Source organism: Argopecten irradians, chromosome 15 (genome assembly GCF_041381155.1).
Source record: "Argopecten irradians isolate NY chromosome 15, Ai_NY, whole genome shotgun sequence".
NCBI classification, from domain to species: domain Eukaryota; kingdom Metazoa; phylum Mollusca; class Bivalvia; order Pectinida; family Pectinidae; genus Argopecten; species Argopecten irradians.
In genome coordinates this window covers 24,013,454-24,296,780 of record NC_091148.1, presented here as the reverse complement: position 1 = coordinate 24,296,780, position 283,327 = coordinate 24,013,454, and the positions used below count along the sequence as shown (strand labels likewise).

Sequence of the window (283,327 nt, the reverse complement as noted above, 5' to 3'; positions counted from 1 at the left end):
AGCACCCTGGGCGCTAATTATAGCGAATGCAATAATATTATTCATAAGATATAAGATAAGATAAGTTTATTTCTGGTTCAGGACTTGTATGTAAAGTCCTCTATACCAGACTCAGACAAAATATAAAGTTTACAGTTAATACATTTTTATCCGGTAATAATAATAAATTAATGATGTATAAAGGCTTTGTAGTTGTATAAGAGTTCTTGTTCTTTCCAATGTTTATCTAATGCATTTTTGAAGGAGTTTATATTTGGCGCCATCACTACATTCTCTGGTAGATCGTTCCATATCTTAGTAGCTCTTAGTGAAAAAGAGTTTCTCCTAATCTCATAGTTAGATCTTGCATGGAATAGCTTCATAGCTGGAATTCATCTTCAGTAACAGAAGTGTTTGTGTTGAGCATTCATCCGACAATTTAGTGACCATCACCGATTAATCTGACAAATAAACTGCCATCTCCACAAGATTTTGATTTTTTAATGCAAACTAAAACCTTGACAATATCCTGTATTTGCCCCAATAAGTGCACAGGGCGCATAACATTTTTAAAAAAGGGGGCGCTTAATAGGACCAAATAGTCTATAAACTAATTTTCACAAAAGTATTGCACAGAGTAAGTAAAGCCATGAATCAATTTGGAAAAGAAATCAAATTGACAAAAACCTACTGTGCACAGATGTCATAGCTTCAGATGAATTTAAATCGGGACAAGTAAAATTATGGCGTCAAAAGAAGGAACGGTGCTTGTTGGGTCGAAACTGTAATTAAATGAGGGACATATGACTCCATACCTTAACATTCTCTCTGAGTCTTCAGTTTTTATCTCGATTGGTTATCCAAAATTGACTAAGGTTATGTTTGAGATAGCCTTCTCTCTGCTCGTTGGTTCATTCACATCGCAGTTGGTTGTTTGCTTCCCTGGTATTGGCATACATGACCTGACATAAGTTGTACTTTGACCTATAGATTTTAAGTCAATTGACAAATGATTATAATACCACCGTCATAATATAGGCCGTGTTAAATTTGACACCATATACGGTCAAAGAGAGATAACTCGTACATTTTGTCTTTTTGACAGTGATTACAGTTAAGGGAGATAACTCTCATACAATTTAGAGCAGATGGTGCTTATGGTTTTGGAACGTCTGGTCGTGTTAAAACATGTCTACGATAAAAAAAACCCATAAAACACCATATTTCATTACTTTTATTAACTTAAAAATAACCATCTTTACGCTCTTATTGATTTCGGTTTACAATCGACTTTTTTCCGTCGGCCAGTACTGGGATACCTTAACTGAATAAAAAAAGGTCGGCAATGGCCGCCCTCTACTCAAGCTTAATTGATAAAGTGTAAACGCATATTAAATATATTGAATTAATCTTGATTGCCGTTTAATCTTTTAGATAATAAACTACAATACACGGCCACTCACAAAGACATCCACGGGTGCCTGGGTTTGTAATACACCGAGATTTTGACATACTACGCAAACGAGCACCTGTTTGATCATAAAATGATTGATTGTGTATAGTTTAATATACGTATGTGGAGTCGTTAAAGCGTGTCGCCCTGTCCCTGTGTTAAATAGAACGCTACTCGGGAGTATTGACAATCGAAGAGATTTGTAAAGAAGTCGGTACGTACAGGCAATTGTTCTCAATGCCATATAGTACATAGAGGCAACGGCGAGGTAGTGTCAGGAATCAGGACTACACCAAGTGATTATGATTTATTTAAGTCAAATCACTGGAAATAGAAAATAATAATTTTACGTCGACATATACAGTAAAACAGTTGGATAATATCAAACGATTGGATTAATGGATTTACATCGTGTTTGTTCATCTTCTCTCCCAGGAAGATAGGAAGGGAGTCTCAAATAAAATCCTGACTCCTGGGACTTGTTATAAGTAACAACTTTACAAGATTGGCACGGTCCTCGACAGTCCCTCCCCGCCCGGCCCCAAGGGAGTCCCCGTGGTCTCCGGGCCGAGTGGGCAAGCTAAGCCTCCCGGGACTAAGGGAATGAGTGGAGACACCCCGGAGTTCACCGATATATTTACTATTTCCTCAGCGTGAGTACAACATATACTTGTAATATATAGATAACATATACTTGTAATATATAGACGTAGATATCGGTTCTATTGTGTGTGATTTATTAATACGACCCTAGAGTAATACCCGATACATACGAGTATAGGTACATTTGTACATGTACATGTGTACACGAACATACACGTGTGTATATGTTCTGGAACACGTGTTTAAAACATTACATGTTTCATTTTAATGAGCTTCAAATAATATAATTTAATGAACATTCAATCAAAATCTTCAATTCCTACGTGAACTTAAATGTTGTTAACAATTGAAGTCCTTCCCATGTCTTTAAACTCAAAATTGTACAACTAGAAGGCAAGATCCTTCAAGACTTTCACGACAGCATAATTGGCTTTTCACAGACAGAATATCGGTCATTTCGACGTCTGATCGGTATCAGAAAAAACATTACATCATTTGGTTTCTTGTGTAAAAAATAGATAATATGCCATCCATGGGCAGAACCAGTAGTCTACAAAATAATTACTTGAACCGTAAACTTTCGTTACTTTCAATTCATCCTTTTAGCTTTTTGTTTGTTTTTTTTAGTTTCGATCTGCAAATAACAATACTGTTTGTCCGTATAGACTATGTACAGCTCTGTTCCAACCCGTGACAGCTGACAGGTACAGCCTGTAGGTCGGAGTTTTATCTCTAGTACTCCAGTTGTCCACATCATCAAACCCTACATGTATACAATGTATGTAACAGGAACTGGATTGTCTAGTATTGATTTAATGTCATGACATACATGTATACCTGCGCGCGTTAGGAGCGTGTGGTCAATATATTTGTTATAGATACAAGACGTGTTTAGGATGTGTACAATCTGTTATGCAATATTAAACACTGCACGATATAACATTGATTCTAATTCTGAAAAATCAATAGTTATGTTTCTCCTATCGATATATGTAACAACTTTCTGTCTTTGCATGTCTTTCTTTTTTTCCGTTCATTTGTCTTTGTGCATTATATTTTGGAATTATTACGTTTGCATGTGAAACAAAAATCTGTAAGCTTGTGTCGACAAAATCCGAACTGAAATCCATACATATGCATGTTGTACATGTATCTTTCGGTATAGTGTCACTTCAATTAAGACAAAACACCATGTGTTACTCAGTCACTACATAAGCACGTACTGTACTGTAGGTATATTGTATGTGTGATTAGGTTCATGAGGCTATGCCCCCTCTTTGATCTATCAGGTAATGAGAATTTGTACACCGAGTTGTCTCCCTTGTAGTGCTTACCTGTCCGTGTTATCTGAGCGTGTAAATCGACAATGGCACGATTGATTACAATAGCAACGACCATGGCAACCAGGTGTGCATACACATTAACATGTCATTGGGACCCCCTAACGATGTAGCAATCACCATTTAGTAATAATTAAAGAATGTATTAAAGTATGTGTCATAGTTGGACAAGAAAATCTCGAATTGAATAAAACAGACAATCGAAACAATACCCATTCAAAGACTGGAGACAATACAATGTCAGCGTAGACCCTAGAGAGATCCGAGTAACAATCATTAGAGCGAATGACAACATTTGTAAACAGTGCTGATTCTGTGTAGAAACCTGAGGACTTTCAGTAATGGCTCGGTGTATATGTTGTGGATAATAGATGTGATATATAGGTAATATACTGTTTCTCATCAGACTAGGGATGGAATATCACAGCTAACATCAGGTAAGTTGTCCCACGGGCACATGAACTTTGTGACCCTGTCAGATCTAGATTTGTCGGTGATCCCGTGGGGTCGTATGATCTACATCTATGCATTGCTTTACTTTATTTTACATTTTCACGTGAATGTTATTTAAAGTTCAACATTTTCGTCTTTTTTAAATCATCATCGGAATAAATTATTACATAATAAATCAATTAATAATGTACATTACATGTATACATGTGCGTTACATTACACGCGTATATATAACAAATTTAACCGTGATAATTGTATTGTGATACACATGTTCACATATGTATAATGATTTACATGTATAAAGTACCTCACAGATGAGCTTTAATGTACTAGAGAGGACACGGGATTCAATTCCATTTTGATTCTTAAAACAGATATCGTACATCGGCTTAGTGATGAACGACTCCCATACGTACATGTAGTTAACACTGGTGTTCGAGGTAGGGGATACTTAAAGCATACTATATAACGGTGACATAGATTAACCTTTGTAAGTCGTAGGAGATTATTACATAAGATAAAACCTTATGAGTCCATTCAAATATACCTCTTTCCAAATACCTCTGAGCTTTCTAAAGACTCGTGATCGTTATAGTACGTATTAAGGGCATGGGCTGGTCTCCGAGGTGTTCATAAAACTATAAGTGGTTATATTTTCAGGTCTAGACAAAACAGCAATAGACAGGCGATATGATATGTTGTGTTAATTCCTTCACTATACTATAATGGAGGTATCCTCTAGCCTGACATACATGTACTCTAGAGCATCTGGCTAGTGTTCGATGTAGTCCCGGGTTCGAACCCGCTCTGGTTACTACATTTTCTCCTCTCCTGTTATCAATTTTCCTATATATCTGGACTAAAACACGCCTGTAAAATGACCGTCCATAAATGGTACTTTACAAGCCTTGGAGACGTAGACGTTGTTAGGCTGACTGCCAATGCTATCTCGGTGGTGCTATTGACATCGTACTAACGCACGTCCCCGTGATCCATATTCTCTCCTTCCGAATCCATGGAGAGTAAAGCTTCTTAGAGATGTATATATGTAACAAAACGGGTCAATAATTGCTGGAGTGTTAATGAAGCGTCCTGTTTATGGTATCTCAGATAGGGTTTCAGTCGACATCAGCCATTTATTTTTGAGTGAAAGGTACCATGTATATCCGTCCTGGGCCCAGTTTCATGAACATTCCTTAAATTTAAGGAATCCACTAACCTAAAATTCTCCGTAAGAAAGCATTCCAGAATTTAAGGAAGGCTTCTTAACTAAGGATCTGTTCCTTGACTAATGTAACGCTTTTCTATAGGGAGATTTAAGTTAAGAAATGTTGATGAAACTGGGCTCTGGGTTTCTAACCTGTAACCCCAAAGATATATCTCCAAAGTTAAAGGGATTTTTTTTATAATTTTACTCTGTAACAACATTTAAGTAAGGCGATTTTTGGTCCGGCTTTCCTCTGACCTTGGTACCACAAATATACATTCTGACATACCAGGTATTGCTTGTCCGGCTGTCTTAGTTTGGTATCAGGGTAAGATGATATTTGGGGTTAGTGAAAATATTACCCCATTTCATTAGATTTAACATTAATGACGCCATGATAACTATTAGGCAACACGAGAGGATAACCTTAAGCCATTCGTACATTCGTGACATCTCAGATCAAATGGGATTATACACATGTACTTATCAAAATAGATTTTAATAACCGTAATCGGGTTGGCCAGCTGTGATGACGTAAACGTGAAAATCTTTGACGTTTTTCCATATACCAGGTGCATACTATCGTAAATTAAATGTCTTTATTGCTTTATTATATTTTTATAAATATGTATAAAATATTCACTAAACGTAAGTAAGCGAAAATATAGATTTAAGAGCTCGTAGAATAATTTAAATGGGCCAGTTGATTTTGGAACATTCTTCTGCAGTTCTGGATTTACATTTAAAAATTAATATCTACACCTGAATAGATAACTCTGTCATATGTATGGTGTCTACATCGTATACAAATATAGAAAAGCCTTGATGTTGTCTTACATCATATACAAATATAGAATAGCCTTGATATTGTCTACATCGTATACAAATATAGAATAGCCTTGATGTTGTCTACATCGTATACAAATATAGAATAGCCTGATGTTGTCTACATGTATACAATAGAATAGCCTTGATGTTGTCTACATCGTATACAAATATAGAATAGCCTTGATGTTGTCTACATCGTATACAAATATAGAATAGCCTTGATGTTGTCTACATCGTATACAAATATATATAGCCTTGATGTTGTCTACATCATATACAAATATAGAATAGCCTTGATGTTGTCTACATCGTATACAAATATAGAATAGCCTTGATGTTGTCTACATCGTATACAAATATAGAATAGCCTTGATGTTGTCTACATCGTATACAAATATAGAATAGCCTTGATGTTGTCTACATCGTATACAAATATAGAATAGCCTTGATGTTGTCTACATCGTATACAAATATAGAATAGCCTTGATGTTGTCTACATCGTATACAAATACAGAATAGCCTTGATGTTGTCTACATCGTATACAAATACAGAATAGCCTTGATGTTGTCTACATCGTATACAAATATAGAATAGCCTTGATGTTGTCTATTTGTCTACATCGTATACAAATATAGAATAGCCTTGATGTTGTCTACATGTATACAAATATAGAATAGCCTTGATGTGTTACATCTATACAAATATAGAATAGCCTTGATGTTGTCTACATTGTATACAAATATAGAATAGCCTTGATGTTGTCTACATCGTATACAAATATAGAATAGCCTTGATGTTGTCTACATCGTATACAAATATAGAATAGCCTTGATGTTGTCTACATCGTATACAAATATAGAATAGCCTTGATGTTGTCTACATCGTATACAAATATAGAATAGCCTTGATGTTGTCTACATCGTATACAAATATAGAATAGCCTTGATGTTGTCTACATCGTATACAAATATAGAATAGCCTTGATGTTGTCTACATTGTATACAAATATAGAATAGCCTTGATGTTGTCTACATTGTATACAAATATAGAATAGCCTTGATGGTGTCTATATGACATGGTTGAACTCTCTTAAACTTAGAGTCTATATATGCCTTGGAGCTTTTTTTAGACATTGAACATAATTAAGTTTAAAACCTCTAACATGAGAAATCGGAATTGACCTACACTTAAGGTAATATTCAGCTCACGCCTTTATGGAATGTATATGTGATCAAATAGAATATATACAAGTGTATTTAATGGAACATCAGCATATAAAGAGCTATTGAAAATCTCTTCAAAGTTTTTAAAATGACATTAATTTCCGCCGGACTATGGTACCAGATTTCAGTTCAAGCAAACGTAAACTAGTTACAAATAAAAGAACGGAAGAACATCAGACGAGGTGCTATTTGGAATATCTATAGACTGTAGGAACAAGTTCTGTTTAGAAGAATTTTATTAGACCAAATCCACTGAAACATAACCTCTGGTTTTTTCTCTTGATAATAAATTTAAAAAAAAACTATTCAAAGGGACACACACGTCAACTTTCTTTGACGAAAGCATTTTTCTTTATTTCATTTTCAAGTTTACAGGTATATGTATTGGCCTAGCAAGGGTCTTGAAAATTTTAAATATTTACAGTAATATGACGTTGACGCTCAATAAACACCAGCTATATAACAACGTTAGCTCATTTGGCTTGAAATTCTGAGTATGTGATGGAGACATTGTGTTCGTGAAGGAACAGTGCAACCTTGTCACTCTAGTATGTGTAGGAGGTATAGTAGAGCTTTGAGTTCGGGAATTATGAGGATCTGCGTTAATGTTGTCACACCTGTAAATGTATGTAACTGTTTTGTTTGGGAGGTACCACGTACATGTGTGTGACCAGTATTGTCACACCTGTAAATGTATTAACAGTTTTGTTTGGGAGGTACCACGTACATGTATGTGACCAGTATTGTCACACCTTAGTTTTTGAGTAGGAGGAAGGTGAGGCGGTATTTGGAGGTATAAGTTGGGCAAATAAGGCGGTAATCCTAGCTAACGACAGGATGGTGTACCTGATGCAGCACTGGATCAGCATAAACTCTCACTAGTCCTCAGAGGCCGGGGTCAGGAGGTCAAACGGTCTATTGTGTCGGATTTGGCCCACCTTCTAATGGAGCAGTAAAATAGCTGTAAATGGAACCATCCCGCGGTGAACGCTCTCCTATAAAAAGTAAGGTAGTACTGCCGCATCGTCCATATACGGAAAACACATGTCAGTGTCTGTCTCTGTGAGAAGACGTCGACAAATTCATTTGTCGGTATAAACTACATGTACAATAATGTTGGAAGTATATTGGTCCCAACTGTGCTTGACTGGACACTCTTCTCATACCAAATTATTTTTCATCAGTTTTACTAGTTACGGATCATTATCTCCGGTTTCTAGAAGCTGCGAAGACAAACTTCTATCTATGTATTGTGCGCACACTCCTCCGTAGTATTTTTTTCCAGATTTGATTTTTGTTTCCATCTGTCCTCTTTGATTTTCTGCGCATGCTCTATCTCAACATAATTGACATGGAGCAGGTTGGATGTTTGGTGTGGCGAAGCAGTTGCTCTCGTAATTTTGACGAGAGGTTTGTATAAATCTGTAGCTAGAATACAGGCATAGTGAAATTTTTTTCTTTCTATTTTCTTTAACATGTATTTTGTGAAAGTAATATAATGTTCTTGAAACTGGACATAGATACGGGGTTTACGAGATACAAGTAGTCTTAATATTACTATAATCAGTTCACTGAGCTGAAAACGACGTGATATGAGTATGATCAGTTCAATCTTCCGACGATTGTGACGTTAAAATATGACGTCACCAGTTGAAATAATTCATACAAAGTCAATGTAATTATTGTATTTCAAAACCGCCGTGTTGTTTCGTCAGTGTGTGTTTTTGTGATAAAATCAAGTCGTTTTTCTCACAAATTCATAACATTACTCAGAATAACATTATTACATCCATAGGCGTCAGTCCAGCAAACAATGACGTAACTATCTCAATGTTTTCACGAAAGCAGGAAACGTTCACCGAGTATAACGATATTGGCACTTTATTTAGGTAAAATATATTTTATACCTGGTATGAGCTGCATTCACTAAAATACCCTAAAATCTCCCAAGTGGCCTTCTAACTCGTAGTATTGAATGATCAAATTATATTCTGTCGTAGGTCGTATAAAGAGTGGAGAAATGAGAGGACTGAGTGAGCACTATGAACTGTGCCAGGATTGAGAGATAGGTTTTTGGACTCGTCTCCTCCAAATGGTTAAAATATACATCAATGTAAAAAAAAAAAAAAAAAAAAAAAGAAAAAAATATGCTGATCATAAAACACAAACCTCTATTTGAAATGGAAAATGTGTCATTTTGGCGCGCAGTCATGGCGTAACTGTTGATGACGTCATATGTTATTCCCGCCATTTAAACTTATTTTGTTTTGTTCACAGGATGGGGTGCGGATCCAGTATGGACTCCTTCGACGAGCCCAAAACCGTCGTGGTTTTTGGTGCTACAGGTTTACTAGGGGGCTCAGTGGCACGTGCACTACTAAATGACCCTTTCAAATTCAGGGTGAGGTGCGTCACGCGCAGAACCAATAGTGACAAAGCGCGGGAACTGGCGGAACTTGGTAAGGTTATGAGAAGTCCTCCACGGGCATATTGTGTTATTGTGTTTTATGGAGTTTTAGATGCATATATTTAATATTGTGTTGTGTAGTGAATCACTATTATCATTGTTGTCAAAACATTGAAATATTTATATTATTATTTCCATAAATATTTGTCACGCACACGTAATATGTATACAAAATATCAAGATTCACACCGATTCACATACATCACGGTCACTATCAACCTCCAAATTATTACTTCAAAAATCAACCAAAGCTAAATGCTTTGGACTTTAATCATAAAACCATATTAGGCAACATTATGTGCTTTCCCCTATTCTAAGGTAATTTTCTTGTGTATTCGAGGAAGATGTCTCCTGCATACTAGGTTACTAGTCGACAAACACACTTTGATACTAGACAACTCATTTTTTGTAGTAATTTTATTGACTTTCAGCCTCACAGATATTTTGACAGTCATTTTGTTTTCCTAGTTCAGTTTCCGTTTTGTTTCTAATCACATTATGTAACTCCAAAACCTGATATTTAGATTAAAAACGTCATCCCAAATATTTTCCTGAAACTGACGCACTAATATGTGATTTTGTCCAGTGTAAGGAATATGACGCCTAACTGTTGTTTTATTTTCGAATAAGGAATTTCAAATGACTTCAAAAAGGATTAAAAAACAAACGTTCAATGGTTAAGATTTTCGGACAGTTTGATAGTGCACAAATCAATGTGATTGGAGTTATGTATGTTTTCATAAATGCCAGTCCCTGTGAGTTTTCTGTGATCAAATCAAATCGATTCACCATTGCGCACTTTGAAAGTAAAATAACATACTTTTATATTCATAGGAAAAGGTAAGTGATTTTTATGAATATTCATCATCTCTATGATCTTATTATATAATCATCCCACTTTCCATTGTTCAGGTACCTACGGTAAGCGTTTAAATGTCAATGCATGCAAAATAAACTTCGCTATAGGGTGACGTCAACATGATACGGCATGGACTGGGGAGGTTTATACACTGTATCCCAGGGTTAACCTGCATGTCTACCAAACTCCATTTTAACATTCTCCCCATTCTCGTGTTCGATAGTGGCAAAGCCAATCTAATCAAAATACGATCCTTCATTACACTATGTATACATGTACCGTCAAACCTGTCTATAAAGATCACACAGGGGACAAGGAAGGAAGTAGTCTTTATACACAGGTCAAGTTGTGTTATAAATGACCATTATGGACTTTAGAAAGTCTTATTAGCAGGTGGTCTTTATAGAGGTGGTCGCTAAGTCAGGTTTCACTGTACACTACGTTTGTTCTTTAACGTAGTATATACAATGTACGTAGTGTAATGACCTTCTTATTTTAATTAGATCTTCTAGGGACTGATAAAGAATTTAAGACTAAATTTAATTTACAAACTGCTTTTTGATAGTGACTCAGTTTGGCGTATGACAGGGGTATTTTAAGAAACTTTTATTAATTTCAAATAAACCCATGCGCATATTATTTCTCAAACTACACTACAGAACTCTTATTTTAATACAAAAGTATTACTCTAATAATAAATCATTTGCAATCTAATTTCCATGTGGATGTACATGGTTTCTCTCTGTATCCACATTGACACACAATATTACAGTCAATATCCTACTCCTTTCCTCGAGCCTAGTAACTCAAAATACACCCTCTCTCTACCGAGCTTAACAGGCACAGCCAACCAACCCACCAACCTTGTCTTAATTTGCAGTCTATTACTAGCGTATAGTTGCTTTAATTCGCGAGGACCTTCAATTGGAAGACAATTGGCAATACGTGAACCAATATTTCCCAGGGTTCATTGCGATCCGCGCATTCAGAGACCGTAATGAACTCTGTGATAGATTGTGCTCGAACATTTTCAGATTTCTCCCAACCGATTGGTATCGAAGACAAAAAGAGAAAATGGCGTTTGCACCGTTATTTGTTTTTACGATTTTCAATTGAAATGTTTTATCGTGCTTGTTGTTGAAATTTCTCGGGGCAAATAATTTTCACGAATTCCAATCGCCAGTGAAATACTAGAAATGTAATCGCACGCGAAAATATGTTGGTTTTCAGTAACCTTGGACAAGGGTAACATGCATACCGTACTGGTGTACTAGTATTCCGTGTTTGCATATTACAGAGTTAGCTCCCTTGGGGATAGGTTTCCATTGTAACGTTATTATTCATGTCGTTTTCTCCGAAAAGAATGACGTCACAATAAAACCGCACGGGCAGATAACTCTGTAATAATCAAATACAGAATATACTAATCGTCAATGTATCTTTAACCTTTAATCTTCCCTTTCAAGCGTATTAGTAATTTCCTGGTACCATCGATAACAATGATAACCCACTATTTTGACAATAATATAACAATATCCCGGGACTGGAAAATACCTACCTTAACAATAAATTGATCTCCCTACCACCTTCTGTCTAGTACTCGCTTCATACTGCTTTGAAACTTGGGCGCAGCTTGAAGAACATTCTTAACTTGAAATTACCCCTAGGAAAGCTTTAGATGAGTCAATGGGAAAATCTTAAGGAACTTTCCTTAAGTCATGCAATACTTTCCTGTGGGGTAATTTTAATTCTAATTTCTATTTAATTAAGTAATGAAATAAACATTTTAGAGATGTCAATGACTAGACAGCGACGTCTCTATTTCATAATTCTGATACTACTGATATAACTACTTAGTGATTAATTGTGGTGGCGGTACTAACGGTGGTATCTCTGAAACGAATCGTTGGTATCTCTATATAATGATCAGATGAGCTAACTGAAATTAAGGTTTTATTGTTTTAAGTCACATCACCGCATGAATTGTGGATATGAGAAAGGTTTGAATCAGTGAAATCACCTGCATGGAATATAAGTGAACCGTAATACATGAAAGCCTTAGACCAAATATCTTGTTAATGCAACTCTGGTAATTTCAAATTTCTAGTTTAGAAATCATTTTACAGATAACTTTCTTCTTTCTGAACATGGTTTTTGGTAAATTAAAATGATATCGTCATAAAAAATTTCATTTTAATTCAACATCTTCATTGGTTCAGAATGTTTTCATCAACCTTGTAAGAACTTATTTGATTGTAAGATACAAAAGTAATGCTTTTCAGAGGGAATTGACAACGATTTGTGTTCATATGAAACATTAGAAGATTTTATGTGGGAAAGCTGAATGAAACGGAGAAATAAGTGCATGTTAACGCTTTTAATGCAAATATCAAGTATAAAAATATTTTCCCTTTGCTTTTGGTAACTTCATGTAAACGCGTAAGGGTTTTTTATTTAGCCTCCTCTGTGAAGGTTTGAAAAGGGTTTTTTATTCCCTGTATTTTTGTGAAATTTTAAGTGACTATTTTCTATGACATAAACAAGTACTTTTCCGACCATGTAATGTTAAATGAACATCTTATATTATTCATTATCATGTTTAGTTGCTGAAATGGCATATTCATATGATTAATGTTTAATTATTATTCTATTTATACCGCATGCTCAGTCACTGAGAAATGTTAAAAAGGGATTTTGTTTTATATAAATGTTCGAGGATTTTCTACAGATGTATATGACATGCTTAGTTGCTTAGAAATATAGTTATTTTGTTATTTTGTATTGTGATGAGATATAAAATGTTTGAAGGTTTTTTTATATATAATATTATATATATGTTCCGTTGCTTAGAAATGTAGTTATGTTGTATTTCTATTTTCTATGACATTTATATAAGATGCTTTTCCAAAAGGTTTTTCTATATTTACATTCATATGACGTGTTAAGGTGCTGTGATTGTGAACGCCAACCTAGACGATACCAAGTCTCTAGAGAAAGCCCTAGCTAACGCGGACGCCATGTTTCTTACCACCCACTTCTGGGAGGAAAAGAACAAACAGAAGGAAATCGTACAGGTATAAGTATAGTATCGTGTAAAGTCCATCCTCAAAATCAAACAACACAAAAATAATGTGATGTATTGCATTATGTTTGACGTGCAGTCCATATTCTTCAGATAAAATATAAAAGCTTTGAAACAAACATTAGATATGTTTACAGAGACAGTTAGATCTGCTGCCAGGAAACAGTGCTTCATTATGTCCTCACCTAGGAGTGCAGTCGTTATTGCTTGGTTACACGCCAAGACAGCAATACCAAAATATAAACAAAGAAGATATAAGCTTAAGAAATTCCTTAATTTAATATACTCATTAGAAAAGCATTGAGGTTAAGAAAAAAACTAAGGAACGTCAGCAATGCTTTCCCATGGAGAATTTTAAGTTAAAGAATTCCTTACAGTTATTAAATATTCGTGAAACTGGGACATTTAGTATGGGGAAGTACACGCTCCTTACATGAATACAATAACAATGACTTTACGTAAAAATCATACAAGGGAAATATTGCGTAAGTTAAGGAAAGTTCCGTACGTTTTGCCTTAACTTTAATGTTTTAAGGACCTTTGACCAATTGTGTCCTGTTGCAAGGCTTGAACGTGATGGTTATGACCTATGACCTTTGTCCAATGGATTATTATGAACTATGGCCTTTGTCCACTTGTGTCCTGTTGCAAAGTTTGAACGTAATGGTTATGACCTATGACCTTTGACCAATTGTGTCCTGTTGCAAAGCTTGAATTTGATTAAGACCCATGACCTCTGACCAATTGTGTTCTGTTGCAAGGCATGAATTCGATTATTATGGCCTATGACCTAACTGCTTTGTTATAGGGCGTGAATAGGATTATAGTGACCCATGAAGTTGAACCGACTGTGTTATCTTACTGGGAGCGAATGTGATTATCATGACCCATGAAGAGGGCGTGTATTGGATGATTAAGACCTATGATCTTTGTCCCGTTACGGGACTTGAATATTATTATTATGACCTATGACCCACCTGTGTTTTGTAACCGGGCGTGAATTTGATTACTATGACCTATGACCCGTGTTTTGTTACAGGGCGTGAATTTGATTACTATGACCTATGACCCGTGTTTTGTTACAGGGCGTGAATTTGATTACTATGACCTATGACCCGTGTTTTGTTACAGGGCCTTAACGCTATTGACGCGGCGGTGAGTTGTGGGGTATCACATATCATCTTTAATGGCTCAGAAAATGTGAAGAAGATTATAGGAAGGGATTGTAATCACCTCGACTCCAAGTTTTCTATAGAGGAGTACATCCGGGAAGTCGGTAGGTATAGAATTCTGTATGAGGAAAATGAGGAAAACACACTTAATGTATTTTAGATAAACAGTATATTTCTTCGTCATGCAACCACCAGCGAATCATTTTTTTTGTAGATTGTTTTTTAGATGAAAAATAGTATATACTGTCCTACACTGTATCACTAGATGTTTTACACTTGGAAGTTTTGAATACTGAAACACATGTCAAACATTAAGTTACCCAGTTACCTCCCTTCTTTGTCTTTCTTTAGAAAATTTTACCTTGTCACAAAAATTATTTTTTAGTTTACATATTTTTAAAATCAAAGTGGCAATCCTTTCAGAAAAACCTAGGAATAAGAACGTGTTGTATCTTCTAGGCATCAACACGTGAAACACATCGTTCAAATATATAATATTATGTTATGGGATTGATTAAAATTTGTGAGATATTTTTGTTAGTTTTTATTGACGTTTTTTACTTGTTTTCACGATGAGCAGACACAGAGGAAGGAGAAGGTAATTAATCAGTTTGTATACGTCAAAGTGAACGATGACGGATACAAAATCTGGGTGATCTCCCTTTGTACCGCCCTACTCAACCACTATCAGTAAAAATACTTAAAACTTTTTAAACCAATTTTTTGTTGGACACCATTGTAATCTCGTGAACACGTGACACTGAGACCCACATCTTAAATAGAAATATTAATTGTTGTTTCAAATGTATATTTTGAGCAGTTTTGTTGGTAAAAAAAAGAAAGAAATATTTTAATTTTATTTCAAAAGTGATCCATTAACGAGAAGATGAATACATGCATACGACAGTACATTTACAAAACCTCATTTGAAAACATTCTGTATTATGATTTGCTGAATATGACCCACGACAAACTTCTTGTCCTGCTGTATTTGGTTGAGCATGCGCAGTCTGGGAATCCGATGCTTGTCACCTCGTGTGTATTCGTGGGTGCCATAATCTGATTCATTGTCGTAATCCTGGTATTTTGTGTCGATCATATTGTACTTACAATGTAGACAACCATTTGTTTTTGTTTTGTAAACCACTTCCTTTGTTAGATTTGACTGTTTGATATAGAGTGTCCCATATATATCAGCTTTATTTGAATTACATTCATAAGAAGTTACCTAAAACTTTATTGAGCGCTATTTTAATAACATGAATTTATCACAATGTAATTATTTCAGGCATTTTAGATATTTTTTTTCTTCAAATTTACTACTACATTTCAGTTTTTCGTTTATCTTAGAAAAAAGAAAGCTTATGCTATATATATATTTAAGTTTAATTGAGTATATATCTTTAATGGATGTTTTCTGAAATATAGTGCATAGAATGCTTATACCGTAGATTTGTCGAATAAATTGGTAAATGAATTGCAGTTCAGAAAGTTTGTAATATAAACATTCTAGGTTCGAGTGCAGTCTAGCCTGCACTAATGCACGCTGTCTAATGTTTGTTTTGTAGGCGGGTCTCCAGCAGAAAACGAAGGTTATCATTTATGTAGAGTGATTTATGTGTCACGCAACACACCAATACATACTGAACATTTTGCATAACCATGGAAACCAATCAACTACCCTTACTAATTATATTATCATTTAAAATTAATTGATAATCCGAGTACAATTCGTATTTAAGCGCCAAATCTTTAAGGCTTCCTATGTTTTTTTATTCAAAAATAAAAAAAAGTTTTGAAATTTGTAATATGATAGGTAATGTGATAGTTGCCATGGTTACAAAAAAGACAACACAACTGTTCTATAAAGCGAAGGTATTGGTGTGTTTGTGATATCACCAAGTGCTTGTATTGTATTCACTTAAATATATATTGGCAGTGTTTCGTAATATCTTACCTCACAACGTAGGAGATGTCACTGTTGTCATGGTAACTAAGTAGTGATGCACTTCATAGCAACACGTCATAGTAACACTGTACATTTACAAGTCTTAGCAATATTGAATTTGTATGACTTTGTCACCACTATTGGACAATATGAGAAATGTTTTGATTGAGAGTTACGAAAGCATATGTAACCATCACAAATGTAAACCGTGTTTCTTTTTATTTAGTTCACTGCTTATCTTCTCATATCAAGTTCCTTCGTCCATTAATTAGGGTGTCTGTAGTTTCACCTTGCTTTGTATTGTTGAGTCTTTTTGATTCTTCAAATATTGATTTTAATGAAACAAAAATATTCTGTTCCACAAACCTTATTTTCTTAATGTTGCTGCAGATATCAGTATCTTTACAAACGTAATGAACATGATTACATTCGAATTTAGATGGATAATTCAAACATGATATTTCACGCCAAATTTAGCGAAAACCGCAAACCGCACAGTGTCATAACTTTGTTACTAAGGGGCGTTGCTGGTAACAGATTTACGAAATATCTCGAACCATGCTTTTCTGTAAATGTCAACAGTACCAATACTTTGTATAGAATTTTAAAACTATTTTGGATGTGGAGCTAAAATGATGTGTTTGAGTCCTTTCATGTATCATCATGATATGATTGACATGAATACAGCATCTGTATACCACGTGTATGTAGAGATTTTAGTGTGAAGTTATTATAGAGCCGAATACATTCATTTAACTTCTTTGTTATCTTTATCATGTGATGTGACAATTGTGGCAAGGTAAATTTCTGTAAGGTTTATGTACATTTCGTACGAGGGGAATCAGTATCACATAAATACTTGATTTTATTGAAAATCTCAGAGTGTTTCCGTCATACATGTATTTCACTTATGATGACAGTCATTGTCGTCAATTGGTTATCCTGTCGAGGCAGTAGATTGTACTCATACCCTTGTGAATCTCCTGGTTCTGTCTATTGTTGTACTGTTTTTGGAGAACATACATCTTCTGTTTACATCACGGACTTTAAGATTTGATCAAATTGGTTTGTCTTTATTCTTTGTATTAGTGTCTTCGCATTTTAGCTCTCTTTCTTTTATTTGTACGTCCTACAACTGTTTTTCACATCGATTTAAAAAGTCATGCCCTCATACGGACTATCATTGAACACTTGGTTAACTAGAATGTGTTAGATATGTCCAATACTAAAGTTTTTATCAGGAAGACTGACATATACGTGTGTTATGGGTGTTCCAATTGTAACCATGCATGTCTGCTTTTGTGGGCGGGTATTTATTGTAATACCATTAATTATGACCGTAATTAACATTGTTTCTTCTTTAAAATGTGGCGATATCCTGGCAGCCATACACTATCATAAGCAACACCTTCATTAAAGGGAAGATAACTCTAGTTAGACGGAATAGTACAATCGATCCAATCATACTTATACGATCCATTGTAACCACATGCCTGAAATATACTTTTTGTTACATATTTTGTGTGTCTTATATTTCAAATACATACATGTAGTTATATTCCTATATCTTAATTATATAATTATATCATGTACTGTTATTTCCTGCGTTATTATTACCAAGGTATAACAATATGTATTGTTTTAAACGGGTTTTGATTTAATAACAATCGTGGTTAACCTGGAAAGTCTTTTTTTACTTTTTGTATTGTGAATGTGTTGTAGTTAGCACACAATTTCCTGGTATGTGTCTTCATTATTTTTAACTTTGACTGATTTATTTTATCGTCACAAAGTACGTGTTTGCTAACTTAATTGATAATATTTTTTACAAAAAAAAATAAATAAATAATAATAAAAAATAATAATGATAATAATAATTGTGAAGTCTAATGTTTTTTTTATTAAAAAAATATTTCGTTTCGTTACATTAAAAAATATTTATGACAGTTAACTGAAAATTGTTATTTTAAAAGTATCAATGGTAAATACATTTAAAGCATCACGCTGGGTCAAAGGTAATATCTTAAGTAAAAACTAAAGATCTCTTCACAACAATATGATTTATTTTTTATCAAATGAACGTGATGATAATATGAAATTAAACTTAAATTCGTTTTTTAAATGTTTTCAGCATTCCTGAAGCGTAACGTAGATGTTTGAGAATATGATAAATATTTCAAGTGAAAACGTTAGTTCTTTCACGTCGTCGCACTGACATTATTTATATACTTATTTCAGAAAAAATTGTCGGTGAGTAGGTGGTTGGGAAACTGGTCTAACAGTTTTTGATGCATGCGGCGTTCTGTTTATTGATTTTTTTTAGATTTGTTATGGTTCAAAGATGTTAGATTAATGAAATTATCCAATATTAGTCTATAAAGTATGGATTATTTCCAAATAACAAGCCTTCCCTCCCTTTGTACCTTTTTTCGGAAATAAATCTGTACCATTGTTTTACTCCCTCAACCCCCAGCATCTACTGCATCTGCCCCATATTAACCCCCCCCCCTCTTACAGTATTTTTATGAAACGTTGTTAATTCTAAATGTGCGTTGAATCGCAACAAAAATCGCTACTTTTAACAAAAATCGAATGACAATCCCTCACATAGCAAAGTCCTCTTTCCCTCACAATGAAGTCGTCATTTAATATGCTTTTACAAAATATGAGAGATCGAGGGTCAAGGTTATTTGGTTTTCACTTCAGTCCTACCAAGGACACTGAATACATAGAGAATGAAGTTGTTGTGTTTCGTATCATCTTTGGTTAACCCATATCTACGGTGGCTGATTTATGCCATTTCGTCTTTTCGTCTTTTTGCACCGAAAAGTCGAAAATTAAATATCTTAATTCTCGTCATTTCGTCTTTTCGTCTTTTCGCCGCGAAAAGACGAAAAGACGAAAAGTCAAACACGAAAAGACGAAAGTGATGCACGTTAATTAGCGCCTTTAATTTTCGTCTATTCGCCTTTAAAAATCTCGTCTTTTCGTCTTTTCGCCCGAAAAGACGATAATTAACAAACCTTAAATTTCGTCTTTTCGTCTTTTCGCTCCGAAAGACGAAAAGACGAATATTAAGGTTTGTTAATTTTCGTCTTCTCGCCCCGAAAAGACAAAAAGACGAAATGGCACAAATCAGCCACCGTACATATCCTCATTTACAGTAAAGCATTTCATTGCATTCCTCAATAGTGTTGATGAATCTATTATGTAGTCCATATGTTGTTAGGAGCTATGGTCATTTAGCCAATATTTTGTTGACTGGAACATGTAAAAAAAGAATTAAATGCAATACATTGTTTATTATATCCAAAGAAAGCCACCAACAAAAAAGTTACACCATAGTTATATTCCGTCTTTGTGTATTAGAGTTAGCTTCCATGCAGGTAGGTATCGATTGTTACGTCATTATTTTGTGAGCGCATTTCACGTCGTTTTCTCCGAAAACTATGACGTTACGCTCGAAAACACATGACGTCACAATCAATATCTACCCACAAGGGTAGATAACTCTGTAATATGCAAATACAGAATATATATATCCCAAACAACATTGATATGCTGCGTCATGTGTTTCCATATGTTATCGTGTGTGTTTTGAAGACTATACTTGAGCATGCAGAGTGTTGGTTCTACAGGTCACGTGATTAATATGTGATGTACATGCATTAATAAAATGTCACGGTTGGTTGATTTGTTTACATCACAGGTTCGGAGTTTGACTAACATTGTTTTATCATGTTATTGGGTATGTGTTTGGTTCAAGTATGGTTTTACACTTAGTCATATGTGCCATCTTTGATCATCACAAAATGAAAGACAACTTGTATGAATTGGGTATTTACAACCCGACGTCACCCATACATATTTTCAAGAGTCTATGTTCAACTTCTTGTGATAGACATAATGTATTTAAATACTTTTCAAAACTACATGGTATTCACTATTTTGATTTCTTAGATAGTGTACAGGTTTAAAAGTAAAAAAGGCAATGACGTCATGTTTCAGTTGATGATATCAATACGGTTACCAGTGGTCTCTATGGCAACCTGTGGTTACCATGGTTTACATTAATCATATATCAGAGTGATTACAGCCAATAAGATATAAGAGAAATCTCCTCTGCTCTAAACATGATTTTCTGTATATTTTCAGGTCTTAATTACACCATTCTCCGCCTACCGTTTTGGTACGAGAATTTCTACACTGTCTTCAAACCATACAAACTCAAGTACGGAGTGTACGCGTTAGGTATGTACTTCATATGTTTTTGTGAGTCGTAAACTGAACCAACCTCATATTATGAGTCTTCACGTGAACCAACCACAATTTGTGAGTAATCACCTGAACCAACCTCATATTATGAGTCGTCACGTGAACCAACCTCAATTTGTGAGTAGTCACCTGAACCAACCTCATATTATGAGTCGTCACGTGAACCAACCTCAATTTGTGAGTCGTCACCTGAACCAACCAAATTTCGCTTCGAGATTTTCATATTGATATTATCTTTGAAGTCAAGTTGATGCTATGACGCTTATTTTTTATTGGTTGTTATTTTTGTGACTTCTTTTATGATTGGTTGGCAATTTTGACTTCTGTTTTTGATTGGTTGCAGCACTGCCAATGGAAGATGGCATACTTGACTGTATGGCTGTTGAAGATGTCGGAGAGTGTGTTTACGACATTTTATGTAAACCAAAGCTTTACTATGGCAAAACGTTGGGACTAAGTGCAGATCGCCTGAGTATGAGTAATATCGTAGATATCTTCAACAAACACTTCGATACCATGAAATTTAAGGACCCCAAGGTACGCTTTTATATCTATTTTTGTATTTTTTTTTACTTTCTAAATTTAATATTGAGTGGTCAGAACGTTTTGACTTTTCGTATCTGTTAGTACTAAAAATTACATTTAGTAATCTTTCTCGAAAGTTTTAGTTATGATACCTCCTTCAACTCCTAAACTAATTTCGGTGGATTTTACAGAGTAATATTGGAAACCGTGTGTAGATTTGCAAAAAAAAAGATATGTTTAGTAACAAGATCACTATATACAGGTTTTGTAAATTAGGTATAAAAATGCCTGTTATGTCGTATATCACATGGTTTTATAACGGTTACCAAAGAAACAGAACAGAGGCTTCTGATTGGTCGAAATTTATATATTCTTCGATTGGGCTGAAAATTGCTTAATGCTTATAGAGGTTTTAAAATATAACACATAAATAGAAATAGTTTTCAAAATATCAGTAATTTAATGTATTTTTTGCAATGTTTGCAAATGAAACGACAAAATAAACTTTTTTATTATTATTTTCAAAACTAACACGTAATTTGGTTGCTATTGTCCTAAGCAAGGGGTACCTTGTGTATTAATTAGCTATCGACTTACGTGTATAGTTGTCATGAATTCGGAATATTACAGGGTGTTTACATTATTGTTTCCGTTCAACACGCATTAACAGTCTAATATATGATATATGACTTTTAGAATTTTAATTTCCTAAAAATACCGCTTTCCAAAGTATTTAGTGCTTGTTACACGTTATTTCAGCTGAACTCATTTCACATGGTTTATTTCAGATCAAGATTCGAGATTATGAGAATTTTAAATTTGCCGGATCTAAGGACCTGGCGGCCATGTTTGAGTTTTATCGTGACGGTACGTCAATGGTACGTGATATAAAAGCTACAAAGAAACTGAACTCTCGCGCGAAAACTCTCGATAAGTGGATGGACGAAAATAAAGACTATATCGAGGGAGCGATTCGGGAGGACGAGGAAGATGGGCAAACCTGAATGGAAGTTTCATTGAGTGTAAAAGGGGGCAGCAGGGACATTCAAATGTGGTGAATTCCGCTATTTCGTGAAGGAGAGTTGTCCTCTCTTGTTAGCAAGTAATTTTTGTACCATTTTAGGTTGTTGCACGATAAAGCAAGTCATTTCTATCACAAATTTGAGACGTTATTGTTGCATGCTAATGTTATCATACATGTATTTGTTACTTTCTAACAAGAACTGACATCTCGGTATCTTCCAATAGAATCAATAGTCATAAATACTGTGATAAAAAGTAGTTGTTCATTATAGAATGGATGTTAATTCCTTATTGCTTCCAAAGATATTGGACGTAATACACCAAATGTGACGTCGTCAGGTTTTGATGGTATCTTAACGAACTGTATGTGGAAGAAGATACAACCGAACTTCGTTATTCTGAACTCCTGAAAACTCGAGGGCCCCATTTAATTGAAGTGTTGTGTCGGTTCAGAACAAACGAGAAACTAAACGACTCGCTTTAAAACTCGGAGAATTTGCTTTGCCACCTTAGTACAACTGGCTGTGACAAACATATTCTGTATTGAATCAATGGTGAACGGACTTAGGTAGCAAGTATTGGTAACTGTGTTAGGAATTTGTGATTTTGACTCGGAGACTGCACATTGAATGTGATAAAGTATGATTTTATTTAATGATGAAACCCCTATTTCGATTGATTGATGATATATCCGTCCATCACACAATGACATTGATGACGAATTGCATGTTGTTAACTTATTTATGATTGATGTATATAACATATTTTGAACTTTCTGATGCTAACTCACATAGTTTACATTTCAACTTCACGTAATTCAGTATTCGGTACATGTACCTATGCATTTGAATGTAAGCCATTTTGATATTGTTGTCAATGAATCTCCATTTTACGACCATTATAAATGAGATATCATCTAGAAAGATGTTTGATGGTTTTATTTTTGTATTTAATACTAGTCAGTATTGAAATCTAAACAGGTTGATAATGGGTTCTTGTTTCACGCGGAACTCTAGTTCACGTTATGATATGTATGTTGGCATAGCGATATTCCCATCGATACCAAATATGGACATGTGATGTCATTTTTGCAAGATGCTATGTAGAAAATTCCAGAGTCAGTAAAATGTTTGTTTACAGTTCAAAACATTAGCATGTAGGAAGACAAACGTCTGTCTGACTTTGACTAAACATGACAATAGTTGGATACAGTGATGTAAATAAAATGTGATGTACATATTATCTATTGTTTTGTTCACTTTTTAATGTTACCAGTAAACTAATGCTAAAGAGTTATGACAGTAATTTAGTTTAAACAATATTCTATTCAAGTAAACTCTCATAAACATACACATAAAAACATTTGAAGCTAGGATGGGAAAACAATCTTATAGCTTCCATTTAAGTTCGCATATTCCACACAGATTGTCATATATACGGTTGCAGAGAACAATTTACGGTTTCGGTGTCAGGAAAAGAATTAGGATAATATGCTATTATGAATTAAGATTTCCTGTTTTTCATACAGAAAATGACTTCTATTATATAAATGTGTTTGTTTTAAGTTTATACTTAAAATTTTGCACTAACGCATGCTTAAGGCATCATTTTTTCTGTATATTGATAATACAGCAGTTATGATGATTTCTTTAATAATGATTTTATCTTATCAGGTTGATCATGCAAACTTTTACTGAGTTTCATATTTTTCGGAAAGCAAAAAATACAAATATTATTAGCGTAAATGTAAAATAACAACAAATATGAGGAAAGTCAATGTATATCATTTGTTTTGAACATTCATCTTTGGGAGCGTTTCCCGTTCTAGGTGTTTATTCTTTCACAACCATATTCATTAACCAAATAGAAGTTGGTTTGGAAACGGAGTGATTCTCAAAGATGAAACCGTTATTTCAATAATGAAATGGACATTTTAGTTCAAATCAAAATTTCTTTGAAAAGTTTGAACTGAAACACTCGTTTAACCAAAAAGCAAATTTAAAGCAATACAGCTTGTTTCCTTGACTTGAACAGATTTTAATCTGTTGTCTTTTAGGTACACAGTTGAAAATAGTAAACAAAATGAATGTGTTTACTAAAAACCAGTCCAGAATTTGCCTATGTTTCAGGAACCTTACATTGCTTGGGTTGTATTGGTGTATCATCATCCTGGGGGAATCTTCCTTCCTCGGATATTTCACTTCTGTTCTCTACTGTCTCTAGAGGTGCGCTGACTGGGATATCAGGTCTCAGCAGCACGCAACCACTCAGTTGCTGCTTGTGTATTTCATTGCAGCATTGTTCTTGTATTTTAAAACTGTTCATATTCCACTGCCCCCTCTCTCTTCTTCCTCAGACTCGTTGATACTGTCTCAGTTTCTTTACAAATTCACCCAATCGCCTGCCATCTCTCTTCTCGTCAGTGATGTCAATGGCCAGGCGACGACGTCATCCACAGAAAGGCATACAAATCCTCATCCTCACTGCTGTCAGTCTGTTACCAATCCTCGGGACCTGTTCGTTTATGTGGAAAGACCGATTTTACCTTTCACTGCTGTCAGTCTCGTTTACCAAACCTCGGGACCTGTTCGTTTATGTGGAAAGACCGATTTTACCTTTAATAAAGGTAATTTGAAATATAAATCCAGACGGACATACATTTTTAAGACAGCCCTTTAAAAACAGACTTTGCCAGGACTCGATCGTCCGAAAGCAACATCAACATTAATCGGTTCAGATAATAAATTACATGACAGACGATGTATGTCCGGAATAAATTGGCGAATTCTTCATCACTAGAAACTGCATACGGTCACTCCCTGACCGAGACACACCATAGTCTATAAAAGTGGTTGTTTCTGTTCAGACTAAGGGGGTGTGACGACTGGTTTGCCCGTTGTCAGTGTATTTTGACCGGATGAGTGTTTTGTTTGGTATCTTCGGCGACATGCTTTTGTGTGATAGCACCATAAAAAGAGTTCTACAAAGAGACACAACACGAGTATACCACAGCCTCCCCAAACATACCGACATTCACACACCGCAACACATTTCATGCATGGAAGATCCTCAAAGACCCTTGCTGTTAATAGGGCATTTATATATTATAGCAAAGACCCTTGCTGTTAATAGGGCATTTATATATTATAGCAAAGACCCTTGCTGTTAATAGGGCATTTATATTTTATAGCAAAACCCTGGCTATTAATAGGGCATTTGTATATTATAGCAGAGACCCTTACTGTTAATAGGGCATTTATATATTATAACAAAGACCCTGGCTGTTAATAGGGCATTGATATAATATACCAAAGACCCTGGCTGTTAATAGGGCATTGATATAATATACCAAAGACTCTGGCTGTTAATAGGGCATTGATATAATATACCAAAGACTCTGGCTGTTAATAGGGCATTGATATAATATACCAAAGACTCTGGCTGTTAATAGGGCATTGATATAATATACCATGTTAATAGGGCATTGATATAATATACCAAAGACTCTGGCTGTTAATAGGGCATTGATATAATATACCAAAGACCCTGGCTGTTAATAGGGCATTGATATAATATACCAAAGACCCGGGCTGTTAATAGGGCATTGATATAATATAACAAAGACTCTTGCTGTTAATAGGGCATTGATATAATACACCAAAGACTCTGGCTGTTATTAGGGCATTGATATAATACACCAAGGACCCTGGCTGTTAAAATGTACCAAAGACCTTGGCTGTTAATAGGTCATTGATATAATATACCAAATCAATTGAAAGCATTCTGTTATGACACCTCCTTTCAGCTGCCAACCTCCTGGACCAAGTTTCACGAACATCCCTTAACTTTCAGGAATTCCTTAACTTAAACTTTTCCCTAGGCAAGCATTACATACATTTGTATTTTGGGGAGGGCTTATTAACTTAAAATCTTTCTCCAACTTCTGTAATGGTTTCCTATGGGGAACTTTAAGTCTAGGCATTCCTTTAAGTTAAGGAATGTTCGCAAACTGGTTCCTGCTGTGGTAGCTACCGCCATCCAAGCAACCTTTACTATACGGTTCTCCGGTCCAGGAAAATGCATTTACTTCGGATAAGAATTTTCTTAGCAATCGAGACCTCAAGAATGTGTAACCCATTTCTGAAACAAGAAATAGCTTGGTTTCCAGCTATGTTTCCAAAGACATATAAAACATTATGCATGTGTTGACTGTTTGAGATCAACATGTGTTATTTTAAACTAAAGGCGCAAACTGTTGTCTGCGGCCAAAGTAGCCAAATGCAACAGTTCTGTCCGAAAACTCAATCTACAGATGTTTTGCTATACCTTTTTAGGTCATCTGACCCGAAGGGTCAGGATGACCTATAGTCGTCATGTTTCGTCCGTCGTCGTGCGCCGTGCGCCGTGCGCCGTGCGCCGTCCGCCGTCCGCCGTGCGTTAACTTTTCACATTTTGAACTTCTTCTCAAGTTCTACCAGTGCAATTTTGCTGAAACTTACATGAAATGATCCTGACATGGTCCCGACAAAGTGTTGTTATTTTTCGGGTCGATCCGAAATCCAAGATGGCCTCCACAGCCGCCATATTGAAAACACGTTTTGAACTTCTTCTCAAGTTCTACCGGTGCGATTTGGCTGAAACTTGCATGAAATGATCCTGACATGGTCCTGATAAAGTGTTGTTATTTTTCGGGTCGATCCGAAATCCAAGATGGCCGCCACAACCGCGATCTTGAAAACACATTTGAACTTCTTCTCAAATTCTACCGGTGCGATTTGGCTTAAACTTGCATGAAATGATCCTGACATTGTCCAGACAAAGTGTTGTTATTTTTCGGGTCGATCCGAAATCCAAGATGGCCGCCACAGCCGCCATCTTGAAAACACATTTTGAACTTCTTCTCAAGTTCTACAGGTGCGATTTGGCTGAAACTTGCATGAAATGATCCTGACATGGTCCCGACGAAGTGTTGTTATTTTTCGGGTCGATCCGAAATCCAAGATGGCCGCCACAGCCGCCATCTTGAAAACACATTTTGAACTTCTTCTCAAGTTCTACAGGTGCGATTTGGCTGAAACTTGCATGAAATGATCCTGACATGGTCCCGACGAAGTGTTGCTATTTTTCGGGTTGATCCGAAATCCAAGATGGCCGCCAAAGCCGCCATCTTGAAAACACATTTTGAACTTCTTCTCAAGTTCTACCGGTGCGATTTGGCTGAAACTTGCATGAAATGATCCTGACATGGTCCCGACAAAGTGTTGTTATTTTTCGGGTCGATCCGAAATCCAAGATGGCCGCCACAGCCGCCATCTTGAAAACACATTTTGAACTTCTTCTCAAGTTCTACCGGTGCGATTTGGCTGAAACTTGCATGAAATGATCCTGACATGGTCCCGACAAAATGCTGTTATTTTTCAGGTCGATCCGAAATCCAAGATGGCCGCCACAGCCGCCATCTTGAAAACACATTTTGAACTTCTTCTCAAGTTCTACCGGTGCGATTTGGCTGAAACTTGCATGAAATGATCCTGACATGGTCCTGACAAAGTATTGTTACATCTCTAGTTATATAAATTACTTCCTCTCCGAAACTATGTATTGGATAGCATTAATAGTTGTATGGTATATATCTATAGCATCGTTATATGGTTGGGATTCAAAATTAAACAAATTGAATAGAATTCAGAATGGATTACCATTACAATACTATTGCTATTGCAGTCTGCATATTTAAACTATCCAAATTGTGTTTCCCCACAAAATAAATAGTATTGCAATAGTTTGAATTGTAGAAACTGGACTAAAACGAAATAGTTGCAGAGGTTTGATACGATAACAGGCTAACAATTGTTATCAAAAGTCACTTTTTCCCTCATGCTATTCAATCAAAAACAAACACTGACATTGTTTTCAATGTCAGTGAGTTTGATCATGAATGGGACTAATACACATACTACGTGATACCTGATAACTTTTGTGGGGGACTTGAGTTTAATGACATCAAAAGATGATATCCCACGCTGACGTTATTTCAGCCGAAAGATTACAAAGAGTTACGTTCAATTACCACTAGATATGCTAGTCCTGCACACATATTAACGGGTATACTATCACATGGTACGTGAATTAGATCCATTGTCACTGACACTAGCAAAGGGAAGTAACTCTAAACAAATACTGCTCCAGAAGTACAACATGAAGTCCAATTCATAGATTGAATTTAATAGAATTCAAAATGCAATACTATTGCATTAGTAGTCTGCATAAGTTTAACAATCCTTATAGTGTTTCCCCGTGCAATAGAGATAGTATTGCAGTAGTAATCCTACCATTGAACGCCAGTCAGGATTACAAAGAACGGGCTGAACTGGACTAAAATGAAGTACTCGCAGAGGTTTTATATGATAACAGACTATCAATTAAAAGTCACCTTTTCCCCATGCTATTCAATCAAAAACAAAACAAACACCGACATCGTTCTCAATGTCAGTGTGTTTGATCATGAATGGGACTTTTAAATTCATGTACCATGTGATGCATGACAAGGTGTGTGCAGGACTATATATATTGTTTCTATTTGTGATAGAATGACGTCAAAAGATGATATCGGATATCATGTGGTACGTGAATTAGTCCCATTGTCACTGACACTAGCAAAGGGAAGTAACTCTAAACTGACACTGCACCAGATGTATGACATTGGGAATGAAATACTATTGCAATACTTTTGCAATTGCAGTTTGCATTAGTTAAACTATCCCAATAGTGTTTTCCCCCTCACAATAGCAGTTGTAACCCTGGTCAATACTAGCAACAATATATCACTCGGCTAGAGAGAACTTCTCTTTAGCTTGATTGGTTGAGCGTCAGACTAGTAATCCAGAGGTCCTGTGTTTGAACCCTGGCAGAGGCAGTGATTAAATTTATTATAAATCCTGCCAAATGCAACAGTTCTGTCCGAAAACTCAATCTACAGATGTTTTGCTATACCTTTTTAGGTCATCTGACCCGAAGGGTCAGGATGACCTATAGTCGTCATGTTTCGTCCGTCGTCGTGCGCCGTGCGCCGTGCGCCGTGCGCCGTCCGCCGTCCGCCGTGCGTTAACTTTTCACATTTTGAACTTCTTCTCAAGTTCTACCAGTGCAAGTGCAATTTTGCTGAAACTTACATGAAATGATCCTGACATGGTCCCGACAAAGTGTTGTTATTTTTCGGGTCGTCGATCCGAAATCCAAGATGGCCTCCACAGCCGCCATATTGAAAACACGTTTTGAACTTCTTCTCAAGTTCTACCAGTGCAATTTTGCTGAAACTTACATGAAATGATCCTGACATGGTCCCGACAAAGTGTTGTTATTTTTCGGGTCGATCCGAAATCCAAGATGGCCGCCACAGCCGCCATCTTGAAAACACATTTTGAACTTCTTCTCAAGTTCTACAGGTGCGATTTGGCTGAAACTTGCATGAAATGATCCTGACATGGTCCCGACAAAGTGTTGTTATTTTTCGGGTTGATCCGAAATCCAAGATGGCCGCCACAGCCGCCATCTTGAAAACACATTTTGAACTTCTTCTCAAGTTCTACCGGTGCGATTTGGCTGAAACTTGCATGAAATGATCCTGACATGGTCCTGACAAAGTATTGTTACATCTCTAGTTATATAAATTACTTCCTCTCCGAAACTATGTATTGGATAGCATTAATAGTTGTATGGTATATATCTATAGCATCGTTATATGGTTGGGATTCAAAATTAAACAAATTGAATAGAATTCAGAATGGATTACCATTACAATACTATTGCTATTGCAGTCTGCATATTTAAACTATCCAAATTGTGTTTCCCCACAAAATAAATAGTATTGCAATAGTTTGAATTGTAGAAACTGGACTAAAACGAAATAGTTGCAGAGGTTTGATACGATAACAGGCTAACAATTGTTATCAAAAGTCACTTTTTCCCTCATGCTATTCAATCAAAAACAAACACTGACATTGTTTTCAATGTCAGTGAGTTTGATCATGAATGGGACTAATACACATACTACGTGATACCTGATAACTTTTGTGGGGGACTTGAGTTTAATGACATCAAAAGATGATATCCCACGCTGACGTTATTTCAGCCGAAAGATTACAAAGAGTTACGTTCAATTACCACTAGATATAATAGTCCTGCACACATATTAACGGGTATACTATCACATGGTACGTGAATTAGATCCATTGTCACTGACACTAGCAAAGGGAAGTAACTCTAAACAAATACTGCTCCAGAAGTACAACATGAAGTCCAATTCATAGATTGAATTTAATAGAATTCAAAATGCAATACTATTGCATTAGTAGTCTGCATAAGTTTAACAATCCTTATAGTGTTTCCCCGTGCAATAGAGATAGTATTGCAGTAGTAATCCTACCATTGAACGCCAGTCAGGATTACAAAGAACGGGCTGAACTGGACTAAAATGAAGTACTCGCAGAGGTTTTATATGATAACAGACTATCAATTAAAAGTCACCTTTTCCCCATGCTATTCAATCAAAAACAAACACCGACATCGTTCTCAATGTCAGTGTGTTTGATCATGAATGGGACTTTTAAATTCATGTACCATGTGATACCTGACAAGGTGTGTACAGGACTATATATATTGTTTCTATTTGTGATAGAATGACGTCAAAAGATGATATCGGATATCATGTGGTACGTGAATTAGTCCCATTGTCACTGACACTAGCAAAGGGAAGTAACTCTAAACTGACACTGCACCAGATGTATGACATTGGGAATGAAATACTATTGCAATACTTTTGCAATTGCAGTTTGCATTAGTTAAACTATCCCAATAGTGTTTTCCCCCTCACAATAGCAGTTGTAACCCTGGTCAATACTAGCAACAATATATCACTCGGCTAGAGAGAACTTCTCTTTAGCTTGATTGGTTGAGCGTCAGACTAGTAATCCAGAGGTCCTGTGTTTGAACCCTGGCAGAGGCAGTGATTAAATTTATTATAAATCCTGCCAAATGCAACAGTTCTGTCCGAAAACTCAATCTACAGATGTTTTGCTATACCTTTTTAGGTCATCTGACCCGAAGGGTCAGGATGACCTATAGTCGTCATGTTTCGTCCGTCGTCGTGCGCCGTGCGCCGTGCGCCGTCCGTGCGTTAACTTTTCACATTTTGAACTTCTTCTCAAGTTCTACCAGTGCAATTTTGCTGAAACTTACATGAAATGATCCTGACATGGTCCCGACAAAGTGTTGTTATTTTTCGGGTCGAATCCGAAATCCAAGATGGCCTCCACAGCCGCCATATTGAAAAGTGGTGTTTTGATCATGAATGGGTGGACTTTTAAATTCATGTTACCATGTGTGGACATGACAATGTGTGTGCAGGACTATATATATTGTTTTTCTATTTGTGATAGATTGATGACGTAAAAAGTTGATATCGGATTATCATGTGGTACGTGAATTAGTCCCATTGTCAATGGACAACTAGCAAATACTGGGAATAACTCTCTAGACTGACCCACGCAAGCGGCAACCGATTGTATGACATTGGGAATGAAAAACACTATTGCATTACTTTTAGCAATTTGCAGTTTTAGCATTAGTTTAAACTAATCCCAATAGATAGTGTATTTCCCCCCCCCACACAATAGCAGTTGTTAAACCCCGGTCAAATACTAAGCAAACAATATATCACTCGGCAAGAGAGAACTTCCTCTTTTAGCTTGGATTGGTTTGAGCGTCAGACTAGTAATCCAGGGGTCCTGTGTTTGAAACCCTGGGCAGAGGCAGTGATTAAATTTATAATAAATCCTGCCAAATGCAACAGTTTCTGTCCGAAACTCACTCAATTAAGATGTTTTGCTCATACCTTTTTTAGGTCATCTGACCCGAAGGGTCTGGATACCTAACCTATAGTCCGTCATGTTTCGGTCCGTCGCTCGTGCGCCGTGCGCCGTGGCGCGTCCGTCGTCCGCCGTGCGTTAACTTTTCCACATTTTGAAACTTCGTTCTCAAGTTCTGGGACCAGTGCAATTTTGTCTTAAGTAAATGATCCTGACATGGTCCCGACAAAGGTGTTGTTATTTTTCGGGACTATCCGAAATTCAAAGATGGCGCACAGACGCCATATTGACATTTGAAATGGTGCGATTTGGCTGAAACTGCATGAAATGTCCTGACATGGTCCCTGACAAAATGCTGTTATTTTCGGGTCGATCCGAAAATCCAAGATGGCCGCCACAGCCGCCATCTTGAAAACACATTTTGAACTTCTTCTCAAGTTCTACCGGTGCGATTTGGCTGAAAACTTGCACTGAAATCATGCATCCTGACATGGTGATCCTGACAAAGTATTGTTACATCTCTAGTTATATCTAATCTTACTTCCTCTCCGAAACTATGTATTGGATAGCATTAATAGGTTGTGAGCATGGTATATAATCTAATAGCATCGTTATATGGTTGGGATTCAAAATAAACAAATATGAAATAGAATTCAGAATGGATTACCATTACAATACTATTCTATATTGCAGTCTGCATATTTTAAACTATCCAAAATTTGTGTTTCATTGTGTTTCCCTCCCCACAAAATTCAAATAAGTATATGCAATAGTTTGACAATTGTAGACCAAACTGGACTAAAACAAATAGTTGCAGAGAGGTTTGAGATACGATAACAAGGCTAACAATGTGTTATCAAAACAGTCACTTTTTCTTTTTCATTTTTTTTTTTATGCTATTTTGCAAAAATTTTCCCTCATATGTCATTCAACCCATCAAAAACAAACGTGGCTACTTGACATTGTTTTCAATGTCAGTGAGTTTTGATCATGAATGGGACTAATAACACATACTAACTACGTGATACCGCTGATAACGTTTTGTGGGGGACTTGAGTTTAATTGACATCAAAAAGAGAGATGATATCCCACACGCAGACGTTTATATTTCAGCCGAAAGATTACGACAAGAGAGTTACGTTCAAAATTTACCACTAGATATGCTGCTAGTCCTGCTGCACACATATAAACGGGTATACTAACACATGGTACGTGAATTAGATCCCATTGTCCTGACTGACACAAGCAAAGGGGAAGTAACTCAAAACTAAACAATACTCCTGCCTCCAGAAGTACAACATGAAGAAGTGTCCAATTCATATCGCAATGAATAACACTTAATTCACCCACGAATTCAAAAATGCAGATTACTATTATCTGTCATTAGTAGTCTGGCATCTAAGTTATCCTAAATATACAATCCTTATAGTACGTTTCCCTCCCACGGGCCGTGCAATAGAGATAAGTATTTGCAGTAGTAATCCTACCATTGAACGCCAGTCAGGATTACAAAGATCCGGGCTGAACTGGACTAAAAATGAAGTACTCGCAGAGGTTTTATATGATAACAGACTAGTCAATTAAAGTCAAAAAGTCCACCTCTTTTTCCCCATGGGCTATTCAATCAAAAACAAAAAGAAACCGACAGCGTTACGTTCAATGTCAGTGTGTTTTGATCATGAAATGGGACTTTTAAATTCATGTACCCATGTGATGCATGACAAGGTGTGTGCCAGGACTAATATATATTGTTTCTATTTTGTGATAGAATGACGTCAAAAAATAGATGATATCGGATATCATGTGGTACGTGGAATTAGTCCATTGTTCACTGACACTAGCAAAGGGAAGTAACTCTAAACTGACACTGCACCAGATATGTATGACATTGGGAATGAAATACTTATTGCAATACTTTTGCAATTGCAGTTTGCATTAGTTAAAAACTTATCCCAATAGTGTTTTCCTCCCTCTCACAATAGCAGTTGTAACCCAGGTCCAATACTAGCAACAACATATATATCACTCGGCTAGAGAGAGAACTTCTCTTTAGCTTGATTGGTGACGCGTCAAGACTATGTAATCCAGAGGTCTCTGTGTTTGAAACTCCTGGCAGAGGCAGTGATTAAAATTTATTATAAATCCTGCAAATGCAACAGTTTCTGTCCCAAAACATCAATCTACAGATGTTTTGCTATATATTAATAACCTTTTTTAGGGTCAATCTGACCCTGAAGGGTCAGGATGACCTTATAGTCGATCTTCATGTTTCGTCCGTCGTCGTCGTGCGCCGTGCGCGCCGTGCGCCGTGCCGCCGTCCGCCGTGCGTTAACTTTTGCACATTTTGAACTTCTTCTCAGTTCAAGTTTCTACCAGTGCAATTTTGCTGAAACTTACATGAAATGATCCTGGACATGGTCCCCGAACAAAAGTGGTGTTAATTCTTTCGGGTCCGATACCTAAATCCAAGATGTCCTCCACAGCCGCCCACATGAAAAACACGCCATATTTGAAACTTCTTCTCAAGTCTACAGGTGCGATTTGGCTGAAACTTTCTTGAAGATGAACCCTGACATGGGTCCTGATAAAGTGTTGTGTATTTTCGGGTCGATCGAAATCCAAGCACTGGCCGCCGCCACTAACCAGTGCGATCTTGAAAACACATTTTTGCAACTTCTTCTACAAATTCTACCGGGTGCCATTGAAATGATGAAATGAACCTGACATTGTCCCCGGACAAATATGCTGTAATTTTTCCAGGCTCGAGAGATCCGAAATCCCAAGATGGCCGCCACAGCAGGCCGCCGGCCATCTTGAAAAACACATTTTGAACTTCTTCTCAAGTTCTACCGGTGCGATTTGGCTAAAACCCTTGCAAAAAAAAAACACTGAAACTGTTGTTATTTTTCGGGTCGATCCCGAAATCAAGATGGCCGCCACAACCGCAGAATCTTGAAAACACATTGAACTTCTTCTCAATCACCTGGTGCGATTTTTGCTGAAACTTCATTGAAAGATCCTGACAAGTTCCCGACAGAAACATGCTGTTATTACATGATCAGTCGATCTCGACATCCCAAGATGGCCACGCCACAGCCGCCATCCATTGAAACACATTTTATAACTTCTTCTCAAGGTCCTCTACGTTGTCATACTGGCTAAACTTGCATTAAATGTGATCCTCCCTGGTCCCACACAAAGTATTGTTACATCTCTAGTTTTATAAATTACTCTCGTGTCCGTGAAACTATGTAATTGGATAGCATTAATAGTTGTATGGTATATAACATATAGGCAAATCGTTCTATCTGGTTGGGGTGGATTTCAAAATTAGAAACAAATGCACAATGAGACAATTCAGATGGATTAAAAACCATTAACAATACTATATGCTAATTGCCAGTCCCTGCCTCAGTTATGGGACTCTAGTATATTTAAACATAACTATCAAAAATTGGTGTATCCTTCCCCACAAAATAAATAGTAATTTGGCAAATAGTTTGATTTGTAGAGAACCTGAACTTAAGGGGGTGACGAATAGTTGCAGAAGGTTTGGATACGATAACAACAGGCTAGACAATTTGTGATCAAAAGTCACTTTTTCTTCATCGCTATTCAATCAAAAATCAAACACTGTACTGACATTGTTGTTCAATGTCAGTGAGGATTATGATCCATCAAATGGAACTAATACAGCTTACTACGTGATAATCAGAATAACTTTTGTGGGGGACTTGAGTTTAATGAGCCAACCAAAGATGGATATCCCCACGCTGACGATATTTCAGCCGAAGATATTACAAAAGAGTTACGTTTCAATTAACACTTAACAGATATGCAAGTCCTCTGCACACATATTAACGGTAATACTATCACATGGTAACGTGTAATTAGATCAATTGTCACAGACACTAAGCAAAGGGAATTAACTCTAAACAAATACTATACTGCTCCAGAAGTAACAACATGAAGTCCAATTCATTAGATTGGAATTTTAATTAGAATTCAAAATGCAATAACTAATTGCATTAGTAGGTCTGCCTAAGTTTAACAATCCCTAAAGTGTTTCTCCCCGTGCAATAGAGATAGTATTCTGCAGTTGTAATACCCTACCATTGAACGCCAGTCAGGATAACAAAGAACGGCGGCAGAACTGGAACTAAAATGAAGTACTGACTTCGCAGAGTTTTTATATGATAACACGACAATCAATTAAATGGTCCACCTTTTCCTTCCCCATGCAATTCAAACTCAAAACAAACCAACCGACCTCGTTTCTATCAATGTCATTGTGTTTCGGGCTCCTGACTGGGTACTTTTAAATTCATGTACCCAAGTGATGCATGACAAGGGTGTGTGCAGGACTATATATAATTTTTCTGTTTTCTATTTGTGATAGAAATGACGTCTCAACCAGAATAAATCGTTTATCATTGTGGTACTTGAAATAGTCACACCATTGATACACGTGACCAATATCAAATGGGAAGTATCTAAAACTGACTGAACAACTGACGACTAGATGGGCACCAATTAATGACAATGTGGAAATGCAAATAACAATTGCCATACTTTTGGCAAATGCAGATATGCATTAGTTAAACTATCCCAATAGTGTTTTTCCTCTCACCCCCTCACTATAGCAGTTTTAACCCTGGTCAAATACTAGCAACATAAGTATACACGTCGGCTATAGATAACTTACTCTTTAGCAGCATCGCATGGTAATGAGCCGACAGACTACGTAATCCAGGAGGTCCTGTGTTTGAAACCCTGCAGAGCACAGTGATTAAACATTTTAATTATAACTATCCTTGCCAAATGCCACCAAGTACTGTTCCTGAAAACATAAAACTCAAATCAACAAGTTGTTTTGGATTTTGCTATAACCTTTTTTAGGTCATCAGACCCAGAAGGGTCAGGATGACCTATAGTTACATTTGTCCAATCGTCCATTGTTACCCATTCAAGTCAAACCCCCATAAATTCAAAAACAAACACTGACATTGTTCTCAATGTCAGTGTGTTTGATCATGAATTCCAAGAGACTTTTTTTCAATGCAAATTACACCAAATGACATGTGTGCAATCAAATTGTTGGGACTTTTTATTTTTTGATCAAATGTTTGATGAAATATGTGACAAAAAATGCACGCCAAAAGATGACATCTGTTTGAATCTAAAAGTCATTTTCTTTTTTGCCATGCTATTCAATCAAAAAATGAAACAAATGACATGTGAAAATGTTTCATCATGAATGAAAACACAACATAAATTCAACATATGTGTGTCCCATTGTTGATGGAACTGATACATAGCAAAGGGAAGTGAAACTCAAACTGAAATGATACCTCTCACGATGTACGACATGAAGTCCATTCACACTAGCAAGGGAAATTATAGAATTCAGAAATCACAATACAATCCAATTAAATGACTGAATTAATAAATCAGAATGCATTACAATTACAATACTGTTGCTGCATTGCAGTCTGCATATTTAAACTATCCATAAAATAGTGTTTTCCCCCAATAGAAATAGTATTGCCAGTATTTTAAAATTGTAGATTACCAAAACGGACTGGACTGGACTAAAATGAAATACTTGCAGAGGTTTTGATACGATAACAGACTAACAGTTGTTATCAAAAGTCACTTTTTTCCCCCCATGCTATTCAATCAAAAAAAAACAAACACTGACATTGTTCTCAATGTCAGTGTGTTTTGATCATGAATGGGACTTTTAAATTCATGTACCATGTGATACCTGACAAGTGTGTGTGCGGGAGATCTTGTTTTATATTGTTGATGGAATGATGTCAAAAGATGATATCCTATGCTAACGTCATTTTCACCGCCATTATCGGGTATCATGTGGTACGTGAATTAGTAGTCCCATTGTCACTGACACTAGCAAAGGGAAGTAACTCTAACTTGAAATGGACACTGCTCCAGATGTACGACATGAACATCCAATATCCCATAGACTGATATTTCCAATCCAATAGAATTAATAGAATGCAATACATTACAATGTATAATTGATTGCAGTCTGCATATTTTAAACTATCCCAATAGTGTTTTCCCCCCAATAAAAATAGTATTGCAATACCCAATACCAAAACACAAGCATTTTTAGGAAAACTGGACTAAAAAAATGAAAATTATACTTCAGCAGAGGTTTGTTTGATACGATAACAGACTATACAGTTGTTATCTAAAGTCACTGAAATTAAATTTTCCCCCCATGCTATCAATCAAAAACAAACACTGACATTCAATTCTCAATGTCAGTGTGTAACTTCGAAATCATGAATGGGACTTTTTAATTTCATACATGTACCATGTGATACTACCTGACAAGGTGTGTTGGGACTGTTGTTTTGGTTTTTTGATTGTTGAAAAAATGATCAAAAGATGATATCCCTGCTAATTCATTTTGCGGGAAAATCATTTCACCGCCATTTCGGTATATCATGTGGTATGGTACGTGAATTAGTCCATTGTCACTGACACTAGCAAAGGGAAGTAACTCTAAAATGGATACTGCTCCAGATGTACGACATGACATGAAGTCCAATTCATAGACTGAATTTATATAATTCAGAATGCAATACAAATGCAATTACATTCTGCATTACAATACTATTGCATGTTGCAGTCTGCATATATTTAAACTATCCCAATAGTGTTTTCCCCCCCAATAGAAATAGTATTGCAATAGTTTAAAATTGTAGGAACTGGACTAAAAATGAAATACTTGCAGAGGTTTGATACGATAACAGACTAACAGTTGTTATCAAAAGTCACTTTTCCTCTATGCTATTCAATCAAAAACAAACACTGACATTGTTCTCAATGTCAGTGTGTTTGATCATGAATGGGACTTTAAATTCACATCATGTACCATGTGATACCTGACAAACGTTTGTGTGTGGGGACTATTTTTGATGGAATACGTCAAAAGATGATATCCCACACTGACGTTATTTCAGCAAAAGATGATACAAAGAGTTGTTCAATTACCACATCATTTCACTACGCCATTTCGGGTATCATGTGGTACGTGAATTAGTCCATTGTCACTGACACTAGCAAAGGGAAGTAACTCTAAACAAAAACTGCTCCAGATGTACGACATGAAGTCCAATTCATAGACTGAATTTAATAGAATTCAGAATGCAATACTATTGCAATAGTGTAGTTGCATGTTGCAGTTAGTTAAATTTTAACTATCCCAAATAGTGTTTCCCCCAATAGAAAATAGTATTGCAATAGTAATCCTACCATTGAACACCAGTCAGGATTACTAGAAACGGACTGAACTGGAATAAATTTAAGTACTCGCAGAGGTTTGATACGATAACAGACTATCAGTTGTTAAAAGTCACTTTTCCCCCCCATGCTATTCAATCAAAAACAAACACTGACATTGTTCTCAATGTCAGTGTGTTTGATCATGAATGGGACTTTTAAATTCATGTACCATGTGATACCTGACAAGGTGTGTGCGGGGGATATTGTTTTATTGTGATGATGAATGAAGATGATGTCAAAAGATGATATCAACGCCATTATCTATGCTACATGTGGTACGTGAATCAGTCCCATTGTCACTGACATAGCAAAGGGAAGTAACTCTAAATGTGGGACACTGCACCAGATATACGTGAACGTCCAATTCATTGACTGAATTTAATCACTTTGTCACTGACACACTAGCAAAGGGAAGTTAACTAAATAGGACATTTTCCCCCCAATGCAGTTGTAACATGTCAATTAGCAAAACAATATAGATCACTCGCTAGAAGAAATTCAGAAGCTTGAATTGAAATGCAATAATACTACATATAATCCAAGGTCCTGTGTTTGAACCCTGCAGAGGCAGTGATTAAATTTTTATATCCCAATCCAAAAATGCAATAGTGTTTCTGTCCGAAAATCAATAGAAATAGTATGTCATTGCTTTACCTTTTTTTCTGATTCAATGACTGGACTTAATGAAATAGAACGTCCCTTGCAAAAATGATGATAACAGAGGTTTTACGATAACAATGAATTATCAAACAACTTTTCAGTTATTATGTGAAATTCACTTTTGTCAAGTTCTAGCAAAGGGCAATTTTAAAAAAACTTACATGACAATGATCCTGTCAATGTCCGTGTTTTTCATTGAATGGGGTTTATGAAATCAAAGATTTCATGTACCATGTTACCTGAAAACACATTTCAAAACTTCTAAACATTGTTTACCGGTGCGATTTGGCTGAAATCATGAAATGATCCTGACATTGTAACAAATGTCATTGTTGTTATTTTTCAGGTCGATCATCTGAAATCCAAGTCCGCCACAGCCGCCATCTTGAAAACACATTTTGAACTTCTTCTCAGTTCTGCAATATGCGATTTGGCTGAAACTTGCATGAAATGATCCTGACATGGTCCTGACAAAGTCATTGTTACATAAAATCTAGTTATTAAATTATCAAAGTGAATTAGTTCCAACTGACACTAGCAAATTAAAGTAACTGGTAAACTATCTATACTGCATCGTTATATGTACGACATGACGTCCAATTTATTAAACTGAATTTAATAGAATTCAGAATGGAATTACATTACAATACTATTGCAATTGCAGTCTGCATATTTAAACTATCCAAATAGTGGTACGTATTATTACCAAATAGAATTAGTGGACTAAAAAAAATACCAGAGGTTTGATACGATTAACAGTTGTTATCAAAAGTCACTTTTTCCCCCATGCTATTCAATCAAAAAAAACAAACACTGACATTGTTCAGTCAGTGTGTTTGATCATGAATGGGACTAATTCTACCACGTGATACCTGATAACGTTTTGTACCTGACAAGGTTGTGAATGACTGAAAATGATATTATATTTTGATGTTATTTCATGGAAGATTAAAAGATGTTACGTTCAATTACCACTAGAGATCAGTCCTGCACACATTTAACGGGTATACGGGTATCACGTGGTACGTGAATTAGTCCATTGTCACTGACACTAGCAAAGGGAAGTAACTCTAAACCAAAACTGCTCCAGATGTACGACATGAAGTCCAATTCATAGACTGAATTAAATAGAATTCAGAATGCAATACCATTACAATACTGTTGCAATTGCAGTCTGCATATTTTAACTATCCCAATAGTGTTTCCCCCCAATAGAAATAGTATTGCAATAGTAATCCTACCATTGAACACCAGTCAGTATTACCAGAAACGGACTGAACTGGACTAAAATGAAGTACTCGCAGAGGTTTGAAACGATAGCAGACTATCAATTAAAAGTCACTCCCCCCCCCCATGCTATTCAATCAAAAACAAATACCGACATTGTTCTCAATGTCAGTGTGTTTGATCATGAATGGGACTTTTAAATTCATGTACCATGTGATACCTGAAAAAGTGTGTGCGGGACTATTGTTTCTTAAGGTGATGGAATGACGTCAAAAGATGATATCCTGTGCTAACATCATTTCAATGCCATTATCGGGTATCATGTGGTACGTGAATTAGTCCCATTGTCACTGACACTAGCAAAGGGAAGTAACTCTAAATGGATACTGCTCCAGATGTACGACATGAAGTCCAATTCATAGACTGAATTAAATAGAATTCAGAATGCAATACTTTTGCAATACTATTGCAATTGCAGTCTGCATTAGTTAAACTATCCCAATAGTGATTTTTTTCCCCCTCACAATAGCAGTTGTAACCCTGGTCAATACTGCAACAATATATCACTCGGCTAGAGAGAACTTCTCTTTACTTGATTGAAGGTGAGTGGTTGACTGTCAAGACTAGAAATCCCAGAGGTTTGTTCGAAACCCTGGCAGAATGTGATTAAATTCATTATAAATCCTGCAAATGCAAATTCAATCAAAAACAAACACTGACATTGTTTTGCTATCCTTTTTAGTGTCATTTGTCAGGATGACCTATAGGTCATGTTTTTCATCGTACCATGTGAACACTGTGACAAGGTACACTTATTCATGAAATTTTGAACTTCTTTCAAAAGTATTACCAGTGTTTTTTACTGAAACTTAATGGGTATCTGACATGTACGACAAAGTTTGTCTCATTTTCACTGTCTATCCGAAATCAAAGTATGGCCTAACCACACAGTTGTACGCATGAACATCATTGATGTCACACATTTTTGACTTCATGAATGCAAATCTCAATTCTATCTGACCATACTGCGAATTTGGCTGAAACTTGCATGAAATGAATACTATTGCAAAATGGTCCACTGGAAAAAAATGCTGTTATTTTTCATGATCGATCCGAAAAAATCCAAAGTTATGGCCGCCTCCAAAGCCGCCATCTTAAAAAAACACATTTTGAACTTCTCTCAAGTTCTACCGGTGCGATTTGGCTGAAATGATTCTTGACATGAAAATGAAATGATCCTGACATGGTCCTGACATTTTGAGAAGTATTAAATACAATCTAGTCATTTAAACGGGTATCATATGGTACGTGAATTAGTTTCCATTGTCACTGACACTATGCAAAGGGAATAATTAAAAATATACTGCTCCAGATGTACGACATTGTGGGATTCAAAATTCAACAAATTTAATAGAATTCAGAAATGAAATTACCATTACAATACAGTTGCTATTGCAGTCTGCATATTTAAACTATCCAATAGTGTGTTTCCCCCCAAAGAAATAGTATTGCAATAGTAATTACCAAAATTGATTAATGAAACTGACTGAACTGGACTAAAATGAAATACTTGCAGAGGTTTGATACGATAACAGACTAACAGTTGTTATTAAAAGTCACTTTTCCTCCATGCTATTCAATCAAAAACAAACACTGACATTGTTCTCAATGTCAGTGTGTTTGATCATGAATGGGACTAATTCACATATGTGATACCTGACAAGGTGTTTGTGGGGGACTTATGTTTAATTGGTGATGAATGACGTCAAAATGATATCCCACGCTGACGTTATTTCAGCGGAAAGATTACAAAGAGTTACGTTCAATTACCACTAGATACTAGTCCTGCACACATATTAACGGGTATCATATCACATGGTACGTGAATTAGATCCATTGTCACTGACACTAGCAAAGGGAAGTAACTCTAAACAAATACTGCTCCAGATGTACGACATGAAGTCCAATTCATAGTAGATTGAATTAATAGAATTTCAAAATGCAATACTATTGATTGTAGGTATGCATAAGTTTAAATCAACTCCTTATAGTGGTGTTTCCCCGGTTGCAATAGAGTTGTAGTATTGCAAGTAGTAAATCCTACCATTGATTCGCAGTCAGGTAATACTCAAAGAACGGGTGAAACTGGACTAAAAATGACGTACTCGCAGAGGTGTATATGATAAACAAGACTATCAATTAAAGTCTACCTTTTCCCCCATTCTATTCAATCAAAAACACAAAACACCGACTGATCGTTCTCAATGTTCTCAGTGTGTTTGATCATGAATGGGAACTTTTAAATTCATGTACCATGTGATGCATTGGACAAGGTTGTGTCGTGCCAGGACTATATCATATTGTTTCTATTTGTGATAGAATGACGTCAAAAAGATTGATATCGGATATCAAGTGGTACGTGAATTAGTCCCATTGTGTCACTGACACTATCAAAGGGAAGTAACTCTAAACTGACACTGCACCCAGATGTACTACATTGGAATGAAAATACTATTGCAATACACGTTGTGCAAGAATGCAGTTTGCATTAGTTTAAACTACCAATAGTGTTTTACCCCCCTCACAATAGCAGTTGTAACCCTGGTCAATATCAAGCAACAATATATCACTCGGCTAGAGAGAACTTCTCTTTAGCTTGAATGGTTGAGCGGACAGACTAAGTAATCCAGAGGTCCTGTGTATGCCCCCTGGCATGGAGGCTGATGGTGTTTAGTTGACACGAACTCAGAATTTCTGGTAGGTACACTTGTTTATTTGACGCAAATCTCCCCAGAGGAAGGCCTACATCTCTTTGTACATTGAACTTCCCGGAGGAAGGTAGTATATTCCTTCTCCCTGAACTCCCGGAATGTAAGGTGTAATCCCGAGAAAATTCAACATAACTCCCCGGGAGAAGGTTGTTTAACCAAAGCACAGAACTTCCAATAGGAAGGTTAAAAGAACTACAACATATGAAAATAGTAAGGGCACTAATAAGACCAGATGTAGCAATGTGTCCCATTAGATAACTACGTCACATGCCTAATTGTAACTTAATCTAATCTCAGTACCGCTCAACTACAGTATTATAACTATACACAGTAAGTTGACTCATAGATAAAAAAGTTGTAATATAATGAGATATAGAAACAAATTACACAAGTTACATTACCTGGTATTTCCTATTTGACAATATTTCCTATATATGACACACATATATATTCCATTCACCTCACTTCAGTACAGAATGTCTCTAAGTACATTATTTTTAATAAATTTGTATATCTATATAATAAAGTTTCCCGAAGTAAGACATTTACAGTCCCATGTAATAATGACAGAGGTCCCCGTTTCGGATCACCAAAACAACGATTTTTTTCTTTCTCAACAAAAGTTTGCAACTATAACCTTTCACGCATATCTTCGTTATTTCATAAATAGAGTAATCGGTGAGACGAAGTTTCATCAGACAGGTTCCACACTTGACCAAAATATCGCGTGCGCGCAGAGGAAATAATGACGTACACAAACAATTGACCAGCACAGATGGACCTTCCGGTTTATCAATCAGATAGAGTACCCAAATCGAGAGTCAGCGACGAGAACAAAACCCAAACCTTGGTACATGTTAATTGATTTAATAGTTAAATAATTTGGTAGTTAGACAAAATAATATTTACTAAATAAAGACAATAATGGATCTCAAGTCAAAATTTGATGTGGCTACATAGTTCAATAATTTTTAGCGTTGTTATTGGAGCCTATTAAATCATTAAATAAAAAATAAAAACAAAAACGATCCTGAAACCTGCATTTACGGTTTCAATTTCCCTGTTGACAAATCGAAACTGAACTATGTGTCGGTCATTGTTTAATTGGCGAAATGATTGATAATTGGTATCGATATACATTATATTATAGTTGCAGATGCAAAACTCGCGATGATTTGTGCTTTACATTTAAAAATTTACCATTTATAACCCTTATGTCAGTTGCTCAAAGATAGATAATCTAAGAAAATTTTTCGTAGTTTTGTTGTATAATCCTTGAATGGGGTATCACTAGTTAGTGTACTAAATTGTGTGACAATATATAACAATCAAACTACATAGAAATAACAATACAGTGCACCTTCAGTAGAATTTTTTTCTTATTAGACAATGTAAACATGCAGTCAATTGAATAACTTATCATTGTTGTTTGTTTATAATTTAAGTATTTAAAGTATGTTTTTCATTGTGTGATTATCTATCGAAAAAGGATAAAGTTAGAGTAGGGTATCGATATATGGGAAAGCCGACCGCGAAGCGGTCCATTCGAAGACTCAAATGTATCGATACCACGCCACTGCAACTTTTAATCGCCTACGAATAGATCCACCAGAACTCATACTTTATCCTTATTTTTTACAGTCTATACTTTCATTTTATCTCAGTGATCAAAAAAAAGTGTATCTTGTCCACACTTAGGACTCACTTTACAGGAACAGTAACATTAAGAACGACAATGACACCGTTGTGTGTGTTCCGACATTTCAGTGGAGACAGCAACTCTTAAGCGATGCCCGGAAATTCCCGCAAATTTCTGTCAATAAACAGACAACACAAACAAAATAGTTCGTGTAATAGGCGGTGACGAAAGTATTTTAATTGAGTAGTTCACTTCGCCCAAGTATATCGAACAAAGAAAGGTTCGATTATTATCTTTTTTATGATGGTTGTGTCCAATTATCATGTTAAAAAAAAAAACAGAAGTTTCTTGATTGACAAATCTTTTACATTCGCAGTGTGTTGATCTTTAGATACACTACATTTTTTCGCGTCGCAGGTAATAGAAGAGGTAGTGACGATCGTGGGGTGGCCCGTAAAATGTGAAAAGAGTGTGTCTCGTACTCGTCACCGGAGAGTAATACAGTGGTTGACTTTGAATCAACTTGAAGGTTAAATTAACAGTTTGAGAAAGACGAGTTGGATAAGAGTACGCAGTCCCTGATGAAACAGAATGACAACACGCGTTGTGATGATTGAGTAAAAACAGAAGTTTTGCCGGTCTGTGCAGTCAATTGTGATGGCATATCGACTAACTGTATGCATGACTTACTTGGAACACTGGTAGGAAGAATTGACAGCTAGATCTAGAGTGAGAAACAGACAAAAGTGATAGCGAGGTGGTGACGTGGATTCCGAACCACCGAAGATTATAGAGCTCAGACAACGAAGAAAGATAATCACATCTTGTCATAAACTCAAAAGGACTCGCGAGGTCAGCTCGGTAGTGGTTAAATTCAAAGCCCCTGACAGACTATAAATGTATAGGAGATACAATTACCACACACCAAGAGCGCGGAAGTTTACTAGGATTATCGTGCTACACCGTTACACAGGTACGTATGAGACGCATATTCTCTCAGATCGCCGTGTTCCCAATGAATTTTCCTTATATGGTTTGTAGGACGTGATGTTTCCGTTCACCAATGAACTCTTTTAGCAATCCAGACAATATAATTTGTTGGCCAGTATTAAATTCTGAAATTTAGACAATATCCTTGTTTCGAGTACGAAGTCAGAAAGATGCCCTCTTTACAGCGGCTCTGTTTGACTTCGAATGCTGTAATTGTGAGTATTCTTCGTGTTGTATTTGTTTTTTGTGCTTTTTCTCGGTTTACTTGAGGTTTTGCCACACAAATGAGAATAGAATTACCAAGTTTTGATATGTCAGTTCATTAGCTGATAATTTATCCTTTAAGTCAAGCGGACCACTCGTTATGTATTCACTGTGGCACAATCTGTAAATATAAAATTACAAAAAAATATTTGTTAATACTCTTAAAAAAAAAATCAATGTTGAAATTTATGCATGACAGAAAATCAGACCAGTAAATTTATTTCATTTAAGGATATTGTATTACTGTGTCTTGTTTGTTGTATACCGGCAAAAGATGTATGTTATAGGGTTACACATGGCCAGAAAAAAATTTGGTCTGTCGGGGAGGAATTTTTTAGGGTTTCTTTAGTGTCTTTCACTCTAAAATGATTGCATCGGACGAGAAGTTCGTGAGATAGCGGAAATCCCGACGTATTGTTAATATATTTTTTACGTTAGATGAAAGAAAAGGTGACTCACAAAAAATTAGAGTTGAAGGCTGGTAAAAAAATTTAGGGTCAGTCGGGCTAAACCCTTGAACAGACAGTATTTTTTTGGCTTTATGCACTTTAAAACTTACCTTGTAGGATTTTACATTTTTTACCTAACAATGTAAATGTGGACATTTTTTGATGTTTGACTATTCAATGCAAAACAAATTAATACGACTGATGGACATAAAGTCTTAAATCATCATTTGAAATATTGAAACGCTTTTCACGCACACGCAATACTGGGGGTGGCAATATCATTATCTGCACATCCCATTTTCAATCATTATCACAATGTGTTTAATGTTGTTAATTTGGATAACTGAATCGGAAATGATGCAAAAATGAAAGTATATTCAATCAATACTGTCTTCCCATCATTTTCAGATAATGAATATCGTAGCCATTTCAAACTCATCACATGGTAGTCCATCAAATTGTAGATTGTTTCATAGACAGAAGACATTGTCTCAGTGAATTTACTGAAACAACAATGCCAATGGCAATGGACAATGGTAGTTCAGTTTGTTTTATTTAAATTGCAATGTATTTATCCACATGTTTTTGAGGCAATTTCCTTTTCATTTACTCCATACATAATTATTCCAATGCAGAAATTTCAATTGCACAATGACAACATGTCAAATACTATTGTTCTAAAGATTTAGAAATGTATGTGTTTGTAGGACTAATATATGATTACTTTTCCAACGTATCCCATATTCACCATTATTATTGATTCAAATACATGTACGTTTACATTTAACAGGCATATTCAGACATTGTTCCAAACGCGTGACATACAATGAATCGAGAAAAAAGTTGATTAGCCATTTTAATTTCAAACGGGGTTTATCAAAATGTTTATCACTATCAATTCACCATGACTGTAAATATTTACATATAAATATGTAGTTTAAGTTTTTTAAAATTGTGATGAAATAAGTCAAAAATGCATTTTAAAAAATTGAATTTGTGAAATAGTTCATTATCAAAAATCAGTTGATTAAATTTCGCACAATCATTGTCAAATGGGGATTGTGATTAAATTGTCGTTGAAACTATACACTAGTCATTAAAACTCTTAAATGGATGATCCACGCTGACTCACATTTTGTAGCAGGATAAGACTGGATCTGATTCAATGTTCTCAAAGAATGTCAGTCTGTTTATTGTTAAAAGGTCCCAGGTTTGAATCACTGTTGACCGCTACATTTCATCCCTCCCTGCATGCATGTATGGATCTCAGTATTGAAATATTACATATTGTGATACACAATGTGAATAATGAATTTAAAAAAAAACACCCATTTTTTCCCTTCATTTCAAGTACTTCAATAGGTCATTTATGTGTTTACACAAGAGTCTTGATCCCTGAAAATTGTACTGTATCTACTGTTACATTATATACCTGTTTCAATGTATATAATAATTATAATTAAATTACAACATGCAGTGCCCCAATCTTCTGAAGAAAAAAAATTACCTGAATTGTACGTTTTGCAATAATATTGTTGTATTTTTAATTATTATTGATAAATAATGGATGACCTGCTTTAAATTCAGATTGTGTGCATGCATTTAGTATCAAATGGACGTGAAAGCTACCCAATTGTCACTTGAATGCAAAAAATCAAATTCTCAATTTTGTTTTAATTTTAAATTTCATGAAGTCTTCAAATTGTAGATCTATACTTATTAGAAGTACAATTAATATATATCTGTGGTATCTCGTTTAGAAATACTGGTAGTGATATGAAAAATACAACTGGCAATAATAAAAAATTCAGTTCAAGTTTTAAGTGATGATCCATTATCATAAATTATATCAAAAGTTGGATAATTTATTCTATCTTAAGTTGTAACTTTATTCACATATCCAATAAACAAATAATATGACAAATTTTATGAGCCAAGTCTGTATTTTGTTTGAAACATGTGTATTAATCATGAATCATGATGAATGCAATAACTTAATTCTTAAATAACAGGTATGTCCAGAGAAACAGACATTGGCCTGACAGATTGAATGATTTCAAAATTGAATTTAATTTAAATGTAGGTATAGTCAAAATTAAAACATATTACATGTATGATTTGAAAACCTAAGTGTACAATTGAAATCAGACATGTTTTTTTTTCCCATTTTTTTTTATTGATCACAATGCAAATACCAGTACAAATTTTGTAAAAAACTTCAAGAGTTAAAATTTTTTCCCTAGAAAATAACTAGGTGCAATGTTCAAGTATCCATGTGACTGATTGACCACTGAAATGAAAAGTCAACTTCATTAGTGAAACAAAACTGAATAAAAGGCTGTAGCAAATGAGTAGTGAATTTAGATGGAAAAAAATAAAATTTTCCACATTGTTATTCTCATGATCACATTAACAGGAACCAAATGAATTAACATGGATTTTCCTTTTGAAATGACTTAAAAAAGATAGCTGACACTAGGATTTTATGTTTAGGTATGGACTATTAGCTATAACATGAAACACTACTTTTTTGTAGTAAAGCTGTGAATTTTCATTGAAATTTACAAAGTTTTTTTTTTTTTTTTTAAGGATTTAACCTTTACTGCCAGAAATTATCATATATTTCAACAGCTAAATATATCTCAGTTATTGAATATTTTCAATTTCAGGTTTTGTAGACTTGATATCAAGGAATGACTGCACTTAGAAATGACTTTTCTATAAAAAAAATTACAAATTCAGGAGGAAATTGTCATGGGCAAATTATCAAGAGGACTTTTTCATTCATGAAAAAATACTGCTGCTGTTGTGTGGGGATCATCCAATGACCTTGTATACATCCCTTGTTCTCAAGGGGATGCATACTTTGTACAGGATGTACCTTGACCAAAAATTTTCATCCATATTATGACACTTACCCATGAACCCTATGTCTGAATAGTAAATACAATAATTCAATTTTGATGCATGATTGGGATTTACAAAATTCCACTTCAATAATTGAACTAATATTCAAATGATTATTTCACTCATGACTGATTCATTGGAAAAGCAATGGTTTCTCATGGATATATTGATATGTCACTCAGATTAAATAAATTTTGATAAATAAATTCTTGTTGTATTTTGATTTCCTAAACTTCTTTATGAAGTCAATTTTCCCACTTGCTATTCAATCAAAAATAAACACAACTTTGTTATCAATTGTCAAATGAATTTAATAATTGTAATAAAAATGAAATAGAATAGAGATGGAAATAATCAGAAACTTTGGATGGCAGTGGATTATCTGAAAAATGTAAATATAGAATAATACAATTTTAATTTTTGATGGAATTTGATTGATTCAAAAAATCACTATTTGCATTTCATTGTTTCATGAAACATGATTAAAAAATGTGGAATTCCTACGTGAAATTTGTTTTGTTGATCATAGAATGCCTATTGTCAACTAGATCTTCACTAGAAATCCTACCATATGACAGCAGCCAATTTAAAAAAATACAGAATGACGTGCCAATTCATAGACTAATTACAGATAATTTTTATAAAGTGTTTTTTTTTAAAATTTATCTGTTAAATAAATGTACCGATACAGTGCTCTATAAAAAAAGTTTGACTACAATTCTTTCATCTGCAGACAACGTTTTTTTTGGTAATTTGTTAAATCTTGTGTACATAAATAATTTTTTTCATAATCAATAATACATTGATATAAATTTGAACATTTTTTTATTCAGTATGTACTCATTTTGTATTTGTATATACATTTTTAAACACATTTTTATGTAATAACACATTCTCATATGTATCTGTAGTTGTGTACCATTGTATTTTACTATGTTGCTAGATGAGTATGTCACATTGAAAAATAAATTGATAATTGCAACATCATAGTAATTGCAAAAATTAAATAATCATGCAATAAAATCACAAATATCAAAACAAAAAAGAACACATCAATGATTAGAAGGGAATTAACTCTTACACAACATTGAAAAAACCGGAAAACATCACAGTACAATTACCTGTTCGTTTGAATGACTTTTGACATGCACTGACAAAATCATCGAGTAATAGTTCCAAGATGGCGCAAAATTGATTTGAATCGTTTGACTATGCACCATTAAATCAAAGGTATGGACTACCCTGATCGAATACCTCCCTATGTTTTCAAATTAACTTATTTTGAATGGGTACATTATACGTTTTAAATGATATGTTGTGCAGTGTAATGGGGTTAAAACATGAGAAAATAGACCGTGCACGTTGACATTAATAGGACATTGACTAAAAAACACCAACAACTTTGCCGATTTCAAAGTCTTCAATTAAAGCATAATAAAACGAGGTCATGCACAGTGCAATTGATTCAAAATTTGGTATAACAATAATCAATGCATTTTTATGACTTTTATATTTACACGTAAAATGTGCAATACAAAAGAGCAATTTGTCGTATCCGTGATCCGATTTTGGGTCCTGATCCGAATGTCCTCCCTCCCTTACACATGTAATTATAAGAGGACAATTGATTAATTCAATACCTCGAATCAATACAGTTCAGTTTTTATCTATCTAAAAGGCTTATTCACATAGATGATTCCCTATGCTAACCTTCTAGTCAAAACATATTTATAAAATTGTACGGGAATTGAATTCAACATTGTACTAGTACTACGCAGAGGGTTAAAATATGATTAACAGCACTGTACATGTCATCCATGCAGAGATACATGATCAACGAAATTCAAATCAAAAATGCAAAATAAACATGTTAATTTCAATGTGAATAATGTTTATCAATGATATGGATAGACAATATAAATAAACAACCATATGGACAATGAATTAAACCTATCCTGTGGGGACCTAAATTTCAATAAATTTGATGGACAATAGCGTGGATCGCATGCATTGATTAAAACCAAAAATGAATCAAAATTTGAATCATAGACTAACATCCGGACTACAAATTCCGGAAAGTTGTATTGCAAATAAACATTGTCAAGTAGCAAAGGGAAATAAAAAAAACTGTCTAAATATTACACATTCAGACTATGTATATAATTATTGAATTTTTTGAAATCAATCACGAGTTTGCATATTTTAAACGGCATTGTCTGTTTATATAGAGATGAATGCTGACGGATCAAAAAATTAAAAATATGAGGTTTTTATGAAACAATGTTCAAATTTAGTTCCATTTTTATATTGTCATCAAAATGTCCCCCATTTGGTTAAAAACTGAAGTTTTCAACAAATTGTTTAAGGATAAAATCACATTGTCAGTATGATTACGAGAAAAAAATTCGGGACTTTTAAATTTCCATTGTCACTGAGCACTAGCAAAGGCAAATGACTCTAAATGAATCTTTAACCAGATGTATACACAAGTACACTGTGTAATTCGATGTGACCATTCGAATGAAGGATATATGATGAAATAATGAAACGTGGCAATATCCATCCACTGGCAATTTTGTTATTGGATCATTTTTCAGTTTTTCCAGGTAAATTTCTCAACAGAGGAAATGTATTGAATGGAAAAGACAGCGAATCAGTGTTCACATGTGCTGGCCAACGTCCAAACATTATCGAAGATAACATTGCCAAAGACTTTCAAAATAGAATTGAATGTTTTTTAAATATTTAAAATGCTACAAAAAACATGTTTGAATAGTTCAAATGAATAACCTGATGTTACTTTTTTTTTTTACTTTTCAATCCAATGTTTCACCCCCGAAGTAATCCGTGGACATTCGATGCGGTGAATTCAAAATGGTTATCATTTGCATGATGTAAACCTCTGACATGTTTGACGCAGACTGAATTATGACTGTTATTTTAAAAACTTCCGGGGTCCGCTATACTAGAAAATTCCCATTGTTCTCAATGTCATAGTTTAACATTGCAGGCAGTGATTAAAATTTATTATAAATCCTGCCAAATGCAACAAGTTTTCAATCATTGAAAACTTCAATCTACAGATTTTGCTAACCTTGTACATTTAGTGGTCATTAACCCATGTCATGGATACCTATAAAAGTGTAATCTAAACGTGCAATACTGATCCCAGATGTACGACATGAACCGTTATCAAAGTGAATTTTAACTTTTTCACACTGAACTTCTTTCAATACCAGTGCAAACTGAAACTACATGAAAAATGATCCTGACATGGTCCCGACAAAGTGTTGTTATTTTTCGGGTCGATCCGAAATCAAAGATTGGCCGCCACAGTACTCGCATTGATTCGATAACACATTTTGAACTTCTTCTCAAGATTCACCGGTGCTTTTTCCCATGTATTCAATGAAACTTGCACTGACAATGTTCTCAATTGACATGGTCCCGACAAAATGGGGCTTTTTTTCAGGTCGATCCAAAACAAGATGGATGGCTATCATGCCGCCATCAAAAAACACATTTTGAACTTCTATCTCAATTCTACCGTGCGATTTCCTGTCCAAAATGAAACTACATGAAATGATTTCACCTGACATGTCCTGACACAAATGTATCATGTTACATCTGAATAGTTATATCCCATTGTCACTGACACTAGCAAAGGGAAGTAACTCTAAATAATTAAACTGCTCCATATAGATGTATAGCATGATGTCCAATTCATGGACATGAATTCAAAAATTAAACAAATTGAATAGAATTCAGAATGGCAATACCATTACAATACTGTTGCTATTTGCAGTCTGCATATTTTAAACTATCCAATATTGTGTTTTCCCCCACAAAAATAAATAGTATTGCAATAGTTAAAATTGTAGGAAACTGGACTGGAAAAATGAAATACTTGCAGAGGTTTGATACGATAACAGACTAACAGTTGTTATCAAAAGTCACTTTTTCCCCCATGCTATTCAATCAAAAACAAACACTGACATTGTTCTCAATGTCAGTGTGTTTGATCATGAATGGGACTTTTAAATTCATACCATGTGATACCTGATAACTTTTGTGGGGGACTTTGTTTCAATGGTGATGGAATGGATTGTTTTACAAATTGAGATTGTATATGTGTCATCTTTCATCTGGTGGACCATGCACCATTGTCGCCATTTGTAAATACGTTTTTGTCTTTCCTTCATATTTAATTATCCAAACGGGCCCAGTGTAGGCAATATATCTAAAAAACTAAATTGAAGATTTTTCTCAGTATAAATGTTTGTAACAATGAGTGTTAGTCTAAGAAAAAATTTAGCACTGTTTCAGAATATTTTGGTCGGATTGTATAAAGATGATTTTTCAACCACACTGTATATTTCTACTGTGTTGTATTGTAGCAAACAGTCCAGATGATCTGATAAATTAAGGGCCATTGACCTCATGTTTTGTGATATGCATAGTGACATGTGATATTACTTTAAACCTTTTCTTGCTGTTGATAGAATGTTAGCCCTATCATCTGCTTTACAAAAATGTTCCTTTTGGAATTTGCATTCTTTGTTGTTTCAATTTGTAGTCTTATATATAAAATAATACAACAGGAAGTAAGTACCTTATAATCTATATTGGTATCTGCATTTTTACCTTGGGATTGTAAAACAAAACACTTCTGTCGGGTTTAATTCTCCTCCTTTTGCTTCAATAAATATATTCCTGTCTAGAATTTTATTTTTTTGACTATATTGATCCTGAACAAAACCTTCAATCTTGCTTTGTGGTAGATTGTTTACTGAAATAAGGTACCTTAAATATCAGAACGTGGTTTAAGAGCATGATGGTGACTTAAAGAGTAAGCTGCAGAGTGTTTCCTTGAATAAAGGCTGTGTAGCTGAAAATTTGGAATAGATACGTTTTTATATGTATACAAATTGTAAATTATTTTTCCCTTTGGAGTAATAATGCCAAGTCTTAAAGATATGATTTATAATTTAGAGTTGCTACAATCAAATTATTCTTTCCCCTCAAATTTTCATTCTTACCCTTCCATTTTTTGCACCATATCCAGTTGAGAAGATATTTAAAACATTTTATTGTTTTTATTCCATCACATATGTTCCCCCAATATGCCAGGTTTTGAAGTTATAAAGTTGATAGTCACTTTGTCTTCCTTTATATTTTTTTTTATCTTATATGCTTTTATTTGGAAGCTGCGGACCTTGTTAGATAAATGTATTACTCATTTCAAAATGTTGATTATTAATCTATTCCATTAAATTATGCTGTAAACCAACCTATTTTGCGACAAATGAATTTTGCATTTTCTTGTCAATCGAATTTTTCTCAAGCCACTTTATCGCGGCAATTCATTTGCTATCTATTCAGTTGAAAAGCTTTGTTTAACATGTACTTAAAAAGCATTTGTGGTGATTTATATTTTTAAATACTAATCACTCAGATAATACACAAAATTAAGTCACTCACAAAAATAAGTTGTTACATGATATGTTTGTCTACCAGGGTGCATGAACCTCAAGTATATAACATGTAAAGGACACCTGTCTATATATAGAGGAACTTACACTTGTGGCTATATGATATGAAATTTTATCAAATCTCGTGTTCAATTAATTTGGTATGCCACGAGCCTTTAGGCAAGTGATATATTAAATTATTTAACAATGTTTGATAAATTCATATCATGGTGTAAGATTCTATTGATCCATATAACTTTTATTTATAGAAATATAAGTAAAACTTTTAAGTTCGTCTTTATATAAAGCAGCAGAAATTCTGCTAAGATGTGATTGTTTTCCATTTACCTTGACAATCATCATGCAACGTATTCATATTTAAGCATTGAACGTTTTTCAGTTGGCATTCATATTGGCTAGCACTTCATGTTGGATTTGCCTCTGTCCAGTTGGCATTCATATTTGCTATGAATGCCAGCTGAAAAGACTTCTAATGCTTATATTTACATTTGATTACAATTCTATGTTGAAAATACCAAGGGATTTTGCATCTATAATGATTTAATCATTCGTTATCGTCAAGTATGGAATAGCCATTTGAACAGCCCGTTTTCCATGATCACTGGCATGACAATTGTGATATCATAATGATAATGAAGCCATGATAAGCGATTGAAGTGCATATATATACGCTAGTCTATATGACTGGGACTGCAGTGAAAATGTAAATATAATAGTATGAAGTCAAAACTACATGTGATGTCATAACAGTGTTATAAAACACATGTGTCTTAAGATATTTATGACATGGACTTATGATAGGATCCTGGACGGGCCAGTTATGTGATAATGGACACTTTGGCCTTGTCCTTGTCTTTTATGCTCACGTTTGACTCATTGATTTTCTGTTGTATGACAAAGAATCACAGAAATTTGGTGAAAAACAAAATTGACAGGAAAAAATATTGCTGTAATTTGCTAGTATTATAATGAATCATGGTAACTTAGTGAGTTTAAATAGATGATTAACTAATTGATTAATTAATTATTTAAATAAATTATTTATAATATATATAATTGAATTTGCTGCTATACATTACAGAACAAAGATCGCCCCTGAACACAGAAGAGCTTAAGGTCGGGAGTAGGAAATGCTCCAAGTCACTTAGGACCGTGTGCTGGGGATGCCTACCTCTTATTTTCAGGGTAAACTATCTGTTTGTCATAGTTAATTTTCTCTCGGCTGATTTGTTCTTTTTTCCACACATGAATTCCAGCCTTCTTCTACTTCTTTTATCTGACCTGTTCTATAGTTGTTGATAAGATGCACAAATAAATATGAAAACTAAATCATTACATATTTTCACTTTTGTTTATAATAGGACCTCTGCCAGCTGGTAAATGCCGACCAGCCATTCTGGTTGATTGGGATGACAGAAATGACACGTACCTTTGGACTAAGAGAACTTTTGGAGGCGGTTCCTGACATCTTTTCCAGCCATCTTTCTCCAGGTACTTTATTTTTACATTTAGAGTCTGATCATTGAACTTTTTCATCAACAGTGATTGATCAGTACCTTTAAGAAACTAAGATTGCATATGTTAAATAATTTTGAATGATAGATTATTTTTATGCATCATTTGCTTTTAAAGGCCCACTATACCTTTCTGAAGTGGCTTTTCATTTTTAAAATGGGAATGTAAAACAAGATCGATAATTTGGTAGAGTCGCAAAAGCTATTAACTTACCTTTATTACTACACGTTCTGAACAATTTGATAACGCAGGTCGTCTTATGTTTCCCGCGGTCCTCCTAAATACCGCGTGGTAGTTGACAATCACTGCGACAGACGACAGGACATCGAGATGACTCTCCACTATTATATTATATATTACACAGGAAATCTTGCATTTGTTTGGTGTTGTGACCTCATCTTAGGACATCAGTTTATAGAGGATTTCTGATGTTATTAATGGTTTTAAGAAACCTTTAATATTTTTAACTACGGTTTACTCCGGGAAGGTGGTGGGCCTTTATTGCTTAAAAATTGTTACTCTTTTTTAATGATAATTGAAAATTGTATCCTTCTTATTATACAATATGTATTTACAGCACCCTAAGAGTTTTAGTTTCCTGCTGAAGGAGCGAGTCTGTCCACTTGTCATCAAACTGTTCTCTCCGAGCCTGAAGTACAGACAAGGGTTTACCTTCCCCTCCTTCCCCAGCCCGGTGGAGAAGATCGTACTTCCCAATCGTGATGAGATTACTCAGGATTGTATCGGCACTAATCAAACACTTCTATAAATTATTGGTTTGTCACTTTACCTTTTACAATCTAAATTCTCCATTTATGGGCGTTTACAAAATATTTGTCAAATTCTCATTCCAATGTAATAGTAGTAAAATTTATTAGGTTATGGGACCTGAAGGGTCAGGATGACCGATAGTCATCATTCTTCATCCATTTGTAATGGGCTGAGTGCCATCTGTAAACTTTTTATTAGCTCACCTGGTCTGAAGGACCAAGGTCTGTCAACAATCAACTTCTTCTCCATAACCCCTGGTCGGAATTTAGCAAAATTTGACAGGTAGCATCCTTTTGGGATACTGTCTGAAAATGTACAAATGGTTAGGCTGACCCCCTGGGGGCCTGAGGGGCGGGGCCAAAAGGGGTCACTTTGTCTATTTCCATATAAAAAACTTCTTCTCTGAAACTAAGCATGGGATAGCACCCATAATACAATGGTAGCATACTTAGCATGGGATAGCACCCATAATACAATGGTAGCATACTTAGCATGGGATAGCACCCATAATACAATGGTAGCATACTTATGGAAACTGGACTAAAACGAAATAGTTTGCAGAGGTTTGATACGATAACAGGCTAACAATTGTTATCAAAAGTCACTTTTTCCCTCATGCTATTCAATCAAAAACAAACACTGACATTGTTCTCAATGTCAGTGTGTTTGATCATGAATGGGACTAATTCACATACCACATGATACCCTGATAATGTTTGTGGGGGACATGAGTTTCTATTGGCGATGGAATGACATCAAAAGATGATATCCCACGCTGACGTTATTTCAGCCGAAAGATTACAAAGAGTTACGTTCAATTACCACTAGATATGCTAGTCCTGCACACATATTAACGGGTATACTATCACATGGTACGTGAATTAGATCCATTGTCACTGACACTAGCAAAGGGAAGTAACTCTAAACAAATACTGCTCCAGAAGTACAACATGAAGTCCAATTCATAGATTGAATTTAATAGAATTCAAAATGCAATACTATTGCATTAGTAGTCTGCATAAGTTTAACAATCCTTATAGTGTTTCCCCGTGCAATAGAGATAGTATTGCAGTAGTAATCCTACCATTGAACGCCAGTCAGGATTACAAAGAACGGGCTGAACTGGACTAAAATGAAGTACTCGCAGAGGTTTTATATGATAACAGACTATCAATTAAAAGTCACCTTTTCCCCATGCTATTCAATCAAAAACAAACACCGACATCGTTCTCAATGTCAGTGTGTTTGATCATGAATGGGACTTTTAAATTCATGTACCATGTGATGCATGACAAGGTGTGTGCAGGACTATATATATTGTTTCTATTTGTGATAGAATGACGTCAAAAGATGATATCGGATATCATGTGGTACGTGAATTAGTCCCATTGTCACTGACACTAGCAAAGGGAAGTAACTCTAAACTGACACTGCACCAGATGTATGACATTGGGAATGAAATACTATTGCAATACTTTTGCAATTGCAGTTTGCATTAGTTAAACTATCCCAATAGTGTTTTCCCCCTCACAATAGCAGTTGTAACCCTGGTCAATACTAGCAACAATATATCACTCGGCTAGAGAGAACTTCTCTTTAGCTTGATTGGTTGAGCGTCAGACTAGTAATCCAGAGGTCCTGTGTTTGAACCCTGGCAGAGGCAGTGATTAAATTTATTATAAATCCTGCCAAATGCAACAGTTCTGTCCCAAAACTCAATCTACAGATGTTTTGCTATACCTTTTTAGGTCATCTGACCCGAAGGGTCAGGATGACCTATAGTCGTCATGTTTTCGTCCGTCGTCGTGCGCCGTGCGCCGTGCGCCGTGCGCCGTCCGCCGTGCCGTTAACTTTTCACATTTTGAACTTCTTCTCAAGTTCTACCAGTGCAATTTTGCTGAAACTTACATGAAATGATCCTGACATGGTCCTGACAAAGTGTTATTTTTCGTTATTTTTCGGTCGATCCGAAATCTTCAAGATTTCCTCCACAGCCTATGCCATATTGAAAACACGTTTTGAACTTCTTCTCAAAAGTCACTTTTTCCCCATGCTATTCAATCAAAAACAAACATTTTGACATTGTTCTCAATGTCAGTGTGTTTGATCATGAATGGGACTTTTTTAAATTCATGTACCATGTGATACCTGACAAGGTGTGTGTGGGACTATTTTTCTATTTTTGATGGAATGATGTCAAAAGATGATATCTGTGCCGTCATTTCAACGCCATTATTCAAATCACGTGGTATGTGAATTAGTCCCATTGTCACTGACACTAGCAAAGGGAAGTAACTCTAAAACAAAACTTGACATTGTTTAGTCCCAATGAATAGATTATGGAATCACCATTGCAATACTATTGCTATTAGTCTGCAATTAAACAATATATCCAAATGTTTTTGAACAATAAGCAGTTGTATTGTCAATAGAATTGAAATATTGTATCTGGACTAAAACGAAATAGCAAAACAGTTAATTGTTATCCAAAGTTTTTTTCGACCCATTCAATAGTGATATAAATGTCATCTATAGCATCGTTATATGGTTGGGATTCAAAAAAAAATTAAACAAATTGAATAGAATTCAGAATGGATTACCATTACAATTACTTGAATTGCTATTGCAGTCTGCATATTTAAACTATCCCAAATTTGTGTTTCCCCACAAAATAAATAGTATTGCAATAGTTTGAATTGTAGAAACTGGGACTAAAACGAAATAGTTGCAGAGGTTTGATACGATAACAGGCTAACAATTGTTATCAAAAGTCACTTTTTCCCCATGCTATTCATCAAAACCAAACATTGACATTGTTTCTCAATGTCAAATCATGAATGGGACAAAAACCAATACTGACATGATGTGTGCGGGACTACTTCTATCGGGTGATGGAATGGACGTCAAAAAGATGATATCCTGTTTGTCATTTTTTACATTATCAGAATGGGACGTAATTACTCATTACTCACGTGACACCAGCAAAGGGAAGTAACTTTAAACGACACTGGGGACATGACTCCAATTCATTGGAATGAAATATATTGCAATACTATTGCAATTGCAGTTTGCATTAGTTTAAACTATCCCAATAGTGTTTTCCCCCCTCACAATAGCAGTTGTAACCCTGGTCAATACTAGCAAACAATATATCACTCGGCTAGAGAGAATTCTCTTTAGCTTGATTGGTTGTTGAGCGTCAGACTAGTAATCCAGAGGTCCTGTGTTTGAACCCTGGCAGAGGCAGTGAAAAATTTATTATAAAATCCTGCAACAGTTGTTCCGAAAACTCAATAGTGTTTTGCAATACCTTTTTAGGTCATTGTAGGGAACCTATAGTCGTCCGTCCCATTGAAAACGCCAGTCCAGTGATTACATTTTGAACTTCTTCTCAAACAGTGCTGAACTGAATTGGACTAAAATGAAGTACTCGCAGAGGTTTATATGATAATGATAACAGACTATTCAATTAAAAGTCAATTTTTCCCCATGCTATTCAATCAAAAAAAACAAAAACTGACATTGTTCTCAATGTCAGTGTGTTTGCATCATGAATATTTTAAATTCATGTACCATGTGAACTTCCTGACATGAAGAGTGTGCATTATAGAATATTGTTTTCAAAATTTGATGAATCAGAATGACGTCAAAAGATTACAAACTATTGCATTGCAGTCTGTATATTTAAATTAGTCCAATTGTCACTGAACGCAAGTATTGGCAATAGTTACAAATTCTGGGTAGAAACTGAACTGGACTAAAATGAAAAGTACTCGCAGAGGTTTGAATGATAACAGACTATTGTTATCAAAAGTCACTTTTCCCCATGCTATTCAATCAAAAACAAACACTGACATTGTTCTCAATGTCAGTGTGTTTGATCATGAATGGGACTTTTAAATTTCATGTACCATGTGATGCACCTGACAAGAGGCTGTGTGTGGGAGGGATATGCATTGCAGGTTTCTATTGTGATGGAATGACGTCAAAAGATGCCAATATCCTGTGAATCATTTCAACGCCATTATCGGTTCAATTACGTGGTAGTGAATTAGTCCCATTGTCACTGACACTAGCAAAGGGAAGTAACTCTAAACAAACACTGCACCAGTCGTTGATGTCCATTGGGAATGAAAATGTACGATTGCAATTGCACTTTTGCAATTACATTCAGTTTTGCATTAGTTAAACTATCCCAATAGTAGTGTTTTCCCCCTCACAATAGCAGTTGTAACCCTGGTCAATACTAGCAACAATATAATCACTCGGGCTAGAAGAACTTCTCTTTAGCTTGATTGGTTGAGCGTTTCAGACTAGTAATCCAGTCCTGTGTTTGAAAACACCTGGCAGAGGCAGTGACTTTTATTATAAATCTCAATGTACCAGTTCTGCGAAAACCTGGCTGAAATCATGAAGATGATCCTGCATACCTTTTTAGTCATTCTGAATGTGTCAGGATGGAATATCGTCATTTTCGGGTCAAAGAAGATGGCCGAATTCTTGAACGATTTCCATTGAACTATTCAATCAGTTAAACCTTCAGATTTTGCTGAAACTTTTACTGAAAATAATGGTTGATTTTGTACATGAGTAAACTACTAAGATGATTTAACAGTTGACGTTCACATTTTAGCAAATTGTATTCAACCAAAACTTAGTACACTGCATACCATTGTTTATTGTCAACTACTGAATTGATCATTTATGAATGTATTTTATTGTCATGTCCCATGGTTGAAATTAAACAAATACTGCTCCAATCTATGAACATGAAGTCCAATTCAATAGATTGAATTTAATAGAATTAGTCAATGAAAAATGCAATACTTTGAATTGTAGTCTGCATAGTTAAACTATCCCAATGTGTTTCCCCCATTTAGAAAATAGTATTGCAATAGAATCCTACCATTGTAAATGATCCAAATGTAGACAATGTTGACTATTTTTCAGGGACCGAAATCCAAGTACTCGCAGAGGTTTGATACGATAACAGACTAACAGTTGTTAGTTCAAAAGTCACTTTTTCCCCATGCTATTCAATCAAAAAACAAACACTGACATTGTTCTCAATGTCAGTGTGTTTGATCATGAATGGGACTTTTAAATTCATGTACCATGTGATACCTGACAAAGGTGTGTGTGGGGGACTATTTTTTCTATTTTGGTGATGGAATTGTCAAAAGATGATATCCTGTGCTAACGTCATTTCAACGCCATTATCGGGTATCATTGGTACGTGAATTAGTCCCATTGTCATTGTACTGACACTAGCAAAGGGAAGTAACTCTAAACAAAATACTCCAGATGTACAAACATGAAAGTCCAATTCATACTGAATGCAATAAAATTTACAATTGCAATACTATTATGCATTTGCAGTCTGCATAGTATTAAACTATCCCATAGTGTTTCTGCCCCAATAACAAATGCAATTTTAAGGTATCCCAATATTTGAATTAAAGATTTTTCTGAACTGGACTAAAATGAATACTTGCAGAGGTTTTTTACGATGATAACACAGACTAAGTTGTTCAAAAGTCACTTTTCCCCATGCTATTCAATCAAAAACAAACACTGACATTGTTCTCAATGTCAGTGTGTTTGATCATGAATGGGACTTTTTAAATTCATGTACCATGTGATACCTACAAGGATGGTGGGGACTATGAGTTCTAATTTGTGATATGAATGAAATACGTCAACGCTGATGATATGTTAACAGTCAGCCGAAAATATCAAAAGTGTTCCATTTTCACCACCATGCTATTAGTTAAATTCATGAAAAAACATTTTGACATTACACCGTGTGATTGGCTGACACTTGTCAATGAAAATGATCCTGATTAGTGTTGTTTTGACATCCAAATTCCCATTGTCACTTGACACTAGCAAAGGGAAGTAACTCAAAAAACAATCTTAAAACAGCTTGCAAGTTGTATCACATTGTTGGACTGAATTTATTTTTTGAATTAGAATGACAAAATACCATTACAATAGTGTTAGTCTATTGCAGTCTGCATATTTTAATCCTATCCCCATAGTGTTTCCCCCAGCCAGAAAATAGTATTGCAAAGTATTTACCATTGAACGCCAGTCTGAATTGTAAAGAACTGGACTAAAATGAAAAAAGTACTCGCAGAGGTTTGATATGATAACAGACTACAATTGTTATCAAAAGTCACTTTTTCCCCATGCTATTCAATCAAAAACAAACACTGACATTGTTCTCAATGTCAGTGTGTTTGATCATGAATGGGACTTTTAAATTCATGTAATAATTCATGTGATACTTGACATGGTGTGTGGGGGACTATTGTTTCTATTTGTGATGGAATGACGTCAAAAATGATGATATCCTGTGCTAACGTAAATTTCAACGCCATATCGGGATATCATGTGGTACGTGAATTAGTCCCATTGTCACTGACACTAGCAAAGGGAAGTAACTCTAAACTGACACTGCACCAGATGTACGACATGGGAATGAAATACTATTGCAATAATTTGCAATTGCAGTTTTGCATTAATTATTTTAAACTATCCCAATAGTGTTTTTCCCCCTCACAATAGCAGTTGTAACCCTGGTCAATACTAGCAACAATATATCACTCGGCTGGAGAGAAGAACTTCTCTTTAGCTTGATTGGTTTCAGACTAGTAATCCAGAGGTCCTGTGTTTCCCCCCCTGGCAGAGGCAAAATTAAATTTATTATAAATCCTGCCAAATGTCATGTATTGCTCATCAATGTTTGTACTGTCCTCCTAAATTTTGAACACCAGTTCTACAGATTACACTATACAGACTTTTTTGGACTAAAATGAAGTACCGCAAGGTTTGATACGATAACAGACTATCAATTAGCAAAAGTCACTTTTCCCCATCATATTCGTCAAAAACAATAAACATGACACATTTCAATGTTCATAATTGTGCGTGTACGTGAATTAGATCCATTGTCACTGACACTAGCACAAGGGAAGTAACTTACAATTACTGCTGCACCAGATGTATGACATGAAGTCCAATTCATAGACTGAATTTAATAGAATTCAGAATGCAATAATGAAATACTATTGCATTGTAGTCTGCATACACATTTTGAAACTTATCCCAGTGTTGCCCCCCCAATAGAAATAGCAACATGCAATAGTAATCCTACCAATTGTCAGGATTACAAAAAAAACTGAACTGGTTATTTACTCGCAGAGGTTCGATACGATAACAGACTAACAATTGTTATCAAAAGTCACTTTTTCCCCATGCTATTCAATCAAAAACAAACACTGACATCGTTCTCAATGTCAGTGTGTTTGATCATGAAATGGGACTTTTTAAATTCATGTACCATGTGATCCATGACAAGGTGTGTACAGGGACTATGTTATATTTTTACTTATTTGTGATTGAATGACGTCAAAAGATGATATCCTGTGATAACGGTCATTTAGCATTATCGTTATCATGTGGTACGTGAATTAGTCCCATTGTCACTGACACTAGCAAAGGGAAGTAACTCTAAACTGACACTGCACCAAATGTTCCAATTTCATTGGAATATAAAATACTATTGCAATACTTTTGCAATTGCAGTTTGCAATTTAGTGCATAGTTAAACTATCCCAAAGTGTTTTCCCCCCTCACAATAGCAGTTTAACCCTGGTCAATACTAGCAACAAAATACACTCGGCTAGAGAGAACTTCTCTTGCAGCTTGATTTTGAGCGTCAATTAGTAATCCAGAGGTTTGTGTTTGAACCCTGGCAGAGGCAGTGATTAATTTATTAAAAATCCTGCACCCATGTTACAAAAAAGCAACACTGACATTGTTTTTAAAATTGTAGTGACCTTTTTGAATCATGAATGGGACCTAATAATAGATGTGATACCTGATACTTTTGTGGGGGACTTGAGTTTAATGACATCAAAAGATGATATCCACGAAAATGCCGAGTACTTTACAAAGAGTTACAAATACGATAGTTTACCACTAGATTGCTCACTTTTCCCCCCATGCTATTCAATCAAAAACAAACATGACATGGTACGTGAATTAGATCCATTGTCACTGACACTAGCAAAGGGAAGTAACTCTATTAAACAAATACTCCAGAAGTATACATGAAGTCCAAATTTAAACAAATTTAATAGAATTCAAATCAAGCAATACTATTGCAATACTATTGCATTGTAGTCTGCATATAGTTTTAAACTATCCAAATAGTGTTTCCCCCCAATAGAATAGTATTGCAATAGTAATCCTACCATTGAATGCCAGTCAGGATTACAAAAACGGACTGAACTGGACTAAAATGAATGAATACTCGCAGAGGTTTGATATGATAACAGACTATCAATTTAAAAGTCACTTTTTCCCCATGCTATTCAATCAAAAACAAACACTGACATTGTTCTCAATGTCAGTGTGTTTGATCATGAATGGGACTTTTAAATTCATGTACCATGTGATACCTGACAAGGTGTGTGTGGGACTATTTATATATTGGTGATGGAATGACGTCAAAAGATGAATTAACGTCATTTCAACGCCATGATATCGGTATCATGTGGTACGTGAATTAGTCCCATTGTCACTGACACTAGCAAAGGGAAGTAACTCTAAACTGACACTGCACCAGATGTATGAATGATGTATGACATTGGGATCCAAATATATATTGCAATTTTGCAATTGCAGTTTGCATTAGTTAAACTATCCCAATAGTGTTTTTCCCCCTCACAATAGCAGTTGCAGTTGTAACCCTGGTCAATACTAGCAACAATGAATATTACAATCCTGCTAGAGAGAACTTCTCTTTAGCTTGATCATTTGAGCGTCAGACTAGTAATCCAGAGGTCCTGTGTTTGAACCCTGGCAGAGGCAGTGATTAAATTTATTAATCCTGCACCCTGTTACAAAAGTAATTGCAAAAGGAAAAATTGAAAATGACTTCCTTCTATTGACAACACTTTTAATAGGTCATCTGACTGAAGGGACTAAATGAACCTATAGTTCAATGTTTAGATACGATGTGCGCCGTGACTAACACTATGTCAATCAAAAGTCACTTTTTCCCCATGCTATTCAATCAAAAACATTTTGAATTTGTCACAATGTCAGTGCAATTTTGTGAAACTTTGAAATGATGTTGGTTGACAAAGCATTTTATTTAAAATTTTCCAAGATTCATAATTCTATTTAAAAGAATTCAATGATACTATTGCAATGAATTGCAAATAAATTGAAAACTACAATTGTTTGAATTAGTGCAATATTTTATACATCCCAATAGTTGAATTAATCTAGATGAATTAGTCAGGATTACAAAAACATTGACTGAACTGGACTAAAATGAAGTACTCGCAGAGGTTTGATAAGATAACAGACTAACAGTATGTTATCAAAAGTCACTTTTTCCCCATGCTATTCAATCAAAAACAAACACTGACATTGTTCTCAATGTCAGTGTGTTTGATCATGAATGGGACTTTTAAATTCATGTACCATGTGATACCTGACAAGGGTGTGCAGGATCGGGATATAATTGTTCTATAATTGGTGATGGAATGACGTCAAAAGATGATATCATCCATTGTGCACGTCATTTCAACGCCATTATCGTGTATCACTTGGTATGTGAATTAGTCCCATTGTCACTGACACTAGCAAAGGGAAGTAACTCTGCCAAACATGACAACTGCACCAGATGTGTCACATTGAATCAAAATGTTTGTCACACAGTGAAACTTGCATGAAATGATCCTGACATGGTCCCGACGCAGTGTTGTTATTTTTCGGGTTTGATCCGAAATCCAAGATGGCCGCCACAGCCGCCATCTTGAAAACACATTTTGAACTTCTTCTCAAGTTCTACCGGTGCGATTTGGCTGAAACTTACATGAAATGATCCTAACATGGTCCAGACAAAGTATTGTTACATCTCTAGTTATATAAATTAACTTCCTCTCCGAAACTATGTATTGGATAGCATTAATAGTTGTATGGTATATATCTATAGCATCGTTATATGGTTGGGATTCAAAATTAAACAAATTGAATAGAATTCAGAATGGATTACCATTACAATACTATTGCTATTGCAGTCTGCATATTTAAACTATCCAAATTGTGTTTCCCCACAAAATAAATAGTATTGCAATAGTTTGAATTGTAGAAACTGGACTAAAACGAAATAGTTGCAGAGGTTTGATACGATAACAGGCTAACAATTGTTATCAAAAGTCACTTTTTCCCTCATGCTATTCAATCAAAAACAAACACTGACATTGTTTTCAATGTCAGTGAGTTTGATCATGAATGGGACTAATACACATACTACGTGATACCTTATTAACTTTTGTGGGGGACTTGAGTTTAATGACATCAAAAGATGATATCCCACGCTGACGTTATTTCAGCCGAAAGATTACAAAGAGTTACGTTCAATTACCACTAGATATGCTAGTCCTGCACACATATTAACGGGTATACTATCACATGGTACGTGAATTAGATCCATTGTCACTGACACTAGCAAAGGGAAGTAACTCTAAACAAATACTGCTCCAGAAGTACAACATGAAGTCCAATTCATAGATTGAATTTAATAGAATTCAAAATGCAATACTATTGCATTAGTAGTCTGCATAAGTTTAACAATCCTTATAGTGTTTCCCCGTGCAATAGAGATAGTATTGCAGTAATCCTACCATTGAACGCCAGTCAGGATTACAAAGAACGGGCTGAACTGTACTAAAATGAAGTACTCGCAGAGGTTTTATATGATAACAGACTATCAATTAAAAGTCACCTTTTCCCCATGCTATTCAATCAAAAACAAACACCGACATCGTTCTCAATGTCAGTGTGTTTGATCATGAATGGGACTTTTAAATTCATGTACCATGTGATGCATGACAAGGTGTGTGCAGGACTATATATATTGTTTCTATTGGTGATGGAATGACATCAAAAGATGATATCGGATATCATGTGGTACGTGAATTAGTCCCATTGTCACTGACACTAGCAAAGGGAAGTAACTCTAAACTGACACTGCACCAGATGTATGACATTGGGAATGAAATACTATTGCAATACTTTTGCAATTGCAGTTTGCATTAGTTAAACTATCCCAATAGTGTTTTCCCCCTCACAATAGCAGTTGTAACCCTGGTCAATACTAGCAACAATATATCACTCGGCTAGAGAGAACTTCTCTTTAGCTTGATTGGTTGAGCGTCAGACTAGTAATCCAGAGGTCCTGTGTTTGAACCCTGGCAGAGGCAGTGATTAAATTTATTATAAATCCTGCACCCTGTTACACAATATAGTATTGCAGTGGTTAAAATTGTAGGGAAAAGTCCTCCTACGATTGAACACCAGTTAGAATTACCTGAAGCAGACTGAATTGGACTAAAATGAAGTACTTGCAGATCGAGGTTTAATACGATAACAGACTAACAGTCGTTATCAAAAGTCACTTTTCCCCCAATGCTATTCAATCAAAAACAAACACTGCTGACATTGTTCTTTATCGCAATTATCAGTGTGTTTGATGATGAATTGTCACTGACACAGCAAAGGGAAGTGACTCTAAATGAACACTGCACCAGATGTACGACACGTCCAATTCATAGACTGGAATTAAGTAGAATTCAGAATGCAATATACTATTGCAATTGTAGTCTGTATTAGCTAGCCAATTGGGATTAGGTAGCCATAAATAACGTTTAATTCCCCTTTGATGGCCGATCAGGATTTCATGACCACTAAGAATAGCAATAGTATTGCAATAGCTAAATTTGCCTATCAACTCAATCAATTGATAATAATTATACCCTCCCAACCCCTTCCCTAGTCCCAGTCCTAGTTAGAACTGTTTGCTGCCTAACAATTATTATATTTTGGATGAGTTTGAATATGGAAATGTTTTGGCAGTAACTTTGCAAAATGGTTGTTGTGTTTCATTTTATTGCTTATTTGTATATTCATATAGTGCTGCAACTATACGCTTTCCCCCACGATATAATACGTATCACAAAAAATTAAGACTTGTCACACGATACGATGAGAATTAATCTGTCAAAAAGTAAAAATTTTCTACCCTTTCACTATCAATTTTACTCCATCTTTTTCAATATTATGGAATGCAAAATGCTTGCATATGTATGATTTTAAAGTTGCAAGAGGTTCTTTTAATTCTATAATGTCTCCGGGTATTTAAAGCGCAGTCATGTTTGTTCGTGGGGAGATACTCACAACTGCTCAAAAAATTCGGATTTCGCCCGATCGTGAACTAAACCATGTAGTTTATTCTGTAATATTATCGTCCCATGGTTTATTGTTGCAGTACTAATATTCATGTAAGTTACACACATATGTTATACAATGTTCAATGTGACACATATATGTTATACAATGTTCAATGTGACACATATATGTTATACAATGTTCAATGTGACACATATATGTTATACAATGTTCAATGTGACACATATATGTTTACAATGTTCAATGTTATACAATGTTCAATGTGACGCATATATGTTATACAATGTTCAATGTGACACACATATGTTATACAATGTTCAATGTGACACACATATGTTATACAATGTTCAATGTGACACACATATGTTATACAATGTTCAATGTGACACATATATGTTATACAATGTTCAATGTGACACATATATGTTATACAATGTTCAATGTGACACGTTTCGATGATGTCACATTGTTTACGGATTCTGTGGTGTCTGCACTTGTAGACTGGTAGACTGGGATGAAGGGCTACCAAATTTGTTCAAATGAATGACCTTGACCTTCATTCAACGTCACAGGGGTCAAATACGTTAAAATATTTAATCAACTTCTTGTTGATACCCAAGTGTTATTGTTAAGGCCCCATGGACCTCTTGTTTAATAAAGGCAATACAATAAAAAAATGCATTTGTATAAATGAACATCAAAAAGCTTCATTATTTAATGTTAATTTGGTTAAAATATCATATGATAGCTGAAAAGCAACTTAAAAGTTTGCAAGGAAAAGTTTCAATTCTTCAGGAATATATCAATAAATGACAGTTGAAAATTAATGAAGTTTCCGACATAAAGTGAAACAAAACTGCATGCCACAGCCTCTACCCTACCACATTACGGCCAGGAAGTTGTATGGAGTATAATACTTATAGCTATAGAATGACTATGGGGGATGTTGATACAGGGGAAGGAGGGTGGGGCAGGGAGTAGGATGGAGGCAATGAGGTGGGGGTGGTGAGAATTAAGTTTCAGACAATTTCTTTGCATATTTGCTTACCTCTGGCTCCTTTTACACTTCCAATCGTTGAACAGAGCTTCATAATGAAACAATCAGGTTCTACTGTCATATTATCTTTTCCCATAACAAAAATCCTTGTACTTCTTACGATGGGTAATGGCAGACTAACACAGAAAAGTACTCACAAGCATAGAGCTACAGGTAAATCCTGTACTGGGCCTAGAACCCAGGTACTGAAAAGTACTCATAGGCACAATAGATAGAGGGAGAATAATGGGGAGCAGGGTAGGGAATGTGTGTATATCTATATAGGCAGTCAGTAACCTCTCCATGTCCAGGATTTCTTATGGATTGAGGCATGACAATTTTGTCTTTATGAAATGTATGCTTTATATCTATGATTTTGATAATGGTAGTGTCTTCAAGGCTGACTTTTCAAGTATAGAATTATAAAAAAAATCAATGAATAATAAAAAACAAAAATAACTATAAAGAGGAAAAACTATTCACCAATACACTCCCAAAATTGCCAAGTGTGTTGTTTATGATTTGAGTAATCTGGAGAAAAAAATCTTAGGATCACTAAAACAGCCTGATATTTATAGATTTCCATGTGTATATATCTGTTAATGATCACCAAAACCACATGGCTATCTGAATCTTAATAAATGATTGGGTGACTGATTCATGATTACTGTGTGGTCAATGTGTCAGACGTTTGGGAATATTTACTAAAATGAGAAAAATGAAAAAAGAACAAAAAATACCATTATATTAAGCATAATTACCCCAGTTCTGATCTGTTCAGGGATCAATTCTTATAACCATGTCAGTGTCTACTGATTCTCTCTGTGGAAACCTCCAAATTATATAAAAAAATACATGTAGTGAATTTTGGTTTTATTAGTTCACCTGGTACCGTAGCGTCCGTCAGTCCGTCAACAATCAACTTCTTCTTCGTAACTGCTGGTCGTAATTTGACTAAATTTGACTGATAGCATCATTATCGGGCATAAACTGAAAATTATACAAATTATTGGACTGACCCCCTTGGGGACCTAAGGGTCAGGACCAAAAGGGTCACTTTGGCTATTTTAATATAAACCACTTCTTCTCTGCAACTAAGCTTTGGATAACACTCATATTGCAATGATAGCATCCTTATGGGGTGGGGATTCAAAATTGTCAGAGTTTTTTATGATTATTACTAAATAAACCAGATGAGCAATACTGGCCCTGTGGGCCTCTTGTTCAAACGACTTTTTCTCAGTTACCGAAAGGCCTAGGGTACTGATATAGGGCCTGTAGCATGCTGGGATGAAGGGCTACCAAGTTTGTTCAAATGAATAATCTTGACCTTCTTTCAATTAGTTTACAGGGGTCAAAAAGGCTTCATTCTTTAAACGACTTCTTGTGAATAACTAAGAGGCCTAGAGACCTGATATTGGGCCTATGACATGCTTGGACGAAGGGGTCCACCAAGTTTATTCTAACGAATGACCTTGACCTTCATTCAACTAGGTCACAGGGGTCAAAATGGCTGAACATTTTTAAATGCTTTCTTGTGATTAACTAAGAGGCCTAGAGACCTGCTATTGGGCATGTGACATGCCGGGATGAAGGCTAGTTAATTATCACTATTGTACTTATTGAAAAGAATTTTTACCCCTTTTTGTCATGCTCAATTCTGTCAAATTTTAATATATTGAGTTGGGACCTTTATGTTCTAGAGACATTCTAGTTCATTGGCTGAGTCATTCAGAATTGAATTTGACATTATAATGTGGACAACCTTTATGTACATGGTGCAGAGAAAATGTCTGTTGAGTGCCCAGGGTTCTTAAGATTTTTGTAAAGGGGTCGCTTATTAGAATATAAAAATGTAAGTTGTGGAAGAAAAACCTCTTTAAAAATGTAAACCTGCATATGCCTTTTTAGGTCACCTGAGACGAAGTCTCAAGTGACCTATTCTAATCGCCTTTTGTCCGTCGTCGTGCGTCATCCATCGTGCATCGTCCGTCGTGCGTCGTCCGTCGTATGGCGATAAACAATTTACTTTTTCGACTTCTTCTCCAAAACTACTGAACCAATTTTGTTGAAATTTTGCAGAAACTTTCCCTAGCCAAAGGTCAACCAAATTTGTGAATTATATGGTCCCAGCCCCCCAGGAGCCTGAGGGGTGGTGCCAAAAGGGGTCAAATAGGCTGAAACTTCAAAAATCTTCTTCTGAAATTCCAGAAATGGCAGAATCAAATACTCTTCATAGATTGAAAGGTCTTGAGGTCTTTTACATAAAATGTGAATTATATGACTCTGGGGTCTCGTGTTTCCCCCTGGGGAGGGGGTCAAGTTTACTATAGTTTATTTGGGAAAAGCACATTTATGAACGTTATTTTCTTATTTTTCAAAGGAAATTAGTCAAACTGGGTTAGAATATTTAGCCTGAGATATCATTTTATCGTCATGTCCATATTAGTCCTGGCCGACCCCCAGGGGTCAGAGGGGCTGGGCCAAAAGGGGTCAAATTGGCAAACTTTTCAAAAATCTTCTGAATTCACAGATCGATATAAAGAGAGAAGCGGCCTGTGTTCTTTGACCACGCATGTATGTCTAGGGTACAAAAAAATTCTTTTCATTATGTAAATCTACAATCTTATAAAAATTAGATATTCTATTGTAGATTTACATAATGGAGTGAAAATTCAGAGTTTACAATCTAATTGAAATTAGATATATTCTCCCCTCCCCAGATCTGTCTCTCTATATACATGTATATCTTTCTTCTCAAACCACCATTTTCTTCTCCTCCCTGCACATCTTGTCAACCTTCTCTTATCTGCCTCCCCACTTTCTTTTATAAAAAATAGGCAATGCTTTTTTTTAAAAAAAATATAAAAATGAATGTGTGGATGAATGTTTATGACACTTTCTGTATTGTATATGTTTAGTATAATGTCATAGTATTGCAATGAAGTGTTTTTGTTGTTTTTTTTAAATAAAAGAAATATTAATATTTTTTAGATATTTTTGTCGCTTCCGTAGATTGTGTCCGCTTCTGTGAGCTGACGGTCTACAAAGAGCGACATAAAAGATCTAATTTTGATTAGATCGCTAAGTCTAAAGATGGAATTATATGGTCATGAAAATGAAAGCCTAATATCAAATTTATTTCTCTTTTCCACATTTTGATCCTTATGCACTAAAAGAAATAAAAAATTATATTTTCAAGGTTTGTTTTGCAACTTACATGCATTTGATTAAAATAACCAAGGACGTAGATGAGACACTTATTTATAAAATCCTTGAAATGAATAATTAAGCTTGATGCTGCTTTGTGCATATCTACATGTGTTTATTGCACATATATGCTTATTTTCTTTCTATTCAATGACAGCATGTACGCTCAAAAATATGCCAATCATGGAAAAAAATTTGTTTTAGGATATTGGATAAGAAAATAATCTGAGACACCTGATTATCCATCTTTTCACATAAAGTAAATATTACGCTTTCATAAAAAAACATTTTTCATTTCTTATTTATTTATTCATCTTTTATTTATTTATTTTATTATTATTTTTTTTTCATTTTGCATTTTTTTGATTTTCTTAGATGGCTTTCAAAGCAAAGATGAAAAACTAGTATAGCCTCACTAGCTGTATTCCGGATATGAATTATAGCGCGTGACCTGCGAAGAGTTATCGTTCTTATTGGAACTCTTAAAAATTGCGAAATTTGCAAAAAGAAAGTAAAGAGTAAGCAGACGGGAAGAGAATTTTATACTAATTAATGCAGGTTGGTATAGAATATATGACAGTAACACTATCAGATATGCACTCAATGTAACACATTATGATCGTGCTGTAATACTGGTCACTGAACTGAAAACGTGTCGTGCGTGTATCCTATCCCATAGCTGCAACACGAGGCCACATTTGTTATTTCACTGAACAGGTTGTAGGTCTTGTTGCAACATTTAAAACGAATGTGTCCCAATTCTCTACCACTGAAGGATGAATGCTGGTTATATTAATCAACCATATGTCGCATTAAAGTGGGAGATAATGCATGTCATGTGAATTGTTCATTTTATCTTTTGTTCAGCTCACAAAAAGACAAACGCAAAAAAGGTTTTTTTTTCTGATGAAGATTAGGCATGGCAAGATATCAAACGAAATGGGAAAATCATATTTCTAGAAAACAAATTAAAAGTAAAAGATAAAATCTCAAATAATTACTATGGTGTACTTGATTTGTTATGAAGTGACTTTTATTAGTAGTGTAACGAAAACTGCGAGCTGATCCAACCGCTGCTGCCAGTTGTAGAGAAAAACTGCGGGAATCATGTGTATACATATCCCCAGCTCGCACTCCTCAGTCGATGCCATCTAGGGTAGTGTTGTGCACCTGCAATGTCGTGCACCTGCGACAATACCAGAGTTTTAAGAAAATAGAGTTGATTGTCAAGGAAAATACAATTCAACGCCATCATAAAGTTCCATGTGTATTTAGCAACAATACATTACAGTAATACAACTAACACATAAAATCTGTCATCCAAACCAGCTAACAGTTGAACTCCTGGACCTTTAGTTTTGTGCCCCTTTTATACCAAAACCTCTAGAAGCCCTGTAGGAACATTATGCACCTTTGCAGGAGCGTCAGACTCCAGTTACCAAAATTGAAAATAACACTAGAATATAAAGACTTACAAAAACGATTAGCCACAAGTTCATGTATAGATATTGACCGTGTGTAATTTAGATGTGGACACTGGCAGATCTTCCAGACCGATGTAGCCATTTTTTATAGATAATGCGGATGGGAGGCGATTTATACAGGTCTCTCAAATAGGGGGGCAATGAAACTTAAGGAGCCCTGCAGCTGTCAACCGATAGATGCACTATAGAAAAACACTTAACAATGATGTATAGACAAATACTACAGAATATAGAAAACAGTAGATATTCAATAAATGATATGCGTTTTGATCTGATTTTTTATGAATAAATAAATGATGAGACTTTAAAGTCTACTAATGTCTGTTTTCCTCAGAACCCTGTAATTAGTTCATGTCCATTAGATGACTACTAAAAGTAACAGGGCTGGGTATATTGGAAGGTCTAAAACGATATGATACGTATTGACAATACACTGAAACAATACAGGATGGGTATTGACAATACAGTGGGCCTCTTTAAAAATTCATTTAACCACTGTGTTCTGAATATTGTGACAATAAAAGATAATTTTGATAAAACATTCTATAACCTGACAAAAATCTACCAAACGTTTGATTCGGTTTATCATCTGTGTTGATCACTTTCTGTCAATTCGTATTCGTAGTTAGGAAAAGACATTTCTAATCCATCTAGGTGACACCGATGCTTTAAACACTTCCTTTTGATTGAAATGCTCTTACTTGAATGATGTTTTAGAATAAATTTTGTTTGGAATTTCCTCTTTCTATAATGAAAACAGTAGGTTGAGTTGTTAAAACGATACAGCGATATACAGCATGTTTGCGTATCGATATTCGATACGCTGCTGAAAACTGATACGTATCGGTATATTGATATATTGATCCAGCCCTACTATCAAATACAAAAAACGGTTCCATTTTCGATTTTTAATTCTGAGAAGTTATACACATAGACCATAGATTTCATAAAGAGATAGTTTAATGTTTAAATAACCAGGGATGGGTATTGTGAAAATTTTTGTATCACAACATATAATGCGATGCATGATCAGTGTTTCATAATATGTATCATGATATTTTTAATCAAGACGGATATTTGAATTCATTGGTATGGGGAAAGCTATAGACAAAGTAACTAATAAAAAAATGCAATATATGGTATTATGAACTGTAAATATTTACATGTTGATTTTAAACCTAAATTTTGAAAGAATTTACAAACATTTGTCTTCTCCAAATAACTATACGATTATGACTAAACTTAATTTTAAACGGCTGGCATGCAGTTGTTTTGGCATAAGTGAAAGGAAATGGTGGCACAGTAATAAGTCTTGCATTCACTGAACCTAAAATGTGTTTGAGAATTACCTGGTGTTGTTGTCGATATTGCGAAATATCTTGATAATATTTACTGAAGAAATTAATGCATATACATACTGCATTGAAACGTCACAGCAAGTATTTATTTGCATCCATTTTACATGCAAATCTTGCAGTGATCATTGCACGTCATCTTTACACGCATATGCCCCGATAATGCAATGTGCCGAGTATAAACAAAATCACATCATGGCTGCTGTTTAAAAGTGTAGTTTCCCAAAACCAATTTCTAACTGCAGTTTCATCACATTTACAAATAGATCAATGTATTTTAAAATTTTAATCAGTGAACGAATACAGGGGCAATAATTTTAGATCGGAGCCGAACATTTTTGTATAGTGACCCCAATCTGTTGAGTTATGCTTTGACTTTTTTATAATTTTTTTTTTTCAGACTTGAAGATTGAATACTTGATTTGCAAAGAGGAGCAATTCTGGGTCAAAGTGCCCAGTGTATTAGAACATTGTCTGCTGGGAGTTGGAATACCCCTCCATTTAGTGCCTGTGTAGGTTTGTCTCCCCTGGGGTACCTCCAGGATGGACGACATAGCCAGTGTGAAGAGTATGCTGAGGGCAGTGCTGATGAGCTGTAAGGAAGGCGTGGCAGCTCACATCCTCCAGAGTAAGTGTTACCACGGTTACATCACAGAGAGGTTATGTGAGTTAGAGATGGATTAACTCATTAACTCACATCCTCCAGAGTAAGTGTTACCATGGTTACATCACAAGGAGATTATGTGAGTTAGGGATGGATTAACTCATTAACTCACATCTTATAGAGTAAGTGTTACCATGGTTACATCACAGGGAGATTCTGTGAGTTAGGGATGGATTAACTCATTAGCTCACATCCTCCAGAGTAAGTGTTACCATGGTTACATTACAGGGAGATTATGTGAGTTAGGGATGGATTAACTCATTAACTCACATCCTATAGAGTAAGTGTTACCATGGTTACATCACAGGGAGATTCTGTGAGTTAGGGATGGATTAACTCATTAACTCACATCCTCCAGATTAAGTGTTACCATGGTTACATTACAGCGAGATTCTGTGAGTTAGGGATGGATTAACTCATTAGATCACATCCTCCAGAGTAAGTGTTACCATGGTTACATCACAGGGAGATTATGTGAGTTAGGGATGGATTAACTCATTAGATCACATCCTCCAGATTAAGTGTTACCATGGTTACATCACAGCGAGATTCTGTGAGTTAGGGATGGATTAACTCATCAGATCACATCCTCCAGAGTAAGTGTTACCATGGTTACATCACAGGGAGATTCTGTGAGTTAGGGATGGATTAACTCATTAGCTCACATCCTCCAGAGTAAGTGTTACCATGGTTACATCACAGGGAGATTCTGTGAGTTAGGGATGGATTAACTCATTAACTCACATCCTCCAGATTAAGTGTTACCATGGTTACATCACAGGGAGATTCTGTGAGTTAGGGATGGATTAACTCATTAGCTCACATCCTCCAGAGTAAGTGTTACCATGGTTACATCACAGGGAGATTCTGTGAGTTAGGGATGGATTAACTCATTAGCTCACATCCTCCAGAGTAAGTGTTACCATGGTTACATCACAGGGAGATTCTGTGAGTTAGGGATGGATTAACTCATTAGCTCACATCCTCCAGAGTAAGTGTTACCATGGTTACATCACAGGGAGATTATGTGAGTTAGGGATGGATTAACTCATTAGCTCACATCCTCCAGAGTAAGTGTTACCATGGTTACATCACAGGGAGATTATGTGAGTTAGGGATGGATTAACTCATTAGCTCACATCCTCCAGAGTAAGTGTTACCATGGTTACATCACAAGGAGATTATGTGAGTTAGGGATGGATTAACTCATTAGCTCACATCCTCCAGAGTAAGTGTTACCATGGTTACATCACAGGAGATTATGTGAGTTAGGGATGGATTAACTCATTAGCTCACATCCTCCAGAGTAAGTGTTACCATGGTTACATCACAGGGAGATTATGTGAGTTAGGGATGGATTAACTCATTAGCTCACATCCTCCAGAGTAAGTGTTACCATGGTTACATCACAAGGAGATTATGTGAGTTAGGGACGGATTAACTCATCAGATCACATCCTCCAGAGTAAGTGTTACCATGGTTACATCACAGGGAGATTATGTGAGTTAGGGGTGGATTAACTCATTAGCTCACATCCTCCAGAGTAAGTGTTACCATGGTTACATCACAAGGAGATTATGTGAGTTAGGGATGGATTAACTCATTAGCTCACATCCTCCAGAGTAAGTGTTACCATGGTTACATCACACAGAGAGATTATGTGAGTTAGGGATGGATTAACTCATTAGCTCACATCCTCCAGAGTAAGTGTTACCATGGTTACATCACAGGAGATTATGTGAGTTAGGGATGGATTAACTCATCAGATCACATCCTCCAGAGTAAGTGTTACCATGGTTACATTCACAGGGAGATTATGTGAGTTAGGGATGGATTAACTCATTAGCTCACATCCTCCAGAGTAAGTGTTACCATGGTTACATCACAGGATTGTGAGTTAGGATGGATAACTGTGAGTTAGGAGTAGTGGAGATTTAACTCATTAGCTCACATCCTCAGGAGTAAGTGTTACCATGGTTACATCACAGGGAGATTCTGTGAGTTAGGGATGGATTAACTCATTAGCTCACATCCTCCAGAGTAAGTGTTACCATGGTTACATCACAGGGAGATTCTGTGAGTTAGGGATGGATTAACTCATTAGCTCACATCCTCCAGAGTAAGTGTTACCATGGTTACATCACAGGGAGATTCTGTGAGTTAGGGATGGATTAACTCATTAGCTCACATCCTCCAGAGTAAGTGTTACCATGGTTACATCACAGGGAGATTATGTGAGTTAGGGATGGATTAACTCATTAGCTCACATCCTCCAGAGTAAGTGTTACCATGGTTACATCACAGGGAGATTCTGTTATAGAGTTAGGGATGGATTAACTCATTAACTCACATCTTATAGAGTAAGTGTTACCATGGTTACATCACAGGGAGATTATGTGAGTTAGGGATGGATTAACTCATTAACTCACATCTTATAGAGTAAGTGTTACCATGGTTACATCACAAGGAGATTATGTGAGTTAGGGATGGATTAACTCATTAACTCACATCTTATAGAGTAAGTGTTACCATGGTTACATCACAAGGAGATTATGTGAGTTAGGGATGGATTAACTCATTAACTCACATCTTATAGAGTAAGTGTTACCATGGTTACATCACAGGGAGATTATGTGAGTTAGGGATGGATTAACTCATTAACTCACATCCATGGTTACATCACAAGGAGATTATGTGAGTTAGGGAGGATTAACATTAACTCAATCTAAGAGTAAGTTTACCATGGTTACATTACAGGGAGATTATGTGAGTTAGGGATGGATTAACTCATTAACTCACATCTTATAGAGTAAGTGTTACCATGGTTACATCACAAGGAGATTCTGTGAGTTAGGGACGGATTAACTCATTAGCTCACATCCTCCAGAGTAAGTATGGTTACCATGGTTACATTACAGGGAGATTATGTGAGTTAGGGATGGATTAACTCATTAACTCATATCCTATAGAGTAAGTGTTACCATGGTTAATCTCATGGGGATGAAGAAGGGTAGTAAGTAATATTTAGAGTCAACACTGTTAACTGTGTAATGGTTGGATGTAATATCAATGTTCCTTTCTTACTGGTGATTTTAGCAGCAGGGTATATAAGGTGTGTGAGTAATATTCTGAACCTGATCTTCAGATAAATATTTTACAATGTAATATATATGCAAGACCACACACTTGTGTTTTTCTAACGAATCAGAAAGCACGAGTTTATTGTGCGGACGAATACGGGCGCACTCGTGAATATATACGTTCGCGCAATAAATGAGTGCTTTCTGATTCGTTAGAAAAACACAAGTGTGTGGTCTTGCTTTTATCACATACCTTCCCTATTTGATGTAGATCGTTTTATTGACTTTGAGATGATTAACTCAAAATTCCAAATGTTCAGTTCGCTTCGTCTTTCAAAAACGGTCTGAACCAGCTTTCGGTACAAGCCATCTGCCTTACTTGTCAGAGAGAGGAGAGAAAATGCTACAAAGTGTAGATTTTGCAACTATCTCGTTTTTCGAATTGAGTCAGGAAATTATAACTCAACAAGTAAGATACAGGTTTTTGATTTTTATATATGACAATAATTTCTCGTTAAGATTATACAACAATTACTTGATAAAATAGATTAAAAAAAACACAATAACATTAGTAAATTCTCCCAACTCGCGTATCATAGTCTGATTCGTGACGTCACCGACATCGGTCACACACTCAAAATTTCCCACGGTTAACTTCAGTCAGAAACGGAGTTCCGGTAGCTGAGCTAAACGTTTGTACTTGTGAGGAGGTGAAGTGTTATGAGATGTTGTATTTTTTTTGACTGGGATGATATTCTGGAATGAGATATTGAAAGTTCCACACTCAGATATTTGCACCAGAAAACTGATTCCGTCGTAGATTTTGTAGGCTTACGTCTTTCTCACAAAACGTGGTGACATCTGGTATCGTGGCAAATAAATCTGAGGTTAAATGGTGAAAACTATAAAGATCACAGTTTCCTATCAGAGTAGCGTGACGCATACCCCTGTGAAAGCTGGAAAGTGTATCTCAGGCTCATGGGATTAGAACCATCATTCGTCTGATGGGACAGCATAAAACCCACCAATTGTATGTATCTAGTTCAATGCAGGATATATCTGACAGAACTCCCCTGGGTCGGGCCCTAGGAGGAGCTTGGATTCCCGTCTTTGAATCTTTAATGCATCCCCCAGTTTTCTTAACAGTGTTTCATTTCTTTTACTCATGGATGTAATTTTCTCAGATACTGAGACACCGGAAGTGGGATGGATTATCATGTGAGTTAGGGATGGATTAACTCATTAACTCATATCCTATAGAGTAAGTGTTACCACACTCACATCTCATGGGGATGAAGAAGGGTTTGTAAGTAATATATAGAGTCAACACTGTTAACTGTGTAATGGTTGGATGTAATATCAATGTTCCTTTCTAGTGGTGATTTTAGCAGCAGGGTATATAAGGGTGTGAGTAAATATTCTGAACCTGATCTTCAGATAAATATTTTACAATGTAATATAACCTTATATGTCTCAATGGGTGTTACGGATGGTTAATTATAGCTACTAGACTAAGTATTGTTAGCTTGCTTCCTTTGGAGTATTTGTTACACTGTTATAATATCCTTTACATGTGTGAGTTAGACATGGGTAAACTTATAGCTTACCTCCTCCAATGAAGGTATTACCTTGGTTACTAAAAAAGGAGGTTATGTGTATGTCAGGGATGAGTTTAAATTCTCCTAGAATGACAAACAACATTAAAAACATTAGTTCCCTTGTTGTCAGTTTCCCAGGAAACGAAAATGAAAGTAAAGTCAATTTCAAAAAATTGCATGATCTCCGGTAAGTCATGAAGATGGTTGTAACTGTTTGGTTCATATTTAGTGAAAGGTATCATTAAGGTGGCTGTGTTCTGGATTGGCTCTGTAAAATTTGATTTTTACCCAGAAAATGCCATCATTTATACATTTTACCAAGTTGTATTGAACACTTTTGTGTTGCTGTGTACGACCATTCTGACTGGAAATGGTTCATTCGTATGGAAATTATGACCTATTAAGTGAAAACTCAGCCATGAAATAACTTCTAGAGATTTTCTTGCCAAACACAAACTGTCCCTGGTCATATAAACCTGATGACTGTGAGTGCAGAGACTATATACCTACTACTTAACAGATATGGATAACTCTTCCAGTGAAGTCCAATCACCTTCCCTTTATACAGTTACCCCTAACAGAAATATATTAACCTCTCCACAAATTAACCATGAGAGCCCATCGGGACATAGGTCTACCTTGCAAAGCAACCAAGCGGGCCCACCGGGAAATAGGTCTACCCTGGAAATTAACCATAAGGGACCACAGGGTGGAAGTCCGACTTTGCAAATGTACCATGAGGACCCACAGGATAGTAAGCCTACACTGGAAATGTACCATGAGGACCCGCAGCGTAGTAGGCCTACACTGGAAATGTACCATGAGGACCTGCTTCGTAATAGGTCTAATCTGGAAATCAACCATGAGGGCCCACAGGGTGGTAGGCACAGACGAACAAGGTCAAACAAGCAAAATGCTCAGTCAACAGACACTAACAAGGAAATTAGAAAAATTATCAAAGAACTTAAAGTGGATTTCCAATCCAGGTTTGATGAAATGGAACTAAGAGTGGAGAGACTAGAGAGGCATTTAGATCATAAAATCAAAAAGGTGGTGGAGGAGCGTATTAGTGAGGAAATGGGGATTATCAGGGCTGATCTAGGCAAGGAACTAAACGTCGTACGAACCTGTTTTGAAAAACAAATACATATACTTGACTTTAATGTTTCTGAGAGATGTGAAAGTGTTGTTAAACAAATATCAGAGAACGGCCGACACGATTCAGAAAAAAACAAAACATATCTGAATAGTCGAGTTCTGTCCGAAGAAAACAAGACAGTAAGGAAAGTCAATGATTTGATAAAAGATGACCTCGGTCTACAGAGAGAGGACAGTAACCAGAACAACGGTAAGCAAGGTGTTTTAATCAACACTTATACAACATGAAATAAACAGGGTATGTCAGCCAAATTGAGTCTGAAAAATTCTAGAAACTTTTGGGATGTTTTTTATCCACAGTGACCAGTCAGTTGAACAGAAAACAGTCTTTCTCATAGTCGGTGATAATAAACTTGCTGCCATAAAGAATTTGAGATGATTTAGGAAATTCTAAACCATCCTGGAAATCAATTAGAAAGTTGAATGTCAGTACGAAAGAAAAGACGGAAGTTGGAATTCTGTAAAATTGTTTTTATACATGTATATCCTAGAAATCAAAACCTGAAATTGTTTAAAAGTACAATTGTACTTTTATGTTAGAGGAAACGATACTTCTCTGTCATTTTATATATAATTATGTTATAATAATGAAATTTTTGAGATTTTACTAGAAATAAAATATGTCAATGACAGTGATAAGTTCTGTATGATATATATTGTTAATGTTTGGGTGTCTCTAAATTATGGCCAGATACTTATATGCTTTGTATGTATTTTGTAAATATTATGTGACACAAAATATAAAAGAATAGTTGTCTTTTTATTACCCTAATCCCCATAATTAGTGCTCTACCCTTTTTTGGAGAAGGAATTGAGATTGTATAAAAGCCCCCATCCAGGGGATTTGATAATGTTTTACAGCATGTGATGCCTCTAACATCAGCAATGTATCCCATAATACATGAATATATGAGTCTGTTACATGTGAATCACAACCTAATAATGCGCCTCAAAGGTTTAAAGATGTTCCACCGCCGACAGAGCATAAATGGTATTCATCATTTGAACAATAATAGGTATTTAATCATGTATATATATGCCTAATTAACATAAAAAATAACATAAGATATTTTTTTTGCCTTTGGTGCATGCACAATTAGTACTTCATTCCATATAGAATACAGTGCCACGGAATTTTTTCGGGATGCAATTAATTATTTTTCATATTTTTAACTTGAAGTAAAATTAGAAGCTCAAACTTTTCAATAGTGGTAATGATGTAAAGTTAGTAACTTTTATAACTGAAGAAAAATACTAAATCGTCTGCTCCTGTTTTTGAAAGTGAAAAAATACCATTTGTCAGCGGTGGAGCATCTTTAAAGTAAAAGGCATTAATAAATTATGTAACAAAGACAGTGATTACTGTAACAGATAAATGTGTCATGAGTGCAGAAAGAGTTAATATGGAGGACATTTTTGTCCACAAATTACTTACATTTTGGTTCACTAATTCGCACCCCCCCCTCCTTTGTTAATGTTTTAAACGCCATGGGCAGTAATTACGGCAAATATGGTATTATTTAATTTCATGAATACAATACACTGATGTATATTATTAGATAATATACAAAAAGTGATTTCAATAAATATTTTGATTTTTACAGGAGATTATCGTGATATGACCGGTGAACCCCTGCCCTTCAGGAAACTAGGATTTAACAATCTTGATGACTTTATATACAGTATTCCAGATGTGGTCCAAGTCCGCAAGCAAGTATAATTTGAGGGTTTTATTTGTTTCCAGATAATGAGATACTTTATCTTTGTGAGAACAATTCTACAAGTAAATACACTGGTTCCTTCACTTAGTTCTCTACTTCGCCATGTTTCTCTTTGCTCACTAAGGACCTGTAACAAATAATCATGTTGAAGACATTACATATTTTAACATGGAAAACCTCTTTACACAAGAAGCAACATGTAATGTAAATGCTTAATGTAAAAAATGATTACTCATTTGGATAAAAGATGAACAAAAGTAAATTAAGTTTCAAGTTTTGAAATTATTTCATGGAAATAATGCTTAATGTGCATACGAGAATTAAATGTTTTTAGCTCACCTGGCCCATAGGGCCGGTAAGCTTATGTCATGGCGCAGCATTCGTCGTCCATCCGTCAACATTTCCTTTAAATCGCTACTTGTCATAGAGTTCTGCATGAATTGTAACCAAATTTGGCCACAAATATCCAGGGGGGGAAGGGAAACAGAACTTTTATAAATTTTGGCTCTGACCCCCCGGGGGCAAGAGGGGCGGGGCCCAATAGGGGAAATAGAGGTAAATCCTATTAATCGCTACTTGTCCTAGAGTTCTGCATGGATTTAAACCAAATTTGGCCAGAAACATTCTTGGGGGAAGGGGAACAGAAGTTGTATAAATTTTGGCTCTGACCCCCTGGGGGCAGGAGGGGCGGGGCCCAATATGGGAAATAGCGGTAAATCTTATAAATCGCTAATAGTCATATAGTTCTGCTTGGATTTTAACCAAATTTGGCCCAGAAACATCCTTGGGATTAACAGAATTTGTATAAATTTTTGCTTTGACCCCCTGGAGCAGAAAGAGGGGGGCCCAATAGGGGAATTAGAGGTAAATATTCAAATTCCTTCAGAAAAGAAAGCCCTCTGGGCCTCTTGTTTGAGGGAAGTAGCCGTCTCCATGTGGAGAAATGATGCACCTTCTAGAGTAGAAATTCTCACTTGGTTGTTACTGGTCTTCTATGTAATCTCTGTAAGGGAGATAACTGAGGCAGGAATCTGTCAAGTTGTTTTAATTAGGGGAGATAACCATTATGTTATGGAAATAAATCTAGACATAAATAGGACACTTGTTTAGGAATGATAAATGGGAAAATAATCTTGCATAGTTAAAATAGTCATTTGGACATATTATTCTTGCAAGAATCAAGGGGTAATCATTTTTGACACTAGAATTATGAAGAGGAGCCAATTGCAATGTATCAAATTTAACCAAGGGAAAATAAAAGGGGAGGCAATCTATCAACCAATAATTTAAGATGTTTTGTGTTTTAGGAATAATCAAGGGGAGATAATGTACCATGCAAAGGCAAGCCAAGAGACAGCTCATATCCAGAACATGGTCTCTAAACAAAAAAATGCAAAGAAAAAACGCAAACTGACGGTAAGTTGACAAGGAATTACTCCTGAGAAGTGGTATTATTAATTTATCATATGCTAAAAAGAAAAATAGCAAGCTTGTCCTACCATAATTGTTAAAAGGACATAATACAAAAATGAACATTGAAGGCAGTTTGATTGTACCCTGACCTTTCTACAGGCTTTTGAAGATGAATTCACGGAGAAGACTAAAGATAAATCACATAGAGATATTTGTTGTAGGCACCAAAAAGAAAACCTGCACAGCATCCTTTCGTGCCACGACCTTTATACCCTCGTAACTCCAGGCCTCCGAACCGTTACCAGAATACAAACAACTCGAGGTCGTACAATACTCCGAGGCCTTCCTTCAAGTCATCGTCGTACTCGCCTCCAAAGTCGTATAGTCCTCCTAAACATTCATTTAGTGGACTCCAGGTCCGACTGTCTGATACGCCAAATAACACTAACAAACAACGCTCTGTCACCTTTGATGAGGTCGGACGTAAAACATTTAGTCGGGCTTTGGATGACGCTAACAACGAGAGAATGGTAAGAAACTTTCTTTTAAATGTCAAATAAAAAGCTTTTTTAAAGTCTCTGTAGTTTTATGTATTTTACAAATTGTGAAAAGATGCCAGGATTATTGAAACTAGTCGCCTATCTATGAAGACCACCCAAAAAATAATATTTATGAGGCCAAATAATCTTCTTTCACATGTCAATTTGTGTTGAATTTGTCCAATTGAGACTAGAAGAAAGTGGTCTTCTGAAGCAGATGGTCTTTATACAGAGGTGGTTAGTGGTTACTAAGGTAGTTTTTACTGTGTCTGTTTTTCTCATGTTTTATGTTGATGTTTGTCACAGTAAATTATTCCCACAACACCTTATTAAAAAAAAATCTTAATAAACTCAATAAGTAAATTTATTTTACAGCTTGTCAAAGATTACCATGTTTACTGAGTAAACAAATCTGCAAACATCAATGTACATGTATTTCATTTCATTGGAGCAAATTGTTTCTGGTGTGTATCTATAATCCAGTACTTACATATGACAACATCTACACCTGTTGATATGTCAGCACATGGACAATTTTGCAGAGATGTAATGACAGCGAAATTATTATTAATAATTTTTGCAATTCAAAAAATTCCACTTGACATTAGATTCTATTAACACATAAATAATTCCCAAGGATCCATGTTTCAGGCCAAATTTATCTATGTAGAACTCTGTGACTAATAGAAGTTAAAAGGATTTACCTCTATTTCATCTATTGGACTGAGAACCTAAGGTAAACCTATACCGGTAAGAGTATTATACATGATAAAGTATTCCATATATCACTAGGTATCTCTCCAGTATTTTGTGTTTCTGTAGGAAGAGCGGTCACCTTTTGGATCACGATTTGATGTTCCACCACGATTTAGGAAATTACAGCAGTCGGAGACGAGTCGACCCTCTACAACCTCCGCTGTGTCAAGTGAGTCTAGTAACTTAGCGATTGTATACCTAGGAGTTTGTTGTAAGCTTTTCAATGTAGATTTATCTTTCTCCTATTGCTCATGGATAAGCATCATATACAAATACAATAAATCACGGTTATAACAAACCTCTAGGGACAAACAAAATCACTTCATTATAAACATTGTTAGCTGTACACTTATTACAGACCTTTGATAGGAACCTTGATGGAGAATAACAATCAATATTTTATAACCATGAATCATTGTAAGCATAATCTTCTAAAGGGTATTAAAGGGACAATTCACTCAGGCTAATTCTTTTACATAACCAAAATCCAAAATATGGCAAAAATGTATTGTTCTATATTTCTTATGAAACATATAACATAAAATATTGACAAATTCCACGTCATTGTTTAGTATTTTAATTAATATTGTTGAAATATCAAATCGTTGATCAATACGATTAGGCAGGTACAATATGGACGATGTACCCATACCCGAGCCAAAGTCACGCACATTAAACATATAAACTACATAACCACTGAGAAGGTGATAAAATGATTTTTTAGGCATGACAATTCACCTAATAAGGTAAACACACTACTGTCAGAGCGATTTGAGCAGTTCTAGACAAAAGTTGCATTACTCTACGAGCAAGGGACAGGGTTCGGCATACAAGAAGTTCGACCACAATGTGCAATGGTGGACAGCGAGCGAGTTTGAACATCTACACACATGTCACAACCATGGGCTTTTCAGGCATATCACAGTAAAACCGACTGATCTAATGTGCATTAGAACTGTTTTTTTTTCGATATATGTACACATTTTAATGTTCTCTTAGACTGAATTGTCCCTTTAAACATTGTCAGAGGTACACAAAGTGATATAGAAATGTTTCTACTCCTTGCGACTTAGCTAAAATAGGAATTCTTTCTGATGCAAAGCTATAAATTAGCCATGTTGCTATGTGTAGAACTTACAATTATATCTTAACTGATACTAAACATTGGGATGATGATATTTCTCATGAAGAAAAAAGTCTTTTCGTAATACATAACAATTATAAAAAATATGTTTGCAGAAGCGCCGGTGAAAAAGACATCACCAAAGCGACTAGAGAAAACAGAGTTTGAGAGAGGTGAGAGTGATAGAATCTGATATGGACCTATCAATTCAAATCTGTCACTAGTTTTAACTTCACTGTCAAATCTCAGAGTATTAAAGATTTTGCAAGCTAATTATTTAAAAAGGGAGTACTTAAAACTACTCATTGAACTATTCCCAAATCTGTCACTAGTTTTAACTTCACTGTCAAATCTCAGAGTATTAAAGATTTTGCAAGCTAATTATTTAAAAAGGGAGTACTTAAAACTACTCATTGAACTATTCCCAAATCTGTCATCAGTTTTGACTTCGATTAATTTCTCTGTCAAATCTTAAGGTATTACAGATTGTAAGTAGAGCTAACCTTTTGAAATGAAAGTTTTCATTAAATAATGTTGCATGCTATCAGCAAAAGAGTACATAATTTTGCATGCCATGAAATCTTAAATATTTTGCAAGGAATAAAAACCATGAAAAATAACTATTGTGAAAATGTTTCAAACACAAGTCTTGATCACAAAATATGTTCACTGTGAAAAGGTTATTTGGCATAAAAATATGCTGAAAATAGGTATTTGATTTTGTATTGAATTAAGGTATTATAATACATATGTTTCTGTTAAACAGTACTCGATGGTCGTCAGTTCTATGAGAGACTTGAGAAGTACGCTCGCCAGAAATTTGACGTAAATTCCCTAGCCATGGAGTTCAATACGATACCGGTGAAGATTGGGGGATCAAAAGGTTACGTTAGCTCTCTCACCTTCAAAGGCAAGGTGTACGGCAGTGAAGGTATGTACAAATTATTTACTGAGTACATTAAAAAAAAAACTGCCTCTATTTAAATATTGTTGTAGTAATTGAGTTTTTAAAGTTTGGAATTCAAGTATAGATATATTATACAATATAGTGTTATTGTAATTGAGTCTTTACAGTAAGTTGTAATGATAATGGGCATTTAGAAGTTAAGGAGTTCCATCTTTGTATATTACAGAGTTACTTCCCTTGTGGTAAACACATGACGCAAACACATGACGCAAACACATGACGCCATAATCATTACCTACTTGCAAAGGGCAAATAACTCTGTAACATGATATGGGATAAGTTGATAGATACCCTCAATGATAGCCTTGCTCTTCAAGCCGCAGTTCTTGACTTATTGTCAAAAAGCACAAAATTGTCAACACTCTACAATCCATGAGCGAGTATAATTTAGAATCTAGAAAAAAGATATTGAAAGAAATTTCAATATCTTTATGTATTTCCTGACAGATTTTTGCGAAGTTTCAAACATGATAAGCATTAATGATAACAAAAGTTTAACAGTATATAACTGTATATGATTGTGTAGTTTTGAGAGTGATTGGTTGTTCCAGTTTAGCTATAGAAAAAATATTTTAAAAACTGACTACCAAAACAAGGTCCTTCCCTATCCATGATATCTTACATATGATTAACTCACCTGTAAATACTAACATACCTGGTTTTAGTGTATCATACAGAAACTTAAATGTAATCTTTCCTGACAGATGCCTTTGAAACTCCTGAGGAGGCAACATATGCTGTGGCCAGGAAAATTTGCTTTGATCTGGATTTTGATACGAGTAAGTTAATTTTCATTAGGCAAAATGCCCTACATCTTTAATAATTACAATAATCAGGGTTTGCTTTTACGTTTCCTCATATCCCTTTTAAGCATAGAAAATCAAAAGGACCACACTCCATTCCAATTACATTAGGGGACCTCACTTTATATGAGGAAGATACCATTTATGGAAAACACCCAGCATAATTGATAATAGTGCTGCAAATTATTTGATGTTTTCTACCTCGTAATTTAATTGATGTATAACAAACTTGTCATAAATCTTATAGAAACATGTCCTATAACATATTTATAAAGTGAAAAGGATTATTTCTTATATTTAGTTTTGTGCCTTTTCACAATCTTAAATCCTAACAAAATGATTTCGTGATGAAGGGGAGATAATTACAGCAGGAAAAGTCAGCTGAATTCTATCATGTTACTGTATTTAATGACATACTTGATTTCTTCCTTAAATACCTGCGGCCACAGTGGCCGGGTAGTTAAAATGTCTCAACAAATTGCCACAAGCCCTCCACTACCGAGTTTGAATCCCATGTTGGCCAGTTGCCAGGTATTGACCTCTGGTCAATGGTTTTTCTCCGGGTACTCTGATTTTACTCCACCAACAAACCTGGCACATTCGTACATGACCCTGGTTGTTGATGGGACATTAAACTAATAAAACCCAAACCATAAACCTTCCTTAAATACAATGACTTTTGAATTTTGAGTTAATTTGGAATTAAAAGTAATAACTTAAATCTTCAATACTCTCAATAATTATTTGATGAATAAAAGTATAATTTTTCTTTGTTTTGCAGAAAAGGATAGTAGCCCAGCAGAAAAGCCTTCTTTATCGGTCTCTGAGTCCATACTTAAATCCCGCATTAAAGAGGTAAATCTTTCATGATAGTACAAAATAAATCTAATATTTTTTTTCCTTTTGTTATAGACTGACCTTATTTATAAAATACACTGTAGTAATCTTTATGCACTTCTATTACTTTGTAGATGAATAAATCCTGGATATTTTAGGGTACTGTATAACAATGCACTAAGACGTGTTGCAATCCGAGGTACATTGCAGTGAGGCAACACTATGATTTTGGTGTCAGTTCCCTGCTATCACAAGGAGACATAACACTGCAGCCTCCCAAAAATCCTCATACTAACCATATCCTTTCTCTTCAGGGAGGCCTTTCTTTATTGATAATTACTTGTAGATATGTAAAAAAAAAAAAAATGATATCTGTTGACAATTCTCTTTGCTCATGGAATATACTTTGGGAAGTTATTTCGGCTCTGCATGTGCTTTTTCTTTATGATCACAAATTAAAAAAAAAGAAAAAAACATTATAAAAGTATGCAAACTATTTATTATTTAATTTCATGAGGATTAATTTTGACACATGAATTGGAAATTCCACAAACAGACAATACATAAACGTCTTTCTTTCTTTCCATCCATTCACATTAAAAAGAGTCTATCTGATAGAGAACTTTGACAGATTTGGAATGAACAGAATTGCCATCGCCAACTGGGATATATGTTCTGAAGGTGTTTTATATTTCGTAGTCTTAGAATGGTTTTCTGGAGGTGCTGAGTGATTGCTTCAATGGTTTGGTTTGTTTATTTTTACGTCCTATTAACAGCCAGGGTCATGTAAGGACGTGCCAGGTTTGTTGGTGGAGGAAAGCCGGAGTACCCGGAGAAAAACCACCGACCAGCGGTCAGTACCTGGCAACTGCCCCACATGGGATTCGAACCCGCTTCCCAGAGGTGGAGGGCTTGTGGTAATATGTCGGGACATCTTAACCACTCGGCCACCGCGGCCCCAAATTGCTTCAAAATGAGCTTGCTGGTGATGGATGAGCCATTAAAATTGTGGTATTACCATGGCCATATATTTTTAGAACAGGGCTTTGGCCAGGAAATTAAGAACCATACCACTTTATTAATTGTTGCCTCTTTCGTTTTACTCTCTGAAAACTAAATAACATCAAAACTTCTGTCAAGAAAAAATTAAAGGATTAATAAATTGCTACGGAAAAAAGAATTTGTAATAAAACTATGAAAATATAAAGAATATTCAGAAAAGAAATTCACTTGATGTTTAAAAGTATTTACAAGGATTTTCTGTTGTATGATTTGACTAATGTGCAAATGATGAAAATTTGCAGCGAAAATATTGTTCTTAAAACTGTATCTTTGTTTTGTGATGCAAATTAATGGGAAAAGTCTAACAAGAGCAACACATTGGATTGATCTTTAATTTGGTAGTGATATGTATATATACATTACTGTAACATTATTTCAGTGTAATTTATTTCAACACTCTGGTGATTTATAATATACAATGTATTGTGAGGAATAAGATATATTATTAGCATTAACAATAAGTGAATAACAGTTGATATAAAAGAATATTTTATATTTCTCCTCAAGTTGTATACATGTATATAAAAATACAAAGTTTTAAAATGTTTGATATTCCTCCTCGGTAATTGGACTTTGTAGCACCTTACAAATTTCACTGAATACATTCCTGTCTATTTCAATGTATCTCCCATAAGGTGCACACGTACCCTATTATCACACCCATGATCTCATAATGATCCTTGGTGTTAAGTTTGGCATACAAAACAGATTTCTAGTTTCTAGAGTGCTGCATAGGAAATCATAATTTGTGAAAATATCAAATGCTGTTCCAGCAAGTGTAGCCTTTATGTAAATAAGTCTGACAGTGTTATTCACGAATGCTGTTTCCTCAACAGGAACTAGAAATCGCCAATAACTGGTGAAAACTGTTGGAGTGTTGATCTGGTCATTCTTTACATTAATTTAATAAATCATAATTTATTCATCTGATATGTGTCCTGACTTAATTGGCTGTAGCAGGTGCTTGTTTTACTTGGGTGGGAAGTAGCGTCTGAGATGCTGACCCCTCCCACACAGGGCTCTGATCTCGCGGTTTACATTCTCGTTACAATCCACACAGGAAAATGTAAAATCTTTGTCTGTCACATGTTTGTAACACCGTTTATTAGGCACACCCCAGATACCATGAATGGCCTGTAAACTGGCTTTCATGTTGTCGCGTTCCATTGTCAGTAAGTCACATTTACGACTTAATGTTGTCTCTTGTTTTGCCAGACTGTTAGCGTAATTGTTCAGCATCTCTGTTTTAGCTTTAAGTACATCCACTTTAGTTTCTGCACTGAGTTTAGAAAAGTGAGGGTTACGTTCAAGTTCACTCAGAGATTTTGTCTTTGAGAATTCGACACAGCGTTTGTAGAGTGTGCGTAGTCGGAACTTTTGGGCGAGATGTAGCGCCTCGAGGCTACTTTGCTGAGTAATAAGGAAATTCTCACAGCGTTGTTTGATCCTGTCTATCTGGTACTCCTCAGCTAGGTCCAACAGGAACCTCACATTCTCATCTGAAACAAGGGAGGTAATATCAGTGAGGTTGTAAAATGAGATTATTGAATAAAACAAAAGAGGTTGTATCAATTATATTTTAAAGGGAGATAACTTTAAAGGCCCACTACCTTTCCGAAACGGCTTTTGATTTTTTAAAATGGAAATGTAAAACAAGATCAATAATTTTGTAGAGTCTTAAAAAATTATTAACTTACCGTTAATACTACATTGATCATCACCTTCTGAACTATTTGATTAAAATAAATAAAATGTTTATAATTCATAAGCGCGGGTCGTATTATGTTTCCCGCCGTCGTCCTAAATAACGCACGGTAAATGACTATCACTGCGCCAGACGACAAAACAGTGAATTGACTCTTCCACTGTTTTTGTATATTACGCAGGAAATCTTGCATATGTTTGGTGTCGTAACCTTATTTTTAGGTCATCGATATGCATTTTCTGATGTTATTAATGTTCTTCAAGAAACCTTTATATTTTGCTTCAGAAAGGTAATGGGCCTTTAAATGAAAATAAGATACAAATTTTATGAAGATAGCTGCTGATTCAGTGATATTATTCTATTTGATCGAGGAAAATAAATCCAATAGAAAGGGAGATAATTCTTTATGCAAATTATGAAATTGATATACCTTAGATTAGTTTGTTCAATGAAGAAAACATACATTTTAGAAACAAATCTCAAATTTTCATCTGGTAAATAAGGTAACCAAAGAAATTCCTTCAAAGAAAGTTATTTGAATCAACCTTAAATTTCTTTGCCTTTGAAAAATTATGAACTGTTTCCTAATATTCTTATATGAAATATTACACACACTGAAAGTTTGTACCTGAGATAGGTTTCTGTGACGAGTAGATACAGTGCAGAAGTTCCGTAATCTCGGTGATACGTTTGCCGGGCAGTGAAATCTGACGCGCATGCTGCTCCAGAAATCCACCCAAAAACATTCTTCTCCACACGGGAGACCATTCCGCCAGGTACTGACGGTGGACATGGAGTTGTCTCCCCTCCACAAGTAGTGTGACATCACTGAGCTCGTCCTCCTGGGTAAAGTCTCGTAACACTGTAGAGTTATAGCCACTATCTGACTCAGCAGCCCCAGGGGTGGGGACGTTGAGGTTTGCTGTCTCAGCAGCCCCTTGGGTGGGGAGGAGATCAGGTGCTTTGTTCTGGGTGTCAGTGGGCGTATTAGATATGTCCCCATGGCTCGTCTCTCCAGTCGACGTTGAGCGAGGACTGACAACACTAGCCTGTAAATCTGTCATATTGTGTCTGTGTTTCTACATTATGAGGAAGATCTGCAACAAAAGAAAATATTTGTAATTTATTGTGATGATGATAAAGTTGTTTAGATAAGGATAGTCGGGTGGTACACTGTGGTAGTACCAACACAGCTGGAGTTTGATTTCCTATATGGATATGGATAGGTACAGCATCGCCTACCTGATCAGCGATCACATGCATTTTTCACTAGATACTCTAGATTTTTGAGGTGGAAACTGGAAAGGACAGACTGTCTGGAAAAAAAATAGGTCAATTTGACCTGAAAACAGCTTCATCTGAAAATGACCTAGAATTAAAGTCAATTTGACAGTAACAAAACTGAAAGTCAGTTTCAGTTCACATACATTTCAACTGTGTACTAAATGTATATACAACTAAAAAGTTTCCTAACATGTTTATAGGCTTATAGGATATGTCAATTCAATGACTGCAAGTTGAATGAAACACTAAGAAACATAAAAGAGTTTTTGTCAGTAAATATTACTGATGAGCTTTGAGACCACAAATACTAAGGACCCATGTACATATTCTGGGAGGTAAGGGTTTAGAAAGTTAATGTTATGCCTAAATGTTGATCTCTACACTATAGCTTCAGAAACTATCACACCTTAACTGTGGCACATTCATGTATTGGTATGCTTTAATCAAAATGAATCCACAGATGATCAATATATGTGATTAAAAAGATGTTAGGAATATAGAGATTTGTCAGTAATTTATATGATATAGGTATCATAAGTGATATTGAGACTTGGGATAGATCTCCCTGTGATGTTAAGACATATTTATTATACCCCACACACCAAAGTTAAGTGGGGTGGTATACTGGAATCAGGTTGTCTGTCTGTCTGTATGTCTGTAAATTCCTCCTAAACTACTTGACAGATTTTGATAAAATTTGATACACAGAACCCTGATATAAAGGGGAGTTGAGTAAACTATATAGGGTTCTGTGATGTCCCCTATTAATGGAGTTATTACTTAATTTTTGCAGCGTAGGGTAATAGTCGTACTCTTTGGCGACAGTTCTAGTATGATGATTGGACTAAATGTGTGTATTCCTGGGTCATGTGTACACACTGACAAAGATATGTCAAATGTTGACAATGTTAGAAATATGTTGATACTTTCCTTATATGTTTAATTGGCGACCTGTCTGGTATACAGGGTTCTATTGTGGCCGAGTGGTACTCACACATTGCCACTAACTCTCCATCTCTGGGCCGCCAATTTGAAACAAAATGTAGGGCAGTTACCAAGTACTGACCATTGGTCAGTGGATTTTCTTTTGGTAATCTGGGTTTCTCCTAACATCATTAAATGATCTTGACTGCTTATAAGATTCTGATGTGAACCAAAAACAAACAAAGTCTTTCTAACTTTGTTCTAGTAGAACAAAGGTGTGTACTGATTCTCTGATTACAGTATAACCTGACCCCTGTCTAATTCAAATCCCTGTATATTCCGATATGATTGTATGGCATATTGCTTCTTATTTTATCATAATAAAAACCTGTATAATTTGGACCCTTATTTCTACTGACCGAATACCTTGGTCATGATGACATTCGATTTACACAAATGATACTAAAAGTTTTATTTTAATGAAAGTTTTTCTATAGTAAGGGGTACATTACCTTCATTATAAACATCATTCAGGACAAGGCTCGGAGTAGTTAAATATTAATACTGTTTTAATGTAGGTAGACATTTAACTGAAGAAGCTAATGAAGGCATCTCACTAAGATGTTATAAAGATTAGACTGGGCAATAAATACCAGAGTATTTGTACAGTGTGTTTGTTGAGGGAGATAGGTTGTACAGGCCGTAGTGTCTCCATTTCATATGATGAATGGGACAAGGATTTCTGTCAATGTTTGACATTCTGGCTGTCTCAATTCATTAGGATCTACATTTGTGTATGTAGCTCATATGGGATCTCCTACAATATGTCATATTGGTATTGGTGGTTCTCTCATCAACCACGGCCGACAGTTGACACAGATTTAACATTGGTAGTGGTGGTTCTCTCATCAACCAAGGCCGACAGTTGACACAGATTTAACATTGGTAGTGGCGGTTCTCTCATCAACCACGGCCGACAGTTGACACAGATTTAACATTGGTAGTGGCGGTTCTCTCATTAACCACGGCCGACAGTGGTTAATGAGAGTGGTGGTTCTCTCATCAACCAAGGCCGACAGTTGACACAGATTTAACATTGGTAGTGGCGGTTCTCTCATTAACCACGGCTGACAGTTGACACAGATTTAACATTGGTAGTGGTGGTTCTCTCATTAACCACGGCTGACAGTTGACACAGATTTAACATTGGTAGTGGTGGTTCTCTCATCAACCACGGCCGACAGTTGACACAGATTTAACATTGGTAGTGGCGGTTCTCTCATTAACCACGGCCGACAGTTGACACAGATTTAACATTGGTAGTGGCGGTTCTCTCATTAACCACGGCCGACAGTTGACACAGATTTAACATTGGTAGTGGCGGTTCTCTCATTAACCACGGCCGACAGTTGACACAGATTTAACATTGGTAGTGGTGGTTCTCTCATCAACCACGGCCTACAGTTGACACAGATTTAACATTGGTAGTGGCGGTTCTCTCATTAACCACAGCCGACAGTTGACACAGATTTAGTGCAGTTAACTTTAAAATAATGTGTGTAGTATTTATCTGTACCCTATTGATTGTCTATACGTAACACCTTTGTTGTAAATAGCATAAAGAAATTTAAAACTTTTAGATCAGGTACACCTCCAATCTGTGAAGTTAATTGTTTTTGCTGCTATAGTCATTTGGACTAGTAAACCCTAAAATTTTACTAATCTGACTAGTTAATCACTAGTCCTAATTAAATATACAGCCATTTTGCTTCAGCACTTCAGTCATGATCAGTTCAGGAATTTTGACCCAAATTACAAACACAAATTCTTACAAAATGACGCATTCAGACTTAAATAATCGTATACATTATAATACACTCAAAATGTGTTGAAAATTGCAGTTGACCACTATAATTGCAAACATAGCATAGTGTTTTAGTATTTTAATCGGGTGGGGATCCACTAGTCCAATGGGACTAGTTAATTATATTTGGCACTTAGTCCAGCTGTAAAATTACTTGTCATGGGCATCGGACTAGTGCTTAAACACCCAGACTGCACCTCAGCTCTATTACTCCCACTCTCTGTCCATGTTCACTCTATAAAGTAAACCACTCTGAGCAGCAGTCACACAAATGGTCTCAGTTGACTTCTTGTCCTGCATTGTCTGATCTAAACCATTTTACATTCAACTGCTTCTCAATAATTGTGATGTCCAAAGATGTGATATTGAGCCTGTATCATGTTTGTTCTAATTCATGACCTTGACCTGAATGCAATACCATAATGGTGGTCAAATACAATAAAATATATAAAATATCTTCTCAAAAACTATGAATCTTAGAAACCTGTTATAAAGTATGGAACCTTTAAGTATGAAGGGTTTCTACGTTTGCTCAAATGAATGACCTTGAACTCCATCCATGGTTACATCTTTAAACAATATCTGGTAGACCCTAGGCCTGGCCAGAAACAGGATAAATATTCTGTAGCATCCAAAATTTGTTAAATGATGATCATGATTTTCATTGAAAGTTATCAAATATATGTCATACTCTGTAAATGAGATCTTTTAATAGAACAGATACCACATGTGTCACATGTTTGTCGTAAGGATAGAATGTAAGAATTTCGGGATTATTTGGTCCCAGTTTACTATAAGCAATACACATTGACTGTCCAAAAGGAAATAATAGGTGGGGCCGAAGAACATCTTGTCGTGATTCTCTGATATAAAGTGTCTTGTCTCACAAACTCCCACCCTTACTTGCGACTCTCTATCATATCCCATGTGCTCGCCTACACCCCTCAATCCAAAGACAAAATTACCCCTTTAAAACTGATTGTATCAACTTTTGTACCTTCCTCCCTGACATTTTGAAGTCTGAAATCTGAAATGATCACCAACATATCTCTGCTAATTCAAATTGACCCCTTCTAAACTTAAATTTCCAAACCTTCCGCCTTGACTTCCCGAAGTCTAATAATTCTGACCCAGTACAAACCGAGGAATGTATTCTGTACAACACTTGAAGCTAAGCCTGTATAAAAATGTTAAAGCCTGTTAGCCTGTTATATAAGATAGCTGTAGACCCGTGAACAAAAAAGTTGGTAGAACTAAAATGGATATTTCACATGAATAATAAAACAATGCATCTATTGTTATTACCCAGGTATAACACATACTTGTGTTACTTACTGTTTTTCTGTACCTGTGTTGTTGTATTGACATACCTGTATATGTCGGTAAATTACAGGTGTAAAACAATGATACACTTACCTGGCTTAAGCGAAGTAGAAAATCCAAAACAGGATGAAAAAATCACTTTGCTTAAAATCACATCATGTATACAGTATTTATGAGAACATACATGCAACATCCGTGTGCTGATTGAGCGTACCTGTAACAGGTAAATAGCTCACCTGGTGGACCATCCACTCAAGTAGATCTACCACCACACCTGTAAAAGGTGTACACAGGTACATATAGCTATACAGGTAGGACAATGTCTATATAGCATAGTTAGATTGATATTCAAAATTCATAATCATTGAATTGGCAGAGATGTAACTGTAAGAAGATTTTCTTGAAATATTACAATTCATATTTAAAAACGAAACGGAACAGCATTTTGTATTTAAAGAATAAAGAAATAGTTTATTTATAGTAACAGTTGGGAGGTTAACTACGATTCATTTTACAGATCATGAAGCTAACCATACTTTTGGAAATCAGTTATTCCAATATTTCATACTTTATGATATTTATCCATGCTGTACATGTACAGCAGTAAAATTGATTTAAAACTCTTTATGAGAATTATTGATATTGAGATTTACAAAGCAAACATGAAATTATTATCGACAATTTTATTGTCATTTACATTTATCTGAAACTTAAGATTTTAAAAGGAACCACAACAGTATGTATTGAATTCATTTGTAAGTGTAGGTATACATAAATGTAATGATTTCTTCGTTTGTTGGCTGCTTGGTAGAAACGTTTTCATTATTATTGAATTAACCCCCATTTTCAAGGTGACTTATATAATGGTTATTTGTGTGACGGTCTCTCGGAGAACTTCAGGGTTCTGACTATTGAATTGATGCCTAACCAATAGAACGTTCAGCAGTTTCGTAAACTGCTCAGAATGTAAACAGTATGCTATTAATAACTTTATAGCAATTGTTATAAATAACAACAAACAAATGAACACAATCACATTGTCTGTGTTGTTGTTGCTTGATAAATGTTCATAAGAATTGAGTTAATTTCAGTATCTAAGAATATGGAATGATTACAATATAATCGTGTAGTAAGTTATTCATACAAAATAATCTGATAAATCCTTCTAATTCCACCTCAGCTAAACATTTAGGGTGATGATAGCTCGTCAAGTCCTAAGAGCATCCAGACTTTTTATTCCCCTGTCGTGAAATAAGGAGGATGCGGTATATACGTAGTATATTCCATGTCAGTCCTGGCTTTTTGCATCCTAAATATTATCACATTCATGTCTTAGATATTCACATGGGAACAGAGCCTAATCTTCCAGCTCAGGGTTATGAGTTTGAGATCTGCATGGGACAGTTAATAATTGCCATCACTTACTGAGATTAATGTTTTTTCCCCTGCATACTCTGGCTTTCCTTAATCCCCTTAGCCTAAAAAACCCCGAAATCTACCTACTGAGAATAATTCAGGACATACTTTAACTTAAGGAGTTATGCTGCCTAGAACCTTCAATGTTAATTTATTCGCCAGACCATGAGGTATGACTGATAATATGGTCAACACCTTCTTCTAGTTTCTGTTTGTAAAAGTCTATTTGCGTTAATAAGATACATGTATATCAGTTAAGATGTAGCTATGAAGTATAAAGTCACACCCCACACTGGCTATATCAGATAAATCAGTTAAGATGTAGCTATGAAGTATAAAGCCACACCCCACACTGGCTATATAAGATAAATCAGTTAAGATGTAGCTATGAAGTATAAAGCCACACCCCACACTGGCTATATAAGATAAATCAGTTAAGATGTAGCTATGAAGTATAAAGCCACACCCCACACTGGCTATATAAGATAAATCAGTTAAGATGTAGCTATGAAGTATAAAGCCACACCCCTAAGCTGGCTATATAAGATAAATCAGTTAAGATGTAGCTATGAAGTATAAAGCCACACCCCACACTGGCTATATAAGATAAATCAGTTAAGATGTAGCTATGAAGTATAAAGCCGCACCCCACACTGGCTATATAAGATAAATCAGTTAAGATGTAGCTATGAAGTATAAAGCCACACCCCACACTGGCTATATAAGATAAATCAGTTAAGATGTAGCTATGAAGTATAAAGCCACACCCCACACTGGCTATATAAGATAAATCAGTTAAGATGTAGCTATGAAGTATAAAGCCGCACCCCACACTGGCTATATAAGAGATAAATCAGTTAAGATGTAGCTATGAAGTATAAAGCCACACCCCACACTGGCTATATAAGATAAATCAGTTAAGATGTAGCTATGAAGTATAAAGCCACACCCCACACTGGCTATATAAGATAAATCAGTTAAGATGTAGCTATGAAGTATAAAGCCACACCCCACACTGGCTATATAAGATAAATCAGTTAAGATGTAGCTATGAAGTATAAAGCCCACACCCCACACTGGCTATATAAGATAAATCAGTTAAGATGTAGCTATGAAGTATAAAGCCACACCCCACACTGGCTATATAAGATAAATCAGTTAAGATGTAGCTATGAAGTATAAAGCCGCACCCCACACTGGCTATATCAGATAAATCAGTTAAGATGTAGCTATGAAGTATAAAGCCACACCCCACACTGGCTATATCAGATAAATCAGTTAAGATGTAGCTATGAAGTATAAAGCCGCACCCCACACTGGCTATATAAGATAAATCAGTTAAGATGTAGCTATGAAGTATAAAGCCACACCCCACACTGGCTATATAAGATAAATCAGTTAAGATGTAGCTATGAAGTATAAAGCCACACCCCACACTGGCTATATAAGATAAATCAGTTAAGATGTAGCTATGAAGTATAAAGCCGCACCCCACACTGGCTATATAAGATAAATCAGTTAAGATGTAGCTATGAAGTATAAAGCCACACCCCACACTGGCTATATAAGATAAATCGGTTAAAATGTAGCTATGAAGTATAAAGCCACACCCCACACTGGCTATATAAGATAAATCAGTTAAGATGTAGCTATGAAGTATAAAGCCACACCCCACACTGGCTATATAAGATAAATCAGTTAAGATGTAGCTATGAAGTATAAAGCCACACCCCACACTGGCTATATAAGATAAATCAGTTAAGATGTAGCTATGAAGTATAAAGCCACACCCCACACTGGCTATATAAGATAAATCAGTTAAGATGTAGCTATGAAGTATAAAGCCACACTCCACACACTGGCTATATAAGATAAATCAGTTAAGATGTAGCTATGAAGTATAAAGCCGCACCCCACACTGGCTATATAAGATAAATCAGTTAAGATGTATCTATGAAGTATAAAGCCACACCCCACACTGGCTATATAAGATAAATCAGTTAAGATGTAGCTATGAAGTATAAAGCCGCACCCCACACTGGCTATATAAGATAAATCAGTTAAGATGTAGCTATGAAGTATAAAGCCGCACCCGACACTGGCTATATAAGATAAATCAGTTCAGATGTATCTATGAAGTATAAAGCCACACCCCACGCTGGCTATATAAGATAAATCAGTTAAGATGTAGCTATGAAGTATAAAGCCACACCCCACACTGGCTATATAAGATAAATCAGTTAAGATGTAGCTATGAAGTATAAAGCCACACCCCACACTGGCTATATAAGATAAATCAGTTAAGATGTAGCTATGAAGTATAAAGCCGCACCCCACACTGGCTATATAAGATAAATCAGTTAAGATGTAGCTATGAAGTATAAAGCCACACCCCACACTGGCTATATAAGATAAATCAGTTAAGATGTAGCTATGAAGTATAAAGCCACACCCCACACTGGCTATATAAGATAAATCAGTTAAGATGTAGCTATGAAGTATAAAGCCACACCCCACACTGGCTATATAAGATAAATCAGTTAAGATGTAGCTATGAAGTATAAAGCCGCACCCCACACTGGCTATATAAGATAAATCAGTTAAGATGTAGCTATGAAGTATAAAGCCACACCCCACACTGGCTATATAAGATAAATCAGTTAAGATGTAGCTATGAAGTATAAAGCCACACCCCACACTGGCTATATAAGATAAATCAGTTAAGATGTAGCTATGAAGTATAAAGCCACACCCCACACTGGCTATATAAGATAAATCAGTTAAGATGTAGCTATGAAGTATAAAGCCGCACCCCACACTGGCTATATAAGATAAATCAGTTAAGATGTAGCTATGAAGTATAAAGCCACACCCCACACTGGCTATATAAGATAAATCAGTTAAGATGTAGCTATGAAGTATAAAGCCACACCCCACACTGGCTAAATAAGATAAATCAGTTAAGATGTAGCTATGAAGTATAAAGTCACACCCCACACTGGCTATATAAGATAAATCAGTTAAGATGTAGCTATGAAGCATAAAGCCACACCCTACACTGGCTATATAAGATAAATCAGTTAAGATGTAGCTATGAAGTATAAAGCCGCACCCCACACTGGCTATATAAGATAAATCAGTTAAGATGTAGCTATGAAGTATAAAGCCACACCCCACACTGGCTATATAAGATAAATCAGTTAAGATGTAGCTATGAAGTATAAAGCCACACCCCACACTGGCTATATAAGATAAATCAGTTAAGATGTAGCTATGAAGTATAAAGCCGCACCCCACACTGGCTATATAAGATAAATCAGTTAAGATGTAGCTATGAAGTATACAGCCACGTCACCCTACGTTGGCTATATCAGATAAATCAGTTAAGATGTAGCTATGAAGTATAAAGCCACACCCGACACTGGCTATATAAGATAAATCAGTTAAGATGTAGCTATGAAGTATAAAGCCACACCCCACACTGGCTATATAAGATAAATCAGTTAAGATGTAGCTATGAAGTATAAAGCCGTACCCCACACTGGCTATATAAGATAAATCAGTTAAGATGTAGCTATGAAGTATAAAGCCACACCCTACACTGGCTATATAAGATAAATCAGTTAAGATGTAGCTATGAAGTATAAAGCCACACCCCACACTGGCTATATAAGATAAATCAGTTAAGATGTAGCTATGAAGTATAAAGCCACACCCGACACTGGGTATATAAGATAAATCAGTTAAGATGTAGCTATGAAGTATAAAGCCACACCCCACACTGGCTATATAAGATAAATCAGTTAAGATGTAGCTATGAAGTATAAAGCCACACCCCACACTGGCTATATAAGATAAATCAGTTAAGATGTAGCTATGAAGTATAAAGCCACACCCCACACTGGCTATATAAGAAAAATCAGTAGTTACTAGAAGTATAAGATAAATCAGTTAAGATGTAGCTATGAAGTATAAAGCCACACCCCACACTGGCTATATAAGATAAATCAGTTAAGATGTAGCTATGAAGTATAAAGCCACACCCCACACTGGCTATATAAGATAAATCAGTTAAGATGTAGCTATGAAGTATAAAGCCACACCCCACACTGGCTATATAAGATAAAGCAGTTAAGATGTAGCTATGAAGTATAAAGCCACACCCCACACTGGCTATATAAGATAAATCAGTTAAGATGTAGCTATGAAGTATAAAGCCGCACCCCACACTGGCTATATAAGATAAATCAGTTAAGATGTAGCTATGAAGTATAAAGCCACACCCCACACTGGCTATATAAGATAAATCAGTTAAGATGTAGCTATGATGTAGTATAAAGCCACACCCCACACTGGCTATATAAGAAATCAGTTAAGATGTAGCTATGAAGTATAAAGCCACACCCCCACACTGGCTATATAAGATAAATCAGTTAAGATGTAGCTATGAAGTATAAAGCCGTACCCCACACTGGCTATATAAGATAAATCAGTTAAGATGTAGCTATGAAGTATAAAGCCGCCGCACCCCACACTGGCTATATAAGATAAATCAGTTAAGATGTAGCTATGAAGTATAAAGCCGCACCCCACACTGGCTATATAAGATAAATCAGTTAAGATGTAGCTATGAAGTATACAGCCACGTCACCCTACGCTGGCTATATAAGATAAATCAGTTAAGATGTAGCTATGAAGTATAAAGCCACACCCCACACTGGCTATATAAGATAAATCAGTTAAGATGTAGCTATGAAGTATAAAGCCACACCCCACACTGGCTATATAAGATAAATCAGTTAAGATGTAGCTATGAAGTATAAAGCCACACCCCACACTGGCTATATAAGATAAATCAGTTAAGATGTAGCTATGAAGTATAAAGCCACACCCCCACACTGGCTATATAAGATAAATCAGTTAAGATGTAGCTATGAAGTATAAAGCCACACCCCACACTGGCTATATAAGATAAATCAGTTAAGATGTAGCTATGAAGTATAAAGCCACACCCCACACTGGCTATATAAGATAAATCAGTTAAGATGTAGCTATGAAGTATAAAGCCACACCCCACACTGGCTATATAAGATAAATCAGTTAAGATGTAGCTATGAAGTATAAAGCCACACCCCACACTGGCTATATAAGATAAATCAGTTAAGATGTAGCTATGAAGTATAAAGCCGCACCCCACACTGGCTATATAAGATAAATCAGTTAAGATGTAGCTATGAAGTATAAAGCCACACCCCACACTGGCTATATAAGATAAATCAGTTAAGATGTAGCTATGAAGTATAAAGCCACACCCCACACTGGCTATATAAGATAAATCAGTTAAGATGTAGCTATGAAGTATAAAGCCGCACCCCACACTGGCTATATAAGATAAATCAGTTAAGATGTAGCTATGAAGTATAAAGCCACACCCCACACTGGCTATATAAGATAAATCAGTTAAGATGTAGCTATGAAGTATAAAGCTGCACCCCACACTGGCTATATAAGATAAATCAGTTAAGATGTAGCTATGAAGTATAAAGCCACACCCCACACTGGCTATATAAGATAAATCAGTTAAGATGTAGCTATGAAGTATAAAGCCACACCCCACACTGGCTATATAAGATAAATCAGTTAAGATGTAGCTATGAAGTATAAAGCCGCACCCCACACTGGCTATATAAGATAAATCAGTTAAGATGTAGCTATGAAGTATAAAGCCACACCCCACACTGGCTATATCAGATAAATCAGTTAAGATGTAGCTATGAAGTATAAAGCCGCACCCCACACTGGCTATATAAGATAAATCAGTTAAGATGTAGCTATGAAGTATAAAGCCGCACCCCACACTGGCTATATAAGATAAATCAGTTAAGATGTAGCTATGAAGTATAAAGCCACACCCCACACTGGCTATATCAGATAAATCAGTTAAGATGTAGCTATGAAGTATAAAGCCGCACCCCACACTGGCTATATAAGATAAATCAGTTAAGATGTAGCTATGAAGTATAAAGCCGACACCCACACTGGCTATATAAGTTAAGATGTAGCTATGAAAAAGCAGTTAAGATGTAGCTATAGAAGTATAAAGCCACACCCCCACACTGGCTATATAAGATAAATCAGTTAAGATGTAGCTATGAAGTATAAAGCCGTACCCCACACTGGCTATATAAGATAAATCAGTTAAGATGTAGCTATGAAGTATAAAGCCACACCCCACACTGGCTATATAAGATAAATCAGTTAAGATGTAGCTATGAAGTATAAAGCCGTACCCCACACTGGCTATATAAGATAAATCAGTTAAGATGTAGCTATGAAGTATAAAGCCGCACCCCACACTGGCTATATAAGATAAATCAGTTAAGATGTAGCTATGAAGTATAAAGCCACACCCCACACTGGCTATATAAGATAAATCAGTTAAGATGTAGCTATGAAGTATAAAGCCACACCCCACACTGGCTATATAAGATAAATCAGTTAAGATGTAGCTATGAAGTATAAAGCCACACCCCACACTGGCTATATAAGATAAATCAGTTAAGATGTAGCTATGAAGTATAAAGCCACACCCCACACTGGCTATATAAGATAAATCAGTTAAGATGTAGCTATGAAGTATAAAGCCACACCCCACACTGGCTATATAAGATAAATCAGTTAAGATGTAGCTATGAAGTATAAAGCCACACCCCACACTGGCTATATAAGATAATATGTTAAGATGTAGCTATGAAGTATAAAGCCACACCCCACACTGGCTATATAAGATAAATCAGTTAAGATGTAGCTATGAAGTATAAAGCCACACCCGACACTGGCTATATAAGATAAATCAGTTAAGATGTAGCTATGAAGTATAAAGCCACACCCCACACTGGCTATATAAGATAAATCAGTTAAGATGTAGCTATGAAGTATAAAGCCACACCCCACACTGGCTATATAAGATAAATCAGTTAAGATGTAGCTATGAAGTATAAAGCCACACCCCACACTGGCTATATAAGATAAATCAGTTAAGATGTAGCTATGAAGTATAAAGCCACACCCCACACTGGCTATATAAGATAAATCAGTTAAGATGTAGCTATGAAGTATAAAGCCACACCCCACACTGGCTATATAAGATAAATCAGTTAAGATGTAGCTATGAAGTATAAAGCCGCACCCCACACTGGCTATATAAGATAAATCAGTTAAGATGTAGCTATGAAGTATAAAGCCACACCCCACACACTGGCTATATAAGATAAATCAGTTAAGATGTAGCTATGAAGTATAAAGCCACACCCCACACTGGCTATATAAGATAAATCAGTTAAGATGTGGCTATGAAGTATAAAGCCACACCCCACACTGGCTATATAAGATAAATCAGTTAAGATGTAGCTATGAAGTATAAAGCCACACCCCACACTGGCTATATAAGATAAATCAGTTAAGATGTAGCTATGAAGTATAAAGCCACACCCCACACTGGCTATATAAGATAAATCAGTTAAGATGTGGCTATGAAGTATAAAGCCACACCCCACACTGGCTATATCAGATAAATCAGTTAAGATGTGGCTATGAAGTATAAAGCCACGTCACCCTACGCTGGCTATATTTAAGTACTTGCAGTACCCTACACGGGTGCCTGGTGATGACCTTTACTTATGACCTGGTATTGATTCTTCTATCAATATTAATTTTACCTTTATATCACAACACAATGAATGCAGTAATCCTTGTTCTATGGCTGTTCTGATGTTTACAACAAGCTTGAAGTTTTAAATTAGATATGATCAATAAAAATGTTCATACCTAAAATTAACTCAAATTATAAGTAAGAATTTTAATGTCAGGCATTTAAATGCAAACCAACAAATTGAAAATTAGTGCATTCTTGTGCTATCTTTATTGGATATTAAGACAATTTTGAGAAATAACTACTCGTCAAAGTTGACAATGTTCCTTGAATAAAATTTGTCTTGTATGCAATATATTGATCACTTAATTTTTCACTGCCAAATCAGCAAAAAAAAAGATATAATGATTAGTCAACTTTACTGAATATTTTTACTTTTGTAAAAACAATTTCTTTGATTTGGGATTATTTTTAGTTTTATTCTGAAATGACATTTTAAACCATATGGATGTTTATATTTTGCATTAATCATGTTACAAGATATGCCATAATCAGCCTAAATTTATAGCTTTAGGATTTAAATTTACCCAGGTTAAGTTGACAAATCTTATCAAGTGGTGGACATTTAAATATATTTGTAGAATAGATCACTGTGGCTGGTTATATTACTAGGTTTCACTTGCTGAGAAAAGTGTTGTGGTATTTATTCAGAATGTACGTGAATGTATTGAATATGAATTAGCTGTTTCATAGCATATTGACAAAAGGAAACTCAAACAGAAAACAGACCTATATATATCTATACATGTATACCACAGGAACACAAGACTCTCAATACTGGGGCCATGTACTCATGTGGTATTATTACCTATGAGTGAATCTCACAGTGGTAGCATGAAAAATTAATTTGAGAAAAGCTTTTTGTTGTGCTCAATGCTAATGACTATTGTATGAAATTGAATAACAATATTTGTTTTTTCACTTTAGCAATAAACATGCTGTAATACTTTCTGTATTAAAATAATTTCCCCAGGAATTGTGAGTCTTTGTATCAGATTGGAATACATCAATTGCTAAATTAGAATTTGCATTTGATGCATACTTTACTTATTAACTTCACATTTCAAAAGAAGATTTCTGATTCAGTTGTTTGCAGGTAACAGACTGTAAGCTTTCTCCTCACTTCACTGATGTTAAAATGTTTGGTATATTGACAAATTATATAAATATGACAACACATCAGGGCCCAGTTGTTCAAAGGATAATTATGCTAATCAAAGTTTAACGACAATTTTCTAGAGCTGTCATTGATATAAATTTCAAGTATCGATATACACGTATCTAAAGGAAAATATCATGATATATATAAATATATCAAATATCAAAGAAACACAATTTAACAAAGCATGACAATTTATCGACTCGGCCCTATCAGGGCCTCCAACTCACGATCTACGGCACCAAATCGCCTAGCCAAACATACCTGCGCCTTCTACCACTGCGCCACATCCACATACAATTAGATCTTGTTACTTACTGATCATGAGTTTAGTGAAGATACAATAATGAAATTCGAAATAAATAAGAAATGAAATTTCACTAATCATGTGATTAAGCTAATCATGTTTTGAACAACTAGATTCCTATAATTCTTCCAAGATATAAATAAATGTTGATTTTCATGAGCTCCTATGAATTGTCTAATGATGTCATCAACCACTTTTTAGTTAAAAAAACCTAACAATTACTGTTTAAATGACTTTACAGTCACCAAATGTCATCTTGGTATTGTTATTCTGTATTTGTTTTTACAGAGTTAATTGCCCTTGCCTGTAGGTATTGATTGTGACTTTTCAGAGAAAACAATGTGAATTTCGCTCATAAAATATTATAATGATATCATAATATTGATACCTAACTAAAAGGGAGATAACACTGTAATATGCAAAGACTGATTCAGTAAATGGCATACTGATGTTGATTAGTACATAGTATTAAAAAAAAAAAAATAGAAAAAGAAGAGGTTTTCTAAATTCCACATCCAAATAATGAGATATACTGCCTCAACTGCTTGTGTATTTCCTCTTCCTTGTTTCCTCAACTGTTTGGGAATTTATGCACAAGGAAACTTATTTTCAACTTTTTTATTGTAGTTGCTAATCAACAAAGCGAATGGTCTGTGGAAAAAGCGTATGTTTGAACTGTACAAAGACAGGTATAAGGAGGACCCTCCAGGTCATCTCTTCAGCCTCATCAAAAAGTGGACAGACGTCGCTTCAGTACAGGAGTAAGTAAGATTCAAAGTTACTCACTAGCTGAGAAAACTTTCCTTTTGAGTTAAAATAATTTTACCCGAGTCTTTCTACAGTGTTTTTAATGTAAATGGCTCAAATTTCTTTGAGTAGAAATTTTAGTTTAGTCAAAGCTTAATGACAATCCCTTCAATATACAAAAATTATTTGTTATCCTGAAATAATTTTTGTCAAAACATCCACTTCAAAAATTGATTGGTTTACATTTCTGCAAGATGTTAGGAGTGTCGTCCCTGGTAAATTCTCTACCTGTATTCTATGATTAACTTTGACATCCGTTACAGGAGTGCCGTCCCTGACAATGAGATCATCACACCTGTATCAGGGGTCAGTGTGGAGGTCACTAAACTGGTCAGTCAACCCTCTAAGGTGGCTCAGCCTTCTAAAGAAAGCCCCAGTCCTGTAGCTCCTCACATCACCTACACACCACCCTTACCTCCAACACAACAGGGCGCTAAGGAGGTACAGCCAAGGGCAGACAACTCTTCTAGCATCAAGGTATGTAACTAATACAGCCAAGGACAGACAACTCTTATAACATCAAGGTAAGTAACTAATACAGCCAAGGACAGACAACTCTTCTAGCATCAAGGTAAGTAACTAATACAGCCAAGGACAGACAACTCTTATAACATCAAGGTAAGTAACTAATACAGCCAAGGACAGACAACTCTTCTAACATCAAGGTAAGTAACTAATACAGCCAAGGACAGACAACTCTTATAACATCAAGGTAAGTAACCAATACAGCCAAGGACAGACAACTCTACCAACATCAAGGTAAGTAACTATACAACAAAGGGCAGATTACTCTTCTAAAATCAAGGTATGTAATAAATATAACCAAGGGCAGATAACTTTATCAATATGAATTCTATTTATATAAATAACAATTAACTATAATAATGCTTGAAAATATCTTTTTTCCCACAAATTGTAAATTAGATTATTGTTTATGCTCTTTTTCAGGATCTTAAAATTCCAAAAGGAGAGCCTCTGCCTTTGGAGTGAGTACATTCTACATTATAATACATTAGCTCACTTGGTCAAAAACCACTGAATTTGAATGTGACTGGTAAATAGCTGTAGGGTGTCGTCTCTAAAGTGTAATATGATCATGATAGAGCTACCTTTGTGACCTAGTGAATTAAGAGCTACCTTTGTGACCTAGTGAATTAAGAGCTACCTTTGTGACCTAGTGAATTAAGAGCTACCTTTGTGACCTAGTGAATTAAGAGCTACCTTTGTGACCTAGTGAATTAAGAGCTACCTTTGTGACCTAGTGAATTAAGAGCTACCTTTGTGACCTAGTGAATTAAGAGCTACCTTTGTGACCTAGTGAATTAAGAGCTACCTTTGTGACCTAGTGAATTAAGAGCTACCTTTGTGACCTAGTGAATTAAGAGCTACCTTTGTGACCTAGTGAATTAAGAGCTACCTTTGTGACCTAGTGAATTAAGAGCTACCTTTGTGACCTAGTGAAATAAGAGCTACCTTTGTGACCTAGTGAATTAAGAGCTACCTTTGTGACCTAGTGAATTAAGAGCTACCTTTGTGACCTAGTGAATTAAGAGCTACCTTTGTGACCTAGTGAATTAAGAGCTACCTTTGTGACCTAGTGAATTAAGAGCTACCTTTGTGACCTAGTGAATTAAGAGCTACCTTTGTGACCTAGTGAATTATTGAAAAGAAACCTTTGCAACATTTCTTGAGGTGATACTTGTTTTTAATAATTGTTGAAGAACCCTTATGCACATTATTAAGTGGCCTTGTAGTGCAACTTTTGACCTTGTAATATGTTATGACCTAGTAAGTGATCCTGTTGATATGACCTTATTTCCTTGTGTGGTTGTAATGACCTTTATGACCTTGTTTGTTGTAGTGAGAAGGTGACTGTGTATATCACTTTTTTCCACAACTGTGGATACTTCTGTGTACAGAGAGAGGACTCGCCCATCGAGGAGATCTCGGCCCTCCTCTCAGCCCAGGCTTCCAACAAGGTCAGTGTGGAAGGTGATACTATTAGTCTTTGTAGACCAGTTATCAGGTACTACTGCTAGATCAGTTACAGTTTACACTTCAATGGGACTTTTTGTATTAAATGTGATTCTCTTCGCCAATAGAACATAGCAAGTCTTTTAACGACCATAACTCTTCATAGGACATAAAATTTCAGTATATCACCAACCATGTCTCGATGTCCTGAAATTATAAATACACTAATTGTGCCCTTCTGTATGATTTAACTAGTGTGACTGTTTTTTGTTGGAGGGTGATAAAGCTGAAGCAGCTGGTTCTGTGGTTATATCTTGTGAATATTCTGAATTATCTAAATATTGTGAAGATTTATTGTTGTAGGTGACTAAGCCGACCCGTCAGGAGTTATCACCAGGTCGGTTCTGTGCCTCTATGTACAGTGCTGACGGGAGCTGGAGTAGGGCGGAAGTTCTGGCCAAGGATGATATTGGGGTAAGTCTTTGTTTGATTATACACACTGTCCCTTACTCTATCTACACTTACAAAAAGTCTAGTGATGATGGTCGATCCACAATTAGTATTAAACACCAGTTCAACATATTTTCATTTTATCATTTATATGTAGAAAATAACTTTATATGTTTTTAAACAGGATTTTTTTTTTAATATTTAAGTATAGTTGTTTCAGAAGCATGAAAAATTATTTCATTCATATAGAAAATGACTGTGACTTTTCCATTTGCCAAGAGTTTGAGATTGACTGTATATCTGCTTTAAAAGCTAGGAACTTTTGATTTACTAAATATGGTATTATTCCGACCTGTTTGTAATGAGTTTAAGTTGTTGTCATGGTTTTCGGAGATATTGAGTATTTTTTTGTTTCAGTGTGGTGTGGAGGTGCTGTACGTGGACTTCGGTAATACAGAGAAATGTTTCCCCAGCTCTATGCAGTGGCTGTGTGAGAAGTCTGCCTCCTTTCCTGTACAGGCTGTGTACTGTAGTCTACGAGGACTCAAACCCTTAGAGGTATAATCGGGAGTAATATATGTTACAAGTGTACTGAATTCTTGCTCCGACATACAGCCCTTGCACAATACAAAACTTTACCATATAAACAGATTTAAACGCTTCCCATTTAATCAAAAGGCTCTGAGACATGATATTGGGCTTGTATCATACTGGGATAAATAGCTACCAACTCTTTTCAAATGTATGACCATGCTTTCAGTTTTCTTAATAACCATGATATCAATATAAGCAGAGTGATGCAAGCCCATACATTGGACCTCGTGTAGTTAAACGATCAAGGGACATAACCCTGTATAGCTCTGTTTATGGTAATCTGTACCAAATGAAATATTCCAATTTTATGAAATGCCCAGTCATGGCAACATATCAACAGACATAACTCATTTTATACTTTTATGCCTAAAATCTGACATTTCAGAAGAGAGGTTGACAATTCTATTGAAATTGATTACATTGTTATCAGTCTTAATTATTATTGGGGTTTGCCGTGGCTGAGTGGATAAGATGTCCTGACATATTATTATAAGCCCTCCATCTGTAGGTTGCGAGTTCAAAGCCTATGTGAGGTAGTTGCCAGATACTTACCACCAGCTACTCCAGCTTTATTCCACCATATAAACCTTACTTATCCTTATATGACCCTGACTATTACATACAAGGTTTTACTAGTCAAACCAAACTATTACCTTTGCTTATACAGGGTGGAGAATGGACAGAAGAGTCCCAGAAGAAATTCCTGGAGTTGACCCAGGAAGAGGCCCTCCTAGCCCTCACCCACGGGTTCACAGGTATGTAGTGTTGTCTTCAGAGTCCAGGAAGGACATTAGAGATCCACAACACATTTTCTGTCTAAAGAAACAATTTTCATGATAAAACTTAAGCCCAGGTAAGAAGAGCATGTATAACTCCTGTTAATCTTAATAAATACTACAATTATCTTTATCTGGTCATTTTCTTTGGACTGAGCTTGGAATACTGATTACTTGAAATTTGCCCACAATACATTGATTTTGAGATAATGAGGCGTAAATTCTGCCAAGCCTCATAACCTTGAAATCAGAATTGACAGAAGTGTATGTTGTTGCATAATACTATTTCTCTATCACTAACCTTTTTGAATGTAGACTCGAGATTGTTGACTCAGAAATGATTGATTTTGTGATATTACAGAAGATGGAGTTTGTGAGGTGGAGCTGTTCTACTCTGATCCAGATAAGACAGTCAGCATTAATCAGTTGATGATTGACTCAGGCTTAGTGAGGAAAGCTGACGATGTGTCAGAATCCAGTACAGAGCCAGGTCAGTGTCTTAAAATAACTGGCTGTTACTTATATAAATTATAAGCCATCTAATTTTCTGAGAAATGTTACAGTAGACCCTAGCATCACCAGCTCAAAACCATCCAGATTGTAAATTTTCCGCACTTCTGGATTCCGATTATAAAATCCATTCCCTAATATTTCCGTATGGATTATGAATTTTTCTGGACAATCAGTGCCCAGATTATCTAAGGTCCACTTTGTGATAATTTAGAATAATTGAAAGGACCACACAATGTCTCGGCTTTTGTGGTGGTCAAAGAAACAAGTCCTTGTCTGGGTTTCAAGCTTCCATATACAGTTAAAGTGGAATTTACATAAATAGTTCTATCGAAGGATAAAGTTGAGTAGGGTATCGATATTTGGAATGGACCGCGAAGCGGTCCATGAAACAAATATCGATACCCTACTCAACTTTATCCTTCGATAGAACCACCAGAAAGAGACTTTAATCCTTATATTTACAGTCTTAACTATTATTTTCATAGCACAAAATTTACACTTAATAGTGTTTATGGCATTTATAAGACTAAAATTGGATTATATCGTTTGGTTCTGACAGGCATTTAGAACAGCCACTTGAAGTGGCGGAAATTCCCGCCAATTTATCAATGAACATACAAATAAAATGAGTTCCGTCTGATGAAGCATATATCTGGGGTTTTCCCGGTATGAAACTATAAATCGTTTTATTTATCTGTTGTTAAAAACACCATGGTGCAAAGCAGTTTGGTTTTAATCTTTTACTTCTTATGATTACACACGCTTACACAATTCATAACGTGGCAGGATATTTAACGTAGTTGTGACGCGGCGTCCGATTCAAACTGCCTGTGTCAAGGAGGTGTGACAAACAGAGAGTTTCTTCAATTTTGGGATCACTTGAGTTCTACTTAATAAGTTCACGTTTGAAATTACTTGAATACACGGATGTTTACATAGTTCCATGTCATCATTTCCGGATTTTGGAGATTTTCAAATGTATCGGACGTCGTTTCGAGGAACATGTACAAACACAGGTAGGCCCACTACTGCAAACGTTTACCGCTCTCAAAATGTTAGCTTATATTTATATTGTTGTTTCAAACACTTCAATAAATATTAGAGATATCTATTACAAGTATTGTAAAGCTACAATTGTAGGATTCCGTTTCATTGATATTTCGAAACACCCAAACGTACATTCAATTCACAGTAGATAACGTACAGGACTTGTCTGTCCACCGAGATGAACAAAAATGCATTGTCGTGCTAGGTCGTTTTGGTTAAACTTATCCAACTCAAAGACTGATGTTGTCCTGACATATCTTATCTATTTGCGTACAACCAAAGCTGTTAAAAATACAAATAGGATGTATACTACATATTGTAGCGAACAACACAGACTCACCGTCACACACTCACCGACACACAACATGTAAACATTGCGACGTCATCGGAATGTGCAAAACTGTACATTGTACAACATTGTTTATTTATCATACGCACGGAAGCATTGCTCAAAGAGGTACGGTAGTAACATAAACAATGTAACTTTTCTACATTTGTATTTACACACGTACATGTATGTGTTCAAACCTATTTTGATACCTGTACATGTTCATCGAACGTACGTTCGGTACTGAAAACACCAAAAGTTTCTGATTTGGACCATCATAAATTAATCCGCGCGGCTCCAAATTGCGCGTGACATACTCAATCTATCGAGAAATAAAGTTGAGTAGCCTTTGGTTGAAATCAACGGGTTTTATACTATCAATTCACCACTGACTGTAAATATATACAGTTAAAGTGGAATTTACATAAATAGACAAAAACAAAAGTGTTTTTGTCAGTTCCATCAAATGTTTTCAATATCTGTATTCAAGTAAACCAAAATTGTATATCCAGATAACTTTTGAGTTTTAACTAGGTAAATTCAGCTTCAAAAGGTCAAGGTTGACTATTTCTAGTTATATTAATGTGGAATTCATTAATATTCAATGTGTAATTTGTTTGTATTGTTGATTGTAGAAGTCCTTGTGGTCCCCAACTCCAACCAGCTGGACGTGTATGTGTCGTTTGTCAACTCCAGTACGGACTCCGTGATGCTGAGACTTGTCGGGGACGAGTATAGTGTAAGTTTGTGTAGCTTTGGACAATGCTCTGACAATTTATTTTGGGTGTCAAGCATGAGGAAATACTGTAGAAGTTGATCAATCTTTGTTTGCCCAGACCTCATGCTAAATAGTTGTACACACTTGACTCTTAAAGCTTCGTTCACTGTAAACTTATCATGATCCAGCCAACTTTGAGATAGTGATATTCAACTGTAACCTTTGCAAATACAACAATCAAAAAAAAGCAATAAGAACATCATGTTAATTGAGCAATATTTCTCCACAATTTGTAAAATTAACAGGATATGTTTTAATTTTAGGGAGATGGCTTTTATGTCAATAACATTGTTTAAAATTGAATAAAATTATGATGCTTTGAGTTGTTTATTAATCTCCTGCTAAAAATACAGGAAAAGTTAGATGAATTGGAAACCAAATTAGAGGCGGCATTCCACGATGCACCAGAGGATGGGTCCATTGTGGAGGGGTGTGTCTTTGTGGCGTATGTAGATGGACTCTTCCATCGTATTCGTGTTATAGGAAACGAGGGTAAAAAGGTAAGAGAGAAAAATTCTGGATAGGATTTGAAATATAATTCTAAAAATGTTTTGAAAAATTCTTAGAATGAATGCCAAAGTGAGCAAAATGTTGTAAAGTGATAATAGTCTATTTAGAAAATGGACCCATAATACTTAAGTTCTATAAAAGAATACACTGGCAAAGCAATTTTTGTATTAAATAGTATTTTTAATTAAATATGAATATTAATTAAAAGATTATTGTAACAGTTACTATATAATGGTAATTACTTGTGTTGGTAGATAAAGTGTCATTTCCTTGACCACGGAGACACAGACAATCTAATCCCAGACCAGTTACGACTCCTGGACGAAGACCTCAACAAATCGCTGCCTTACCAGGTAACAACATATCCCATCTTTGCAAATTACAGAGTTATTTCCTTGCTGGTAGGCGTCCATTATACCCTCATTATTTTTTTCAGTTCAATTTTCTGGAAAATGTGACAATATTTTTCTTTAATATGTAAATACTTAATATCTCTAACTGGGGCAATGTTATAAAGCTGTTATTCTTTTTCCCAACTTATCTGCATGACAAAATGGTGATGCTTATACAAGAATGTTTTTGTTGTGTCTTTATATACTGCATAGTCAGTTATTTGTATGAGCAAAAATTATTTTCTTTGCAATTTTAAGTTAAAAAAACTACTAAGAACATTAAATGTTCACGATCAGTTTTACAGGGCTTATATGAGTTAATCTTTTCTCAGTATTTTGCGAAAAAAAAATTCACAATCATATATGGTTGTTCTGTTAAATTGTGATGATATCATCCTCTCATAAAATTATCAGCTATATGGTATGTTGTATAATAATCTAGTTGTGGAATCTCATTTGTCTGCATACAAAAAATACAGTCAGACCTGTCTATAAAGACCACCCAATTGACACTGGTTTTTATCCTGAAATCTTTCTGTATCAATGTTTGTTTGTTTTAGGCTATTGAAGTTTCCCTCTATGGACTTGAAGAAGTATCGGAGAACATCACGGTGCTGGAGTCGTTGTTTGAACTTGCTCTGGGTAAAACTTGTGTGGCGGAGGTCGTGAGTAGGTAAGTAATACTGACAAGCTATAGGATGAATCTAATTAAATTATACAGATTCTTATTATACTCACTTTGTATCTTAGATAGTCTGTAAACATCCTATTAGGGGTCATGTTCTGTTGACCTTTCTAATTAGCCAATCAAATTTCTGCTTCCAGAATTTTGGAAGTAAATTTTCAGGAATCGACAATGTTTACCAAAATTTTAGAATGCTTTTTGTGTATACAGTCATTCGTCCCATATATACACATCTACATGCATATGAATGCTGTTACAAAATGTTGTTTTAACCAATACGGCTAGATGGATATTATACATTTAAATTTAAGTACAGGGATCATAAAGGTCACCAGGACGTGACCTCAAATGTATGTTGTCAGATCCTCTACCAAGTGACAATGATAATTTGTATGTTAAAGAAGAAGGACTAGACCATGTACAGTTGTGTTCAGTGTTGTTACACAGAACTAACATACATTGGGCTCTGGGTATTCAACTCCTGAATTCAGCAATTTTAAGTTTTCATTTTTTTATCAAATCGATTGATGACCCATGTGTTTATGAACCACTTCAAAATAATCTCAATATCCAAACTATTGTAATTATCACAATATTCAAAATGTGATACCTAAACATAACATACACAGGTATGTTTTCGTTTTGATGCAGTAAGCTGTTTGGTTGACCAAGCTAGTAAAACAACATTGCTGTAAATTGACGTCTGATTATAATCTCTTTATCTAAAGCCAATATTTGATTATTGAACCAAGCGAATATACGAATAGAAATTTGCTAAAAATAAACATGCCTTTAATATTTGTTTTTATTACAGAGATGATTGTTTATCTGTGATATTGTTTGACACCTTTGGTCAAGAAGACATCAACATCAATGAATTGATCGCTAAGACGTACCAGGAAGCTTCGGAGACCTCCCTGCTGACTAGTCATTCTTCCCCATTGGGCAGCGTCGCAAATCTTCTCGGGTCTGACACGGTTGACCAGCCTTCCGATTCTTTGCTCTCAAACAAATCTGCTGACACACAGAGCAGTAGTGTTTCTTCTTTATCAGATAACTCTGACAGTGTCACATCACCAAATAAACCACAAGATACGGTCGAGTCAGTCCATCTCTCCCCGAAGTCAAGTTATGTCGCAACTCTTAATTCAAAACTAGAAACCCAACAGAAAATAGACAGTTCGAGACTGAAGCTCACGCCAGCTCAACAGTTCTCCTCTACAAATGTGCAATCAAATACCCAGAACAAACTCCTCGTGAAACAGAAATCCTCTGACTCTTGGGAAACGGAAGAAAGCGAGGAAGAAATAGGTGAAGTGACAAACGAATCCTCAGATGACTCTAGCAAAAATTCAAAATGTATTTCGGGAAAAACAACTACAAATAAAAATGTGATAAAAGAAGATAATGCAGAGAATGTGAGAGTGAGTTCGGACACCGTTACCACAGATACAGTGGCTGAAAAATCTTCACCAGGCAATCTGTATACATGGGGTACAGGGAAGTCACCAGCCCAGAATGTGGACGAAGACCTCTGGGATAAAGAAGAGTACCACAAGCGGACCCTGCCACCACAACATACGCTCCCCACTAATGGGGAGTTCTGTGATATTCACGTCGGATTTGTTTTCGATCCGGCCAATTTTATTGTAAGTATAGGATTCTCTATTTGGAATTAAATAGAATCTAAAACATATATCTTAATAGATAATTTTATGTCGTGTATGCTAAATATGCTTGTATAACGCTTAAGATATTCATTGGCTGTGTTAATGGTTCATAGTTTTCGATATGGTTTGTGTCCAATAATTTTCTGTTGTCAAAGGAAATTTTGCTATTGGAGGCATTTGCTTTACATGTAGAATTGTGCTATATATTTCTGGCATAGATTGTGCCTTATGTTACGTGGCTTATAGATAGTTCTTTGTGTAGTGATTATAGTCTAACTTACTCTGTATATCTAGTGACTAGTACTTTGTGTAGTGATTATAGTCTAACTTACTAGTATATCTAGTGACTAGTACTGAATTTGTGTAGTGATTATAGTCTAACTTACTCTGTATATCTAGTGACTAGTACTTTGTGTAGTGATTATAGTCTAACTTACTCTGTATATCTAGTGACTAGTACTTTGTGTAGTGATTATAGTCTAACTTACTCTGTATATCTAGTGACTAGTACTTTGTGTAGTGATTATAGTCTAACTTACTCTGTATATCTAGTGACTAGTACTTTGTGTAGTGATTATAGTCTAGCTTACTCTGTATATCTAGTGACTAGTACTTTGTGTAGTGATTATAGTCTAACTTACTCTGTATATCTAGTGACTAGTACTGTGTAGTGATTATAGTCTAACTTACTCTGTATATCTAGTGACTAGTACTTTGTGTAGTGATTATAGTCTAACTTACTCTGTATATCTAGTGACTAGTACTTTGTGTAGTGATTATAGTCTAACTTACTCTGTATATCTAGTGACTAGTACTTTGTGTAGTGATTATAGTCTAACTTACTCTGTATATCTAGTGACTAGTACTTTGTGTAGTGATTATAGTCTAACTTACTCTGTATATCTAGTGACTAGTACTTTGTGTAGTGATTATAGTCTAGCTTACTCTGTATATCTAGTGACTAGTACTTTGTGTAGTGATTATAGTCTAACTTACTCTGTATATCTAGTGACTAGTACTTTGTGTAGTGATTATAGTCTAGCTTACTCTGTATATCTAGTGACTAGTACTTTGTGTAGTGATTATAGTCTAACTTACTCTGTATATCTAGTGACTAGTACTTTGTGTAGTGATTATAGTCTAACTTACTCTGTATATCTAGTGACTTGTACTTTGTGTAGTGATTATAGTCTAACTTACTCTGTATATCTAGTGACTAGTACTTTGTGTAGTGATTATAGTCTAACTTACTCTGTCTAGTGATTATAGTCTACTTACTCTGTATATCTAGTGACTAGTACTTTGTGTAGTGATTATAGTCTAACTTACTCTGTATATCTAGTGAACTTGTACTTTGTGTAGTGATTATAGTCTAACTTACTCTGTATATCTAGTGACTAGTACTTTGTGTAGTGATTATAGTCTAACTTACTCTGTATATCAGTGACTAGTACTTTGTGTAGTGATTATAGTCTAACTTACTCTGTATATCTAGTGACTATAGTACTTTGTGTAGTGATTATAGTCTAACTTACTCTGTATATCTAGTGACTAGTACTTTGTGTAGTGATTATAGTCTAACTTACTCTGTATATATCTAGTGACTAGTACTTTGTGTAGTGATTATAGTCTAACTTACTCTGTATATCTAGTGACTAGTACTTTGTGTAGTGATTATAGTCTAACTTACTCTGTATATCTAGTGACTAGTACTTTGTGTAGTGATTATAGTCTAACTTACTCTGTATATATCTAGTGACTAGTACTTTGTGTAGTGATTATAGTCTAACTTACTCTGTATATCTAGTGACTTGTACTTTGTGTAGTGATTATAGTCTAACTTACTCTGTATATCTAGTGACTAGTACTTTGTGTAGTGATTATAGTCTAACTTACTCTGTATATCTAGTGACTAGTACTTTGTGTAGTGATTATAGTCTAACTTACTCTGTATATCTAGTGACTAGTACTTTGTGTAGTGATTATAGTCTAACTTACTCTGTATATCTAGTGACTATAGTACTTTGTGTAGTGATTATAGTCTAGCTTACTCTGTATATCTAGTGACTAGTACTTTGTGTAGTGATTATAGTCTAACTTACTCTGTATATCTAGTGACTAGTACTTTGTGTAGTGATTATAGTCTAACTTACTCTGTATATCTAGTGACTAGAATTATAGTCTACTTTCTGTATGTGTAGTACTGATTATAGTCTAACTTACTCTGTATATCTAGTGACTAGTACTTTGTGTAGTGATTATAGTCTAACTTACTCTGTATATCCAGTGACTAGTACTTTGTGTAGTGATTATAGTCTAACTTACTCTGTATATATCTAGTGACTAGTACTTTGTGTAGTGATTATAGTCTAACTTACTCTGTATATCTAGTGACTATAGTACTTTGTGTAGTGATTATAGTCTAACTTACTCTGTATATCTAGTGACTAGTACTTTGTGTAGTGATTATAGTCTAGCTTACTCTGTATATCTAGTGACTAGTACTTTGTGTAGTGATTATAGTCTAACTTACTCTGTATATCTAGTGACTAGTACTTTGTGTAGTGATTATAGTCTAACTTACTCTGTATATCTAGTGACTAGTACTTTGTGTTAGTGATTATAGTCTAACTTACTCTGTATATCCAGTGACTAGTACTTTGTGTAGTGATTATAGTCTAACTTACTCTGTATATCTAGTGACTAGTACTTTGTGTAGTGATTATAGTCTAACTTACTCTGTATATCTAGTGACTAGTACTTTGTGTAGTGATTATAGTCTAACTTACTCTGTATATCTAGTGACTAGTACTTTGTTGTAGTGATTATAGTCTAACTTACTCTGTATATCTAGTGACTAGTACTTTGTGTAGTGATTATAGTCTAACTTACTCTGTATATATCTAGTGACTAGTACTTTGTGTAGTGATTATAGTCTAACTTACTCTGTATATCCAGTGACTAGTACTTTGTGTAGTGATTATAGTCTAGCTTACTCTGTATATCTAGTGACTAGTACTTTGTGTAGTGATTATAGTCTAACTTACTCTGTATATCTAGTGACTAGTACTTTGTGTAGTGATTATAGTCTAACTTACTCTGTATATCTAGTGACTAGTACTTTGTGTAGTGATTATAGTCTAACTTACTCTGTATATCTAGTGACTAGTACTTTGTGTAGTGATTATAGTCTAAGCTTACTCTGTATATCTAGTGACTAGTACTTTGTGTAGTGATTATAGTCTAACTTACTCTTATATCTAGTGACTATAGTACTTTGTGTAGTGATTATAGTCTAACTTACTCTGTATATCTAGTGACTAGTACTTTGTGTAGTGATTATAGTCTAACTTACTCTGTATATCTAGTGACTATAGTACTTTGTGTAGTGATTATAGTCTAACTTACTCTGTATATCTAGTGACTAGTACTTTGTGTAGTGATTATAGTCTAACTTACTCTGTATATCTAGTGACTAGTACTTTGTGTAGTGATTATAGTCTAACTTACTCTGTGTATATCCAGTGACTAGTACTTTGTGTAGTGATTATAGTCTAACTTACTCTGTATATCTAGTGACTAGTACTTTGTGTAGTGATTATAGTCTAACTTACTCTGTATATATCTAGTGACTATAGTACTTTGTGTAGTGATTATAGTCTAACTTACTCTGTATATCCAGTGACTAGTACTTTGTGTAGTGATTATAGTCTAACTTACTCTGTATATCCAGTGACTAGTACTTTGTGTGTAGTGATTATAGTCTAACTTACTCTGTATATCTAGTGACTAGTACTTTGTGTAGTGATTATAGTCTAACTTACTCTGTATATCTAGTGACTAGTACTTTGTGTAGTGATTATAGTCTAACTTACTCTGTATATCCAGTGACTATAGTACTTTGTGTAGTGATTATAGTCTAACTTACTCTTTATATCTAGTGACTAGTACTTTGTGTAGTGATTATAGTCTAACTTACTCTGTATATCTAGTGACTAGTACTTTGTGTAGTGATTATAGTCTAACTTACTCTGTATATCTAGTGACTAGTACTTTGTGTAGTGATTATAGTCTAACTTACTCTGTATATCTAGTGACTAGTACTTTGTGTAGTGATTATAGTCTAGCTTACTCTGTATATCTAGTGACTAGTACTTTGTGTAGTGATTATAGTCTAACTTACTCTGTATATCTAGTGACTAGTACTTTGTGTAGTGATTATAGTCTAACTTACTCTGTATATCTAGTGACTAGTACTTTGTGTAGTGATTATAGTCTAACTTACTCTGTATATCTAGTGACTAGTACTTTGTGTAGTGATTATAGTCTAACTTACTCTGTATTTCCAGTGACTATAGTACTTTGTGTAGTGATTATAGTCTAACTTACTCTGTATATCTAGTGACTAGTACTTTGTGTAGTGATTATAGTCTAACTTACTCTGTATATCCAGTGACTAGTACTTTGTGTAGTGATTATAGTCTAACTTACTCTGTATATCTAGTGACTATAGTACTTTGTGTAGTGATTATAGTCTAGCTTACTCTGTATATCTAGTGACTAGTACTTTGTGTAGTGATTATAGTCTAACTTACTCTGTATATCTAGTGACTAGTACTTTGTGTAGTGATTATAGTCTAACTTACTCTGTATATCTAGTGACTAGTACTTTGTGTAGTGATTATAGTCTAACTTACTCTGTATATATCTAGTGACTAGTACTTTGTGTAGTGATTTATAGTCTAACTTACTCTGTATATCTAGTGACTAGTACTTTGTGTAGTGATTATAGTCTAACTTACTCTGTATATCTAGTGACTAGTACTTTGTGTAGTGATTATAGTCTAACTTACTCTGTATATCTAGTGACTATAGTACTTTGTGTAGTGATTATAGTCTAACTTACTCTGTATATCTAGTGACTAGTACTTTGTGTAGTGATTATAGTCTAACTTACTCTGTATATCTAGTGACTAGTACTTTGTGTAGTGATTATAGTCTAGCTTACTCTGTATATCTAGTGACTAGTACTTTGTGTAGTCATTTAAGTCTAACTTACTCTGTATATCTAGTGACTATAGTACTTTGTGTAGTGATTATAGTCTAACTTACTCTGTATATCTAGTGACTAGTACTTTGTGTAGTGATTATAGTCTAACTTACTCTGTATATCTAGTGACTAGTACTTTGTGTAGTGATTATAGTCTAACTTACTCTGTATATCTAGTGACTATAGTACTTTGTGTAGTGATTATAGTCTAACTTACTCTGTATATCTAGTGACTAGTACTTTGTGTAGTGATTATAGTCTAACTTACTCTGTATATCCAGTGACTAGTACTTTGTGTAGTGATTATAGTCTATACTTACTCTGTATATCCTAGTGACTACTAGTACTTTGTGTAGTGATTATAGTCTAGCTTACTCTGTATATCTAGTGACTAGTACTTTGTGTAGTGATTATAGTCTAACTTACTCTGTATATCTAGTGACTAGTACTTTGTGTAGTGATTATAGTCTAACTTACTCTGTATATCTAGTGACTAGTACTTTGTGTAGTGATTATAGTCTAACTTACTCTGTATATCTAGTGACTAGTACTTTGTGTAGTGATTATAGTCTAACTTACTCTGTATATCTAGTGACTAGTACTTTGTGTAGTGATTATAGTCTAACTTACTCTGTATATCTAGTGACTAGTACTTTGTGTAGTGATTATAGTCTAACTTACTCTGTATATCTAGTGACTAGTACTTTGTGTAGTGATTATAGTCTAACTTACTCTGTATATCTAGTGACTATAGTACTTTGTGTAGTGATTATAGTCTAACTTACTCTGTATATCTAGTGACTAGTACTTTGTGTAGTGATTATAGTCTAACTTATCTCTGTATATCAGTGACTAGTACTTTGTGTAGTGATTATAGTCTAACTTACTCTGTATATATCTAGTGACTAGTACTTTGTGTAGTGATTATAGTCTAACTTACTCTGTATATCTAGTGACTAGTACTTTGTGTAGTGATTATAGTCTAACTTACTCTGTATATCTAGTGACTAGTACTTTGTGTAGTGATTATAGTCTAACTTACTCTGTATATCTAGTGACTTGTACTTTGTGTAGTGATTATAGTCTAGCTTACTCTGTATATCTAGTGACTAGTACTTTGTGTAGTGATTATAGTCTAACTTACTCTGTATATCTAGTGACTAGTACTTTGTGTAGTGATTATAGTCTAACTTACTCTGTATATCTAGTGACTATAGTACTTTGTGTAGTGATTATAGTCTAACTTACTCTGTATATCTAGTGACTAGTACTTTGTGTAGTGATTATAGTCTAACTTACTCTGTATATCTAGTGACTAGTACTTTGTGTAGTGATTATAGTCTAACTTACTCTGTATATCTAGTGACTATAGTACTTTGTGTAGTGATTATAGTCTAACTTACTCTGTATATCTAGTGACTAGTACTTTGTGTAGTGATTATAGTCTAACTTACTCTGTATATCTAGTGACTAGTACTTTGTGTAGTGATTATAGTCTAACTTACTCTGTATATCCAGTGACTAGTACTTTGTGTAGTGATTATAGTCTAACTTACTCTGTATATCTAGTGACTAGTACTTTGTGTAGTGATTATAGTCTAACTTACTCTGTATATCCAGTGACTAGTACTTTGTGTAGTGATTATAGTCTAACTTACTCTGTATATCCAGTGACTAGTACTTTGTGTAGTGATTATAGTCTAACTTACTCTGTATATCTAGTGACTAGTACTTTGTGTAGTGATTATAGTCTAACTTACTCTGTATATATCTAGTGACTATAGTACTTTGTGTAGTGATTATAGTCTAGCTTACTCTGTATATCTAGTGACTAGTACTTTGTGTAGTGATTATAGTCTAGCTTACTCTGTATATCTAGTGACTATAGTACTTTGTGTAGTGATTATAGTCTAACTTACTCTGTATATCTAGTGACTATAGTACTTTGTGTAGTGATTATAGTCTAACTTACTCTGTATATCTAGTGACTATAGTACTTTGTGTAGTGATTATAGTCTAACTTACTCTGTATATCTAGTGACTAGTACTTTGTGTAGTGATTATAGTCTAACTTACTCTGTATATCTAGTGACTAGTACTTTGTGTAGTGATTATAGTCTAACTTACTCTGTATATCTAGTGACTATAGTACTTTGTGTAGTGATTATAGTCTAGCTTACTCTGTATATTCTAGTGACTAGTACTTTGTGTAGTGATTATAGTCTAACTTACTCTGTATATCTAGTGACTATAGTACTTTGTGTAGTGATTATAGTCTAACTTACTCTGTATATCTAGTGACTAGTACTTTGTGTAGTGATTATAGTCTAACTTACTCTGTATATCTAGTGACTAGTACTTTGTGTAGTGATTATAGTCTAACTTACTCTGTATATCTAGTGACTAGTACTTTGTGTAGTGATTATAGTCTAACTTACTCTGTATATCTAGTGACTAGTACTTTGTGTAGTGATTATAGTCTAACTTACTCTGTATATCTAGTGACTAGTACTTTGTGTAGTGATTATAGTCTAACTTACTCTGTATATCTAGTGACTAGTACTTTGTGTAGTGATTATAGTCTAACTTACTCTGTATATCTAGTGACTAGTACTTTGTGTAGTGATTATAGTCTAACTTACTCTGTATATCCAGTGACTAGTACTTTGTGTAGTGATTATAGTCTAACTTACTCTGTATATCTAGTGACTATGTACTTTGTGTAGTGATTATAGTCTAACTTACTCTGTATATCTAGTGACTAGTACTTTGTGTAGTGATTATAGTCTAACTTACTCTGTATATCATGATACTAGTACTTTGTGTAGTGATTATAGTCTAACTTACTCTGTATATCTAGTGACTAGTACTTTGTGTAGTGATTATAGTCTAACTTACTCTGTATATCTAGTGACTAGTACTTTGTGTAGTGATTATAGTCTAGCTTACTCTGTATATCTAGTGACTAGTACTTTGTGTAGTGATTATAGTCTAACTTACTCTGTATATAGTGATCTTGTGAGGATAATCTATACTTTATCTGTGACTATCTTGTGTAGGATTATAGTCTAACTTACTCTGTATATATCTAGTGACTAGTACTTTGTGTAGTGATTATAGTCTAACTTACTCTTATATCGTGACTATAGTACTTTGTGTAGTGATTATAGTCTAACTTACTCTGTATATCTAGTGACTATAGTACTTTGTGTAGTGATTATAGTCTAGCTTACTCTGTATATTTAGTGACTATAGTACCTTATGCAGTATTTATAGCCTAGCTTACTCTGTATATACAGGTAGTGTTTTCATACCAACTGCCCCTGTCAGGCTCGTGTGTGAGTAACTGGTAACAGTATCAACATCTCCATGCATTTCAGTTTCCGACTTGAAATTATTCCAAACTAAATTTGCCAATCATTTTCTAAAATTTTCAGGAAATTCAATTTAAAGATGTATTGTCCAATAGAGTAAAATACAAAACAAAAACCACCTTGACGAATTGTTGATGTGTTTCAGCAATATACCACAAGCCTAATCCATTGAAACCTCTGAGTTACAAGGAGTAAAGCAATATACTGACCTTAGGTCGGTGATTGATTTCCATGAACTCTGGCTTTCCTTCACCATTTAAACCTTACATGATCCAGGTTGCTGATAAGTTAGATTTGTTTAGTTCAAGGTCGTATAAATAGCCAAAGTTATTTAACGACATGCCAGGTTTATAGGTGAAGGAAAGCGGGAGTGTCCGGAGAAAAGCCAGATGTATGTGAACTCACAACCCAGAAAAAGCCAGATGTATGTGAACTCACAACCCAGAGGTGGAGGGCTTATGGTTATATATTTATCTTAACACCTGAACCACTTGGCCACCATAATTCTATAACATTTGACTTGTTTGTACTCCCAGTGGTATAACAGGATTAAGATGTATGGAGGTTTGATCTTGCTGTTCTATCATCATGTTTAATTTCCCAAGTTATGTTAGAAAATGTACATGTTGAACTGAAAAAATGTAAGGCCAACTTATACAATTTTTGTGTTTCTTTATGGAAAATAAAGTAAAATGATAGACAATAACAGCAGATCATGAATAGATTGATTACGTAGTTATATGCATACATAGTACACAATTAACGATGGCTTTATGTTTCGTATTTTGAAAAAGAAATACGTTTATTTATTATTCTTAACGTAATGATATAAGAATACCTATAAACCATAACAAACAAAGTATTAATTATAATACACGTATATTACATAAAAGCCTATCATCGATTACAAGGTCAAGGGGAGTAACTCGTACGTGACAATTTAATTGACTAAGAACACGAAATTCAGCAGTCCGGAAAACTCGTAATCCGGACGGTTTAGGCTGGGAACCAAGGTGTCCGGATTATCGAGGGTCCACTGTACACTGTAGTTTAAAAAATAAGAAACAAAAAGGATTTACTAGAATTTAGAAGTAAAGAAATAGAAATTTGACATTTGTGTATACAATTTATATCTCATTAAATGAAAATTAAAGATAAATACATTAAAAATTCATGAATAGAATTACATGTTTCATTATCAGAATGAACACTAGAGAAATAGAAAACATACAATATAAAGAAAATCAGGTTGTAAAGAAATACAACATGAAGCACAGATAATTTTATGTTTGGCCTTAAACATTATTTGCTGCTTATTCCTTTGCAACAGGCTTATTCCCCGACATCCATCACAGAACATATCATATAAAATATTGTTGAATCCTGTACTGCTTTAGCTTTGCTTGTTTTGTTCACTTATGCTTCACTTTTAATGCTTGAGTTGATAATTAATTCATCTATTCAGTAATTTGTTTTAATTGTACTTTAATTTAATCACATTTTATGGTTGAGTCTCTTTCAGGAATTAAATGAATGAATCAATTATCTTTTTCTGCAGAATATAATGAAATGCCTAATTTTGTTTTAAAAGTTAGGACAGGTTGATAACACAATGGGGTGTTGTTATGGTATGAAAAGAGATAGATAACTAAATTGTAAAGAATATCCTAAACATTTGTCATAACATTAAACAAAAATATTTTAGACATAGCGTTGTGAAAGTTGTGTAGGTACATCTAGAAAAAGTTGGTCAGATTAAAAGATAGATTAACCGAGATACAAATCAGTAATTGTTTGCTGTATTTTGTTTCGGTTGCTCTTAATTATACATACAATGTAGTAGCTCTTTTCACTGTTTAAATGATGGGTGTTTTTTCAGATAACACCTTTTGACAACATGTCAGACGTACAAAGATTGCACCAGGAGCTGAATGACTACATGTTACAGACAAAATCAGAAAAGGTAAATTTCTGTACTGACACTCATATATGAATAACCGATCAAGTTGGCAAATGGCATTGTGAACACCTGGAGTGAAAGGCAACAATTTGTTAGTGTAAGGATTGATCCAACAAGTTGTCATCTGGACTCTAATTATAGACTCTGATTCAATTATTGTTCTTCATCAGAACAGTGTTCCCAATTCTTTACATACAGTAAAACCTGCCATAGTGACCACCTTTGTATAATGAACACTTGAATAATCAGATCACTTTTTTTTGACACAATTGGCAATTAAATTTAACACTGGTAGAGGACACAATTGACAATTAAATTTAACACTGGTAGAGGAATATAATAATATAGAAATACAAATATTTATAGTCATTGGGTATTTTATGATTTTGTTGAACATTATTTCAGATCCTGACGTAGGAGGGAAGTATATATTGGAATTATACAGAAAATGAATATTGCTACTCTTTCCCACCACTGTTATATCCCACAGTATATCATAATCATGTTTAACATCATTTCAGACCCTGACCGAAGAGGAAGTGAAGTTAGGTCATCTATACGCTGGACAACAAGACGATTGTTGGTACCGTACCGTCACACGACAGGCCGTCGGTCCAGAACTATTTTCTGTTTACTACCCCGACCTCGGGGAATTCAACGTTGTTGATACCAGTGAACTTCGACCTCTTCCACTAAAATTCTGGTCGCTTCCCTTCCAGGCTTTCAAGGCAAAACTTGATGGTAAGTATTACTGATGTTTACGAAAGGTGACTACCTGGTAACAAACAGCTGCCAAGTGAAACTTTGAGATTTCAAATTAAATACCTAGTTTTAGGAGGTGGGACCCAAATTTCCAGAAACAAACAAACGAATACCAATAACAAACTAGGCAAAATACTTTACTTGGTTATCGTAAATAATAAGGGGACTTAAGTTTGGACTAAAGTATACAATATTTATTTCAAGAAATCAGTTAGCACCCAGTTTCATTAATGATCCTCTACACTTACACTTAATAAGTTAACTCCGAATTTTATAAAATTCTCCATAAGATAGCATTACAGAAGTTAAGAATTAACAGAATATCAATGGAACTGGACCCATGATCCACTTGGATTTATAAAAAAGCTATCAATGGTCTATTGAAAATGGATTGGGAAAGTCGTGGTCTTCAAAAGTTTTACACAAGTAGACCCAGAGTCCATTTTCACAAAACATCTAAAACTTTCGAGCTATGCATTAGGAATGGAAAATTTAAAAATTGTGGAAATATCAATATTTGAAGTCTAGATATATATATAAATAATATATAGTTATGTAGTAAACGTGTTGTTTTATGTGTTACAGCAATCCGTCCGCCCAAAAAGACTGGATTCTGGACGGAGGGAGCCATTTACAAGATGAAGGCACTGACTGAAGGCAAAAACCTTGTAGGGCTGGTGAGGGAGGTCAACCAGAATAAAGTTGTCTCCCTTTCCCTTGTCGACACGTCAGACGAAAACGTGGACGTTTGTGTGGAGGAGGTTTTAATGGAATGTGGATTTGCTGAGCGGTCGTGAGACTGACATTATAGACTTTATATACACAGTGAGTGAAGGCCACATCAAATACAGCCAATATTCAGTGCCAATACTAATTTTTGAAATAGAATATTGTACTAACAATGTCTACTGAAAAATTTAGTGCTTACCTTATATAAGAAATAAGAATATCAAGCTGTTTTTAACTTTACTAATCATACGACTCTTAGTGCTCTATGTGGATTTTAGATAAGATTGTATTTCAGCTTTTGTTATGTTTGTCCCCTCTGTTGTAGAAAATGGCCATCTCTGGTGCAGGAGGATGTTATTTTTCCTAATCAAATAATATTGTGAAACTTCACAAAATCGTCATGACTCATCTCGTTATATTAATGTAAAAGTAATTGGTTATTCCTCCTTCAACTTTGTGAAAGCAAATCTTATTCAACTTTGTAAAGTAATCACAAATGTCTTCTTTTTCAGTAGAATTCCTTGTATCATATCATATTTATCAGTACAAATGAACCTGATAAATCTCTATAAACTCGGTGCTTGCCATATACCTTAAGTTTTTCTTTTAAATTCCGACACTTAACCTAATTTCCCCATTTTTGGCTTTATGAAAGCAAATTTCATTTTTATTTTTTGCGGAATTCTTTTTGTCTTTTGAACCTGGCAAATTCATTTATTAATTCATCATTTTGCCATATACCTAAAAATTATATTTTGACTGTCCACTCTTAGTTTTCCCTTATTATGAAAGCTAAATTTTTGTCCAATAAGAATACCGTGGTCACTTGATGAGACATGAACACCATATAGCCTTGCCATATTTACCATAAAATTTATATCATTCACCCCCTAAAAATACATTTGAACTCTTCTGCTTCAAATCTTGGAATAGTCCATTATGAATTTTCAGGGGTGAATGAGTTCATACAGAATTTGCTAAGATAATTAACCAGTATTGGACAGGTTAAGTCTACATGATCCTGATTTTAATTACGTAGGTAAGTTGTATGACAGTGTATAGGTATGGGGACTGTTCTATGAAATACTCTGCATTACCTGACTATATTATCTGTTATTATGCAAAAGTATGTATACAGGCGTTCTATACGTTTGAATGCTACACGATTTGTATTATGTTATCATTAAAAAGCTGTAAAAACATGAACATGTTTGGGTTTTTTTTGTGTGTCCATCTGATTTTCTAAGTAATATACATGTACAATTATAGCGTTTTGACAAGGTCGATGCAATTAAATTAGCAATGTTATAATGCTTAAATGACTTCGACGTTTTGATACAGATCGGTCAATCAACTATTTTCAATCAAATTTTATCAGTCGATCATTGTTTTATAGGGAGTCACGTGGGGTACCGACGTCCAATAAGATTTGCCGAAAAAACAAGAAAAATGATAACAGCTATTAAAAAATATTCTTAAACTTCAGTTATTTATTTATCATCCACAACTTAACCTTGATACTCCACGGGTTCCGATCATTTACGATCTCTACACCCCTGGACTAGCTCATAGTAAAACTGGAGGCAACAGAACAGGTAATTTAGTCCTTTGATGCATATCAAAAAGAGCCATATAACGGTACACTGAGGTTGATTGTGTGGCTTTGATATATTAGGCGTCGCTCTCTCTGTAGTCTTCAAAGGAAATTTTTGCTGGCCTGTGATTGGTTCAGATTTTTCCCTCTGAGCTGCCTTCAGTTTAACTATGAGATAGTCAAGGGGTGTAGAGATCGTAAGTGAACCCCTGGCGTTTCGAGGATATCAACAACTGTAATTAAGCTGAAAGTTGGTAAGAACGGTTGTAATATTTGCACTTAGAACAGCTTCAATAGTTGACGTCTTGGCCCAGGTTCAATTCATTCAGTATTATGAAATCTTTTAAATTATATTTTTTCATAGGAAAGCACTATGAAGTTAAGGACAATATGGACCGTAAAATCACGTGTTATATGAAAAGTACCTTAACATTATACAGTTGTTTCATGCCTTTTCAGTTAACGGTCAAAACTCGTTTCCCGAAGTGTTGAGACCAACCCGATGAACTGTTTACTAAGGCCAGAGGCCGAAGGAAACAGTTTATAGGGTTGGTCCCAAAACCGAGAGGAAAGAATTATGACTGATAACTGATAAGGCATGAAACAACTGTTTTGTTACCTGAACCGCAATCTTAAACTTATCATTGAGCTTCTGGTAAGAAAGACTTTCGCCGAAAGAAAACCAGTTTTTTCAGGTCGATCCGGCGTGCCGGTGTTTTTGACGTCAACAATTAATTATGACGTCAACAATAAAACGCATGCAAACGTTCCGCCCCGGTCAACAATCAATTGCAAACTACATGTATTGACCGGTCAATAGGCTAAATTGTTGTACCCCTATACAATCGTTTCTATATAAACTCTATTAACAAAAATGCCAATAAATGAAATGTTCCGTCGAGCAGTCTAAAAAAACTGTTAAAATTGACTGCTAAAATGTGCTGTTGGACAATGTGACGTCACACCAACAATTCGTGACGTCAATGCATTGTTTTGAGTCAATGGGTATAACAAAACAGTTATCGACTGGGTTTTCGGGCAACAGATAATTTGTTGGACCCTCACACAAACTTGCCCTCGGTTAAGAGTTTGTCTTCGGGTCCAGCAAATCATCTGTTGCCCTCAATCCTAGTCAACAACTGTATATTACTTCATTTACATTTATATAGAGAGTCAGGAAACAATACATGGCCTTGATTTCTCGAAACAAAAGTACAGACTTAGTTAAAACTTAAGTTTTTCTCCTTATGTAACTTATATGGCAATTTATGACTTAAGTAAGTTTTTTTAAAAGTTGTTTCGAGAAATCGGGACCTGGTAGCTCACCTTCTGACTCTAACAGCTGATAAACGTTGCATTTACCACAATACAGTACGATGATTTGACTAAAAACATCTTCTGGGAACAGGGTTAGTTTAAACATTGGCTCTGACCCCCTGGACAAGGAGTAGTGGGACCCAAAAGGAAAATTAGAGGTACAGTTCCAACGCCCTTTCTGCAAGGCAAATTGCATGATCGTAAAAGGTGACTAAATTTAGAACTTCCCAACGTCTCCCTTGACACCGCCTCACTTTTGGCCTTCTGTTGAGCGTTCGCCTCTTTGAAGAAGGCTCTAGGTTCTGCCCCTAGCCAAGACACGCCAAAGACTATAAAAGTGGTACATAGAGTTTCTGCTCCTACTTATATTATAGCGCTCAGCGTACAGGTAGTAGGGAGGCAGGTTGGCCTGTTGTCAATATAATGTGACCGGTTGGGATGTGTTGATGGTGTCTTCGGCAGCATGCTTCAGTGATATAGCACAGAAAGGGCTAGAGTTCTACTATACAAGAAGACAAAAGGAATAAACCAGTCTCCCAAATCACACACCGCGTAATTAGTTCATACACGCAACACATAATATACATGGTAGGCCGTCCATACATGACACTGACTGTATAGGACGTTAATTGAATATAAAAAATAGAGGTAAATCTGTTAAATCCTTGAGGAAAGAAACAATGATCCTGTATTCCGTATTATTTGGCATAACACACCAGGTGAGCGATACAGGTCCTCTTGGTCTCTTGGTATTTAGAGTAGCATATCAGATACAAAGGACATTAGCCCATAGGAGCTTTAACGGCGACAAACATTTATATATTGTTACATAAAAACGTATTTCAGAGAGAATTATTTGATGAAAAGACAGTCATATAGCGTTATCGCATTAATAATGAACACTGGTATTATATTAACGTTGTGGTATATACTTGTAACTTATATATGATAATGAAGCAAGGAGTAAAATATACAGTTTAAGTTCACAGACAAGTTGCAAACTTGGATTAAAAGCTCTAGCTAAAGTAATGTTGTTACAAAACAAGTTAACGAGAAAAAATGCACAAAACAAAAGAAATAATCGTGGTACACGTTCAGTATCAGTAAACGATAATTGTAATGTCTGTGTTTGCTTTCTCCTACCTTGTCTACTCATACGTCACATGGAAATGATTTACATATCATCCCTATGTCCTTTTGATAAATCTAAATAAACACTGGAGTAGAACTACTGTCACAGATTGTACAGATTGTACAATGGCCATGAGAGTAGTCATAGGAATAGGTGTTGGCAATGACCATTTAAAATTGGTCGCACGTCATTGAATACATTGTATCCCTCTGTGTCAGCAAGATACGTAATCGTATGTACATGTAACTAAGAATTATGTAACCGGACATTGAGAGAGGAGATGTAGAGAAAAATGAAACAATAACAGATACGTGGTCATATCTAATTTTAGCTGGAAATTCGTTTGTTGAAATTGTACCCTTGAAAACACATTCAAGCTTCGATCTTTTTCCATAGATGACAGTTTCTGCCGATATTACAATGGTCATGGGAGTTCATTAAATGTTTACACACTGACCGTAATATGACAGGGAGACATTGACACACAGAAACACCCGAGTAATAAGTTATCGATATTTGTTATCGGCACAAAAATGTATGGTCCGACCGAAATTCACTGTCAAGTTCAGGTCAGTCTTTCATGACGGTAAAAATGTTTCTAAAATAGGTCAATATAATCTATGTTTTCTTTTCGGGGAAACATGCTATTATAAAAAAGTATCATATTGAAAATTATCCGAGGAAATGGAGGAGGACGATTGTCAAAGTATTTTTATTAGTAGCCTAAATAATTAGAAATAAATATAAAAAGTCATATAATTGACAAATAAATAAAAACTAATAAAAGAAAGTAACACACGCGTAATGCTTTTTCTCGTGCTATGTACCTGTCATCGCTATGGTTGATCTTTTGGACTTCTGTTGAGCGTTCGCCTCTTTGAAGAAGGCTCTAGGTTCTGCCCCTAGCCAAGACACGCCAAAGACTATAAAAGTGGTACATAGAGTTTCTGCTCCTACTTATATTATAGCGCTCAGCGTACAGGTAGTAGGGAGGCAGGTTGGCCTGTTGTCAATATAATGTGACCGGTTGGGATGTGTTGATGGTGTCTTCGGCAGCATGCTTCAGTGATATAGCACAGAAAGGGCTAGAGTTCTACTATACAAGAAGACAAAAGGAATATACCAGTCTCCCAAATCACACACCGCGTAATTAGTTCATACACGCAACATAATATACATGGTAGGCCGTCCATACATGACACTGACTGTATAGGACGTTAATTGAATATAAAAAATAGAGGTAAATCTGTTAAATCCTTGAGGAAAGAAACAATGATCTTGTATTCATTATTATTTGGCATAACACACCAGGTGAGCGATACAGGTCCTCTTGGTCTCTTGGTATTTAGAGTAGCATATCAGATACAAAGGACATTAGCCCATAGGAGCTTTAACGGCGACAAACATTTATATATTGTTACATAAAAACGTATTTCAGAGAGAATTATTTGATGAAAAGACAGTCATATAGCGTTATCGCATTAATAATGAACACTGGTATTATATTAACGTTGTGGTATATACTTGTAACTTATATATGATAATGAAGCAAGGAGTAAAATATACAGTTTAAGTTCACAGACAAGTTGCACACTTGGATTAAAAGCTCTAGCTAAAGTAATGTTGTTACAAAACAAGTTAACGAGAAAAAATGCACAAAACAAAAGAAATAATCGTGGTATACGTTCAGTATCAGTAAACGATAATTGTAATGTCTGTGTGCTTTCTCCTACCTTGTCTACTCATACGTCACATGGAAATGATTTACATATCATCCCTATGTCCTTTTGATAAATCTAAATAAACACTGGAGTAGAACTACTGTCACAGATTGTACAGATTGTACAATGGCCATGTTAGTGGTCAAAGGAATAGGTGTTGGCAATGACCATTTAAAATAGGTCGCACGTCATTGAATACGTTGTATCCCTCTGTGTCAGCAAGATACGTAATCGTATGTACATGTAACTAAGAATGATGTAACCGGACATTGAGAGAGGAGATGTAGAGAAAAATGAAACAATAACAGATACGTGGTCATATATAATTTTAGCTGGAAATTCGTTTGTTGAAATTGTACCCTTGAAAACACATTCAAGCTTCGATCTTTTTCCATAGATGACAGTTTCTGCCGATATTACAATGGTCATGGGGGTTCATTAAATGTTTACACACTGACCTTAATATGACAGGGAGACATTGACACACAGAAACACCCGAGTAATAAGTTATCGATATTAGTTATCGGCACAAAAATGTATAGCCCGACCGAAATTCACGGTCAAGTTCAGGTCAGTCTTTCATGACGGTAAAAATGTTTCTAAAATAGGTCAATATAATCTATGTTTTCTTTTCGGGGAAACATGCTATTATAAAAAGTACCATATTGAAAATTATCCGAGGAAATGGAGGAGGACGATTGTCCAAGTATTGTTATTAGTAGCCTAAATAATTAGAAATGAATATAAAAAGTCATATAATTGACAAATAAATAAAAACTAATAAAAGAAAGTAACACACGCGTAATGCTTTTTCTCGTGCTATGTACCTGTCATCGCTATGGTTGATCTTTTGGACAACCGCGAAAAGCCAACATATCGATTTTTCGCGTACCTACGACAATGATGAGATTGAATGCTAAGAGTTGTTAAAATTGTCACTGATGTTTGTTGAATTTTATGGATCACTGACTATCCAGTAACAAACGTACTCTACGATTTTACGCTCTGAATAGGGGAACCTACTACCTACAAAAAAAAAACCCAATAAAAAGTCGGGGCTGGCTGCGTACAGATGCATTTGCACGTGTTTTGACGGAGTTTGTGGCATCTGTTGCTGATGTTTTGATGATGACTCGTCGAAAAATAACGAATGCTAAAAGATGGCAAGAAACAGGCATGGTACAAGGTGAAATGTCTTACAGACAAGTAGCTAAATAAGCTCTTTGCGAAGGATCCGTAGGAGTGTCGAAAGCCGTTTTTGACTTCCACCGACGGAAGGTTCGTGTTTGGAGATCGAGAAATACAGCTTACAACCAGAATCACAACCTGGGCACGACAACATACGAGGCGGCGTTGTTACGTTTTGGGAATGTTTTTCTTTGAACTGAAAATGCTACACTTACATGTCCTCGATGACACTGTGAATGCGCAAAGGTACCGTGATCATATTCTGCAGCCCTTAATCGTTCCTCATTTCGATGCCCAAACGTTAGCAGATCGTCCCACCCTGATGGACGAAAATGTCACACCGTACAGGGCCCGCCTAGTACAGGAGTATCTTCAGAAAGAGCCAATAGGAACGATTCCATGGCCTGCAATATTACCAGACATGAACCCTATTGAGCAGGCTGAAATATTGCAGATTTCGAGCTGCCTTGATACAAGAATGACAGCGATTCCCTTAAAATCAACTTCGACGTCTGGTCCATGGCAGCAGACGAAGGGTCCGAGAACAATACCGGAATCGCGAAGGCTACACAACATATTGACAATTGTATGGTTATAAAAACTTGTTGATGAGTTTTACGTTGGGCCAAGTTAAGAAATATGAAATTACATGGTGTGGTTTTGTGAAAAAAACACCAACGAATTGAAACTTTTTCCAGTGTTTTGAAAATGCCTTTTTAGAGCATGCTTTTAAATCCAAGTCACACATCCAGGTTTTGTATATGCATTTCTTTCGATAATGAAATCATTATTAATGCATATTCATGTGAAATTCTGTCTTTTTGTGCTTTTGAATAACTAACAAAATCGGGTCCTTTAAAAAAATAGGAGTGCTCCCTAACTTATGGCCAAGTGTATACATGTATATCAACACTGACTAATACGTGGATTGAGGTTTTTCAGCTTCGACGTATCCAGATTGGTTTCTACCATGGCACGGACAACACGATAGAATGTAGCTTTACTTCCTGACCTCTGTCCCCAGATTTCCAGAAGATACTTCGACAGGGTTTCCACACTCTGACTTTGGTGGAGTTCCATGGCCTTTTTGATGTCGTGGTAGTCGACGTCTAGTTCCAGGAAGAAGACAAGAACAATGGAGCCAACAACTCCGGCGATAACTGCTAGGTCATCAGTAGTAGGGGAACTGGACAGATCAATATCCGGAATCACAGAATCTGTAGATAAATGAAGATAATTGCAAACCACTTTTATCTAGTGAAAAGATATTGTAATGTGACGTTAAGTTTGAACCAAGACTAGTATAAATCCACAACGAAATCCTCGACTTACCCAGATCATTAGTTTCCGCGTCTACCGTCTCAGCCGCCCAAACAGGATCTTGAAGCAGATCCGCGAATGGAACATTGTTGATCTTCATCGCCTCAACAAGTTTCTCAAGAGAAGCTGCATGTTTCTGTGTTGCTCGCCAACGGAGGAGTACCTTCGTCAGTTGTGAGCGAAAGTCAAGATGTCGGTGCCGCCATCTTGCCTGTTTTATACATTTATTCTCAAGATTTAAAAATGATTAAATGAATTCCATGCTGTTTTTTTCAAACACATACAATAAATATATCACAAAATCATTTTTAATTTCTATCAGATTAATAATCGTTTTAATTGTCATGGGTAGAAATATATATTCAGGAGTTCTTATTCTGTATTTGCGTACGGCAGACTTTTCTGATCTTTCGGGCAGGTATTGATTGTGCCGTCATGTGTTTGGTAAGTGTAACGTCATATTTTTTAGGGAAAAAACGACATGAATTCCGCTCAGAAAAAAATGATGATCAACAAAGGGGGTGAACTCTGAATAGGTAAAGACGTAATACCATACATTGTTGTTCACCTTAATATGTAAAATTAAATATGTTTTAGAGAAATACGTAGAGTTGTTACCTGTCCAACGACAGCATTGTCTAATCCAAGGAAGGCAAAGACCAGGACATAGCTATTCCCGATGTGTTTAGCTACGTGACTCAGCCGTTTTGGAGTAAGCTTGTGATCGTGCTGAGGATCCAAACTGAAACCTTTGAGAAATTGACACAATGATATATTTACAAATTGAGTTTAATATATCTGTTGGTTTTCAACAGTTACCCGATAAAATGAATAACAACGATTGATGAGCATGATAGATTAATTAACTATATTGATTTTAAAGCGGAATTGACAGAAGAATATGAAATGAAGAAGAAAGTCTTTCGTCATTTCGCTGCGCTATTGGACAAAAGTCTTTAAGATCTGGTTTCGCGTCCTTTGTTGGCAGTCATGAGGGGGAGATCAGCGTCTTTTGATTCTAAACACTGTATACCATTTTTGATAATGTTTCCTTTTTGTTTAGTTTTTGTATTTTCTATCTTGTAAAAGTTGCTGTATCATTAATATTTTTCAAAGTGCTATACTCTTAAAGTTCAAGAAGACAAATTGATCATGTTGTCTTTAGACGATTTATGTATTTATATTTGTATTTATGTCTTTGTTTAAGAAAATAAGGACATATTACATATCAGTGTGGAAGTATGTAGCCTACATCATAATGTATATGGAAATCTACATTAAGATAAATTATTATTTAAATTGAAAATAGTTTTCTGAAGGCATTATTTTCGATAGTTGTTGTCCAGACAGGTTCGTAACTTTAGGGCTAAATACTCTTGTCAACCCTTATGTAAGCAAAATTGTAAGTTTTGTAAACGTTGATATGGACTTGTGCACCCACGACACTCCAGGGGTGTAGAGACCGAAAGTGATATAAAATTAAAACTAAAGGCAACAGAACAGAAAAGGTAATTTAGTCCTATTATGTACATCAACAGAGCGTTGAACATTACACAGTGACTTTGAAGTTGGGCGTCGTTCTCTCTCTGTAGTCTTTAAAGAAGAATGTTTGCAGATCTGTAAATGGTTCAGATTTGTTCCCCTGAGCTGCCTTCAATTTTACCAGAGAGGATGTACTATGAGATAGTCCAGGGGTATAGAGATCATATGTGATCGGGACCCCTGGAGTATCGAGGATGTACTATGAGATAGTCCAGGGGTATAGAGATCATATGTGATCGGGACCCCTGGAGTATCGAGGATGTACTATGAGATAGTCCAGGGGTATAGAGATCATATGTGATCAGGACCCCAAGAAGTATCGAGGATGTACAATGACATAGTCCAGGGGTATAGAGATCATATGTGATCGGGACCCCTGGAGTATCGAGGATGTACTATGAGATAGTCCAGGGGTATAGAGATCATATGTGATCGGGACCCCTGGAGTATCGAGGATGTACTATGAGATAGTCCAGGGGTATAGAGATCATATGTGATCGGGACCCCTGGAGTATCGAGGATGTACTATGAGATAGTCCAGGGGTATAGAGATCATATGTGATCGGGACCCCTGGAGTATCGAGGATGTACTATGAGATAGTCCAGGGGTATAGAGATCATATGTGATCGGGACCCCTGGAGTATCGAGGATGTACTATGACATAGTCCAGGGGTATAGAGATCATATGTGATCGGGACCCCTGGAGTATCGAGGATGTACTATGAGATAGTCCAGGGGTATAGAGATCATATGTGATCGGGACCCCTGGAGTTTTGGGGATGATATTGTGTAACTCTTCACATGTCAACTATTGACAAGTCTCCGCGTCGATTTCTTTGCGAAATAAGCAAACCGTTCGCCCCGAATACTTCCGCAATCCTACCATTCAAAAGATTTATATAATCAAACGTATTGCTGTACCAATAACTGCCGAGAGAATTGACAATAGAGCGAACTTCAACGCATGATTTGGTGCCATTTCAATGATCCATGTGATAAACGAAAATAACATACCTTTAACGGGAATATGAATTTTCTGCAAAAAGAAAAAAAAAAATTATATATATAATATGTGTATAATGTAGTACATACTATCATGTATAGTAATAATGAGGTTAAAGAACTACTGTATCACAACTGACAGATACTTTCTCTACTTTTATGGGTGATAATACATTATGTGAACGATGACAGAGTAACCATTCTGTAGAATTAAATAGGAAACTAATTATCAAATTCTAATGAGTCCTTCATGAAAAGCACGGGTCCAAGACCCACTCAGCACAGTCCCGTATCTGTGATTGCCACATATGTATTTGTATGTGGTATGAAGAAGCTCATAAAGTATACATATGTTGTGATTTATCTTATAGTTATATAATTTAACGGTTAAAAGAATTTTGATTTAAAACGACAAAAAAAAATTTTAGCGAGCACATGATTTATATATTACCAATCATTTTGAGAAAGAAATTTCGCGCGATTACGCCAAAAATTACCGGCTACACGGTATTCAGGTATGATATCTTTGGATAACCCTGTTTTGTGTTTAGGAGCATTGGGTAGTTACCTGTGAGTTTCGGCCGAACCAGATCGCCCTATCCTTGGATATGATTGCTTTGTATTCATGTGGAAGTTGAAGTGTGGTAGATTTGATAGCCCCAGCCTCTGTTAATAAGACATCACAAGAGTTATCATCATACAAAAGACGATAGTGATATTGGTTATGGTCGTCAAACAGTGTTGATACGGTTTCCCTGACGACACCACCAATCCCAGGATACAGTTGACAATCGGAACTAGAGAACAGTGTCAGTTTGATCCTAGATTTGCTGCACTTTATTAAAAGATTAACACCGGGGTTTATTTTAAAACATCCGTTATCACGATACAAGAGTCTCTCCTGAGAGGCGTGATCGGATACAACTTCAAATCTGTTGATGCATATGGCCAATAGCCTGTCCCGCATCGTAGCAGGTATAAACTGTTGATTTGAAAAGAAACACAAAGTTGATCTCTGGCTGCCTTGAGTTAGTAGCGATGTAATCAGTTCGTCGTTTACTGGTGGAAGCATGCACGACAGAATACAATGACCAGCCTCGTTGCTCGTCTTTTCTGGAAGAGGTTCTGCGATCAGAGATAGCTGGGATATAACAGTCATTAAACTCTTCCTTTTTGGTGTTTCTGTTTTTGTGTCAGATTCCAAGAAACTTTCTACAAATACCGGCGATATCAAAGGTTGTTTGACTGACAAGAGCTCAACTAAACGGTTGGCCAGCCATTTTGTATCGAGGACTATGGGATCGTCTGGTGTCAATGACAACGGGTTTGTGCAGATCAGTAAAGATTTCTTCTGATGCATGAACCTGAAATATTGAAGATTTTAGTAAATAATAGAATTCATGACAACATTATAACATATTGATAACACTGTTCGCGTGATTTAGAAAGTTCATTGGGTATCATTTGCATACTTTCGATAGGGAAAAAATTACATGGAAAAAGAAAGCAGGACAGATTTCTTGTATATTTTACTTTTTAGTGTATCAAAACTTGCCAGAAGGGGACTTTGATCATTTTGCCAATGATATGTGGTGTATAGTTCATTCATCAACTGTTTTGTATACCGTAGTGTTCTTATATAGAAATTAGAATGAAGAACCGAATACTGATACCAATACACCATCCTCAATACTCTAGGGTTACTTCATTATATTCTCACTATGCCATCGTAAAATTAAATACATTTCAGGACAAAAAGACCTGACCATGCACAAATATACCGTGACGTTTCTTAGAAATACAATGGAGAGTTGTACAACTTCAAAGCAATTCACTGTGTCATTATTCAATCAACCGATTTACTGTGAATGTACATCAAATGATCAAACTTCTCTTCACATATTTCTATATACATGTTGTTGCACATAGAACATTCATTTCTGCTATAACATAGTCTAGGGCTGGATATGACGACAGTGAGAGTAACCCCTGGACCTGGAGTATCGAGGATGTCATCAAGGTCAAACATGTCAAAGTGAGAATTATCAAGGTCACACCTATCAAGGTCACACCTGAGAAAAACAAGCACTTGTCCTTCTTCCAGTATAGGGACCTCCAGTTCCTTAGCAATTGTACACAGATTACCAAACGTCATCACTTTGTGACCATTCAGTCTGTAGCGCAGCAGTTCCCGTTCAAGTGCTAGCCATCGTGCAGGAAATTCATATCGCAGTTGATGAGTTTCAGTAGCTGCTCTCACGGTTGCATGCCAAAATTCTTCTCGCTCTTTTGTAACGTCCATGCCATTTATGAGGAAAATTTCTTTTACGTGGTCTTTTGCAAATGCTGCTACTTCATCGTGTTTAAATATGGTTTGTTCTACCTCCTCGGATATTGTTCTGTGATTTCTAGACTAAAACAAACAAGTGCAATAATAAAGTTACCAGGGTTATATATCTTATTGCAAAAACAAATCTGTTTGGATTAGCTAAATCTATCTTAACCATTTTTAACATGAATCTTAGCATTGATTTTCACGCATTTAGTTTATGAATTAGCATAAATCGTAAAAGGCTATTTTGAGCAAAACAAATAATATAGACTTATACCGGTATATATTGCACGTCACAGATAATGCTGATATATGTAGCCTTTCATAAAGAACAAACTATTTCGATATTTACCGACTCCGGAACTTTATCCAGGTGGGTTCCTACAAGTATGACACTTGGATGTTGTCCATTCTTGTACAGAGAGATATACTGTAGTCGCTCAAACACACCATCTAACGTGAGGCAGAAAAACAACAAGTGGCAATTGTTTTACAACTGCAGTGATGACGTCTATAAAACGCTTTGGAATTTCTTTTCATGCTAATCGGGTTTTTTTCTTTTTCATTTTCATCCTTTTGTTTATTTCTATTTCTTTTTTTACCTTGAATTTATATTCACGAGAAAATATTTCTGATTAGTGTTTTTAAAAATTCGAAAGTGAAATGTTTAATTTGGGATAATGCTACGATTTGTAAAATAAGTTTGACGTTACAAAAATGATCAGGGAAGACAATGTAATTATTTGGTATTTCAAACAATATTTCAAAATAAAATGTTAACATAACAGCAGTAACTGGTAAATAATATCTTACCTAACATCTCGTCCATCCTCGGATAGAGTTCTAACGAGAACACTAGGACGTACACAGCGTTACTCGTCATAAACAAATGTTGGATACCTTCGTACACGTTATCTCCGGAAAAATCAAATATTGTTACATTGGCTTTTTCACTTGGACATCCAGTTTCTGGAAGGAGGGGAAAACTCTATAAGTTTACATAGGATTTCTTTATTTCTCAATGCACTGACTTACTGTTTCTGGGAAAAAAATGTGAATTTACATTTAAGGAAACTCATTATTTTGATGAGATAATGAGACGAGAATGAAAAAAAAAATAAAAAAATAAAAAAAAAAGATAATTTGTAAATTTACCGAAAATAACCCCCATCCCACATTACGTTCTTTTCATTTCCTTATTTGAAATAAAAACGTACAAAACTGGAAAAAAAATCCCCCATTTATTGACTGTAGTCTTTTCTGTCTAGGTCTAGCAATTACTAAATGCAAAATTAAACGTTCGATTGTAATATACACTTACTTTGTTTCGAGCCATCCTTGTCAGGGCGAATCTTTAAAGACAGCTGCCGCATCAGCCCTGTTTGATTTATAGAAGGTCTTTGGTCTAAGTAAGAAAGAAATACTGGTTTGTTAAGTTTAGAAATGATTCCTAGAATTAAAGTCCTATTAACAGCTAAGGTCTTTTGAGGGCCCCTGTGTGACTGTCTGGTAGTTTTGGGAAGCTGCGGTATATTCATGTTGCGTCCCTTTGCAATAGTGCAATTCTTACCTATTCAGAGTTCTATCTATCTGAAGCATGTCTAACATTCCCATCGGAGAACATACCAAAGGTACACATATTATCATATATATAAATTTTGCCACAGCGACTCCCATTAATCTAATAATGATCGTAATCTGCATTATGAGCCAATAAATGCAGCCTAGACTTGGTGTAGTAATATCTACATAAATGGATGTGAGTCTTGTTTACTAATACCATGTTAGTCTGCGCGGGAAAATTGACATTGTAAATGAATGAACCAGGTTGGTTATGAAACTTATAAAAATGTCTTTAAAATGTCTGGATAATTGAAAGTAAACTGAATAGCTATTAAAACATTGAAGTTTTGTTAACTTTTCAATTTTTTTTTAAAGATTATTTTTGATCACATTGAACTTGGCTGTTGGGGTTAAATGGATGAAGCGGGAAATTCAAATTATCACTTGCATTTCAATTATGATTTACTTTGAAGTAGGGATAATTCATGAACGTATATTTGGTTATTCAGGAATTCCCCCGAGTGTTGTGATTTTGTTGTCACACCCTCATAGGTAGGAAATGATTCTTTTTCACCCATATACAAAAGAAAAAGATGAGATAACAACCTAAAAATATGTCATACCCTAGGGGTTGCCAAGGAAATCTCCCACGGCTAAAACCGGTGACAAATCAGTGAATGATGGCAGAACACATTTTGTACACATACCAGGGTTATGTACAAAGTGTAATCTGCTATTTTTAATTTCCATGCATGCCATAAATCCGTAAAACGAATTGTTCAGACCAAATTTCATTGAAAACGGAGAGTGAAAACATATATTTTTAGACGAATAAGGGATGTGGAGTTATTAAAATTTAGCGCCTCGAAAAACATGGCTGCCATTAACAACTATGGCTGAGCATTGCCTTATTATTCTGATTTGACATCATCTGATTTTTATTTATTTCCAAAATTTTTCCTTGAGAAATATTTACCACGAGTAAGCTCTTGGTTTTACCAAGTTTATTATTTCATGAGCATCCACGTTAATCTCATGATCTTGCTCCATAAAACTTGACCTTTTCTAATATCACGATAAAAATAAACTACCAGTAATCTTACCACGCATCCTCTTAAGGACGTTATCCACGAACTCCTGTTGACATGTGGTCACTTCTGATTGGTCCCCGTTATCTGTCCTGCTCCAATCTTCTAAATCAACCGTGATCCTTCTTGTGTATATGTCTATACCTTTCGTTGGAGTTGGTCCTTTGTCCCTGACCTTGACCTCCATCACACCTCGAGCTAAAGTCGTCTTCCCCACGCCTTGTGGACCCAGTATAATATACAGGATGTCGGTTGTTTCTGCATTTCCTGTCTCTAATACCTTGTCATACATTATGGTGAAATCGTCGTCCAGATGACCAAACTTATTAATGTATTCCATAATGTATTCATTTGGAAGGGTTTTGATGTCCAGTGGTAATCCTACAATGGTGATACTGTTCGTACTATTCAAGAACAAGAATAATCTCTCCATATATGTTTTACCTGATTACCTATCGAAAAGTAGGTGGGTAGACTTTCAAAAATATATTTGTTTTTTGCCATAATTCTTAGTTCTTCAAGACTAAACTAATTGATAATATGAATGATTCCTAGAGCAGTCGTTTAAACTTTCAATATATCCCTAACGCTTTTAAAAAATCTATTTTTATTACAAAATCCTGTTTGTCTTTCTTAATTTGTATTACTTTGCTTGAGGATTGGCTGTTAAAAATGATTTGTGTATGCACTGATTCTGTAGGGTTTTTAAGGTAACCAGAAACGCTAATCTTGTTAGTATGGTCTTACCATTATGATGTCGCTTCCTCCAGTGTAGAAACTCCTTGGCGTCGTGGTCCACGAGATCTTTACAGTTTCCACACGTATTCTCCAGGTACGGGTCACCTCCAGCAGTCATTAGCGATTCCAATGTCCGAAGTTCTACGGGATGTTGTATACAACACAGATGCAATGCCGACCATCCTTTGTTGTCAACTTTGTTTACAAGATGGCGGACTTCCGGTTGACTGTTGAGAACTTGTTTCAGCATCCGGAACTTTCCCTGTTTGACCAGGAAGTGTAGAACGTTCTGTCCTTTCTTTTCTGTCCCCATGACGTCAGCCCCTCGACCTACCCATTTGTTGTAGTCGTCTATGTCGCCATCGTCGGCCGCTTTTAACATATGTCTCGTCGGTCTGGAAGCCTCAGACATGTTTTTGGACCTAAACAGAAAAGATAGACAAAACCGACAATGATAAATGAACGTAACAGTCTAGATCATATACAGACGTACAAGGTTGGGATGAAAACAAAGTACCCAGAGACAAAATACCGACTCAATGTCAATTGCCCAACTACAGCTTATAAAGAAATACTATTTTAAACTTGTTATAATACTCACAGTGCGTACACGTACACTGGATATTGGTATCGACGAGGCCACTATTAGCCTTCCTGTGGGATGTTTATAAAACAGGTGTTGGTAACTTTTGAATAATGCTGTTATCTTACTCTGGCAGTTTTTAGTAACTTCACATTACGATACATACCTACAGAGTCTCCTGTATGATATCCAAGTGACCCACAGACCACCAAATCTTACATGTTGTTATGTCTTTTCCTGTGAGACATATGGCCACCGTGTAACTTACCCTGCAGGATGTACCTGTGTGCACTTTATATCAACTTTCTGTTATCTTTATTTTTTAAAGGTGCGTAGTACTTTTCTCCATACATACTAAATAACTATTTCAATCTTTAAGAAGGCGGAAGTGTATTATTGATTTTCTTTTTACCTGTGGTCTAACTTTATTTGTTCGGATAACTCAGAAAGCACTACATATTACCAGGCGATTGTTAGTATTACAAACGATATATACTGTAACGTTTTATATTGTTCACATGACATTATTTTAGTTTTCATTGGCATGTCCAAAGTGTTTATCAAACAAAATGGAATTCATTAAATAATGCAACATTCTACCTGTCAATACAACAAAATTGGATTATATTGTATCATTCTTTTGACTTTTAGCTTATGTGTTTCGTAATTGCTTGGCAAAGACTGATAACTTGAATTATATCTGCTTTATAAAACATTCACTGAACATCTATTTTGACCTGTTTATGAATAACGGTTTACGTGCTACTGTGCATCCTATAATCAACCACTTTATTTTGTACAACAAGATATACATATTGACACAGAGTTCGGCTGGTCACTGTAATTATATTTCAATTTCAACAAAATTTCATTTCGAATAAATTGAAAAGGGATTAAACAAAAGGCAATGTCTATGTAAGTTCTCACCCTGGTAACAATATACAAATGAAGTGGAAGAATATGTTTCAATCGTTTAACAGTATAGTTTAGTTTCAGAAAATTGACATAGAAGATATTCCACGTTATGACAAAGCTGGATATAATAATAATGTAAGGATAGTTATTTTGCTATAAAAGTACTTATATTAGGATTTATTTTTTCTCGGCAAATCATGTGATTTCTATAACAAGACATACATATTCACAAAAAGTTTGGCTGGTCACTTTAATTATATTTCAATTTCAAATAAATTGAAAAGGATATGAGCAATAGGCAATGTCGACGTAAGTTCTCTCCCTAATAACAAATATGTATGTAAATTATACAAAACTGTACAAAAGTATAGAGTAGTTTCAGAAAATTTGTATAGAAAGTGTTATATTAATATAAGGAGAGTAATTTTGTTATATTTCTCGGCAAAGCATTTTTAATATATCTAGTTTTTCTCGGCAAAGGCTTTCTGGTATATTTGTCACACATATTTACCTCGTCAATCAGTATCACAAGTCCATTTTATTATGTTCGGAACAAGTCCAGAAAAACCCATAGAGGAGCCTGTCAAAGTCCAAAACAGACACAGTCCATTGTTCTGACGATCTGACGAGCTCGATGTGTTCCCGTTAGCTCTGGAGTACGTGCGGTAGTCCTGATAACGCTGGTTCCTTTGGTATATCATGGTATAGAGCTATAAATCAGTGTTACCTGACCTATTACTACCGTTATATTTCATGTGTTTTATCTTAAGTGGTTAAAAGATGTGCTTTTGAGTGAAGGGGGAAGTGAAGAAAAAAAACCCCACTTCACAGTGTACAATTTTCAGTCAGTGCCCAAAAAATTTAAATTCAACTGTGTTGGGTTTTTAAATCGACATTTAGCTTTATTTTCTTAATATGAAGGTCTGTAGCATATTTGACTAAAAGATAAACTATTTTGTATAAACTTGAGGACCTACGCTCATATCACTATATATAACATTACTGGCGTTTATTTTGCCTTTACAGAATGTCATTTGAGCGATATTGGCCCTCTTGTTTTTGAGGCGATTGCCGATATACGCAAAAAAGATATTGGTCAACAGTGCGAGGATGTCCAGTTTTTGATCTTTTACAATAATATCCGCAGATGACCGCTACAGATACATCAGACCTACGGTATGTGTAACGATAATTGAGCCGTCAATGTTTGCCTGCTCACTATTGTATAATACACATTTATATAAAGAAGGACATGTTCAGTAACACCAGATCCAGCAGATTGTACAATGGCCAAGGGGAGTTGTTTCAATACAGAGAGGCAATGACCTCATTTAACATAGGTCGTCAATCAATAAATATCAATCGGTGTGATTCAGGTAAATATTCGTGTACAACCGTGAATGTAAGAAAAAGCAAATTGGAGATAGAGAAAACTGATAAATATTTTTTATGTTTTACTTTTAGGTTATAATTCGTTGTAATTATTCCCTTGAAAACACATTCAATCTAACTTTTGGTTTATTGCCATACTACAAATTCTACCGATGGATAGTGCAATGGCCATGGGAATTGCGATGTCAGTAAATATTGACTAATAACTTCACACAGAGATTAAAAGTAATGGGATGGAAATTACATGTATATACAACCAATATACTTATCCTTATTTACTAATCACTAAAATTGTCCTGTACAAAAACTTTGACCGAAATCCCCTATCACAGAATCTTCCAGTGGTCTTCGGAGTTACCATATCAACATATGTTGACACAAACCTAGTTTAAAGTACAAGTGAGTCCTTTATGACGATTAAATGTTTTTTTCCACAAGTAGGTCAAATATATTCGCTTTCATTCCAGGCAATACTATAATTCATTCTAGAATAGTTGGAGAGAGAAAAGGCTGTATATTCATGTATAGAAACTGAACAAATGTTCATAAGTATATATATATTATTAGTGTTTCGTCACTATATGAATCAACCAACTGACGAAAACAAACATTTGCCTATGAAAACACTATGAATACACTATGAATACAAATATTCTCGTGCATCGATTAGTTGATTCAAACATCACGCCAGTTTCATAACATTTAAGAAATAGTCCACCATAATATTTTAATGTGTAACCTTTAATGTGTTGTTTTTTATGTAGAATCAACTAAGGTTCACTGTAATAAGTCAATCGAATCTTATTTTAACAATATTTCTTGTTTATCGTTTGTCATTTGCTAAAAAAAAGGTCGACCGGAAGGCGGAAGCTTGAAAACGCGACGTTATGGAACGATTTTGTCATCTAGTCAGCTGTTCCATTATTCTCGTTTCTCGTCGAATATGGGTGTCATAATTTGTAATAAAAATAGCCTTTCAATAAATCATTATTTTCATAAATTATTTCTATGTAAATTATTATTTTCATAAATTATTTCTATGTAATTATTATTTTCATAAATTATTTCTATGTAAATAACGGATTGAATGTATTTTTCTAATTTTCATAGCGGCTATCTACATATCTTCCGAGGAGCGCTAAAGCGCTCCACGGGATATGTCGATAGCTTCTGCTATTCATAGCCACTATTGGAATAAGGAAAATAATTCAATCCCTATATAATCTTATTCACCTGAAATTAATTCAAATACATTCGATTTATCAGTTATTCGGTTAATTTGTTATTCAATTAGATTCCTAAGTACTAAGTGTTAAGGTGATGTAAAACATCCATTTCATCCATCAACATGTACAAACAATAAACGTGTGACATTTTATCGCAAAATCTGTGTGATATCATATGACGTTAGTCGTAAACATGTTTGCATAGTATAACCTGAAAAGTTTTTCATTGGCTGAAAATTGATTGTGATGTCATTATTTGACGTCATTAAACATTGACGTGACGTCGGGATTCAATGCCATCGTAACAAAATGATGTCGACGTTGGTATTTTCCATACTATAAGAAGTTTCTTTAAATGAGTGTCTATTTATTATTAGTATAAGATTTTATGAAACTCGTCTCGAGATTTAATTGTTTTCCTCGCCAAAATTGGCAAAATTAGTTACTTCTTACGCTAGTTTAAAATATCACATGACATGAGAACTATTCATAGACTCTTCTAATGAAAACCAGTAAATGATTTATTGATTATTTCTGAAGTTTCTGGCACGAGTGTCACGCTGAATTTCTTAATTCGTGATGAGAAATTTTATATCTCAGTGATGATGTAAATCTATATTTGTATACGTTTTTTTTTTTTTTTTTTTTTTTTAATTTTATCGATATCCCGATAGAACATTAATTTTGACTGCGTTTACCATGTGTAGATCAAATGACTTTTGAAGGCATACTGTTTACTTTGCTTGTCTTCTATTCGAAACAATTACACTAAATAAATACTACGATTTTTTTAGTTACATGTATTCTTCGTTTATAATAAAACGGTCAACTTCAATTTCATTGACGTTGTAGATGTCTATAATATAAAACAACAAATCAATATACTGAAACCAAATGGAATATAAATATTCCAACGAATAGCAAAATGTCGATTTAAAGCCCAATATAGTTGAATTTTATTATATGTTTATTTGATTCGTTCATTTAGGTCAATTTTGACAATATATTTATTAAATAGAACTCTAAATAAAGTTTTGGACGGGTTATAGATCTTCCAAATAGATTGTTACCAGGCAATAACTGTTTATTATTTTGCTTTTATCTTGTATACAGTGAAATAAAACAACAAAAAATATTTTTTGTTATTTCATGTTGTCAATTCTAAAATGAAAACATCATAAACATGTATGAAATAAGTTTATTTTGATTTCTGTTCAACTATTACATCAACGTTATGAATATGACAATCCATTTTACCTTAGATCGTATTATATACTGTTTTGTCCACGTATTTAACACTGGCTATGATTATGCAATATTGCGGTATTGTATAAAAATCATTAGCAAATGTTATTTAGGGCAAAATCATAAAAAACAATGGAAAAGAAAAAGCTTTGTAAGATTTTCACAAAAATGAATGAAATGCATGATCTAAAGCACACACTGAAAAGTTATAAACGTACTAATGTTGGACTATGACAAATGAAATGGGTCGTAAAAATCATGAAATCATCTGGGATTATAGAACATAAAGAACTACAATGTATTATCACTATAAGAAATTACCATCATTATAACAAGAAATCACCATCACTATAACAAGAAATCACCATCACTATAACAAGAAATCACCATCACTAAAACAAGAAATCACCATCACTATAACAAGAAAACAAGAAATCACCATCACTATAACAAGAAATCACCATCACTAAAACAAGAAATCACCATCACTATAACAAGAAAACAAGAAATCACCATCACTATAACAAGAAATCACCATCACTATAACAAGAAATCACCATCACTATAACAAGAAAACAAGAAATCACCATCACTATAACAAGAAATCACCATCACACAAGAAATCACCATCACTAAAAAAGAAATCACCATCACTATAACAAGAAAACAAGAAATCACCATCACTATAACAAGAAAACAAGAAATCACCATCACTATAACAAGAAATCACCATCACTATAACAAGAAAATAAGAAATCACCATCACTATAACAAGAAAATAAGAAATCACCATCACTATAACAAGAAATCACCATCACTATAACAAGAAAAATCACCATCACTATAACAAGAAAACAAGAAATCACCATCACTATAACAAGAAATCACCATCACTATAACAAGAAATCACCATCACTATAACAAGAAATCACCATCACTATAACAAGAAATCACCATCACTATAACAAGAAATCACCATCACTATAACAAGAAATCAACAAGAAATCACCATCATTATAACAAGAAAACAAGAAATCACCATCACTATAACAAGAAATCAACAAGAAATCACCATCATTATAACAAGAAATCACCATCACTATAACAAGAAATCACCATCATTATAACAAGAAATCACCATCACTATAACAAGAAATCACCATCACTAAACAAGAAATCACCATCATAAAAAAAGAAATCACCATCACTATAACAAGAAATCACCATCACTATAACAAGAAATCACCATCACTATAACAAGAAATCAACAAGAAATCACCATCATTATAACAAGAAAACAAGAAATCACCATCACTATAACAAGAAATCACCATCAAGAAATCACCATCACTATAACAAGAAATCACCATCATTATAACAAGAAATCACCATCACTATAACAAGAAATCACCATCACTATAACAAGAAATCAACAAGAAATCACCATCATTATAACAAGAAATCACCATCACTATAACAAGAAATCACCATCATTATAACAAGAAATCACCATCACTATAACAAGAAATCACCATCACTATAACAAGAAATCACCATCACTATAACAAGAAATCACCATCATTATAACAAGAAATCACCATCACTATAACAAGAAATCACCATCATTATAACAAGAAATCACCATCACTATAACAAGAAATCACCATCACTATAACAAGAAAACAAGAAATCACCATCACTATAACAAGAAATCACCATCACTATAACAAGAAATCACCATCACTATAACAAGAAATCACCATCATTATAACAAGAAATCACCAGAAAACAAGAAATCACCATCACTATAACAAGAAATCACCATCATTATAACAAGAAATCACCATCACTATAACAAGAAATCACCATCATTATAACAAGAAATCACCATCATTATAACAAGAAATCACCATCATTATAACAAGAAATCACCATCATTATAACAAGAAATCACCATCATTATAACAAGAAATCACCATCATTATAACAAGAAATCACCATCATTATAACAAGAAATCACCATCATTATAACAAGAAATCACCATCATTATAACAAGAAATCACCATCATTATAACAAGAAATCACCATCATTATAACAAGAAATCACCATCATTATAACAAGAAATCACCATCATTATAACAAGAAATCACCATCATTATAACAAGAAATCACCATCACTATAACAAGAAAACAAGAAATCACCATCATTATAACAAGAAATCACCATCATTATAACAAGAAATCACCATCACTATAAACAAGAAATCACCATCATTATAACAAGAAATCACCATCACTATAACAAGAAATCACCATCATTATAACAAGAAATCACCATCACTATAACAAGAAATCACCATCATTATAACAAGAAATCACCATCATTATAACAAGAAATCACCATCATAAAAACAAAAATTTATCATCACATACAGGAATCATTATCATTACATGTACATCAAGAAGTCATCATTATAACAAGAACCCATCATCGTCATTGTTATAAAAAATAATTAACAGAAACTACTTGATTCTAAACTGTAATTGTAGAAATTAACACGTGAGGGAAATCTAAGCTAAGGTCATTTGGTCAAACGTTCGCCATGCGTTATATTCTGTGACTTATGATACAGATATATTATTTTCGTTAATGACCTATCCGTTCTGAAATTACGTTATACGTATATTGTAAAACATGTCCCGACCAGCAGGAAAGTTCATCAAAGTAGTGACTTATCCATTACTACACTTAACGTTGCATATCTTGCGTGGATAGACATGTCACAATTTCCACCATTGCCGCCGAATATCTCTTGTACAAGAGGTACTTAACGGGTAGGTGCGTAATTTAAAGTACATTAGCATGGCATGATCCCACCGCTGCCACCAAATATAACGTTCACAGAGGAACACAATAGAGTGGCCAGACGTCCAAAAAAATCACACGCTCGCCGATACACGGCGTTAATACGTAATCACACACTCAACCGGTCCTCACGAAAGGTAGTTGTCATATTGTTCTACGGAAATATTCTGATTCGTAAATCGTCAAATAACTGATGCAACTGAAAATACATTCGAACGTCAAGAAATTTTCTCGCTGTTACACAGTCGACCGGATTCTTCAATCAAAAAGCTTCAAAATTGTCTGATGACTGTTGTTAGGACAACTAAAGCGACTAACGTGACCACCCGGGTAAATGATGTTCCTGGTGAATGTGCTTTCGACGAAGTCAACTCATGACAACTGCAAGGGTATCCATTCCACGAGGAATAATCTGAAAAGCAAATGAAACCTTTTGTGTTAACAAATACTTCTGATTGAGGCACTGAAACCAGAATAATACAAACCCTTGCTGTATTTGTTCACTGATAGAACATCAAGAGTAAAACTACCTAATCAATCATCTCTGTAATATGACCACATCGTTAAAACGACTTTTCTCCCGATCAAAATCTCAATATAATTTTGCTTATACACGTATGTGAAGTCTACGTGATTATGAAAACCATAAATGTCTCATTTTGGTGGTATTCATAGACAGGTCAAATTAAAAACAACACCACAGCAAACCTGCATATAGAAACCGCCTAAAGCACATTGAAATAGTCTCTGCAAATTGAAAACCAGCTACATGTATGTGAATTTTTGTCAAATATATATGTTTTAAACGTTGCGAAAGGATTTAGAGACACATGGTAGAGTGAGAACATTTGATATTCACCAGTTGAGCTGGAGCAGCCGTACGTCGTGTCGAAGGTCGAATCGAGTACAACGCCGTTGTAGCAGCCGAGGAGGTAGGGGAAGTCTGTTGTGGCTACGTAACGGTACTCTCCTCCCACTGTCATATCGTGGCAATCGTCAAGGTCAGAGGTCGTCAACCAAGCGAAACTGTAAATATTTATGTTAGAAATATTACGAATTCTAAATCCTTAATGGAAGATGCCAAGGGTTCATAATTACATAAAATCCATAACTGTTTTTATTATTATCTTTTACATGACACACTGGACATGTTCGCCCCTAAAATGTACGTGGATACTTACTATCCGGTTGTATTCGGACCGTATATCGGATATCCGTCCATGGCCAACCCGATGAGGTAATCAGCCTCGTTCTGCCACAGACAGGACTGAGGCAACTTGTGATAGTGGTAGTCTCCCCTGTTGGTAGGATGGCCGTCACAACTGTCGAAAGTCTCGGCACTAGAACCTTCCACGGCGTTGACGTAACCTTGTGCCAGGGGGTTGTACAGCGACACCCCTGTCCTGGTGATAGCAATCTGTCCCATGGGGAGACAACCCTTTGTGGAAGCCACGGTTGGAGTTTTCGGTACCGTGACGACGTGATTCTGGTTAGTAGGTGAGTTTGGGTTGACAGATTGCCAGGCGTGATCAGGCATCCCAGAGGAAGATATGGTGTACCTAGAAAAAATATTTTAAATATTAATTGTAAGAATATGTCACATTTCGTCTAACCGAATTACCGAAAGGAAATCTGGTAAACGTGGACTGGCTTTAGGTAGAGGTGGACACAATGTCAAGTTGGGACCGATGTGAAATCGGAAGAAAGCGATTAGTTGGAATTTGGTAATTTCCTTCTGTGTCTTAACATATCACTGCCTTACTTATGATGACCTTCAATGGAGCGTTCATCCCTGTAATAATGGACCTGTTCCGGTTCAAACAAGTCTCACAGCATATACAAGGGAAGTCATCCTTTACTTACAATAGCTGTTAATAGGACGTTACACATTTGTTTGTTTAATTAAATTAACGTCCTATTAACAGCCAATGCCATGTAGGAACGGCCTGCCATGTTTGCGGTATGTTGCGTGTATGAAGTGAGTGGTGTGTGCTTTGGGAGATTGTCTTCTTGTATAGTGGAACTATTGTCCTTTTTACAGTGCTATATCTCCAAAGACGGCAATTGCAAGCAACATACAACCCGGTCACATTATACTGACAAAATTAACATATTCAACCAGTAAAGCAATCAGTATAAAATGTTAAGTGATTGCAAATATTAGTTAGGCAGCTCTGAGGACTCGGCATGCTCATAATAAAGGCAGATGAACACGTGGTACCTAAACACTTTAGAGTAAAAGGCACCCGACCTACCGACCATATGTTTTGTTGCCAATGTAACCTAAACAGACATATTTTTTGGCCTGATATCCAGTACAATTTGCAGTAAGAATAGGACCAAATTGCGGGTCGCAACTACACTCAGCAATTTTACTTTGAGAAGATAATTTCCTTTTATACAACTGCAACAGAATTAAAACAATTCTAACGTATAATGACAGGATATGCATCCATTTATATAAAAAAACAAAGCTTTTATCAAGATAGCAAATGCATCGTTCAGTTCTGAAACAACATTTTCTTTTAGGTTTTGAATACAGAAGACTCACGAGGTGCTGTCAGAAGTTACTGAGATGGTAGCGGAGTAGGACCCACTCACAGAAAACTGAGCTGCTTCACTGGCCGACATTCCAACAGCTGTACCACAGTACCGAATCACCAGGGAGACTGTTGTCATGGCCATGGAAGTCATCGAAAAAATGTTCATCTGTAATTAAAGGTAATGAATCATTAAGCTTTGAGTTTTGTTTTACAAATCATGCTGTTCTTTTAAATGATTAATTACTTCTTTATTACCCCCCTCCTGTAATCACCATTTAAATCGTAAAACTTCATCATCCCTAACCAACCTCGATGTGGATACGGTAAATTTAGACATTATTGTCAGGTAAGGACATTGTTGTGTTACTTTCTGTTTTGTGTCCTTGTGATTTTCTATAACCTACCAGGCAAAATAACACATGGGAAAATACACACAACATATTCCAACTAAACCGTTGCAGGTTATGCATTTCAAACATAATTCATTTCATTGCAATTTATCGTATTCAGAGAAGATTTCGATTTTTTAAAAAGATTTTAAGAACGTTTGAAGCTTTATCTCGTCTAACTGCTAGTTTCTAAAATATCTTTGTCTTAGTTTTTTTTACTTTTGGGGTCTGAAATCTAACAACATTTAACTTTCATATTTTCCACAGTTTAATGGTTTTCGCGCTGTGCGTCAATAGTCTAATTACTTTATATGATAAAATGACAATGATATAGTTACGCGTTGACATATTCACGGAGATTTAATGTTAACTAAAATAAGCGAAAATGTTCATGCCGAGAATAAGTCCTCTTTTATATCAAGATCTCGATCGAAATATTTTCATGAACTCTGATTATGACAAAACTACATTTTGTATGTGATCAAACGTGGCTGTAACAATGTTGGTTGGGGTATAGGAATGCCTCTCTATAAAAGGAGAAATAAGAAAGAAAAAGTAAAAAGTAAACTTGCCTTTAAGCTGTCCTGTTGACTCAGGTTATAAGACGGGTTGAGGAAAGTGTCGTTTTAGAAGTAATGATCAACTATCACTCGATAGTCCTTATTTAAGTCATGCTATTGCCTTTAAACCCGCTTATTTATAGAGACAAGGGAACACCAATAAAATGTAATCCAATGTAAACAAACTATCCTAAAATCAAAATAAATCATCGCAAAATAATGTACCTAGTTTTTAAAATGTTACCAAAATCGTGACATTCCCGTATCGATTATACACTATAGACACGAATGAGGCCAGTACTCGGTGTAGGAATACAATAACACCTGTGTATTGTTAGTCTATTAATAGATCCTTGTTAGGGTGAGTCAGTTAACACTCAACACAAGTCACGTTGTTTTCAAAATTTGATGACGAGGAATTTCATTATTAATTTATTTATGCATTTATTTATCTATTCAGCTTTTTGTTTAGAAAAAAAACTTTTAGCCTTTAGGATAATTTAGTGAAACCTTTTACCGATTGTATTGTATATGTAGATAGCATTTTCAACTCTCTCATAAAACCTGCTACATTGTGTATCAGCGCATGATTTTGTATCTTCGTTAAATAGTTACGATTATTAATCACCCTCCTTACTATATATAATACAAATAATCTACGTGATGTCAACACTCTTTTTATACACATTGATGGTTCTCTCTGATCTCCTTTTGACGTTCTAGACTGACCATATATACATACTTCCGCTATGTACTAGGATAAAAGCGTTATTACTTGACACGCCAATGATATCAATTATGGTGATTGAACGCATATTTTTTAGGTTTATAAGCTCATAAACAAAATTTACTACTTCTTTTGAAACTGACCTCACATTAGTGTTCACGCAGGAGGAATTCAGAATACAGCACATATCCCTTTTTATCAGATGATAGAATGTTGGGTAAAACGTAAGTACCTCCCTCGTTCCAAACCAAATCAGTAGTCTATATAATGCCAGTGTTCCACCTATTTAGATAATACCCAAAACGCTACATGACGAATTTACCTTTGATGTCAGTCCATATACATTAATTACAATTAAACTAATTAACATTAAGTACTTACCCTCACCTCAACATAAACCATTTGGTAATTAGGATATTTTGAATGTACATTTATCTGATAGCGTGTCAGGTTAAAATCATTTTCGAATCCAAGAAGATCGAATTTTACAGACAGCATTTCCATATTGAATCAACATTATAATAAACAAATGACCGTCACGTACGTAATTCGTTTCCGGGTACGAGTCCGGCTTTAATAAGAATCTAAACTCTTACTAGAACTGACTTTTCCGTCTACGTTATCTAGAAATGTCAATGCCAGGTATAAACTGTTGTCCACTCACCTTTATAGACCGAACAGGTAGAATCAGCCTTTTGATTTTGATGTAGTCAAGTATACTCTGGTGGTAGAACGTTTTCGAGTCCTGCTGGTGTCTATTACTGTAAGGTGATTACGATGCGAGTATCCTCCCAATGTGATGGTAATGGATATGGGTAGATGATTTTTTTTACACTTTTATCCGAAAACGCCTGAAAAAGTTACCAGCAGATCGAAAAGCTTCAGATTATATTCATCATTTAGTTCTAATTCACGAGCCGACACATCGATTATTAAAAAAATAAATAAAACTCCACCCTGAGATCGCGACAACAGCTCTGTGTAGCACCAGTTCTACGGCAGTAGTGAATTGTATGTCTCTATCATAGTACAATGCATCTTTCCGACGCGTATTACTGAACGAATATAAAGAAAATATAAAAAACTAAAAAAAAAAAAAAAAAAAAAAAAAAATCTTTCATATACAAATGAGTTAATGTATATGTATCTGATGACATACACACTAATTTTGAATCGGGTGAATCAGTTGTGTATTGTACACATAGGGACCTGGATTTAAACTGGTTAGAAATGTTTGCTTTAAAGATGCTCCACCGCTGACAAATGGGATTTTTTCACTATCAAAAACAGGATCAGACGATTTGGTATTTTTCTTCAGTTACAAAAGTTACTTACTTTACACCATTACCACCATTGAACAGTTTGAGTTTCTAATTTCACTTCAAGTTAAAGTTACAAAAAATAATTAATTGCATCCCGAAAAAATTCCGTGGCACTATATCCTATATTGAATGAAGTACTGATTGCGCATGCACCAAAGGCAAAATAAATTATTTTATAATATTTTTTGTGTTAAAAAGACATATATATACACGATTAAACACCAATTATTGTTCAAGTGATTAATATCATTTATGCTCTGTCGGCGGTGGAGCATCTTTAAAATAAATTTGTATCCACGTTATTACTACCGCACCGAGATAGTGATCATGAGGAAGATCTGAATCACTCCAGTATTTTAGATCAAAATTTAATCAGGTATATTTTAAGTACAATAACAATACATAGGGATCGATAGAAATATCTAGATCCAATTTCAATTTCTTTATTAGTTTAAGCTTTACAACTTATTACTGGTATATAAAAACACAATTCAGTTATCATATTATGTAATAGTGTAACATGTAAACGCTCATACCCTAATACTACATTGCACATTCACACACACATACACACACCCATTTTAACACGTACGGACGTACGCACGCACACACGCACCCTCACCCACACGCACGCACGCACACACGCGCACCCTTACACGCCTTCTCATACATATACAGTCTCACACTCTCTCACTCATCCATATACAGCATCATGGCTTATTCTCTCTAGTTTCTAATTCTTAATTAATAATTATCAATGTACATGTCTGAATGAATTGTCTTCTACGAAAATCATTTAATTGGTAGGAGAGTGAAAAGGACTGTTCACTTAAACAATTATAACAGCAATCGCAAATTAAAGTTACAAACTTTAAGATAGTATTTAATCTAAACATTTTCCCGGCGCTTAAATGCTAAGTGTAAATATTTGCCAAGATTATGAAGTTCTTTGACATTATTCACGGATAATAATTGAACAAGTTTAAAAACACTAGATTTACGCAAGTAGTATTGTTTAATATATTTTTTTCCGAATATCTGAATAAAATGGACATCTTAATATAAAATGAAACTCGTCTTCCACTTCGTTTTTGTTACAAAAAGTACATGTTCTATTTTCTCTCGGAGTGTTGATATATCTTCCGCTTTCAATTTTTAGATTATGTGATGACATTCTTATTCTAGAAATACACTTCTTATATCGTTGTTCAATAGGTTTCTTAAGATAATACTGTAGATCAAAATTATCTACTAAATGCTGATATAAAAAGCCCCTAGAGGAATTACTGATATCACTTGTCAGGTCTTGAAAATATATAAGATAAAATTTGTTTTCAATCATCTTGTATATTGTTTTCCCATCTAAATAACTATTATAAAGGTATCCTAAGCCTAACCTATCTAATTCTGATTTTATATTTACAATCCAATTGTCGTTGCTAGACTGTCTATTTTCGTAACAGGCTTTCAGAATGCAGTTTTCAGTGTTTTTGACTTTAACCCAATATTTCAAAATTTTTAATTTTCTTTTATTTTGTAATGATAATCTTCCTAGTTCACAATACACCATATCATGACAAGTCTTTTTACCTACACCTAAAATATTTTTGCAAAAGTTCGAGTGTACCCTCTCGACATCTTGTGCCTTGTGAAATCCCCATATTTCACTAGCATAGCCTAAAACACTGGCCACGTATGTATCAAAAACTGAGCACAATGTCTCTGCATTGAAATAATTATTTTTCATTTTATTCATGATTCTGAAATAAGCCTTCCTTCCCTTTTCGGCTACATGCTTTTGTGTTTTATTAAATTTACCATTGAAATTAAACAGCATTCCAAGGTAATTAAATTCATTTACAATTTCGATTTCGTTATTGTTGTAAAACCATTTCTCATTTTCTCTAACATGACCACCATTTCTAAAAATCATAATTTTCGTTTTTTGAATATTAAGTGTAAGCTTCCATTTATCATTGTACTTCTGCAATGCATCTAACAATGATTGCAGGGCACTTGGCGATTCGGCTAACAAAACAGAATCATCCGCGTACATTAGTAAAAATATAGTAATCATGCGTAATTCAATTGATGGACAGTTTTCATTTATGAAGTTAATTTCACAATCATTTACAAAAAGACTGTACAAAATTGGTGACAATATTTCGCCTTGAAAGAGTCCGATTCTATTAGGGAAATAATCTGAAACATGACCTTCGTATCTAACACATGATTTGACATTATCATACAGCGATTTTATAATTTTTAGTAGTTTTCCTTGTATTCCCTGTTTAATTAATTTGCTCCAAAGGTGACTTCTATTAATCAAATCGAAAGCTTTTTTATAATCTACAAAACAGCAATACAGACGATTTTTATTTTTCAAAGCTCTATTAATTAATGATTGGAGAACAAAGATTGCATCCACTGTTGAACAACCTTCTTTAAAACCGAACTGTGCGTCAGTAATGACGTTATTTTCTTTATCCCAATTTAAAAGTCGTCTATTTAAAATAGATGTAAATAGTTTACCCATACAGCTAACCAACGTGATACCTCTATAGTTACATGTTTTATTGACATCGCCATTTTTGTAAATAGGTATTATATTACCACGTGACGACATCTCTGGGAAAAATCCAGAGTCATATATTTTTGTGAATAGGTTTGGTATATGAGGAATGAGAATGTCCTCAAAGTCTAAGAAAAGTTCATTTAAAATACCATCTTCCCCACAGCTTTTATTCCGATTGATATTTCGAATAGCGATGTGGACTTCGTCTTCTGTAATCGGTTTATCCAATTCGTCGAAGACAGTGGATTCTATGTCATCGCCTAAGCGACCTTGGTTAACAATGCCATCGTTACCCCCTCCTAACATTTTAAAATGTTCCACAAAATCTTCCATATTGATATTTGACCGAGGTATTTGACTAGGCCCTTTTGAAAAATACTTATAAAAATGTTTCGGGTTAGATTTTCTTAAAGTTTCCATCATGTTACCTTCTTGAAGTTTGTATTTCCTTTTAAGTCTACATTCTAATTTCTTATATCGTTTTTTCTTATCAATAAGTGTTGAGTGATTTTCAATCGATTTACATTTATTATAATCTTTTAAAGCGTTTCTGTATTCGATGTAGTTCTTTTTACATTAATCTGAAAACCAGGGTTTGTCTTCTTTATCATTTCTGTATTTCCTTTGCCCATCATTTGGCAAAACTTTTACAGATTTTACGTCACAATTTGGCAAGACGACTTCACTAATCATACCAGAAAAGATGTCAATACAGTTATCAACATCCTCTTTAGAGTTAAAAGACATATTACAAACTTCATGTAAATTTGCTACTATATCTAACAAACCATCTGCTATAACGTGATTATTTTCAATGTTCCATTTGATATTTCTGAAAACTTTCCCAGAATAGGGTTTAACATTATCTTTTGCAACAGTATCTTTACCAACTGAAAGACTGCAATCAATCTTAAAAGAGATTGGAGAATGATCTGACAAAGTATTAAATTCACCTGAGGTAAACGATCGTATGGACGACATACATCCACAATCTACTAGTAGGTAATCAATTAGACTTGCTCCATTAGTGGTAAAAAAATGTAAAATTTCCTTGTTTATCATCCTGATGGCGGCCATTTACAATGCGCATGCCCGCAGACTTACATAAGGCGATCAGTTTTCTACCAAATGAGTTTATAGTTTTGTCCATATTGTTACGCTCTTCTATATCATTATCATTATCGTAGTTCAAATTGTTTGTATTTTCTAACCTACCTAATCCGTCATTAACAATATAATCTGTTCGCAAACCCGTTCGGGCGTTAAGATCACCCATAACAAAAACGTTACCATTTGTTTTGTAACTCGCTATAGACTCTTCAAGTTGATGGAATAGATCTATTTCCCGATTCTGATAAAAAACACTGTTTTCTGGAGGGAAGTAGCAAAAACATAGGTAAAATGGCTCAGGTAAGGCTTTGAATTTTAACCAAAAAATACAATCATTCAATTTTTCGACAATCTGTATGTTTGGACAATATTTGATTTTATAGAAAATAACCACACTGCCTCCTTTACCCGTGGTTCTTGGAAAATTATGAGAAAAATAACCAGGTAATGAGATGTCATCATTGCTGGAAATCTAGCATTCAGATAAACAAATAATATCATGCTTATACACAATTTTAAGAAAATCATTATCTTTCAATTTGTAACTGAGTCCTTTACCAATGTTCCATGAAAGGATTGATAACTCATCACTCTCCTCTGGATCCTATCTGTTGTCTTGTTGTCCGTGTGTGTGACGCAGTTGGTGCCATGGCCTTTGGTTTCCTCTGTCAATGTTTTGCTCCGGGTATGTTGCATGGTTATGATTCTGGTGACTATGCAATACTTTCCTAGGCGAAACATGGCCATTCTGTCTGTCCGATGCCACATGCCGATTGGTGGAGGGAGTGGGTTGCTTACTTCCATTTCCGGTGGAAGTAGTGGGCCTGTCGTTTCCAGATCTGTTTGTTGTTGTGTATGTCTTGTTAAGTTGTAAGTAATTGGCGCTGAGTCCTTCGTGGCCATTTTCGGGCGGATGATGTTCAATGTACTGTCTACCATTGATGTATAGTCTATCCCGGACTAGCTTTGCGTCGTTGCCGGCCTGCTTATTATGTTTGAGTACCGGGTACAATTTTTTCCTCCTTTCCTCAATTTCACCAGGATACTGTTCATGGATACCAAAACTCGTGCCTTTGAGCCGAAATGACTGGCTTTTCACATACTGTAGGTCCTTTTGGTATATGAACCTGGCCACTATTGGTCGCGGTTTCCCATTTGCACTTCTGCCAAATCTATGTACGTTAGCGAACTCGATTCTTTCCTGTATTCCAAGTTCAACGTAGATAAAGTCTCTGAGGAGAGACATAGTATTTTCATTACGAGATTCACCAGCTAACCCTGTAAATACTAGGTTGTATTTCATGGACCTACATTGAAGATCTAAAATGGTTTGCTTCATTTCATCCCGTTCCCTTTTGAATGCGTCCACGTCCTTACCAAGGTTATAAATGGTTGTCTCGTGATCTCTAATCGTTTCTAAGAGTTCAGTATTATCGCCTCCATTGGTGCTTATCTCCTCCAGCTTGCCTGACACGAAATTACATGTTGCTTCAAACTCATTGCACCTTTGCTCAGTGTCTCTTACTCTCTTTTCCACTTCAGTAACTCTAGTTGTCAAACGAGAAAGATGTTGTTCTATTGCATCCAACTTATCTAACTTTTGAATTTTTTCAAGTATGAAGTCAAGTTTTCGACTTGTTTCTGCGTGTTGATTCTCGCTTAGAATGACATCCGCACTTTTTGTTTCAATGTCTTTCCCACATGCTGCCCTTGCTGGGTTAGGTGTTGACGTTACCGGAGTGTTCGTTGGCTTAGGCGGGCTTCCATACAACACACCACTTACAGCATTTAATATACTGCTTACTGTACTTGTCGAGTTATTACTACTGCCAGTAGAATCACCGTCGTCTGTATCTTTCTTTTTTCGCTTCTTACTTTTACTCTTTGTCATAGTTAGTCAGATACAATAACTCACTGTTTATTCACACAAAATAATCACCAAGTGGTTGGGTAAGGTGCGCGTCAATAGAGCGTGACGAATTCTCTGTCGTGACACGTGCGCAAAAACCTTGTGTCAGTACATGCGAGAATAAAGGTCATAGTTCAAATTTTAGACATACAATAGATATAGCTTCAATATTTGCTTCACTAATATCTACTAACGCGCATAATTATGTGGTCCAACTGGGATATTAAATCATCACAGAAACGTGTATCCATCATGTAGCGCAGCGATTTAATAAATATCGTGTAGAAATACCTTTGCTAGACCTTCTGAAAATGAGCTCGTCCGAACGAGACATCATAGGGCGCAGCCATCTTGTCAATCTCTTGTAGATCGCTGAGATATGTAAGGTTTACAAAGCATATATAGTTATATATAGTTAACGTTACATATATTAGTGCCATGTTCTTATTTACTAATTCAAAAGGTAATATTTCATTAATGCAAGTAAATGTTTCAATCGATGAAACTTTTGAAAGAAAGATTAAGTAAATTTGATCCAGTATTGCACATAATGGTATTATTTAGAATTATGATAATAACCTTCACGTGCTCCACATAATGTATTAATCTATGATCTATTTATAGACAAGTAAAACACGTTTATTGAATAAAAAATGTTTGATGAAAAAAAAACCTAAAACGGCTATCTGTAATCAAGAGGCACGTGTTTTGAAAATGTTATTTGAATTAAGATGAATTATTCATTATCCGAACATTATTGACGTTTTACACGGGTATTTCGTATCTATGGTGAAAATATTTCAGCATTTTCACTTGTAATATGTCAGCGTGTGGATAATTTCGAGGATATTTCAATGACAACGAAATAGGCGATAGTATCTATATCGCGAATAACTATTGCAGTTTTACAATATGTAGAAACTTGGCCGTGAAACGTGAGGTGTGAATTGTACTGTATCAACTAGCCATGTCAATTAATTGAGATTTTGGTGTTTGAGGGTGCGGGGGTCTCCCCCGGGAAAAGAAAAAAAATGTACGATTTTGAATGGGAGAGGTGAATTTCACGATGCATTTTGTTGAATTTGCGAGCGCCGAAGGCACGTGAATTTGGTGTTTGTGGGGTCCGGGGGTCTCCCCCAGAAAAAAACCGATTTAGAATGGCTGAGATGAGTTTTACCATGTATTTTGATGAATTTGCGAGCGCAGAAGGCGCGATATTTTGTTGTTTGGGGGTCAGTTGGTCTCTCCGAGAAAACTTTTGAATAACTGAAATGAGTTTTATAATGTAATTTGATGATTTTAAAGCGTTCTTAACACGGTTATTTTTCGATTAAAAGTTACCTGCATTTAAAAAATGATTGTGAGTGTCGTCATACCATTATGCAACTGAACATACCAGATTCACACCATCGGCAAATTGTTGTGTAACTCAAAATAATAATGAATTGATTGTCTTACTAAGACATATAAACAAATTAATCTTTTAAGAAGCATATTTTTTTTTTAAATAGTATAATCCCTTCATTTTTATTCTAGTTCCTGTGTATTGAATTTTCATTATCAAAGATTTGAATATTACGTGCTTGAACGTTTTAGGAAACGCGCCGTGCAGCGGAAAATTTTCTAAAATGAAGTACAAAAATGTGCCGGAGTACCCTTTTTTCTTTCAAATGTGCATTTTTAGAACATTTCACTCGGCGAAATCCCCCCTGCCCCCCGCTTCATACGCCCCTGTACAATAAACAGAAAAATGCGACCAACTCCATCATATTTCCATTACCTGCCACTAACGTAGGTTTACAGTAGTCGAAAATAATCTATAAGATTTGATTACTGGAAAATGATAGCATACCACCCGGTACCAACAAAAATCGACTCAAAATGCCGTAAAAAGTTACCTACTTCCACTTTGGCTTGATATATTGTTGCAGTTGTATTTCTCATCAAGATGGAAAGATGTGAAGTCACATGAGCTAGTGCATCGTACAGTTTGTTAGTATCTATTATTAGAGCAATAAAAATATCTATGTAGTGACACGTTTTTAGTCCTTAAGATACCTTAAATACGCCATATGGATCATAATGGAAATGATAAGTGGGGGTAACACTGAATCATGCCCAGTACTACTAAAGGAAACACGAATACACAAGTTGTATCGGGGATATCCACCTTTACCTCGCCCACATCAGTACAATAAATTACATTGGTCTGTGAAACGTGGCTACCCTAACGTCTTCTAGTTATAAGGCGTATAGCAATCGGAATACCTCGCCCACATCAGTACAATAAATTACATTGGTCTGTGAAACGTGGCTACCCTAACGTCGTCTAGCTGTAGGGCGTATAGCAATCGGAATACCTCGCCCACATCAGTACAATAAATTACATTGGTCTGTGAAACGAGGCTACCCTAACGTCTTCTAGTTATAGGGCGTATAGCAATCGGAATACCTCGCCCACATCAGTACAATAAATTACATTGGTCTGTGAAACGAGGCTACCCTAACGTCGTCTAGCTGTAGGGCGTATAGCAATCGGAATACCTCGCCCACATCAGTACAATAAATTACATTGGTCTGTGAAACGAGGCTACCCTAACGTCTTCTAGTTATAGGGCGTATAGCAATCGGAATACCTCGCCCACATCAGTGCAATAAATTACATTGGTTCGTGAAACGTGGCTACCCTAACGTCTTCTAGTTATAGGGCGTATAGCAATCGGAATACCTCGCCCACATCAGTACAATAAATTACATTGGTTCGTGAAACGTGGCTACCCTAACGTCTTCTAGTTATAGGGCGTATAGCAATCGGAATACCTCGCCCACATCAGTACAATAAATTACATTGGTTCGTGAAACGTGGCTACCCTAACGTCGTCTAGTTATAGGGCGTATAGCAATCGGAATACCTCGCCCACATCAGTACAATAAATTACATTGGTTCGTGAAACGTGGCTACCCTAACGTCTTCTAGTTTGTAGGGCGTATAGCAATCGGAATACCTCGCCCATGTCAGTGCAATAAACTATACGGGTCTTTGAATCACCAACAGTCGGAATATATGGAAAGCCATAGCTGCCTTATATTATAAATGACCATTATATGATACGATTTTATCATAATACGACTTTATCATTATAAGATACGATATTGTCATTATATGATACGATTTTATCATAATACGACTTTATCATTATAAGATACGATATTGTCATTATATGATATGACTGATCACTATATGATACGATTTCATCATTATATGATATGACATTATCGACATTTATAATATAAGACAGCTATGGCTTTCCATAGGAATACCTCGCTCACTTAAGTACAATAAATTACATATGAATCAGGACTACCGCACGTCCTTCACGACTCCACCTCGCCCACATTAGTACAACAGACTATATATTGGTCCTTGATCAGGGGTGACCCTTGTCAGTACTATATACTATATATATGCGTCTTTTTCAGGACTTTGATAAATCCTTCTATCTGCTTCTCGTGGACTTGTTCCGTGCAAAATAAGATGGACGTTTTATACTGATAGACAAGGTAAATGTGCGTGATCACAGTATGATCAATCCTTTGGTGAGACTTTTATTAGCCGATCAAAATATGTACAGTAACAATATGTTACCGTTACAATATGTTATGTATACCTATTATGTAATCGTGTTCGTTTTGTATGTCTTGATAAAGGGACAGATCGCCTCCAAAATTTGACAACTTGTTTTTTGTCCACACGATTGGAAATACTTCCTTGTCCCATACAGTAACAATATATATACGGTATTGTTGTTCATTTCGCAGATACAAACTTTCTCGATTTATTTTTGCGAAGTTCTTTTTTTAGCTTTTGAAAGCGTCATTTACAGGGTAGTTTGACACGTAAAAAACATGCGTTTGAAAAGAAATAAAACCGTTGCGGGAATTAAATTTTGCAAGTTTTGCTGAATCTGCGAATTAGGCGATATCAAACCCATCACAAACATTAGCAACACTACAGTAAGTTATGACGATTAATAATACAACTCACAATAACATATGAAATGGTCATAATCCATATCCTTCTTTTATTAAGCAGACATCACTCAGAGACCAGCTACCGTTCCGAAACGCCTGTTATGGAGCTAAGCGGTTGAATCTTTTCCTTTTGCTAATTTCAAAATTGTCGAGGAAATGTTTTACGAATATTTCAAATGTAAATTACATCCACAAGGAAACTATGCATCATTTTTTTTTATTATTTTTTTTTGTCTCGTTTGTCTGATATTACGTTCATGCTTTCTGATTTATACTAATAAACATAGTTTGATCACAGGTACATAGAAAATCGATAATACACTTCCGTCTTATCAATACTCTAGTTAAGTGTTCGATATTTATGGTTATAGTACCCACGCACTTGTAAATCATGAAGATAACTGGAAATAAATATAGTATATATAGAATAACATTTGATGGAGGACGGTGAGTTACACAGTGGTCATTTATCGCTGGAAAAAAATAAAGGACACGATTTGATGATTTGTGATTTTGATTACCATGCAAGAAACCTCTATCTGTTTCGCTCTTGTCAAAATGTGAGGTAATGATATTCCATCGCTATGTATGAAACAAACGTTGTTGTCTGAAATATCTACGTCTTTATACTCACAACCAAGTGACGAAATACTTACTTTATCCACACGCGGGCTTTTCAATTTCGCGAGTGACTGAAATCCGTCAAAATCAATCACCGCGAAGTATCGCAGATACAGAGATAAAGAACGTTTGTAACTGTAAATCGCTGTAAGACATGAAAATGATAAATTAAGCAGCCGCAGGTTTACAGTAGTAACTATTGAAAAGGGATTTATTTCTCCATTCAGACTAGTTATTTAAACGGAGAAATACAAATATGATACAATTCTTAACCCTTTTTCTAAAATGCTAATAACAGTGAAATCACGTTATATACAAAAAGTAAAAAATGGAATTCTGAAATTCTTTACTCCTTTTGTGTCACTGCTGAATACAGCCATATTACATGATACTATAGTTATAAAGATATGACAAGGGGACCGCCGTAGCCGAGCTTTCACGTACCGCAGGGTTACAAATCCGAAACCCGTCTTAGACAGTTGGTAGATCGGTATATTTTCTCTAGGTATTTCGGGTTTGACCTGAACCTTGCAGTCTTTACATGGCCCTGGCCGTTCAAAGTACGTCACATTGTCGGCTTTTTCTCATTTTTTGTTTCTGTTTAGGTAGGAACACCATGTCGGAGGCTTCCATACCGAAGAGACACAAGCTAATGGCGGCCGACGATGGCGACGTGGACGATTACAACAAATGGGTAGATGGAGGGGCTGACGTCACGGGGACAGACAAGAAAGGACAGAACGTTCTACACTTCCTGGTCAAACAGGGAAAGTTCCGGATTCTGAAACAAGTTCTCAACAGTCAACCGGAAGTCCGCCATCTTGTAAACAAAGTTGACAATAAAGGATGGTCAGCAATGCACCTGTGTTGTAAACAACATCCCGTAGAACTTCGGACATTGGAAGCACTGATGACTGCAGGAGGTGATTCGACCTTAGAGAATGAGTGTAAGAGCTGTGAAGATCTGGTGGACCACGACGCCAAGGAGTTTCTAAAGTGGAGGAAGCGACACCATAACGGTAAGTCCATGCAAACAATCCTACAGTCCCGCACAAGCCTTATCCGGTATCACGAGATACATGAATTATTCCCAATGTGTCCGGTAGTATTTTGGATAAGCACATAATAGACAAAAAAAATCAGAGATAATATACTTTTCCAATTTTCACACTACTTCCGATTTTATCATTTTAGGATTGCCTAAGGATATCAAAACCCTCCCAAATGAATACATAATGGAATACATTAATAAGTTTGGTCATCTGGACGACGATTTCACCATAATGTATGACAAGATATTAGAGACAGGAAATGCAGAAACAACCGACATCCTGTATATTATACTGGGTCCACAAGGCGTGGGGAAGACGGCTCTAGCTCGAGGTGTGATGGGAGTCAATGACAGGGACAAAGGACCAAGTCCAACCAAAGGTGTAGACATATACACAAGAAGGATCACGGTTGATTTGGAAGATTGGAGCAAGACCGATAATGGGGACCAATCAGAAGTGACTATCTGTCAACAGGAATTCGTGGATAACGTCCTTAAGAGGATGCATGGTAAGATACGCCAACTCGTTGCTTGCATTTATCATGGTTGAACAAAGAGGGTAAGATATATTTTCGTGACACAGAGATATCTCTGGAAATTACAAACCTGTCAAAAGGAACATTTTTTCCACACGAACATATTCTAATAAAGTTTGCTCAAAATAATTTCATTTTACAGATGTATAGTATTATGAATAGAAATATAAGGCAATGCTACACACACTTGTTATCTTGAACAATAGAGATATTTTAACAATACTATTATTGTGTCGTTATATTATCCGTTGTCAGAATTATGTGACCAAGTAGGATGTGCTCTTCGGTGTCTCTGTCTGACGATTCAGTGAGGTAGCAGTACAAAAATGCAAGAGATCCACTATTATATACAGACTTTACCAGAATATACTGCTGCTTCCCGAGACAAAAGGGAGGGAAGTCGTTCTTAAATGGCATGAACTGTTAATAGGCCGTTACACTAAGCCAAACCAAAATCTCTTTTCTATTCAGATCAAGGACGTGCTGGAAATCTAACAGAGCCGGCGCGGCAGCTGTCTTTAAAGAGTCGTCCTGAGAAAGATACCTCGAAACAAAGTAAGCATGTGTTACAAGTGAACGTGAAATTAAGCAATATTGTTCTCTTCTCATTCATTTATATTATAATTTATTTTTCGACAGTCTTGCTATATCTAATATGTCCATTTTCTAAAAGTTTGTTCGCCTATTATAAGCCTATCCGTATCCGAAACAAACATTAGCTGTTTATACTAACACCTCTAAACGTCAGCACATCTATACCGATGGTCTAAAGTGAAGTTACAACAACAAACAAATTCAGGAATTCCTTAGGAAATCTATGTTAACAATGAAGGTTCATGTCGCTAATTTTTCTCGTGGTGCAGTCAACAGTGCGGTTATTAGGACGACGGCAAGAAACATAGGACGCCCCGCGTTATGAAAATTATTGAATTTATTTGTGTTAGATAGTTTAGGATGTGGCGATATGTGTGGTATTTAATAGTAAGGTAATAACTTTTGCGACTATACAAAGTTATCAAACTTGTGTCGCTTCTACCAAAATCAAACTCCATGTTTGCAGTTATTTTTATTCGTAGATTGCTGTAAATACTGAAAGTGGAAGAAAAAATTTTTTCTTGGAATTGTTAACAAAGAGGTCATAAGTGTGACGCGTTAGTTGTTGCCATACTTAAGTGAAGGACGAGACGTCTTAAGATAGGTATGAAATTGAATGATGACATTGCGACAAAACAAAGGGAGGATTCACTGAAATGTCCTATACAAATTACAATTGATTTACTCACATCGTTGTGGCACGTCCCGCATTTGTACAATAAAGGCAGTTTAAAGACGTGTCCTAACAACACGCGAACTTTCTTCAGCGCTTTTCATCCTTTTTTTGCACACGGCGCGCAGCGGCGTCAGTAAACTCCGGACACGGGCGTCTGAAGTTCCGGGATTCTAACTTTACGTCGTTCAGCGTCGTGACAAAACTCGGTTTACATTATTTTTTTTAAATAAAAAGCTATTTCGGTTGAGGTATGTAAATGTGCCTTTAAGTCAGTGAAAAAAGAGAAATAAGGAGCTAAAAAGTACACTAATAGAGTTTTCCCCTCCTTGCAGACACTGGATGTCCAAGTGAAAAAGTCAATGTTACAATATTTGATTTTTCCGGAGATAACGTGTACGAAGGTATCCAACATTTGTTTATGACGAGTAACGCTGTGTACGTCCTAGTGTTCTCGTTAGAACTCTACCCGAGGATGGACGAGATGTTGGGTAAGCTATGTTTAGTTATTGTTGATTTTGTTGTTTATATTGTTTTAGTAGAGATTACATTTCTTTATAGCTATAACTCTTATATTGGATTTTTTTCTACGTCACATTTTCTTCCTTGGTCATTTTCGAATAACGTTAAAACATAGTGATGATTATATGCATGCATTTTACAAATCATGACAGTACCACTAATTTGAAAGAATATTTGGTATGTTTAGCCAATTAAAAACGAAAAGCTTAAAAGAACAATTTTTTTGCTTTCAAAAGTACGTTTAAAATCACATGAAGTTAATTTATATGGTTTAATTGAAAAAGTGCTTTTTTAAAATCATATAAAAGATGACTTTATATGACTCATTGGAATAATCGTCGAAGGAAAATACACGTAAGATGCTATACCCTAAATACTCTAGTATTATTTATCCATGTCTTATTGGTTGGAGACAAGTACCTCGTGCTTGCCTCCCTTCAATAAAATTTATCCAAATGGACTAAATAGGTTAACGTAAATAATAAATCTTGTGTTGTGGTTAATACAATACTGAAGTATTTTATTCCAAGTCAAGACAAATCTTTTATCCTTTGTCTAATATCATAGCGAACTTGAAGGCTCAAACTTTTTCAAAAAATATTTCCTTTTCTGATTTCATAACAGGGCGAATGAAAACTAAAATAAGTGTTGAAATATAATGAAATAAAGTGAAATCCATGACAAAAAGATAAAGAAAATAATCACGGGATTTCAAAGCGTTTTATAGATTAAGTCGCTATAGATTATAGATTATAGATTATTGCATCAATATTTGTCACTTGTTTTTTTCTGCATCACGTTAGATGGTGTTATTGAACGACTGAAGTATATCTCGCTTCATCAGGAAGGACAACACCCGAGCATTATTCTCATCGGAACACACCTGGATAAGGTCCCGGAGTTGGTAAATATCGACATAGTGTGTACGTTATGAAAGGCTACATAAATCAGCATTATCTATATGATACTAGTAACACTTGTTTTAGGAAAATGTGATTTAATAATTTGTAAACTAAATAAGTGAGAATCAATATTAAGATTCACAAAAAAGATATTGAGACCAAGTGGTTAGGATATTGTCGAAAATACATTTTCTCTTATGTACATGTATATAAAATGGTTGAATTAGCAAAGATTTTCTATTGCAGTGAAATATGCAACCCTGATACCTTTATGATTTCACTGATTTTTTCAGTCCGTCAATCGCATGAAACTACAGCGAGAAGTAGAGAAAACTATTCTAGATCATAATGAAATAGCAGCATTTGCACACGCCCATGTGAAATTGAAGTCTTTCATAAATAACCTAGACGTACCAAAACAGCAACACGAAGAATTTTGGCCTGCAACCTTGATCAATGCTAATGAAATTCATCAGTTACGACAAAACATTCCTGCACGATGGCTAGCACTGGAACGGGAACTGCTGCGCTACAGACGGAATGGTCACAAAGTGATGACGTTTGGAAATCTGTGTACAATTGCTAAGGAACTGGAAGTCCCTATATCGGAAGGACAAGTACTCGTTTTTCTCAGGTGTGACCTTGATAATTGTAACCTTGATAGTTGTGACCTTGATAGGTTGACCTTGATATCACCCTCGATATTCCAGGGATTACTGTCACTATCATTACATCCAGACCTAGATTATATCATGGCAGAACTGAAAGTTCTGAGTTCAATCTATTTCTAAGACGAGAAAGGGAATTTTTATCATCTTAGATACACCCCAATAAATCGGTTGATCGAAAAATGATTTACTGAAGCTTTGAAGCTGTGCTTTGCTATTATGTATTCCTTTAAAATGCCTATGTAAGGCACATGCATGGCCAGGTCTTTTCATATACACTGGATTCCATTCATCATATGAAACATTTACATCAATACATCGTGCAGTACAATTTTTATAGATTGAAAAGTATTCGTATACAGGTATGATAAATAGTCTCCAGGTTTTTACTCTTGTAAGGTATCTAAGTTTGCTATGACAAAGTGCAGAGGAGGATATAACGAAAGTGATAGCAACTCCTTGATTATCGAGGATGTAATTGATGTCAGTGTTCAGGTTTACGTTATTCATTCTCATTTACATAGAAAAGGATACTGTATACAATTCACCTCAACTGAAGAATGGACTGTACACGATATATCTCTAGCGACTAATAATGAATTACATATCATCAATTTAGCTTTCTTTTTCGATGTGATTTTTTGTTAAATTGATGGCATTGAAATTGGTATCGAAATTTTTTTTCAATTATGAGAAATGTGTTATTCATATACCATAATTTTGTCATATATTCTAAAATATAATTTAAAATATTGACAATTTCAGCTTCATGCATCAGAAGAAATCTTTCTTGATATGCACCAACCCATTGTCGTTGACACCAGACGATCCCATAGTCCTCGATACAAGATGGCTGACCAACCGTTTAGTGGCGCTCTTGTCAGTCCAACAACCACTGATATCGCCCGAATTGGTGGAAAGTTTCTTGGAATCTGACATAAAAACGGAAACACCAAACAAAGAGAGTTTCATGACTGTTATTTCCCAGCTATCTTTGATCGCAGAACCTCTTCCAGAAAAGAAGAGCAACGAGGCTGGTCATTGTATTCTGTCATGCATGCTTCCACCAGTAAACGACGAACTGATTACATCGCTACTAACTCAAGGCAGCCAGAGATCAACTTTGTGTTTCTTTTCAAATCAACAGGTTATCCCTGCTACAGTGCGGGACAGAATATTGGCAATCTGCATCAACAGATTTGAAGTTGTATCCGATCTCGCCTGCCAGGAGAAACTGTTGTATCGAGATAACGGATGTTTCAAAATAAACCCCGGTGTTTATCTTTTAATACAGTGCAGCAAATCTAGGATCAAACTGACACTGTTCTCTTGTTCAGATTGTCAACTGTATCCTGGGATTGGTGGTGTCGTCAGGAAAACCGTAGCAACACTGTTTGAAGATCACAACAAATATCACTATCGTCTTTTGTATGAAGATGTTGCTTGTGATGTCTTATTAACAGAGGCTGGAGCTTTCAAATCTGCCACAGTTCGACATCGACTTCCGTATGGATACAAAGCAATCATATACAAGGATAGGGCGATCTGGTTTGGCCGACAATCAGAGGTAACTACCCAGTGTTTCTAAACACAAAACAGGGCGTTACACAAAGTACATATCATATCGTACCAATGGTTTACGTAAAGCCGGTAATGTTCGCGATTTCGCAAGACAGCGTTTTAGATTGCAAGTCAAAATCGTTAAATTCTACCAGCGGAAATAACCCAGCTTTACGATAAATTAGACTAACTCACATACCAAGTGATACCTTATAACGTGGGACTAGTATCTCCGGTAGTGATAGAATGTAACTCTTTGGAATCTTCCCCCTGAAGTGACATTAGCGAGGGGATCCCATCTTGTGATGGCTTTCCATCACCAATAGAAACAACAGTCCCGTACAAATGTTATCAGGCATCACGTGGTACGTGGATAAGTCCCATTATACTTATTAATAATTTTTTTGCAAAACTTAGAAAATGAAACATACATTCCGTGTATTCTTTACTGCATAAGACACTGTAAATCAACTGTGCCGCGTTTTCTATTTAAAACAAGATCGCGAAGATCTTTAATTCGCAGATTTTTAAATCGAGTGGAAAGACCTGTCGATGTTCTAGGACTTGCGAAAGAATGCCCGTTTAAAATTAGTAAGTAAAAGAAACATAGATAAAATTCCATTTGGCCTAGTTATATCCTATTGAAATAAAAGCTCTTTTTGATTTAGATCTTTCAAGAGAGCTTATTCTGATATAATGCCAATGTTTTCACTGTCAAATCTTACATTCTACTGTTGAGGTATCGGGACTGTGATAGGTGAGTCAGGAAGTGGTGTGGAACTCATCAATGTTTGAAAGTTAATGTTTTGGGGTTCTGCTTTTAAAACTGTCACTCTATTATGATAAACATAATGTATTTACACCAAAAGTACTAGAGCAACGATCATCTCATTGTTATAATACATGATAGTATGTACTGCATTATAAAAACGTATTGATAATTCATTAACAATGTAATTGTTTTATTTTTGTAGGTGCAGGAATTCAACATTCCCAGAAAAGGTATGTTATTTTCGTTTTTCACATTGATCATTGAAATGCCACCAGAATCATGCGTTTAGGTACATTGTCTTGGCTATAAATGGTAAAGCATCGCGTTTGATTGTGTGAATCTTTTGAATGGTAGGATAGTGAGTAGCATGGAATAATTGAACGATTCGTTTATTTCGCGAATTTATTAAAGCTTGACATGTAATTCTCTATTTGCATATTACAGAGTTCTCTGCCCTTGTGGGTAGGTATTGATTGTGATGTCATGTGTTTGCGAGCGTAACGTCATACTTTTCGGAGAAAGCGACGTGAATTGCGCTCACAAAGTAATGACATAACAATCGATACCTACCCTCAAGGGAGCTAACATGCATTCTCGATAATCCAGGGGTTGTATCGCTGTCGTCATGATCACCATAGAAATGTGTAAACCTAAAGCCAAATGAGGAGGAAAAAACTGATTAGCCACAGACCTAAACCCAATCTAATTGAAGCGAAATGTAGAGTATCGTAGTGGGAGCGGAATTTCAAGTCTAATTTTAATTAGATTGACCTTAACCATATTACCTTTGTGGGCTTTTATAACATAGTAACTTGAAACAAAATTAATGACATCCAAAAATATTCAAGATAAGCAATATATAAATTTAACAAAAATGAAATACAATAAATAATCCGTGCAGTGTTTAGAATAAAGCGGACATGGCTTTCCTTCTCATGACAGTTAATCGCTAACGAGGCATTAAGTCATTCGACCCTGAAAATTCATAGTGAATTGATCCATTCTTTGAATAAGAAGAGTTCAAAATATTTCCCGAGGTGAATGATTCAAATCATGGCATTGTTGTATATTTTATCACGAAATTGTTGAAAAAATCGAATATTTTCATCAATTTATAGCAAAGTCAATGGGAATAATTTACATACCATATGATACGATACCCGATAACGTTTGTGCGGGACTATTATTTCTATTGGTGATGGAATGACGTGAAAAGATGATATCCCTCGCTAACGTCATTTCAGCCGGAAGATTATAAAAAGTTACGTTCCTTCACCAATGGAGATGCTAGTCCCGCACAAACGTTATCGGGTATCATGTGGTACATGAATTAGACCCATTGTATTTGCAGGATTCCGTCTATTTCTCAAAGGTGGTAGTTTGGCGTGGAGACAAGAGCACGAACTCACACCGAAACGGCTGAGTCACGTAGCTAAGCACATCGGAAATAGTTTTGTGTCAGTGTTTGTCTCCCTTGGATTAGACAGTTCTGACGTTAAACAGGTAACAACAGCATGCTTCACTTAGATATAGTTGTCATATTTAGCAACTTGTATAACAGATATGTTAAGCCCAATGATAATTAGAAGACAGCGAAAATCTATAACATAATAGACACAATAGATGTAAACAAACATGTAGACGAACACGTTGTGTAAGTGTTATTTTGGACTGAAGAAGGCCCTATAGTGGCTGGATATATATTCCATAGAAATGATTTTTTTATTTTACTTTGAATTTATTTTGACTTTTTATTTCGGATTATTAATATATACTAGCTTTATACCGTTTTTTTCTTCTTATTATGATTACTAATCTGATAAGAGTGGAGATTGCTTTTCAAAAGAAATATATAATTAATTTATCTCAGTAGGAAATATTCACTCCTTTATATATATAAATGAAAATTAATGATCTTGATGAAAACAATGTATATTCTGACCTGAGTTAGCTACCACCTCTGTATAAAAACCGTCTGCTTAGTAGGACCACTTTCTGGGGATCCCAAAGGTTAATTTCAACATAATTTGACTTATCTTGGCTATAAAGACATTTTTAGTTCCTGTTGTGGTCTTTATAGACAGGTGTATGATCCTTTTGTTGGTCTTTATAGACAGGTGTATGATCCTTTTGGTGATCTCTATATGCATGTTTGACTTTATAAACAGATAAGATGGCGGCACCGACATCTTGACTTTCGCTCACAACTGACGAAGGTACTCCTCCTTTGGCAAGCAACACAGAAACATGCGGCTTCCCTTCAGAAACTTGTTGAGGCGATGAAGATCAACAATGTTCCATTCGCGGAGTTGCTCCAAGATCCTGTCTGGGGGGCTGAGACCGCAAAAACAGAAACCAAGGATATGGGTAAGTCGGGGATTCCGTAGAGTGACTCATTAATTTTGGATAGATCAGCGAGCTTACCTTGATGTCCTGGCCCTGATTCCTCGAAACAAAAGTGCAGACTAAAGTCAAAACTTAAGTTTTTCTCCTTATGTAACTTATATGAAAAGTTTTATGACTTAAGTTAGTTTTTGACTTTTTATCTACAGATTCTGTGATTCCGGAAATTGATCTGTCCAGTTCCCCTACTACTGATGACCTGGCGGTTATCGCCGGAGCTGTTGGCTCCAGTGTTCTTGTCTTCTTCCTGGAACTAGACATCGACTATGGCGACATCAAAAAGGCCATGGAACTCCACCAAAGTCAGAGTGTGGAAACCCTTGCGAAGTATCTTCTGGAAATCTGGGGTCAGAGGTCAGGAAGTAAAGCGACATTCTACCGTGTTGTTTGTGCCATGGAGGAAACAAATCTGGACACGTCGAAGCTAAAACATCACAATCCGCGTAGTAGTCAGTGTTGAGATAGATAAAGGAGGTTTAACATATATTGTCATGTATATGATATTAAAGTAAGAATAGACTGGACAATATGGAGCTGAGGAAACCAAGCTGTATATATCGTGACTCAAACACCTCAATACACAATGTTGATAATTCCTTTGGAAAATCTCTCATTGAAAATGCATATCAAATCTGACCAAAAGTTTAAGGATAGATACATCAACTGTAATGACTTTTTATATTTAAAATGGGAATGTAAAACGAAATGGATAAGTTTGAAGTGTCCAAAAGCTTACTACACATATCATCACCTTCTAAACAATTAAATAAAAATAAATCAAATTTCAATTTTCCTAACGCGGGACATATTTCCCTAATCTGTCGTCCTATAATTACCACGTGTTTGTTTACTATCACTGAGCCAGACGGCAAAACAGCGAAATGAATCTTCATTGTTAACAAAGTTATGCAGAGAATTACTCATTTGTTTGGTGTTGTAATTTTTGACCATCGATATAAATTTTCTTATGTTTATAATAATATCTTAAGGAACTTTGAATTTTTTGTTTCGGAAAAAAAGTTGGCATTTAATACGTTGATAACACGGTTTGGAAGACGATGGACTTGTCATGACATTATCTAAGGATATTACGACAGTGATAGTAACCCTTGGAATATTGAAGATGTTTACATAGATACGAGCATAGAGTTTTGTTCATCACCTTACTCGCATTTTAGGTCATCTGACCACAGGTCAGGATGACTGTGGTCAGATGACCTATTGTCATCGTGTTTTGTCCGTCGTCGTGCGCCGTCCGCCGTGCGTCGTGTGTAAAATTATTTATACAAAAGCCTACTCCTCCTTAACCCTTGAGTGGAATACATCCATATTTGGTATGCTACATCAGTGGGGAAGGACAACCATATTTTATATAAATGAGATGGGTCCGACCCCTAGTGGCAGCTGGGCGGGACCCCAAGAGGTCAAATTTTCTTAATTTTAGTTTTAAAATCTTACTGCTCCTTCAATCTTGGATGGATTTTATCCATATTTTGTATGAAACATCATTGGGAAAAGACAATCATTTTATGTACATGAGCTTGGTTCGAATTTTAGGGGCTGGAAAGTGGGGCCCAAAAGGGGACATTTTCTTAATTTTAGCTTTAAAATCCTACTCCTCCTTCATCCTTGGACGGATGGCAACCAAATTTTGTTTTGATACATTGTTAGGAAAGGCCAATCATATTTCATAAGATGAGCCTGCTCCGACCCCTAGGTCCTGAGAGTTGGGGCCCCAAAATGGGAATTTTTTCTTAATAATGCTTTAAAATTCTACTTCTCCTTCATCCTTGGATGGATTTCATCCATGTTTGTTTTGAAACATCATTGGGGAAGGCCAATTATATTTTATATAAATGAGCCTGCTCCGACCCCTATGGGCTGAGGGGCGGGACCCCAAAAGGGGAAATGTTCTTAATTTTAGCTTGAAAATCCTACTTCTCCTTTATCTTTGGATGGATTTCATTTTTGTAAAGATTTTGGTATTCTAAGATGGCCGCTGACCCACTACCTGTTTTCAGGTTTCGGTCTCCAATCACCATGATAGTATATTGGTCTATAGGGGTTTTAAGGGATGGCGAACAACATGCAAACATTTTCTTTAAGATTTTGGTATTCCAAGATGGCCGCTGGACCAATTTCTTGTTTTTATATTCCCGTCTCTGAAAATTAGTATAAAGGGGTATTAAGGGATGCTGATCAAATAATAAAAAATTTGAGAGATTGTCGCTGGGCCTACCTCCTGTTTTCAAATTTCCATCTGCAATTCATTGAATACAAAAGCACCTCAAAATTTCATTCAAATGTTCATACACTGTGCAACTGCATTCTTAAGTTGTTGTAGGTGGAGATGGGAAGGGAGAGTGAGAGGGTCGTTTGGGGGATTATATATTAGTGTCCATTACAATGAGAACATGTACTTGTTTTAGCTTTAAAATCCTACTCCTCCTTAACCCTTGTGTGGATTTCATCCATATTTTGTGTAAAACATCATAGCGAAAGGACTGTCATATTTTATATAAACCAGTTAGGTCCGAACGCTGGGTAAAGAGGGGCGGGGCTCAGTAGGGGGGATTTTGATGAAATTTTGCTTTAAAATCCTACTCCTTTTTAATCCTTGAACGGATCAATGCATCCATATTTTGTGTGAAACATCACTGGGGAAGGACAATCATATTTAATATAAACTAGTTAGGTTCGGCCAGTGGGGACAGAGGGGCAGGGCTCAGAAGGGGGAACTTTAGGTGAGGATAATCATATTTCATAAAGGACCGATTTAATACCTACGGGAATATAATTGCAGGTGTCCAAAATGGGAGCTTTGCTGAAATTTAGCTATATGGATGAAGGGCTACCAAGTTTGTTCAACAAATGACCTTTACCTATTTCAGAAACTTACATATTCAACAAATGAGTTCCTTGTATTGCTTACATTTAGGTGCTTGTTACATCCGGCATTAGCATCTTTAATCAAACTATACATTCATTTTAATTTGTGATATCAGTCAATTGATGTTGTTAAAGATTACATTCTCTTTCTTTATATCGCTAGAACAAAATACTGATGACAAAACACAATCTTGCTTCTTTATCACAACAGCGATAACACACATACACAGACAACATGTCTGACAAGAAAGGAAAAAGCGGTTTCCGTAAATTCATGACGGTGTTAACTTCACCGATATGGGTACATGTGGCCGCTGTTGGTGGTTTATATAATTAGCGGCGGCACCTTTCCAAGCCATTGGCGATTCGATAGATGACGGGGAGAAAACGGGAAGTGCTGCTGTAGGTGTCGGCTCACTCCCGGGAAATGTTGTCGGGAGGGCGGTGACCAATCCGTTCAAAGCCATAGGAAAGTCGGTGAAGCTATGTGGGACGACAAATAAGGTATCCTTCTTACAGAAACGGAGAGTATTGACTCAAAATACAACATTCGTTATACCTTTTAAGCAAAGGCAAAGTAATTTAAATGCAAGTAGGTATTAACATGGAACGACTTGAATTATGATCCACATTAAAAACATCTTAAATTAAAATTTAAAGAAAGCACGGTGAAATATATGCACCTCATATCAAATTCCAGCCGGAATTAATTTGCCATATAATAGTAGAATGTATATGTCCTAAATTTTGTCTTTCCAAGAAACTATGTTTCGTCTATAAATAGTATCAAGATGAATAGACTAGCGGCGATGATGATAATCGGGAGGTCACTCTATAAATACATGTTATATCTAAATGAGACACCTAGCGAGAGGAATGATAAAGGGTAGATCACTCTATAAATACATGTTATATCAAAATGAGACACCTAGCGAGAGGAATGATATAGGGTAGATCACTCTATAAATACATGTTATATCAAAATGAGACACCTAGCGAGAGGAATGATAAAGGGTAGATCACTCTATAAATACATGTTATATCAAAATGAGACACCTAGCGAGAGGAATGATAAAGGGTAGATCACTCTATAAATACATGTTATATAAAAATGAGACACCTAGAGAGAGGAATGATAAAGGGTAGATCACTCTATAAATACATGTTATATCAAAATGAGACACCTAGCGAGAGGAATGATAAAGGGTAGATCACTCTATAAATACATGTTATATCAAAATGAGACACCTAGAGAGAGGAATGATAAAGGGTAGATCACTCTATAAATACATGTTATATCAAAATGAGACACCTAGAGAGAGGAATGATAAAGGGTAGATCACTCTATAAATACATGTTATATAAAAATGAGACACCTAGAGAGAGGAATGATAAAGGGTAGATCACTCTATAAATACATGTTATATCAAAATGAGACACCTAGCGAGAGGAATGATAAAGGGTAGATCACTCTATAAATACATGTTATATAAAAAATGAGACACCTAGAGAGAGGAATGATAAAGGGTAGATCACTCTATAAATACATGTTATATCAAAATGAGACACCTAGCGAGAGGAATGATAAAGGGTAGATCACTCTATAAATACATGTTATATCAAAATGAGACACCTAGAGAGAGGAATGATAAAGGGTAGATCACTCTATAAATACATGTTATATCAGAATGAGACACCTAGCGAGAGGAATGATAAAGGGTAGATCACTCTATAAATACTGTTGTATCAAAATGAGACACCTACCGAGAGGAATGATAAAGGGTAGATCACTCTATAAATACATGTTATATCAGAATGAGACACCTAGCGAGAGGAATGATAAAGGGTAGATCACTCTATAAATACATTTTATATCAGAATGAGACACCTAGCGAGAGGAATGATAAAGGGTAGATCACTCTATAAATACATGTTATATCAGAATGAGACACCTAGCGAGAGGAATGATAAAGGGTAGATCACTCTATAAATACATGTTATATCAGAATGAGACACCTAGCGAGAGGAATGATAAAGGGTAGATCACTCTATAAATACATGTTATATCAGAATGAGACACCTAGCGAGAGGAATGATAAAGGGTAGATCACTCTATAAATACATGTTATATCAGAATGAGACACCTAGCGAGAGGAATGATAAAGGGTAGATCACTCTATAAATATATGTTATATCAAAATGAGACACCTAGCGAGAGGAATGATAAAGGGTAGATCACTTTGTTAACCTTTCCACGCCTTATACTTCAAATTTGGAAGACATCATTATACTTTTTAATGACTCCTTTATTTTGGGGGTTTTGTTGTTTGTTTTAGGGGGTGTACTGTATAAATCGAGGATATTAATGATAATTACAATCTTCCGATTCAATGATTCTTGATTCTTGATTTTGTGTTGGATGTAAAATTATTTAAATATTTTACGATAACACCTTGAAAATCTGTGAGTAGATGTAGATAAATGAATACAGGGCATGTTTTTGTTATTGACATTTTTATCTATTACAGATATTATTCTTTTCTTATTTCAGATGCGGCTACACATGATGATAACAACTATGAGATAAGAGACAAGAGATAGGAGTTTTGTGACGATACAAATCAGTTGCAAACGAATCATGAAAAAATTAAACCACTTAAGGATGTGAATGCGAAAACACTAATATAACTGTTAAATTAGGTTGATTATATAGATTCAGCAGTAATTAATTAACATTACTTGCTTTCAATTTTTCAAAATAAGAAACAGTTTATATTGATGTTTTTTTCTCGTTGATTTCATCTTAATTATGTGTTTTCATTATGATGTAATGAAGAATATACAGTGTATGTCTTTTGAATAACGATACACACTTTTTATCAACTTTGTTATGTTCAAGTACACCTAAGAAGTGATATAAAGACATACAAAATAGCACTAGTTTAAACAGGGGCTAAATGAAATTTTATTCTGTATTTGCATATTACAGAGTTATCTGTCCTTGCGGGTAGGTATTGATTGTGACGTCATGTGTTTGCGAGCGTAACGTCGTACATTTCGGAGAAAACGACGTGAATTGCGCTCACAAAATAATGACGTAACAATCGATATCTACCCGCAAGGGAGCTAACTCCCTAACATGCAAAGACGAAATAGAGCAAAGAAGTAATCACCATATAATATAACCTGTCTTGTATAATCGTTATTGGTCGATTGCGAAAGATACTGAAAAGTAATTGTTCAGATTCTATTATATCCCTATGCAATACATTCTTTACATTTTCATACGCACATAGATCGGGTGTACATATTTCGCCAATTTTTACCTTTTCCCAGAGAAGATTTTTATTTTTTGTATAAGAGATTCAATTAACAGTTTTAATGAAAGGTTCCTCATATTCTTACAAAATTTAATAACTTACAAAAGTACGAATACTATATTTTGCATGAATAGGGTTACAATACCTCCCGATGTCAGGTACAATTGTTCGGTAGGATATCCATATTTCGCTACTTTGGTAAATAAAGACGATTTAAATGTAACCATAAAATTATATAAGTAAATTTATGCCCATGTACTTGCATTTGATTTTTACATAAGCCACTCATTCAACATTGTGTGGAATTAGACACAATAAACCACATCTTCTATCAAGTCAATTTCTTTGATACCCCCACAGGAAGTTGTCGCCCTTCCTAAAAACCGTACTGGAAAAAAGGGCTTAACTATCAATGTGGAATGCAATCAATTGTTTCAATATTGATATATGAACATCTTCTTCGTTTCTTGCTAAAACTTTGCTCTTCATTTTATGTCATGATTACCAAATTATCACTTGGTATCATATAAAAATGGCGAAATTAGGACCCTGGCGAAATATGGACACCCGCTATACATAAGTATTCATGAAATCCATTCAAAAGATCCACGGCTACAACTGAAGATTCTTTCTTACGAAGAAAAGAAATAATTCTCCGAAATGAAGTATTAATAGTTTTGTTTTCTTTGACAAACAATTTATAAATATAATTGGTTACCTTCAAAAGTAAAGAGGACGGGATTTTTTTCTAATCTAACGGAACAATGTAGCTACAACGGCTTCTGATTAATCATACTGAAAAACAACTTTCTTTCGCGGCCACTAAATTTCGCGATTTCCGTTTCAAAATATTTTCACGGAGACAAAAGTTTCTTCGATTTAAAATCGAATGGGGATCGTGGTATCTTTGAATTTAAGGGTGAGAGAATAATCTAAGATATTAATTCGCAGAGATAAACTTTCGAGAATTTAACGCGCTTGCGAAAATTCGCTAAAATAAAATACCTGCGAATGCAAATTGGTTCACAGTACAATGAAGAACATCATTTGGGTGTACGTTAGTCCATGTTGATTTGTCCTCTTATCAGACATTCTCCTCAATTTACAGTTTGAATTCTAAATCATCCCGTCCGATATTAACATTATAAGTGTTACTAACACTTTACAATCATGCATAAAATTGGGGTTTGTTTGTTTCTCGTAACCAGTGAACTGCAACATAAAGACACGTACAAAACGCACTAATTTCTTTCCCACTCACCAATTGGGTTTTCGTGTGTTGATCCAATTATATTCAATATCCACGAAATTGTCGAGATGGTAATGCGTTTTATTATGATATATATTGTATTACGATTTAGTACGGCTGAGATGAGTTTTACGATGTGTTTTGATGATTTTGCGAGCGCCGAAGGCGCGAGATTTTGTTGTTTGGGGGTCCATGGGTCTTCTCCGGGAAAAATACGATTTAGATGAGTATTGAGATGAGATGAGTTTTACAATGTATTTTGATGATTTTAAAGTGTTCTTAACACGGTAATTTTTCGATTAATGCTAGGTTTACACTATGTTCCCGGTGGCCACGGCAGCCCCGTTTCAGGCCACCGTGGACAAAACGTGGTGACCGCGAGACAACGTGAGACAACGCAGAAGGGCGTGATAGACAAACGTGAGCGGTCGTGATTACCGTGGATGCCGTGACAGATTTTTAAACTGTCAAAAAATTTGCCACGACAGTCACGGTACAGATGGTGAACGCCACAGGACGTAATAAAACGGCATTGACGTAACAAAACGTAACAGCGCGTACGAGGCCGTAACAAAACTTCCAGACGGTCCGTGGTGGAATGGGCAGCAAGCACGTTCCCGGGAATCTCACGGTGATTTCAAGTTTTGTGACGTTCTGTTGCGTTTTATCCACGTTTTGCCAAGGTTGATGGAGATTGTCTGCACGTTTTGTGGCGGTTTGTCCAGGTTTGTCAAGGTTTAGACGGCTAGCCAAGGTGGGTGATAGCCGTTTTGATGCGTTCTGTCAAGGCACATCGCGGCTTGTAGCGGTTCAAAACCCGACGTAATACGGCGTGTTACGTCCTATTACGGTCTAACGTTGCAAGCAATATATGATAGAGTATCATTGCCTTGCATGGTGCATTTTGCTACTTTTTGGAATTATTTGTTTTAATAGATAGAAATAGTCATTATCAAACACATTTAAACCATCAAATTATACGAAACCTATTATTGTAAAAGGCAGATTAAGTGAGAACCATTACAGGAAAAAATGAGTAGAAACACTTGGCTATAATAATTATATGTTTATACCAAATATGGTTAAGATTTTCTTTTCTTTTAACACATTTTGTAATTAAAACGTGTTTGAAATGACATTTTCGGCAATAAATAATTTGTTTCATTTGCTCCAAAAAAAAGCCCAGAATCAGACTTTCATCCTTAGTAAGCCTTGGCGGACCGTGAAAAACGTATCGGAGCTTGATCAAAACGTGTAAAACGTATCAGACCTCATCAGATCGTAACAGGACTAGAGAGAACGTAGTGGTATCCTTGATAGACCGTGCTAAAGCCGTAGTGTACCTTTAACCTCCGGGAACAGCACTTTTCCCTGCATCCACGGTCCACCACGTGATCCGTAAAAGACCGTGCCAAAACTTCACAAGACCTATCTCAACTTGAATACAGTGACAAAAATAGCCAAAATTCCACGGTGCACCACGTTTCGGGTAAACGGGGCTACCGTGGTCGCCGGGAACAGAGTGTAAACCTAGCATTAAAGTTACCAGCATTTAGTTGCCTATAAACACTAGGCATAGTGAGTCATTCTCTAATTTTAAACATGATATCCGGAACCAAGACATACCTGTAGTACCCGACTTTTTCTATTTTGGAGACGGTAAATTAAACATAATACACACAAAGTTAAGAAATCGTTCAAGTTCCTTACATAGTCATTAATTAAGAGCAAATATTGTAACAGATCAAAAATGTCATTGCGGTTTCCCATTTTAAGATCCATAGCATTTCTATTTTAATTGTAATTCATTTATTAACCAAAGAAGCATTCTATTTCGACAGATTAACTCATTTATTCCACTCTCTGTCGATTTATTACTTTTTGGAGATATAAACATATGTACACAAGAAAACGAATTACTCTTCATGCACACTCAGCAATATATCAAAGATCCTCATAGATTTTATCTTCGTCCTTCTATTATTATCATATATTTCCATATCTATTTTACTCCCAATATCTTACTGGTTTTGTATTTACACGCAAGTTATTTAAGGAATATATTTTTTTTATTTTGTTGAAGTTATGAGGGTATAATGATAATGAAGCACGTGTAAATTATGTAACCCCGGCGAATAAAATTTACATGTGCTTAATTATCATTATACCCTCATAACCTCAACAAAATAAAAATCTATTCCTTATATTAACAGTTTTTCACGTAAATGAATATTATTTATTTCGCGGCAGTTGCATATTTTTTTTTATTAAAATACCCATATTTTTTCTCTCCCGTCATCGTCAACAAATACTGATTGGAATCGAGTCATTTATATGTTCCCACCAAAAGTGGGGTCATGACCCAACGTTGCTACGACATCGACTATTCCCTTAACAATAGAGTCGCCGCGCGTATTGTGCTATCATTATAACATTGATAATGACAATACTAGAAAGCACCCAGTCAGACCCTCCGATACTGACGACAAAAGAGAAACGAATATTCAAAGGAAGCCTAGAATATCCTAGAAAGGATGATGCAGTGTCTATAATTTGTAACCCTCCCCCCTCATAGAAGAATACGCAAATTAGCGTGCGAGTTTGGGGGGGGGGGGGGGTCCGGGGTATGCCCTGGAAAAATATTACGATCAAGAATAAATGAGATGAGCTTTACGATGTATTTTGATGATTTTGCGAGCGCCGAAGGCGCGAGATGTTTTTTTTTTTTTTTTTTTGTTTTTTTTTTTTTTTTTTTTTTTTGTTTTTTTTTTGTTTTTTTTTTTTTTTTGGGGGGGGGGGGGGGGGGGGCAGGGATCTCCCCGCGAAAAATTGTACGATTTAGAATGGCAGAGATGAGTTTTACGATGCATTTTGTTGAATTTGAGAGCACCGAAGGCGCAAGATTTTGGTACATGGGGAGTCTGTGGGTCACCCCGGGAAAAATTATGATTTATAATGAAGGCGCGAGATTTCGGTGTTTGGGGCAAATTGGGGGGTCCGGGGTCTCCCTCGGGAAAAAAATTGTACGATTTAGAATGGCAGTGATGAGTTTTACAATGCATTTTGTTGAACTGCGACCGCCAAACGCGCGAGATTTTTTTTATAAGGGGTCTGGGGGTCACCCCGGGAAAAAAATTCGATTTAAAGTTATCTGCATTTAGACATGATAATTGTGAGTGTTGTCATACCATTATGTAAACCAGCTCGATCTGAACATACCGGATTCACACCATCGGCACATTGTTGTGTAACTCAAAATAATCATAAATTGATTGTCTTGCTAAGACATATAAACAATTTAATCTTTTAAGAAGCATTTTTTGACATAGTATAATCCCTTGATGGACATTTTTAGTCTAGTTCGTGTGTATTGAATTTTCATTATTAAAGGTTTGAACATTACGTGCTTGAACGTTTTTAGGAAACGCGCCACGCAGCCGAAAATTTTCTAAAATGAAGTACAAAAATGTGCAGTGCATGAGGACCCTTTTTTCTTTCAAATGTGCATTTTTTGAACATGGGGGGAGGGGGGGGGGCAAAAAGACATGTTCCCCATTTGCCTGGGGAACAGGGGGAGTGTTCAATTGCTCCCACTGCCCCCCCCCCCCCCCCCCCCCCCCGCTTCCTATGCGCCCCTGTGATATGAGCATTGATAAGTTGAAAGTTATGTAAAGTGGTTTAGAACTTCTGTCGCCTTTATCGGAGGGGTAGATTTTAAAATGAAAGTATATTAGGAGGTGAAATTATCACCTCGATGAGCATACTGGTTAAAAAATAGCTCTCTCCTTCTCCCTCCCCCCATCTCTCTCTTTCTCTCTCGTCTCTCCCTCTCTCTCTCTCTGTGACTCAAATACAACTATATATATTATGAATATCTTATATTGTAAATGCCATCTTGTCTATGTACTTTGAATGTTCTAATTTTTTGGGAATGGACTTTATATAAGTTGTACAACTTATGCCCAATCCCATTGCACATTTTGCAATAAAATATGTTTAAATCAATTAAAAAAAAACCCAAAAAACCCAACAAATCAAATTGTTTTATTTTGTCTGAATTAGACGTTAATGGTAAGAAGCGCTCGTCTCTTATCTTGCAAGCACTCTGAATCGATCTTTAATGGATCTGACCGGAAAGTTCTGTTCGTTTATGTAATAAGATATAATAAACAAATATATCGGATACCGTACATGTATCTGTGAATAGACATAAAGTTTCACGTACAATATATGTATAATGCACATGATAAACGTGAACATTGTGTTGATAACATATTTGTACTACAGTAAAAAGACAACTGAAAAAAATGATGGGCCTATTTAAAATAGATCTAGACTAGTAGTCGCATCTATATACAACTTAGTCTCATAAATATGATCAGAAAAATGCCAAAATATGTAAAACAAAAAATATAGTGTGTATGTGTTAAGATTATCCCGTTTCGAGATAGTGGTACATACAATATTAGAATATGTGTATATGGCCTAATTGGTTTTTTTTCAGATATTGAGAGACAGCAAAATGTGCCGCCTGGAAAATGGCGGGCGACGGACACACGCTGACGTCATTTCGATGTCGTGACGTCATTGATTGTTTGGTCGGTTCCGCGTTGAAGGCGACATCAAAATGGCGGCGGAAACAGTAACTTTCGATTCTTCTTTCGATAGTGAACACAGGGAAGATGAAATAGACCGAATGGTTGGAGATGTTCTGGAGGACTCTTTTGAGGAAATACCTGAGGCAAGTGATGAATTTTGGAAGCCTGTTATAACTACTGACACAACTATGCATAGAACTGAAAACGTTGACATTCCGAATGGATTATCATTGGACTCGGAGTCGGATGATGTTCGACAAAGTGAGTATCCTCTCCCAGTTAACTATATGGTTGATAATAACTGCAGCTGTTTTGATGAAGGAATCCAGTCGTTAAGACGTTCTCGAAGCGAAGACATTCTTAGCAAGAACCAGGAGGATAATCAAATAACACATTTTGAAACATATCCAATGCACCAGAACTTTGTCACAACACCAGATAAAAAGTCAGACCTTTCGGATTCATTACAATCTGTTGATGAAAATGTACACAATGGCAACTTTCTGTTAGGTGATAAGGGATTTAAAAGTTTCTTTGACGAATTTGATAAGAAACTTGATTGTCTCGAAACAAAGCACACTGCTATTGATGACTCTTTCAGTGGTATCCAGTCAATTTTAATGGAGTTTGAGAACTTTGTGACATTTATTGAAAATCAGTACGAAAAATATGAAACTCCTGAAACTTGTACCAGAGCAGCCGGTCCAAGTGCCAACGTTACCATAGAAATTGAAGACACAGAAACCGATTCCGATAAATTTCAAGAAGATAGAGCTTCAAATATTGAGGAAAACCAGAACGTCTCTGAGTTAGATTGTGTTAAAGTAGATATTGGAAAAGACAATCTCGATAAGAACGAGGAAGAAAATGACTTAGACAAGTGTGATAATACCGTTGACAAAGAAAGCATTTCGACTCAAAATGATAATGTGGAAACCTGTGAAGAAAAGACAGAAGAGACTGACATTGAGACAAATTCAAACAAAGAGAATGAAGATAATAACACCGAGCAAATTGATGAAGTTGAAAAAAATGAAGGTGATGAAGATAAACAAAATGAAGCTGAGACGGTCGAAGGTGACGAATATTTGCTGGGACCCGAATGTCAAGACGATACCAAGTGTAACCTGGCAGTGGACATGCGTTCATTCATGATGTGTTTGAATTCAGCACTTCAGGAGATGTTCTCAAGATTTCAGGAATTCGTGAATGAAGTTGGAGGTATGAATTCAAAATGTATGATTTATAAATTGTTTGTCTGTCCATATATGATAATTTGATAAACTTGGTGTACACACGAAAATAGTACCATGACGTCACGACGACAATATCTTGACGTCAAGGCAATTTTTCATTATTAATGATTCTGGGCCCATGTTTTCATAAAGAGAACATCACATTTTGTATCCAGAGAAGAACGGTTTATGTATGCAACAAAACCTAATATCCTAATGTTTAATCAGTTTATTAATTGTTTGTATTTCAAAACAGAAACTGTTCATTTGGGCGCGTTAGCGACGCAGCATTCACAAAGAATGGATTCGTGGGCATCTCATGTCCAGCGTTTGTACAACTCACTGAAAACGGACCACAATAATATGCAGGCAAGTGATAAAACACATTTTTTATATTATTCTTGTAAGGGTTGTTCCCCTTTGTTCCTCTGGTTTCTTTTCACATTTGTCTCTTTTTATTTTGATGAGGTTTGCAATCCGATGGAAAAAAGAAAATGTTTAATATATGGTTGATTTTGATAGAAGATATACAACATTTCCCCATGACCACGCGATGCCATTCTTTGAAGACGAGGATTTATACTTTATTGTGTGATTTGGTCAGGATAAAAAAGAAATGAAATCATAAAAAAAAATCACTAACATATTTCTATGCACCTTAAAAAGTGTTAAATCTTCGGCGCTCGCTCGCGCTCGCTCGCACGACAATTTGCTCGGGGGGGGGGGGGGGGGGGGGGGGGGGAGAATGGGGGACGCCACTATATATACATGTATAATTGACGATGAATTGTATATAAGCACATGAACGTCTACGTATACCTTCTACCTTATTTAATCTAACCCCTCAAACGATTTCAACATTCCTAGTAGAATGGTTTTCATCACTAGGACAGAACCAAATATATATATGCAAGCTGTACAACTAATTATCTAGCCCTCTGTGGAATATAAATTTGTAGTTTCATATTGAGCACTAAACAATATTTATAACCCCTTTCTCGGTCTTGGGATAGAACACAAAGTTAATGTTGAACAGTTGAAGAGAAAATGTAGCGGCCACACAGGGATTCGAACCCGAGACCTCCGAAAACTAGCCGAATGCGCTACTGCAGAGCTACTTGAAGATCGACGCAGTCAAATTGCGCTTTACACTTTTCACTCCTTTCATACGAGACCCTTTAAATATACCACCACCGGTACAGTGGGTATTTTAGTTGGTCGCCAAGTTTGTAACAGAACAGACTGGGGAAATTGTAGCAGCCAGGTAGGTATTCGAACCCGGGGCCTCAAAACACCACCCGAATGCTCTACTGCCGAGCTACATGGTCACCAATGGCTGCTTACAATCCAAGACCACATTTGAAATGGGGCTAATGGAGCTACTTTAGCACATTCTACTGATTAGGCATTGAAAAGGTTAATTTTCCTACATTTTCATTTTAATAAGGGCCGCTTTGGCCGCGGAACCACAAGCCTCCATCTCTGGGCCGAAATCGAAACCAACGTGGTGTATAACGTAGTCACCAGGTACTGACCGCGGGTCGGTATCTTTACGGGTACTCCGACTTTTCTCCTCCTTAACCTGGCACGTCCTTGAAATGACAATGACTGTCAATTCTGTAAGACGCTTGCAAACGAAACAAACCCGACAGCAGCTTTATTTTGCATATTACAGAGTTATCTGCTCTTGTAGTAGATATTAATTACTGACGTCATGTCCTTGCGAGCGGAACGTCATCGTACGTTTCAGAAAAAAGAGTTTCGCTCACAAAACAATGTTGTCACAATCGATAAGTGTTATGAAAGTAACTCTGTTAAACAAAGATGGAATATCTTACAGTACAATTTTTTTGAAAGGTATAATCAAAGTGAATATCCACTAATACCGTATGTGTAGGGGCCGCGGTGACCGAGTGGTTAAGATGCCTTGATATATCACCACAAGGCCTCCACCTCTGGATCGCGAGTTTGAATCCCATAGCAAGTTGGGTATTTGCCAGGTACTGACCCCTGTTCGGTGGTTTTTCTCCGGATAATCCGACTTTACTCCACCAACAAACCTGGCACGTCCTTAGATGACCCTGGTTGTTAATGGGACGTTAAACTAATAAAACCCAAACCACAAACCTGCTTACCGACATTTGAAAGTAAGACCTACAATGCCATCCTATTGACCGTTTATTTCTTTATCTATTTTTTTTCAGGAGTACATTGATCAGAAGGAGAAGGACTGGATTAAAGCCCGGACTCAGTTACATTCCGAGCTGGAAATGCAAGGCCGACAGATAAACGAAGTCATATCAGCCCTTAAACAGCAGGACGATATCCGGCGGAAAAGTGAACGGATTCTCAATAAGAGAGGTAAGATGTCTTAGTACAACGTAGAACAACATAGGTCCCCTTTGCAGTTATTGGTAGAAAAGATGACGATATATAGTTGCAATACAGAGTTTTCATACAAGATAGAGTGGTCTTCTTTCGGTGTCAGAATGTGGTTATATGTTAAGTTCAGGCGTGTGAATTATAATTTTAACTATTCTGAGACCTAACATGTCAGATGATAAAAAGGCAGAATAAATCGAACCATGAAGTGTTTTCCGTATTTGCATATTACAGTTATCTGCCCCTGAGGGTAGCACGGTGTCGATTGTGACGCCAAGTGTATGCGAGCGTAACGTCATGCTTTTCAGAGAAAACGACGTGACCGAGTTTCGTTCACAAAAAATGACTACCAGGGATAATGGTACCTACCCGAAAGGGAGGTCACTCTGTAATATACAAAGACAGAATAACGTAGAGTGGGTTATCTACTCTTGTTGACTTAGTAACGGAGTAAGAATACATAAATGTATGACGTAGTACGTATGTAAAGAAGACTCGACATAAGATTCGGCTGAATCAAAGCGCGAGTTGTCCCCTTCAATGAAGACGTTCTTACGCACAGTCTGTAGTATCATGTAAATAGTAGTATACAATTCCAAGTAGTTCGTTCTAGAGACAGATTCAGTGTGTAAACAAGCATTGTAATACATATAGCGGTACCCTAAGAAGCAGTTGTGAATTTGTATCTTATCCACAATTCACAGGCTACATCATCCTCGATATTCCAGGGGCTCCGATCACTTACGATCTCTACACCCCTGGACTATCTCATAGTGAAATTGAAGGCAGCTCAGCGGAAAATATTTGACCAATCACAGGCCAGTAAAGATTTCTTTTGAAGACAACAGAGAGAGCGACACCTTACATCAAAGCCACACAGTCAGCCACAGTGTACCGTTATACGGCTCTTTTGATGTACATCAAATGACTAAATTACCTGTTCTGTTCTGTTGCCTCCAGTTTTACTATGAGATAGTCCAGGGGTGTAGAGATCGTAAGTGATCGGAACCCCTGGAATATCGAGGATGAGGCTACATATGATATGCAAACACTTAAACTAACGTGTGTGTCCTCTGTTTTATATGTGCCATACATTATAACTGGCCGACCTGATGTGTTCTCTTCAGTAATCTATTCAGTAACCTGCAAGTTGTTATAAACGAAGCTGTAGGAGTCACACCACCGACAAATATATAGTAAAATGTTCTAGAATCAGAAATACAGAGTTATCTGCCCTTGTAGGGTAGAGGACAGCGGTGATCAGTGTTTGATGTTTCCAACACATTACCAAAAGTTCACCACCTCTGGGTTTCGAATTCGAATCCTACGGCGGCCATCAGTTGTCAGGTACTGGCCGTATGTTGATGGTCTTAAGATATGTTTCTCTTAATATACTTCCTTATTTGCAAGAGACGATCTCTTTAGGTGTCCATCGTTAACTTCTGCAAACTATAAACTTTCAAAACTTTAAGTTTCAAATGTTTAACTCGACAGTTGGTGACAGATTACTTCTGAAGTCAGAGCTCGGTAAAACACTGGATAAGTTAGACAATAGTTTAGTGGATATTCTCCAGAAGAGACGATGTGACCAGGAACATGCGATGGCGCTGGATTTCTCTAGGCAACTCAAGGTTTGTACATTATATATATATATATTTAAATATATAAACTTTATTTATTTTACATCGATTACGAAACAAGTTATACAACTTATGCAAATCAATTTTGATGGCCCGGATGTAAGCCCGCGAGGGATCTTAGTGTTGGAGGAAACCGAAGTGCCCGGAGAAAACCCACGTGATCGGGCAGGTGACCCCTAACCTTTTCACGTCCGTGCCGGGGATCGAACCTCGGCCGGCTAGGTGAAATGCGAGTGGCTTAACCACTACACCACCCGATCACCCCATTGTATTGCTTTTTGTAGAAGGTCATATGTATTCTGTAAACTTTTATATCCAGGCACTGAACATAATGTGATGTTTTTCGCTAAAATACGATACGAATGCGTGAAGTCATCATTTTCTTTCACCCGTTCAGAAACCAGTTCAAACTTTTGGTTGCATCACAATCAGGGGGTCAAACGTGTCTTGGTATGCGAAGGTGTAACTTGGTATGCGATGCAAATATGGCGTCGAAAGCTCCGCTTCGAGTGTCAACAGTGACTGGTAAATCGCTCATGTCGCTTCTATGCTTCATGCAACACTCTTATAGATGTTTCGTTTCGGTGAAAAAATGATTGCAGTTTCTAAAAATGCAACATATAATTACTGTTTTCACTTAAACAAAAATCTATTGAAGAAAAACACGCGATTTTCACGCTAAAAACAGCACCTGGGCATGGTACATGACTTTTTTTGGCTGAATGTGAAATTGTAGTTCGTTAGAACAGCCGTATGATAAACAGAATCTTTTAAAATACCTATCAAACAAGGTTTGCCCTGTTTCCACCGTGAGAAATGACTGAATTCACATTACCGAGCGTTTTATTTCTGTGTACACAATCATTGGTATGCGAAGTCGTGGACACCATCGGTTTTGGTATGATGTGGTCTGTTTACATACAAGTGATTTAGATTTTTGGAAAGTGGTATAACTGCTTAAATATGTGATGTAGGTATTTTCTATAATGGACTAAACATCAAATTTATTAGCGAGTCCTTTTTGTCAGGCATACTCAAGAAAAATCCATAATAAAAGGTAGAATTGCTCGAAACGCAAAAGCAAATACTGACATGTTCTTTGCCAACTGTAACACCATAAATTATGATTTTCCGTTCACATCATATTGCTCCATGATCACCGAAACTGGATTAAATATTTCAATTTTAAAAAAAAAATCATTTTTTTTTAAATATGCGCACTTAGACATTAGACTACATGTACATCCGTTCAGTATGAAAATAGAAATGTCAAAGTCACAACGTAAATGTTTGACTCGAAGCGGAACAGGATCGGACGGTAAGGAAAGAATATACAAGCACGTGGGGGAGGGGTGGTACCTGCAATATTATAGACTAGACAGAAAATTGTGTCGTCTTTAGCCGATATAGTAGGTCGGGTATGTATATTAGTTCTAGAGGTGGGAGGGGGGGCATAAATTAAATACTCCATTCTGACGACTTTAAATTTGTTTTTATTTTATTGATTTTTTCTGCCCCTGTGATAAAGGCCCCATGCAGCTTTCGATGAAATAAACCCCTGTGGTCTTAGCCATGTTCCATACCCTACAGCTATATGCACGGACGCAGGTTGATAACCAAATATTTACTCGCGCACGTGCTCGAAACAGGTTAGTATTCAAATACTTATAATTGTCTGTGCTCGTGCATAACAACGGGCAATACATTCAATGATAACCCCAATCAAACAAAGGAGCTATGCCGTAAATTCAAGTAATAGGCACCCTTGTGTAAGTGAAACCAACAAAAAACTATACAATCTCGGTCGAGACACAGGGTCTCATAACATTATATATGTAATGTTATGTAAATAGACGCCACCTATCTCATATATATATGTCCTCAATTAGGACGAGGCCCTGTGGTCGGGACATGCATTCAAGCATGACACATGTATAAAAGTCAGCCTTCACGTGCACAGAGACGGGACAGTGCTGTAGACGACTATTTTGAGCTGAGAAACAGGTATATTATATCAAACATGTATAGTAAACAAACTTAGTAACTCAAGAATTCAGCGTATGTAACTCTATCTTAATGCATCACACACAAACATCGTTTATGATTTAATAAAACAGAAATCATCAAAATATATTCAGTAAGAAGGTGAATGATCGAATAACCAGAACATTAAACTAACCAATTATGCAAAACGATAAAAAAACACAAAATCGATTTTATGGATGATTACATTTGTTTGTTTGTTTGATTGATTGATTAAATTAATGGATTATTAAAGATGCTCCACCGCCGACAGAGCATGAATGATATTGATCATTTGAACAAAAATTGGTGTTCAATTGTGTGTATGTATGTCTAATTAACACAAAAATAATATATATATTTTCATTTTTTCTTTGGTGCATGCGCAATCAGTACTTCATTCCATATAGGATATAGTGCGTCGGAATTCTTTCGGGATGCAATTTTTTTAACTTGACGTAGAATTAAAAACTCAAACTTTTCAATGGCGGTAATGGTGTAAAGTAAGTAATTTTTGTAACTGAAGAAAAATACTAAATTGTCTGCTTCTGTTTTTGATAGTGAAAAAATACCATTCGTCAGCGGTGGAGCATCTTAAATGTTACAGCCATGGTTATGCATGGGGTGTGTAGCGTGTATGAAGTGCGGAGGGGATGATTAAAAAAAATGAAACGTACTAAGTATCTGCTACAGCTAGGTTCATTGTTTGTTGGACCAAAACTAGTTTATCTTACCCATCTGTTATAATAACAGCATTAGTTCTTGTGAAATAACATGTTAGTAAAATAATAGAAAATATGAGTTTAGTAGTCAAACACTAAAATTCATCATATCAAAACTGGTGGTGTCCACGACTTCGCATACCAATGATTGCGTACACCGAAATAAAACGCTCGGTACCGTGAATTCAGTCATTTCTCACAGTGGAAACAGGGCAAACATTGTTTGATAGGTATTTTAAAGGATTCTGTTTATCATACGGCTGTTCTAACGAACTACAATTTCACATTCAGCCAAAAAAGTCATGTACCATGCCCAGGTGCTGTTTTTAGCGTGAAAATCGCGTGTTTTTTCTTCAATAGATTTTTGTTTAAGTGAGGACAGTAATTATATGTTGCATTTTTAGAAACTGCAAACATTTTGTCACCGAAACGCAACATCTATAAGAGTGTTGCATGAAGCATAGAAGCGATATTAGTGATTCGAAGCGGAGCTTTCGACGCCATATTTGCTTCGCATACCAAATTACACCTTCGCATATACCAAGACACGTTCGACCCCCTGACAATAAGAACTTGCATTATAACTTTCAAAATATATCGTGGGTTTGAACTATTCACGGGTAGTATTACTAGTATATATGACACAGTGATTATTGTATCGCACTCATCTCGAAAACCCGCGAGTGAGTGAATAGTGGGTTTCCGTCACAAACGACAGCTAGAGAAGTGACTCGTGAGTTCTCGTGGGTTTCCGGTGATTATCTCTCACTTATAAATCTACAATTATTTTATTACATACAAATAACTACATTTAGAGTATTGGCACGCGTTTCTATCCCGTAGGTGTATACTTTATACCATATTACGAACTTTGTGTCAGTTAGGAGATATTCCTAATTGACATATTACAGAGTTATCTGCACTTGCGGGTAGGTATTGATTGTGACGTCATGTGTTTGCAAGCGTCATACGTTTCGGAGAAAACGGCGTGAATTTCGCTCACAAGATAATGACGTAATAATCGATACCTACCGGCAAGGGAGCTAACTCTGTAATATGCAAAGACCTATAGCTATCTCAAAACATATTATCAAATATCTATTTTTCAGATGCAATTTTCTCAAAACATTTTTATATGATATTTCGAGATAATAAAACGACGATGCTAGAGTACGGTAAGTCCCAACTTACTGCCATTGTGACATCACAATTGCCATAAGGTGGAACAAATCGACGATGACCTTACTTTTCTAAAGTCGTTTTGGTATTTCGAAAATGACGTTTGGCAATAAAAGTGTTTTAATTATTTTACACAAAGATGAACATGTAAATAAATGAACTAACATACTATATTTATAAGTTAGTAATTATATTGTTTAATTGCCTTTCATTAAACAGATAGCAGAACTGAAGATGATACTATTAAAACAACAGAGTTACATACAAAAGCTAGAGTTACAGAATAAGGAGCTTGATGGAGTCCTGAGAGGGGTTCTCTTTGATCCCGACACGGAACAGGTAGGATGATCAAAACACATTTCAAGCGAATTAAAATTTCGTTATCTAACTAGTATGTGTGATTAATTACATTTTCGCAGTGGAATATTATACAAATTTATATAGCATTTTGGTTAGGTCGATACATGGTTATATCGACCAAAGAAAATATTGACCGAGGACGTAGACCGAGGTCGATATTTTTTCTGAGGTCGATAACACCATGTATTGACCGAAATCAAAAAGCTATAATTGTTTTCTTATTTTTCTGGATTTTTTTTTTTACATTTTGAAATGAATGTGAGCATCGCATTGTAAATTCTGTTTCGTGATGACTGTTACAATCTTATAAATGCTTTTGTAACAAACTTAATTTAAAAACAACATATGAAAACAGTATGTACTCTATTATACATGAAGCTCCATGTCATAAGGACACAGTTAATTAAATGTATAGTTTGTTCTCCGTTGAATTAATCCACTTCGAAGTCAAACATATATTAACAGATTCAGATTGACATTAAGATACATTCTCTTATGCTTAGTACTCCATTCCGTAAAATAAGTATCGTATACATAGGCCTAATATTAATGTTGTAACTAGCATAGGTGGAGTTTTAAAAATAACCATCAAACGTATTCACTATTCAATGGCTCCAGATGCTTAATGGATGTTATTCGATTATTTCCTTTTCTCCTACTATGTTTTTGTTGAAAATTTAAAAGTTGAAACTGTAGTCATCAGCTGGAAGTAATCATCATCTTTGATAGAAACCGAAACAATCAACGTCGTCTGTGATATTTTGTGGTTACGCTTCAAACTTAGGTCATCAAAGCGTTTGTTTCAAAGCGCCAGGAACACGAAGTGTTTTGGTAACGTAGTGGATAACGTTATCTAAAAATAACCGTGCAATATACTTTTTTTCTATAAACTACTTCCGGAAAATCGTGCGATATAGTTTTTTCATCGGTAAACACGTGGCGTGTTTTTCACCAATGGGAAGTGACAAAAAATCCAGATAAAATAATTAAAGGTTTTACGATGAACATAAAAACGATATACTTACCTCCAGTGAAAATATCATTTATGATATTTCACTCGCTTTTGACCAATCGGAATATAGCATTAAAAGAGAAATATCATTTTGATTGTTACGTCATTAATTTGTGTGCCAAAGTGACGTCCAGTTTGTATAGAAATATAACGTAATGCTCACAAAATACAACGTAAAAATCGCAAATAACTAACAAAATACAATGGCGGAATAACGTTTGGCGAAACAAGTAGAATTGGTCTTTTGTAAATGGAAGCGAGATAAAATGTGATAAAAAGACTTTGTTCTATTTATCCATTATTGTGACTACAGCTTTGTTTCACGAATTCGCAAAAAATTTCTCGTGCAGAGAAAATAACTAGATAGATATGGTAGTAAGGTAATGCATGTGTGTCGTGCGTAATTTGAACTAATTATTAAAATCTAATAATTAATTCTATCTTCATTATACTAGCGTACAGTAGTGTTGGAACAATACATGATCTTATTCAATTATGTACAAAATACCCTATCCACATGTTCGATTTCCATACCTTTTGGATTTGTATGAAATAATTTAGAAAATTTGAAATTTGGAAATAAAAGGCGTTTATGCCGGTGTAACGGACAAAGATGTTATATTATTTCGCAACCTACAGAGTAGTGAAGGTATGGATCTCTGATCACTAAAAAGATCACGGATACCAACTATGAGGAATAGAAAGATTTCCTTATTATTAGCGTATGCTACCATATACATGGTAAACAAAAGATGTATATTTGGATTTTTCTGTATTTGACAAAAAACATTCTCGTTATTTTACGATAAAAAGCGACTAGGCGTCAATGGGTTTCACCAATTCTGGCTTTGATACGAAAAGTGTTTTTGAAAGGTTGTTATTATTTATTTCGCGAGTCATTAATTTGTTTCAGTTCGGCGGTAACTACTTCGTAGGAAATCCGGGAGAACGTGGCGAAGGCTTCAACACCATGACAGATATACTACACTGTGACAAAGCCAACTATTTCCCTGGCAAGTCCACGGACGCCGAGATGGTGGGGGCACAGACGTTTGACATCGGTTTGTATTTACGTGTATTTATATGGACATAAGTTCTCCATACGTTTCTCAAATATTGTTATAAGTTATTTTCTTGAGAGAAAAAATCCTTATACGACTGCGATTCTGTATAATATATAGTTTACATATGAGAGATTTCTGTGGCACCATGACATTGTGTTTGCGAGCGTAACGTCATACTTTAGATGATCTTTTTCATTTTTTCCTATGCTAGATTCTCATGAAACTTTTTTTTATTAAGTTTTTTTCATTTGCATATTACAACGCTGTTAGAATCACAATGTTTGTTTATCATTTTTTACATAAGTTATTCTCTTACATGAAACTTTTTTTTCACATGAATACAAGTCTGTACTATCATGTTACAGACTTATCTGCTCTTGTTGGCAGGTTTTGATCGTAACTTCCTGTGTTTGTGAGCGTAATGTATTTTTTAACAAATCGACTTGAGTTTCGCTCGCAATGCTGTCCCTATCGATACCAACCCATAAGGACAGATAACTGTATAATATTTAGCCAAAATAAAAACTGAGAATTGTTTTTTTCTCAGATTTCAAATGAATACATGATACTAAGTTCGTGTCGTACGTCTACAGAGGCCGACCAATAACAATGTTAACATTCTGAGAAACGTCAAGGATACGTTTTCTCCATGTCCTTATCGAAATACAATTAAGTGTTTACGAGTTGCGTGTAGTTTTAGTAGATATAAAACTAATTGTTTTATGTTGAAAATTGAATATCAAAGCATCTTTTTGCCATCGCTTAAACTGAGGACTCTAGATTTTATTTTCGGTTTTATAGGTACAAAACCACAACGTCTATCCGCTGAAAGAGAGGTGGTGTTTGATCCGAAAATGCTGAAGTATATGTGCCAGGAAACTCTTGCCGCCATCAACTCTGACATCAGTGAGATTGGTTCCGGTGAAAAGGTCATACAGCAATGTGACCCGGATGTAGTTGAAGTACTTGACAGTGAGGTCATTGATACCAACAACTCAGGCGACGAAGTACCAACTAAAGTGACGATTATAAAGCCAGAATCAACAGAGGATATTCCGGATCCAGTCCTCGATATCAACGGTAATATCAATTTGTCACTCATCTAGGAGGAGCAAAACATTTAATTTTTCATTAAGAACCGAATGTCATTTTCTGTGCAGTAGTTGATGACTCTTTTGTTACCCGCCAGTCAAGGCCTGAATCATATTTGCGATGTATGGTGTGCATGAAATTGTAATTTACACGCAAAAAGTTGTAACTTCTGCGAAATATTGTAACAAAAGACGCGATATTTGCGGATACTGTAAAGAAATGATTGTGGTAAGCTGTAAATATCTGTTCGTCATTAATGCCCAATTATTTTATAAATTTGCGTAGAACGACAGAAGTGACGTGGTAAAGGAGTGATCGCGTGTGATGAAGAGTTTGTGAATAACTCGAGTTAATGTTCAAATGATTTGTAAAAGAATGATGGTAGTAAGTGTTGATGCCGTTATATGAATATCGGAGTTGATATTGTCAAAAAATGACTGTGGTGAGTATCACTGTTTCTTACCAGAAAGAGCCTGGTAATGGAATGGTCGTGTTAAGCATTAACATAAATGTTAACATGATTTTCGTAGTTAAAATTAATATTCAATTGTGTTTTCGTTGTAAGCGTTGCTTTTTATTAGTAAGCGTTTTTTGTGATATTATGTGTATTGAAATGTGTTGCCGACCATTTGTATGAAAAAATATGCTGTGTAGTGATATTATTGTAAAAGACAATTTGTCGATTTTTTTAAATTTTGATTGAATGACGATACGTGTTTTGATATTCAATATGTTGTTAGTTGTTTAAATGTACATTTCAGAAATAAATTACAATTGTACATATTTAGCATATCACAAATCAACGTTTACGTAATGATGAAAATTATCATATTGTAAAAAAGAAAACATTTGTTATACCTGTTTCCTTACAAAATAAAGCATCGTTTTGATCACAAAGAAAATAACTGTTTGATTGTCTGTACATACGGTATGGGTTTGAACATATATTTTAGAAACTGCAGAATTACCACAATTTTTGGCATGATATCTTATTCGGGTATTTGGTTATTGAAATAAAGTCTCGGAAGTTCGAACATTATAATATTTTGATATAAATAAAAAAAACCAATGTTATGTGGATAGTAAGCTGGTAATGCAGTGGTTCGAACCTGTTTTAGTTAGATTTTGAAATGAAAGGAAAAAGAATAATAATGTATCGATATATTGAATCTACAAGTATAGGAAGCAAATTGCGTGTGATACAAATACAAAATGTAATGTAAAAGTGTTGAGAAAAACTTGTTTTGTTTGGGAAATGCGTTTACTGTGCGGGTTTTTTTCGGATTCGTGCCAGTTGTGCTGAATGGGACTAATTCACGTACGACGTGATACCCGATAACGTTTGTGCGGGACAAGTATCCCCAATGGTGATGAAACCTAACTATTTGTATTCTTCTCGCTAATATGACGTTAACGATATTATCTTTGACGTCATTCTATCACCAATAGTCCAACACAAACGTTATCGGGTATTACGTGGTAGGCGAATTAGTCCCATTCGTACGGTACCAACCAAAAAAACACATTACGTTTACCCTAGATGGTGCCGTACATATAAAGCATTTTGATGACAAATGGAAAAAAAAACTCGGTTCCGCCATCTTGGATCCTAGTAATGCGCTTCTCAGCATGATTGTACCGGTACAACTGCGTGATACGTATCAGTAAATAGAACGCACTACTTTTAATCTCCGCGAACATAGCAAGTGTATATTAACAAGTGCAAGTGTTTACTTAATAATTTTTTAATATAGATTCATGATGAGAAAATGGAAAATATCCTATTCTGAAGAGTACGATTAACAAAGACAACACATGCGAAAAACATCCAACAGATAGGTTATAATTAGCTTTACTATAAGTTACGAGATATGGTAATTTCGACATAAGGTCTAAATTGTAAAGAAACAAATCTAAAAAAAAATCGATATGGTAAAATAATCAATCTTTTTAATCAACAATCCATTCATTTTCGACATGAACCACTGTTCCCCTGTGTTCATGTCCTCCGAGTGTCACTGTGAAGACAATACAAACCACACATGTATAGACCTGGATCTAGTCTACAAACCATTCAATGTCGACATAACTAACACTGTCGCCTCTATGTTCATGTTCTCCATGTGTCCATCGTGTCTCCTTCATCTCACCATTTGTTGTTAGAATCAAAATTCTCCAAAACGGAATGAACCTAGGGTCATTATCATCGAATTCCATCAAACGAAAGAACTGAGCAGCAATGTTACCATCGGTATTCACCTGTATGTTGTCCACGGTTACACTTAGAATCTCTGTTGGCGAAAGTTTGACAATACATTGTAATCTTGACCCGGCACGAACGGCGTCCAATAAATCCGATTTTGACCCTTCAATAGCGGACCCAATAGAATCTGTAATAAGAAGAAGACGCCGTTTTCTGGTATCGACAAACCAGGAGGAAGCCGTGGTAGATTTAGTATCCCCCATCTTCTGGGAGGTACCACGCTGATATAGATCCGTGTACATCTCGCCACTAGTAGATATTCGGACCAGTTTAGATATGACAGCACCTACCCTTTGGTTAGTTTCTGTTTGTGATATGGATTGGCTCAGAAGTTGGGCAATGATGTTGCCGTTGTTGATGATAATGTTATCAGCGTCCATTACATAACCGTCAAACATAATTCTCACCTTTCTGCCTTGTTTGATCATGTTTATCAGATCTTGTTTAGATCCGACAATAGCTTCACCGTTGTTACCATGGGAAAAACTAAGAATCCAGCAATAGTCTGCGAACCAATCATTATCGCAGGTACTTGAAAAGGTTTGAATGCCACTTAACCCTGAACCAATGAACGGGCGGGAAACCTCTTTCGAACCAGAAGAAGATTTCAGGGCCACAAACCAATAGAATGGATTAGTGTACCACTCACTAAAATCAGTCAGCCCAATCACTGAACCAACTCTCCAGTAAATCTGGGACGCGATCCCACAGATACTATTGATGAATTCCACGCGTTCAGCAGGGTAAAGATAGTTTGATATTCCAGAGCGGTTTTCCAACATCTTGATCCCAGCGCCGTCCGCTGCAGCCTTGTAGAGATCGGACTGACTGCCACATGTCCTGGATCTGTTAGCATGGTTACAGTACACGGGGTTTGTTTGTGAATGCGTTTGTTTTAGACGTCTGAAATAGATTTAAATGGCAAAATTTTGATCATTTGCAACCTGATTAAAATCCTCTATTCATTTCTTTTACATTACCTTCGTTGTCATACATATAGAACATAGTAAACGAAGCCAGGAACAGATGATTTCAATCACATTGGATTACTTGTTGACGGTTATAAACCAGAATTTAATTCTAGAAATTGATAATTGATTTTCTGACGACTAAGAATTTAGGTCATGATCAATACTAATGATAAATCATGTAACAGAATCAGCTCGCGATTAGCTTTCATTGCACACATACATACAAATTTATTTTATTTGTATGTTGAGTGCAGCGTTCTGAAGGTGTATCTTTTAGCTTTACGTAGACCTTTTATAAATTGTGAAAGAGAACCTAATTGCCCTACCTTACTGATCTGGATGAAAGATCAATGGAGTCGCATATTAAATGAATTTTCAGTTGTCAAAGAAATTTATCATCAGAAACTTTCTTTTATATTTAGTAAATAGGCCGCTAAATGATAAACCACAGAAGGTCAGACTTCATTAAGCAGCTTCAATCAGTTTGTAAAAAAAAAGTTTTATTATAAATACCGATGAAAATAAATTTACATCAAGGATTCAATTCTACTTTTATGGTGCTTGTGCACTCTGACTGTAGCTTGCCAAATTAACTGGGTATCGTTTCACAAAGCTTCGTAACTTACGAACGTTCGTAAATATTTACGAAAAAGTTACGCAAAACTTACGAAATTCGTAAGTGCGTTTCACAAAGGTGTTCGTAACTTTTTTGCGTAACTTACGAAAAGACGTAGGAATCCTCGTTCCTACTGGCATGAATTTCTGGTGAATCTAAAATAATATATGTTAAATTCTTTGCAAATGTAGGAATGATTTGTGCCATTTTTTGAAAAAATAGTGTTTAAAATCAAATATTAAGAAATATGTTATCAAAAATATATATAATCTTTCTTGAAATGTGCCTTTCAATTCAAATAAACTTGAACTGCATGTTTTCATCTTGTGGCATAATATATATATATATATATATTGTGATATCACCTCTGATTGACCGATACCTCTGTCCATAGAATGATAGAATGAGGGAATGATGCACAATGCATTTAATGTCATTCTTAAGAAGGTTTGTAAACCTATTGTTGACAGCAAATGGCTTTACAGAGTGTGTGCGCTCTTAGGTATATGTACGAACAAGGACGTATATCTCACTTATAAATCCTTGGTACGAAGAATGTTGGCTGTTTTGCATTTTTTTTTTTTTTTGGGGGGGGGGGGGGGTATTTTTGAGAACTGAAACCTCTTTTAGTGGATTTTGAGAATTTCAATGAAACTTGTCTATAATCTTTATTTGCCCCCTTCACGCATTCAAGGAAGAGGCGCCGGATCAGGCGCGTACATATGTAGCTACCATAGACTAACGTACACCCACATCATTTTTTATGTTCTTTCTTTTACCTGAAATGAAATACAAAATCAAAGGCAGTTATGACAAACTTTTATGTACCCTCTATTTTATTTTGACTTCATTATAATGTCAAAATGAATAGAATAGACTATTTGAACTAAACGTTAGCGTGATTATTGCCTGTCATACCGTAATGAAATGGCAAGTATTAGCTACATGTAGTAATAATTTACAAGAGTGTCAATTAAATTGTCGAGAAATGAAATGGGTTTTCTTCACTAGTGTAATGATCCATCTTTATGCAAATTACACTTACAATATAAAGGTAAGTACATTGTAACTTCGTTCTTAGAATACCAGGAAATCGTTAGAGAGAGGTTTGATACCTAACCATAATTCACTTGGGAGAGAGTAATGGGGTTCAACAGGGTATAAAGATTTGCCCTGAATATCTCTATAGAACAATAATGACACACAGAAACAAAAAAGGGATCATTCCTGTATTATGTGAATCAATGTGAATTGTACAAGCTAGCTCATACATGTATCTCTAAATTTCATTCTTATATCATAATCTTTTGTACAGTACAGTAGTGTTTGAAGAAATTCAGATGTACTTACCCAACATACATATGGCCTACATGCATATGTATGTTGGACTGGCATGCAGTACATATTCATATTTAACAACTAAGTTTTTAGTACATATTGTTAAAATAAAATCAGAATGTGGGTCACGCATATTTTGGTAACAAGTTTACTTTGTATAGCTAAAATATACCGCATGCATTTACACATGGTCCGTACGTGTTGTAAATCGAAAGTGATCATCCACGCATTCCGGTTGGGCCTACTATAGATATCGCTGGACCGTCAGCATGGTATATTTGTTTTTCAAATGTCAAATTTTTTTTAAAAATTCATTATTCTATAAGCAATTAATATCCCTTGTAAGTATTCGCTAAAATCTTTGTCCATCTCCATCACACAGGTTCTTATTTTGTACCGATGACGTCAAAGTTAAAATTCCGTTGAAATTATTTGTTGATTTGTGGAATCAATAGACAACTTATTTACGTACGTAATGAATTATAAAATGAATTATTTTGATCAGTGTTTTCTCGGCTTTTATGGTATATATACTAAATTGCTATTTTTGGTTATCTTATATTAGAATTTGTTTAAGTTTTATGTGCAGTGCACAGGGTACCTATTGCATGTATTTATTCTACGAGAAAATCACTTTTAGAGTGTATTTCTTTCGATATAATTGGTCATACATAAAATAGAAATAATCAACTTCTAAACCTGTGACATACAAGCATTATTTCTCAATACTTATTAATATTTCGAAACTCAATGTCTTCATGTAATTTCCGTTCCGGCGATTACACCGCCCGACGTCAACAATTTAAAAATGCTCGGAATTAGACTAAGTTGGCACGATTTTTTAACTCACTGAAAGAGAAAGTGGACATTGCCAAATGAAATTTTTCTCATAACAAAAGTTCTCCGTTTTTATCTGTATTTTTACAATGTGTAAATAGTATTGCGATAGATCCACAAACGAAGGAGATATGACGAGTTTTCCAACACCGACATGAAAATGCGTAGAAGTTACGACAGGGTAGAGTTGGCGTAAAGTTACGCAAGATTTTTGACGTAACTTACGAACGTTCGTAAGTTATGAAGTTTTGTGAAATGCTTAGTAATTCGTAAATATGACTTACGCAAAAGTTACGAAAATTCGTAAGTTACGTAGCTTTGCCAAATTAACTAGACACCAGACAAATGTACTAAATGTACTTAAATACATGTATAAGTCTCGTTAAGTCAAACTCCTGTTTACGACGCATGCTTTAGAAAGTCTAGCCAAACTTGTTTTTGAAACCACTTCTGGTTAAGCACCGTATGATTAACAGATAATACAAAATCCTTTTCAATATCGCTGCGCCAAAACACCATACTGCTATGTTTCATTTTTATTAAGTCAAAATTCTAAGAAATAATGATCGGGTGGTGTATAGTGATTAAGCCATTTAACTTTTATCTAGCCGACCGGGGTTCGAAACCTGGCATGAACACGAAAAGGTAAGGGGTAAACAGAATGTGTCACTGTTAGTGATGTGGAGGTCGGTATAACGAGACTATATCTATTTACCTGCTGAACCAAACAGAATGCGTCCCTGTTGGTGATGTGGAGGTCGGTATAACGAGACTATATCTATTTACCTGCTGAACCAAACAGAATGCGTCCCTGTTGGTGATGTGGAGGTCGGTATAACGAGACTATATCTATTTACCTGCTGAACCAAACAGAATGCGTCCCTGTTGGTGATGTGGAGGTCGGTATAACGAGACTATATCTATTTACCTGCTGAACCAAACAGAATGCGTCCCTGTTGGTGATGTGGAGGTCGGATTTACGGCCTCACCAAGATTAACATTGCCCCAGTGTACTTTTCCATGGTTGCACACCTTAACAAACTCCCAGTACATATTTGTTTTAAATGTATTCCAGTTGTTCTTCGAAAGAACGAAAAGAGAAGACGCACAAAAGACGTCATTTTTTATAATGACGTCATTAACCTCAAGGTAAAGGTCAGGCGGTAGGTGTATCCGCATATCGTCACCCCGTAAGGTCGCCGACGACACGTCAGCCCTGGTACCGTATAGGACACTTCCGTCGGCCTCCACCTCGAACAACTTTTGCCATGCTTGATCGCAGATCGCTTCAATAAAAAAATATATAATAATTGGCACGGTACATTGTTATGCCTGATTTGAATTACCGTATAAACGGTTATTTTTTTAGTTTAAAATTTTAAGATTTTGACATAAAAATGATTCAGAAATTTAAATTTAAAAGAACCTAGAATTTTGTGAGTATGCTTTGAGGATATATACTGTGAAACTCGGTAAATGCGAACTCGAAAGAACCGAGATAAAACTTCGAGTTATCCGAGTGTTCGAATTTAGCGAGTTATCAAGTCTACTGACAATCTCTTTACTTATTACTCTATACAGTACCGTGCCAAAATATTCGGTCACTATGGCGGCGTGTTTACATGCAGTAAAAAAATTAATTTTACTGATATAATGAACAGTCGATTGCAACCGTATTACACACTTACCTTCAGTATTTTGTAAGATGTCCTTTCAATCTAATTACGTTTAAAACTCATTTAGGGATCGTGTTGTACAAGCTTTTAATGTAGCTAGGTGCGATCTCCGTCCAAATCCTCTGAATCTCGGAGAACAAGTCATTTGCCGATTTCACAGCTGCTACTCGAGACTGGAGTTTTCTTTTTATTAATAACAAAATATTTTCAATTATGTTTAAATCTGGTGACTGAGCGGGCCAACTCATTCCATTAATTCCGTTCTTGACAATGTAGTCTTGGGTGGACCTCGCACGGTGAACTGGGGCATTTTCGTCTTGGAAAAAATAGCCACCAGTAGGAAAATGTCTCGCAAGAACTGGCCAAAGATTTTCCTCCTTTCAACATTAATATTTCCTTCCACTCGAGCTTATGTCCCCACACCGTTCCAACAAATGCACCCCCAAATCATAACGTCGCTTTCTCCATATATAAACCCCGTGGTCCTGTCCAATAACTATTTTGCTTTCATCTGAGAAAATAACTCGCTTCTAATTATATATTGTCCATCTCCGCTTTTCTCTACACCAAGAAAGTCTGTTAGCTCGGTTACTCTGCTTCACGACAAGTTTCTTTCTAGAAACACACCTAGTATACCCATGTTGGCTTAGATATCGATGAAGTGTTCTTTTAGAAGTCAGAACATTCCTTTGCTCATTGTATTTAACGGTAATATCATTAAGGAAATCCCTCCTATTGTTTTTAACAATCCTCTCCAAAGAACGATAATCCCGCAAATTCACTTTTGGTCGTCCGCTTCTCGGCCTGTTTTCCACTGAACCACATGTACAAAATTTGTTTACAATGTCATTAACTGTAGAGTTGGGTATTTTTAGCATCATACCTATCTTTCGTCGTGAATTTCCACTCCTAAACATTCCTACGATCATATTTCTAACGCCCATTGACAGTTCTTTCCCTTTTCGGCCCATCTTGGCAATACACGTCCACGGAAAAAACCAGAAAGCAGACGACAACAAAAATATTGTGTGCCGTAACATGACGTCATGCGCAAACCTAAAAATGACGCACGTCATAATCAGTGACGTTTACAATGAATGTCAATGCCATTTTCAGCGATGTTATTGACACGACGTTAACACGCCGCCTTTGTGACCGAATACTTTTGGCACAGCACTGTAGATCTACTAGTTCGGTGTCGTAAAACGAAATAAGCAAGGAAGATGTCAAAATCATCGATGATGGTTGAAAAAGTATAACAATTAAAAATACTGTATATTCAAAATATCGATTCATCAACAGCAGTCACAACAAATTTTTCACTGATCACTCACTTCATTTTCTTGCAAGAGCGTCGATATCTCTAGAAAAATCTAACTTATCATTCTTGCAAAATTTACCGACTACGGTATGCAATATTGGCATTCCGAAGGGTTTCTTACATTAACATTCTTATGAACCGATGAACAAACATTTACAAGGAAGGAAACTAGCAGTATCTATGAGTTTCTAATACTAGAAATCACCTGACTTAAAAATGAAAATAAAAATTCAAATTGTAAGGTAGCTAATAAATTTGTTATGAAATCTAAAATTATCGACATCGGCAATGTCCTCATGCTTATTAAACATTAAATGAAATTTCAAATCTACATCTTTTTCCTGCTTTTTGTGTTTCTAATATTCTATTAAATTTGAAAACATTGAGTTCTCTATGTCATGATTTAAAATTAATGGGATTTTATTTGTTTAAAACAATTTATAATATAGGTTTTATTCCAGAGATGTAAACATTAAGAGCATTTTGAAATGCAAATCCAAACAATATTAAATAGATGACAGGGTGTATAATATATACACTGTTAATGTGTTGTGTTGCATAACCATTCGTTAATATAGCTTTTATATTATCAATAGATAGTTAAAAGAATCTGTACCAAATCAATGTGTTTATTTACAAACGATCAAATGAGCATCGTTGACAGTGAGTGTTTGTTCGTATTTACATGTACGTAGATCAACATGAAAATTTAATTTCAATTTCATTTGAATTTCAGATTAATCGAAGAAGAACAATAATAAAAATAAACCTCTGTGATATATTTGGCGAACCTATTTACAGTTGATGGTCACGTAACTAACGTGTCTAAGTGTGAAATACAGAGCTGCACACTTCTGTGCATACTAAAACGTTAAACGAAGTACAATCTAAGCGCCTGTTTGGGCGCTCACTGGAGCGCAGCAATGTGCGTGACAGTATTATATGCATGTTTGGTGATCTGGCGTCCGAAGTACAGTTGTTTTAATTAGTAAACTTAATGCCAATTTCAATTAATTCACTACACAAATTATATCGTACTTGATTATGATTGACGAACATTTCAACCTTTCTGCTACAATTCATTTACATATTAGAGGATCGACTGCTCATCAGGGCAGAAATGGAATACTAATCACGCTTGGTATGATGGGTTTAGCGTAACGTCCGCCATTTTATCAGTAATTCTCAAATTAAAATTGTCTCGTTACTGTAAATGCATACAATTGTAACTCAAGCACAGAAATTCCTGTTCCTGTATATAACTCTAACCATTGTCCCACAAACTAGCGAAGATATCATCATAGCGAAAATAACGGGCTTCATGTTAATACATAGCCCCGATTTCTCGAAACAAAAAAATAAGTTAAAATCAGATTTTGAAAGTAAGGTTAGGTAGCAATGGTCATCCTCGATACTTTAGAGATTACTATCACTGACTTTATATCCACCTCTGGACTATCTCATAGTAAATCTGAAGGCAGTTCAGGGGAACAAAAGAGAGAATTATTTGAAGATTACAGAGAGAGATCGACGCCACACAGTCAATCACAGTGTACCGTTAATTTAGTTTTGTGTTGACATATATCAGGGGTGGATATTACGACAGTGATAGTAACCCCTGGATTATCGAGGATATTTAAGAATATAACTTAACGTTTTGACTGAAATTGGCGCTTTTTGTTTCTAAAATTCTGGGTCTGGACCTTATGAACATTGGTCGATACTTACCCAAACCGTTATCTAACGATGGCTTCTGATGGATATAAACCTCATCTGTTATAGCATTACTAGCCAAAGTACAATCCCCGTTGGTTTTGTTGAAGGTCACATACATCTGCCCAATGGGCTGCAGTAGGGCAAGACATTGGATCGTACTCTGAACAATAGTCACGTTGTGTATAATGCTGGTATCAATCTCTCTCTGTCCACATCCTCCCCCACTCCTTGTTTGATTTACTTTCCCCAGGTGCCAGTATTGTTCCATTTTGAGAGAAACACAAGATTCTGAAAAGAACAAAACTAAATTAACATTGGTATTAGCGTGTAGTTTAATTGGCTTAAAAATCATGTTATCGTTAAAAATTACGTCGCCTTTTGTAACATCTCTACTGATTGGCTGAGACCACTATATAATGACTTCGTTTTCATTTATTAAAAAAATGTTATTATTAAAAATGACGTCGCCGTTTGAAACATCAACTCTAATTGGCTGATACCACGATGTAATGGCTTCGTTTTGATTGATTTAAAGATTATGTTATCATTGAAAAATGACGTCGCCGTTGGTAACATTCCCTGATACAACGCCGTAATGAATTCTTCGCCTGCGGCCCTATGCATGATATCACGTCTAGGGCTGATATACTGTAGATTAGTTTAAATCAAAATTGTCAAAATCCGTATAGACGGTTATTTTTGCGGACCAAAAATTGTCGCGATTTGATCTAAAAACGAGAAAATCAAATTTTAACGGTTTTAAATTTTCGAGATATGGATTTAAAGGTAAATATCTTTCAACTATTTTTTAATATTTCACGGATCAAATTTGTGCGATAATTTTGCGATCCCGCGAAAAAAACCGGCTCTACGGTAATGGACTCTAATAGCATTCTGACTTTATAACAAATATATAAGCGCACTGGAACTGACAGTAAGGGCTATCAAAAAGAAAAATCGTCCCGTGTGATTCAAAGGGAACAAAATAGTTTGCAGGACCCAGTTTTATGAACATTCCTTAGCTTTAAGGAATTCCTTAACTTAAGTTTCCCCATAGAAAAGCATTACAAAAGTTAAGTAAAACATCTTAATTAAGGAGCCTTTCATGTAATGCTTTTCTATATATGGAGAATTTTAAGTTATGGGATTCCTTAAATTTAAGGAATGCTCATGAAACTGGACTCTGAGCTGTCAGAACTATTTTCGAATATTGTAGCCAGTTCATTATACAGCACAACAAATTAAATCTGTGACGAAATGTGTATTCAGTTAATCTAGTGGAATGTCTATGGTATGTCTATGGTATATCTATGAAAAATACTTATGGGATAACTGACTGAAGGTCTGAAATATGAAATTTATCGACAACAGACATGATGAAATCATTATGACATTTTGAAATGTCATGTCATGAAACAAAAAAACAGAAAAAAAAAAACAAAAAAAACCCAAAAACCAAAAAAACACTTACCTGAAAATATTGACATCAGAATGTAATATATTCCAAAACTACAGTTGCATGTATTAGCCATTTTATAGTGCCCTGGTACAAAGACCTATCAATAATGGCGTTTGTCAGCAAATCGGAAAACCACAGAATGTGACCAAGTCTGTAACACACCCAGCTTCATCTGTTAATCCTTCTGCGCACTTATAGGTATATTAACGTTTAAAAACATTGAAACCTAACGGTTTACGTTTAATGCGATTTCATATTGATTTCTCTCCCATTGCGTTTACATTATTTTAAGGCTAGACTAGCATCAACAGAAAACATTTTGCGTTCATTGAAGTTAATTGCTATTAACACTGTTCGCAAGTGTTTTGATCGATGATATTGATTGATTATCGTTAAGAGTTCAGCTATGTGTTTCTGATCTCAATATCAAAGGATTCCGTAAATGCGACATCATTCAATTTAGAAAAAAAACTGAATTCAAAGGTCGCACCTACAATTCGTTTTTAGTATAAGACGAATGCCGAAGGGTTTTCCCGCTGGTCTGATAAGTTTGCATAAGGAAAGTAGTATTTATTATGCGAACAAGATACTGCACTTAGTATTTCTATCACATTTACATAAGACTTTGTAATTCACCAGCATGGCAACCTTGCTTCAATCATACAGATATTTGATGGTGAGTTCGTATCCTATTAGATACTGCTGGTAACATATAGGTAATGCTAGTTACATACGTATTACCTATGTTTATTTTTAATATCAATTGCAGGATGATTTTTTAGCTTCAAGAAAATTATTTGAACAATAGTATCTTAACATAATAATTATATACAGCTATTAAATATATTTACAGCTATTAGATATATTTACAGCTATCAAGAATATATACTGGTACAACACATCATTTAAATATACAGTTGTCAATTAAATATACAGTTGTCAATTAAATATACAGCTATCAATTACATATACGGCCATCGATTACATATACAGCTATCAATTACATAAACAGCTATCAACGAAATATACAGCTATCAATTACATATACAGCTATCAATTACATATACAGCTATCAATTACATATACGGCCATCGATTACATATACAGCTATCAATTACATATACAGCTATCAATTACATATACAGCTATCAATTACATATACAGCTATCAATTACATATACAGCTATCAATTACATATGCAGCTATCAATTACATATGCAGCTATCAATTACATATCATATCAGTATCAATTACATATACAGCTATCAATTACATATACAGCTATCAATTACATATACAGCTATCAATTACATATGCAGCTATCAATTACATATGCAGCTATCAATTACATATACAGCTATCAATTACATATTCAGCTATCAATTACTATACAGCTATCAATATATAATTCATTACATAACAGTATCAAATATCACTAATACATGCTATCAATTATAACAGCTATCAATTACATATACAGCTATCATTACATATACAGCTATCAATTACATACAGTATCAATTAATATACGCTATCAATTACATATACAGCTATCAATTACATATACAGCTATCAATTACATAACAATCAACGAATATACAGCTATCAATTACATATACAGCTATCAATTAAATAATCAGCTATCCATTACATATACAGCTATCATACATATACATATATACAGCTATCAATTACATAACAGCTATCAATTACATATACAGCTATCAATTAATATCAGCTATAATTACATATCATCATTACATATACAGTATCAATACATATACAGCATCATACATTACAGTATCAATTACATAAACAGCTATCAATTACATATACAGCTATCAATTACATATACAGCTATCAATTACATATACAGCTATCAATTACATATACAGCTATCAATTACATATGCAGCTATCAATTACATATACAGCTATCAATTACATATACAGCTATCAATTACATATACAGCTATCAATTACATATACAGCTATCAATTACATATACAGCTATCAATTACATATACAGCTATCAATTACATATACAGCTATCAATTACATATGCAGCTATCATTACATATACAGTTATCAATTACATATACAGCTATCAATTACATATACAGTTATCAATTACATATACAGTATCAATTACATATACAGCATCATTACATATACGGCCATCGATTACATATACAGCTATCAATTAAATATACAGGTATCCATTAAATATACGGCTATCCATTAAATATACAGTTATCAGTTGATGTGTTACCGATGATAGAGCTGCAAAACAAGCAATTCACTTGTCTAGCCTTTTCACTAGAAGGCGATAGTATATGCTGATATATTTTCCGCAGTTTCTACATTTTTCTTTCGTGGAGGGGAAGGTGATTTGTCACCCTGGACCAACAAGATGCAGCCCTCGGGACCAAACCTCTCTAGACTTTTAATTTAGACAAATTCATGTACCACGTGTACCACATGTAAATACCGATTACATTTGTGCGGGACTAGTATCTCCAGTAATGATGAAATGCAACTCTTTGTAATCTTCCCGCTGAAATGAAGTTAGCATTGGATACCATCTTTTAGCATCATTCCATCACCAATAGTGTTATGACCCAGAATAACAGAAATGAGAAACCAGCAGCTAAATTCAAAACACAATCTAATTATATATACAATATTATACAGAGATGGTTTACAATATCTTAAGTAATTGGTGGTGGTACAAGAGTAATACGATGATTTAAAGTGTTACTTATCTGTATGCGAATGTCCTGGTATAATCCTTGATCCTTTCAGGTTTCAAATTAACAATAATCACAAATCCACGAGGAAAATGAATGTCCACACATGATTTGTAAAGTTCCAGGCAATATGAATAAATCCACACAAAGTGTTGCAATCATCCACATATAAAGTCACAATAGCTATCCCAATAGAATCTTTTATGGCGCTGTACTGTTCTTGATATGTCTAATCACAGGTCTCATTACAGTTCTGATTGAACAAATAAACACACTGAACTTTCTGGAAATAGATCAATCTTGATCCCTACTTATAATCAACATGTTTACAAACAAGTATGATTATACGTGATATTATTCTAGAAAGTTCTATAACCTAAATTAATAATATGACCTTAGGATGTATTGATAATATACAATGTAGCTATAGGAGTTGTCTCCCTTATCTAATAACTACATGTATTTAGTGTCATAACAATAGAAACAATAGTCCATCACATATCACATATCACGTATTCATGAGTTAATCCAATTAGTAGACATTTCTATTATTAGTATCAATTAAGATAAAGGGTTAATATTTGGAGTCAGTAATTTTATTACAGTGCATAAATTAAAAGTTAACTATGCTTAGTGACTGTCAACTTTCTCATAAGCAGGAAACGGGAAAAGATTTTTGAAAATATGAATACTAATAAAAACATAGAATAGTGTGATCCATGAGTAAAAACAACTATTTCATGCTTGTTACCTGCCTTTAGAAGGAGTTATCGATTGTGATATCACAATTTTGTGATAAAACAAAACCATGACGTTATACACACAAATACATGACGTACCACTCATTACCTGCCAGCACGACAAGATAATTATGCTACAAGGCAACTGCAGACTACCTTATGGTTGGATGAAAACCAATTTGATTTCAAATTTTATTGCAAATGGATTTGGCAACCAATGAAAAACAATTACCTCGAAAACAATAATTAACATATAATATATTAAGTAACACATACTCTGATAAAGACGTTACGTTTACATCGTAGTCATAACTTGATCTTTCATTGTTACGGATGGGATACCATAATTATAAGGTTAGATGTCAGGCACAAAATCGTGATATCTAGGTCACACATTGGGTTGTCGGGAAACTTCCGGACAGATCACCCGACGTTCTACAGAAATATTACCGACTAATGGTGAAGTAACAGATACCGGAGCGTTTCAACCGAAAAGGTAAATACATGTATATGCATATTGGTTGATATTTAGCTTAAAGATAAGATTAAAACATCTCTAGTAATGCTGAACCACACTCTATAGATATGTTGTTATGAAAACGTTCAAGCAGTGTTTTGTGCATTGTCTAGACATTTCTTTGTCAATTAAATATGTATATAAATACCTTGTCGTGAAAGTGTAAAAAATTCCAATGTGAATCATTACACTGTAACAATATCATTATTTAAATATCTTGACATGCTATCAGTTTATTTATGCTGAAAGGAGTCTAAACAAAATGCGTTTATTTTGGAGGCCAAATGCATCACTGCACACACATAAACGTAAGTGGCATGGTACACTTATGTAGCTATAGGGTATCACTTTACACCGCAGACTTGTTATCATGGTGGGCTGTTTATTCAAAATCTATTTTAGGATAAACTCAAATAATTTCTATGTTGTCGAGATATTGCACAAATATGTGGGTGTGCTTTACAGACCGCTGCTAGTTTTATGTTATAAATCCACAACGTAAAACATTTATAGATACATGTAAACAGTAATTTAACCACTACCTAATGTCGAATATAGAACAATGGAATTTTGCTTATTAGACAAACATTAAAAAATGTATTTTTCAGCTGGAAAGATTGACTTTATTCTGCAGACATGACGTTAATTACTTCCAGGGTTGGAACCCTGGATTCAGCATTGGATATATTGTCCTTTTGGAAAAGGGCTCTCATTCATCTTTTTACATTCGTATAGACTCACTCATTCACTCTTTATCATATCCATTGCTTTACAAAACATCCATTTTGAATCATTCATATGTACTCATTTATTACATTGTCCTCTTTCATTCTTAATTCTTCGTATCATTCTGTATTGTATTCATTAAGTCTTCGATGTTATCTTAAAGTTTAAACTAAGATATTTTCAACATTTATTCTAAAAACAATGTTCTTTTTCTTCGATTTTATAAACTTTTCCAAATTCTTTAATGTGTATTGGATTTCCTAATAGAGTGTATATGTACGATCAACAGCAATTTCTACTTTGCAATACTTTACATCATTTCTACATTTCCAAATAGACCATTTGAAGAACAATAATGCTGTATTGGGAGGAACTGAGAAATCATCATTATATTAATATACCAAAATCACCACATCCTATGTTAATATATATATCTCCAATTTCTGACAATACCACATATAAATAAATGTGCAATAGTTTTAGTTTGAGTTTTGAAAAATTGACCTTTGCTATTTGAATTACTAAACTTACCTTACTTTTTTTATTCTGTGTATATACAATGTTGTGAATAAACTTCCATTGAAATTCTTTCACTTCATTTGTTGTAACGCTATTTCGTATATCTTTTTCCATATTTTCCATATTAATTCCCAATTAAACCGATTCTCGAATTGGATTTTCCATTTTACTTTGTATGTAATAATCTTCACAAGGTTTACTCTTACTCGTTTTCATTGTTGGTTTCAAACTTTTGTATCCTATCGGTTTGTTATCTTTCCTTAAAGCATGGCTGTGATGTCATCTATTGTTATAGCTTGAGGTATAGATGAGACAAAGTCGACTATTATCAAATATTACTGTGGAGTTGTTACCTTTTCCTGTGGAATAGTTTGTAAACTATTCCACGGTAAAAGGTAACTTTTCCAGAGTTAAAGGTGAATGTAATGACTGGTACCGGTGAACATGACTAAGCACATCGTCAACATCATAACCATATTCATACTGGAAATTCGCATTCCTGAAATCAAGGGGGAATGGAACAATAGTAATATGAATGCGACAAACAAATCCAGAATTCCAAGCTATAACGACCATTTTTTCATTTAAGATAAATCCCAGGTTCCTGGCATGATGAATTGGTACACTTATGTTTATATGTAAGCAATTTTCATCACTTCATCCCAAAATAAAATTCGTCATTTCCTTCACAACCACTATATCCATAACCCATAATGACTTCACTTTTATAAATCCAGAAAAGAGAGGTTTAAATGGAATCCCATGAGGTAACAGCTTAATTTTCTGTTGAAAAGAAATTACAGATGCTTGAAGTGTTGTTTATTTTATTTCCACTTTTCTAATTTTTCATACCTTTTTATCTAAATCACTTCATATTCTGTACAAATGACATCTATTGAATGCATTTATATCCAAACACTTTTCATGAAGATTATTATTCCCAGGAATACTTTCATAAAACACATATTCTTGTGTCACGTGATTTCACTTTTCTGTGTATATGTAGTATTATGATAAGAAATCAGGGTGAACATTTTTTCCTCAAATCTTGATCAGCTCTCTGTGCTCCATGAAAAAGTTTTTGGACCAAATCACTCAAACTTTATATCCAAAAATAATCACTACTGTGTTTAAATCTGCATACAGAGCTACATATTTATGGTCCTCCATGTTGAACTGTGAAAACTAAACTGAGTGAATGTTTCCGGGTGAGTACCATATAGTACACATATGCATTGATCTCTCAAAAAGTTAATGAAAATCATGATGCATGCTCTCTACATGTAAGTGAGGTATTGAAATGCATCATGAATAGATCTCAAGGTCTAAATAAAAAGTAAGGGGTTTACCTGGAGCTGTGGAATAGTTAAACAATACCCAGTGTAAAAGTGGAAAGTAACAGTTTCTCCTATACCTATTATATTCAGATTGATGTCTTTTTATAGGAGAAACACCAAAAACTGTGGAATAATCAAGATAATGAATTGTTCGAGGCACGTAAGGGCCGATAACTATTCATTATCTTGACTATTCCACAGTTAGAGGTGTTTCTCATGCTTAAAACATGGCACTGAATGTCACGGTCACTCTCAACTATTACACTGGGTATTGTTTAACTATTCCATGGCTCCAAGTAAACCCTTACTACCTATTTTAACCTTTAGACCTATTCATGATTCATTTATTTACCTCACTCTGAGAACAACAATCATGATTTGCATGATTTTTTAAAAGAACCATGCATAGGTACTATATGGTACTCACACTGAAACATTTACTCAGTTTTGTTTTCACTGTTCAACATGGAGGACCATTAACATGTAGCTCTGGATATGCAGTAGTGATGATTTTTGGATATAAATTTGAAGTGATTTGTGGAAAAATCTTTTCCCATCCAGCACTGGCCTTAGAGGGAGTTAATTTAGCAAAGTTTGAAGAAAAAATGTATTCCCCAACGTTTTGGATATACATGTATACACAAAAAAGTGACATCATGTAGCAAAAGTGTGTTTTTTGAAAGTATTCCTTGGGAATTGTTATCGTCTTGTAATGTGTTGGGATGTTAATTTGTTTGATTGATGCCGTTGTTATGGAATATGAAGTGATTTGGATACACAAAATATGGAAAAAAAGAATGTCGAGCATCTGTAATTTCATTTTGGCAGAAAATTCAGCATTTGTCTGATGGGATTTGATCTTCTCTCTTCTGGATTTGTTAAAGTGAATTCTTTTCTGGGTTATAGTGGCTGTGAAAGAACTAATGAAATTTATTTTGGAATGAAGTGATGAAAATTGTATACACATATATATGTATATCGGTATTATGAAAATAACTTTACAAATACATCACAACAACGGTGACAAGTGCCTGGGTTAATCTTTTATCCATCTCTAAGGAAATAATGAATGAGGATGTATTTCCAACTACATGCTAAGCTACATTCATCTACAACTGTGGAATAGTTACCTGGTACCTTTTCTCGTGGAATAGTTCACAAAATATTCCACAGCAAAGGTAACTATTCCACAGTAATAGGTGATAATAGTAGACTTTGCCCCGACTATACCTCAAGCTATAACAATAGATGACATCACAGCCATGTTTTTAACTAATTCATCGCCCTCGTATCAATTACTTTTCAAACATGATGTCGGAAGTGCGACATTAAATCTTCTTAATTACGCCATAGGGTTTCCTTTGTCTGTTAATATGTTATAGATTTCGTAGTTTTATTTCTGCTGAATGTTCTATTAATCTATCGGTATGACGGAAGGATATGGAAACATATAGGTTTAGGCCATGGGCTAGGAGGGTCCCACATGCACCCCCCCCCCCCAAACCTCCGAACCAATATTTTTCTGAACCCTTATGACCCACTGATCACAAATCAAAATGTAAACATTGCATAAGTTGGGATGAACTTCCGGTTATGACGTCATCAAGATGGCCGCCATCTCGAACTTCACTAAAATAGTCAAAACATTGACATTGTTCAACCGAAGTAGACAAATGAGGTATCAAAATGACCACAATAGAACATTTCTCATACATATCAAGACAACAAAATTCAATATATATAGTGATTTCTACGAAATAAAAAAAATCTGATAAAATCACCATTTTTGAGCTACGAAATAAAATAAATCAGAAAAATCACCATTTTTGAGCTTAAAATCTTATTTTTTTCATTTCTTGCGTAGAAATCACTACATATATTGGATTTTTTGGTCCTGATATGTATTTGTTGTTCTATTATGGTCATTTTGATACCTCATTTGTCTATTTGTCTAGTTGAAAATGTCAATGTTATGTCTATTTTTCAGTGAAATTGGAGATGGTGGCCATCTTAATGACGTCATAACAGGAACTTATACGATGTTAACATTGGTCTTTGTTGTTATAGTGATAAGTGGTCAAAAAACTTATTAGAAATAATAGTTTGCTGTTTGGAAACATTTTTGCTGCGTCAAGCCAAATATGAAAAAAAAGCTATAAAATCACCATTTTTGAGCTTAAAATCAGATTTTTCATTTCCTGGGTAGAAATCATAACATATATTGGATTTTGTTGTCCTGATATGTATTTGTTGTTCTATTGTGGTCATTTTGATACCTCATTTGTCTATTTCGGTTGAAAAATGTCAATGTTATGACAATGTTTTTTAGTGAAATTCGCGATGGCGGCCATCTTGATGACGTCATAACCGGAAGTTCATCCCAACGTCTGCAATGTTAACATTTTGATTTGTGATTAGTGGGTCATAAGGGTTCAGAATAATATTGGTTTGGATGTTGGGGGGGTGCTTGTCGGACCCTCCTAGCCAATGGCCTAGTTGTACTCCTACATTGCATTCAAAATCTATCGCAAGCCCATAAACTAAACCCTAGAAAAATACGACATACATGGTCTATTTTAAAATGATCTACTAGTATGGTGATATATCAGGTACATAATTGATGTTTTAATCATCCATTTTTTTCTAAAAAAACGTTTATTCAATAAATCATTTAAATACAATTTTGACCTTAGTTTTCCTCTCGTAGGAGGGTTTTCATTCGTCACTCATCACTCATCACTTACAAACATTTTCTTCATTTCACGTTTTATAACAAACAGTGCTAATTTTCCTCATCAATCATCACTTAAAACATTTTCTTCATTTCACATTTTATAACAAACATTGTTAATTTTCCTACAAGAGCTTTTGAAATTATTTTTTATGTTTGAATTTTTTTTCTTTTATTTTTTTTATGTGAGAGTGTCATGAAGATATTCTAGTTATATTTATTTCATTAAATCTACTGCAAGTTTTATTTAGTTTCAATTTTTTTTATATTTTAATATTTTTAAATGAAAGTGTTTTGAAGATGTTTTTTGTTAATTTTGGTTTTATTTTACTGACTACTTGTTTAGTTACCTCATTATTATTATACCTTATTTTCATCTTTTTACGTGAAATTGTCATGAAGATATTCTAATTATTTTTATTTGTTTACATTTAAGGATGTATTCTTCTGAGGTTTCAGTCCCGTTGAAGTCTCGTTTCGACAAAGATCAAAGAAGTAGTGAGATTTTCATATACAATTTATCAATATCTGTAGCAAGTTGCCAGTTTCAAATTTTGTCAAAAAATTACATTTCTATTTTTAGTAGATTTTTTTTTGTATATGAATGTTAAGAAATGTCCCATTTGGCGGCCATTTTGAAATTGAGTTTTTTTTTCGCTTTAAGTAGAGACACAGTTTAACCATTTTTACTAAAATTGATTTTACTTATATCATCACTATGCCAGCATTTTTAGCGGTATCGAGCTAATGTTTGCTGTAAATCTTTACTAGGTTCGTGGCAAGTTAAAATATTTGGCATAAATGTGTGAAATGATACTTTTTGTCACTTTATTTTTTACATTTAATGGTAAATTGAGCACTTTTATTATTTTTTTACTATAAAATACTGAAAAATAACAAATATTCAAATAGGGCAAAAAATTAAGCACACGGACCCCGCATTTTTCTGTTTGATTTAGAAAGAACAACCCCTTCCCGATTGATATACAAAATATTAACAAAGTGTAATACCATAGCTTTTTCTATAAAGGGTTAAATTGGGCAAAAAGGGTTTAAAATGGTGCATTTTGTAGTTCAAAATTAAGGGGAAGGGGTAGCATATGTTGTTATTCTAAGAGAAATATTAGTGTTATTAATCAACACTGGTATATATTTAAGGAAGACTACTGAAAAATAAATTCTACAAACATTCACACATATCAAACACCTCATTAGGAAATTATTGATTTAATCTTTTGTGTATATGGTCAAAACGACACAATTCCCATAAAATACAATATTATGTCAACTATCTTTGAGTGACAATAGCTCAAAAACGAGCACACAGACATATAATTTTCTTCTATTTTCTTTTATGATATGAACTCCTATTTCCAAAAATCTATATGTTAAAAAAAGTTTAATACAGGAAAATTTTGACTTCTCAAAGGAGTACATCCTTAATTTATTTTGTTATTATTATTTATTTTACAGTAATTTTTTGAAGTAAAATGTAACATAGATATTTTTGTATTTTGTTAACTGTTTTCTTTTAGAAGATACAACACGATGCCACTGTTGCCGGATATGTCCCGCGATATGTTAACGAGGTTGGTCCTGATACTGATATCAGTATGGACTTGTACTGCAACGAGAGGAACGATAGAGGATTTACAACAACTTAACGATACATTATTCCGGGATTATACGTCCGAATTCCGGCCCGCATTTTACCTAAACCAGACCGTGGAAGTGTTCGTCATGTACAACTTGTACTCTGTGATCGACTTCAATGTGATCTCGGAGACCATCTCATTGTCTGGATCCCTGCGAATGAAGTAAGTGTGACGAACATTTAGTTACTTTGTATTAACGACAAGCGGATTTGTTTTGAACTCATTTTTCTCGATGCTAATACAATCTTGCATAGGTCTAGATCTGTCAAATAAACAGGAATATCTCAATCCGAGTCTAACCTTCCACTAATCGTAACGGGTAGCAAATTTAGCTAGCACGACTTTATCGTGTGAAATCGAGAAAATGCCCTTCCGCAAAAATTACCGACTGCATATGATATCTAATTCTAGAATCAATAACATAAAAATGAATTGGAGAATATATCACTCTTTAAACAACCATTGAGTAATATATATTTAAAGGGCCACTACCTTTCCGAAACGGCTTTTAATTTATGAAATAGGAATGTAAAACGAGATCAATAATTTTGTAGAGTCGGAGGATTTATTAACTATACGTTTACTAGCACACTTATCATCACCTTCAGAACTGTTTAATTAGAATAAATAAAATGTTAATTTTCATAACGTGGGTCGTTTTCCCGCCGTCGTCCTAAATGCCGCGCGGTAGTTGACTATCACTGCGCCAGACGGCAAAACAGCGAAATGAATCTCCACTGTTATCGTACATTAGACAGGAAATCTTGCATATGTTTCGTGTTGTAACCTCATCTTAAGCCATCGATATATATTTTCTTTTGTTATTAATGTTTTTAAGAAACCTTTAAATTTTGCTTCGGAAAGGTAGTGGGCCTTTAACTTTATCCTCTTTAAAAGGTAACAATAGAAAAATTCCTCTTTCAGCAGCTCTAAGTGGGATATCTCCCTTTTTGAACAGGCTTTTCTGGGATATTTCCGTTTTTGAACAGGCTTTTCTGGGATATCTCCCTTTTTGAACAGGCTTTATAAGGGATATCTCCCTTTTTGAACAGGCTCTTTTCTGGGATATCTCCCTTTTTGAACAGACGTTTCTGGGATATCCCCCTTTTTTAACAGGCTTTTATGGGATTTCTCCTTTTTTGAACAGGCTTTTCTGGGATATCTCCCTTTTTGAAAGGGCTTTCCTGGGAGATTTCCCTTTTAACAGTCTCTTAGCAGCACCGACGATATATCAACAAAGCGTTACCCCACGTAAATTACCGACTATACCTATATGATTCTAGTATCAATAACATCAAAAATAAACTGTTGATTTGCTTGTATGTGACAGTTGGTATGACTTTCGTCTGAAGTGGAATCCAGACGACTATGGAGGTATAGAAAGTATCACATTACCAGCGTCTCAAGTGTGGTACCCAAAGATCGTCCTAATTACCGGCATGGACAACATACACCAAGTGGGCACAGAAGACTTTGATGTTCACGTTGGTCACAATGGTTATGTGTTGTGGGTACCAGGAGGTGTCCTCATGTAAGTAATGGCAGTCGTGTTCTTGGACAGTCTTTTGATATCTCTCCAAACAAAGGATAGTCGGTATTAAGTGCAATATCCAGTGACACAATTAATATATCGACGTCACGAGAACCACCGTTACAACGGTTACATGTATATTGGTAGATACTTAGAATGAAAACAATGCAACATGACTCTTTTATCAAGTGAAGACAATATCAATAAATCACACACCGTTTTATTTTATAGTTGTTTTGAGGTTGAATTACCCGTTACATCCACAGGGACTTGTAACGTAGGTTGTGAGAAAGTCTTCTGTATATACATGTGTACTATATACTATACTGAGCGCCGATAAAAACCAACACTTTTTGATTGAATATTTTTCAATTAAATTGTTTGTTCATATCAAACAAATTAATAATGTAAAACTTTGAGGACCTTACCTATGTATACAATAATGATTCGCATGACTGAACTTGCTCTCGGGCCGTGAAGCGGTCGATTGTTGAAAAAGTACCTGCACGTGCACTCGGTATCAATGCGCGCTTGGTCTACCAATTACACGTGTACAGTCCTTGTGGGTAGGAAGACTGTTTTCCAGATTCAGATTTTGAAAACGCCGTTTTGTTTGGAAAACGATGCCACGACTTACGGATACCCAGCGTCACGAATCATGGGTATGTTGGCAGGCGGACTTCCGCGGCGTGAAATTGCGCGTAGAATGGGATGTTCGCCTTCTACTATTGTGAGACTTCATCAGCGATACGTTCAAACAGGTTCTCTGAATGATAGACCATGCCCTGGGAGGCAACGAGTGACGTCGGATCGACATGACTGTTACATCCGGGTCACCAATCTCCGTGACCGCTTCCAAACTGCCTCCCAATTGGCCAGAATAAAGATAGGTATCAATGGAGGACGAATTTCGGTTTCTAATGTCCGCCGACATTTGCGTAGCGCCGGTTTGAAAGCCTGTAGACCCTTCCGTGGGAACATGTTGACGCAACGAACGTCGACGACAAAATCGCCTGACGTGGACCCATGCGCCAATGGAGACGCGTACTGTTCATGGATGAATCCCGCTTCCATCTCCGTAATAGTGACGGTAGGATTCGCGTGTGGAGACAACGAGGAGAGCATTACGACGATTCATGCCCCCGCGAATGTGGCCGTTGGGGTGGTGGCAGTGTCATGGTGTGGGGAGGGGAATCCTTCGACCGCAGGAGGCCCCTATTTATCGTGATCGGTAATCTGACGGCACGGCGTTACATCGACGAAGTCCTTCAAACTACCGTTGTACCGTTCTTTCGTAATCATCCCGACGTCGACATTCTACAGGAAGACAATGATCGTGGGCACTCAGCAAGGTAGATCACAGACTTTCTTAATCAACAGAACATTCAAACACGGTCCTGGCCTGCCTTCTCCCCTGACCTAAGTCCGATTGAACATTTGTTGGACCAGTTAGGTCAAGCTGTGAAACGACGTCAGCCACAACCGCAAAATCGACGTGAACTTGAAAGTACCCTTCAGGAGGAGTGGAGGAACATTCAGCCAGTTAGAATTCAGCGTCTGGTTCGGTCCATGCCACATAGGGGTCGTGCATGTGTGGAGGCAAATGGTAGCCACATCAGATATTGAAAGTGTGAAAATGAATTTTGGGGGTAGCTTTGAAACATTTGTCTCATCTCCATTCATGGGCAATCTTTGACTAAATCACTGGTAGGAAACGCCTCTCGAAATGTATACCTTTGTAATGAAAAAAAAATTTTCTGTAAAACTTTTGTTACCATTAAATTTTGCATATCATAACAGTGTTGCGTTTTCATCGGCGCTCAGTATATATAGAGGGAACCAACGGCTCGCTTGGAAGAGGTACACCTGCCTCTACTAAAGTCACTCGTATTCCGTCATACATGGATAAATATGTACATCTTAATACCAATATATTCATAAATACATTTTCTACATGGAAAACAAAACTTCAAATACGAAATAATATATTAACATACCTTTATTTCACTATGAACGTGGAAAATGCATTCAGATTTTCTCACTGTCGTTATGCCTGTCAACAGAAATCTAGGTTAAACACGTTTGTGTAGATATTGTGTACCCCATACCCGGACCCGGACTGCAAATCCCATATACCCAGTGCTTGTATACTAAAAGCTACAATTTTAATGTGTTAGCGGTCAAGTAAAACATAACAGTCTCCAATTAAGTTAGGTTCCTCAATTAATGATATATGTATCTCAGATATAGGTACTCCTACGAACATAAACCGTGAAATTTATACAGAGTCCCAGTACAGAATATCAGTGCAATATCAGGTAAGGGCGGGTACACCAAACCGTACCCATCATCAATTAGAATATGGCGGATTATATGAACAGGAATCGAGTGCTGGATAAAAAGGTGTGATTCCTCGCCTCTTTGTTGAATTGGATCAATGACAGAGTCATCGGAGTTAGCCTATTTGTATTTGCAATGGAAAAAAATGTCACAAGAAAATGATTTAAATGCATAAAAAAATTGTCCCAAGGGAATATGAGTCCATTTGACCTAGATTTCAGTGGACAGGCATAAAGACAGTGAGAAAATCTGACTACATTTTCCACGTTCATAGTGAAAAAAAGTATGCTTTCCATGTAGAAAATGTATTTATGGATATATTGGTATTAAAGATGTACATATTTCTCCATGTATGACGGAATACGGGTGATTTTTGTAGAGGCAAATGTACCTCTTCCATGCGAGCCGTTGGTTCCCTTGTCCTTTTATATAGTATATAGTGCACATGTATACACAGCAGACTTTCTCAAAACCTACGTTACAAGTCCCTGTGGTTACATCTGTGAAAAGCCAGCATAAACAACCTTACTCAATTTTTGTATTTCTGCCATCATAGATGCGGGTAACTACAGTTACTCTAATCCGGTTCTCTGTTGTAATTATGTCGTAAGATTGAATCAATGTTCTATAGAAGACTATAAAATGTCACATTTATTTGACAGAGTTATCACGCGGTTTCGAGGGAAAGGTTACTCTGTCTTTTACCTGGGTGAAGGATTTTGGCCGCCAACCCTCGGCAAGCCTGGGGTTGACTAGCCAAAATCTTACACTCGGGTTGAGATATCCCTGTCCACTTGACAAACCAATTTAAGATTATATTATAGTACTTACATTGATATTAAAGGTCGTCATGCCAGTCCAATGTGCGGGACTTTCCTCGGGATTACCAGAGGTGTACCCTCATCCTGAACAACATGATGTATAGTAAAGAAGAGATGAGACTTGTACCCATCCAGTCTTCTGTCAACATGGACTTCTACAATAAAAACGGTGAGTGGGACGTGATCTGGACAAACGTCTCGGACAAGGTGGATCGGTATGACAAACTGACCAACGTTTCGTTGTTCTCCATAACGATTGGCATGGTCAGGAAGTCCGATTACTTCATCATTAACCTGCTGACCCCAGTGGCCATCCTCTGTGTGTTGGACGCATTCGTGTTTCTGATACCCGTGGGGACGAGTGACAGGGTCAGCTTCTCCTTAACTCTCTTTCTATCATTGACTGTCTACATGTCAGTGATGGGATCATATCTGCCGTCCACCTCCGACCCATTGGCTGGCATGACATTTTTCCTTTTAGCAACTGTTTTACATAGCACCATGGTGATTTTGATGACCATAGCGACAATACGTTTATACGACAAAGAACAACTGCCGAATGGGTTGGTCTGTGTGTATCAATTTATATTCAGATCAAAGAAGAAAAACAACGAAACAACGACAAATGACGACTCGTATGAAAATATTCCATTGGAAAGGAGAAATGAAGGACAATCTAGTAGAGATTCGAAAATGGTGTCAAAACTTACCATATTGAATGCATTAGACAAATTTCTTTTTTTATTTTCGTTTTCTACAATGATATTGATATGCATTGTATTCCATGTTGTATACCTTCAGCACGACCATGATTTGAAAAAGTAGGAACGCCAGCATTTCTTAATAATAATTATTTAAAGTGCTTTTAGGGGCCGCGGTGGCCGAGTTAAGATGTCCAGCAGATGTTACCATAAGCCCTCCATTTCTTGATCGCTAGGTCGAATCTCAAACACCAACATGGTTAATTGTAAGGCGTAAGATAGCTATTTGACATACTTATTACGTGTAGACGTTTTCGGGGGATACTGCCAGGTAGTTTAGGCGTCCGGCATTGTGTAGTTACCCAGTAAATGGTCAACATGACGACTTTGTATCACTAGACTTAGATTCAGACCTCTGTAATGTGGTCAAGTGATGAAAATGTCATCCTACCACTAGTCCTCTGGGCTGACGTAACTGAGCGGTTTGAAAGGTTTCTTACATTCTACCGCTAATCCTACACCTCTGGGCTGACGTTGTTGAGTGATTAAGGTGTCTGACATTCTACCTGTAGCTCTTCACCTCGGGGTCTTGGGAGTGTTGGTCCAATGGTAAAGATGTCTGACATTCTACCTGTAGCTCTCCACCTCTGAGGAGTGTTGGTCCAATGGTAAAGGTGTCTGACATTCTACCTGTAGCTCTCCACCTCTGGGGAGTGTTAGTCCAATGGTAAAGGAGTGTTGGTCCAATGGTAAAGGTGTCTGACATTCTACCTGTAGCTCTCCACCTCTGGGGAGTGTTGGTCCAATGGTAAAGGTGTCTGACATTCTACCTGTAGCTCTCCACCTCTGAGGAGTGTTGGTCCAATGGTAAAGGTGTGTGACATTCTACCTGTAGCTCTCAACCTCTGGGGAGTGTTGGTCCAATGGTAAAGGTGTCTGACATTCTACCTGTAGCTCTCCACCTCTGAGGAGTGTTGGTCCAATGGTAAAGGTGTGTGACATTCTACCTGTAGCTCTTACTGGGATGTTGTCAATGGTAAGGTGTCTGACATTCTACCTGTAGCTCTCACCTCTGGGGAGTGTTGGTCCAATGGTAAAGGTGTTGACATTCTACCTGTAGCTCTCCACCTCTGGGAGTGTTAGTCCAATGGTAAAGGTGTCTGACATTCTACCTGTAGCTCTCTACCTCTGGGGAGTGTTGGTCCAATGGTAAAGGTGTCTGACATTCTACCTGTAGCTCTCCACCTCTGAGGAGTGTTGGTCCAATGGTAAAGGTGTCTGACATTCTACCTGTAGCTCTCCACCTCTGGGGAGTGTTGGTCCAATGGTAAAGGTGTCTGACATTCTACCTGTAGCTCTCTACCTCTGGGGAGTGTTGGTCCAATGGTAAAGGTTCTGACATTCTACCTGTAGCTCTCTACCTCTGGGGATGTTAGTCCAATGGTAAAGGTGTCTGACATTCTACCTGTACTCTCTCACCTCTGGGGAGTGTTGGTCCAATGGTAAAGGTGTCTGACATTCTACCTGTAGCTCTCCACCTCTGGGGAGTGTTGGTCCAATGGTAAAGGTGTCTGACATTCTACCTGTAGCTCTCTACCTCTGGGGAGTGTTGGTCCAATGGTAAAGGTGTCTGGCATTCTACCTGTAGCTCTCCACCTCTGGGGAGTGTTGGTCCAATGGTAAAGGTGTCTGACATTCTACCTGTAGCTCTCTACCTCTGGGGAGTGTTGGTCCAATGGTAAAGGTGTCTGACATTCTACCTGTAGCTCTCTACCTCTGGGGAGTGTTGGTCCAATGGTAAAGGTGTCTGACATTCTACCTGTAGCTCTCCACCTCTGGGGAGTGTTGCTCTCTACCTCTGGGGAGTGTTAGTCCAATGATAAAGGTGTCTGACATTCTACCTGTAGCTCTCCATCTCTGAGGAGTGTTGGTCCAATGGTAAAGGTGTGTGACATTCTACCTGTAGCTCTCCACCTCTGTGACGAGTTGGCTCAATGAAAAAGGTGTGTGAAACTTTAAGCTTTTTGTTTTATCTTGTAACTTTATTCATTTTAATGATACTGTACATTTACTATATAGGAGTTAGTGTTTTTGCTAGGATAGTATTTTTGCGATATCTTGGAAAGGTTTGCAAAATTGTATATGTTTATGTATTCTTGTTGTCAAAGTGCAAAATTATCATTAATTTGCCTATATCAAATACTTTTGCTCAAACTACTTAACTATTGGCTTTTGATACAAGTATGTATTATGTTTAAAGTTTTGACAAATGTACTGCAATAGACATTAATATGGAATTATACTAAGATTTACCCACAAATCCCACAATTATTGCTTTTGAATATGCAAGACACCATTTTCATCATGCTTGAACTTCATTGTAAATTTTATCTTAAAGGCCCACTACCTTTCAGGACTCAGAAGAGGTACCTCTCACCATATCTTATATAATGAAACTGAACTGGAACCTTTAAGTAAAAGAAGACAGAATCATAAACTTATTTTGATGTTCAAAATTATTAATAACTTTACTCCATTGTATCTCTCCAATATTCTACAACCATATTTAAATGTAAACAATATATACAATTTTAGAAATAACAGAGTATTTAATATACCACTGTCACGTACTAATAGCTAAATGAAAAGTTTTTTTTCCTTCAACTATGGCTATGTGGAACTCACTTGATATTTCTCTTAGAGATTCTATTTCAATTTCTTCTTTTGAATGTAAGCTAAAAACTACTAATGATAGAACTATTTCTGAAATGTTCATTAATTCTGCTCCCAGACAACTTAATATAATTTTATGCCAGCTTAGAAATTTTAAAAGTGACCTTAATTATGATAAATATTTTGATCACCTTATTGATAATCCATCTTGTGAATGTGGTGCTCCAAGTGAAGATTTAATGCATTTTTTCTTCCAATGCCCCATGCATTCCAATTCTAGATACCATATTCTATCTATATACAATTTGTTAGGTTATATAAATCTTCATTGCTTAGTGTGTGGCATCCTTAATGCTCCTGATCATTTAAATAAGTCCATTCTATATCATGTAAACTTATATATTAAATCCTTTAAACGCTTCTCTATGTACAAATAAGACATTACATGTAATACTGTCTTTAGTAGTAATACGTTTAATTCAATCTACTTTTTATGTACTATTATAGCAAGGCAAGTTTGTTATGTTAAATATACCTTATAACATTCTAGTTTGAAAGTGCGAATGAATGTGTGTGAGTGTGTTATTATTGTTTATTATATATATATATATTACATATAACTTTTCATTTTAGACTTGGTGGAAATATGTTGTGTCTACACTTTATCAAATAATATTTTTGTTTTCATTTTTTCTAAGTAATTTTGAATAGTAGTTATCTCTATAATTATATCACCTAGTCTATTTAATTTCATGATGAATATATAATACTCCTTAATCCATACTGTAATAGATTAGATGTACGTTACATGTTATGATATACAATTTCTGTAGAAAGAATCAATTGATACATAATATCTTTCTACCAAGCCTATAACCGGAAGTAATAGAAGAAGACTGATATAGGCATTGCGCCTGTTGTTCTTTTAACAATACTTTTTGTAATTTTCTTTATATTTGTATTGTTAATAAAATATTTCTGAAATGAAATAGCGGACTCTACACCCGACAAGGAAAACAATAGTACGAGTACACTCGCACTAAAAATAAAGAAATGTGTGGTTTTCATAGTTTCAATCTGCATTTAATATGAGGTAGGTAATGGAACCCTCAAAAATGAGGGAGGGTGCTTACAAGAACAGGAGCGTTATTGGATTAAATAATAAATACGGTATATAACATGTACATGTAGTTTCTTAAAAAGCTTTCATATTTTACCAATGATATCATTGTGATATACATTTTATCATATAGCAGATTCTAGTTGATCCTGAGATATTTACTTTAGTGCTTAAGTTTACATTACGTTGAGTGTATAATAAAGTAATCAACATCTACAAATTCATTGAATTTTTAGCGTATTCATTTACACTTGGAAATGTTTACATCATGACCATTGTACAAACAAGCTAATAAAAAAATAATTATGTTTAATATCAATCACCGTGTTCAAATCTAGTAATGATCGGATCACTTTTTAAAACTAATGTTTGGAAAATTGTTTTCTATATGTATAAGTGTGTCACAGTGCACCATTATGAATAAGTATAAGTACCCAAATGAACTATAACGATGTACCCCAATTTTCTATCTGAATTCGATTTAAGCAAATGGAATTGAGGTGTAAAAAGGGAAAGGGGCAGTTGTTGAGTCAAATACGGTCAAATTATTTAAACATTATCCTGACATAACATTGACTTGGTGTGAAGAAAGCCTAGAAATAGGCAGAGTCATGTATATGATATAAACTACTAACTAACTATTTATACATTGGTCATGATCATTACAACATTATAATCTACTCATTGACTTCATTCAATATGTACTTCAAAATAATAAAAAGTTTGTTTTCATAAATCTTGATATTTTTATTTTGGAAAGAAAAATGTTAAATAATAGCAAAATGTTCTATATTTTTCTGCTGTATCTTGAAGATTTTTTCTTTTGCCTGGAGAATGATTTCATCTGTGGTGTCAACAGAAGAACACAAATTTTATAAGCGTTTTGCGCTTCCAACATTGCCTAACTTTAATTCAGATTTGTAAATTGGTAACTTCAGATTTGCTTGACAAAAGACACCAGCTTTTTTATTTGGAACTAACATACCTCTTGTCAAACACAAGTATTTATAATTAACAACCAGCCAACAAGCTATCACCACTGAAAAGTGTCTGTTGCTTCTTAGATCTTCCATTAAAAAGTGGAACTCGAGAACTTTCCAGGAGAACATCATTCTCTGAGTAATAGAAATAGAAAATCAATTCTGATTCCCAGGCACCAACACATGCAAACAGGAAGTGATCACTGACAGTGTGTAACTGCGTCTTAAGGAATGAAAACACGATTGTTTCAGCGATGATTTGGGGGTTACTCTCTAAGCCACAACAGTCAATTACTATTTCCTGTGGGATTTCCTCATCTGGACTCTCCGGATAATCAGATACTTCAACAGGTTCCAGAACCACGTCAGTGTTGTTTATGATGTCCACACTTCCATGCTATACATTTTCATGTCCTGGGTAAAATAAGGGAATTACATTGATAGAATCATTCCCTACCTAGAGGGTGTGACATCGAAATCATAACCTGAGGTGTAATTCATGAATGTCAAACCCGAGGCTTGCCGAGGGTTTGACATTCAAGAACTGCCACTGGGGTTGTGATTTCGTTGTCATACCTACATAGGTAGGGGATGATTCTTTTTCTCCCATATACAAAAGATAAAGAAGAGTTCCGCTTCCTGCACGTCAATATTGATATTAATTATCTACCTCTTTTAATTGATCATTACATTACTAATTAGTAATTAAGATTATGGATGTATCAAAACATGAATGAATTAATAATTATAATCCATTTCAATATATACCTGGATGTTTTTTTATATAATTTACTCTATTTTTTTAGTTTCTTATTCTTAATATTATTATTCTTCTTCCTGTTTTTGTGAACGCTCTATCGGTCAAACGGTAAGAGTAAAGAAATTAAAAAGCAATGAAGAAAATCAATGGAAAATCATACCAAGATTATTTTTAAATGAATTTGGAGAAGATTTGTTAATTTTTTCAATGAATATAAAACACACAAAACATCTAGAAGATTTCTCAAACATTCCACAATTCTATCAAAATATCATTAATGCTTGGGTAGACATAAATGGGAGAAATGTGAAACCCCCAAAAACATAATAAATATTGGAAAACAAATAATATGGGGCAATCAATTCATCACATATGATAATAGATCATTGATCTTTAAAAATTGGATAAGAAGTAATATCATCACTATGAAAGATCTGTTAGATGTTGAAGGATACATAAATGAAAATGTAATATCGAACATGTTACAAGATAAACACAATTGGATATCACAAATATCAATACTGAAAAACGCAATACCTAAAATATGGCAGAAAAAAAAATAAAAAAAAAATCAGATATATTAAAATACAACATAAATGAGAAATATTATGAACACCCTCACTAAAACAATTCCTATAATTAAAACTACAAATAAAATCATATAAAACAACCTGATTGAGAAAATATCAGTTAGACCGATTGCATATATATCATGGGAAAACACATTTATACATTTTAAAAAATCCGAGATAGAACACAAATTAAGAAAATCCCTTCAGTTCACCTTAAAACATTTTGAAAAAAATAGAATGAAACTATTTAAATGGAAACTGATTAACAGAGTTCTGGCAATTAATTACCTACTTTATAAATGGAAAATAAAAGATAGTCCACTATGTAATACATGCAGAGTTGAAGAAAATTACAAACACTTTTCTGTAGAATGTAAATATATTAAATCATTTATTGCACATGTCAGCGATTTGTTCAGTAAACTAGGTTATTGCAAAAAAAAAAAAAAAAAAAATGGTGACAATGGAAAATATAGTGTTAGGTTATAAAATTGATTATGAAAAATATGAAGGAGTTAATTTTCTACTTACTTTTATAGGCTACGTCATTTACAAGGCCTACTACACAAGCAATTGTAAACAAAAAGCAATAAACCTAGAACATTTACTCAGACGAGAATTACACTTAGCCATGAGTCAACTAACAAGAGGGCCCGTGGGCCTTTAACGGTCATCTGACTATTGGAACAATACAACAAAGATTATAGCCTATTTGACCCCTGTGACCTTGGATGAATGTCAAGGTCATTCATTTTATCAAACTTGGTAGTTATTCATTCCAGCATGTGGCAGGCATAATATGAGAACCCTGAGCCATTTGGTTCTTGAAAAGAAGTCATTTAAAGATTTTAGCCTATTTGACCCCTGTGACCTTGAATGACAGTCAAGGTCATTATTTTGAACAAACTTGGTAGCCCTTCATCAAAGCATGCTGCAGGCCTAATATGAGCATCCTAGATCTTTCGGTTCTTGAGAAGAAGTTGTCTAAAGATTTAAGCCTATTTGACCCCTGTGACCTTGAATGAAGGTCAAGGTCATTCATTTGAACAAACTTGGTAGCCCTTCATTCCAGCATGTGGCAGGCATAATATGAGAACCCTGAGCCTTTTGGTTCTTGAAAAGAAGTCATTTAAAAATTTTAGCCTTTTTGACCCCTGTGACCTTGAATGAAGATCAAGGTCATTCATTTGAACAAATTTGGTAGCCCTTTATCCCAGCATATCAGAGGCCCAATATCAGGTCTGTAGGCCTCTTAGTTATTCACAAGAAGTTGTTTAAATAATTTTAGTCTATTTGACCCCTGTGACCTTGAATGAAGATCAAGGTCATTAATTTAAACAAATTTGCTAGCCCTTTATCCCAGCATATCAGGGGCCCAATATCAGGTATCTAAGCCTCTTAGTTATTCACAAGAAGTTGTTTAAATAATTTGGCCTATTTGACCCTTGTGACCTTGAATGAAGGTCAAGGTCATTAATTTGAACAAATTTGGTAGCCCTTTATCCCAGCATATCAGAGGCCCAATATCAGGTATGTAGGCCTCTTAGTTATTCACAAGAAGTTGTTTAAAGAATTTTAGCCTATTTGACCCCTGTGACCTTGAATGACAGTCAAGGTCATTCATTTGAACAAACTTGGTAGCCCTTCATCCAGCATGCTACAGGCCAAATATTAGTACCCTGGGCCTTCTGGTTCTTGAGAAGTCGTTTAAATATTTTAGCCTTTTGACCCCTGTGACCTTGAATGAAGATCAAGGTCATCCATTTGAACAAATTTGGTAGCCCTTTATCCCAGCATATCAGAGGCCCAATATCAGGTCTGTAGGCCTCTTAGTTATTCACAAGAAGTTGTTTAAAGAATTTTAGCCTATTTGACCCCTGTGACCTTGAATGACAGTCAAGGTCATTCATTTGAACAAACTTGGTAGCTCTTCATCCCAGCATGCTACAGGCCCAATATCACTATCCTGGGCCTTCTGGTTCTTGAGAAGAAGTCGTTTGAAGATTTTAGCCTTTTTGACCCCTGTGACCTTGAATGAAGGTCAAGGTCATTCATTTGAACAAATTTGATAGCCCTTCATCCTGGCATGTCATGGGCCCAATATCATGGGCCCAATATCAGGTATCTAGGTCCTTAGTTATGCACAAGAAGTTTTTTAAAGGATTTTGGCCTATTTGACCCCTGTTACCTTGATTGAAGATCAAGGTCATTCATTTGAACAAACTTAATAGCCCTTCATCCCAGCATGTCAGGGGCCCAATATCAGGTCTGTATGCCTCTTAGTTATTCACAAGAAGTTGTTTTAAAAATTCTAGCTTATTTGACCCCTGTGACCTTGAATGAAGGTCAAGGTCATTCATTTGAACAAACTTGGTAGCCTTTCATCCCAGCATGCTACAGGCCAAATATCAGTACCCTGGGCCTTCCGGTTATTGAGAAGAAGTCGTTTAAATGAAAAGTTTACGCACGGCACACGGCGGTCGGCGCACGACGACGGACGGTGCATGATGACAATAGGTCAGCCTGACCCTTTGGGTCAGATGACCTATAAAGTACAACAAATCACCTCTCCCAACGTTCATAAAATCAGCTTGTGAAATCCTCGGAATAAATCTCGACTCCGATATTCTGTGAAACTTTCATAGTAAATCCAGTTGGTTTTTAGTAAAATGACATCAAGATTCACACTCAAATCTTCCTAATCCTTCAACATAATTTTCACTGTCCTTGATAACTTTCCATGTAGCTGTCCTTTACAGTACATTTCATCTGAAAAAGATTAACAGAACGACACGTGTCATAATATATTGGTAATAATTTTTTTTGTGCAATATTAAGTAAAATACACTATTTATACTGACGTAAATAATACTCACCTGAAATAGTTATCTGCTCAAACCATTATTTTCTCCACATACTTACAAATACTTCGCACAGATACTGGAGTGTCTTTTGTCACTAGCACTCCTCCAACGAAAAAACACGTGTATGTTGTTTTCGTTATGATTTCCGGTTATTAGAGTTACAGTATCTTCTTCCGGTTTACACTATTCATCGACTCAATATTTTTTTTCATCTCGATTTGCTTTATTATGGTCATCGACAAATTCGTTATAAAACTACATTAAAAGTCAAAATATATTATGTATTATTTATATGTTGCAAAAATAGTACTTTATCCATTGCATAGTTCATTCGCATTTTGTCGGAGTTATGTCCCTTCAAATTTTTTGATTTAATATCCAAAATCACATGTTTTTAATGTCATGATATTGCAATAAGACAAACTTTTAATTTATATATTCAAATACTTCAACTTTATTACAATATGTTTAATCTTTAAAGGGAATTACTGGTGACAAATTGATGAAAATATGATTATTATACAAAATTTGCATTTATATACCATTCATATACATGTTGTACAATTTCTTTTCTGAAATAAATTTTTTCCTGTAAAAAAAAAAAAACTTTCGAAAATATTGGTCATGGAAACAAAATCGTGGCCTCTGATTGTGTAAGATTTAGACGATATCACATATCTCCGCGAAAATTGGTATATAAGGGTTGTGAGGTATGCAGTATAGCATGGTACATGTACGACTTTCAAAACATCTGGTTGCCATGGAAGCCTCTAATTGGTTGAAAAGATATTGTCATATTTAAGTGGAAATTGGAATATAGGTGTTATGAAGTATGCTGAATAACACGGGAACACTTTCAAAATGCTTGGTTTCCATGATAACGAAATGGGCGACTCTGATTGGTTGACATTTAAATATTTCTTTTAGATATAAGTAAAAATTAGTACATATGGGTTATGAGGTATTCTGAATAGGATATCAACAGTTTTAAAATACGTTGTTGACTTGGCATTGATCAAGGCCCTTGATTGGTCAAAATTAAAATTGTAGCTTTTGTGGTGTTGAAATTCGTTTAGTTTAAACAAATTTTGTTTAAAAAATGAATGTTATTTTGTTTCGCTATTTCATTTTTAATTTAATCTCAAATAGTTTTTATCTACATTAGGGGGAAAGATAACCTTATTTTGTATATTTTGAGTTTGAGTCAATATATATTTTTCCAATAATTATCTAATATCTACATGTAAAACTATTTATTCACGCAAGAGCATATCTAGTTGTTAATGGTTTTTGTGCTGTTATGGAAAATATAAATACACTAATTTCATAGGATACATGTATATGTTAGATTACAAAATTATATCAATATTTTTTTGTTTTATTAAGTTACCTGTGGTCATTTGTGAATTTGAAATCATCTGGGCCATATGTTGACTTTTAAGAAAAAAAATCAATGGCTACATCGAAGCCTTCGAAAAGCTATTTTCCTGGATTTCATGTTTTTATCTTAAAAATACCTTGGCAGAATCTGCTTAAAGATAATACCTATGGCATGATTTTAAAATGATTTAAAAGTGTGGGACAAAAGCTCGATAACATGCCAAATATTTGGGGCACACATCAAGTGGAAACGTACCTAGACCTTTAACACTGCAAAATTTGAAAGAAATCCTAGCGTTGGCGGATTTTGCAACATCACCAAATGTAAAGTTAACGTGTGAAAATGATCTGTGAGCTCTATAATGCGTTCAGCCATATATAGCTTTTATAATAATTGAGTCCCTGTTCTCATTACCATTATACACAAAAAATAATGTATTGTCAAAATTCATTAATCAATTAATATTGATAATTACCTCTTAATTTGTATTTGATATACAGTTACTTGACTATTGTATATATTGCAATGTCGACGTGAATAATACATGACCATTGGAAGGAAGAAGTACATTTTAATTTGTTAATTTTAATGTCAATACGAACGTTTGAGGTCACACCTGAATCCACTGAGTGCCCACGTTTCGTCGGCCGCACACGTCAAAGTGCTGGAGTCCGAGGTCTGAGTGATGTAGCCAAATACACAGGCATAGGTAGCGCTACAACCAGTGTAGGCGACGAGACTTGTGTGGGGAAGGACTTTAGCAGCAGAGAACAGTCTTAGATAAAAAAACACATAACCAACATCATTAGAAATACACATAGAGTAAAAAAAATGTCACTTTATTTATTTAGTATCAAAGACAAATAGCCTTAATTTAGCATGATTTAAAGAACGCATACTCTAATCTAGTCCGTATGATAATAAAACGAAATATTATATATTTTTTAATGCACGTACCACGTTTGACAGTTTAATTTATACACACTGTTTTAATTTTAAACTATGGTTTTAACATACCGGTATTAATGATTATATTGGTATGATTGAAACTGAGCCCTTTTGATGATTTCTTGTTTTGATCTGGTTAATCAAATGAATGGTATTACTAGACTGTAAACCAAGGAAAGTATTACAAATTATCAATTACAACGTTACACAATCATACAGTATCTAGTCCATTCTATTACAACGTTTTATCTCTCATAACTCCCACTCCCCCATCCCCATTGTCCTAAGATTTGTCTCAGTGATCTACATTACTTCTCGTATGTCTTGTAGCTCTTGTTACGTTACTTGTCGTCATGTTCAGAATGCGACTTGAGTCGGCTTTCCTGAGGGTTGTATGGCAGATGATGTTGATGTTCGTGCTAATGTGTTTTAGTTTTTCCCCTTCTGTTACATAACAGGTCTTATGAAGGAGTGCCTTCATTCTTTCGTTTAGAATTAATTAATCATTAGATGATGTTATTTTAAAACATAATATACATTGTAAATACATCATCAAGTTCAAATAATCATGACTTTCTTTATTTAATTTAATGTGTTAAATAGATTATTAATGTTTAATGGTGCTTTGCTCATACATGTATTACAAATGTTACCTGGTAAAGTAACATTTTGGCGTTGGAACGTTCTCTGATTTGTAAATAAAAATGTGTTACGGCAAATTTAATGCAATAACGGGGTTTAACTGTATTCTAATGCGCATATTGTCACATATCTTAAACTAATTTATTAGGATTTATATCTGTCCACATCTTATGAAAATAATATTTATTTTCTAAAAAAAAAAAAAAAGTATGTGTGATCTACAGTATGTGGTCTACAATATGTGTCTACAGTATGTGGTGCATACAGTATGTGGTCTACAGTATGTGGTCTACAGTATGTGTGATCTACAGTATGTGGTCTACAGTATTTGGTCTACAGTATGTGTGGTCTACAGTATGTGGTGTATACAATATGTGGTCTACAGTATGTGGTCTACAGTATGTGAGGTGTCTACAGTATGTGGTCTACGTATGTGTGATCTACAGTATGTGGTCTACAGTATGTGGTCTACAGTATGTGGTGCATACAGTATGTGGTTAGGTATGTGTCTACAGTATGTGTGTCTACAGTATGTGTGATCTACAGTATGTGGTCTACAGTATTTGGTCTACAGTATGTGGTCTACAGTATTGTGGTCTACAGTATTTGGTCTACAGTATGTGTGGTCTACAGTATGTGGTCTACAGTATGTGGTGTATACAGTATGTGGTCTACAGTATGTGTGTCTACAGTATGTGGTCTACAGTATGTGTGGTCTACAGTATGTGTGGTCTACAGTATGTGTGATCTACAGTATGTGTGGTCTACAGTATGTGTGGTCTACAGTATGTGTGGTCTACAGTATGTGTGGTCTACAGTATGTGTGGTCTACAGTATGTGGTCTACAGTATGAACAGTATGTGGTCTACAGTATGTGGTCTACAGTATGTGAGGTGTCTACAGTATGTGGTCTACAGTATGTGTGGTCTACAGTATGTGGTCTACAGTATGTGGTCTACAGCATGTGTCTACAGTATGTGTCTACAGTATGTGTTGACTATAGTATGTGTGGTCTACAGTATGTGTTGATTACAGTATGCGTGGTCTTCAGTATGTGTGGTCTACAGTATGTGTGGTCTACAGTATGTGTTGATTACAGTATGTGTGGTCTACAGTATGTGTGGTTCTTCAGTATCTGTGGTCTACAGTATGTGTGGTCTACAGTATGTGTCTACAGTATGTGGTGTATACAGTATTTGGTCTACAGTATGTGGTGTATACAGTATGTGGTCTACAGTATGTGTGATCCACAGTATGTGTGGTCTCCATTATGTGTGATCACAGTATGTGATCTACAGAATGTGTGGTCTACAGTATGTATGATCTACAGTATGTGTGGTCTAAAGTATGTAGTCTAAAGGTATGTATGGCAGTATGTGGTCTACAGTATGTGGTCTATAATATGTGGTCTACAGTATGTGTGGTCTACAGTATGTGTCGTCTAAAGTATGTGTGGTCTACAGTATTTGGTCTATAGTATGTGTGGTCTACAGTATGTGTCTACAGTATGTGGTCTACAGTATGTGTGGTCTACAGTATGTGGTATACAGTGCCTTTCTACAGTATTTGGTCTATAGTATGCGTGATCTACTACAGTATGTGGTCTACAGTATGTGGTCTACATTATGTGTGGTCTACAGTATGTGGTATACAGTGCGTTTCTAGAGTATGTGGTCTACAGTATGTGTGGTCTACAGTAGATGTCTACTTTATGTACACAGGCCTAGGCCTATAGGATCCTACAACGTCTAATAGGCTGCTTGGTTTCTGATTGTTCTAAAAACAAGATTTCTGTTTGCCAAGCGATTCCAGCATATTTTGTTTTTAAACAATTATATTTTAAAATGCTGTTGTCATTGCATTTGCCCCTCATTTGTTATTTATAACGCAAGACAAACGCTTTAACGAACTTTATTGATCAAAGTGAAGCAGAGCTCATTGTACGCAGGAGTTGTCTGTAGTCTGTACTATCGGGGAGACAAGCGACAGTCGACTGGGACTCGCAGAGGATACACAATGATCAGTTCCTTACCTTTATTATGTTTAGGAGGGATTTTATCTTTCCTGATTACGTCAGGTAAGGTTTTTTTTTATTTTCGCAGATGATGAACAATGTTCTGCTTCTTAATGGTAACTTGTTTATTGTGGATTTTATCTTTCCTGATTGCGTCAGGTAGATTTTTTTGTCTTCTTTAATGCTGTAACAAATATCATATCTTTTTAATTGCTAAACAATATGATAAGATGATAGAATAAATAAATGTAGAATGTCCTTGTGATGGAAAAAAAAATAAAACAGTGTATTTTTTTCATATGCAGATGATATATACATAGAGATATTATAATATTTAAAAAAATATACTTTTTCAACTGTTTTATAAAATTAAATCTATTGAAAAATACCCATCCTTAATCTAATCGTAAATCATTTTGAAACTTTGGAATATACTTAGTGTAGGTGTCGGTTTTAATCCGGATACTTCAGATTTCCTCTACCTACTCTTCATATATTTTAAGTTTTGTGTTGATGCCAAGTTTAGGAGCTAACCGCTACAGTTTGCATTTTAATATTTGTTCGCCATAAAAGAGAATCAGTAACCGCTATGGAATTTATCACATAACTTTTCCTTTGTGAAACTTGTATAGTTATGTGATCAAATTAGTTAATTAAGTGATCTCATATGTCATTACCTTGTTCACATGATGTATGTTTCGCACTTTTTTTGTCCGAGTTAATAGCTACATTATAAGATAAGTTTGTTTCCGATTAAAGACTTGTGTGTGTAAATCCTCTAAACCAGACTCAGTTGTATAAAGTCATGACATTTTAGATAGTACAATTCATGTTACATATATACAATATTCAAAATTTATAGTAAATTTCAACAATTAAGTGATACCGGTGTAACGTTGAAAATGGACCCCCGTTTGACCTCGGGTCATTTTTCAACGTTGGAAAATGACCCCGATTGCCGTTGAAAACTGAACTTTAAGCGCACCGGCCCGTTGAAAATGGACCCCGTTGAAAAGTGACCCCATTAGAACTCGTTTATCATTCCGTAACCCAACGCTACAAACTAGATCTCGACAACGCGTTCCCAATGACTCGCCCAAGTCGACTCGATGTTTTTTATCTAACTTTAGAAAAAATGAATGTCAAAATTCAAGGTCATTATTTTCAAACGCCAAGATTCCATTTTGTAATTTTTATTGTTACGATATTAACGATATTATGAAGCAAATAAGTGCAGAACAGTGCCATCGGACCAAGGCCTTACTTAGTTAGGTTTGGTTTGTATTGTTTTACGTCCTATTACCAGTCAGGGTCAAGTAAGGACGTGCCAGGTTTATTGGTGGAGAAAAGCAGGAGTTCTCGGAGAAAATCCACCGGCCAGCGGTCTGTACCTGGCAACTGCCCCACGTGAGATTCGAACTTGCGATCCAGAGGTGGAAGGCTTGTGTAATATGTCGAGACATCTTAACCACTCGGCCACCGCGGTCCTATCAATAAAAAAAACATGTAATAATTTTGTACATTTAGAATTAGAAAGGTTATCTTTGTAGCCAGAAAAACAAGAATTTTGGAGTATAGGATAAAAATAAAAGTTACTTCTAACTTTATTTCAAAAGAATGTTTAGATAATAGGATTGAAAAAAATAATGAGTGGATTATTTACATTAAACATGAACTAGTAAAAATGGATTAGCATACCTCTGGAATGAAATTAGAGATTATTAACAATGTAAATAATACAACACGAGGTACACAAAACATACTGTATAGTTTTTAAACATTTAGTAGACAATTTTTGTTTACAATTTTATTGAACAAAACCTATTGACACGGGATGTAAAAGATGTTTAAAATAAGACTTTCGTCACACAATTCAAATATTGAAAATGGAAGAAAACAAAATAAATCACGAGAGAATAGATTGTGTACATGTTGTGATTCAAGTGAACTTGGTGATGAATATCATTTTAAACTATAATGTCCTTATTATGTAGATTTACGCCAAATCTATGTTAAGAAATATTATTATAGAAGACCAAAGTTTTTTTTGAATAAGTTAAATTTTTAAGCGTAAAAACCGTTAAAGAATTACAAAATGCTAGTAAATTTATTCATTTTGCTTTTAAGAAAAGGTAAGAACAATTAAAAAGATGAACGATATTTTTCTGAAAATCTATGGTTAAAGTATGAATCACTTCCCATCTCTTTTTATTTGTGTACTGTTAATATTAAGGGAGAGGGTGTGTATAGGCATGTTGCATGTTGTCCAATATAATAAAATATTCTGAAATAAATTGTGCAACAGCTCATGTGCTACGGTCATTTTTCATCAGACAATCTGTTTAGATTTTGCCACATCAAAACTGAGATACAAAGATTAAATACAAGATAAATTTATTAAATACAAGGTAAATATATACATTTGAAGCTATAGTCATTAATACATGTTCAGTTGAATATATACATTATGAGGATTCTGGTATTAAATATCAAGTTTTATCAAGATCATTTTTATAAATTACTAGTATTATACATATATACGTTCTTGATGTATGGTATCAAGTTGACTACAATAGCATAGAGACTCAATCATGTTGTTAATTCATACCACAAGAACAATTTTAAATAATCATCAATAGAAAGACAGTATAGCTAATATATAACTCGAATCATTCAAGATATTGTATATGACATTAGTTAAAGTATAGGCCATAAATAGCTCGAATCTTCAAGAGTCAGGAAAATATCTGTGAAATCAAACTGAATAGGTTCTATATAATTATATAGTAATAGAAACTTCTAAATATTAATTATTAAATTTCCCAGTCACGAGTAACACTATTTAGAGAGGCATATAGCGGTGATATAAAACATCAAAGTCAGTTTTAAATGGGATACAGTGGCATAGAAAGCATGTTCCTAACACTTGGAGTTCATGTATTCGTTCCTCCGGAATACCCAGGTGTTCATAAATCCGAGGCGTCCTACCTAGTAATATATGTAACATCTGTTCCTCATGGAAGTTTGAGAGGTATGTAGCGAGTTCGTGATAAGTTTCCTGTAAAATGCTAAAGTATGTATCTCTGAATATTTGAGTGGCTGAACATTGCATTACTAGATGAGTATCACAGCATCCCGATATAATTCGTCACACGATACACACACTCTTATTACATCTGTATGGAACACACACCAGTTTTTTCATAACATGTCTCACGAAATTCAAGTGTTCGGTTGTTCTGATTATATTTAGCAGAGCATAATGCGTTTTGTATGTGTTGAGTATGCATTTAAACCTTACAAAGTCTCTATCCCTGCTTAATCGAAGTTGAAGCTCTGTGTTCTCATATTTTGAGCCAATTTTTTTAACAATGGAGTTCCACTTTGCTTTGTTCGGGAAATATCCATAGTTTATGTACTTAAAAAGAAATTCTAACAGATTGTTTTTATCAGATAATGTTAACACATCCGGTATAAATCCGCTGTGCCTATAAACGCTGACGCGTCGAATGAATATTTGCTTTGCCTGTGACGTTGGCGGAAGTGAAACTAGCAGACAAAAAAACATGAGTTTCCTTTTATCAATTTCGGCCGACATTCGATGTGTTCCGATGAGACTTTCTACCATGTCTGAACGGGTTTGCTTTTTAAGACCAAGTATCCGTTTGGCTACATAATGTTGAAATTGAGCTATTTGTACGTAATCCATATTTAACATGTTATTCCAAATTCGCAACCATATAAGGCGCTATGTAGTACTACTGATTTGTATAATTTTGTCACGGTAGATGGATTAATCGTTGTGAGATCGTTACCAATTCAGGAAAAAGCGTTCACCGCATTTCTCCCTTTTCCACAAGATTTTTCTATTTTAGTTGTAAATCGCATTTTCGAGTCAAGCGGGATTCCAAAGTGCTCCTGAACATCCCGTATCGGTATCAGTTCGTCACCCATCCACCATTGTATCTGATGTGGTTTATCTCGTTTCTGAAGACAACAACTGAGCATTTGCTGTAATTATACTGATATCTCCAGCGTTGAGCTTAATCTGATGCCACATATCTTGGATAGCCTTTGGGCTTGTTGCAATGAGTGTCATGTCATCAGCAAGGGTTGGATTGCCACAATTGATATCGTAGATCATAGCACCACATTTCAGTTCTTCTAGTTGTTGTAAGAGGTCATTGATAAAGGTTAGGTACAAAAATCCGGAGAGTACCCCACCTTGCCGGACTCCCGAGCGCACGTTGTACCAATATGAGCGCACTTGATTCACACATACCCAACTTTTGATATCAGTATAAGCGGAATTGATAACGTTTAATAGAGATCCCGTTATGCCCATACGCTTTAGCTTGTACATCAGAGCTCCATGCCACACCGAATCAAATGCTTTTTTCGTGTTTAGAAATGCCACGTACGTTTTACTGTTTTGTTCCAGATTAGCGAGAATTGTTTCTTGAACGCTAAATGACGTTGTGATACATCCCAGACGGCGTTAAAATCCTTGTTGTTGTCGCTGCGGAAAAGGCGTATTCGACATTTCACACTGCGCTAACAATCGCTCGTATATCACTTTTTCTAGCAGTTTATACAAGACCGGAAGTAGGGAGACCGGCCTGTAGCTATCCTGGCTGTCACGAGGTTTATTGTTCCTTTTATAAATTGGTATGGCCACGCCCATCCTCCATGTCTTCGGCACGTATCCTTGAGACTTTATTGCGGTGAACAACTTCATAATCATAAGAATATTTTGTCTCCCACCATATCGAAGATGCTCGTTATTCACTTCATCGACGCCGGGTACTTAAAATAATTTCAAATTTCAATTGCAGCTTCTATTTCACGAAAAGAAAATGACGGAACAGCTATTGGGTGTTCTTTTATTTGACCATTAAAATATCGATCTGTAAAAATTCCCTTGGCAGTATATATATGCTCAAAGTATTCCGCAAAACCATTCGTGACGGCCTTTGGTTGATTACAAACATAATGATCAACCGCCAATTTTTTGCATACTTGCGATTTCCTGTTTTTCTTTCTAGAAATCAGTTTCAGTGTTATCACTTGGCATATACACTCCAAATATGTATATTAGGGTGCTACCATTTACCGTTAAAGTCATCCCTACAATCCTATTATTTTCTATACCCTCAATGTCGTGTACGTTGTAAGCCCACATTCTATACCCTCAATGTCGTGTACGTTGTAAGCCCACTTTCTATACCCTCAATGTCGTGTACGTTGTAAGCCCACTTTCTATACCCTCAATCCCTATGTCGTGTACGTTGTAAGCCCACTTTCTATACCCTCAATGTCGTTGTAAGCCCACTTTCTATACCCTCAATGTCGTGTACGTTGTAAGCCACTTTCTATACCCTCAATGTCGTGTACGTTGTAAGCCCACTTTCTATACCCTCAATGTCGTGTACGTTGTAAGCCCACTTTCTATACCCTCAATGTCGTGTACGTTGTAAGCCCACTTTCTATACCCTCAATGTCGTGTACGTTAGTTTCTAACCCTTCTCCTCAATGTCGTGTACGTTGTAAGCCCACTTTCTATTAACATAATAGCAAACCCCTCCTCGTGTACGATCCACGTCTTCTAAATTGACAGACGGTAGAGCCAAATAATCGCAATGGATGGAGTCTAGAAATGACAAGGAATGTATGCTAAGCTTATGTTCTGTAATAACGACAATATCAGTTTTTCGTTGATTCAATAGTTCATCAAGACACATTGCGGATGACATAATTCCTCTCAAATTCCAGACCGGAATATACGCCGCGACTCTCGGTTTAGACTGTACCAGTGTAAGTAGACGTAGTCATTATCCAGTGTAAGTATGGCGAAATTGGTATCATACCATTATTCCCCTCGTCCTGTCTATATGTGCCGATTGTCATTGTTGTGTTCCCAGTGCCCACCATCGCATTTCTATTGTATCCGAATTAGGATCCTTATTTTTTCAGGATCGCTCTTCACGTCCGAAATTTTGCGGACGCAGTGCCTTTCAACTAGCAAATAACCGTACTGATGTATTCCCCTCCGTCCTGTTTGTTATAATATTTTTCACCTATTCCGATTGTAATATCGAAATGTTGTGGTCGTCCCAATCACAGGGACTTGTAACGTAGGTTGTGAGAAAGTCTGCTGTGTAAACATGTGTACTATATACTATATAAAAGGACAAGGGAACCAACGGCTCGCTTGGAAGAGGTACACCTGCCTCTACAAAAGTCGCCCGTATTCCGTCAAACATGGATAAATATGTACATATTTAATACCAATATATTCTTAAATAAATTTTCGACATGGAAAACACAACTTCAAACACGAAATAATATATTAACATACCTTTATTTCACTATGAACGTGGAAAATGCAGTCAGATATCACCGATGTCGTTTTGCCTGTCCACTGAAATCTAGGTTAAACACGTTTGTGTGGATATTGTGTACCCCATACCCGGACCCGGACTGGAAACACCATATACCCGGTGTCTGTACACTAAACGCTACAATATCAATGTGGTAACGGTCAAGTACAACATTAGAGTCTCCATTTAAGTTAGATTCTTCAATTAATGATATATGCATCTCAAATAAAGGTTCTTCTAAGAACATAAACCGTGAAACTTAATTTGTACAAAGTCTGAGTACAGAATTTCAGTGTAGTATCGGGTAAGGGCGAGTACACCAAAAAGGCACCCATCATCAATTACAATATGGCGGATTATACGAACAAGAGTCGAGTGCTGGATAAAAAAAGTGTGATTCCTCGCTTTTAGCTGTTGGATTGGATTAATGAAAGAGTTAGAGATATTTGTATTTGCAATGGGAAAATATCACCAGAAAGTGAAATGAATGCATACAAAATTTGTTACAAGGGAATATGAGTGCTTTTGACCTAGATTTTACTGGACAGGCAAAACGACATCGGTGATATCTGACTGCATTTTCCACGTTTATAGTGAAATAAAGGTATGTTAATATATTATTTCGTGTTTAAAAGTTGTGTTTTCCATGTCGAAAATTTATGTACATATTTATCAATGTTTGACGGAATACGGGCGACTTTTGTAGAGGCAGGCGTACCTCTTCCAAGCGAGCCGTTGGTTCCCTTGTACTTTTATATAGTATATCGTACACATGTATACACAGCAGAATTTCTCACAACCTACGTTACAAGTCCCTGTGCTCAACCCCCACAAAAATATCCTCTTCATTGTTCTCTATATCTTGGTTTACAGTCGGTCGTGAATTAACCATTTGTGTCGAATCAAAAAATCCTTTCTCACCTGAAGCATATATTGTTAACATTTGGATCTTGACTACGACGCTGGTCGTTGTTTCCCTGTATATTGCTTCAAAACATTGTGTTCTTCTTGGGGTACGGAAGGGGTATTCGCGGTGTTAGGTCCGTTGACGATCTCGGCGTATGATTTCGGAGAATCTATCTGTTTATATGTTCCGTTCGGATGCTGGGGGAGCTTAACTTTACTTCCAATTGCTCATTCTCAAATTTTACACTGTTTATGTGGGGTTTTTTCCCGTCCATTTATGGTGTTAATTGCGTCCTGTCGTTCGTTTTGATATGCAATCATTTTTTTGGTTTTACAGAAACAACACGCTCTCAGAGAGATTGCATTTTCGAGTTTATTTCTACAACAGACATTTGGTTGAGTCCTATTTCCCGTAATTGCGTTCTGTTTGGTTGACCAGAGGTACTCGAGGGTGAAGTATCCCCACTCGCCATTGACTGTTGGGTTTGTGTCGGACCGTTCCCTTCGGGGGCCTCCGTTACTGATTTACCTTTAATTTGCAGAACACGTCTTCTATTTCCCCGTCTATGAACATTTGAATAATATAGCAATCTTTCGCATATTTGAAGCATGCGGTGCTCTCAGCTGTCGTTTTTCTTTTAGCTAATTTTCCTTTAGGACACTGTTTATTATCCCTGGCTCTGTTCATTAACATAATTCTATACCAAGTAATGATTTCTTCAGATTGGTTCGCTATGTCAATAAGTCTATCAATGTACAAATCTCTGGATAAATGTAGATGGGTACTGTCAAATCTTTTAATATCACTTTGGTTTGCAATTTGACTCGGTTGAAATTCATCATGTGTTATATATGACTGCTTGGAAAGACCCACGGTCATTTTTCAACAGACCTGCCGTTGAGAATTGACCCTTGGAACATCAATTTTCAACGGCATGTTCAATTTTCAACAGCATTCGGGGTCAGTTTTCAACGTTGATTCGGGGTCAGTTAATTTTCATCGGAAGTCCATTTTTAGCGTAACACCGGCTCTTTGATAAAAAAACACAGTTCTTTTCCAGTACCGACCCCACTAATCTTTAAACATGTTAATGTTTTTTGTCGAATTGTTATTCTGGTAATTTCTTCCAAGTTATTGCCGATCTAATTGAAAAAATTCTTTTAGTGCAGTTGAAGCTCGTTTTGAAAATGTTTTTGTATTGACACAACATTAATATTTTTCGTCGGTTGCTAATTCTCTCGTTAATTATCCTATGTTCTTTTTGTTTTTGTGTTGTCAATGCTGAAAATTGCTAGTCTTTGATAAACCTTGTATGTCGATAACGTAATAAGTATCTTTTTTCCAGCATTTAAAAGAATTATATTGAAATATAAATTTTATAAAAATCCACGTTGTGAAATGCCAGAGAGAATATGAAGTGTAAATTAGGTATAGCGAATGTCTAGTTAGCATGAAGGTACTGTGCAACATATTGATTAAAATTCGCTGATTAGCTGATAATTAAATGATTTTAAAAGCACTGTAAAAAATTACTAATCAAAATATTATTTGAAAGGCACTAATGTAGGAGGAAACGAATCTTACAGATACAGTGAAGGTTAAATTATCGTATAGTATGATAGTAGTTGTCCAATACAGGAACACATTTTGTTCCTCTACACTGGACTAAAATTAATGATAAAAGTTAATTACATTACAGTTCATTTTCCGGTTATGGCATGTTTGCCCTATAGTTATAAATAATATCATGTTTACTAAAGAATTTATCAAGTCTGTTTTTAAAAGTGTTTATGTTTGGCACTGAATGGACAGAATAATGTTATAGTAGTGAAATAGTAATATAGTATAACAAACTAGTAAGCTTATTGCAGTTATTAGTACATAAGATAAATATAATATGAGAATTATCCAAACAAATAAATATTGATTAATTTAATTGCTTATTAAAGTATTTATTCACTGGTATACGTAGGTATACATTTTTACAGATTTTATCATCTATTTTAGTATTTATTTTTTTTGTGATATAGGTAAATGTAATCCAATAATGGTGGAGCAAAAGTGGAAGTTAGGACGGATAGAGCCGACCATAGGTCCCGGAAGGTGTAGCCAAGGAGGAGATGATAGCGGAACTAATATCTATAATATCACAATCGTAAATAGCACCATACAATGTCTCGCTTTATTACAACACACCGGTGGAGTGGTGGCAAACTTCGATCCTGCAACTGGAGAGTGCGCACGTGCAAATAATCAGGAAGCGTCTACAGAAGATGTCTACATCCGCGAGGGTCATGTACAAAAGAAGAATATGTGTGAGTATGCATGTCTATGTATGCATGAGTATGTATGATATATATCGGACCACAGAAATCCTAAGTGATCCCTCCATCGCGGTGATTTAGCGCGACGCGTAGTAATCAGGAAATGATCGAAATGATGCCAATGTATCGCTAGAGTTTCGTCATCGCGGTTCCTGTGGGCATCGCGTGTCTTGATGACCCATTTGATCACCGCGACCGTAACGGCCGGTCATAACGAGTGTCAACAGGATCATCGCGGTTCCTGTGGGCATCGCGTGTCTTGATGACCCATTTGATCACCGCGACCGTAACGGCCGGTCATAACGAGTGTCAACAGGATTATCGCGTTTCCTGTGGGCATCGCGTGTCTTGATGACCCATTTGATCACCGCGACCGTAACGGCCGGTCATAACGAGTGTCAACAGGATCATCGCGGTTCCTGTGGGCATCGCGTGTCTTGATGACCCCTTTGATCCACCGCGATCGTAACGGCCGGTCATAACGAGTGTCAACAGGATCATCGCGGTTTTTACGGCTCACAATAAACACAGATCATGGTAACATGGTCGTCACGAGGGATCTCGGTGGATTCTCGGTGGCGGTTGAGGGTGGCAAATCACCGCAATCACCTTCAGAAATAATCCGACGCGGTGATCGCACTTTTATCTCTAATCTGTCATTTCGAGCAAGCATTGTCATGATTTTATGAAGTTAAGTCAAGTCGCATTTCTTTCTGAAAGAAATTCCGTGAAATATGCAAGACGAAAAAAGTGCGTTTATCATTTTATATGATATGTCACACTAGCTTGAGCAACAAATGAACTAATGGCATGAAGGTGTACAAAATAACGTAACAAATAGATCGTGATTCCCTGAAATTCCATGTTTAATGTCGTTATCTAAACATACACAGAGAACCTTTCAATTGAAGTCAAAAATATAACGGATGGATGTATTTCTTATATTTTTCCCAACTCTGGTAAGTGCCATCCTCTATACTCCAAGGGTTACTATCACTGTCGTTGTATCCATCCCTGAAATATGTCATAACAAAACTGAAGGCAACAGAAGACACAGGTAATTTGGTTCTTTGATGCATGTTATGTACATTAAAAGAATTAAAAAAACGGTACACTGTGTGCCTTTGACGTTAGACGATTCTCTCTCTGTAATCTTCAAAGGACGTTTGCAGGCCACTGATTGATTTTTTGTCTCCTGAACTGCAATCACTTTTACTGTGAGTTAGGAGAGTCATGGAGTGGTTACAACACCACCTTGAGTATCGAGGATGGGTGAGTCCTAGTCACAGTATACCTCTCGGCTTGTGAGAACTTCTTTTAATCGATAATATACGGATGTAGTAAGCCAGAGGGCCCGAGTTCGATCCCTAACAGAGACAATGAGTAAATGTACATGATTTATTGCGCCCTGCAACACAAACAATTACATGAAAGTGAACAAAGAGAACTATCATTCATCCTCAATATTCCAGGATTACTATCACTGTCGTTATATCAACTGAGGGAATTCCATGTGATAAAAAAACTGACCAATCACATTCGTGCGATGTCTTTATTCTTTTGTTTTACACCAAATGATTAAAGTACATGTTTCATCGGTTGTCGAACACAGAATCTTCATTCGATGACATACTGTAATCTTGAAAATTTACGCAACGGAATTTTTTCGTTAACTACGCGAAGATCACTTGATCGCGGAAATTATAAACGTTTTTGTTGAAAGTATAAAAGTGTACCTATTGCGAAAATAACAACATTGCGAAAATTTTATGGATGAAAATCGCGGAAATAAGCACTCACAAAAATAGCCACGTTTACAGTGGTCAATGAATGGAGCATCCTCGATACTGCAGGGGTTTCGATCACTTACGATCTCTACACCCCTGGACTATCTCATATAGTACTCAAAATTTGCTAACGATCACTTTTACTTTCTAGTATGTCAAATTTATTTCATTGTAAAATATTCATAAAAATACTTAAATGGTGTCTTTAAGATGTCTAAGCTAAGGTTCCAACAGAAAAACGATGAAATTTTCACGATTGTTCGATACATTACTTGCGAAACAGAGCTTCCCCAAAAAATGTCAAAAACACCAAAATGGGTGCGAAAATGAAATACGCGTTAAACACAGTTTTCTATTGTAAATTTCTTTTCGGTATCTTGTGTGACGTCCCCTATCTTAAATAACTCGGCGACGCATGCTCGCAATTAAATCCGGTTTTGCTGGATGGATGCCCATTCCTCTTGCAGGGCCGTTCCATGTTTTGGAGTGACTTGGGCTGGTATACGCGGAAAGAAATGGATTAATGTAGAATATCCCACATGTGCTCTATCAGATTTAGATTCAAGGAAAGAGCAGACCAGTCTACGCGTTCGATAATTACCATTTGGAGCTCGTCGTCAGAGGTTTAGCAATTCTACGTCATTACGAAACGACTTTATGGACTGGCCAAAATCCGATAGAGCACAAGCGGGATATGCTACAGGATTCCATTTCTTCTCGCGTTAACCAGCCAAAGTCATTGCCAGAACTTGGAACGGCTCTGCGAGAGGAATGGGCATCCATCCCCGCAAAATCGGAAACTTAATTGCGAGCATGCGTAGGCGATGTCGCAGTGTTATTGAAGCTAAAGGACGCAACACAAGATACTGAAATGAAAATTACACGAGAAAACTGTTTTTAACGTGAATTTGTGTTTTCGCTCCCATTGTCCTATTTTTTCATTATTTTTTTTTTTTTGGGGGGGGGGGAGTAATGCATGGAGTACTCGTGGAAATTCCATAGTTTTTGCTGTTGGAACCTGTGTTTAGACATCTTAAAGCCACCATTAAATTATTTTTATGAATAGTGTACAATAAAATAAGTTTGATATACTGCGAAATAAAAGTGATCCTTGGCAAATTTTGAGTTGTATATAGTAAAACTGAAGGCAGCCCGGAGGACAAAAAATCTAAAAACCAATCACAAGCCAGCAAAAATTTCCTTTGAAGACTACAGAGAGAACGACGCTCGACTTCAAAGCCACACATTCAATCACAGTGTACCGTTATACGGCTCTCTTATTGAGCATCAAAGGACTAAATTACTGTGTTGACTTCATTTTTACTATGAGATGTGTCATGGGTCAAGAGATCGTACGTGATCGGAACCTATGGAGTATCGAGAATGTGGATGGATTTATAGTGTATGACACTTCCATTTGTTTATTGAAGCGATCTGCGATGAATCATGGGATAAGTTGTTCGAGGTGGAGGCTGACGGACGTGTCCTATATGGTACCAAGGCTGAGGTGTCGTCGGCGACCTTACGGGGTGACGATATGCGGATACACCTACCGCCTGACCTTTACCTTGAGGTTGATGACGTCATAACAAAAGGTGGGGTCATCTGTACTTCTTCTGTATTCGTTCTCTCCAAGAGCAGTTGGGACACATTTGAACCTAGTATGTACTGGGAGTTTGTTAAGGTATGCGACCATGGAAAGGTACACTGGGGCAAGGTTAATCTTGGTGAGGCCGAAAATCCGACATCCACATCACCAACAGAGACGCATTCCGTTTGGTTCAGCAGGTAATTACAACGAAATATTTTTAAATTTTTTCTCTGTTTTCAAACCAAATCCAAATCCAAAACTATACCTGAATGAAGTTTTGCAAACAAATCTATTTTATAACTCAATGACAGTAAATAATACTTGTAATTATTTTTCAAGAAATAACCAAAATTAATAAGCAACGTTGACTTCTCTATTGTGACGTCACGATAACGGGTTTTAAAATTATCGAGGTATGAAACAAATGTTTTATCGTAGTATATGGAATCCTTTTATGTGTTTGTTCATCTTTTATTTTTTATATTTTACTGATATACTATATCTATACATTTTAAGACGTTTACAGAAAACGGCCTCTCAGATGAACCCGGTGTACTGTAACCATGGTGACGGTTCCTCGGCCTGTGGTTACATGACTGATCTCTTTAATGCCGCAGAAAAAGGCGCAGATATAAGGATGGTGGAAAACCCGCACGAATCTTCAAATTTTATTTTCAGTGCTGACCGCGTCGAGTTCATTAGTACTGGGTGTGGTATAGCGTCACAGTCGTTTTGGAGAGTGACGTCAAAGTCAGGACGTTCCGACTTCTCTGAATGGGATACGCAGCCTTTCTATTGGTACATGACACTATCGTCGTCCTTTGGCAGCAGAGAAGTTTCCCGACCACATATTGGTGCTGACACAGCCCACTCTCAAAGGTTTTCAGTTTCGGCTGAGATTAACTGGTTTGTAGACTACTGTTGGATTCTTAGTTTTTCCCATGGTAACAATGGTGATGCATTTGTTGGATCTAAACAAGAACTGATAGACATGATCAGACACGGCAGAAAGGTGAGAATCATGTTTGACGGTTATGTGATGGACGCAGATAACATTATCATCAACAACGATAGCATCACTGCCCAACTTCTGAGCCAAGCAGTATCAGAATCAGAAACGATACAAAAAGAAGGAGCTGTCATATCTAAACTGGTCCGAATATCTACTAGTGGAGAGATATACACAGATCTATATCAGCGTGGTACCTCACAGAATATAGGACAAGGACAATCTAACACGGCAGCCTCCTGGTTTGTCGATACTAGAAACTGGGGTCTTGTTCTTACCACAGATTCTAGTGGGTCTGCTATTGAAGGGACAAAATCGTACTTATTGGACGCCGTTCGTGCCGGATCAAGATTACGATGTATTGTCAAACTTTCGCCAACAGAGATTCTAAGTGTAACCGTGGACAACATACAGGTGAATACTGATGGTAACATTGCTGCTCAGTTCTTTCGTTTGATGGAATTCGATGATAATGACCCTAGCTTCATTCCGTTTTGGAGAATTTTGATTCTAACAACAAATGGTGAGATGAAGGAGACACGATGGACACTTGGAGAACATGAACATAGAGGGGACAGTGTTAGTTATGTCGACATTGAATGGTTTGTAGACTAGATCCAGGTCTATACACGTGTTTTGTATTGTCTTCACAGTGACACTCGGAGAACATGAACATAGAGGGGACAGTGTTAGTTATGTCGACATTGAATGGTTTGTAGACTAGATCCAGGTCTATACACGTGCTTTGTATTGTCTTCAGTGACACTCGGAGGACATGAACATAGAGGGGACAGTGTTAGTTATGTCGACATTGAATGGTTTGTAGACTAGATCCAGGTCTATACACGTGTTTTGTATTGTCTTCAGTGACACTCGGAGGACATGAACATAGAGGGGACAGTGTTAGTTATGTCGACATTGAATGGTTTGTAGACTAGATCTAGGTCAATACTTTTTTTGCCTTCAGTCTCAAAACACACACTTTTTTGCCTTCAGGTCAATACTTTTTTTGTCTCAAAACACACATTGTATTTACTAGACGCCGTCCTTAAATAACTCTAGCTATTTATATAACGTTAGACATATTCAATCAACCAACCAACTTCTACGAATGCAATTTACACATGTAGTATGAAAATGGAATCGGGTTAAACCACCAATATATAGGGGTTGAATGTATTTTTCTACTTTTCATAGCGGCTATGAATAACAGAAGCTATCTGCATATACCTTGGAGCGCGTTAAAGCTCCTCGGAAGATATGTAGATAGCTTCTGCTATTCATAGCCGCTATGAAAAGTAGAAAAATACATTCAATCCATATATTTACATTAGAATGATATATGAAAATAAAAATTATTGAAAGGTTATTGTATTATATTTACAATTATGACACCCATTTACAACAAGAAACGAGATTAATGGAACAGCCGGATGACAAAGTCGTTCTACAACGTCTCGTTTTCAAACTTCCGTCTTCCGGTTGACCTTTTTTCGCAAATAACAAACGATAAACAAGAAATATAGTTAAAATAAAATCTGATTGACTTATTATAGTGAACCTTACTTGATTCTATATCACATTAAAGATTAGACTTTAGATATTGTGGGGAACTATTTTTATTGATGTGAAACCGACGTGATGTTTGAAATCAGCTGATCGATGCACGAGAATCATTGTATTCATAGTGTTTTCATAGGCAAATGTTTGTTTTCGTCAGTTGATTGATTCATATACATATAGTGACGAAACAGTCAGAATGTAAATATTTATATATCGCATCCTTTCAACTATTGTTGAATTAATAAGTAAGGATAATAGATTTTAGGGAATGAGTTAAATGTTTGTCTTTTTTTCGAGGCTTGGCAAACAAGTTTGGAGACAAGTAATGAACAAAACCTTTTAAAACTGGTCGTGTAGTGCAAACTCTCAAGTATATTTCCGATTAAAATTTCCCGCGACGCCATCCATTGTTGTACGACAGATGTATAGCAATGCAGTTGGATAGTCAAATATCCAAGAGTTCCAATATAGTGGAAAATATGCATATTTTTTTAAAGTATAGAGAACAATAAAAGACTATGAAACAAAACTTCATTTTACTGTTGTAGAAATTGAAGTAAAACATACAATACTTGTACAAAGAAAACCCGAAAAATGACTTTTGCCCAAAAAAAAATCAATTGATCAATAGATATTCCTTTGTCCCGTGTATGTGTTGTAAATGATTCTTCAAGCACAATGAACACTTAATACAAATCCAAAATGGTTTTTGTTTGAGTATCAATGATTTCAATATGAAGTCACGTTCGATTTTCATTTAGAATAATCCAGGTTTTAGAATAATTCAACTAAGTCCTTTGTGTCTACATTGGCAGACCTCATCTCTCCACAAGTGGGTTGTAAAGGTGTCGAATTATATCCAAGTTTAGAGCTACAGTGTATCTTTTGAGACTTTTCTTGAAATGTGTTCTTCGTTCCCAATCATGAATTTGATTTCAAGAACACATTTTTCCTTTGGAATTTATAATTCCCTCATCATAAAGATTACTTAAAATATGGTACTTTGATGTTTTAATCTTCCTTTGACATCAACAAGAATAAAACTCATGGAATTGTATTGGGATCGTTATGTGTAATTAATGAATGATTATCAATATAAACTGCATGTTAAATCTATTCTTATTCGATGACCGTGTAACTGTGATATTAAGAATGGAATGCTCGTGTACCTATATATAAACCTTACCCGTATGTGTTTATCAGACCATAGAATAAACATGATTTACCTGTGTAACCAATTAAGGTCTATTCAACTATCCAACAGTTGGATGGTTGAATTGTTGCAATGTTTGATTGGGGGGAGTCAAAAGGGGATAGCAATCTTTCAAAGTCGAATAAACCACTCGTTGGTGTAAAATAGATCAGGGAACAAAGTTCGTAACGAAACTGTTTAAAATAGTCCGTCAAATCAAGTAAAAGCAGTTTGACCTCATTTGACCGCGTTGCGAACACGTAACCTTGACATATTTTCTGATAACATGGAAACCACTTTGTCATGACCTACCTGAATATAACTAAACGTGAACGTTGTATAATGTACGGATATGAATTCACGAACGTTTAAAGTTGATGGATTTTTTTTTTATATCTGTGATCTTGAAATTTATTGTGCAAAATGAAACGTACTTTTCCAAAACCTCAAAAAGGAACATCGTAGCTCGTTTAACAATGTTTGTGAAAATAATAAGAATTAAAAATACACGTACATAACAAAAACAATAAGGATTTTCATCTAGAGTGCAATCGCTAATAACACTGTAGAAATGTGATATCATTGTTTGGCCTTAGGTACACAATTCACTGTAATGTTGTAATTCTCAAAACATTGATAACTTTTGTGTCATGTAGAAAGAGAAGTAAAAAGAGATTGGAGGGCATAACGAAAATATAGAGAGGTAAGTATTAATGGAAAATATTAGTGAAAATGAAATATGAATTAATGGAAAATATGACATTAGTGAAAAATGAAATATGAATTAATGGAAAATATAACATTAGTGAAAGATGAAATATGAATTAATGGAAAATATGATATTAGTGAAAAATGAAGTATGAATTAATGGAAAATATGACATTAGTGAAAACGAAAAATGAAAAAATGGAAAATATGATATTAAATCTGGGAAAATCATTCAGATGGACAAACAATCATGTGTAATGCCTTATAAACATTACTTCCAACACAGAATTTATGATATCTATGCACTGTAATTATTTATAGGAATCTTAAGAACTTCATTCTTTACATGCTTGCTGATTTTTGATGAAGATACAATAATAATTTTTTGCAGCAAACGAGAAATAAAATTTCACTAATCATTAAGCGAATCATCCTTTGAACAACTTTTGTTTGTTTGTTTGATTAATTAACGTCCTATTAACAGCTATGCTCATGTAAGGAGGGCCTCCCATGAATGCGGTGTGTTGCGTGTATTTTGTGCTACTAGGGTGTTTTAGGAGACTGCGGTATATTGATGTTGTGTCTTCTTGTATAGTGGAACTGTTGCCCTTTTTTATAGTGCTATATCACTGAAGCATGCCGCCGATGACACCAAGCAACACACCCCACCCGGTCACATTATACTGACAACGGGCGAACCAGTCGTCCCACTCCCTGTATGCTGAGCGCGAAGCAGGAGCAGAAACTACCCGTTTTGAACAACTGGGCCCTGATATACATTATTACTGCTGGATAGTCAAATATCTAACAGTTCCAATCAAGTGATAGATATGCATGATTGTTAAGCATTGCGAACAATAAAAGACTATAAAATAAAGGTTCATTTTACTGTGGTAGACATGTGAGTAAAATATACAATACTTGTACATGAACGTATATATATTGTATGCCTTATGTATGTTTAGATGAAAATATACCTTTTATCAAAAGTCACTTAAGAATTAATAATAACACTGTAAAATGTGAAATGAAATTGTAGACCACAACTTTGCTTCTTGGTCTGTCTGTATGCACTCGATTTACTGCACTGTAGATACAAATGTAAATATTTCCAAAGTCATGTTCAACTCTTATTTGTATATGTAGAATCAAAACCTATGTATTATAAGTTTTCTAATTCTCGTAATATTGATAATTTGTGGTGGTGATTACATCAGGAAAAGCTCCTCATGGTTCGTGAGGATGAAACTTACGACACATTTATATTTAATGACAATGAAATATTAAAAATGCTCCAACGCCGACAGAGCATAAATGATACTCTTTATTTGAACAATAACCGGTGTTTAACACAAAATATAATATAAAATAATATATTTTGCTTTTGGTGCAAGCGCAATCAGTACTTCATTCCATATAGGACATAGTGCCACGAATTTTTTTCTCTTGAAGTAAAATTAGAAGATTAAACTTTTCAATGGTGGTAATGGTGTAAAGTAATGCTAGGTTTACACTATGTTCCCGGCGGCCACGGCAGCCCCGTTTCGGGCCACCGTGGACAAAACGTGGTGACCGCGAGACAACTTGAGACAACGCAGAAGGACGTGATAGACAAACGTGAGCGGTCGTGATTAACGTGGATGCCGTGCCAAATTTTTAAACTGTCAAAAAATTTGCCACGGCAGTCACGGTACAGATGGTAAACGCCACAGGACGTCATAAAACGGGATTGACGTAACAAAACGTAACAATGCGTGCCAGCCGTAACAAAACCTCCAGACGGTCCGTGGTGGAACGGGCAGCAAGCACGTTTCCCGGAATCTAACGGTGATTTCAAGTTTTGTGACGTTCTGTTGCGTTTTTCCACGTTTTATCACGGTTGATGCAGATTGGCTGCACGTTTTGTGCAGTTTTGCCAAGGTTTGTCAAGGTTCTGACGGCAAGCCAAGGTGGATGATAACCGTTTCGATACGTTCTGTCAAGGCACATCACTGTCAAGGCACGGCTTGTAGCGATTGAAAGCCCGACGTGATACGGCGTGTTACGTCTTATTACGGTCTTACGTTGTAAGCAATATCTGATGGAGTATCATTGCCTAGCCTGGTGCATATTTGCTACTCCATGGATTATTTGTATTACTAAATAAAAATAGTCATTATCAAACACATTTAAACCATCAAAATATACCAAAGCTATTATTGCAAAAGACAGATTAAGTGATAACCATTACAGAAAAAATGGCGTAAAAACACTTTGCTATAATAATTATATATTTATTCCGAATGCTGTTAAGATTTTATTTTCTTTTAACACATTTTGTAATTAAAATGTTTAACACATTTTGTAATTAAAATGTGTTTGAAGTGACATTTCGGCAATAAATATTGTTTCATTTACTTAAAAAATCACGGCATCAGACTTTCATCCCTAGTAAGCCTTGGCGGACCGTGACAAACGTATCGGAGCTTGATCAAAACGTGTAAAACGTAGCAGACCTCATCAGATCGTAACAGGCCTAGAGAGAACGTATTGGTATCCTTGATAGACCGTGCTAAAGCCGTAGTGTACCTTTAACCTCCGGGAACAGCACTTTCCCCTATATCCACGGTCCATCACGTAATCCGTAAAAGACCGTGGCAAAACTTCACAAGACCTAGCTCAACTTGAATACAGAGACAAAAATAGCCAAAATTCCACGGCGCACCACGTTTCGTGCAAACGGGGCTACCGTGGTCGCCGGGAACATAGTGTAAACCTAGCATAAGTAACTTTTGTAACCGAAGACAAATACTACTTCTGTTTTGGTAGAGAAAAAATACCATTTGTCAGCAGCGGAGCATCTTTCATTAATGGAAAATATTATCTTTTAATTTACACTGCTTATATATCAAACGATCTGATTCACTGAACCATATCACCAAAACACCTGTAATACTGATGAATCATCACCGTTAAATTATAAAAACAACCTAATGAGGGTGGGTCTTGGTGTTTAAGATGCGGAGATAGCACACAATGGCATTTCTTATATTTGATGACAACAATGTCTTATCGCTTTTGTAAATTTTTCATTATTTTGTAACGAGTAAATCACATTAGGAGAACGCGGAAACACGTCATTATCAATAAAGGTATTTTCAGGAATAAGTATGTACTGAAAATGTGAACATTATAAAGGACATTGGAACAAAGACATTAAAAATTCAATGGATTCTGTGTTTAAAGACCTGGATCACACACCGGCCTAGAATTCATGTGATATAACAAGTAAGGCGACAATCACACTATTTTATTCTCACAGACAAAAAAGTATGGATAATTACATGTGTAGTACAGAACACAAACATGCTCGCTTAGTTAAAGATGCTCCACCGCTGACAAATGGTATTTTTTCACTATAAAAAACAGGAGCAGACGATTTAGTATTTTTCTTCTGTTACAAAAGTTACTTACTTTACACCATTAACACCATTGAAAAGTTTGAGCTTCTAATTTTACTTCAAGTTAAAAATATGAAAAATAATTAATTGCATCCCGAAAAAATTCCGTGACACTATATCCTATATGGAATTAAGTACTGATTGCGCATGCACTAAAGGCGAAATAAATTATTTTATATTATTTTTTGTGTTAATTAGGCATATATGTACACGATTAAACACCAATTATTGTTCAAATGATTAATATCATTTATGCTCTGTCGGCGGTGGAGCATCTTTAAACATAGGAATTGATATTGGATGAAAACCTTTTAAAGACTGTTTGTAATATCAAATTACCTCAATCAACATTTGAATGTTTATTAAATCGTTTTTATTGTAATAACAATGACACTAACAATATTGTGTTAAAAGGCCCGATTTCCGAAACAAAAATAAGATTATTAAAAAAAACCCAAAAACATGAATAACATAAGCAAATTTATATCGATCATCTAAGCTAGGTTACATCACCAAACCAATTCCCTGCGTAATCTATGTTAATATGAAATGAGAGACGTAAGGTGCGATAACAGAGTTATCGTTCCTTCGGAACGAATGTTAACCACGACGATTTTAACCTACCAACACGCTTATAACCGCAAGTTGGGTAATAAGGAAATTGACAGAAAGTTTTTAATGATATTTTACAGTTAAGTAAATCCAGGCGTGATCTATCTTCTGAGATAGTTGTTGACTCTACGAAAATTCATTTGAGGGAGAAATTTTGGGTCAAACAGGCAAAAATCAACATTTTCACCGCTAGTTTCTGTTTAATACGTCCTGTTGAATTTAATGATACAGTAGGTGAACAGAAATTATCAGTAGTAAAAAGTGGGTGTTTTTCTGAATAAAATGGTTCCTCTAAGTCTTTAATAGGTGCCACAAAACTCCAACACGGTGGTCTCGAAATTAGGTATATTTTTGACGTTGATCAGGAATTTCCCCATGGAATGTTCTAGAATGTTCTAGAAGGTTCTCGAAGCGTCTACATATGACGTCATTTCCGGAAATCCCAATATTGTGTATTGAGCCGGTTCGTGAATGTTGAAGCCGCCTTCGCTGTTCAAGTTAAGTATCCAATATAAGGTAAGTAGTTATGCATTTTATGTTTTGTAGACACTGGGTCACTATCGTTGGATATTAGTATTATTTCATGTGTAATATTTGATGTTAAGAGTTTGTTGTTGTCTGATTTGATTGTTTTTGTAAGCCTGCAGTTCAGAGTGTGACCTAAATATAAACATGCGATTGACTGACAACAGAACCAAAGCGTTTCAAATCATAGCTTGAAAAATGTCAGTTGTACTTGCTCTGAGACAGGTTCTGTTTGAATGATTGTGTAATTAAATTGCTACATAAGCCATAGTTGACGCTTGTTTAGATTGTTTTTATAACTGTTTACAACTGCAGCCAGTCTAAAAATAGCACCGAGCTTCACCTGTGTGTAGCCGCGACCGTTGACGAGTCAAGCACTTGGCCTAATAATGCATTAGTGTTGTAGTTAACAATTTGAAGACTTTTAATGAATTTCACTGACAGTGTGTCAGGACATTTCGATTTCCTGACCATGTCTTGATGACATGGTTTTTGTAGGGTCCTAATTAAGTATTGATATTAAACAATTCCTATGGGTAAATGGGTAAAACAGAACAGACATGGTTTCCAGAATTTTAAATATGTAAACAGAACAGGCCTGGCTTCAAGTTATTCTCACTATTTTAATTCGACAGACAAACCGATTGATTACTGATATAGTCCAATTACTTTAATCAGTTAACAATTAAGGAATGTGTATGGAAACGAGTACTACTACATGTGCATATTAATGAGTGTGATTGACAACATACCAACAGTGTGCATACGTATACGCCATGTGCAGACACCACACATCATGTCTGATACAGATAACACATAAATTTTGTCCAATTTGTTTCGCATATCACATATATATATAAATGCACATGTGTAGTGGACCATTGTATTGATAATATTACACCATCAATACTGAGTGTTAAGGAAATTCTTGTTAAATTATTTATTACAGTTTTATTTTACACAATATATACTAGGTTTATTGCTTAATTAATTTATATTCATTATGTCCTTATGTGTCAGGAACCATTTAGCATTGCTTTGCCCTCAAGAAAATCTAATTAACTCTTTCAAGGGAGGCAATTCAAGATTTATCCCTCCACATACATAGACCATAATTGTATATGGTTTGTGAATGGTTAAGAAGTTCAGACATGATACCACTAGCCCTCCACCTCTGAAACCAATTGCGAGTTGAATCCCATGTGGGGCAGTAAGTTGTTAGGTACTGCTGGTCCATGGTTTTTCTCCGGGTACTCTGGCTTTCCTTGAGCATCTAAACCTAGCACGTCCAAATGAGTGAAATGGAAGATGAGCAGTAACTGAACGAATCAAAGTTGTAAACATTGGATAAAACCCCAACAAAGATAAGAGACTTAAGTTCTACATGTAACATTACATGTAGAGATATATACCAGTATCTATATGTACTATGTCTATGTACACACAAGATGTTTCGTTTATACATGGCATATACAGTTACAGAAGTTAAACGAAAGTTTTAAAACTAAAAGTGAAGTAAATGAACTTGATTACATCGGACTTGCGCAACTCGATGAAATCTACGTGACAGAAGTCGAAAGTAAAGGTGGTCTAGAAGCTAATGGCTTATCAATAGACTGAAGATCAGGTAAATCAGGTAAATGTACATTGACCTGGATCCCCCGGAGTTAGGCCCAAGTTTCTGGACACTTGGGGAGGAGGTGTGTCATAGTAACAACAAGTTTTAAAAAATTAAATGTAGGCCTTCTGAATATCAAGCACTCAACAGACTCTTCAGTTTCGAGCATTTCAGAGACCAACTGCATTTTTAATTGATTTTTTTTTTACATTTTTTTCAAATTTCTGGGTCGCTCAGCCAATATCCAGAACAAACAATAATTTATTAAACTTAACTTTTGGGAATAAAGCTAAAAAATCATATATCTCTCTCATTCTAGTTATTAAACAGTTAAATTAAAAAAAATTAAGCCATTTCGGTTTAAAAGGTACAATGTATTGTACTGCTAAATACATTTGAGGGTTGAAAAATGACAGCTAACTTTGAAAGGGGTTGCTTTCAAGTAAATACTTCATTCTGTACTTGTTCTCATAAAATATTTTCACTGGGATTGAGTAAAGGGAATTAATTTACTTGTTTAATTTGTTCATTTTCTAGGTATATTTTCTAGTATAATGCTAAATACAATTAAAAGAATAGCCAAAATAAAGACATGTATGTAATTGTAACTGATTTCTTGTTTAGCCAGGCCGATATTGTCTATAATTACCATTTTCTTATTTATATGAGAAAAAATTCTTTTTGATAAAATAGGTATAGCAGAGACTTTTACATGAGTATTAGTTTAATGTCCTATTAAAGGCCAGATTTGTTGGTGGAGGAAAGTCGGAATACTTTGAGAAAAAACACCAACCAGCGGTCAGTACTTGGCAACTGCCCCAATGGGATTCAAACTTGTGTCCCAGAGATGGAGCTATAAGATTGTGGTAATATGTTGGGCCGGGACATCTTAATTAACCACTTGGCCACCAGGTCCCCGACTTTTACATGATAATTATATACACGCCAGGGTCGTGTAAGGATGTGAGGTTAGTTGGTGGAGGAAAGCCAGAATACTCGGGAGAAAAGCCACCGACCAGTGGTCAGTACCTGGCAACTGTCCCAAATGGGATTTGAACTCGCGACCCAGAGGTGGAGCTAGCTATAGGCTTGTGGTAATATGTCTGTACATCTTAACCCATTTGGCCACCGTGGCCCAGGCTTTTACATGTTTATGATATTCAAGACATTTCAAAATCGTTAATGTCATGCCATTATAATATCTAAATTAAATATCAGAATCAGTATTAATAGATGATAGAGGAAAGTTGGAGTACCCAGAGAAAAATCACTGACCAGCAGTCAATACCTGGAATCTACCACACATGGGATTCAAACTCGTAACCCAAAGGTAGTGGGCTTGTGGTAAATAAATGTCAAGACACCACTTTACCACTCAGCACCCACAGCCCCTAACAAGCTACTCCATCTTTTTCACCTTCTGAATAATTTAAAACAGTGTGTTTTAATAAGTGACCAATACTTATGATAGGACGGCAAAGAAAATTTATCAGAAAGTTGAAATTAAAGTGATCATGAAGTCATTTTGCAGGGACAAATATGCAATTGTGTGTTTGGCTTAAAACTGCATGTAGAAAATAAGATTTTCATCTGGAATAGGAAAGGGGAGGTAATTGACTGATTTGCTCACTTTCATGCATTCAGCTAACATTCATTTCAAAACTTCCCGGTACCTCTTAATAACTTGTTGGGTGTCGTACAATACATATTACATGAATTCTGGATATTAACTTGATGTGTATCATTACAGTATAATTATGTGATTCTCTATTACATGTATATGATATAAAAACAATGTTAAACATTCTAATCTTGTTCTCTAAAATGTATGTATTTGTAAGGGATTGAGTGTTTGACGAGGACGATATTGTTTATTATTATCAATTTCATTTTCTTACTTATATGAGGAAAAACAGTTTCTTTTTGATAAAATGGGTATAGGGGAGTTTTTTACATGATTATTCATGAACATGCATATTTCCAGGGTACATGTAAGAACACGAAACTTGTGATGTCATATACATGACATTTCCAAATCTTTTATACTGGGTAACATGTCATTATTTATATCTCCCCCTACTGACAGATTCTTTGGAAAAACGCAAATGTATAAATAATATATATATCCCTTCGCTGACTGAACATTTCTTCAAGAATTCTTTCAAATTCATTACATTGATAACATATTATACATGGTATTTATGATACAGATGAAACACTTTGATATCGATATATATAATATTATTTTTATTATTGTATAATGACATGTTTTTAACTTTAAACATTTTAAAGTTTTTATTACTGAACTCAGTCTTGAAAATGCTATAACATAACAAAAACAAACATTCTTCATGGAACAGTATGTACTGTAAAAGCAATCTAAAATTGGTCCTAATAGGAAAAGTTATTGAAATTAAAAACAATCAATTTCTCCATTACTACTGAAAACTGACTTTGAAAGGGTTTGCTTTCATTTGCCAAAGTCTTTAATTATTTATAATTGAAGTATTACCTAATAAGCTGTTCTACTTCCATGACAGACACCACATGAGAAGTTCTAATTTGGATTGAATAAAGGGATGTAATTGCCCCCCCCCCTCCCCCCAACTGGTACTCATCATGGATTTAAGTATTCTTATTGAAATGAATAGCAGATTTTCTGTATAATTAAATTTTTGTCCCCGGAGACAGTGTGGTATGAAGGTTTATTTACCCTTAGATGTAATATTCCTCACGAAATATTTCATCTTCAGATAAATAAACCTTCATATCACACTGTCAAAGGGTCCATAAATGTACAGTAGTGTATGTAGAATTGATGAAAAATAATTTGGTAGACCCATACCCAAGGCAGATTTTCATAGGAATACAAAACATTAAATAGTCATTCTGATGCTACTTTTATTAGGGAAAGTAACCTAAAGACAAAATAATGCATCTTATCTTAACAGGTAAATACATTATTCACCAAAAAGGTATGTGAATGTGTACATTCAGGTGCTTTTTGTTAGGAAATTAAGATATTTTTTGAAGATTAGGATGAGACGTGAAAGAATACCCTTCCGAAGTATTGGTAAGTTGTAATAGAATCGGACTATCTTCCCAAGGTTAGGATAAGTCTTAAAAGAATCAAACTACCAGTTTTGAATTCGGAGTGCCTGTAACATGCTGAAATCAAATGGAAGGCTACAGAGTTTGTTCAAATAAATGGACTTGACCTTAATTTAAGGTCACAGTGTCAAATGAGCTTAAATCTTTAAATGACTCCTCTATCAATAATTGACTGGTCTGATGTAGTCATATGCATGGAACATGTATTACGTTTGCAGCATGCTGGGCTGAAGGGCTACCAATTATGATTTTGATCAAAAGAATGACCCTGACCTTCATTCAAAGTCACAGCCACAGGGGTCAAATAGACTAAAATTGTAAAATGACTTTGAATTGTTGGATATTGCTTCCTAAGCTTATGAAACCGCTCTCTTTTAAGAGTAAAAGCAAGAGTTATATCCCTTTCGCGACATTCCTTCATACAGACAGAATAGATCAGAGATATGTAACATGACCCCTTGTGTGTAATTTTTCATTTAATTTCCATACACGTATGCACCGTATACATGTACATTAATATGAATAGCGCATATTTGATATTTTGGAGAATTATCACGAGTTATCATGGTCCTTTTCGTCTCTCATTTCATCTGCAACATCCCTTAAGGTGTTGCCCCACTAGTATGAATGATTTATAAGGTGCATAACTTTGACATGACGATTTTAACCTACCAACACGCTTATAACCGCAAGTTGGGTAATAAGGAAATTGACAGAAAGTTTTTAATGATATTTTACAGTTAAGTAAATCCAGGCGTGATCTATCTTCTGAGATAGTTGTTGACTCTACGAAAATTCATTTGAGGGAGAAATTTTGGGTCAAACAGGCAAAAATCGACATTTTCACCGCTAGTTTCTGTTTAATTCGTCCTGTTGAATTTAATGATACAGTAGATGAACAGAAATTATCAGTAGTAAAAAGGTGATGTTTTTCTGAATAAAATGGTTCCTTTAAGTCTTTAATAGGTGCCACAAAACTCCAACACGGTGGTCTCGAAATTAGGTATATTTTTGACGTTGATCAGGAATTTCCCCATAGAATGTTCTAGAAGGTTCTCGAAGCGTCTACATATGACGTCATTTCCGGAAATCCCAATATTGTGTATTGAGCCGGTTCGTGAATGTTGAAGCCGCCTTCGCTGTTCAAGTTAAGTATCCAATATAAGGAAAGTAGTTATGCATTTTATGTTTTGTAGACACTGGATCACTATCGTTGGATATAAGTATTATTTCATGTGTAATATTTGATTGCCTACTGTTACAGTGTAATTATAAATAACACGCGACTGACTGACAACAGAACCAAAGCGTTTCAAATCATAGCTTGAAAACTGTCAGTTGTACTTGCTCTGAGACAGATGCTGTTTCACTTTGAATATATGTTACTGCTTATATAGTGTTTGATTGTGTAATTAAATTGCTACATAAGCCATAGTTGACGCTTGTTTAGATTGTTTTTTTATTACTGTTTACAACTGCAGCCAGTCTAAAAATAGCACCGAGCTTCACCTGTGTGTAGTCCGCGATCCGTTGACGAGTCCAGCACTAGGCCTAATAATGCATTAGTGCTGTAGTTAACAATTTGAAGACTTTTAATGAATTTCACTGACAGTGTGTCAGGACATTTCGATTTCCTGACCATGTCTTGATGACATGGTTTTTGTAGGGTCCTAAGTATTGATATTAAAACAATTCCTATGAGTAAATGCATGGGTAAAAAAGAACAGACATGGTTTCCATAATTTTAAATATGTAAACAGAACAGGCCTGGCTTCAAGTTATTCTCACTATTTTAATTCGACAGACAAACCGATTGATTACGGATATCGTCCAATTACTTCAATCGGTTAACAATTAAGGAATGTACATGTGCATATTAATGAGTGTGATTGACAACATACCAACAGTGTGCACGTGCATACATATACGCCATGTGCAGACACCACACATCATGTCTGATACAGATAACACAAAGTTTGTGCAATTTGTTTCGCATATCACATATATATATACATGTACATGTACATGTGTAGTGGACCATTGTATTGATAATATTACACCATCAATACTTAGTGTTAAGGAAATTCTTGTTAAATTATTTATTACAGTTTTATTTTACACAATATATACTAGGTTTATTGCTTAATTAATTTATATTCATTATGTCCTTATGTGTCAGGAACCATTTAGCATTGCTTTGCCCTCAAGAAAATCTAAATAACTCTTTCAAGGGAGGCAATTCAAGATTTATCCCTCCACATACATAGAACATAATTGTATATGGTTTGTGAATGGTTAAGAAGTTCAGACATGATACCACTAGCCCTCCACCTCTGAAACCAATTGCGAGTTGAATCCCATGTGGGGCAGTAAGTTGTTCGGTACTGCTAGTCCATGGTTTATCTCCGGGTACTCTGGCTTTCCTTGAGCATCTAAACCTAGCACGTCCAAATGTGTGAAATGGAAGATGAGCAGTAACTGAACGAATAAAAGTTGTAAACATTGAATAAAACCCCAACAAAGATAAGAGACTTAAGTTCTACATGTAACGTTACATGTAGATATATACCAGTATCTATATGTACAATGTACACACACGTTTATACATGGCATATACAGTTACAGAAGTTAAACGAAAGTTTTAAAACTAAAAGTGAAGTACATGTATATAAAGATTTTAAAACTAAAAGTGAAGTACATGTATATAAAGATTATATACCGGACCCTATATAATTACATATGTGTAGATATATATATAAAAAAAAACCACTGATTCCATTATCTATTAACACAGCTACTGAACAAATTTGATTTTCTTTAAATTTCTTCCATAAATATTTTTTTAATATAGAAACATGTACACTGACTTGGTATTTTGAAAAAATAAAACTTGCAAACATGGAATAAAACCCCAACAAAGATAAGAGACTTAGTTCTACATGTAACGTTACATGTAGAGATATATACCAGTATGTATATGTACAATGTATACATACACAAGATGTTTTGTTTATACATAGCATATACAGTACAGAAGTTGAACGAAAGTTTTAAAACTAAAAGTGAAGTACATGTATATAAAGATTATATACCGGACCCTATCTAATTATAAAAAAAAACACCGATTCCATTATCTATCACCACAGCTACTGAACAAATTTGATTTTCTTAACATTTCTTCCATAAATATTTTTTTTTAATTTTTTTTTTATTTAGAAACATGTACACTTGGTATTTTGAAGAAAAAAAATCTTGAATATTTAACATAAAGTTATTATTCTAGAAACCGGAATAGTCTAAGCCCTTTCGTAAAATTATTGTACAAAACACACATGGCAAAAACCGTGGCATAATGCTGAATGTTGAAACATAAAATACAATGTTTTTCTTACATTAATATTTGAAGCTACATGTAGATCTCTGCTATACAAACATACAATGTACATTGTATTTGCACATAAATTTTGACTAAGAATGTCTCATTTAGCTATATTCTGGAAACAAATATAATTTTTTGCAAGCTTAAGTGCTGGCTGGTGCTCAAAATCTCCTGCAATTATGGAGTTATCTCCCCTGCTGACAAATTTTATAGAAAATACAAACAGATGTATACATGTACATGTATATCCATTGATTCAATGATTGGAAATTTTTGATAGAATTTTTGATGAAATGTGGGTAGTGGAGGCATTTAAATAATTATTTATGAAAATGCATATTTCCAAAGTAAGAATTCAAAACTTGTGATGTCATATGCATGATATTTCCACTTCTTTGATGCCATTTTTAATTTTTTATAAATCAGAAAAAGCAAAAATATATATCGCAGAATAACAATGTAAGTATAAGGATTTGTGCTGATATTGGTGATGTCATTGAGTATTTATGACATCATAGATACTGTCCATATGATTATATATATACATGTATACTGTCAGTATGATGATGTTGTCTGATAACTACATGTATGTGATATGCTAGGATGAAGGGCTACTAAGTTTGATGGGTCACTTTGTTTAAATGAATGACCTTGACCTTAATTCAAGGCCACATGATTCAAATAGATTACCTAGAGGCCTAGACACCTGATATTACATGGGTCATAAAAAATACTCGAAAATCGGCCCCATTCCCCATGGCAAAACCTCTTAATTTTTCCCAATTCAAGCCTTAAATTTCCCAAAATCAAAATTTCTTGAAAACTATGCAAAAATATTGCATGAACACAGAACTTTGGTCAAGACTTTAAATATTTGTGAACTGGCTTCAGAAAAGTACATAAACTACATTGAAAATAAAAAATCTTATTCGTTATTTTTCCCAAATTCAAAGCCTCAGGCCCCATTCCCAAAGCAGTGAGAAAAAGCCCTGTATATACTTTAACTGGAAATTCTTAACACTTGAATGCATATATGAAGCCATATGTCAGGATCAAATTGAAATATTATGTAATCATGACATTGGGATTTTTTCTTCATTTCATTGGAGAAGCTTATTACTATACATTTTTATTTAAAACCTTGTAACCTATTTTGTTCACCATAAAGGTGTGTTAATGTGTGCATTCAGGAAATTTTTGTTTGGTAATTAAAATATACTTCCGAAGATTTGGTTGAGATTTAAAAGAATAGGACTATCTTCCGAAGATCAATATAAGTTGTAAAAGAATAGGACTACCTTCTGAAGATTAAGATGAGTCGTAAAAGAATCAAACTACCAGGTTTGATTTGGGAGCGCTAGTTTTATTTCACCTCCAATAGGTAAAAGAATAGAACTACCTTCCGAAGATAAGATTAGTTGTAAAATGAACTACCTTCCGACATTTAGGATAAGTCGTAAGAGAATTAATCTACCAGTTTTGAATTGGAGTGCTAGTTTTATTCACCTGCAATAATTTTTTGTCAATAGTCATGCAGACCTGATTTTTGTATTCCTGGTGTAAGGTCTGTAACATGCTGAAATGGAAGGCTACAGAGTTTGTTCAAATAAATGGACTCTACCTTAATTACGGCCACAGTGTCAAATGGATTAAAATCTTCAAATGACTACTCTATCAATAATTGACTGGCCTGTAGCCATGTGCATGGTACATGCATTATGTTTGTAGCATGCTGGGATGGAGGGCTACTAATTGTAAGTTTGATCAAATGAATGACCTTGACCTTTATTCAAGGTCACAGTCACAAGGGTCAAATAGACTAAAATCGTAAAATGACATTAATCGTGCGATATTGTCTCCGAAGCTGAACCGCTCTTTTCGCGACAATCCTCCATACAGGTGTCGCCCACTATAGTAGTTTAATCGACAAAATAGATCCAAGATCTGTAACATGGTCCTTTGTGCGTTATACTTCATTCAATTTCCATACACATATGCACTGTATACATGTTCATTTGTATGCATATGTGGATACTTAAGCTTGCATTTCTTTCGGAGAATTGCCATGAGTTATCAATTCATGGTCCTAAGCGTCTCTCATTTCATTCGCAACACCCCTTAAGGTGTTGCTCCACTAGTAAGAAAGACTCAATTTACTATTTCGCCGTCTAAAGGCCCGGTAATTAGGA

The 283,327-nt window shown here is 35.5% G+C and overlaps 10 protein-coding genes across 27 annotated transcripts; 6 read left to right on the top strand and 4 right to left on the bottom strand.

The window, feature by feature from the left end:
* Nucleotides 1–1,617: 1,617 nt before the first annotated feature.
* On the top strand, nt 1,618–23,680 carry LOC138309828 (nmrA-like family domain-containing protein 1). 9 transcript variants are annotated; one of them, XM_069251056.1, is made up of 10 exons: nt 1,618–2,085; nt 9,365–9,546; nt 13,360–13,487; nt 14,627–14,771; nt 15,248–15,265; nt 16,236–16,259; nt 18,854–18,865; nt 20,771–20,866; nt 21,234–21,427; nt 22,204–23,680. In XM_069251056.1, the coding sequence occupies exons 1-10, from the start codon at nt 2,036–2,038 to the stop codon at nt 22,417–22,419; spliced, it is 1,065 nt and encodes a 354-aa protein (XP_069107157.1). In that variant the 5' UTR covers nt 1,618–2,035; the 3' UTR covers nt 22,420–23,680. The 9 variants fall into 9 exon arrangements, with proteins under 9 accessions (XP_069107157.1, XP_069107159.1, XP_069107160.1 ...); XM_069251064.1 differs by lacking the exon at nt 1,618–2,085 and adding an exon at nt 3,479–3,812; XM_069251058.1 differs by lacking the exon at nt 15,248–15,265.
* A 51,583-nt stretch (nt 23,681–75,263) lies between these two features.
* Nucleotides 75,264–134,676, top strand: LOC138309353 (tudor domain-containing protein 7A-like). Of its 4 annotated transcripts, XM_069250534.1 has the most exons (27): nt 75,264–75,380; nt 78,062–78,289; nt 85,766–85,871; nt 87,190–87,298; nt 87,517–87,825; nt 88,657–88,759; nt 89,830–89,886; nt 90,480–90,644; nt 91,385–91,459; nt 92,265–92,338; nt 111,703–111,836; nt 112,146–112,359; nt 112,831–112,868; nt 113,744–113,861; nt 114,220–114,330; nt 114,724–114,864; nt 115,568–115,655; nt 116,038–116,166; nt 118,200–118,303; nt 118,696–118,842; nt 119,107–119,205; nt 119,805–119,917; nt 120,744–121,578; nt 129,949–129,987; nt 131,903–131,986; nt 132,505–132,724; nt 133,331–134,676. In XM_069250534.1, the coding sequence occupies exons 2-27, from the start codon at nt 78,205–78,207 to the stop codon at nt 133,540–133,542; spliced, it is 3,909 nt and encodes a 1,302-aa protein (XP_069106635.1). In that variant the 5' UTR covers nt 75,264–75,380; nt 78,062–78,204; the 3' UTR covers nt 133,543–134,676. The 4 variants fall into 4 exon arrangements, with proteins under 4 accessions (XP_069106635.1, XP_069106636.1, XP_069106633.1 ...); XM_069250535.1 differs by lacking the exons at nt 75,264–75,380; nt 78,062–78,289 and adding an exon at nt 81,203–81,213; XM_069250532.1 differs by lacking the exons at nt 75,264–75,380; nt 78,062–78,289 and adding an exon at nt 83,191–84,351.
* Nucleotides 92,797–100,765, bottom strand: LOC138309355 (BTB and MATH domain-containing protein 38-like). Its single transcript, XM_069250536.1, has 3 exons — nt 100,576–100,765; nt 95,716–96,184; nt 92,797–94,881 (listed from the first exon to the last, which is right to left on the bottom strand). The coding sequence occupies exons 2-3, from the start codon at nt 96,149–96,151 to the stop codon at nt 94,352–94,354; spliced, it is 966 nt and encodes a 321-aa protein (XP_069106637.1). The 5' UTR covers nt 96,152–96,184; nt 100,576–100,765; the 3' UTR covers nt 92,797–94,351.
* A 4,242-nt stretch (nt 134,677–138,918) lies between the features above and the next one.
* Nucleotides 138,919–152,160, bottom strand: LOC138309342 (uncharacterized). Of its 2 annotated transcripts, none has more exons than XM_069250520.1 (12): nt 152,022–152,160; nt 150,022–150,434; nt 149,290–149,655; nt 147,945–148,028; nt 147,437–147,592; nt 146,976–147,076; nt 146,364–146,704; nt 144,860–145,655; nt 144,304–144,325; nt 142,365–142,495; nt 141,759–141,957; nt 138,919–141,643 (listed from the first exon to the last, which is right to left on the bottom strand). In XM_069250520.1, the coding sequence occupies exons 2-12, from the start codon at nt 150,422–150,424 to the stop codon at nt 141,333–141,335; spliced, it is 2,910 nt and encodes a 969-aa protein (XP_069106621.1). In that variant the 5' UTR covers nt 150,425–150,434; nt 152,022–152,160; the 3' UTR covers nt 138,919–141,332. The 2 variants fall into 2 exon arrangements, with proteins under 2 accessions (XP_069106621.1, XP_069106622.1); XM_069250521.1 differs by lacking the exon at nt 152,022–152,160 and adding an exon at nt 150,762–150,930.
* Nucleotides 152,161–157,735: 5,575 nt separating this feature from the next.
* LOC138309220 (uncharacterized) lies at nt 157,736–160,950 on the bottom strand. Its single transcript, XM_069250376.1, has 4 exons — nt 160,793–160,950; nt 159,423–159,800; nt 159,101–159,267; nt 157,736–158,653 (listed from the first exon to the last, which is right to left on the bottom strand). Exons 1-4 carry the CDS (start codon nt 160,948–160,950, stop codon nt 158,514–158,516), a joined length of 843 nt encoding a protein of 280 aa, XP_069106477.1. The 3' UTR covers nt 157,736–158,513.
* Nucleotides 160,951–172,809: 11,859 nt separating this feature from the next.
* On the top strand, nt 172,810–184,646 carry LOC138309083 (uncharacterized). The gene is made up of 12 exons (XM_069250221.1): nt 172,810–172,937; nt 174,635–175,048; nt 175,224–175,589; nt 176,088–176,171; nt 177,219–177,374; nt 178,209–178,309; nt 178,601–178,941; nt 179,741–180,542; nt 181,510–181,537; nt 182,659–182,810; nt 183,476–183,674; nt 183,860–184,646. Exons 2-12 carry the CDS (start codon nt 174,646–174,648, stop codon nt 184,168–184,170), a joined length of 2,943 nt encoding a protein of 980 aa, XP_069106322.1. The 5' UTR covers nt 172,810–172,937; nt 174,635–174,645; the 3' UTR covers nt 184,171–184,646.
* Nucleotides 184,647–195,751: 11,105 nt separating this feature from the next.
* On the top strand, nt 195,752–209,429 carry LOC138309216 (myosin-7-like). Its single transcript, XM_069250371.1, has 7 exons — nt 195,752–196,987; nt 197,258–197,370; nt 199,206–199,362; nt 200,878–201,014; nt 205,166–205,285; nt 207,232–207,379; nt 208,184–209,429. The coding sequence occupies exons 1-7, from the start codon at nt 195,796–195,798 to the stop codon at nt 208,486–208,488; spliced, it is 2,172 nt and encodes a 723-aa protein (XP_069106472.1). The 5' UTR covers nt 195,752–195,795; the 3' UTR covers nt 208,489–209,429.
* Nucleotides 209,430–210,444: 1,015 nt separating this feature from the next.
* On the bottom strand, nt 210,445–224,931 carry LOC138308534 (uncharacterized). 2 transcript variants are annotated; one of them, XM_069249553.1, is made up of 4 exons: nt 224,826–224,931; nt 219,225–219,500; nt 215,428–215,785; nt 210,445–211,640 (listed from the first exon to the last, which is right to left on the bottom strand). In XM_069249553.1, the coding sequence occupies exons 2-4, from the start codon at nt 219,478–219,480 to the stop codon at nt 210,533–210,535; spliced, it is 1,722 nt and encodes a 573-aa protein (XP_069105654.1). In that variant the 5' UTR covers nt 219,481–219,500; nt 224,826–224,931; the 3' UTR covers nt 210,445–210,532. The 2 variants fall into 2 exon arrangements, with proteins under 2 accessions (XP_069105654.1, XP_069105653.1); XM_069249552.1 differs by lacking the exon at nt 224,826–224,931 and adding an exon at nt 220,684–221,637.
* Nucleotides 224,278–241,561, top strand: LOC138308535 (acetylcholine receptor subunit beta-like). Of its 5 annotated transcripts, XR_011206144.1 has the most exons (6): nt 224,288–224,656; nt 231,526–231,807; nt 232,976–233,176; nt 236,361–236,506; nt 238,946–239,041; nt 239,437–241,561. XR_011206144.1 is itself a non-coding variant. In XM_069249556.1 (5 exons), the coding sequence occupies exons 2-5, from the start codon at nt 231,539–231,541 to the stop codon at nt 239,487–239,489; spliced, it is 669 nt and encodes a 222-aa protein (XP_069105657.1). In that variant the 5' UTR covers nt 224,287–224,656; nt 231,526–231,538; the 3' UTR covers nt 239,490–241,561. The 5 variants fall into 5 exon arrangements, 4 of the variants coding, with proteins under 4 accessions (XP_069105656.1, XP_069105655.1, XP_069105657.1 ...); XM_069249556.1 differs by lacking the exon at nt 238,946–239,041 and having other exon boundaries at nt 224,287–224,656; XM_069249557.1 differs by having other exon boundaries at nt 238,946–241,561.
* Nucleotides 241,562–260,326: 18,765 nt separating this feature from the next.
* LOC138308696 (uncharacterized) lies at nt 260,327–265,972 on the top strand. Its single transcript, XM_069249726.1, has 3 exons — nt 260,327–260,594; nt 263,821–264,178; nt 264,498–265,972. Exons 1-3 carry the CDS (start codon nt 260,327–260,329, stop codon nt 265,603–265,605), a joined length of 1,734 nt encoding a protein of 577 aa, XP_069105827.1. The 3' UTR covers nt 265,606–265,972.
* Nucleotides 265,973–283,327: the final 17,355 nt, after the last annotated feature.

Coding starts and splice junctions, on each gene's coding strand:
- LOC138309342 (XM_069250520.1), bottom strand. CDS start 150,424: ATGTCTGAGGCTTCCAGACCGACGAGACATATGTTAAAAGCGGCCGAC. Junction 147,593..147,944: donor CAAGGATGGCTCGAAACAAA/GTAAGTGTATAT, acceptor CCCTCCTTCCAG/AAACTGGATGTCCAAGTGAA. Junction 147,077..147,436: donor GAGGATGGACGAGATGTTAG/GTAAGATATTAT, acceptor GCCTCACGTTAG/ATGGTGTGTTTGAGCGACTA.
- LOC138308535 (XM_069249555.1), top strand. CDS start 231,539: ATGCCACTGTTGCCGGATATGTCCCGCGATATGTTAACGAGGTTGGTC. Junction 231,808..232,975: donor TCTGGATCCCTGCGAATGAA/GTAAGTGTGACG, acceptor TGTATGTGACAG/TTGGTATGACTTTCGTCTGA. Junction 233,177..236,360: donor GTACCAGGAGGTGTCCTCAT/GTAAGTAATGGC, acceptor TTGATATTAAAG/GTCGTCATGCCAGTCCAATG.
- LOC138309353 (XM_069250532.1), top strand. CDS start 83,526: ATGGATAACTCTTCCAGTGAAGTCCAATCACCTTCCCTTTATACAGTT. Junction 90,645..91,384: donor CAAGGTGTACGGCAGTGAAG/GTATGTACAAAT, acceptor CTTTCCTGACAG/ATGCCTTTGAAACTCCTGAG. Junction 114,331..114,723: donor TGGCCAAGGATGATATTGGG/GTAAGTCTTTGT, acceptor TTTTTGTTTCAG/TGTGGTGTGGAGGTGCTGTA.
- LOC138308696 (XM_069249726.1), top strand. CDS start 260,327: ATGGTGGAGCAAAAGTGGAAGTTAGGACGGATAGAGCCGACCATAGGT. Junction 260,595..263,820: donor TGTACAAAAGAAGAATATGT/GTGAGTATGCAT, acceptor TGTTTATTGAAG/CGATCTGCGATGAATCATGG. Junction 264,179..264,497: donor CATTCCGTTTGGTTCAGCAG/GTAATTACAACG, acceptor ATACATTTTAAG/ACGTTTACAGAAAACGGCCT.
- LOC138309220 (XM_069250376.1), bottom strand. CDS start 160,950: ATGAACATTTTTTCGATGACTTCCATGGCCATGACAACAGTCTCCCTG. Junction 159,801..160,792: donor GTAACTTCTGACAGCACCTC/GTGAGTCTTCTG, acceptor TATTTTTTCTAG/GTACACCATATCTTCCTCTG. Junction 158,654..159,100: donor CGGCTGCTCCAGCTCAACTG/GTGAATATCAAA, acceptor TTTGCTTTTCAG/ATTATTCCTCGTGGAATGGA.
- LOC138308534 (XM_069249552.1), bottom strand. CDS start 220,744: ATGGCTAATACATGCAACTGTAGTTTTGGAATATATTACATTCTGATG. Junction 215,786..219,224: donor ATCGTTAGATAACGGTTTGG/GTAAGTATCGAC, acceptor TTTTTATTGAAG/CGATCTGCGATCAAGCATGG. Junction 211,641..215,427: donor CATTCTGTTTGGTTCAGCAG/GTAAATAGATAT, acceptor AATCTATTTCAG/ACGTCTAAAACAAACGCATT.
- LOC138309828 (XM_069251056.1), top strand. CDS start 2,036: ATGAGTGGAGACACCCCGGAGTTCACCGATATATTTACTATTTCCTCA. Junction 13,488..14,626: donor AACAGAAGGAAATCGTACAG/GTATAAGTATAG, acceptor GTTTTGTTACAG/GGCCTTAACGCTATTGACGC. Junction 21,428..22,203: donor TGAAATTTAAGGACCCCAAG/GTACGCTTTTAT, acceptor GGTTTATTTCAG/ATCAAGATTCGAGATTATGA.
- LOC138309355 (XM_069250536.1), bottom strand. CDS start 96,151: ATGACAGATTTACAGGCTAGTGTTGTCAGTCCTCGCTCAACGTCGACT. Junction 94,882..95,715: donor GTCACAGAAACCTATCTCAG/GTACAAACTTTC, acceptor CCCTTGTTTCAG/ATGAGAATGTGAGGTTCCTG.
- LOC138309216 (XM_069250371.1), top strand. CDS start 195,796: ATGGCGGCGGAAACAGTAACTTTCGATTCTTCTTTCGATAGTGAACAC. Junction 196,988..197,257: donor ATTCGTGAATGAAGTTGGAG/GTATGAATTCAA, acceptor ATTTCAAAACAG/AAACTGTTCATTTGGGCGCG. Junction 197,371..199,205: donor CGGACCACAATAATATGCAG/GCAAGTGATAAA, acceptor ATTTTTTTTCAG/GAGTACATTGATCAGAAGGA.
- LOC138309083 (XM_069250221.1), top strand. CDS start 174,646: ATGTCGGAGGCTTCCATACCGAAGAGACACAAGCTAATGGCGGCCGAC. Junction 177,375..178,208: donor GAGGATGGACGAGATGTTGG/GTAAGCTATGTT, acceptor GCATCACGTTAG/ATGGTGTTATTGAACGACTG. Junction 178,942..179,740: donor CAAGTACTCGTTTTTCTCAG/GTGTGACCTTGA, acceptor TGACAATTTCAG/CTTCATGCATCAGAAGAAAT.